This window comes from Giraffa tippelskirchi, chromosome 9 (genome assembly GCF_054371585.1).
Source record: "Giraffa tippelskirchi isolate mGirTip1 chromosome 9, T2T-mGirTip1v1.2.pri, whole genome shotgun sequence".
Lineage (NCBI taxonomy): Eukaryota > Metazoa > Chordata > Mammalia > Artiodactyla > Giraffidae > Giraffa > Giraffa tippelskirchi.
The window spans coordinates 137,368,369-137,656,726 of NC_137283.1; the positions used below are offsets into that span (position 1 = coordinate 137,368,369).

Below are 288,358 nucleotides of genomic sequence, written 5' to 3' on the forward strand. Positions count from 1 at the left end.
ACCTGGAACTTTTCCCTTCTCATGAAAACGTCCAGATTCAAGGTTCCCAGGCCCCCTTGGGTTCTCTTGTTCGTAGTCTGAGAAACTCTGACTTTCCAAAGGAAGTGGGCAGGACTGTGGACACTGATACACTGTTGATTTTGTTTTTTTAGGTGCAAAATCTCCACTCCCTCAAAAGAAGGACCCTTGTTTGATAAGGGTCCATCCTTAACACCAATCACTTAACACCTGTATCAAATTATACACATCAAGTAGAGAGGAACATTCTTTCACACCAATATGAACAAAGAATTTATTGTTATATAGGAAAATCTATTTCGGTAAAAAAAAAAACAATTACATTTTTTTTTCTTTCTCTAGGTTCGAGCAGAGATAAATACAGAAATGATTTTCTGTATTTATTTGTGCTCCAAGTTTGCAAAATGGCAGGAGTGTGGCTATCAGAAGAGGATGACACACAGATGGAGAAGGAGTTCTTGTGAGTTTGGTTTCTAGGCAGAGGATGAGTTCAAGACAGAACTGACCTCAAATCTCCCAGGAGAGAATCCTGTCATATCTACCCCAGACACGCATGCCAAGGATGACCTGACTGTATCATTCCCCAACCCAGGGCTGTTCCTCTTCAGACAAAGACCACACAACTCAGAGAACAGGCCAATCTCTCAGCTCAGGACCTTTTCTATATTCTAGATCTTCTTTATTTTAAAATTAAACAGTGACAAGTCTGTCCTTGGCCACAGGACACTCTATCTACGTTCATGTTCGAAAGAAGAAACTACCTTCACTTCATGGAACTGTAGGATTTGCAGCAACTATAGTTTAACAGTCTGTCGCAAGCGTATTGGATGTTTCAGTTTGCCAGACCTGTCATGAGAAATTAATTACAGGATGTTGCAGAAATGGCAAAGCTCCAGCAGCATCTTGCATAGTTTAATATAGCCCCATTTCCCCATTTCAATGTATTTGTGGTTAGATAAATCCTCAGAAATTTACAGCTGCTATAGACTAGTTTATTATGTACTCTGCCTGCACACATGATAAGTATAATTAAGAATTTGATGGCCTTAAAGTACATAGATTTCACTGACATTTCTTTACCACTATGGAAATATTTCGTTGCTAAAAGTAGCATCTGCAGAAACTTCTGAACATTAACTTCTGTAAAACAGGCAGAGATAGTTAAAAAACATCACAGCGCTTAGCTACCTTCCATTTATTTAAAACTGAAGAACTGCATCTCCGAAAAAAGTTGTGTGGAGTGTTTCTATAAAATGGTCCCATGAACAAATAGAAAAAAAAAATTAACTATTGATTCTCAGTTGAAAACACTGAAAAACTGAAGCAACCACATTTTTCTCTAGGGAACCTTCTTTCTTTGGTTTCGAGACTGCTTTTTCACCAGCTTCAGTTGTTCATTTTTAATATGGCAACAATCTATTTTCCTCACCTGCTTACTTTTTCCTCCTTTTGACTTTCTTTTTCCTTAACTATGATTGTCCCCTCTCAAGTCATCTCATTTCAAGCAACTATAAAGACTGGCAATGTAGGTGTACTTATATAACTGTTGCATTAAAAAAAATTCCTGTATTTTCCTCTGCAAAATCATTTCACAATTCTTCACAAGGAACCAAGTGATGATTTAAGAAAAAGTGAACTATCATGAGTAAAAACCAAACTGTTTAGTACTTTTAGATAGAAATGACACTGAAGTATATAAAGTTGGACCATTTTGTAATAGAGGGAGAACATGTGTTATGCATGGTTCTTATATATGTACTTACTTCTTGAACCCCCTTTAGATTGTGAGAGTATATTGTATGTTCTTAGCAGCTTTATCTTCCCTGTTCTGAGACCATCAGAACAACCCATCCATAATCAGAACGAATTTGAGGTGTTAGAAGAGCAACTTTGGAAAAGAAGGGGCTCACAACATATGCCTGATGTAGATTTGAAGAGGATCATTAGAAAAAAGCATTCTTTGTGTTTACAAAACAGATGTTTTTATGTTATCCAGTTCCCGCCTTAACTTAAAAGTATTTCCTATTCATTTTAGTAACTAGAGCAGAAAGATATGATGAATGAAGTACCTCATTACCAAGTTCGCTTTCCGGGTCTCTGAAGAGAGTAGCTGTCTACTTTTGCCTAGTAGGCCCATTGTTAACCCTAAATGATGCTGACATCCAATTCTCCTGCAGATAATTGGGTCCATCCATAGACTGAGTTTGCCACTCAACAGAGCCTTTTGATTGACGTGACTCTTGATGTTTTTATTTTCTCTTATGTGACTGGGATGCCGCCTTTTCTGTTTTCTTGAATAATATGTTACTGTACACGTATAAGTTTGATTCCATAAGATAGATTTCTTAGAAAAAAGTAAGAATTATAGTACAGAGTAAAGATCTTGCAAAACAATTATGGGATAAAGACATTATCAGGTGTTTTGTTTTTTTTTTTTTCTTAATTTTACTCAAAGATGGTATTTCACTTTATGTAGGTCACTGCTGCATGAAAGACACAGGAGATGTTTCTAGTCCCCGAGTGTGGTTGTAGGTGCATCAGGTTGCTTCCTCACTCTTGTGTGGGCTGGAGACCGACTCTAGGTGTTACTGTCTCACTTTATCCAGCACCTGAGGTGGGTGGGGCCCTTCAAGACCTCCCAGCGGAGGCTGACAAACCTCCATGGACAGTGAGCATTTACTGACCATGTGCACTTGGACAAGTTACTTAACCTTCAAAGCCCTGGTTTCCTTATCTGCAGCATGGAAGATTTTATCTTCCTCCTGGGTTTAAAGTGAAGAGTAAATGAGGTCACATACATGAAGTGCAGATCTGGGGACTCTCTTCTTTAGTTAAGCTCAATGAAGTAGAAATCAGTAAATACAGAGCTTTAAAAAGTTGGACTGGTGAAAAATGTCCCCATAATTTACTTAACAGATATGGATCTCAGATGGAAATCACTGAAATTATGTATAAAAGTGTAAGGTCATGACTTTTTATTATAGTTTCTAGAACTTTCTAACCCTCTGAACAGTATTTGTCATTTAAATATATGACTAAAATAACATGTCATATATAGTTACAAAATGGTGAATTATTTCCCAGATAGTCTTGCTGAACTTCCTAAAGAGAAAAATATCTTTCTTTGATAAAACATCTCTATAACAGAAATAAAATTAAGGTCAAGTATTCATTTTTTTTGGAAAGAAACCTTACACAAGATTTCAAAAGTATGAAGTGTTTGCCATTTAAAAACACTAATTTCATATTTAAAAGGTGCATTTTAAACATGAATTTGCATTCATAGTATAAAATATTTCATGTTTTAAATCTTTATAAAACTTGCTTTTTACTCTAGCTTTACAAATCCTATTCATTGTATAATTTTGGTACTGAAGAAACTTGAATCTTCAACATATAGTGGAATGAATAATTGGGAAATAAATTTGAAGAGTGACATTATTTATATCTAGAAAAGACAGTGTCAAATTGTTACTTTTTTGGAGAAAAGAGACAATAAAATGGGATAAAACCCAGTAATTTTAGAATAAAAATAAAACAGAACTAATTTAAATATGTAGTAGTATAGACCTTCAAATGGATTCTTTTTTAATAAATGTTTTTTATTTTTGGTTGTGCTAGGTTTTCATTGCTGTGCGGGCTTTCCTTGGGTTGTGGTGAGCAGGGGCGACTCTCTAGCTGCAGTGTAAGGGCTTCTCATTGCGGTGGCTTCTCTTGCTGCAGAGCCTGGGCTCTAAAGCACGTGGGCTTCAGTGGTCGTGGCTCCCAGGCTCTAGAGAGCAGGCTCAATAGCTGTGGTGTATGGGCTTAGTTGCCTTGTGGCATGTGGGATCTTCCCAGATCAGGGATCAAACCCGTGTCTCCAGCATTGGCAGGTGGATTTTTTACCACTGAGCCACCAGGGAAGCTCTTCAAATGGATTCCTATGTCTGATTTCTCCACTTAATTATAATCTGGACTTATTACTTGGAGGGCACTTTTATTATCTCCCCGACCCTACTCTGTCTCACGTTAGCAAGGGTGGTGAAGACGTTTTTTTTATGTATCCATGGATAACCCAAGTCTTGTCTTGTCAACAGGACAGAAAAGAAGCGAAATGGGCTTTGAGCAGAAACAACTTTTCCTGGTGTTTGTCATAATTGTTAGTGTGTCTTCAGTCACTGCAATATAAAAATAATCCTTTAGTTTTCATATGAACGTTGGTATCTCAGCAAATGTTAGGTCCTCTGACATATTATTTTATTATTATCTTGATTTAGAATCTTTTTGCAACTTGTTGAAATTCTTTGTAATTAAAGCCCAAATCAGAGAACCAACACATATCTCAAAACTATGAGCTAAAACTCCAGAGAGCCACAGGTTTCTATTTTTCAATTATCAAGTACATTCACAAGACAGAAAAAACAGGCTGGTTCAAGGGTGACTCAGGCTGCCTGGGTACAGCTGTACCTGAAGCAGAGACACATGCATCCAGAACAAGGAAGCTTGGTGCTAGCAGAACACACTTCTGTGCTTATTGCCGAGGGCTCGAGCAGTTATCACTGCCACTCATCACTTCACCAGTGACCCCCCTGCCCCAAGTTCTACACAGTGGGGGCACGTTTACCAATTTTCATACTTTTACAACATGTGCAGGGGAAGAGTCAAATATATTTTTACTAGAAGATTCTTCACATTGGGTATACATCTGTGCAAAGTTTACACCTCAATGCCCAACACTGTTTTTCTCACTTCTTATTTTAATGGAATCAGTTGTCTAATTTGGTAAATAAGTTTTCTAATTTTATATTAGTCTTGACCTTCTTGAGCTTAAATATTTATTGACAGACTTACAGTCACACAGTTGAAAAAGAAGAGCCAAGTAAAAAACAAAGAGATGAAATTTCTTATTTTATAACCCCACACTTCAAAATATATAGTCAAATATGACACTGTTACTCTGGAACTAAACGAATAAATAATGCAATGTAAAAATTTAAAAACAAGTGTTAAGACTAAAATAAATATTACAATTTAAGTCTACAAATCACTTACATGCTTCAACATGAAATGCCTTTTTTTAAAAAAGTAAAAAAATATTTGGAAAACTGTTGCCACTCTAGCCAAAAGCCACTTTTAGTTTATGTGTATCAAGCTATACATATGATTCATTCAAAACAAACACATTTGTTACCTTTTAATGCCTTTCTTATTTGGAACATTTTGAATACACAAAATCCTGAAGCTGCTTATCTTTATTTTAAATAAAGTTAAGTTTCAATAGCCTATATTTCAATTCTGAGCATAACATCACACATATAACCACATTATAGATATAATAATATTAAACGATTACTTAACAGACATCCTAGCAATACCAACAACACTTTTTCTTCGTACTTGCTGAGTAGCAATTATAGTTTTTCTTTATTGATTTTCCAACAATGGTAATGTAATTTTGATGCAATTACTAATAAACATAAGTGCCAATATTTTGATCAACAACAAACACGATGGTTTATAACAAGCTCAAAAGGCCACATTTATTTTTCCACCCATACCTTGCTTCTGATTTTTCTAGGTTCTTTCATAAGGATAAAACGTAGTAGATCCTTTCTTCCTGGCCATCTGAAATTTCTGAACTCTGAAGAGAAATTCCATTTGGTTTAATTTGTCATTTCCTTTCTATATATTTGGTTCCTTCCCTCTTCATTCTTCAACTCTTTACTAGGAGAAAATGACACACAATGTACTAAATGAACTTAATGTCTTCTGACTACAATAATCTTGGCGTGCCCAGGCAACAGCACAGGTAATAAAACAGTGTGCAACACACATACACAGGCACACACAACCAGAGGACCAAAATAAAGATTTGTCTTCTTGAACATACTCCTAGTTTAACTTTTAGAATTAAATTCTAGCTTGCCTCTTGAACAAGCTGTTAAAGTCTTTCAGTATCATCAGCAGTTGCTTAAGGCCTGCTCCAGCACTGATCAGTTAATTTAAGCAAGAAAGAAATACATTTCTCAAATATAGACAATAAGCATTGCAAACCCTGGGTAACTTCCAAAATTAAGTGCAGGCAATCAGAGTTTATGAAAGTCTTCATTCACTGGAAAAAAACTGTCATGGATGCTGCTTCAGGGTTAGTGACTGGAAAGCACATAGGCCATTTTATTGAACAGCACTCTTTCATTTAGTCTATGACTGTGTCTACTTTTAGAAGTGGGTTAACTATTATAGTTGTTCCAATAAATCCCCCAAATGGCATGTGTCATTTTTGATTGAGCAAGATAGTGATGGTTAACTATATATCTAGATGCAGCTTTGAACTAAAACAAATTATACTATTAATAAAAATCAAGAACCAACAGGCAGATGAAACAAGAAGTTGCTTCTTTAGAGGCCATGTGGTAAGTATACCACGATTCCAGGGTGATAAACGAGGGACTGAACCTGAAATTTTTTAATGCAATTGTTCATGTATCAGTGATGAGTATCTGGACTTACACAAAATTGTTTTGTTTTCCCTCTAAGCAGAAACGGCTTAACATTTGGTTGTTCTTAGGAAACAAACTTCAGTCTAAGGATGATGGCCAACTGCTTAGGTGTGGTCAATTCCATTGATCACTCCTGAGAAAAGCAGAGGCTAGAGCATTACACTGGAGAAAAGGATGTGCTAATAACCATTGCCGAACCCTAACCAGAAGGGTTAGGGAACATCTGTGCCTTTAAGGTCAGGCCAAATCTTTTATTTTTATTTTTTTAAATTTATTTTATTGAAACATAGTTGATTTACTATGTTGTGTTAATTTACTATACAGTAAAGTAATTCAGTTATATATATATATATATATATTCTTTTTCATATTCTTTTCCATTACAGTTTATGGCCCAATCTTAAATAAATGGCTGTACTACCCTTTCATATGAAAAACATTTACACAAGGGGGAAAAGTCCTTTGTCAGTCCTTGTTTCCTGATTTTAAATTTGCTAAATTAGCACTATGTATAGAAGCCCCGAAATGTTTCCAGTGAACATGCTCACAAATGCAACTGAGGTCAAGTTTAAAATGGTGCAGGTATGGTGTGCCAAGGTACAATCTCACCAGGGGCAAAAAAGGGTATCATTCTGCCCTGGTGGGTATACAGGTACAGTATGTAAGGCTTGCCTCAGATTAGGGTCTGATAAAAAGGGGAAAGAGGCTCAAATGGATGCTGAGCACATGTCGCCCAGAGACCCTATAAACATCTGTAAGGAACAGTGAGAGAGGTAAAGGATCTGAGAGGGGTAACAAGGCAAAACAGAGTGAGAGGAGGAGTTTATGATACTGGCAGGACAAAAACGAGGAAGAAAAACAGAAAAGGGAAGTGGAGAGGAGAACAGCTGGAAATGAGTGAGCTGGATGCTGCATAAGACGGGACAAGACTGCATGGTGAGAAATAAATAGAGAAGCCAGGAGGACCCTCAGGAGATGGAACCTGCGGAGAAACTGAACTAGAAAAAGCTAAAGTAGGCAGTGAAGACAGCACATTTATGGGAAATGACTCAGATTAAGAAGAAGAAGGAACACTGAATACAGAATGTCAAAGACTGTCTATTTCTGAAAGGGAGAAAGGGACAGAATAAAAGGAAAAGGAGAAGAGATAGTCAGGTGTACACCCTGGACAAACAACAGGGCACCAGCTGATGACAGGGCACCTCAGCAGCATGATGCTGGCTGCTGACAGCACAGGAACTGAGCACCTGGGAGATGGCGGAGACCTGCTGCCAAGGGAGTAGATGTCTTCTCACCAAGATGCTGGAATGAATGCAGACCCGGGCTTTCTCTGCGTATCTCCTCATAAAGGAACCCCATAATGTAACAGAGAGGGAGAGCAACAAAGTGAGGGCTTTTTAAAGGCAAATCATATGAAAAGAGAAAGGAAGGTTTCATAGCAGGGTTTTAAAAATGAATATGAAACCAGGTCAGTGTTTGTGTGTATGTTATGAAAAATGAGCTTCATAAAAATACTGCATCCTATTCCACAAGAAACTCAATCCAGTATTTCCCAAAGGTTTACTATGTAGCTAGACACCAGGAGAATTACTGGGGGGAGAAAATGTGGCATATTATAGCCCCTGTCTTGAAGTATTGGGTTGAACCCAAATAGACTTTTTGGCCAACCCAATATTACCATTTAATCAGAGTTAAAAGGCAAAGCATTGTGTAACATAAATAACTCTGAACTCAGAGCCAGAAGATCGAGTCCTAGTTCAGGCGCTTTTAAACTCTGGATATGAGACCTTAATTTCTTTAAATGTACAAAGAAAGAGCTGTATTAGAAAATTTCTGAAATTATTCTTGTTTTAAAAGAAATGATCAAGTAGTATATATAACAAAATATCCTGAGTAGAAAAATCAGAAAATACACACAGAAAAATGAAGGATAAAAAATCACTACAATTCATCATTTAGAGATAATTACTCACATTTGTTGATGTATATTGTTCCATATTTTATGTATATTATATAAAAATTATTTTATAATCATTTTTAACTTACAAATTTATCATCAATCTTTCCATGTCTATGAAAATACTTCTATAATATTTTTAACATTGTATTGGTATTCTATTTCATAATCAATCCTTTATTCATAGAAATTGATTTTTTTCCTTCCATTTTGAAAACTTGAAGGAGTAGTCTTTTAATTAAATCGCTACACATATACTTAAATACTTTCCTACAGTAAATTCCTGGAGGTAGAACTGTCAGGTCAAAATATATGAACAATTTGAAAACTTAAGAAAAAGCTATACCCTACAAAAGATTATTTTAATACTATTACCAGCAGTATATGAGAAAACCCACTTCCCCACACTCTCATCAACACAAGGCTGTGTAAGTCTGAAGCTTGCTGCCATTTCATGAAGGAAAAATACCATCTCATTTACTGATTTAATTGCTATTACTCTGATCACTGGAACTGGATATATTTCAGATTTTCACTGATATATATATATATCCCTTTAAGAATGTTCTATGTATCCTATGGGTCACTTTTCCTACTGATAATCTTTTCCCTGTTGATTTTTTAGAGCTTTTTATATGCTGAGGGTATTAACCCTTTGTCATATATTTTGTGAAATTCTTCCTGATCCCAGGTCACTGGTTGTTTACAGCTTTTGCTTATGCATTTTTTTTCTCTTTGACATAAATGATTTTAAAGGTTCTGTTATTTAGATCTAAAAACCTGTTTCAAAATATGTTTTCCAATTCTGATATCAATAAGAAAAAGTCATTCCTTAACACTCATGATCCTACAATTATTGATTTATAAGCTTTCTGTATGATGAGAAAAATAATGTGATAGAGCTTAACATTTCACTTTTAGTAGCCAAACTTCTCTTCTACTAATAGAGAAAACAGAGATCACTTTCTTTGGAAAGTCCTTTCCTGTCCTTCTTCATTTCTCACCAGAAAACCATCATTTTTGTCCCACTTGCCTCTCTTCAGTGGAAAAAGTAGTCCTGCCTTCTTGTCTCAATTCTCCTCTTTAGTTATTCCCCTTATCCCATACGTTGACAGGCTCTCCTCAAGGGGCTCTTGGCTCTGGGTTTATAAATATTCTTGTCATTCCCTCCAATATAAAGATTTTCTCTATATCCTATGTTTTCTACTAGCTACTGCTCAGCCTTTTCTTTCCTTTCAAGTCCAACATTTGGGAGAAGTGGCCTCTTCTGACAGGTCTTCTCCCCGTGGGCTGGAGACAATCTGACTCACGTTTCCAGGATTCTCATTCAAAACCTTCCCCTCCGAGGTCACAGCTTCTTGGCTGCCAAACCCAAAGGCGTTTTTCAGTTCCTATTTGCTTCTGCTCTCTTTGACATGTGTCCTTGTTGACTATGTTTTTCTTAAACCTTCCTGTGGGCTCTGTGACATGACTCTCTCCTGGTTTTTCCTAAACCTTCCTGTGGACTCCGTGACGTGACTCTCTCCTGGTTTTTCCTAAACCTTCCTGTGGACTCCGTGACGTGACTCTCTCCTGGTTTTTCCTAAACCTTCCTGTGGACTCCGTGACGTGACTCTCTCCTGGTTTTTCCTAAACCTTCCTGTGGACTCCGTGACGTGACTCTCTCCTGGTTTTTCCTAAACCTTCCTGTGGACTCTGTGACGTGACTCTCTCCTGGTTTTTCCTAAACCTTCCTGTGGACTCCGTGACGTGACTCTCTCCTGGTTTCCTCTCACCTCGATGAGGCTGACTTTCCGGCCGGTTTGCTCTGTCTTCTTCCCCTGTGTGTCCATGACATGACCTCGGTCCTCCCGGCTCTGTTCTCTGCCTGCCTCAGACCTGCAGGAGGGGAAGAGTGGAGACAAGGAGCTAGTGAGAAAGCTGCTGCAACAGCTCAAATGGGGCTCTGATTCAGTGAAGTGGCAATGGGAATAAAAAGGGGAGATAAATGGGAGGATCTGAGAGAAAAATATTCAACAGACCACATGAGTGATTATATATGTGTCTGGGAGGCAGGGAGTTGCTGAAAATAATGTAGAGATTACAAACTTTAGCTGGTTGGGCTCCTTTTTCTACTGTATGAAGGGACAGAATAAAACCTACTTCTCTCAGAAAAATATTAGCTGCCTTGGAAAAACCAGAAAATTTATCAAATTGTGTGTGTGTGTGTGTAAAAGTGCAGGAGATTCCTTAGTGACAAAGAAGGGATGAAGAAGTTTACATAAAGAAAACAGTGATATCCCAACCTGTGAGACGGGAATGCAGTGTTTCAAATGGTTTCATATTAACAGTAACATAGAAGACTAATATTTTATGGATGTATATATAGTAATGCAAATTATGTTGGAGAAAAGAAAATACAGAAATCATGAAAAAAGGGAAATTCAAAGAATGGAAGGCAGTGTCTCCTCTCTAGGATGTCCAGGAATGGTGGAAGACATCGTGAAAGAAAGTGAAGGTGAGAGTCTATCAGTCGTGTCTGACTCTTTGCAACCCCATGGACCATATAGTCCATGGAATTCTCCAGGCCAGAATACTGGAATGGGTAGCCTTTCCCTTCTCCAGGGGATATGCCCTACCCAGGGATTGAACCCAGGTCTCCAGCATTGCAGGCAGATTCTTTACCAGCTGAGCCACAGGGGAAGCCCAAGAATACTGGAGTGAGTAGCCTATCCCTTCTCCAGAGGATCTTCCCAACCCAGGAATCAACCGGATGCATTGCAGGCAGATTCTTTACCAACTGAGCTATCAGTGCAGACATTGCGACAGGGCTCAAAAAAAGGTACGAGAATTTCAAAATCAGGCAATAAAGAGGACTGAACAGTGACTGCTGTGGACTGAATTGTGTCTTTCACAGGTTGAAGCCCCCAAAGTTAATACATCTTACAAAGGAGGTCAGGCCTTTAAAGAAGTAATTAAGGTCATAAGGGTGAGGCCCTAAGCCACAGGACTGGTGTCCTTATAAAAAGAGGAAGAGACAGCAGAGAGCTCTTTCTCTCCACACATACACACAGAGGAAAGGCCATGTGAGGACACAGTAAGGGAGGTGGCCACCTGCAAGCCAGGAAGAGAGGACTCACCAGCACTCAGCCCTGTTGGAACCTTGATCTTGAGTTCCCAGCCTTCAGAACTATGAGAAAATACATTTACATTGTTTAAGCCACCAAGTCTCTGGTATTGTTACAGCAGCTACAGAAATCTATAGGGAGACATGTAAGTAAAGGGCTTCCTAGGAGACACAGTGGTAAAGAATCCACCTGCCAATGCAGGAGATGTGGGTTTGATCCCTGGGTCAGGAAGACCCCCTGGAGGAGGGCATAGTGACCACTCTAGTACTCTTGCCTGGAAAATTCCATGGACAGAGGAAGCTGGTGGGCTATGATCCTTGAGGACACAAAGAGTCATGTCTGACTGAGCACGCACATAAGTAAATGAAGTGAAATCAGACGACTGAGAAGGAAAACATGAGAAGTCACAAAGATGAATGAACAAACAGAGCACATTGAGAAAGTAGGAAAACGAGGAGCCAGAAAGGAAAGGTGGAGCTCTGACCCAAAAAGCACTGATAGCTTACTATCTTCAGGGAACCTACACTCTAGCATCACAGAAAAAACTCAAATGTTTGTGATGCCAGGGTGATAAGGAGAACAAGGGAAGCAGCCCAGGAATGACACGACAGGACTCGGTAAACTGGAGAGTGGATGACTCATCTCAGGGAGGCAACCACTATCCCAGTACCAGGGGAGGGAAGCCCTGGAAGAAGTAGAGCTGTGGTCCAGAGATTCAAAAGAAATATGACACCTACATTTTTGTGAAACACAGTGGACCTGGACTGTATCTTGCTAGCAGCTGTTTTTCTGTTTTTTAAATATTATTTTAAAAATTGTTTAAAACATTTTTTTTAATATTGTTCCTCTGTGCATTTCCCTACCCCACTTTGTTCCAGTCATAGGGTACCCTGCTGGCTTCCGGGTATTCCAGGGACCTCCATGCAATTGTGCCTTAGCTCCTGCCCCTCTTTTGATTTCTAGGTCCTTTTCTTTTTTGTTCACCTTGTCTATACATGGTTTTTAAGACTTAAATGCCCTTACATCTTTGGCTTTTCCTGACCACTGCAGAAAAATCAGACTGAGTGATCCTTTCCACCTTTTTCCCCTTATAATGTACATACAATCTAACAGAAAGCTGCCCTGAAAAATACAACATTTGGACTTCTGCTTGCCTCCAAGATGGAGTAACATGGATCAAGTAAATTGCTCACCTAAAACAACCACAAATATTGGATAAAACATATGAAACCATTTTCAAGACATTGAACCATAGGCAACAAAGGAAAGTGATAACCAAGAAATGGAAAATAAATGAGATCAGCCCTATGATCGCCTAGCTTATTGCCTTGAGAGTTTCCAGGCTACAGCACAGGGAGATGAAAATGGTGTGGAACATGGCGGACTCCCTTAGTAAGGGCTAGGAGTCTGAGGAGACCAGGAAGGCTATAGTTCACAGACTGCCAGAGAGGAGAGAGTGGGAGAACGTGAAGACTTGCAAGGGTCCCCTACAAATATTCAGCAGAGTATAGGTGAACATATACAACTGAGGACATGTCCTGAGGCCAGGGACAGTACCTACTTCCATCAGCCAGGATGGAAAACCTCACAACGCAGAAAGCATTAGGCAGAATATCTAAAAGGGATTTTTATCAGTGGTGAGGAATAAATAGTCCAAGACTAAACACTATTCAAGTCCCACCTAACAAATCTAGCTAAAAAGAAGCACAACTTAAACTCAAAATTATCAGAAATAAAGATCAGAGTGGAAATCAGTGAAACAGAAAATAGATAAACAATAAAGAGAAATCGATGGAAAAAAGCTTGTTATTTTCAAAAAAATTCATAAATTATCTGCCAGGCCGACTGGGGAAATCAGAGTAAAGAAATAAATTATCAACACCAGGAATTAAAGAGGCAACATTATTACAGATTCTACTCATATTAAAAGATAATAAGGGGATATTATGAATACTTTATATCAATAAATTCAACCACTTACATGAAATGGGGAAGTTCTGTGCAAGACACAGATTATCAATGCCTATATAAGAAGAAAAGAAAAGGCAGAGGAACCAGAGGTCAAATCGCCAACATTCGTTGGATTATAGAAAAAGCAAGGGAATTTCAGAAAAACATATACTTCTGCTTCATTGACTACACTAAAACCTCTGACTGTGTGGATCACAACAAATTTTGGAAAATATTAAAGAGATGGGAATACCAGACCACGTTACTTGTCTCCTGAGAAACCTGTATGCAGGTCAAGAAGCAACAGTTAGAACTGGACATGGAACAACGGACTGGTTCAAAATTGGGAAAGGAATACGTCAAGGCTGTATATTGTCACCCTGCTTATTTAATTTGTATGAAGAGTACATCATGTGAAATGCCAGGCTGGAAGAATCACAAACTGGAATCAAGATTGCTGGGAGAAGATATGCAGATGGTATCACTCTAATGGCAGAAAGTGAAGAGGAACTAAAGAGTCTCTTGATGGGGGTGAAAGAGGAGAGTGAAAAAACTGGCTTAAAACTCAACATGCAAAAAACTAAGATCATGGTATCCAGTCCATCACTTCATGGCAAATAGAAAGGGAAAAAGTGGAAGTAGTAACAGATTTTATCTTCTTGGGCTCCAAAATCACTGCAGATGGTGACTGCAGTCATGAAATTAAAAGATGTTTGTTTCTTAGAAGAAAAGCTATGACAAACCTAGACAGTGCATTAAAAAGCAGAGATATCAGTTTGCTGACAAAGGTCCATACAGTCAAAGCTATGGTTTTTCCAGTAGTCATGTATGGATGTAAGAGTTGAGTTGGACCATAAAGAAGGATGAGCACCATAGAATTGATGCGTTTAAACTGTGGTGTTGGGACTCTTGAGAGTCCCTTGGACTGTAAGGAGATCAAACCAGTTAATCCTAAAGGACATCAACCCTGAATATTCATTGGAAGGACTGGTATTGAAGCTGAAGCTCCAATACCTTGGCCACTTGATGTGAACAACCTATTCACTGGAAAAGATCCTGATGCTGGGGAAGACTGAGGGCAGGAGAAGAGGGCACCAGAAGATGAGATGGTTGGACAGCATCGCTGACTCAAAGGACATGAGTTTGAACAAACTCTAGGAGACAAAGAAGGACGGGGAAGCCCGGCGTGCTGCAGTCCATGCATTCGCAAAGAGTTGGGCATGACTTAGCAACTACACAACAACAATATAAGAAATATGTAACCTTAATGGCCACATTTTCATTAAACACATTGAACTTGTAGTTAAAAATCTTCTACTCCAGGCCCTGATAGCTTTACTAGTAAGTCTACTCAACATCTGAAGAAGAACGAGTTACATCAGCAAAAACAGTGGTGGAAGGACTTCTGAAAAATTTCTCCTCCAAATAAGCTATGGGAAAACTGGCAAAAATGTTTTTTTTTTTTAATTCAACTTTTTAAAATTTTGGAAATTAGCCAGTAGCTTGTAGTAACCTGGAGAATGTTTATTCAAGAATGGTTGACACTTGGTAAGAATTAATTTCTTCTCATGAAAAGAAGAAGAAATTGAAGGAGTTTGGAATGTGATGATTATAAAGATGGAAAAATATATAGTGGAGGAGAGATTGGATAACTGGAGTTAACATTTATGACTACGTTATATTAAGAAGAGATTTCATTTATTCATTCAGTTCACATATGAGTTTTGACAAATAAAGGTCTTTAATATTACTGATCATCTGAATTAAATTCTCTCTGATCAAAGCTGTTAATGAAGTAAAATATTCTATGTTTCAAAAGAAATCCCTAAACTCAATATAAGATACATTAGCAACTAGGGAACACTAATATTATTTAAGGATTAAAACATACTTGTAGACGCTTCATAAAAAACTCTGACGTGGGCAGCAGATAAACACATCATAGACGCATGAGATACAAAAGGAAAAAGTTTAAGACTTTCAAGAAAAAAGCTTAAAATTAACCTATACAATTTCTTCTTAGTATCAAGAGTGTAGCTTTAACTAAAATGTGTAAAAATTGTTTGCACAGAAGTGACTGACATTTCTTAAAAAAAAAATTTAAAGTATAAGTGAGACAAGAAATTCAAGTAGAAAGTGGTGAGAGGCAGCCCTATGTGGCTCATTTACATAGCCTGGTCAATCAGCTAATAAGCACATGTTAGGAACTGAATGGCAAAGCTGCAAAGAAACAAAAAAAATTAGCTTCTATCCATTTACTTGGGTACAATGGACTCATTTAAGCAAATCAGAGAAATGAAGAAATGACTTTGTCACACACTGGGCTATAGCATTTCCATCTTCAAGTCGCCTACAGTTTTGAAATCATGAGAAATGTATCTTAATTCATCCTTAATTCTAAGAAATTATGAGTATAGGGAAAGCCCAAAGGCCTTAGATGAACTTGAGCATTGAGACATAACTGAACTTCTCACGAAGATTTATTTTCAGAAGCTTGTTAAGTACTCTGTGTTCAAAAAGAGAAGCCTAGCTACCCTGACATGCTGGGATGCTTTCTGAGGCTTTTTTGAATTTTCATCTGGAGAGCATTGTGTGGCATCTTCACATCATCTGAAGCTATGTATCCAAAGTGATCAGAGTGAGGACAGAATCTTTCATTCACATCTTAGGTGAAAGTTCTGAAGTATTTTATAAAACATGTTCAAAGAGAGCACTGTTCCCATAATGTATTCAAATATGGTCACTTCTGGTTGTTGAAACAGAGTTTTTGTCTGTACTGATCCAGCATAATTTTTCACATGTGTGATCTGTCATTGAGTACACAATCCTCAGAGTCAGTTATTATCTCATCAACTATTATGTAAACTTTCAATTATTCAGAGATTGGAACTGAAAACATACCTTGCAGATACAATAAAAAACAAAAAACTGAAAGACCTGGAACATGTGTTTGTGTCATGCGACAGGCAGAGTGAAAGTATGGGAAGAACGCGACAGGCAGAGTGAAAGTATGGGAAGAACACAGATTAGGAAACAGAGGATCTGTGTTCTGGGACTGGGTCTGCCTCTTCCTACCTCTCAGGTTATGTTTCTCCACATGCAGAGGAGGGGTAAGAGCAACGGTCTGCAGGGAAATGCGGAGACACAGATGTGATGATGAGTGACTGTGCTCTGAAGCAACACAGGGCTTCATAAATGATATATAATGATATATAGTCCTAGATGGGCTTCCCAGGTGGTGCTAGTGGTAAAGAACCTGCCTGCCAATGCAGGAGGACCAAGTTGCTTCAGTCATGTCTGACTCTGTGCGACCCCATGGACTATAGCCCACCAGGCTCCTCTGCCCATGAGATTTCCCAGGCAAGAATACTGGAGTGGGTATAGCAGGGTTAACCTGAATAAATGTTTTCCTGAAGGACACTCAGTAGAGATTCCCTGTGTGTATGTGTGTGGAAGCATGTGCCCAGATGTGGGAATGGTGATGTGGGATGGGAGGGCATGGCAGATACCCGAGCTGTTCAAGGTTGTTGCATTCAGGTGACAGTTTGCTGGTGATGTATGAATATGAAGTTTTGGCTTCAAATTAGGTACAATATGATCTGCAATGATAAAAACTGAGACATACTTTGCAAAGGTTTTCAATATTTTTTTGAGGTAAAAGAGATTTTCCATTTACGTATTAAGTAATGTATTAATAGCAAGTACCAAAAAAATACACAAAAACTTCCTAGAGATTTTTAAAAATAAACACTTTAAAAACTGTCCAGGAAGGGGAACACATGTAAACCCATGGCTGATTCATGTCAATGTATGGCAAAAACTATTACAATATTGTAAAGTAATTAGCCCCCAACTAAAATAAATAAATTTATATAAAAAAACAAACAAACAAAAAAAAACAGGTGCTATGCTCCAAAAAAAATAAAAAATAAAAAATAAAAAATAAAAACTGCTCAAATACTTATGGCATTTGTAAGAAATATACAAGGATAATGTCCCAGGTTATACATTATACATTTATACATTAATGCCTCGAAACGGGTGTTTCGTAACTTTTGTAGTGTGGTGCTACGGAGACAGAAATGGAGAAATTGTCCTTAAAAGAAACACTAACTATTTATCACTGCAAATTATTTAGGAGGAAAGCTGCTTACTGTGCCATAGACTCTGAGCTCAGTCTGAAATCCTGGGGCTTGAATGACTGCTGTGAAAGAAAAACAAAGAGTAAGTCACAAATCACAGAAGACAACACTGGTAATATTCACATGCTGAAAACCCACCAACTGGCTCAATGAGGAGAGAGCAGGCCTGTTCTGAACACAAGTGTCTATCAGCATAATGTGTTCACTCCCATAGAAAACCAAGGAGACAGCTCTTCAGACTGGTTAAGCACTCTTTGTAAATAAAGTGAGCTTTTAGGTGTGTGTCAAAGAGAGTCAGTTGTGAATCAGCCTAAATTAAGTCAGTAATGCTGTGTTATATTACTTAACTTATGCGTTTACCTTTCACCATTGCATCTTTCCTTGGTAATCTTCCCACTATACTGTATATTTTCATGAAGCCACACACTGAACTATGTGTAAAATTCTGAATCTGCAAGCTCTTTAAATGTTCTACAAACTTTGCTCAGTCCATCTGTTTTATTAATGGCACCTCCATGAGGAAATCAAATAAGCACCTTGAGTGGTGCCAGATTACACACTGAGAGTTGGAGGTAGAGGTTCCTCTACGCTTGTCTGCTCTTAGTTGCTCAGACGTATCTGACTCTTTGTGACCCCATTAACCGTAGCCTGCCAGGCTCCTCTGTCCATGGAATTCTCCAGGCAAGAATACTAGAGTGGGTAGCCATTTGCTTCTTCAGGGACCTTCCCGATCCAGGGATTGAACCCGGGTATCCTGCATTGCAGGCAGATTCTTTACCACCTGAGCAATCAGGGAAGCCCCATTCCAAATCAAAGTATACTGTGGAACAATGGTGTTTGATATGAGACAGTATTTCAGAAATCAATTCAATGTTGCCATAAAACAGATTTGGAAATTTTATTTAGAGATACTTACATGTTATGGAAATGATCTACTTAAACTTCACGTAGAAAATATAAATGTTACTGTGTTAAAGCTTTGAATTACATATGAATGAAAGAGATATACCATAACTATCTAATTAAATTCTTAAAAATCCAGAAAACAAAATGAAGTGAAAGGAAAGGAGTAAAACTTTCTGTTTCAGTCTTAACTTCTTTGAGTAACTACTGCTTTCCCAGTCTTATCTCTACTGAAACTTGCTTTGCCTTTTTAGATTTCCTCCTTCACAATCAGATTTCAGCAAGATTTGGCACTGAGCACCTTTAAACAAGTATTACTTTTCTTATCATAAAGATTTCAAGAGGATTTTATACTTTTCTGGACCATAATTATGTGATATTATTGCTGGCTATATAGCTTTAAATCAAGCACATAATAAAAACAAAAGTTAAAGGACAAGGAGACTTAGTGGTAAAAGGTGGATGCTGTCATATTTTAAAGAACATCAAAAGAAGCAATCTTTTATTTTTCTCAACTATTTGAAGATATTCTGACTCAGTTAAAATGTGTTTGGGAAAAAAGGTACAAGCACACAGAACATTTAAATTCAAGGACAAATGCAGATTGCAGAATAGTCTACCTGCCCTCAAGCCAACCCATCAAGAAGCAAACTATCAAAACCTCTCAGAAAGCATCAATTATAACCTAATTGTTTCAGTTTTCTCTCAGGTTTATGGAATAAATTCCAAACAGTGCCATCAAATTCATGGTAAGATGCTTCTTCTACACGGTCTAAGTATTACTTCTATCTCTTTGCCCAATGCAAGAGCAACATCTTAAATAGATGTACATATATACAGTCATCCCTTAGTATGTGAGGGGGATTGGTTTCAGGACACTCCACCCCCCCAGATACCAAAATCTACAGATCCTAAAAGTGCCTTATATAATGGTATAGTATTTTCATATAACCTAACAACCTCCTGTATACTTAAAACTCATTTCTAGCTTACTTATAAATACCTAATATGATATAAATGCTATGTAAATAGTTGTAAATACAATGTAAATGCTAAGTAAATGGGTGCCAGTGTGGCAAATTCATTTTGCTTTTATGGAACTTTCTGAATTTTTTTCCAAGTAATTGTTAACCATGATTGGTTGACTCTCTAGATGCAGAACCTGTGGGTAAGAAAGGCCGACTATGTACATGAAATGTTGTAAAACCAGTGGATTAAAAAAAAAAAAACCAAATCATGGCTCTAATCAGAATTTGAGTCTTCCCCAGAGGTTGAGGGAAGATAAATCAGACTGAATTATCCATCACTGTTGAGTCAGTGTTACTTTTCCTTGCATGCTGTGACCCTGACAAATGAGTAACAACATATGGCCACATGCAGGTCTTACCAAACCTGTTTTTAATAGACTTTTCATATGAAATGGGTGCTGTGATGTCCTCAGAAATCTGTCTTAAGCAGGTTAAGCACTGTCCTTGGCCTGATTCCTACTGTATTACTGCATTACTATAGTGGGCACATCCAGGTCCTTTCTCATGATGCAAAGGTTGTTTTAACCTAGGTTCAAATTTCATGAACCATAAATTAGTAGGGGATTCACATTACAAAGTTTTAACACTGATTTGTAAAAGGATACTTATTTAATTAGGACCAAAACTTCACTTCTAAACACCTTTACTCACTCATTCCTTGGTCTCAGCAGCAGTGCACCATATGGGTAGTTATTCATGGAGGCAGAAGGAGGGGGAAGAAGGAGGTGTCTCTGTGAGCTGTTTAATTTCACTTTGTCTTTAAACAAAAAAGCCCCCAAGGCTATGAGACAATCAGCCCATAAGCACCCCCCACCATCAAGGCCAAGGAGCATGACTGCCCTTCTTTCCCTCCTGTCCACTCACACCTCTCAGCTGTTTGGGGACTTAATTTCCTCTTCATGGATACCCTTGATTTGGAGAGGAGGGGATGAAGAGAGGAAGATGAGCAAAGCAAAGGAGATGAATGAAAGGATCAGAATCTATAGACTCTTGCTTCCCAAACCCTCAAGATTTCTAGTGATGCTTGTAACTTTAGATGCAGTGAGCCAAACATGAAAGGAATGATTAATGGAATGATTTTCAGTGCCTCCCTTGAGTACATGGAGATTTACCAAGGAGAAGCAACTCATAAATAACTGTGTAAAAGAGAAATAGGCCATGCAAACAACTCACCCAAATATTTCTATAAACTTGAAGAATGAATGTAAAATTAGGTACATATTTGATCAATGTTTGTTGCAGTAGCACATCAGCTTTAAATAAGGCAAATTTATGATACAATATAGCTTTATTTTTATGTGCTGTTTATATACCTCCTGATATCTACCTTTTCCAAAGAATGAATAACTGCAATTTCTTTTCATACTCACTTTGTAGGAATTTTTTTAAAAGAGGAAAAAAGCCCAACAACTAGGGCTGTTGGTTAAATTATAATCTTGATTTTGTCTTTAACTCTATGCGGCTCAAGGAAGCCATTTAACTTCTCTTGAGGTCTGTTTTCTACTTGAAAAAGTACAGGAGGTGCTCAGAATAAAAGCATGAACTATCATAGCACCATTCTTGCATTTTACAGATGAGGAAATGGAGGCCCAGAATCACCAAGATTATAGAAGCAGGCTGAAGGTTATAATCCTGTATTTCAAACTGATTTAACAGCTTAGTTTAACAGCTAAGCTCTTTTTCAATACAATTTTGTTTGAAAGCCTCACATACAAACACTTAAACACCCAGAATTTCTCTAGGTGAATTGAGGTTTGGAGGCAAGACAAACCTTGCCTCCCTAGATCGACTCCCCAGAGCCCGGAGGGACAGGGCTCTACAGAGAAGAGTTTACAAACTGCTCGACTAGACAAGCTCTTCCAGGTTTTCTCTATTGCTAAAGTTGTGTTTGGAGAAGGCAATGGCACCCCACTCCAGTGTTCTTGCCTGGAGAATCCCAGGGACTGCGGAGCCTGGTGGGCTGCTGTCTATGGAGTCGCACAGAGCCGGACACGACTGAAGCGACTTAGCAGCAGCAGCAGCAGCAAAGTTGTGTTTGGATGGGGGGCATAATTTTATGATTTTAAATATTCATATAAGTTTGCTGTTGATTCTTTGATTTTAGAATTTATTATTGGTTCTATGAACTGTTCAGTTCAGTCGCTCAGTCGTGTCCGACTCTTTGTGACCCCATGAACTGCAGCACGCCAGGCCTCTCTGTCCATCACCAACTCCCGGAGTCTACCCAAACCCATGTCCACTGAGTCAGTGATGCCATCCAACCATCTCATCCTCTGTCATCCCCTTCTCCTCATGCCCCCAATGCTTCCCAGCATTAGGGTCTTTTCCAATGAGTCAACCCTTCGCATGAGGTGGCCAAAGTATTGGAGTTTCAGCTTCAACATCAGTCCTTCCAACGAACACCCAGGATTGATCTCTTTTAGGATGGATTGATTGGATCTCCTTGCAGTCCAAGGGACTCTCAAGAGTCTTCTCCAACACCACAGTTCAAAAGCATCAATTCTTCGGCGCTCAGCTTTCTTCACCGTCCAACTCTCACATCCATACATGACCACTGGAAAAACCATAGCCTTGACTAGACGGACTTTTGTTGGCAAAGTAATGTCTCTGCTTTTAAATATGCTCTCTAGGTTGGCCATTACCTTCCTTCCAAGGAGTAAGCGTCTTTTAATTTCATGGCTGCAGTCACCATCAGCAGTGATTCTGGAGCCCCAAAAAATAAAGTCTGATACTGTTTCCACTGTTTCCCCATCTATTTCCCATGAAGTGATGGGACCAGATGCTATGATCTTAGTTTTCTGAGCTGTATTTGACACTAAATCTTCCAATTATGCTTTTCCTTAAGAACAAAATATTCCTTTGCATTAAGATGTAGTTTCTAGAAGTATGTTGTTGTTTAGTCGCTAAGTCATGTCTGACTCTTTTGTGATCCCATGAACTGTAGCCTGCAAGGCTCCTCCGTTCATGGGATTTTCCAGGCCAGAATACTGGAGTGGGTTGCCATTTCCTTCTCCAGGGGATCTTCCCGACCCAGGGATCAAACCCACGTCTGCTACATTGGCAGGCAGATTCTTTACCACTGAGGCCCCAGGGAAGCCCCTTCTAGAAGTATATAAAAAAAAAAAGTGAAAGCCTTCATCTTGATTCATGATTTGTAGTTTTGGATACTAATTATGCCAGGTAGGAATAACAAATATTGAGTTGGCCAAAAAGTTTGGGCTTTTCTGTAAGATGTTATGCGAAATACTTAATAGAACTCCACTCTCGGGGCAAGGAGTGTGCTACACACCCTGGAGAGGCAAAGCTAAGCAGGTTCTAATATCTTACACTCTAACAGGGAAAGGCATGGAGATAAGCAGTGAGGCAGAGGAAGATCCACATTACGATAAAGATAAAAGAAATGTGCAGATATAAAGGAACAGAAGCCCTGAATTGCAACTGGAGGCTTCGGAGGAGGATTCTCAGAGGAGGAAACATTTAGCTAACTCCTGAGGAATAAATTGAAACTGTAATCATTGGAGTGGTGCAAAAACTATACAGCTGGAGAAACCGGGATAAGCAGAGGCTGGAGGCTTTGTGTGTGCAAGGCAGTGTACTCAAGGAGGATGATTTGGGAGATGAGGAAAAACTGGTCAGAACGTCTATTCAAACATTGAAGGATGACAGCTAGATTAAAATTTATGAGATTTGGACTTTAAAGGCAAATAGAGCACTAACTAAGATTTCTGAGCTGATAAATCACATGACTCGACATCTATATTAGGAACAGAAAATAGTATACTTTCGGTAGGCAGGTGAACAGTGCAGTGAAGACTGGGGAATGGGAGCTGGCGACCTCCCCAGGCAGGGGTTGGGAGCTATTTCACAGTCATCGTTCCCAGGCTCCTCTCCTGCAGTGCGCACTTTAAAATAACTGGCGCCTCTTCACGCCTTCTAGTCTTTGTCCTTTCCTTCAGTATACTCCTCTGTTCCCATGGATTCAACCCATATGCTTATGCCAACGACTTCCAAATCAATACCCTGAACCTCAATCTCCAATTTGCTTCAACATGATTTGGCAGTTTCAGCAAATCTTGCAAATACAGTAGTTTTTCTGAAAATATGCTTAGAACCACACATCTGCCGCAGAACTATCTCGCCAATCTGAGTTCTCAGCCAGTCTCTGCTGCACTGGCTGCCACACGGGTACTAACACGTTGTGCCTCTCACAGTGAAGCCCTCTTTGGTTCTCACGTATAGAAGTGGTCACTTTAGAAACTTAAGATTGTTCCTTTTCCTTCATATGGATTTTGTCACCACATCCTACTTTCTCATTATGTTTGGTTTGGATTGCTACAACAGCTTCTCTTGGTCTTATACAGTACTGCTTTTATTTTCCTTCTTCTAGCCTCAGACCTTTTGGAATGAGCTTTTGAAACAACTGACTTGATCATGCCATCCTCCATGTTTTAAATTTTTCAATGGCTCCCCAGTGCCGTCAGGATCAAATCCAGCTCCTTAACATGCCATATAAGGATCTTCTTAATCCTGTCCCCTTATGCAGGTTCAGCTCTGTTTTTAACTTTGCAGCCTAAGCTCCAGCCATGATGAAATATTTGTGATAGCCTGTGTGCCATGCCTCAGTATTTGTTCAGTCCGCCTGGAATGCCCTTCCTCCCATAAAACTCAATTTAGAAATCAACCCCATTGGAAAGCATTTCCTGACCTCATTAAGCTTAGGTCAGGGGCCAGTTCTATTTACTTTCCTGCATTACATATAGAAATCTATCAAAACACTTAGACTACTATGCTGCAAAACCCTCTGATGTTTGACTATTTGTTCTTTCAAGAGAGAGAGAACTCCTTACTTAAAGGTGAAGAAGGTAGATTAAGTAACTCCTTACTTAAAGGTGAAGAAGACAGTTCCACTGACACACTGAAGGAGAGAGGAAAAAATTGGGCTTTTAAAAATGCATTTGGTTTTGAGCATATTGGACCAGAGATTCCAGAATGATATCTATGTCAATCAATCTCCAGGCCAGAATACTGGAGTGGGTAGACCTTCCCTTCTCCAGGGGATCTTCCCAACCCAGGGATCGAACCCAGGTCTCCCGCAGTGCAGGTAGACTCTTTACTGTCTGAGCCACCAGGGAAGCCCTATGTGAAATCGATGTGAAAATTTCTAGAAATGATCTATATGAAAATTTCCAGGTGTTGAGAAATACACTTCAGAACAGGAGCCAGGTTTACAAACGTAGAATTTGATACATCTGAAATGCCAAAGTATTAATAATACGGGATGGACACGTACACACTGTTTTATTTAAATGCATAACCAACAAGGACCTGCCATATAGCACATGGAACTATGTTCAATGTTATGTGGCAGTCTGGATGGGAGGGAAGTTTGGGGGAGCAGGGGTACGTGTATGGCCGAGTCCCTTTATTCTTCACCTGAAACTATCATGACATTGTTAATTGGCTAGGTGTCGGTTTGTCACTCAGTTGCATCCAACTCTTTGTGACCCCAAGGACTGTACCCCACCAGATTCCTCTGTCCATGGAATTCTCCAGGCAAGAATACTGGAGTGGGTTGCCATTCCCTTCTCCAGGGGATCTTCCTGGCTACACCCCAATATAAAATTAAAAGTTTATTAAAAAAATAAAACATTCTGCTCCAGAAAAAAAAAAAAAAAACTATTTGAAATTATAGAGGGAGAGGATAATCCAGAAAGAAATTTTAGAGGAAAAAAAAGATGCAGCATATATATCTTCATGAAGGCTTGTATTACGGTATCAAGCAAAGTCAGAGAATGAGAGACAAACAGAGGAGAGGTAAGTGCACTGTTACACACATTAAGGAAACAGAAAAAAGCAGAGATGTTAATGACCCAGGATGCTGGCCTATGCATTTCTTTACATGGCCTGTAAACTGCTGAAAAAACTCCCTCCATCCTGCGCTTTATCCGGAGTCTCTTTCCCTTGTGATCAGCTGGTTTTTCAGTTTCTCTGAGGAGTACTTTTGACCACTTGAGGGCTTCTGCACAAGCTGCTTCTAATGCCTCAAATGTATCCTCCTGGCCTCCCCGCCTCCGCCCTTCATAAAAACTAACCCATCCACTTCTCACCGCAAGGCCTCACAGCTTCCCTTCAGTCCTTTCACTGCTTATGTTTAGTTTTATGACTCACTAATTACAGTTACTTTCACTCATCAGGCTGTAAGTTCTGTAAGGTGAGGGACCTTTTCTGTTTAATTCGCCACCACGCTACCCAGACTACATTCTCCCACAGCCCTATGGGACAACAGCAGGCATTCAATAGATGTGTGTTAACTGAAGAAACAACAAAGACAGCAAAGGGGTGGAGGGGTGAGGATGCAGATCACTGGCTGAGTGAGGGCCAGAGAACGTGGGAGGGGAAAAGGACCCAAATACAAGTGGAGAGGTCGGCCGTAGAAAGGGGGGTACATCTTTCTTTGAGATCTGAAAGCCGCTAGAGAAGGAAGGGGAAGTAACAGAAACACAGAGAAAGCATAAAGCCAGCCTGTTGTCAGAGTCTGAGGAGTGTGGACCTTATTTTGACCAGAATCTGTAAAGAACAGGGTAGGGAGTCAGTCAGGAAGAACAAAAAGACAATCAAGACCACGGGCCTCACTCGGGCTGGGAATCAAATATGACACAGAGATAACCACCACAGTTATGCGCTTTTCTTTAGCAATGATGAGATTCCAGAGTGGAAGTGAAAGAAATGGACAACTGGTTTACTCTCAGGCCTGGGGACTGGGAAGACCTGTATGCCAAGTCGCACACTCGAAGAGCCATTTATGTGTATGACATCAAACTGCTTAAATGACTGCTGCTTTCATGCATTTATTTCCTGGCAGTCTAAGAGCTGGTTTGGGGAAAGTGAAAACTGATGGCAGGGGCTTCCCTGGTGGCTCAGTGGTAAAGAATCCGCCTGCCAATGCAGGAGACACTGGTTCGATCCCTGGTCCGGAAGGATCCCACATGCTGTGGAGCAACTAAGTCTCTGTGCCACAAGTAGTAAGCCTGTGCTCTAGAGTCTGGGAGCCGCAACTACTGAGCGCATATGTTGCAACTACTAAAGCCCAAGTGCCTAGAGCCCGTGCTTTGCAACAAGAGAAGCCAAACAATGAGAAGTCCATACACCGCAACCAGAGAAAAACCCCCTCTCACTGCAACTAGAGAAAAAGCTCAAGATGCAAAGAAGACCCAGCACAGCCAAAAGTAAATAAAAGTTAACTAAAAAAGAAAAAAGAAAAAAAACTGATGGCAGATAACCAAGAAGGCAGGAAACATTAGAATGCCACCTCCTCACTAAAAAAAATTCTGCAAACTAAAGAATCATTTGAGTCAGCCACTGCCTCTTTTGGGACTGAACTATTTCCTAGTGATGAGTGATGTGGGAAGGAAACTGGGAGACTGAGGGAGATGTGGCAATTTTATCAAGTCCACTGCAGCCCTCTGCACACTGACCATCTGCCCATGAGCAACATCACTGCAGATGTTTGACAGGGTCAGGTCTGATTTGGAAGATTAATACATACCTCAGTACAGCTGCTTCCCTTTGTTTATCTGATCCTTCATTCAATAAGCATTTATTGAATACTTGCTTTGTGCTAGATGCTGGGAATTCAATTTTAAATGAGACACCGTCCCTGCCTTCAGGGAGCTTTTAGCTCTCTTATTTACATCCAAATGGGAAGACAAGAATAGAAGACAAAAGTTGTACACATGAGCCATGCTGGAGTTGTAGGCTACATTTTTCCTTTTGACCCTATGCCTGACCTTTTCTATCTCCATCTTTATTATAAAGATTAACAAGTTTTATAAAATGACTATGTACTTTTAGCAGCTTCCCTGATGCTCAGTGGTAAAAGAATCAGCTTGGAATGAAGGAGATGCTCGAGACATGGGTTTGATCCCTCGGTAGGGAAGATCCCCCACTCCAGTATTCTTGCCTGGAAAATCCCACGGACAGAGGAGCCTGGCAAGCTACGGTTCACAGGGTCGCAAAGAGTCTGAAGCGACTGAGCTTGTACTTTTAATAAAGTTTCAAAATACAGCTAATCCTCATTATTTGTGGATCCCTATTTGCAAATTTTCCTACTTGTTAAAATTTATTTGTAATCTTCAAATCAACCTGTGTGGTGCTTTTGCAGCTGAATACATGCGCTGGCGCAGAGTGGCAATGCATGTGAGCTGCCCAGTGCACATGTTCCAGATGAGGAAGGAGCATTCGAACCTCCTGATGCCTTAGCATGTTTCTAATGCTCTGACTTATTGTGTCAGTTCTCATACAGAAAACAAGTGCCCTTTTCCTGACCTATTTAGTGACATGTTTTTCACATTTTTGTGCTTTTTGTTGATGATTCTGCTGTTTGACAGGAACCCTAAGCCTATTGTTGAAATGCTGTCCCATGTGACTAACTGCAAGAGGGCTGAGGTGCCTCACAGATAAAGCCTGTGTGTGCTAGGTAGGTTTTGTTCGGGTACAAGTTGTACTCCATGGGTTCAATTTTAATGACTCGACTATATTAGATAAAGTGTTTTTAGACTGACATACATATAAAACAAGGTTATGTATTGGTGGGTTGATGAAAATCTTGTGACCAGAGGCTCTCAAGAACCTAATCCTGCATTTCCTCTAGGAGCTCAGGTTTAGAATTCAGTAATTCAGTGTTTATGGTGAATTTATATAACATAAGCACTGCAAATGAGGAGAACTGACTGTAGTTTCCAACATGGCTTCTGTGCACCCACCAGATTAGTATTTTACTAGTCTTAGTTGCTACCTTTCATAATCTTATTCCTTGACAAATGTATGAAGTTTTGGGGAACTCTGTCTCAATCAAATCATAATCATTCATTGAGAATATTCTATATGTACAGTACTAAGATGGGGACTTTGGGAGGAATACAAATGTTGGAAAGTTGATTCCCATTAGTTTCACATGGCTGTGTATAAGGGCTTATAGACTCCTTCTATTCAGTCAGGTCAACTGGAAGTTTATACCCTGAGGTCAAAGAGCCTGAAGTAGATATGTTACTCCTCTGATGAGGCTGGAAGAACATTCTCTAGCAAAATTCTGTAACTCTGTGACTACAAAGGAGCCTTCAGAAATATAAAGGATTATCCTGCAAATATTAGCACATTTAGGGTAGAGTCTGGGCACGGGTAGTTTTACACAAGTGCCCAAAGAGATTCTGAAGCCTAGCAGTTTGAGAACTACTACTCTAGCATATATCAAACCAGTAATTTGCGGGGTTTGGAGAGCTCAGGACTAATTCCTGACTTGTCTGTATGAAGCTGACTTGGCTTAGTAGCCAGTTAGCATGGATTGCTGTGATCTTTATGGTCTCCTCCCTTTCTTGCCTTCTTCCCTTCCACTGGTTGGAATCTCAATTCTTACTAGCACTATCCATCAAGGAGTTCAAGTTCCCTCCCAACAAGCAACATTAAACAGACACAGTAACTATCAGGCTCATAATTTATTGAGGGCAAATATACATATAAATGACTTGGCACTAAGGAAGTAGGTGATAAATGTGGTAAGAGACAAACAATATGCTACAAGATTATGGGAGAAAATGAGATTTCTCTGCACAAATGGAGGTTCCAGCTGGCCTTTCTGCAGCTCAGTCTTATTCCTTATTCCTCTTCCTCATTATGTCAGTGTGTGTACATATGTATATCTGTTCATGTTAGTTTAAACACAATTGCTTGGTCATGCTGCTTTTAAATTTGTTCTTTTGTTGTCTTCTTTAACCATGTATACCCAAGCAAAAAATCACACTTTTTTTTTTTTTGACATTTATAAGGTACATATTTCTTGGCTGTAGCAGACTAAATAAATATACATGGTATTTGAGGTAATCACAAAAGTTGTGATAAAAAATAATAAGTTGTGATAAATAATAAGATGATTCCCATGGAAAAATTCAATTTGAAGTGCAATTTAGATCTGTACCTGCCAGTGAGTTTAAGGACAGGGCAATATATAGACTTCATGGTCTTGTTTATCAGGCTTGATTTCTACTGTGATCTTGGGATTGAGACTGCTTTTTAGTCAGTGATTCTGCAAGTTGGTGGGAGAGAGCATTTTTTTTTACAAGGGAGATGCCAACTTTTGGAGGTTGATCAAATACCCTCTCTCCTTCATGGGAGATAGAGCAGTGGGTAGGAGGGTGCTGTTTAAACACACCCAAAGTAACAGGGAAGGACAAACAGAAGTGAAAGAAAGAAAAGACTCATCAAGTGCAAAAACGTTTAGTAAGAGAGTGATAAAAAACAAACCTGTTCCAGTATGTTCAGAGGGCTTTCATTGTACACATGGTTTGTGAGAGTAAAAAAAGACATTCAAATAGAAAAAGACTCTTCCCTTTGTATGTCAACTGGAGAATCATGTTAAAATCAGGGACAACCACGATCACTTTATTGGGATTGCTAAGTAGTAACAATTAAGAACAGGTTTTTGTGTGTGCTTAGTCAAGTCTGACTCTTTGTGACTCCACAGATGACAGCCCTCCAGGCTCCTCTGTCCATGGAGTTCTCCTGGCAAGAACACTTAAGTGGGATAGCCCTTTCCTTCTCCAGGCGATCTTCCCGACCCAGGGATTGAACCTGGGTCTCCTGCACTGCAGGCAGAATCTTTACCATATGAGCCAGAGGAGAGGGCAACAATAAGAACATTAGCAAACAGTTGATTTTCCATATGAGTATACAGTGGAAGTGACAAATAGGTTTAAGGGAATAGATCTGATAGAAAGAGTGCCTGATGAACTATGGACAGAGGTTCGTGACATTGTACAGGAGACAGGGATCAAGAAAATCCCCATGGAAAAGAAATGCAAAAAAGCAAAATGGCTGTCTGAGGAGGCCTTACAGATAGCTGGGAAGAGAAGAGAAGTGAAAAGCAAAGGAGAAAAGGAAAGATATTCCCATCTGAATGCAGAGTTCCAAAGAACAGCAAGGAGAGATAAGAAAGCCTTCCTCAGCGATCAGTGCAAAGAAATAGAGGAAAACAACAGATTGGGAAAGACTAGAGATCTCTTCAAGAAAATTAGAGATACCAAAGGAACATTTCATGCAAAGATAGACTCGATAAAGGACAGAAATGGTATGGACGTAACAGAAGCAGAAGATATTAAGAAGTTCAGTTCAGTTGCTCAGTCGTGTCCGACTCTTTGCGACCCCATGAATTGCAGCACGCCAGGCCTCCCTGTCCATCACCAACTCCCGGAGTCTACCCAAACCCATGTTCATCGAGTCGGTGATGCCATCCAACCATCTCATCCTCTGTCGTCCCCTTCTCCTCCCGCCCCCAATCCTACCCAGCATTAGGGTCTTTTCCAATGAGTCAACCCTTCGCATGAGGTGGCCAAAGTATTGGAGTTTCAGCTTCAACATCAGAAGAGGTGGCAAGAATACACAGAAGAACTGTACAAAAAAGATCTTCACGACACAGATAATCACGATGGTGTGATCACTCACCTAGAGCCAGACATCCTGGAATGTGAAGTCAAGTGGGCCTTAGGAAGCATCACTACGAACAAAGCTAGTGGAGCTGATAGAATTCCAGTGGAGCTATTTCAAATCCTGAAAGGTGATGCTGTGAAAGTGCTGCACTCAATATGCCAGCAAATTTGGAAAACTCAGCAGTGGCCACAGGACTGGAAAAGGTCAGTTTTCATTCCAACCCCAAAGAAAGGCAATGCCAAAGAATGCTCAAACTACCGCACAATTGCACTCATCTCACATGCTAGTAAAGTAATGCTCAAAATTCTCCAAGCCAGGCTTCAGCAATACGTGAACTGTGAACTTCCAGATGTTCAAGCTGGTTTTAGAAAAGGCAGAGGAACCAGAGATCAAATTGCCAATATCTGCTGGATCATCGAAAAAGCAAGAGAGTTTCAGAAAAACATATATTTCTGCTTTATTGACTATGCCAAAGCCTTTGACTGTGTGGATCACAATAAAATGTGGAAAATTCTGAAAGAGATGGGAATATCAGACCATCTGACCTGTCTCTTGAGAAACCTGTATGCAGGTCAGGAAGCAACAGTTAGAACTGGACATGGAACAACAGACTGGTTCCAAATAGGAAAAGGAGTACGTCAAGGCTGTATATTGTCACCCTGCTTATTTAACTTATATGCAGAGTACATCATGAGAAATGCTGGGCTGGAAGAAACACAAGCTGGAATCAAGATTGCCGGGAGAAATATCAATAACCTCAGATATGCGGATGACACCAACCTTATGGCAGAGAGTGAAGAAGAACTAAAGAGTCTCTTGATGAAGGTGAAGGAGGAGAGTGAAAAAGTTGGCTTAAAGCTCAACGTTCAGAAAACTAAGATCATGGCATCTGGTCCCATCACTTCATGGGAGATAGATGGGGAAACAGTGGAAACAGTGTCAGACTTTATTTTTTTGGGCTCCAGAATCACTGCTGATGGTGACTGCAGCCATGAAATTAAAAGACGCTTACTCCTTGGAAGGAAGGTTATGGCCAACCTAGATAGCATATTTAAAAGCAGAGACATTACTTTGCCAACAAAAGTCCGTCTAGTCAAGGCTATGGTTTTTCCAGTGGTCATGTATGGATGTGAGAGTTGGACGGTGAAGAAAGCTGAGCGCCGAAGAATTGATGCTTTTGAACTGTGGTGTTGGAGAAGACTCTTGAGAGTCCCTTGGACTGCAAGGAGATCCAATCAATCCATCCTAAAAGAGATCAATCCTGGGTGTTCGTTGGAAGGTCTGATGTTGAAGCTGAAACTCCAATACTTTGGCCACCTCATGCGAAGGGTTGACTCATTGGAAAAGACCCTAATGCTGGGTAGGATTGGGGGCGGGAGGAGAAGGGGACGACAGAGGATGAGATGGTTGGATGGCATCACCGACTCGATGGACATGGGTTTGGGTAGACTCCAGGAGTTGGTGATGGACAGAGAGGCCTGGCGTGCTGCAATTCATGGGGTCACAAAGAGTCGGACACGACTGAGCGACTGAACTGAATTGAATTTTCCATAGCTTATGTAAAGATTAGCGTTCAGCCAAGTTTCTTAAGCAAAGGAAATAAAAGATAGTCAAGTGACATCTAAATTTAATTGACACACTTTATACACATTCATCACACTGAGCCTCACATACCTGGATACATCTTTATGTGAACTGTTGTTTTTAAGTTGTGTAGTATGTAACTCCAACAACACTACTTACATACTTGCAGGTAATGGGAAAATAAAAGCAAAGTTTCCTTATCAAGATCTTCAAATAAGAATTGTAATTTGAGGAAAAACACACATAACCATATGTATACAAAATATTATATATATTTCTATTAAAATAGAGCAGTTTCTTTCAGCTGTGGGGTGTGGGTGAGGTAATTTTGATCCCCAGGGAAAATGTCTGGAAAACATTTTTGATTGTCACAGCTGGAGGGGGTTAGTGCTTCTGGCATCTAGTGGGTAGAGGCCAGGAAGGCTGCTCAACATCCTACAATACACAACACATTGCCTGTGAACAAAGAATTATCTGGCTCCACATGCCAACGGTGCCAAGGCTGAGAAACACTGGAGTGCCTGACAAAACAAGAGGCCAGCAGAGTTAGGGTATCAGAGAACTTCAGAAAGAAAGGTCACGCTGACTGTCAAGTCAGAAGACAGGGGGAGTGACAGCAATCAATTCCGCCACTATCTAAAGGGCAATTTACAACTTGGAATGACTGGTGGGAAGTTCTCCCAATGACATCTATCACAATTTAGATCTGTAATAGATTATAAGAGGGATGTTATGGTTAACTTTTGAAAAGATCATCATGGAGAGCAAATACTGTATTATGCTATCAAACAGACCTTAAAGTCACTGTCAGAGAAAGTGTGGGCCAAGAAGAACATTGGTTTCACCCAGTACAGCATCATGTATTTTATACTTTTATGTGTCTCATCGTTCAAAGATTAGAATCTAAATTTGCCTTCTCAGAATCATGAAAGAGTCTTTCAAATACTTATCAATGGTTTATTGAAATAATTATGAAGACTTTATCGAGAAATTATATTATTCTCTAAACTAAGTTTTCATGGAAGATTTGTATGAGAAAATGAGATGTGATACAAGATGGGCTCAGAGACTCAAACCAGTTGAATAATCATTGGGTTGCTACACTGCAAAACAACTTTGCCCTGACATTATTTTGTACACATTTTAAGTGATGGGAGTTAGGAAGACATCAAAGAAAATGAAAGTGAAAAGTGAAAGTCAAAGTCATTCAGTCATGTCCGACTCTTTGTGACCCATGGACTGTAGCCTGCCAGGCTCCTCTGTCCATGGAATTCTCCAGGCCAGAACACTGGAGTGGGTAGCCATTTCCTTCTCCAGGGAATCTTCCCTACCCAGGGATCGAGGCCAGGTCTCCCACACTGCAGGTGGATTCTTTACCAGCTGAGTCACCAGGAAAGCCCAAGGATACCGGAGTGGGTAGCCTATCCCTTCTCCAGCGGATCTTCCCAACCCAAGAATTGAACCACCTACACTGCAGGTGGATTCTTTATCAGCTGAGCTACCAGAGAAGCCCTCAAGAAAACGAAATATTCCCCAAACCTACCTTGGGGGGTTGAGACTAAAACCACTGGCAATTATCTAGGAGAGAAAAATTGAGAGGACAAGGAGTTTGTGGGGACTCACTCTGTGGAGGCTAAGAGGGTCCTGGAAACACGGAGGGGAACCGCCCAAAGTAGCAAGAAACAGAGCTGCAGGGGAAGAGACAACGCACAGGCTGAGTTACCCCCGTCACAGACAGTGACTGAGGAAGAGGTGCAAGAGGAGAATGAGCAGTAAAACTTGTTACAGACCTTCAACAGAGTTAAGATTTCATGGGTTCTTGCAGGGCAAGAGAGATTCTGGAGGTTTTCAGAGTTCCTCTGTGTAGAACGTTTAGCGACTTTATTATTGGGAGTGCAATCTGTGCTTGGGAGGAGACTCACACTGTCTTTGCTGCTGTAATATCACTGGGGATCCCACTCACTTTCTTTTTTTTTTCAATGCTTTTAAAAAATCATTTATTTATTTATTTTTGGCTGCTCTGGGTCTTTGTGGCTGTGTGCTCGCTTTCTCCAGTTGAGGTAAGTAGGGGCTATTCTTCATTGTGGTGCGTGGGCTTCTCACTGTGGTGCACAAGCTCCAGGCACATGAGCTTCAGCACCTGCGGCTCAGGGGCTCTAGAGCACGGGCTCCCGTAGTTGTGGCCCACCGGCTTAGCTGCCTCGTGGCACGTGGGCTCTTCCCAGACCAGGGATCAAACACATGTCCCCGGCACTGGCAGGTAGATTCTCATCCACTGAACCACCAAGGAGTCGTCCACTCACTTTCTTTGCAGGGCATGGTATCACTCTAGACTAAATATATTCTTCAAATGTAAATAACACTTTTCTTTAAAAATTGACATCTTTTTCCTTTAAATATTTATAAGTTATTGACCAAATTATGGAGAGAAAAAGAAATATCAGTGTCTGCACTGAGATACTTTATGGGACACCAACAAGCACTTGAATGTTTATTTACTTATAAGTTAAAATTTTGACTTAGTTCTCTTCAGATAAAGAAAGAAAAGTTCAAATGTTCCCTGAATTTTAAAGTGAATCAAGCATATAGTAATTTTTATCTATCTGATAGAATAAATTAGAGGTTTAATCAACTGTGTTTTCTTTGATAAATGAATTACTTAAAGTGAAAAAGATATAAATTGATTTTATTCTTGAGCATTAGTAAGAAGGTAATAATAATCATGATTTTATTCAATGATTTAGTGTATATTACCTAACTTTTAGGTAGCTGGAAAAATCCACCACTGTCTACTATAAATTTGCTGTTGGACATCAACACAGTAATAAAATCATATAATTCCTATGTTTAAGAGTAATATGGATATACTTCTGTTACAAGAAGAAGTAGAGGGAAAATTTTTTTCTATATGAAGTGATTTTTAAAAATAGTGATACAGAGCATAATTAATCCAGGCTTTAATAAACAGTCAACTTTGGGGATGAAGAGTGTAAATAAAAGTTAGATATTTTGTAGAATAAGGCACAAACATGCACACTGAAGGCAACTTATTCACGGCCTACTATTTTCCTGATGGGCTGACAGAATTATCAATGTAAAATTTTGTGTGCATGTGTTTAGCTGGAAGAGGAACTACCATGGAGTTATCTGATGCTTTGGGGTTCTCTGTTCTTATTTTGGACTAGACAAGAAAACAGCTGTTCCTGAATATAACTGGAGTATGCAGTTCAGTTTGGAAGTCAGCGCTTCTGAATTAACCAAGTCTGCTCTCTCTGACTCTATATGGTAAAGTAAAATTTTGAAAATAATTAAAACACTTTTCTCTCACGAAGAGATGAGCTATGATGGATATTTTAACAATTATCTTGGAATAAAAAAATTACTATTATTCATTTAACGAGTTTTTAGAGAAAGACATAAAACATCACACTAATTTCTCCACATTTATAGAAATAATCTAATATTTCTATGCATAACTGTTACTATATGCCTAGCACTTACACAAAAACGTAATTGGTTAACACTGAAAAATTTACTGAAATTAGAAGGTACTCTTTTATCATAGGTTTCATTTTTTAGTAATTAAAAAAAGAAGAAAATAAGCACTTTCAGAAATTAAAAAAAAAACCTAGGCATTTTAGGTATTAAAAAAAGATAACTGTGATATTTCAGTATCTTGAAACTATAAAAAGAACAGAAATAGCTGTGGTAATAAGAACAGATACCTAGATATTTTTATTAAAAAGATAAACTCAAAATGAACTAAAGACTTAAATGTAAGCCCTGAAACCATAAAACTCCTCAAAGAGAATACTGGCAATAAACACTCTGACGTGGGCCTTAGTAATATTTTTGGATCTGTTTCTTCAGGCTAGGACAACAAAAGCAAAAACTAACAAATGTACTACATGCTCAGTTGTGCCTGACTCTTTGTGACCCTATGCGCTGTATCTTTGTGACCCTATGAACTGCAGCCTACCAAGTTCCTCTGTCCATGGGATTTTCCAGGCAAGAATACTTGAGTGGGTTGCCATTTTCTCCTCCAGGGAATCTTCCCTAACTCAGGGATCAAACCTATGTCTTCTGCATTGCACGTGGATTCCTTACCACCGACCCACCTGGAAAGCCCTAACAAATGGTATTACATCTCACTAAAAAGCTTTTGCACAGTGAAGCAAACCACTAACAAAATGAAAAGGCAGCCTCCTGAATGGGATTAGATAGTTTGGTGCTATGTCCAATAGGGGGTTAATATTCAAAAGAACACATGCATCTTAATATCTAATAAACAAACAAACAACCCAATTGAAAAATGGGCAGAGGATCTGATCAGATATATTTCCAAAGAAGACATCCAGATGGCTAATGGGTATATGAAAAGATGCTCAATATCAGTTGTCATCAGGAATAATGCAAATCAAAATCACAATGAGATATCACCTCACACCCGTCAGAATTGCTATCCTCAAAAAGACAAAAAATAGCAGGTGTTGGCAAGGAAGCCGAGAAAAGGAAATCTCTGTGCACTGCCGGTGGGAATATAAATTTTTACAGCCACTGTGGCAAAACAGTAGGGGAGATTCCTCGAAAAATTAAAAAGAGAACTACCATATAATACAGCAATTCCACTTTTGGGTATTTACCTGAAGAAAACACAAGCACTATTTCAAAAAAATGTACGTATCCCTACTTTCACTGGAGCATTATTTACAATAGCCAAGATACGAAGCAAGCCAAGTGTCCATTGATAGATGAATGGACAAAGATGATGTGGTATATATTAATGGACATAAAAAGAATAAAATCTTGCCATTTGTGAAAACATGGATGGATCTAGAGGGTATTATGCTAAGAGAAGTAAGTAAGATGGAGAAAGACAAATATCCTATGATTTCACTTACATGTGGAATCTAAAAGACAAAACAAATGAACAAACAAAACAAAAACAGGCTCAGATACATACAGAGAACAAACTTTGAAGGGAGGGGGTGGGGGGGATGGGCAAAACAGGCGAAAGGGATTAAGAGGTACAAAATTGCAGTTACAAAATAAATAAATTATAGCATAAGGAATATAGTCAATAAGATTATAACAATTTCATATAGTGACAGATGGTTACTAGATTTACTGTGGTGATCACTTCATAATATATTTAAATGTTGAATCACCATGTCACACACCTGAAACTAACATTGTATGTCAACTATACTTCAAAAAAACTAATTTAAAAAGATGTCTAAGATATATTGCTGAAATAAAAATATTAAGTATGATCCTAGTTTCATCAAAACAAGGAACAGACATGAACAGATATGTATACATATATCCAGATAACATCTTTAAAGGGTATGCAAGAAACAGAGTAAACATGAATGCTAGCAGGACAAAGGGATTTTATCTTTCATTTACACTATTCTCTATTGTTTGGATTTTTAAAACTATGAGCATATATTACTTTTATAGTATAAATAAAAATTTTACAAAAGGAACTTTAACAACAACTTTCCTCCACTAATACATGAATGATGTAGGTTAGTACTTAGGCTAGCAAAAATAAAAAGCCTAAAAACAGTTCACAGTACAAACACAAATGAAAGTTGTCAGCATTTCTGTTTTCCCAAACCTCCTGAGTTGCTTTTCTCCCTGACAGCACCGATATTCTTCCTTCTATAAGATGTAAATTTACAGCACACCGCAATGAAGATTTTCTGGAATGAGCTTGAGAAAACATTCTCCTATACCCCTGTGGTACATGTTAATTTGGGGAATCTCTGGCCACTTGTGGAGTGTAATGAACAAGACTCATCCTCTCCTCTTGCAGAGGAAAAGCCAAATGCTGCCATCACCTGCCAACATTTCAATGAACCACACGAATGTTGGAAGGTATCTGGTACACTGAGCAACACAACAGGTGTGTTCCACTTGGAAAGACTTAAGAAGATTTAGCAGCTGCCAAAAGGTATAATTTTACTTCTTATTCTGTAGTTTGAATAGAAATAATAATAATAAAAAACTATTGAAGGGGTTTCTTTCCTTTTTTTCTTAAGAAATACAGACAATATGATTCTAAAGACTTCCACGTAAAGAAAGGGTACAACGAAACAAACATTAAAAAGGGATGTAAAAAGGTAGCGTGAGGGCTTCCCTGGTGGCTCAGTGGTAAAAAATCCACTTGCCCATGAAGGAGACATCAGTTAGATTCTTGATCTGGGAAGATCCCACATGCTGCAAAGCAACTAATCCCCTGTGCCACAACCATTGAACCTGTGCTCCAGAGCCTGGGAGCTGCAACCACTGAGCCCATGGGCCACAACTACAGAAGCCGACACACCCTAGAGCCCTCACTCCTCAATAAGCAAAGCCACCACAACGAGAAGCCCGCGTGTACACAGCAATTAGAGAGTAGCCCCTGCTCTTCCCAACGAGAGAAAAGCCCGTGGAGCAACGAAGACCCAGCACAGCCAATAAGTAAACATATAACATTAAAAAAAGGCAATCTAATGCAAAACGTGGCTAGCTGTGTAGGTAACAGCTGTCTGCCTGTGTTGCTGACTAGACGGGGAGGACAAAGAGTACTGGCCTGAGGGCAAGGAGGCTGGGCTCCTACCAGCAGGGCTGTTCTGAACAAACTCCTTATAACCTTTCCGGATCTATCTTGATTTACTTATCTACAAAAAGGAGCTGACTAGAATCATCTGGGTTGATCTCTATGGTTCCTTCCATGTCACTAATTCTATACTTCTATGATCTTAGGACCCACTCTCCAACTCGCCTCCAATTCTAGTCGCTTATCAGAGATCACTTTTCATGTTCTTTTCTTCTTTTTAAGAAAAAACTTATCTCACATATGATAATAAAAATAAAACTTGCACATGAAATTAAACACCTGATAGAATTTGTGGCAGGTTTATAAGGCAGGATCTTGATAAAATCAAACCATACATACTCTGATAAAGAAACTAAACTGAAGAAATGCAACTATGCCAGGTGCTAAGGAAGCCCAGCTACACATTTCTCAAGGACTGGCTGTTTGCGTCATGACTCAAGAGTATACCCAAGGCATTTTGGTTACCTGGGACACCGTTAACGTTTCCCGGGGACTTCTCACATAAGCTTAGATCATTCTTTATACTTTCTCCAAAAGGGAAGTAAAACAGTGTCTAACTATACATGTGGTACATTCCACATGTCAAGACAAATACATATATGTAAGATTCTAGTGGCTCAGATGGTAAAGCGACTTCCTATAATGCGGAAGCCCTGGGTTCAATCCCTGGGTTGGGACGATCCCCTGGAGAAGGAAGTGGCAACCCACTCCAGTACTCTTGCCTGGAAAATCCTACGGATGGAGGAGCCTGGTAGGCTACAGTCCGTGGGGTCGCAAAGAGTTGGACACGACTGAGCAATGTCACTGGTTGGTTGGTAGTCTAATACGTGGATTCAGATAAAGTAAATCAAATTATGTTCTTCAACAAAAGAAATCCTTGTATCTTAAGCCTTAAAGCCTTATTTGAGCTCCATCTTCTCCAGGAGAATTTTTCTCCTTCTTTCCCTAAATGTATTCCTAGCCTCTAACACTTCCTTACTCTACCTATTTATGTTTTTAAATGTTTTACGTGCACATCTACAAGTTCTTTGGATCTACCAGAGTTAGTGTTTGGGCAGCAGTGGGAGAGCCTGAAGCAGACCTCAAGGGTCAAGTTGGGTATCTGAAGAGCTGTCTGTTGGGGTATAATATAAAGGTCTATTTCAAGCATGAACATCAGTCTGTGGGAAGACAAGGCAGACAAAATTTAAAAAATCAATTACAGTCTAGACTGAGAGTAGGGTGCAGCAAGTTCTGCTAAGGAGAGGAGCGCCACAGGCAGTGAGCACTGGGGAGTGTTAGAGGCAGGGAGAGGTCTCCTTCCGCGGGAGCACAGGGGCACCAGGAAGAGGCAGCCAGTGAGACCCTGACGGAGCTCCTTGTAACCCCTCTGGCTGAGGAAGAAGTAGCTCAGGAACACGCTAAAGTGGGTTCGGTGTCAAAGGTCAGCCTGAGGCACAGGTGGGAACACCAGGAAGCCAACACAAGTAAAGGCCATGTCTTTCAAAGCATCTCACTTCGGTCCTGACACAGAACACAAATCTTGTTAGCTGTTACGATGACCCCATGCCAATGTCATAAACGCTTTCACTGCGTGTATGTCTTTGGGTTAAATTTATATTAGCATCTTCCTAAATTCTCAAATATGGTGAATTCCAAACAATGGATACTATTACACATGTGACATCTGCCCATAGCCAAATTCCACGCCAATTCTTTCAACTGTATCCTTTGTAGTCCCCATACTATTACAGGCAACCATTGCCATAAATCCTTGCTGGATTTGTAACTGGAGTTTTACCAAGAATTGTTTGTGTTTCAATTCTCTGCAGCAGAAGCTGTTCATTCACACATAAGCCAACCATGAACCACGGGGGCTGGAGTTAACAATGGCTTCCTCTTAGCTCCCCACTGCTGATTTCAGGCTGTTATGTTGTACCTTAAGAGCACTCGTCCTTGGGTACCTTGACATCTGGCTATAACATACTTTATGTATCTTTGCAGCTCTTACCTTCAGACTATGTGGTCACTCGTACACAATGGCTCTCAATGTTGGCTGTACAATAAAATCACCTGGAAAGCTTCTGCAATCTACCCATGCCAAGGCCCTATTCCAGCCCAATTAAATCAATCTGTGGATGTGAACACAGGCATTTTTTTTTTTTTTAATTTCTCAGGTGACTTTAATGGGAAGCCAAGGTTGAAACATCTGCTTTACACAAGAATTAAGAACTTCAGCTCCTGGTTCACCTGTGCCCTCTTCCTCCCAACTCTTGTAACTGTCCTAGAATTTTAATGTCCAAGAGAACAACCTGCCCAACCAATAACTCTAATTCCTTGACCAGCTCAATTCTAATGACATGTCCTTTAATTTCACTCCAGCTCTTATACACAACTCTGTGGATTTATCATAACTTTGAGCTGCCTGGCATCTGATATATTAAATAAGCAAGAGAACTTCTGGATTTACAGGTCATCATTTCAGTTTCATACTATGCTGCCACTGGGGTGTGGGTGGCTTGCTGCAACCCTGCTAAGTCTGCCAGTCTTCTCTCAATTCCATGTCCTTTCTGATCTGGCTGATCCTCCGTGGTGGGTCACTCCTGTGACTGCTTGCCCAATGCTATCAAGTCCCTTCTCTTGTTCTCTGTCACACCCACAAAACCTCCAATTATGCATCAGACCGAATCTGCCTTCTCCACTGCCAGGCCTAGATGCTGAGGATTACTGAGAGAAAACCCAACAACAGGGAAAGATGCCACCAAGGCTTTTACGGTATTCAAACAGTAGCTCTCAGAACTACTCAGGAATCTATTTGTCCCCAGTGAGCTCTGCTCCTGCTGTCCTTACAGGTATTCTCACAGTCACTATTCTTTCTGTCTCACTCCTATGACCCTCACATTGGAAGCAGACCCTCCTTCCTGTTTTGGAGAACACGGAGATATGCTTAATTTCTAAGCTTCCATGCTATCAACTTACCTGTATCCTCTTTTATGTTTACCTATTTTAGAGGGGTAATGCTCTATGCTCAGCATGGCCAGACAACACTCCTTTATGGAGAGGGCTGTCCTGGGGATGCTATGATGTTTAGCCACATCTGTGACCTCCACCCACTAGACGTCAGTAGTACCCCTGACTGATATTTGCAGAAATTTGCTGATATTTGCAGAAATTTCTCCAAGCATTGCCAGATGTGTCCTGGGAGGCAAAAATCACCCTTGGTGGAGAACCATTGTGGAGAACCATGATTTTATGTCATTCCAGTATTTAGAAAGCCATTCCTGGAACCAGGTCATCCTCCAGCCACCATATGACTTTTGTTTTCTTCAAGTGAAGCTCTGGGAATGTCTTCCACAGGTTCACTTGCAGAGGCCCCTTCTATTCGTCAATCCTCGTCACAGTAGTGTGAGTCCCTGACACTAGTGCTCCTGTGCCAGGTCCTTGGTGACCACATGCTGAGACCCTACCTGACCGGCTGTTTCTGACACTCTCGACTGCACCCTCCTTGAACCTCTCTTTTCCCCTGGCTTCCAGGCCACTTCTTTTTTCCCCTTCTTTCTCCTTTGATTATTCTTTCTTAATCTTTTCCCTTCACCTGTGAAGTGAAAGTCGCTCAGTCGTGTCCAACTCTTTGTGACCCCATGGACTGTAGTCCATGGAATTCTCCAGGCCAGAATACTGGAGTGGGTAGCCTTTCCCTTCTCCAGGGGATCTTCCCAACCCAGGGATCAAACCCAGGTCTCCCACATTGCAGGCAGATTCTTTACCAATTGATCCACAAGGGAAGCCCTTCACCTAACTGTCCCTTAAATCCTAGTTAGTGTTCAACTGGGATTCTGTCCTTGGCTGCCTTCTCTCAGAACTCTTTGCTCTAATGCTATCTCCTTTATTACAAAATTCAACTTTCTTCATATAATTCAATGAATACATTAACTCCCTCATTTTATTCTGACGCTCTACTGTCTCTCAAATTCCAGTCCTGAATTACTAGCTCCCCAGTGAATATTTCTATCTGGGAGCCCTAGAGACACCACTAACAAATCAAGATATCTATAACAACTCATCACATCCTACTCCCACCATTCCCTTTCTCTATCTCCCCAAATTCTCCTTATTCCTTTATTATTTCTGTGGTACCACTATCCATGTAGCTGTATAATAAGCCTTAGCAAAATCCTAGATTCCAACTTAATTAATCATATCTAATCAATCATAACATCCTGCCAATTTTACCTTATGACACCTCCCCTCCATCTCTAGTAGTTCAGGTTTTTATGTATTTTTTTCAATGGCTTCTTCACCAGTTTCCCAGCTCCCTCCAAGCCAACCACTATGCTGCCACTGGAATGGTATTTTTCTCCTGTAAATCTGTACATGTCTCTCCTTCTCCAGGGAATCCCCTCTGTCTGAAGGCTACAGTCTAAGCATCTGAGCAGAGCATGCTAGGCCTGGCTCCTATATTTCACTTACCCTTCTTTCCATCAGGCCCTGTGCTCCCTACACACAACCATCCCATACCACACCTTACCCAAACTATTCCCTCTGCTAGAATGTTTTTCCTAAGATCATTTACCTAGCACATCCTTTTTCATCCTATAAGCCCCAGCTCAAGCCTGACCTCCTCCGGGAACTCTTCCTGGACTCCCTAGGGCATATTTAGAGGGTAAGATCTTCATTATAGTTTCCATCATAGCCTGCTGAAATCGCCTGCTTGCAGAGGTCTCACCCATCAGCCTGTAGGCTCCTCAAGGGCAGGTGCCTTGGCTACTCAATCTTGTTTCAGTGAGGACTAAAGCGTGCTTAGCAAAGAAGTAAGCACTCGACACATACAGAATGAATGGCAGAAAAATACATGACAAGTTCAACTGTCAGAAAGCCTATCATGACATGGAATTTTTTCATATATTATATATTTACATATATATATATATATATATAAATATATATGTACATGCCTGCCAGTTTATGGAGTCAAAAAGAACCAAAGTTACTCAGACTAAGGTAAGAGTTAATGTCACATAATAAGTTAAATAAGTAATACATACGGTGGTACAGTGCTTATTAACTTTTCTACCAAAGCACTACCAGCATCAGAATTCTGCCTGATATCCTTAAGGAGTTGATTGCACAGGCTAAAAAATCATGACATTTCTCTGGCTGATTATATATCCATATTTATTTTAACCTGAAAACATTTAAAATTACTAATAAGTAAGGGGAATGCTCCAGAAAGATAGAGCATCTTTATTCTGTGGGCCCCAGTGTTTTTTTAGCATAAGTGTGGACCCCTCAGGTGAGGCTGCTGACAGTGTCAGTATTACAGTTACAGAAATATGCGTTGAGTGGAAATAGCGTGACACTAAAAGTCACAAGTTCCACTTTGGGTTTGCATCCTGTCACTTGGGCTGTGACTTGGGGGTCTACTTTAATCTCTCTGAGCCTCCTCAGTTTCCTTATCTGGAAAATGGCTATAATAAAGATTTGCCTTATATATTTCATAATGTTGGTGGCAATATTAGGAGAAACAATAATGTAAACAATGAAGGGTATAAGCAAGAAAAATGAAGTATTTCATCCAGAGAGGGTGAAAATCAAAGTACATGGAATACATTTACTTGAAAACATTTACCTTCTGCGGAGCTGGAAAAGCTTTTTCCATTTTGGCTTTTTCCTTAGGTGTTAAAGGAGGGGATCGCTCCTTTACCTCTGGAGGCAGTTCTTGATAGAGTGCTAGAATGGAACAAAGAATTCACATCATCAAATTGAGGAGCACCGTTCCATGGGGGCAAAACAACAATGGAGAGGTGCAGACATGCAACTAAAGACAATGCTATTCACCTCCTTGGTGTCACAACAAGCTGACCCAGCACTTATCATTAAGGCGACTCACAGTCTTCGTTATCCAAAGAGCACAACTTATGATCGGCAAGTCTTGATCAGCAGGTTTCAGAAATGTAGGAAGTCTCATTTTTACTGACTATGTGTGTGGTCATGCAGCTGCTTATTTCATTTTATCTTAATACATATTTACTGAGAACCTGCTATATGCAAGATCATCGGCCGGGTACTGCTGGAGGATATCTGAAGGTGACCAGCAACAGTCTTTGCTCTCAAGGAGCTTACAATCTAGTCAGAGACAGATGTGTTCACAATGAACTGCAGTATACAACAGAGTGTGATATTGTTCTGAAGAGAGACAGTAACAAAGACAAGTTCTGATGTGGAGATGGTAAATGCTTAATGGGAAAGCGGCATGTTTGTCAGACTGAAAAATAGGTAGGATTTTGCCAGGCAGAGGTGGATAAAGGATAATTTGCAAATATGGTATGAAATAAACATGGGACTGGGACTATGTATGACACAGAATCTACTCATGGTGTTGGGTCTCAGGTTCTTATAATCTAAGGTCATAATCTGTATAATCCACTTATACACATGGTGTTGAATCTAAACAGTTATGTGGGAATTTTAAAAGGCTTTAAAAGGAAATCTGTTTGGTTAAATGATGGGCAACTCTGAATTGAGAGGAAGAGTTCAAAACTGAACCAAAATTGAACCTGATCAAAATTCTAAAATTATTAGCTACATTAATGGGCTTTGTGTATGGGTTGATTTTATTATCGGTTTCTCTCTTACTGGAAAGGATGTTAGATGTGATTAACGGAGGCTGATCTAATTTCCCTTTCCAGTGGCTTAAGATACAAGGTAAATGTCCTTTGTGATAACAGGGTACCAATGTCTTCTATTATTTCATTCTCTTATTGGACAGGGCTTTCAACTGACTAGTTGAAAGAGGTTATGTGTGTATGAACACACACATACACACACACATTCCCTCAGAGCAATTGCTTTGTATAACTGGTTTTGGATAAAGGAGAATTTCTCCTACTATTTTCAGAGTGGAATATGCTGCTGCCAGTCATTTTTCCTCGAATGTTAAAACTGAGCAGGTGAGTTTTTGTTACATTTAGGTAAAAAGCAGGATAAAAGGAAAGGAAAAAAACGCCTGATGAACTGAGAATTCAGTCATATTCTCAGGTTTTCTGAGAACTTTTTGTTTGTTCTGGCCTTTGCAAGCCTTTCTCAATAAGCAGTGACTAATGCCAAAACCCCCCCCCATCAATCATTCTGGGGTACAATAAGGAATCATGGCATCAGAAGGATGTCCACTCCCTGAGACATGGAACTGCTTTCTGCACACAGCCACCACACATGGTCACTGCAGTATGCTTCATAAGTCCCACTTTGGTTCTTATGGAAGACAACCAAGTTTTATTGAATCTTTAATCCCCTGTGGATCAAATACCTATAGTTTTCCAATATTTGCAAGCCTAAGAGGTTATTTTTGCAAACTAACTAGATTCTAAAGTTAGCACCTAATACCCTCCTGCCTGGATATACACAATCATTTTATACCATCAAGTGAAAAAATACTTTAAATGTTTCCACTTGTATCTGGAAGAAATAACTGATTGTAATATCTAGTTAAAATGAAAGATATTCTCCAGAGTGACTAAGACTGTGCAGGAAGCACTTGGTTTAAAAACAGCAGCTACCCCTGCAGAATTCCAGCTGCTGGTCCTGTGGAAAGCCATCACTGGGAGGGGAGGGGAGCCACCTGGATGTCCGGGATGACTGCGAAGTGAGAGGTGCTGAGTGTAGGGGAGAGGACTGGGAATTAACCTATCTCCAGATTTCTTCCTTCCACACTGCCTTAACTTTTCTCTAGTCTGCATACTCCTTTAAATATAGAAGTATATTTCAGATAGAATTTAAGAGTCATTAGCTATTTAATGTTCAGAGAAAAAGAATTAAAACCATGGCAAGGAAATTAAGAATTTTTTTATGAGAGAGAAAAGTGGGTAATTTTCGAGAAACTTAGCACTTTGGAGGGGAGGAGTATGCTGAAAGCTGCAGATAAACAAGCGGGGGCGGGGGGGTGGGAGGAGTTACAGTGAGATTCAGGGCTCTTGGGGAGGGAGCCATGGGAAGGGCTGGGTGCAGACCTGGAAGGTGGTGCCCCAAGAGAAATAATTTTATCTGGGCCTAGCCCACAGCACCCAGGATTCATGGAATAATTTCTTTCTCCTTTCCTTTATTTCTCTTCCTTTAAAAATTTAGAACTGAGGTTAGAAATCAGTAGCGCTTTTGTTCAACCATAGTTTGGATTGAATGGAGTTTCAGAGACTAGCCCCAAACCAACTATTATTTTAATAATTACTTTGCAGAAACAAAAGACTTGGTAAACATTCAAAATGGAGAGTGTTCCCTTGGCTGCCTCTACTCTATTTTTAATTAACAGAACTATATGATTTTAGTGTTTCTGGAAGAAAGTTTAGAGATGATGGAGTTCGACTTCCTCGTTCTCTGGGAAGAAACGGAGGCATGGCAGTCTTAGCTGTGATGTCAGGATTAGCGCTCAGTTCTCCTGACCCCTGAGCATTCTGCTTTTCCTACCCCACAGCGAGCTGACCACCGATGGGACGTGTTTTTCTGAAGAAGAGCGGCTACGCGCTCTCCTTGCTTCATAGTCTTTAGCCTCTGTTTCAAGCTGTCTGTGTTACTTCTATTTTCTTCTCTCAAGGCCTGGCAGCAAATCTACAGCTTTCAGAAACTCGGATTTAGAATTTCTTCTCCAGCTCATTTCTTTTTCCTTTCACAAATGAGGGCTTAATTTACTTGAGAATGGAACAATCTATCGCAGCCTTTTTTTGAGGAGGTGCCAGTTATGCCTGGGGATACAACGTCAAAAGAATGGGAGTTGAGGAGGTTCTTAGGTGCCTGTCAACCTAGGAGTGGCAGGAGGAAGGGTGACGTCAGTGTGTGTGCAGCAGGTGGCCAGGAAAAGGGGCTGAAGGAGGTTGGTAGTGAGATGGGCAGGTCCCCTGGGATGGGAAGTCCATGAAGTCAGTATTCCAATCTCAGAATGTCATAGCTTTTGAGTGTACTAATGCCCCCTCCACTTTTTTTTTTGCAACTTGAAGAGCAATACCTCATTGGTAAACACATGCAAAAGTAACAAGACAGCAAGTTAAAGAGCAGAAGATGATAAAATCTGGGACTATCAGTTATACCATATTAGTAAACCAGGAAGGGAGCATAAAACTTACTTTCACTAGCCACATGATTAGCTGGAAAATAACCTTCCTGTCCCTTTCCTATGCTGCCATACCACCAGTCTTCATTATCTTTGAAAAACACTCGGATAATGTCTCCACGATGGATGGTTAGTTCATCTGATCGATTCGCTGTGTAGTCATAAAGAGCCACTACCTAAGGGAGAGATAAGACCACCACAGCTTTATCACAACTGTACCACAGAGAAAACCCCCAACATTCACTTCCTCTTGCAGAAGAGCAGCTGAAACCAAAGCAGTACTTTGGTGAGTCTGAGGCTGTCTCAAAGTTTGCTAATGGGATCAGGGGTGGTGGGAACACAGCAGGAGAAGCAAGATAAAAGGCTGTGGGATTGAGAAATGGTTACGAGCATTCAATACACTAAGATTAGCTTCAAAATAGCAGATGTTAATTTTTTTTTAAGTAAATTACTTGTGAAGCAAATAAAAAAAAAAGAAGCTCACACATCATTCACAGTCTTAGAATTGTTTCATTCTACCTTTGGTCCCATTCCCTGTGCTAAGCAGAGGCATCAGGAAAAAAAAATTCTCCAGAAGGTCAACACTTCTATAAAATAGGAAAAATGCAATTGAACAACCAGATTACATAATTTCATTGTGATCACTTGGGTTTACTGTCAATGTATCTTTTTGTGATGTACTTCTATACAAATACCATTTTTTCTGGTTTTTATATCAACAATCTAAATCTACCTTTAAAAACCTCTTGATAAGCTTATTTTCAAGAGACACAAATTTAAGAGGTAAGGCCTTCCTGTGAGAACCCCCTTTCTCTGTTATGTTACAGTAGTCACTATATTTGATTCTTTTTTCTTTTGAAAAACCAAATTCAAAATGAATGGCTTCAGCTGCTGCTAAGTCACTTCAGTCGTGTCCGACTCTGTGCGACCCCATAGACGTCAGCCCAACAGGCTCCCCCATCCCTGGGATTCTCCAGGCAAGAACACTGGAGTCTTCAGAGGCATCTACAAATCCCTTACAGCAGTTACAAGAAGGAAGAAAACCTCAACTCACTTCAGACATGATGCAGTGTGTAAAGCAGGACATAATACAATATAAATATACTACTTCCACTTTTTTCCCTATGCAAATAGAATTTGAAAACTTATAGGCTATACAACTATAATGTAATGGAAAACTATCATTACAACCCTTTGCATTTAGGTTGAGTACTGATTTATTCACCTAACAAGTAGGTACTGAAATCCTAATGTGCCTGGTTCTGTGTTAGGGACTGAACGTACAGTGATAAATAGGATAACTTCTAGAAGGGGCACCTTGCTTAGGCTTTGCCAAGGAATGAAAGATAATCAGGAAATAGCCAGCTGAAAAGATAGAAAAGTGTGTCCCAGGCACTGCACCCCATGTGTGAGAGTCCAGAGAACAGAAACCCCAAATGGTTCAGTGTGGTGGGAGTCTGGCATTAGAGGGAAGGATCTGGATAGAAGGCGGGAGAAGCCGAGGCTTCAGGAGTAAGTCAGTGCCAGATCATACATGATGGAGGGTTCAGACTTAACAGTATGGGCCATGGGAAGCAAGGAATTCCATAACAGCTTATAAAACTCTTTGTGGTGCCTTTAATTAATTTCAAATATTTATTAACATATTAACCAGAAGATTTTAATGGATACATTTGGAATTCACTATACAATGTAAGGGCAGTAATGATAATTAAATTAAATGGTAAAAATACAGTTCCTATTGTACTGCTTAGCACAGGCCCTAGTTTACAACCTGTTATGTAGGATGTTGTTTAAAATTGACAAATCTTTTGTAACTTTCAGTATATTGATGCTAACTCACTCATGTACAAGTGGGACTTATAATTTTCTCCTCCATTCTTCCTTCTCCAAACCTCTTCTCCTGAATTCTCCTGTGTTGCCCTATCACAGAAGAGGAAAGCTAATTAAAGTGCTGGGGTCCCTTGCTAGCTGCTTATGTGAATTTTCTTACTCAACCTTTGTGACAATCCTGTTGAAGGCAGAAAGTCTTATTTCAGTTTCATAAATGAGAAATTTGATATACAGAGAAATTTAGTAACTTGCTTAAAGTGAACTAGTAAGTGGTAGAATCAGGATTTAATTTTCTTTCATTTTTTGTTCTTAAACAAAACACATGCATAGGCCATCTTCGTCTAGTATCGAACACGGGGAAGAAGCAGCAGAGGAAGGGATGAGGGACATGGTACCCTAATCACTCATGAGAGACAAGGCACATTCTTGGACAGCAGCACATGGGCAGTCGGCTGGGCTGAGAAGACTGACTCCCTGGGTCACCTGCAGGCCCACTGTGCCCCTTTCATGACACCTGAGACCCCGTCCCAGAACCCGCCTGGGGATTTGGTCCCATTGTTCTTCATCCTGACATGCCTGTAGAAAGAGGAAGAGGTCCCACGAGCACACGTGCACTGAGGACACAGCGAAAAGGTGGCCGTCTGCACGGCAAGGAGAGAGGCTAGGAGAAACCAGCCTGGCCAGCTACTGGATCTTGGACTTCCAGCCTCTAGAACTGTGAGCAAATGCATTTTTGTTGTTTAAGTACCCTGTCTATGTTACAGCAGCTCTGGCCAACTAAAACAGAATATAGTCTCACAAGCTGATGATGTCAAGTGAATCACAAGTTACCAACCTCTTATGGTATTGCAAACTGGCAATACCTCATTGGCACCCAGCTAACGGCACTGTGTTCCACACCCTTATAATCTATCTCCTGATGTATAAACAATGTCCTCGTCACTAAACTCCACAACTACCACCTTTAACTACACTCCCAATCACACCATTACTGACATTTAGGTGAAAAATTGCTGCCCACTGAGAAGTCAGTGTGTTTCACATGGCAACAGCCCAAATGTGGGTGGCAGTGGAGTTATAATATCACCATCACGCTGAAGATATGTGACAAAGCCACGTGGATCGTGAGAATCTGCTTGTATTCCAGTGTGGTTTTTTCTTTTAGAAATATTTGTTTTTATTTACTTATTTGGCTGTGCCAGGTCTCAGTTGCAGCAGGCAGGATCTTTTAGTTGCAGCAGGTAGGATCTAGATCCCTGGCCAGGGATTGAACCCAGGCCCCCTGCACTGGGAGTGCAGAGTCTTAGCCACTGGACCACCAACGAAGTCCCACTGTGTGCTTTTATCATTATCTTCTCATTTGAAGACCACTTACTCTCTTCTGAGGCTTCCTTGGTGGCTCAGACAGTGAAGAATCTGCCTGCAATGTGGGAGACCTGGGTTCGATCCCTGGATTGGGAAGATTCCCCTGGAGGCGGAAATGGCAACCCACTCCAGTGTTTTTGTCTGGAGAATTCCATGGACAGAGGAGTCTGGCAGGATACAGTCCATGGGGTCACAAAGAGTTGGACACGACTGAACAACAACACTTTTGCTACTTTCACTACTACTACTGTCTTCTGAGCATCACAGTACACACAGTAAACTTTGCTTCTCTTAATTTGGCAGTGGCTTTGGCAGAAGTCATGTCTTCCCCATCTCCAATTAGATTTCATTGTCATCTCTCTGTTTTAGGATAAAGTAAATTCACACTGGAAGCTTTATTCTCCAAGCATTGGAAGACACAATTTCATGCAGTTTTGTCATGAATTAATACTATCTCTATTTTCTTCTGATTTTAGTAGGTCTTGTCACAGAAAATCTGTTCTGATCACTCTCTTGAAAAGTATCTTCCATAATGTACCATTTTGTGCATATGGTGGTCTGCACATAGGTGTGACAAAATATCATTCTTCAGTCATGTCAGACTCTTTGCGACCCCATGGATTGTAGCCCACCAGGCTCGTCTGTCCATGGGGATTCTCCAGGCAAGAATACTGGATGGGTTGCCATGCCCTCCTCCAGGGGATCTTCTTGGCCCAGGGACTGAACCCTGCATCTCTTACGGCTCCTGCATTGGCAGGAAGGTTCTTTACCACTGGGAAACCCCTCATTCCTCAGTACTATGATCCAAATCTTGAACTGATGAAATCTTTGTGAAATTATCTTGACTTATGAAATCTTTTAGCAATCTTTCTTTTTTGGCAGAAATTTAAAAATACGTGTTTATGTGCTCATATTGGTAATGACAGGTCTAGGAAATAAAATCTTCCACAAAATGCACTTGGTCACACTTTGACCATTATTGACATATTTGAAACAGAGTTCCCTCCCTTACTTAAAGCTTGCTGAGTTGCTTGGGCACAATCACTCATGGCAGAAGGGCCACTGGCAAGCTTTTTATTTTTTTGGACATATTTCTCAGACTTCTTAGCAGTGCCTCCCAGATACTATATCTTGGTTTAGGCAGAGTCTGCTAGGCTACTATAAGACATTTATGTGAACTCTTCTTTGCATTATCTTTTCATTAAAATAGTTGTCTCTGAAGACTTCTCAATGGATCTTGAAACCACTGTGCTGAAGGAACTTTAACCAGTATTCCTCAACAGCCAATGTTCCTTGCAATGTTTTCCATGATGCAATCCAAAAATTAATACTCACAATGACCCCAAGTCATTCAACCAACTAAGTTATATTGAATAAATCATACACTTGAGCACTTTCTCTTCCAACGCTGCTTCTGTGGGCCTATAATCATCAGGGAGTTTCTTCATGCCAGACTGCAGCCAGTGAGGCACCTCTTCCCTCTGCTTCTTACTTGCTACCTTGATTTCAGAATCCTGCCCTCCAGACCAGTGAAAGAATAAATTTTTTTTGTTTTAAACCACACCATATTCACGGTAATTTGACACAACAGTCCTGGAAAACTAATGTGTGTGCAGTTTACTGTGGTGAGTGCTGGATTTTCTAGTATTCTTTTAAAGCGTGTTGGACATTTTTCTGGCAGGTAGTGACCTGAGATTGGTTTGACCCTTTCAGGTTTGCTTTCAGGTTTTGTTAAAGCATATTCAGTTCAGTTCAGTTCAGTCGCTAAGTCGTGTCCGACTCTTTGAGACCCCACGAACCACAGCACGCCAGGCCTCCCTGTCCATCACCAACTGCCGGAGTCTACCCAAACCCATGTCCATTGAGTTGGTGATGCCATCCAACCATCTCATCCCCTGTCGTCCCCTTCTCCTCCTGCCCCCAATCTTTCCCAGCATCAGGGTCTTTTCAAACGAGTCCTCTCTTTGCATCAGGTGGCCAAAGTATTGGAGTTTCAGCTTCAACATCAGTCCTTCCAATGAACACCCAGGACTGATCTCCTTTAGGATGGACTGGTTGGATCTCCTTGCAGTCCAAGGGACTCTCAAGAGTCTTCTCCAACACCACAGTTCAGAAACATCAATTCTTTGGCGCTCAGCTTTCTTTATAGTCCAACCCTCACATCCATACATGACTACCGGAAAAAACATAGCCTTGACTAGATGGACCTTTGTTGGCAAAGTAGTATCTCTGCTTTTTAATATGCTGTCTAGGTTGGTCATAACTTTCCTTCCAAGGAGTAAGTGTCTTTTAATTTCATGGCTGCAGTCACCATCTGCAGTGATTTTGGAGCCCCAAAAAATAAAGTCAATCACTGTTTCCACTGTTTCCCCATCTATTTGCCATGAAGTGATGGGACCGGATGTCATGATCTTAGTTTTCTGAATGTTGAGCTTTAAGCCAACTTTTTCACTCTCCTCTTTCACTTTCATATTCAGGAAGACTTTTCTCTAGGACTCAATAAACTCCAATACCAAGGCGTGATTCTCCTGATAATTCTCCCTGATGCTCCACATATTAGGAGACTTTTCCATCTGGCTGGCAGGACTGACGACTGTTCTCACTCTGTTGGGTAGCCTACTCATTTCTGACGGAACTTTCCTTATGGAGTTTTTGCCCCATGCAGGTGCAGATCAGTACTCAGGCCAAAGACTTATTAAGAGACTTCTTATGGTTATTGGGAGCATTCTTATCAATTAATATAAGGTGAAACAAAAAGAAACACCTCAGTAACTATTTTGTTTTTCTTGACAGAAGCCTTGTTACAGGTATTTAATGCACATTAACTAAAATGTGTACATTTTTAGTTTTCATGATAAGTGCAATTGAGACTTCATTACACTCTTGGTATTCTTAAAGAAAGCACGTCAGGTGTTAGAAATATATAGGTTACACTTCTGGCTCAAGCAATGATAAAACCTTTATTCTTCTTTGATCTTATACATTCTTTCCCCTGGGATGTCCATCTCTTGTAGGCCTGGAGTGACCTCTGGCTATGTGGTTGGCCTTGTTATTTCACCACTCTGTATACACTAAACTGGAAAGCAACTTACATACAAGAACAAGTAATTGGAGCAAACGGAGAAGATGCTTCTTTGTGTAGATTCCAGAAGGACTATGCAGAAGTACAGATGGTGTAAGCCAGGTCATTATCTTTAATGCACTGCTTTCCACCTAGTTACAACATGAGGTGATTGTAGCTTTTTAACTAAGAAACTCCTGAGAGACAGTACTTTCTAGTTGAAATAAAGTATTTAGAATAGATTGTGGCTTTAGATGGGTTTGCTGCTTCTTCAGTTTTTAGGGAAACATTCTTAATGAATTTTATAGAATTCTGAAGAAAGGGTTTTTTAAATACTCTCAAGTTTTAAACTGCTTTATTTTATACAAGAGGTCTGAGGATAGCTGTAGCATTTCATATGCTTTCTGAGAGAAATGGACTGTTTTCCTGGCCACTGGAAATGTTTCTTATGAAATGAAACAACAATTTATACATCTTGAACTTTTTTTTTTTTTTTTTTACTGTGTGTTTCTTTGGAGTTAAAATGGCTATGATAGCTCACTAAACACTTCAATCCCTCATGTGTTTAAGTTGAACATTCCACATAGCCAGTGTGCTCCTATTTTTTTTTCTAGTTCCACCCTTATTTCAGACACAGGTTTTTCTTTCATATCTTTGTCTTGTTTGGGGATCACCTTGGAGATCTGAGTTCCTATTAATACAACATGTATTACATGTATTAGCATGTATTACTTAAGTTCTGTTACCCACTCCTCTTTCACATTTTGAAATAAGGATACATTTACCACAGAGAAGCATATAAGGAGAACATCCATCATCGGATAAGATAAAAGCCTCAGATGATCAGTCTTGTCTGTTCTTAGTCTTCCTGTTTGGCCATGTCATGGAGAATCAGGAGGTACTAGCTGTCGCCTATGGTGACGCTGACTGTGTACTAGTTGAAGATGGCAGGCACGTAATTCTCCAGGAAGATGCTGTTGGCACAGTTTCTATTTAGGTATGTCTTGCCCACGGCCCAGTCGCCAACCACTGCACACCTGGGAATCACTGCCCGGCCCGTAGCCATCCTGGGCAGGTCCCCTGACTTCCACCAGTCCCCTCCCCGGGGTGCATGCCTGCCTCCCAGTACTGAACAAGTGAAATTAAACTTTAGGAAAGTCTCATTGCTCAATTATGACGAGGACTATTTGGTCTTTATTATTAAAACAGAATAAAAGAGCAGATTAAAAACTTTAGTAGAAAATCAAATTTAACCATAAATTCTCAGTTGTACAGAAGTACATTACTAAACACTCAAATGACTCCTTAACTAATAGTGACACTGGCATTGTATTCTACTTCATGAGATAAATAGAAAAACATATAACCCTATTTCTAGCATTATGCGGTAGAAATATACACAGTCTCTTACAATTATTTCCATGAACACTAAATAAGACAACTCTGAAGATATTAATAAAAAGAAACTAAAGTCCTATTATTTTTAACTGATCTTATCTGGATAATAAGAAAGAAAGATTATCGTGATTAAGAAAACAGATAAATAAAGCAAATAATAATTGCACAAAGTTTATTGTCTCTGTACCAAACTATCTGCTATATAATGCTAGTATATATGGACCTTAAATGCTTCATTAAACAGATAACTGAAAATATTTAATTTCTAATACCTTCTGGTAAAGGTTAATGGAAAAAATACTAAACTAGGAATCAAGATAGTGAGTTTTCAGTCCTGACTGGGCTTCCAAAGCTAACACATACCACAAAACACAAACTGGATGTGTGTAAACTAAGGGGTCTGGACCAGATGCTAGGTGGTATGCCTTCCATTTTTAAAATTCTATCATGCCAGGTATTCAAATACCTATTACAAAAGAACAGCATTCACAAATTTTAATATAAATTCAAAATACTGATTTGCTGGATAACAGTGTGACTGTATTCGTTGTGATCATACATGAACCAGAAAAGCTTGTTTGATTGCTGTAATACCCACAGGAAAAGCCTGCTAGTCATAATTAAAGAAGAATAGTGATAAAGCATTTCTTTGGAATTTACCAGTTGGAAATACTTCTTCCTTCTTTGACAAATAGGAATGACTGAGATTTTGGACTTTATAAATAAAGCTACTGGTTTTATACAATGATTGGTATTAATTAAACCCCGCACTGGACATCACCATTCACATCTGTTGTTACAGTGAATTATTAGTGCTTCGTTGAAAAAGGCTCTAAAATACATCTCTGTATTGGTTACTTCCTTTAAAAAAATCAAGAAAATGATGCAGACTTTTCTAGATTGGACTGCGGATTATTTTTGTTGTTGTTAGTGAAGAAAAATGATAATGCACTTTATTTTTCTTGGGAAGGATAGCAAAAGGAGAATTATGAGTCATCGGTTTAGATGAGGGTACCCAACCCAAAGTGTGGCCTCCAGATTAGCAATGACAACATTACCTGGAAACTGGTTAGAAATGCAAATTCTTGGGCCCCACTCCAGACCAACTAAAACCATAGATTCTGGGGATGGACCCAGAAATCTGTTTTAAGAAGCCTGCCAGGTGATTCTGATGTACTTTAAGGTTTAGTTAACTTTATTTTGATGACCTACTTTATAAAACATGTATGTTTATTTTCTGCACATATCAAATATGCGACTACATGGTTAAGAAACATTTGGTTAAGAAACATTTTAAAATATAAAATCAAGCTTTATAACAAACTATTACTGGCAAAACTTATAAAAAGTAAACTTGTTTCTCCTTTCCTATTTTACTTATCTTTCTCAGTTTCCCTCGTGTCACTGAAATGCTGACTAGCTCCAGATTTGAGTAATTTTAACTTCTACTTCATCATTTTTTTCAACAAGCTCATGCTCAAACTGCAACTAGGAGTCATAGTAAACATTTCTTAGGTTTCCCTACAACCTCTTAAGGATTAGAGAAATTTTTAAAATAGAAAAACAAGCAAAATTTAAAGATTAAACCTATTCACCCACCAATAATTATTAGATACAACTGTGTCTGAGCTATTCTTATAGGCTGGGGAGAAAGAAGTGATCACAGTCCTGTCCTTGGGAGTTTACATTTTATGTGTCATTGTTTTTGGTTTGGTGGCCCTTTTGACAAAAGGGATACCGTTAATATCTGCACAAGTCACTCTGCTGTTTCTCTACTTCTAAGCTGCCAATACAGAGTACTAGGGTGCATGCTGATAATGAATATTAAAATAATAATTTATGAACTACTTAAAAAAGTATAATCACTTTAAAATTCTCTTAACAAACCATGAGTTATGAGTAAATGTAAAATCAGTAAAAAAGAACTAGTTGAAGACAATATTTTTAAACAAAAGTACATCTGAGTATTTGCAAACATATTATTCAGTTTTATACACAGTCATAGTAGTTATAAATTTTATACTTCATACTTCAAAGCAGTGGTTTATAAAGATTATACACAGAAATTATACTCCTTATGAAAAATGGAATATTCTTTTTTCATCCTACTGCATTCTTCAAGCAGACTTGTACTGTTCCATTCTGGAACTGTTTTATTACCACTAATAAACTGGAGCTTCCCTGGTGGTTCAGTGGTAAAGAACCTGCCTACCAATGCAGGAGACGTGGGTTCAATCCCTAGGTTGGTAAGATCCCCTAGAGAAGGAAATGACAACTCACTTCAGTATTTTTGTCTGGGAAATCCCATGGACAGAGGAGCCTGGAGGGCTCCAGTCTATGGGAATGCAAAAGAGGTGGGCACAACTCAGCGACTAAACAACAAGCAATTATGTAATGCATGCAAAGAGTTACAGTACTTAATATTTTTGAGAACTACTCAGGCATGTACTAAGCATTTTACACTATATATGTATGCGTTTGTATGTATACACACACAAATGTATGTACACATTATATATTTGCATGCACACACATGTTCACATATACATCCATAACTACCCTATTTAGTACTTATCATGCCTTTGTATGGGCTTCCCAGGTAGCTCAGCTGGTAAAGAACCCACCTGCAATTCAGGAGACCCCCAGTTTGATTCTTGGGTTGGCAAGTTCCCCTGAAGAAGGGATAGGCTACCCACTCCAGGATTCTTGGGCTCCCTGGTGGCTCAGCTGGTAAAGAAAAGTGAAAGTGAAGCCGCTCAGTCATGTTCGACTCTTTGTGACACCACGGACTGCAGCCTACTAGGCTTCTCCATCCATGGGATTTTCCAGGCAAGAGTACTGGAGTGGGTTGCCATTTTCTTCTCCAGGGGATCTTTCTGACCCAGGGATCGAAACTGGGTCTCCCGCATTGCAGGCAGACGAATCCTGGTAAAGAATCCGCCTACAATGTGGGAGACCTGGGTTCAATCCCTGAGTTTGGAAGATGCCCTGGAGAAGGGAACAGCTATCCACTTCAGTATGCTGGCCTGAAGAATTCCATGGACAGAGGAGCCTGGCAGGCTACAGTCATGGGTTGCAAAGAGCCAGACATGACTGAGGAACTTTCATGTTCATATATATGTCTTTGTTTCCTCAATTATAAACTAAAAGATTATTATTTGTCTAAATCACAGACTTTTGGCAGATTCTAAATGTTAGCAGGTTTGCTTTTTTCCTAAATCTATGCTGTTAATCACTAACCTTACATATTTAAGTTTGAAGTTAGACGCCTTCATGGAACCAAGTAAATACATATCTGGTTCACTGACTTTGGCTTTCGCTAAGATTTATGCACAAAGGAGGATCTTTAAGACTTGGTATTTCTATTACAGATGGCACCTGAAGAAGATCATCAAAGCACTTTTCTTTACATTAGCTTCTCAGTTACAATTTGTTGAAGCCATCAAACTAGGAAGTTATATGGCAAACAGAAATCAGGCCAAAGTGACAGCTGACATATGTATACTAACATGTGTGTCCATCTGACCACTACAGTTTATATTTATACTGAAATGACTATAAGATGAGTTAATTTGGGAAGACTCTGTGCAGGAATCTTAAATGATAAACTTAAATGGAAAAAGAAAAGCTTTTTAGGCTGCTGATAGTAAGACATCAATAAGTAACTGCTCATCTTATTTAAACACTGAGGCTTGTCTATTTCTAATTCCAATGATAATCCAAAAATTCTGAGAAAAGTTCATGTAGACACATGTGAGTATTTGGTTTAATGAGGGAGAAGACAGTAATATAATTACAGAAGAAGAAGCTTGATGGAAAACATCTCTACTTTAGCATATAAATATAATTGTGACACATGCAGAGATGAAGATGGTTGAGTAAGAGGTTCTAAAACCTTCCAAATAGTATTTCAAATGGCAAAACAGAAATCAGCTAATAGAAATTCTGGAGTTGAAAAGTACAATATTCACTAGAGGGGCTTCCCTGGTGGCTCAGACAGTAAAGAATCTGCCTGCAATGTGGGAGACCCAGGTTTGATTCCTGGGTTGGGAAGATTCCCTGGAGAAGGGAATGGCTACCCACTCCAATATTCTTGCCTGGAGACAGGGCTTCCCAGGTGGCACTAGTGGTAAAGAACCCACCTGCCAAAGCAGAAGACTTATGAGATGTGGGTTCAATCCCTGGGTTGGGAAGATCTGGAGAAGAAAACACAACCCATTCCAGTATTTTTGTCTGGAGAATCCTATAGACTGAGGAGCTTGGCGGGCTCTAGTCCATAGGGTCATAGCACAGAGTAAGATACGACCGAAGTGACTTAGCACACAGCACAGAAGTGAGAAAAGAGAAGAAAGAAGATTTAGAGAAATAATGGCACAAACTTCCCAAAAATGATTAAAAAAATTAATCTGCACATTCAAGAGCTTAAACAAAATCCATGCAGTGTAAGAAAGATCCACATCTAGATACATTGTAGCCAAACTATTGAAGACCAAGAATCTTGAAAGCAGCGAAAGTAAAACAGTTCATCCCATAGAAGGGATTATCAGTAGATTTCTCATTAGAAACTTTGGAGTTCAGAAGTTAGTAAGATGATGCTTTCAACATTAAGTGTGGAAAGAAAACTCAACCTACTATTCAATATCCAGCAAAACTAACATGTAAAAAAAGAAGAAACTAACACATTCCCAGATAACTGATAACAGAATTTGTTGCTAGTTGACCTGCCCTTTAAGAAAAACTAATGGGAGTCCTTCAGGCTGCAATAAAAGGGCACTTGTCAGTAACTCAAATCCATATAAATAAAGAGCACTGATAAAGGTAATTACATAAGTAAATACAAAGACAGTATAAGTGTCCTTTTTTAAAAGCAACTTTTCATCTGATTTAAAAGGTAACTTCATAAAGAATTATAAAATGTGCTGATGGTTTACAATGTATAAAGATACAATTTCTATGACCATAATAGCAAAAAGGAGGCAGGAGGGAAAAGAACTGAATTAAAGTTTTTACACACTATTGAAATTAAGTTGGTACTAATCTAAACTATAGATTACTAAGATGTAAATTGCAATTTTCAAGGTAACTACTAAAAAAATAACTCAAGTATAACACAAAAAGTAAAGGGATTTAAATTGGTATATTAAAAAATATTACTTTAATAAAAAAAGTGAGTAATTAAAGAGGAAAGGAGCAAAAAATACATCAGAAATTAAAAAAAAAACAAATTGTAGATCTAATTCTATCTTATCAATAATTAAATTAAATGGGAATAGATTAAGCACTCCAAATGGAATGCAGAGGTTATCAGAATGGAAAAAAGACATGTTCAAATCATCCACTGTCTACAAGAGAAACATTTTAAAAGCACAATAAAGTTGAAAAGAAAGAAAAAATAGGCCATACAAACAAAAACCAAAAGAGAGCTGGAGAGGCTGCTCTGATAAAAGGCAAAATATAATTTAAGACAAAAATTGTCAGTAAAGATAAAGAAGGACATTTTAATGATAAAATGGTCAATCAATCAAGAAGCCATAGATAAGTATGAATATATACGCACCTAAAAAGTCTCAAAATACATAAAGCAAAAGACTGAATTTAAAGGTAAGGTAGATGATTCAACAAGTTGTTGAGACTCCAATACTCTACTTTCTATAATGAATAGAACTAGGCAGATCAACATGGAAGACTTGATCAACACTAAAAATCAACTAGATCTAACAGACAACTATAGACTACTCCACCCAACAAGAGCAGAATACATATTCTTCTAAAGTACATGTAGAACAATCTCTATAATAAACAATATGCTATACCATAAAATAAGCCTTAAAAAAACCCCAGAAATCATAAAAATGTGTTCTCCAACCACAATGAAATGAAAATAGAACTCAGAATCAGGAAGACACTTGGGAAATTCACAAAGGTGTAGAAATTAAACAATATATTCCTAAATAACCAATGGGTGAGAAAAAAGAACCCCAAGGAAATTAGAGAAAAATAAATGAAAAGGTAAACATGACATACCAAAATGTATGTGGAGTGGCAAAATTAATGATTTGAGGAAATTTTATAGCATAAATATTTTCACTGAGAAAAAATCAAATCAATAAAGTAAACTTATACTTTAAAACTGGAAAAATAAAACTAAACCCAAAGCAAGCATAAGGAAGGAAATGATAAACATTAAGATGGAAATAAAAAACAGCAAACAGAAAAAGAAGAGAAAATTTACAAAACCAAAAATTGGTGCTTTGAAAGACCAAGGAAATTAACAAAACTTTTGCTAGACTAACTAAAGGTGGTGGAGTGGAACGTAACACCCAAAATAACAAAAATCAGGAATGAGAGAGAAGATATCACTATTGGCCTTAGAGAAATAAAAAAGAATAATAATAAAGTGCTATTATTAACTGTATATTAACAAATTAAATAGCCCAGATGAAAGGGACAGATTCCTAGAAAAACACAACTTAAAACTGACTGAAGAAGAAGAAAATCTGAATGGACCTAAGACTAAAGAGACTGAATCAGCAATCAAAAACTTCTCATGAAGAAAAGCTTAGGTACAGAATGAAGCACTGGTGAACTGTACCAAAGGTTAAAAAAATAATGTCAATCTTTTACAAAATTCTTCCAAAAAATAAAAGAGAAATGAACACTTTCCAACTCACTTTATGAAGTCAGTATTACCATGATCCCAAAGCTGGACAAGAAAACTACACACTTCTTATGAATACTGATGTAAAAACATCAACAAAATACCAGTAAACAGAATCTACAACATATAAAAAAGATTATACACTATGATCAAGTGGGATTTGTCATAGAAATGACAGTTTGGCTTAACATATGACAGTCTATGTAACAGACCATATTAATAGCATTAAGGAGAAAACCCACATAACCATTTCAATAAATATAGAAAAATCATTAACAAAATCCAACATCCTTTCCTGATAAAAACACTCAATAAAGTAGGAATACAAGAAAGGTTATGCACAAAAATGCACAGCCTACAATATATTTAATGGTCAAAGACTGATAGCTTTTCCTCTAAGATTATGAGCAAGACAAGACAAAGACACAACTTTTTCTACTTCAACATCATACTGGAGATTTTAGCCAATAAACTAGGCAAGAAAAAAGAAAGGCTCAAGATGGAAAGAAAGAAGTAGAGCTATATTAGCAGGTGACATGATCTTGTGTATAGATAACCTCAAGGAATCTACAAAAAAACCCTTCAAAACATATTTTAGAAGTAGTAAACAAATTCACTAAGGTTACAGAATACAGTTGAATATAAAAAGTCAATTATATTTCTATACCCAAGGAATGAACAATCTAAATAATAAAACCAATTCCATTTACAATAGTATCAAAAATAAGAAAATACTTGAAATAAAATTTCTGAGACTTATATATTGAAAACAAAGTATCACTGATAGAAATTAAAGAAGACCTATATAAACTGAAAGGCCCATGTTACTAGATTGGAAAAATACTATACTCAATTTTGATCTACAGATTCAACACAATCACTGTCAAAAGCTTTGTAGAAATAGAGGTGATTTTTGAAATTCATATGGAAATGCAAGACGTACAATAGCAAAATAATATGGAAAGAGAACAAAGTTGAAGGACAAACTCTGCTTTTAAAACTTACTACAAAGCTACAGTGGACTACTAACATAAAGAAAAGCAAGTGGATCAATGCAACAGAATTAAGAGTCCAGATATAAGTCCTTACATTCATGGTCAAAAACTGAAAAGTGTTCCAAGACCATTAAATAGGGAAATAATAGCCTTCTCAATAAATGGTGTTAGGAAAATTGGATAGATACATGCAAAAAAATAAAGTTATAACACTAACTCATATATAAAAATTAATTCAAAATGGATTATACATAGACCTAGAGGTAAGAGTTAAATGTATACATCTCTCCAGGAACACACAGGAGTAAATCTTTGTGACCTTAGATCAGACAATGGTTTCTTAGGATATGGTACCAAAAGCAAAAGTAGCAAAAGAAAAGAATAGAAAAACTGAACTTCGTAAAGGCTAAAAAACAATTTTGTGCTTCAAAGGACATGATCAAGAAACAGAAAAAGACAATCTACAGAACGAAGAGACTTGTACCCAGAGTATATATAGAACTCTTAGAAGTCAATAAAAAGCAAATCCAACTAGATATAAATAATGTGAATATATCTATATCATATGTATATATATGAGTTACATAATTATATAGTTGATTTTTATGTAATATATATTTATATGCTATATTCCTGGCATATGAAAGGCACACAGTATGTGTCAGGTATAATTAGTATGATTCAACTGCTAGAGTTCTTTGAGTTATTACAGAGGCATGGTGTTTTAAAATAAAAATATTTCTATAGGGCACCCAAAACTATAAATGTGATCCTCTTTCCCAAATTAAATGTAGATGTGCTAACTTCAACTCCATTTCTAAAAACAAAACTGTATTTCTACTCTTGGTATGATAAGATCTGAATCCCCTACATATATACATACATACATACCATATTCATTAAAATATATCTAATTTAGACAATTATATAGTAAAATATAATTATAACTTGCTCAACTAGAAAATGGTCAAAGAATTTGACTAAATTATCCAAATAAGAGATACAAATAGCACTACAAAATATGCTAACCTCATTAATCATTAAAAAATGCAAATCAAAATCAGGAGATATCACTTTTCACTCAATAAAATGACTATAATAAAAAAGATACTAACAAGTGTTGGTGAGGATGTGGAGAAATTGAAACTCTCATACTTGGCTGGTGGGATTGTAAAATGGCACTTTGGAGAACATTTTGGCAGTTCCTCAAAATGTTAAACATGGTTACTATATGACACAGCAATTTCAGTACTAAATATACGCTCAAGAGAAATGAAAACCTATGTCCACACAAAAACTTGTATGTAAATGTTCATACAGCATTATTCAAAATAGCTAAAACTGGAAGCAACCCAAATGCTCATCAATGAATAAAAGGATAAATAAAATGTGGCATATCCATAATTGACTATTATTCAGCCATAAAAAAGAATGAAATTCTGATTCATACTATAAGATGGATGAACTCTGAAAACATGCCAAGTGAAAGAAGCCAGATACAAAAGGTCACGTATATTATGACTGCATTTATGTAAAATGTCCAGAATAGGCAAATCCAGAGAGACAGAAATCAGATTATTATTTGCCAGGGGCTAGGGAGAGAAGGCAATGGAGTGGGGCAGTGACTACTACTGAGTATAGGATTTCTTTTCGGGGTGAGCACTGTATTTTAAAATTGGACACTGATGATGGGTTCAAACCTGAATAGACTAAAATTTAATGAACTGCAGACTGTAAAAGAATAAGCATTTTTCTATGTGAATGATATCCAAATAAAGCTGTTACTAAAAAAAAAGAACATCATAGAAATTACGGTTACAAAAAGTGAAGTTAGCCATGATGAATAAAGGAATAGATATAAGCAAAAACACAGAGATGGAGACCATAGCAATTCATGTCAGCGAGAAGAGCCTTGATTCTGGCTATGGAAATGCACAAAAGAGGTCACATTGTGAAAATGTAACAGAAGGAGTAAACAATATATGTCGAACATAAGAGAAATAGATAAGCTTAATATATCACCGAGGTTTTGTCAGTAAGAACTAAGCAGCTGGTAGTGTTAGTTGCTCAGTCATGTCCAACTCTTTGCGACCCCATGGGCTGTAGCCCACCACGCTCTGTCCATAGGATTTCCCAGGCAAGAATACTGGAGTGGGTTGCCACTTCCTTTTCCAGGGAGCTGGTAATACCAGTGATATATAAGTCCCAAGTTCAGTTCAGTCACTCAGTTATGTCTGACTCTTTGCAATCCCATGGACTGCAGCACACCAGTGTTAAGAGTTTCAGCTTCAGCATCAGTCCTTCCAATGAATATTCAAGACTGATTTCCTTTAGGATGGACTGGTTGGATCTCCTTGCAGTCCAAGGGACTCTCAAGAGTCTTCTCCAACACCATAGTTCAAAAGCATCAATTATTCAGCATTCAGCTTTCTTTATAGTCCAACTCTCACATCCATTCATGACTACTGGAAAAACCATAGCCTTGACTAGACAGACCTTTGTCGGCAAAGTAATATCTCTGCTTTTTAATATGCTGTCTAGGTTGGTCATAACTTTTCTTCCAAGGAGCAAGTGTCTTTTAATTTCATGGCTGCAGTCACCATCTGCAGTGATTTAGGAGCCCAAAAAAGTAAAGTCTGTCACTGTTACCATTGTTTCCCTATCTATTTGCCATGAAGTGATGGGACTGGATGCCATGATCTTAGTTTTCTGAATGTTGAGTTTTAAGCCAACTTTTTTACTCCCCTCTTTCACTTTCATCAAGAGGCTCTTTAGTTCTTCGTTTTCTGCCATAAGTGTGGTGTCACCTGCATATCTGAGGTTATTGATATTTCGCCTGGTAATCTTGATTCCAGCTTGTGCTTCATCCAGTCTTAAAATGAAGAAAGTAGGGAAAACCACTAGACCATTCAGGTATGACCTAAATAAGTCCCAAGGAAGGTGGTAATTTTATTGAGCTGTACTCATTTTCAGGTTCTTTGGTTACCAAATGGTTAACAGCCTATATATTTATTATAAAGATCTTTCTAGTAGAAATGGAGAAAGAAAAGAATAATTAAGATTAGAAACACCAACTGAGGAGTCATTCATGCTTAAGTACCAGCATGAATACCACTGACACTTGAGTGTGTACAATGAGTTTTAAAAGTAGGTCTCAAGGAAGAAGGGAAAAGTCCAATCACCTCATTCTTGGGTGATTACCTTTTCATTTCTGTTCTTTTTAGTCTGGTTCTTCAAACAGCTGTCTGTGGCATGTGGGTAGCATAGTTTGAAGCCTAGCAGGTGTTTGTAATTTCCTTTCTCAAGGTCACAGGTGACTCTGCCAGTGCCCTAGAAAAACCACAGCTTCTGGGCCCCTTTCTTCCCACCAAACCCCAAGATCCCCTTCTCACATCCAGATTGCTCTCGTTACTTATGTGTCTTTAACCCACCCCACAGCTATGAGAACTGAAGTGCCACTATTCTGAGGAAATCTAAGGCCCTATCCACTAACCTCAAATCATATCTGATTAAAACTTCTTGATGGGTAGATGGGATGTTTTCTAAGAAACAAAGTTGCAATTGGCTTTCTTAGGTAACATCCATGGTAGATGATGAAGAAGGAGGAATCTGTATTTGGCTCTTTCCTGTCCTCAAGGTCCTCATGACTCTTCTTAGCTGTCATTCTGGTCACTTCTATCAGTACTGCTCAGCTGTTACTCTCTTCATTACCACCTCTGTCTAATGCCATTACAAGCTACAGTGATGATACAAAGATAGGATGAGATAATACACACTACAGAGCAGGGTTTAAACCTAAAAATTATTTTTATAGGTGTTAATTGCTGCTAATATTACCTGAGCTGCTCCCAGTTTCCACAGAATCTCCTTTGTGCCATTGACTGACATTTGTGTGTGATGGTTTAATAGTGTAAAATGATTCCACTCTTTGGGAGTTAATAGGTTTGGCTCATCTACCACAGTGCATTAACAGATTCAATTAAAATGTTTCCAGAAGACTCTTAAAGACCTTTTGTGTTTCAATTTCTCTACTGGCAAACGATGATGATGATGATAATGCTTTTATCTTATAGAATTATGACATTCATGAAGCAATCTACATAAAACATTTTGCATAGTGACTGGTACACAGTGAGTGCCCAACAAATGTTAGGTACAGTTGTTATTACTCAACTCCTAAAGTTCTTTATCAAAGAGGAATGGTGTTTTGCAGTGAAATATTTCTGTAGTACTTTAAATATAATTGTATTTTCTGAACAAAATATAGATCTATGAACTCCGACTCCATTTCTGAAAAGGCAATTTATTTCCTGGTTTGTCAAAATAAGCTTTGAACCCAAAAAGTGCCCTTAAGAGAAGTCTGCTCATGTCGCCATATTACCAGGCCAAGGTATGGTGATGAGAAAACTTTATAAAGTTTAATTAAAAACACAGAACAAGAAGTTTCAATGCCTCTAGGGACTTATCTTACTTAATCTTTATGTATTAAACTAACGGGTGACCCAATAATGTGGTTACAACAAAAGGTGTTTGCATTCTCCAGTTGCGGTACTACCATTTCTGTGGAAGACTGATCTCTGGGGATGCTGAGAAGCGAGCAGGATAAAGGGCGTCACATGAAGAAGAAACCTGGTGAACTCGTGTGTGTTTGTCAAGGTGAGCAAAGACTCTACGGAACGTGAGCAGTGGGAGATAGCAAGCGTCCATCTAGGCAGAAAACAGAGAGGACCAGTTTGATAACTTATGATTAAATTTTCCCCAAATAGAAAACAATATCCCATAAAATGATAAGTCTGAATTTTTTTTCTAGGTAATTGCTTCATTTTATAGCATGATTGACTTAAGTTTTGGTTTCATTTATACAATACATTTAAAGCTTCCTTACAGGGGTCAAATTTTATATGGATTAAAAGGCAAGTTTCAAGTAATCACCAAATCTTATTTTAAAAGACAGGCAAGTAAATGTTTTGCTAAAGGACAATGCAATATTACACTGAAACTGCTTTTAAACAGTAATATCCCCCAAGCAAAATGGCTTTTATTTATAAGGCATTTTGTTGATAAATAAAAACTTTAAATGATCATAGATAAAGAAAATTTTGCCGTTTTGATTTTGTTTGGTCAATATTTTTCTAATGTGAATAAAGACAGTTATCAAAGGGCATTACAAAATCTGTTCACGTTACAGAGTTGAGGAGTGACCACAGCTGAAAAAAAATAATCAGGATTCAAAAGAAGAGTGAGTCAAAAATAAACTGTTGAAATTCAACAAGGATAAATGGACCACAGCACTTAGGACTAAACAATAATAGTGGAAAGCTGAGAGATTACTGTGAGCTAGACAGTACTGAGCTCAGTACTGTGAACAGAACCACCAACTGAGGTGGGTGCTATTATTACCTCCTTTTAAGAGATGGGCATACTGAGGCACAAACAGGTGAAATAATGGGAAGACAGGTTTGACAGAAAATTTTTAAAATATCAAGAAATTATCAGTTCAGTTCAGTCGCTCAGTCGTGTCCGACTCTTTGCGACCCCATGAATTGCAGTACGCCAGGCCTCTCTGTCCATCACCAACTCCCGGAGTCTACCCAAACCCATGTTCATCAAGTCGGTGATGCCATCCAACCATCTCATCCTCTGTCGTCCCCTTCTCCTCCCGCCCCCAATCCTACCCAGCATTAGGGTCTTTTCCAATGAGTCAACCCTCCGCATGAGGTGGCCAAAGTATTGGAGTTTCAGCTTCAGCATCAGACCTTCCAATGAACACCCAGGATTGATCTCTTTTAGGATGAATTGATTGGATCTCCTTGCAGTCCAAGGGACTCTCAAGAGTCTTCTCCAACACCACAGCTCAAAAGCATCAATTCTGCGGCGCTCAGCTTTCTTCACCGTCCAACTCTCACATCCATACGTGACCACTGGAAAAACCATAGCCTTGACTAGACAGACTTTTGTTGGCAAAGTAATGTCTCTGCTTTTAAATATGCTATCAAGGTTGGCCATAACCTTCCTTCCAAGGAGTAAGCGTCTTTTAATTTCATGGCTGCAGTCACCATCAGCAGTGATTCTGGAGCCCAAAAAAATAAAGTCTGACACTGTTTCCACTGTTTCCCCATCTATTTCCCACGGAGTGATGGGACCAGATGCCATGATCTTAGTTTTCTGAACGTTGAGCTTTAAGCCAACTTTTTCACTCTCCTCCTTCACCTTTATCAAGAGGCTCTTTAGTTCTTCTTCACTCTCTGCCATAAGGGTGGTGTCATCCGCATATCTGAGGTTATTGATATTTCTCCTGGCAATCTTGATTCCAGCTTGTGTTTCTTCCAGCCCAGCATTTCTCATGATGTACTCTGCATATAAGTTAAATAAGCAGGGTGACAATATACAGCCTTGACGGACTCCTTTTCCTATTTGGAACCAGTCTGTTGTTCCATGTCCAGTTCTAACTGTTGTTTCCTGACCTGCATACAGGTTTCTCAAGAGGCAGGTCAGATGGTCTGGTATTCCCATCTCTTTCAGAATTTTCCACAGTTTCTTGTGATCCACACAGTCAAAGGCTTTGGCATAGTCAATAAAGCAGAAATAGATGTTTTTCTGGAACTCTCTTGCTTTTTCGATGATCCAGTGGATGTTGGCAATTTGATCTCTGGTTCCTCTGCCTTTTCTAAAACCAGCTTGAACATCTGGAATTTCACGGTTCATGTATTGCTGAAGCCTGGCTTGGAGAATTTTGAGCATTACTTTACTAGCATGTGAGATGAGTGCAATTTTGTGGTAGTTTGAGCATTCTTTGGCATTGCCTTTCTTTGGGATTGGAACGAAAACTGACCTTTTCCAGTCCTGTGGCCACTGCTGAGGTTTCCAAATTTGCTGGCATATCGAGTGCAGCACTTTCACAGCATCACCTTTCAGGATTTGAAATAGCTCAACTGGAATTCCATCACCTCCACTAGCTTTGTTCGTAGTGATGCTTTCCAAGGCCCACTTGACTTCACATTCCAGGATGTCTGGCTCTAGGTGAGTGATCACGCCATCGTGATTATCTGGGTCATGAAGATCTTTTTTGTACAGTTCTTCTGTGTATTCTTGCCATCTCTTCTTAATATCTTCTGCTTCTGTTAGGTCCATACCATTTCTGTCCTTTATCGAGCCTATCTTTGCATGAAATGTTCCTTTGGTATCTCTAATTTTCTTGAAGAGATCTCTAGTCTTTCCCAATCTGTTGTTTTCCTCTATTTCTTTGCACTGATCGCTGAGGAAGGCTTTCTTATCTCTCCTTGCTATTCTTTGGAACTCTGCATTCAGATGGGAATATCTTTCCTTTTCTCCTTTGCTTTTTGCTTCTCTTCTCTTCCCAGCTATCTGTAAGGCCTCCTCAGACAGCCATTTTGCTTTTTTGCATTTCTTTTCCATGGGGATTTTCTTGATCCCTGTCTCCTGTACAATGTCACGAACCTCTGTCCATAGTTCGTCAGGGATTCTGTCTATCAGGTCTAGTCCCTTAAATCTATTTGTCACTTCCACTGTATACTCATAAGGGATTTGATCTAGGTCATACCTGAATGGTCTAGTGGTTTTCCCTACTTTCTTCAATTTAAGTCTGAATTTGGCAATAAGCAATTCATGATCTGAGCCACAGTCTGCTCCTGGTCTTGTTTTTGCTGACTGTATAGAGCTTCTCCATCTTTGGCTGCAAAGAATATAATCAATCTGATTTCGGTGTTGACCATCTGGTGATGTCCACGTGTAGAGTCTTCTCTTGTGTTGTTGGAATAGGGAAGAAATTATGATAGGTCATAAATTATCATAAAATATGATAGGTCAAGAAATTATGGTAGGTCATAAATCAATATCAAACACAGTATCCAGATGACAGAAACCAAAAATACCACTCTTTCTCATACCACAACTAGAATATTAAGTCCAGCTCTGGATGCCACTTTTCCAAAGAATGTGAACAAACTGGGTGGATTCAGTATAGATTAAGTAGGATTAAATGGATGGAATTATCTTAAAAAAGAGAAGGTCAAGATGAGACAGACATGCCCAAGCATCTCAAGAGCTATGTTTATAGAAGAGGAAACTGACTTGTTCTGTAAGGATCTAGAAGCAAAGCAAAATCAAGATACTCATCATTTGCAGTAAAGCACAAAACTTGAGTAATTAACGAAAACGTAGAGTTTCTAAAGCAGAAGTAATTTTTGTTTTCCAGGAAAGAATGCATCCACAAGCAAGGGGACTGTTTTTTTTTTTTTTTTTTTTAGTAACCAGTGATACATCCTTCTCATATGTTGAAGCTAAATGGCTAAAAACGTGTAGAGATTAGAAACACTGCAATGCTTCCATCAAAATATCCCACTGTTAGCAGATAGTGTAGTCTCTGGCAAATATCAAGAACTCCAGAGGCTCTTAGGTAACATGTTAACTAAAAAGAAAAGAATTTCCTGGCTCTATATTTACTATTTGTGTGACCCTAGGGAAGACACTTATCTTTTCAGTGCCTCAGTTTCATAATTTATGAAATTGGGATAATAATAAGGAATAACAATATTTATTGAAGAATTACACAGATGAAAAGAAAGTAAATATAAAGATACACTGGCAACACAGTAAGTATTCAATACACGTATAATTATGATGAACAATCTTGGAGGTTTGGGATCATTATGAATACTAGTAATATAAATAATAGCTAGTGATACCACGTGTATCGCATTTGACAATTCTCATACTGTAGCGCTGAACAAGAACATGGAAAACCTCTTTTAGTGGGGTTCACATTTTACTAGGGGAGACAAAATTCCATAATTTTTATAGGCCTTTCTGCTATAAAGCCTTGCATTCTGTAGAATGAGGCTTATGAAAAATGTAGTTGTTGCAGACTACTTAAAATCTATGGAACTTATAACTAGGGTGCTGATAGAAACTAACAGTTCTAATCAAAGCACTAATGTAGTATTAAACCTCTGCTGGTATCTGCACCCAGCATTACTGTTAAGTCAGGTCCATGAAAAAATTTACTTTCAGTAGAGACCAGTTAATCAAAATTAAAAACCCAATCAGGTTTTAGATTTCTTCACCAATCAAACAAAACAATTTTTCTGAAATTATGGGAAATGTTTTTGCAGCTTCTTCATTTGTACTAGCAGCTATTGAAGCTACTAAATCAGCCATTAGCAAAAGGCATTTCAGCTTTTTTTCTAAAATTACTCAGTCTTTCCATTTGGTTATGAGAAAGCCTGCCTTTGATGGGTGTGAACTTAAACCATGCAGGAAAAAGTCTTCTGCAATCTTATTGACATTGTTCATCTATTTACTAACTGCATGTTGGCTAATTTGTATTACAGAAACACAAACTGCACTTACAGTGACAGTAAGTACTACTCCAAAGAAACAGGTTAGAGGGCGTAGCAAATGTTTTGAGTGGGGCATATCGTCACCTCCCCTTATGGCATTTAACAGAGCTCCTGCCTTCTGGCTCCTGTCTTCCCAGTTTAAGTTCCTGAGGGAACAGACTCCTTTCCAGCATTTGCTCTTTTTACTGTTTTCAGGGGGAAAAAAATGACCAAAATAATTCCTCTGGAGTCAGGTCTTAAGGGAACCATGTGTTCATACTTCTAGACATCTCACTAGCTTAACTAAGAAAGTACTTCAGCTAGAATCTAAATATAAATGAAATGATTTTCATTTTAGTTTTTTTTTTTTTAATGCTTTGGATGTACGGTTTTAGGAGATTTATGTACTTTTGAATTATTCTTGATTCATAGTTTTGATGAGCCAATTCCTCAAGTCCTACCAGTTTATGTAACTGAACATGTTTTTATTTGTATGGGAAAGATAGAGACTGAAAAGGGCAAAATAGATTACTGGGTGCTCTTTCAGTAGAGCCCCAGGCAGCAGGACCAGTGTCCCTTCTTCTCCCTGCTGTACTGCACATACTCTCCAACCCCTGCTGAATTAAACAGTTATCTGAACACCATATCCTACTGCTTGGCATCATTTCAGCAAGCACTGGGCTTATGAAAGTGGAGAGATTTGGTTGGTAGTGAAAGGACTTAGGTTTTTGATCTACTAAAGACAACTGCCGCTGCTGCTAAGTCGCTTCAGTCATGTCCGACTCTGTGTGACCCCATAGACGGCAGCCCACCAGGCTCTGCCGTCCCTGGGATTCTCCAGGCAAGAATACTGGAGTGGGTTGCCATTTCCTTCTCCAGTGCATGAAAGGGAAAAGTGAAAGTGAAGTCGCTCAGTCGTGTCCGACTCTTAGCGATCCCATGGACTGTAGCCTACCAGGCTCCTCCGTCCATGGGATTTTCCAGGCAAGAGTACTGGAGTGGGGTGCCAATGCCATGTCTATTAATCAAGCAGCATGACATCTCTAGTAGCAATGGTGGTGATGGGCATTTGTCAGTCAACCCAGTGGACACAACTGAGTCCTATATATATATTATAGATATATAGTAAATGGGTGAATTATGAGTCCTGAGAACAGAAAGAATGAGAGAAATGATCAGTGATTATTCAAGTGATGACTATCAGAAATTTGCTTAGTTTTTCTTCTTTAACATGTTTTCCTGGAACAGTAAGAGCAGATAAAAAAGACCCAAAAGTATAACTAAAAGATCAGCTTCTTCAAACATCCTCATTTTACCAACTAGAAAAGTTTTAAGTACTTAGTAAGGCATCACCCAACTCAATGGACATGAGTTTAAGCAAACTCCAGGAGATGGTGAAGGACAGGGAAGTCTGGTGTGCTGCAGTCCGTGGGGTTGGACATGACTTAGTGACTGAACAACAACAACAAAGGCATCTTGCTACAACTGCCCTTACACTACTCCTTTGTCAAATGCTAAAATACAGTCTGCATCTTTCTCTCCATTGAGGTTCCTGGATTTTTCCCTTCATCTGAGAAATGTTTTGAAAGTAATAATGTTGCATAAATACAAAAACTTAACTTTTCACTTTTGAAGAACACGGAAAAAAAACATTACTTCATCATTCTATATAGGTTCCTTTCATGGCAGCCCTTTGACACAACATTACTTTCTTTTGTGTAAGTCAACAATATACACACAAGGCTATGTTAGCTGCTATTGCATTTTCCATCCTCCTCTCAAGACAGGTTTCCCAAACTACTTCCAGTTCATCATGCTTCCATTCTGCTCCCAATCTCCCAAACATTTCTGACTACCCGTGACAGCACAAAAACACCCTCTGTTTAGACTCCCCTGGCTTCCAAGACACTACACGATTCCTGACTTCCTATGTCTCTCTTCTCTATCTTTCTTCCATGGGGCTTGTTCCAACCTTCTGAATATGGACATCCCTGAGGTCTAGTCTAGCTCTGGGTGCTTATTTCTATAGTTTCAGCCTTTATTCATTTAAACTGTATATGCTGACAATCTATAAGAAACGGTGACTAAAGTCAACATGGCCTCTACTTTCACGAAACTTACATCCATTTGACTGAGGAAGACAAAAGATATACATGAAAATAATTGAAAAAAAAATTACAAATTGAGATAAATATTAAGAAGGGAAATAAAGTGCAATAAAAAAGACTAAGTGGGGAATATCTACTTCAGATAGAGTGCTGAAGAAAGATCCTCTGAACACCTGACATTTACTGGGATCTAAAGAAAAAGCCCATTATGCAAAAGGGTGTGTATATTCCTTGCAGAGAGGCCAAATGTTCAAGGCTGATAGGTGAATGTGAGAAAGGCTGGCTGTGTTCCAGAAACTCAGAGCAGAGAATATCATAAGTTGATGCTGAAGAGGTAGGCAGAGAGCAAATCATGCAAGGCCCTGTAAGCCCCCAGGAAAGGATCTGGGGTTTATTTTACATGTAAGAGGAAGTTATTGAGGAGTGTTAAAAAGGAGAAGGATAATCCATTCTGACTCTCATTTTAGAAAGATCTCTCTGGCTGCTATGACTTACAGAATGGATGGATAAGGTGCTCACACATTTAGGATTGCCCAAGACAGTCCTAGTTTATATGTTTGTTGTCCTGCTGTAACTGGATTTCTCCATTAACTCCCAGAAAAAGCCACAATATGCAATAAATACATACATATATAAAAAACTTTAAAAAATGAAAAGAGAAAAAGAAAGGAGGTTGATAAAGACATAAGCAGGCCTTTGAGGCAACATTTATCAGATTCCCTTGCTCCTGGTATCCATGCTCTAGCTGGGACTCTGGGGTCCTCCCTTGGATTCTTGACCTTAGGCTTGGGACATGGTCTTGTTCTTATTATCTGGCCATCTCCTGTGGTGAAATAATACTCAATATCTGGTATACAGAAACATATTGAGTGGAATGTGTCTCAACTCATTCATTTCTCACAACGATCCTTGAAGTAGGTATTACCCCCACTTGCAGATAAACAGATAAAGAATCTTGTCTGAAGTCACATGGAGTAAAAGTGGCCAAAGCAGGACTTCAAGCCAGGATATCTGGTCTGGACTCAGTGTTCTTAAGCCCTCTTCTAAAATTACTCCTCAGTGCGAGAGACCTGGACATGTTTAGGGAACTACAAGTAGCTCAGAGCAGCCAGCGTGAGCATGGGGAAAAAGCTGGAAGTAAGTCTAAAAAGGTAGCAAAAGGCTTCAAATCACATGCTACATAGCCTGGCCTTTAACTGGTAGGAGATGGGGTGCACCCCAAGACCTTTAACATATGATCATATTTATGCCTTGGATATGGGCTTCTCTGATGGCTCAGTGGTAAAGAATTCGCCTGCTAATGCAGGAGACGTGGGTTTGATCCCTGGGTCAGGAAGAACCCCTGGAGAAGGAAATGGCAACCCACTCCAATATTCTTGCCTGGACAATCCCATGAATAGAGGGGCCTGGCAGACTACAGTCCATGGGGTTACAAAGAGTTGGACACAATTTCTCAACTAAACACCACCACCAATGCCTTGGATAGATAAATAACTCTGTGGAGAACAAACTTGGGAGATGAGCAGTAAGAGTCTGGTTCCTGACCGAGCTTTTTCTAAAGACTGGATATCTGCCTCCTTCCAGGACGAGGCCTTTGGACACCTGTTGTGAAGAGTCTGCTTGCTCCCCATCCATGATGATGCATGGGATTCCCACAACAGAGGCCTGGGCCCTCTGACCATTGGACCTCCCTTCTGGAGCCCAGAGCTGTGCAGTGTGGCTCTCTCAAGCAGAACAAATGCAGATCTTTAAACTCTTCCTCTTTTCTGAGGTCCAAGCCTATATTCTCAGTTCTCTACTGAACATTTCTACTTGTACATAGCCTATGGTTATGTGAAATTTAACACGTCTAATACGGAATCTATTCTTCTCTAAACATCACCCTGGTATCCCTATTTTAAAAAAACCTGTTAACAGCCATCATTCTCTCAGTAATCTATGTCTCCTATGTTACCTCTTTCCTTTTGAGTTTCCATCATTAACTCTAGTTTCCAAATATTTCTCATAAGCATACTTCTTTTTCCATTTCCACTGTTCCTTCCTTATTCAGACCCTTAACACCTTGGAAAGTGGATTATAATAGCTTCACAGAGCACCTACTTTCTTCCTGTCTCCACTACCTGCAATTTCATGTGTGCTTTTATTTTAATTTTTTTAAAAAAAATCACCCCTTGATCGTATTATTCTCACGCTCAAATGCCTTATTGTTGCTTATACTGATAAAGTCTCAATTCTTTATCTAACATCCAATGATCTTGATAAATCATGCCCCAATTACCTTTTCTTAATCTATCTCATGTTCTGAAATGCTCTGCTTCATGCCACCTGTTTCCATCTATAAACTTTGTGTACTTTCCTTCTCCTACTATCTTCAGTCAAACTGTTACTCCAGTCTAGAATATCCTACTCCTTTTAAAAATCCCATATTTCCTTTATGATTCAGTTAAGCACCTTCCTACTCTAAACAGCCTTCCCAAACCACTTGAGCCCTGGGAATTACTATGGCACTCAAATCTCATCCCATATTCCTACACTTGAGTACAAGTTGCCTTCATGACATGACATCTGTACTCATTGCTCTGAACTTATATTCAATTCATGTGCTGAGGTTAACTGTTTACAGGCCTTCCTGGTTGCTCAGACAGTAAAGACTTTGCCTGCAGTGCAGGAGACTCGAGTTCGATCCCTAGGTCGGGAAGATCCCCTAGAGAAGGGAACGGATACCCATTCCAATATTCTTGCCTGGAGAATTCCATGGACAGAGGAGCCTGGTGGGCTACAGTCTATGGAATTGCAGAGTTGGACATGACTGAGCAACTAACACTTTCATCTCACTTCACTTTCTAATTAGACCAAGAGCTACTGAGAGACACAAAACATGTTTACACTTTTCTATATTGCTACTTTCCCCATACAACTCTCACAACTACCCAGCACTTGGTATTGTACTGTTATATGGGTACTGCATACCTAATGTTTGTTGATAGTTCAGAAAATAAATTCCTATTATGCCACTGTTGTGTGACAGTTCTCCAGGAATATGACACTTTCAGAATTTTAAAACTTTGTCGGGTAGAGGAATTTAGCAAAGTCAAAAGAGATTTGGGGAAAAATCTGATAAAAACAGATGTCAGTAGGGTATGCTAATGGAAAAAATCAACATAAGCTTCATAATTTACAATGTCTGCAGGAAAACATGCAGATACTTAAGAAAAATGTTATATTATAGACAACTCACAAGTGGTCTTTAAAGAAACCTATTTTGGACTTACACTTGAATTTCAATAGAATTGCTCTGAACTGCTACTTTATTGATAAGTGAAAACAGATTCTTTTATGACTTAAGTTATAAAAGCTTACAGTTTATCAGTTCCCTCTCCACCCTGCAATTACCTTCAGGAAGAGATTGGCCATAGGTTCTATTTTATGAGTTTTATAGGGGCACATTCACCGTAGTTTACATACTATGAATTCCTGGAAAATTCTATAGATTAGAGAAAATAAAGTGCTTCTTTGGATCAAAGACATTTCACTTGAACTCATGTATTTATCTATAAACAAGCTGCCTCTGACAGTATGTTAAAATGTGAAAGACATATTTTATGTAGACAAATGTATAAAGGATATTAAGCTAATATGTGATAATGCAATATGTAGCAATCTTGTGAACCCAGAGTGAGATAAACAATGATAATAATCTAAAAACAAAAACAACTCAAAATGTTGTAGAATTAATATCATATAAACCATAATCATATAATCCAAAAGAGGCTCAGAAAAAAGTTTAATTTGTATGTGTATTTATTAACAAGTTTACTGTTAAGGGCAAGCAACACTACAAATATCTCAGACATATTTTCAGAATAGGAAAATATTCTAAAACACAGCAAAGTTAACCACTGATGAAAAATCATGTGATGAAAGTTTATCAATCAAACCCTTAGAAACCCTAGAGGGAGTTTAACTGTGGAATGAATGAATAGCTTGTTAAATTGGTCTTACAACAATGAAGAATAACGAATCAACATTTAAATTTCCAATCAAGCTAGGATATTTTAATTCTTAATAATTTATGCAACACTTAGAGAGCAAAAGTGTTCCATAACTGGTATAATTCTTATGAGACAGCCTGGAGTTTGTTTCAACTCATGGTAGATGTGCAGACTTCTATGAAAACATAAGCTGTAATTTTATAAACTGACAAAAAATCCCTTTGTTAAAAGAAAAGTGGTTCTCATTAATGGAGGTTGTGAGATCACTGAATAAAATTTAAAAAAAAGAAATAGTATTAGCATTACATGTTTGGAATGTATCAATAGAAGTTTTGGGCTTCCCTGGTGGCTCACACAGTAAAGAATCTGCCTGCAATGCGTGAGACCTGGGCTTGATTCCTAGGTCGGGAAGATCGCCTGGAGAAGATCCTCCAGTATTCTTGCCTGGAGAATCTCATGGACAGAGAAGCCTGGCGGGCTACAGTCCATGGGGTTGCAAAGAGTTGGACACCACTGAGCGACTAGACTAACACATTCACTTCTCAACAGAAACTTTACAAAAATGATTGACTACAATAGGCCATATTGATGTTATTTGAATTTTATCTTACCTGTTTTCACTGGAAGAGATTCAAAAACAGTTTTCCTCAAATCACTAAAAATTCCTTATATGTTCAACATGGTTTACCATGTTTTAATTCCACCAGAAAATAGGAAAAGCTACGGGAACTGCTGTGCATATGACTGTACATTAAAGGGCAGGTAGGTTTTAACTATGTTTCTCGTGTAATAATGTACAATAAGAAAAGACCAAACATGTGGGTGGAAGACTTCCTTATGCTAGTTGCTATTTCTCTCTGGTTTGCAAATAAGTCCTTTATTTAAAGTAACTATGGGACTCAAGCCTATGCTGATTTAACTATTAACTAACTTTTACACCTGCCTTTCAGGGTTCAGACAATGACCTCTGATTAATCTGAGTTTGATATTATCCTTAACTTGCTGTAGGCTATAAGCAGGTGCAGCAACTAGCTCTTAAAGTGGCATGATCTAATTATTTTCACATAAACTAATATTAGGGTTTCCAGGTGGCTCAGCAGTAAAGAATCTGCCTGCCAATGCAGGAGATTCAGGTTTGAGCTGGGATCGGGAAGATCTGGAGAAGAGAATGGTAACCCACTCCAGTATTCTTGCCTGGGAAATCGCATGGACAGAGGAGTCTGGCAGGGCTCCAGTCCATGGGGTTGCAAAAGAGTTGGACATGACTTGGCGACTAAACAACAACAACAATCTTAATATTATGATTGTATCATGTCTTATTTGCTTTTCCTATAATAGTAACATATCTGAGTGAATACCATTCAGGCCAAAAATCAGTGAAAAGAAAGCCACGTTTATGCATCAAATCTGAGCTAAGATATTCGGTATAAAGAAAATACAAGAAAATCTGTAGTATGTGAGCAGGCAAAACAGACTACCTATACAAAGGGATAACTATCATACTGATATTCACTGTCTCTCCCAAGCTACTAAATGACAGAAGGCAAAAGATGATCAGTTTCCAAGTGTTTTAAAGGGAAAAGGACTAAAACCCCTGGCAAGCTGTCTTGTGCAAAGACAAATAAGAGATATTTTAAAATACGCAGATTGAGGTAATATAACTTTCAATTTATATTTCTTGAAAAAAAAAACCTTGAAAATATACTCCTGGATATGAACAAAATGCAGAGCTCTGAATCCAAAAAAAAAGTAGTGATTATTAAAGTCAGTGAAGAAGAGAGGTTTGATTCTTCTTGGTGGAGGAGGTCATGACATGGGGGGACATTCTGTTTTACTTTGTATCAAAGACATCTCCAAACACAGCTATGGTATTACCGCATCAAAAAGAAAAAAAAAAAACTAAATTAAAATTCACATAATAAGTGGAAAAAAGGAAACAAGTAAATTGAGTGAGAAAGAACACAGAACCAAGGGACAAAAGGGGTTTTGTTCTTAGGCTAACTGATATTCACTTAATATAGGTGCATCCCACTATAAGGCTACAGGATCAAGCTATTCTCTGTAACCATATAGTTACAGAAAGGTTCATTCCGACTTGAAACATTAAGAAACACATTTTTCTCCTTCAAGGAGGCCTGAGAAAGTCTTGTTTCCTTCCCTTGCTGCATAGTCATACCTAGCATCTAGCACCCTCTTAGACCCCAGCCATTTCATGGTAGTACTTGGATGAAGAGGAAATGTAGAGAGGTTGGCTAGAAACTGGTGGCTAGGTATGAGACCAAGGGTCATGCAGAGCCTCAGCCATTCTGAAATCCTTGCCCACTCCCCCTTTATTTTTTTCCCCAGGCCCAAGGAGTTATCTCTCCTTTTCAGACAATATTGACTGAAAAGTTTGAACTTATATATATGGCACTTTGTTAAATTTTTAGACAAACTTTTTCTTATTTCTTTTATCTCTAAATATTTTATTCTCTTAAAACTCTTTAGGGGAAATAAGGGCACAATGATACAAAGGATGAAAATTAGGTAAATTATATTTCTATGAAAATTAGACTTTACCTACCCTGGGGCCCAGAGGAGACTGGGTAATGAACAGAGTTGTGATTCTGTTTAGCAGTTATGGAGAAAGGGCCAAGGGTAACTTTGGTTAGTCAGCAAGCTGAGAGACTGTGGGCAAGAGGAGAAAGCTTAATTTGCTGAAGAGAGACAGAAGGAGAAGAGCTCAGAAAGAGATGTCAGAAAGGAAGACTGGCTCAAATCGAACCTGGGGAATTAATGAGTGTTTGGAGAGTGACTGTATAAAAGAACATTTTCAAACTTATTGGCTACCCAGAATATAAATGTTATTAATATATTAGGAGCCACCATTTAATAATCCAACTGGGCGAACATAACCAAAGACCAACAATATCTAAACTATTATGCATTTGATTTTGTTCCTAATTCACTGGTGTCATTTTGAGATTAGGGCGTTACTGCAAATGGTACTATCATTATTTCTCAGGATTTCGTGAATATTTGGTTCTATTATCATTTAATTAACATGGGAATCTGCCATCGGCCTACAGGGTGAGACAAAAACACCTGTCAGGTTGTACTTTTCTGAGTTCCAAAATGTACAAAACACCCAGAAATGTAAACAAGGTGTGGCAGAAAAGACTACAGGAATAAAATAAATTTCAAAAGTATATAACCAAATGAGTAGATCAATCAAATGGCTTAAAATAATGAATTTTCTATAATTGCTAGCCTTCCTTTTTTTTTTTTTTAGTCCATGACCTATTTTAATCTCTAAGTTCAAACAACAGACCATGCCCTAAATATGCCAGCATCATGGTGGGCACTGGGTGCTTTCACAACGTTCTTTTCTCATTGTTCATCCCATACAGCCCAGTATACTCTGGGTCTAGCTTTATAAGATGTACTTCAGTTTCATAGAATCAGCTCTGATGTCAGCACCTCTCATCCCAGACTGAAGATGTATCTAGAAATATGGCTAAAACATCATTTTCTTCTTGCCAATATTTTAAATGCAAAGGGCAAAAGTAGCATCATTTGATACAATGATTTGGTTCTTGCTGCTGCCATCTTTTTTTTTGCCTATTGTGAGCCCTTCTCAACCCATTTCCTTGCTCCTACTGTAGAAGGGGGTTTTGAGTACTTTGCTGCTATAGCCTTCTATTTTTAATATTAGTGAATAAAACTTACATAATGTAATGGCTACTCTTTTAGCATACTCACTAAAGGATAAATGAACACACTATGCTCATGCACTTTTCATGATTATGCTGATGATTAATTCCTCAAACACCAGTCTTTTCTGAAGTCCCACACATTAAGTTACCAAATTTGCTGAATCAATTATATGGACTTATTACAAACAGAAAATAGAATCAATTTGTCTGTGAGAAAAATATTGATTATCAATAAAATTCAAATACAGCTTAATACTTCTTTATTTTCTTAAAAATGGTATTTTAGTAAAGCTTTCTCACAATAGGAAATGCTGAATTGTATGGAGTACTTGAAAGATTTATTATATAGAAAGGATAAGAAACAATAATATGTTTAGTAAGATATATTCTAGTCTATTTTATATGAATCTTTGAAGTGGGAACCAGCAACTGAAGTATATTTCATTCATACAAATACTATGTACAGAAATTAAAAGGGAAATTTAATTGTCTTCCTTCAATACTATCTTCTATAATTATTTTTAATATAGTAAATAGACATCATAATCATATAACGTCTTTTGTTGTCTGGTCATAATAGAAGAGGGGTAAAAAATTAGATTTCACTTCTATAGTAACAAAGCATAGCAATCTACAGGAGAAATGAAGCATAATGGCCTACTTTTACTATTATAAAACATTCACTCTAAAAATCATGATGCCAGTGCACAAAATAACGCTCATTTTCACAAGGGTGTAAATCAATTTGCATAAAGATGTTAAGTACTTTATCAAAAGTATAAAGCTTCTTAATTAAAAACCATTCTATTCATAACACTAATATAAGTAAGTACTTATAAAATTGATAGAGCATCTTACTTTCCTGTATCTTAGCAAAAATTGGTAGTTTTTCTTCACTAAGGTTAATTTTTAAAGAGATATAACTCTTGGCAAAAGGTAGGTTACATGAGTTTTCTACAATGACATTTTGTATCACTATAACCAGTATCATTTTGTGCCTTCTTAACAGTTTTAGCAATGTAGAAATAGATTGCCTTACCGTTGGTGCTGTATCTACACGGTGGTTACAAGGCTTTCTTTCTATGCTCATAATCCCTGTGAAATGAAAAGATTGTGAATATTTGCTTATTATACCTAAACATTTTATTTTAAAAACATTTGTGTCAGCAAGACATGACTCCTATAGCTTACAAGGAAAAAACCTCACTTGGATTGCAGAATCCTTTAAAGTGGCATCATGAATTCTTTGGTCAGAAACAGTTGGAGAGTTTAGTTAACTAAGAGACCTGTCTTAAGGTGAGCAAAGCCAATTTTCCCATTCAACTGTCATATAGCAATAGCACAAGATGTGTCCTTACTCTGTTCTCAGCTCAAAAATTATACCATTATCTTCCTCTGCTGCACTTCTTAGATCAAGGTTTTGCTTCTGTCTTGAGGTCATCAAGTTTTCATAGAGAAATATGAAAAGTCTATGAAAAGAATCACTTTCTTATTTTCTCAATAAGAATAAATAAATCTATTCAAATTTCCCTTTGGTCATCTGACTTCCTACTGATGATAGTCAGCTATTTATTCAATCACCACAGAGGTACTTGAAGAAAAAAAGTTCCCCTCATTCTCTCCTTTAAAATGACAATATAGACTGCTAACCTTGAGAAAAATCATTTTATCATGCATAGATTTATCTTTTTGTTCCCACTGTCCTCTACTACCTTCCATTGTAATAAACATCTTCTAAGGATGTAACACACTGCATCTCATCTGTAAAGATACTGGTTCAAAGTCAAGGTCAAGTTTAAAATGAACACGGGGTGGCTCTCATTTACTTTTCAATCTTTGTCAGTCAGCAAACCAACATGTGATGAGTTTAATAGTTTGTTTAAATAATGCTAAAAGCTGTCATGCAGGGCTGGTTAGAAGTGAGAACTGCAAAGTACTGTCAATAGCAAATAGCACAATTCCCAGCTGAAACAAAACACTAGGTACTCTCATCTGTAGGCCTTTAACTCATTTTTCTTAAAGGACAATAAACAAGTGAGATGAACACAAAGAAATCGCTTTTGATCACTTTTGCAAGAGTATGTTCAAAATGAACAGTGATTTAAACATGATTTAAAAAATAATTTGTTTCATTCAAAAAATATTCTCAATATCTGTTAGCCAGTGAAGTATAAACTACTATACTCTTTATTCACTCAACTAATATTTATTACAGTTTTAAGTGGCTATTTGGTACTCAGTGATAAAAGATAAATTATAACGGAGCTCAGCTCAGTGCTCTGTGATAACCTAGAGGGGTAGACTGGGAGGGTGGGAGCAAGGGGATATATGTACACATATGGCTAATTCAAGATGCTGTACAGCAGAAACTAACATGACATTGTAAAGCAATTATGTTCCAATTTTTAAAAAACTATATAAAAAATAAAAAAGATAAGATTATAAAGGATAAATTATGATTTCTGACCTTAAGAGTCTAGTAAAACAGGTGTCCTTCTTTGAAGAAATACTAGACAGCAAATTAACAGCTCTGTATTAAATGTATTAATAATAACTGTGTCTTTAAAGTAATTTTGATGGAAAGACATTTGTATTTATAGATAACACTAGCCTTGAATAAACAATTTAAAAACCCAAGTAAAACATATTTGAAAATATTCAAATAATGCTGACTCTTACTGTAGACTTTAATGACACTGAAGAAGTATACAGAACTAATGGTGAAATCCTTGTCTCTCCAGCCCCCACATTCTCACAGTCCTCTCTAGCTGCAACCACTAAGCACAGTCTGGCACAACACTCTGGCTTTTAAATGAGGGTGGTCATACCACAGGGTTCAGGAATTAGCAACATCTTACATATGTGTTCTCACTACTATAATCTGACTGCCATAAAACTGGCCTAGGCTGATTACTGATTTTAAACTTCTTATCCAATTAGAAAGTAATTTCAAAGTGATGGAAAAAATAAAAAAACTAAAACCACCTAAAATCTACATCCTTAGCTTATAAAAGTACAAAGAAAAAAAACACATATTTTACAGTTTCAACTTTAGGATAAGAATGTGCTGCAAACTAGAATTTTAAAATGGATTATCTATAGACATAAGCTTAGTTTTAAATTTAGATCGCCTATGAAAATTATATCATTTGGTAATAAATCATACATATTTGTTCAAGCTTTCAACAGAGAATATACAGAAAGGAATAAGCTTAACGAAAAACAATCCCAAATAGTTTGCTGTTTTAAGTAAATTTTACCTAAAATATCTATATTTATATTTTATTTCACTTTCATCTGGTCGTACATTCCAGATGTTTCTGTGAAAGTATTTCTTGGATGGAATTAACATTCCAATTAGCAGACCTTGAATAAAGTATATTGCCCTCCACAATGTGACTGGGCTTCATCAAGCCAGCTGAAGGCCTTGCTTTCACTAGCGTGTGTCTAAACGTGTCTTTGTTATAATTAATCTTTTTGGGGACTTGACAAGCCCCTTAATCAGGAAACTTTATTTAATTCTTCACATTTTATTTTTACCTTCTTAATTTTTATCTTTTGAAAATCGTTTCACTTAATCTTTTAGGTGAGCATCTTCTTTTTTACTTTGTCTAATGCTTTTAAAATCTGAAATCATATTTAGTTCCTTTCCAGAGGCCTACAAAGGGAATGGCACAAGCTGGACATATCTCACAGGATGAAGTTTATTCTCTGGGATCTCACAGCCCATGGATCAGGCAGGGGGGTGAGATGGGAGGACTGCATCCTCTTTGGTGCTGAGCAAAGACCTGTGCACAGAAAACAGGCCTCTTCTCAAGATGTGGGCAGAACATGGGATTTCCAGAGTTCACTGAGGTCTTTTAGCCAGCAGAAGCTATAAATCCCCTGTTGTTGTTCAGTCATTAAGTTGTGCCTGACTCTTTGTGACCCCATGGACTGCAGCACCCCAGGCTTCCCTATCCTTTATTATCTTCTGGAGATTGCTCAAATTCATGTCCATTGAGTTGCTGATGCCCCTGAACCATCTCATCCTCTGTCGCCCCCTTTTTCTCTGGGCAACTGGTTATTCTCTGTCACTTTAATGTTGGTAGTGCACCCAGGGTCTGGCAGATCCTATGGGCAACAGTGGTCCTCAAAGGGGGCCAAATACACCAAGGGCTCCATCCACCTGGAGGAATCTGCTTCCAGGGCCAGTTACTGGGAGATGGCTGAATCTGCCACTGATGAGACTTGAGAGAAGCTTACTCCTGTTCTTCAGTAGAGCAGCAACAGTGGCACAGGTTCCCTTTCAGTGTTATGCTACAGCTCAGACATCAAGCAGTAGAGTTGGGACCACAGTTATGTGCCTGCAGAGAAAACTAACTCTGGTAAGGAGTTTCAGTAACTTAGATCATGGCATCCGGTCCCATCACTTCATGGCAAATAGATGGGGAAACGGTGGAAATAGTGAGAGACTTTATTTTTTAGGGGGCTCCAAAATCACTGCAGATGGTGACTGTAGCCATGAAATTAAAAGACGCTTATGCCTAGGAAGAAAAGTTATGACCAACCTAGACAGCATATTAAAAAGCAGAGACATTACTTTGCCAACAAAGGTCCATCTAGTCAAGGCTATGGTTTTTCCAGTAGTCATGTATGGATGTGAGAGTTGGACTATAAAGAAAGCTGAGCTCCAAAGAACTGATGCTTTTGAACTGTAGTGTTGGAGAAGACTCTTGAGAGTCCCTTGGACTGCAAGGACATCCAACCAGTCCATCCTAAAGGAAATCAGTCCTGAATATTCATTAGAAGGACTGATGTTGAAGTTCCTTTGGCCACCTGATGCAAAGAATTGACTCATTTGAAAAGACCTTGATGCTGGGAATGATTGAAGGCAGGAGAAGGGGATGACAGAGGATGAGATGGTTGGATGGCATCACTGACTCAATGGACACGAGTTTGAGTAAACTCCAGGAGTTGGTGATGGACAGGGAGGCCTGGCGTGCTGCAATCCATGGGGTCACAAACAGTCGGACGCCACTGAGTGACTGAACTGAACTGAAAGTGAAAGTCGCTCAGTCATGTCCGACTTTTTGCGACCCCATGGACTGTAGTCCACCAGGCTCCTCCGTCCATGGGATTCTCCTGGCAAGAATACTGGAGTGGGTTGCCATTTCCTTCTCCAGAGAAAACAGTATGAAGAAAATGTTAAAGCACTTCTAAAATACATAAATGTAGTCTTAAACAAATGGAAAGACATCCTTTGTTCTAAGACAATGTAACAGCACGTGAATTTAAGGTGATTTCAGTAAAAAAGTTTTTACCCTACCACTAGACAAGTTGATTCTAAAATTCACACAGAATAGGGAATTCCCTGATGGCCCAGTGGTTAGGGCTCTGCACTTCCACTGCAGGGCACACAGGTTTGATCCCTGGTCAGGAACTAAGATCCCGCATGCTGTGCTGTGAGGCCAAAAAGAATACATAAAGTAAAAATACAGAACATGCAAGAACAGCTAGAAAAATCATGAAAAACAAAGAAACAAAAAGAGGTTCTAGATGAACTGAGATTAAATGAGACTAAAATGAAATAATGACCAATGTAAGTGCTAATCTGGACTGGATGCTATATGAAACAGGTAAATAAATTTAAAAAGTTACTTAAGACATTTTAGGCATAATTAGGAAAATCTGAATATGAACTGCATATTAAATGATATTATAGTACACTAATTTTCCTAGATGCAATGATGAAACTATGGTTATTTAAAATAATATCTTTCTTTTTGGCAGATATATGAATGAGGTTTTAAAATGCAAGATGCAAATCAAGTTTCATTTTACCTACTTTTTTCCACCTTTCTGCGGTTTTCAAATATTTCAAAATGAAGTTTGAGAAAGGACTGTAGGCTCTTAATAGACTTTCAGTAGGCACACAAGTTTTCAATGGTTTTGAAAATTATAACATATTCCACATAAGCAGAGTAAACAGGCTTAAAATTTTTACTGAAAAAACTTCTCGGAATTATTTAAAACAAAGAGCCAACAAAAAATCAAAACATTCACTCAGGATTGATTATAACATCTTCCTAAAAATGAGAGAAAACTTCACAATTAGTGTGTGAATGTACTATATTTTACATGTTGATAGCTCCACTCAATAAATCTACTATGTTTATTAAAAATAATAACTTTCTGGGAAAATCACTGTCCACTCAGAGATATGAGTTGCTTATAATTCTCTACTGTTAGATTTTGCTCCTTTACAATTAGGAAAAAAATACATTCCAAAGGACAATTTATTAGTATAATACATTCTGACACTGGAGCTCTTCTGTAATTCAGAGAAAGACTGGCTCTTGCAATGATCAGATATGTGATATACCTGATAACTGGGCAAGTTATTTATCCACTCTATGCCTTCATTTCCTCATTCAGTACAGGGGAAGCTCCCTGGCTGATGGGAGGATTCAACTAGCTAATTAATATAAAACATACTTCAAACTGTACCTGGCATACTGAACACTAAACATAATTGATATATATTCAGGATGATTATTTCGAGTTTAATGTTTAAAATATCCGAGCCAGAAGGAGATCAAGCTGGCAGAGCAGAAGGATGCTGAGTTCACCTCTGCCAATGAACACCTCAAAAAAACATCTACACATGGAGTATTCTCGTTGAAAGCAAACCAGAGACTGGCAGAAAGACTCGTCTACACCCAAGCCTGTAGAGAAAGATCATACAGAGTCGCAGAGGAAGGGAGGAGAAGCAGTCAGGTCGGAACCTGTGCCCCGAGGAGGAGACACAGAAGAGGAAGGGGATGTCAGCGACTCAAAGATCCTCCCTGGGGAGTAAGAGGTTTGAACCATATATTGGGCACCCCACCTCTAAGGTTCACAAACCAGGAAGATGAATCTCCTTAGCGGGGTCTGAAAACCAGTGCGACTCACAGGAGACCTGCAAGAAATTGAGGCTTCACTCAAGAAGAGTATGCGCATGTGTGTTTACTCCCTGAAAAAGGCAGAGGAACCTGACTGAAACCGCCCAGGGCTCAGGCCAGTTTCCCACAACTGCCTCAGCGCTTGACCCAGCCCACCCCAGGTGCCTGCTCCAGCCCCTCTTGCCCTGGTGCAGCTCTCAGAGCTGCTAATATTGAGAAGAGTGGTCTCTTGTGCGGGATGGAGCTGGCTTGGACCCGACACAGCATGTGAACAGGGTGCAGGCAACAATGGCTGACACTCATGGAGGCAGCAGATCAGGCGTGGTCTGGAACTCTGATTGGTGTCCCGTGACCATCCCAGCATGTGCCCAAGCCTGGGGCAGTGGATGTCTGCTTTGGCTCCTGTTGCTCCAGCACTGCTCTTTTCTGGGGAGAAGGTGCCATTGCCAGTAGTGGGGAGAATGTACTTAAAAGAAATGGAATAAGCTCAGATCTGCCCCTTAGGGCTTCTGCTCCATAACCTTGGGACCCATCCCCACTCTTGATATGGTGGTGATGCTCACTGAACAAAGGATAAGCTCATGCTCACATGTGACTCTAGCTCCAGCCCCTGCATCTCTAGCCCCACTTTCCACCAAGGTGATAGATGCTACTACACCCTAGGGGAAAGCACAACCCTTGCTCCTTTCAGATCCAAGTCTAACATCAAAGCCACTAGGCACTAACATAGTACATAGGACGGTTGCATACAAGAACACCTCTTCAAGACTTCAAGACTGTAATGGTTAACTGTTTCACCTAATTTCATACACACATAAAAAGTTAAGCAAAATAAGACATAAGGTTTTGTTTCAAATGAATGAACAAGAAAAAAAACCCTGAAAGCACAACTAATGAAACAGATAATTTACCAGAAAAAGAGTTCAAATTATTAGTAATAAGAATACTAACTGAACTTGGGAAAGAATAGATGAACAAGTGAGAATTTTAACAAAGAACTAGAAATCATAAAGAAAGAACCAGTCAGAACTAAAGAATACAATAACTGAAATGAAAAACATACTAGAAAGAATTAATGGCAGACAAGGTAATACAGAAGAATGCATAAATGATCTGAAAGACAGAACAATGCAAATCATCTAATCAGAATAGCAAAAAGAAAAACAAAATTCAACAACCATTCATGATTAAAAACTCTCATCAAAATTAGGGTGTGTGTGTGTGTGTGTGTGTGTGTGTGTGTGTGTGTGTGCGCGGTCAGTTGCTCACTCATGTCTGACTCTTTGCAACCCCGTGGACTGTAGCCCACCAAGCTTCTCTGTCCATGGCATTTTTTCAGGCAAGAATACTGGAGTTGGTTGCCATTTCCTACTCCAAGGGATCTTTCCAGATGCAGAGATTGAACTTGCATCTCTTGTGTCTTCTGCATTGGCAGATGGCTTCTTACCACTGTGCCACCTGGGAGGGAACATATTCCAACATAATAAAGGCCACTGATGATAAACCTATAGCTAACACTATACTCAGTGGTGATGAGCTAAAAGCTTTCCCTCTAAAATCAGAAATAAGACAAGGATGCCCACTCTTACTACTTCTATTTATCATTATATTGGAAGTCTTAGGTACAGCAGTCAAACAAAAAAGAAAAAAGAAAAGAAAGGAAAAGAAATAAAAGGCATCCAAATTGGAAAGGAAGAAGTAAAACTGTCACCATTTGCAGATGACATGATATTATAACAGAAAATCCTAAACTCTCCACCCAAAACTCTTAGAACTAATAAATGAATTCAGTAAAGTTGCAGGATACAAGATTAACATACAGAAATTTGTTGATTTTGTATATTGTAACAATGAACTGAAGAATTCATGCTTTCAAACTGTGGTGTTATAGAAGACTCTTGAGATTCCCTTGGAAAGTAAGGAGATCAAACCATTTACTCTTAAAGGAAATCAACCCTGAATACTCTTTGGAAGGACTGATGCTGAAGCTGAAGCTCCAATATTTTGGTCACCTAATGTGAACGCTGGGCTGGAAGAAACACAAGCTGGAATCAAGACTGCCGGGAGAAATATCAATAACCTCAGATATGCGGATGACACCACCCTTATGGCAGAAAGTGAAGAAGAACTAAAGAGCCTCTTGATGAAGGTAAAGGAGGAGAGTGAAAAAGTTGGCTTAAAGCTCAACGTTCAGAAAACTAAGATCATGGCGTCTGGTCCCATCACTCCATGGGAAATAGATGGGGAAACAGTGGAAACAGTGTCAGACTTTACTTTTTTGGGCTCCAGAATCACTGCTGATGGTGACTGCAGCCATGAAATTAAAAGACGCTTACTCCTTGGAAGGAAGGTTATGGCCAACCTAGATAGCATATTTAAAAGCAGAGACATTACTTTGCCAACAAAAGTCTGTCTAGTCAAGGCTATGGTTTTTCCAGTGGTCACGTATGGATGTGAGAGTTGGACGGTGAAGAAAGCTGAGCACCGCAGAATTGATGCTTTTGAGCTGTGGTGTTGGAGAAGACTCTTGAGAGTCCCTTGGACTGCAAGGAGATCCAATCAATCCATCCTAAAAGAGATCAATCCTGGGTGTTCATTGGAAGGTCTGATGTTGAAGCTGAAGCTCCAATACTTTGGCCACCTCATGCGAAGGGTTGACTCATTGGAAAAGACCCTAATGCTGGGTAGGATTGGGGGCGGGAGGAGAAGGGGACAACAGAGGATGAGATGGTTGGATGGCATCACCGACTCGATGAACATGGGTTTGGGTAGACTCCGGGAGTTGGTGATGGACAGGGAGGCCTGGCGTGCTGCAATTCATGGGGTCGCAGAGAGTCGGACACGACTGAGCGACTGAACTGAACTGAACTGAATGTGAACAGCTGACATATTGGAAAAGACCCTGATAGCAAAGATTGAAGGCAGAAGGAGTGAGAAGGCAATAGAGGATGAGATGGTTGGATGGCATCACCGATTCAATGGCATGAACTTGGGCAAACTTTAGGAGATGGTGAGGGACAGGGATGTCTGGTGTGCTGCAGTCCATGAGGTCGTGAAGAGTTGGACACGACTTGTTGACTAAACAACAACAACAACAATGAACTATCAGAAAGAGAAAGCAAGAAAATAATGACATTTAAAATTGCATCATAAAGAATAAAATACCTAGGAATAAACATAAGCAAATTTGGAAAACTCAGCAGTGGCCACAGGACTGGAAAAGGTCAGTTTTCAATCCAATCCCAAAGAAAGGCAATGCCAAAGAATACTCAAACTACCGCACAATTGCACTCATTTCACATGCTAGCAAAGTAATGCTTAAAATTCTCCAAGCCAGGCTTCAGCAATACGTGAACCGTGAACTTCCAGATGTTCAAGCTGGTTTTAGAAAAGGCAGAGGAACCAGAGATCAAATTGCCAACATCTGTGGATCATTGAAAAAGCAAGGGAGTTCCAGAAAAACATCTATTTCTGCTTTATTGACTATGCCAAAGCCTTTGACTGTGTGGATCACAATAAACTGTGGAAAATTCTGAAAGAGACGGGAATACCAGACCACCTGACCTGCCTCTTGAGAAACCTGGATGCAGGTCAGGAAGCAACAGTTAGAACTGGACATGGAACAACAGACTGGTTCCAAATAGGAAAAGGAGTACGTCAAAGCTGTATATTGTCACCCTCCTTATTTAACTTATCTGCAGAGTACATCATGAGAAACGCTGGGCTGGAGGAAGCTCAAGCTGGAATCAGGATTGCTGGGAGACATATCAATAACCTCAGATATGCAGATGATACCACCCTTATGGCAGAAAGTGAAGAAGAACTAAAGAGCCTCTTGATGTTCCCTTTTCTCCACACCCTCTCCAGCATTTATTGCTTGTAGACTTTTGGATAGCAGCCATTCTGACTGGTGTGAAATGATACCTCATTGTGGTTTTGATTTGCATTTCTCTAAATGCTAGAGAGGGTGTGGAGAAAAGGGAACCCTCTTACACTGTTGGTGGGAATGCAAACTAGTACAGCCACTATGGAGAACAGTGTGGAGATTCCTTAAAAAACTGGGAATAGAACTGCCATATGACCCAGTAATCCCACTGCTGGGCATATACACCGAGGAAACCAGAATTGAAAGAGACGCATGTAACCCAATGTTCATCGCAGCACTGTTTACAATAGCCAGGACATGGAAGCAACCTAGATGTCCATCAGCAGACGAATGGATAAGGAAGCTGTGGTACATATACACAATGGAATATTACTCAGCCATTAAAAAAAATACATTTGAATCGGTTCTACTGAGATGGATGAAACTGGAGCCCATTATACAGAGTGAAGTAAGCCAGAAAGAAAAACAACAATACAGTATACTAATGCATATATATGGAATTTGAAAGATGGCAACGATAACCCTATATGCGAGACAGAATAAGAGACACAGATGCATGGAACAATTTTATGGACTCTGAGGGAGAAGGTGAGGGTGGGACGTTCTGGGAGAATAGCATTGAAACATGTATATTATCATATGTGAAACAGAACTCCGTTCCATGTTCGATGCATGAGACAAGGGCTCAGGGCCGGGGCAATGGGAAGACCCAGAGGGATGGGATGGGGAGGGAGGTGGGTGGGGGGTCCAGGAAGGGGAACACATGTAAACCCATGGCTGATTCATGTCAATGTATGGCAAAAACTATTACAATATTGTAAAGTAATTAGCCCCCAACTAAAATAAATAAATTTATATATATAAAAAAAAAAGAGCCTCTTGATGAAAGTGAAAAAGAAGAGTGAAAAAGTTGGCTTAAAGCTCAACATTCAGAAAACTAAGATCATGGCATCCGGTCCCATCACTTCATGGCAAATAGATGGGGAAACAGTGGAAACTGTGGCTGACTTTATTTTTTGGGGCTCCAAAATCACTGCAGATGGTGACTGCAGCAATGAAATTAAAAGATGCTTACTCCTTGGAAGAAAAGTTATGACCAACCTAGACAGCATATTAAAAAGCAGAGACATTACTTTGCCAACAAAGGTCCGTCTAGTCAAGGCTATGGTTTTTCCAGTAGTCATGTATGGATGTGAGAGTTGGAATATAAAGAAAGCTGAGCGCTGAAGAACTGATGCTTTTGATCTGTGGTGCTGGAGAAGACTCTTGAGAGTCCCTTGGACTGCAAGGAGATCCAACCAGTCCATCCTAAAGGAAATCAGTCCTGAATATTCACTGGAAGGACTGATGTTGAAGTTGAAACTCCAATACTTTGGCCACCTGATGTGAAGAGCTGACTCAATGGAAAAGACCCAGGTGCTGGGAAAGATTGAGGGCAGGAGGAGAGCCGACAGAGGATGAGATGGCTGGATGGCATCACCGACTCAATGGACATGAGTTTGGGTGGACTCTTGGAGCTGGTGATGGAGAGGGATGCCTGGGGTGCTGCGGTTCATGGGGTCGCAAAGAGTCAGATACGACTGAGCGACTGAACTGAACTGAACTGAAACTTAACCAAGGAAGTAAAAGATCTACACTCTAAAAACTATAAAGCACTGATAAAGAAAACTGAAGATGATACAAAGAAATGGAAAGATACTATGGATGGACTGGAAGAACTAACAATACTGTTAAAACGTCCATAGTGCTAAAAGCAACCTACAGACTTAAAGCAACCCCCATCAAAATATCCATGACATTTTTCACAGAACTAGAAAAGATAATCCTAAAATTTATATGGAAATACAAAAGATCCTGAACAGCCAAAGTAATCTTTATAAAGTTAGAGATATCATACACCCTGATTTCAGATTATACTACATAGCTACAATTATCAAAACAGCATGGTACTGGCACAAAAACAGACACATAGATCAATGGAACAGAATAGAGAGCCCAGAAGAAACCCCACACATTTATGATCAATTGACCTACAACAGGCAGGTCTGGCTCAACAAAGGAGGCAAGAACAAACAATGGAGAAAAGATAGACCCTTCAATGAGTGATACTGGGGTAACTGGACAGCTAACTGTAAAAAAATATGGAGTTAGAACATTTCTTCACACCAGGTAGAAAAAAAAAAAAAGCTAAAAATAGATGAAAGACCTAAATTAAAGACTGGAAATTATAAAACTGCTAGAAGAAAAAACATAGGTAGAACACACTTTGACATTAATTGAAGCAAATTTTTTTTTCCCCATCTTCTTCTAAGGCAATGATGCAAAAGCAAAAATAAATAAATGGAACCTAATTAAACTTAAAGGTTTTGCATAGCCAAGGAAACCACTGACAAAATGAGAAGATTATCTACTGAACAGGAAAAAATATTTGGAAATGATATGACCAATAAATAATATACATAATAAATAAACAGCACATACAACTCAATATCAAAAAACAAATAACCTGATTTAAAAAGTGGGCAGGTGACCTGAATAGACAACTTCTCCAAAGAAGACATACAGACACATGGAAAGATGCTCCACCTCACCAATCATCAGACAAATGCAAATCAAAACTGCAATCTGATACCACCTCACACTTGTCAGAATGGCTGGCATCAAAAAGAGCACAAATGACAAATGTTGGTGAGGATATGGAAAAAAGGGAACTCTAGTACCTACTTGGTGGGAATGTAAATTGGTGCAGACACTATGGAAAACAGTATGGAGGTTTCTCAGAAAACTAAAATTAGAACTACCATATGATCCAGCAAATCCACTCTCGGGTATATATCTGAAAAAAACACTAATTCAAAAAGATATACACACCCTCGTATTTATTGAAATATTATATACACTAGCCAAGGTATGGAAGCCACCCAAATATCTATCAACAGATGAATGGATAAAGAAGATGTGGTATATGTGTGTGTGTGTGTGTGTGTGTGTGTGTGTGTGTGTAATGGAATATTACTTAGCCATAAACAAGTTAATTTTTCCAAAACATGAATGGACGTGGAGGATATTATGCTTAATAAATAAGGCAGTCAGAGAAATTCAAATACTGTATGATATCACCTAAATGTGGAATCTAAAATGTAAAACAAACTAGTGAATACAAAGAAAGGAAACAGATTCACAGATATAGAGAACAAAATAGTGGTTATCAGTGGAGAGAGGGAAGAGGGGGAGGGGCAAGATTAGAGATAGAGGATTAAGAAGTATAAACTATGTGTAAAATTAATAAGTTATAAAGATATATTGTTGGAGAAGGACATGGCAACCCACCCCAGTATTCTTGCCTGGAGAATTCCATGGACAGAGAACACTGGCAGGCTATACAGTTCATGGGGTTGCAAAGAGTCAGACACAACTGAGCAACTACCACTCACACTCACTCAAAGACATATTGTATAGCACAGGGAAGATAGCAACATTTTATAATAACTTCAAAGGGAGTATAATCTATAAAAATATTGAATGATTATGTTGCACACCTGCAACATAATATTGTAAATCAAATATACTTCAATTAAAAATATTCTATATTTGCCATATGTTTTCAACAGCCTTTAAATACAAGTAGAACTAAGGTTTAGGGCTTCCCTTGTGGCTCAGCTGGTAAAGAATTTGCCTGCAATGAGGGAGAACTGGGTTTGATTCCTGGGCTGGGAAGATCCCCTGGAGAAGGGAAAGGCTGCCCACTCCAGTATTCTGGCCTGGAGAATTCCATGGACTACAGTCCATGGGGTCGCAGATGGACTATGACTGAGTGACTTTCACTTTCACTTTCAAGCAATATAATTAAATATTTATAGGACAAAGGTTGGCGATTCTAATAATGAGTTCTTGTTAGAACTTAATGGCTCACCTCATACAACCTGAGGTGAAAATACTGACTTTATCATACATTTATTAAAAATTTTTATTATTAAAAATTTATTATGAAATATATACATATATACATATATATGTGTATGCATATAGATATATGTACACACATATATGTGTGTGTGTGTATATACATATATATATATATATATATACAAATAAATATAAAGCCTGCCCCTTCCTCTCTATCTCACTACTTGTTGGGACACTCATTATTTGGATTATTGAAATAGCTTTCTAATCCAACTCCCTGATTTGTTCTGTGAACTTTCCAATGACATCCCACACTGCCAGAGAGAACCTTCTAAAGGGAAAATTGTTATCTTGTCCCTCTCCAGCTTAATCTTCAGGATAAAAATTACCCTCCTCAAGTGCTTAACTCAAATCAGCACGCAAAGCCATTCGGGTATCCCTTCAAGTTCAGAGCAAGCAGTGTGCTCTCCAGGAAACACTAGGTGATTTTTTTCTCCTCACCCCACTCCTGATTTAGATGTCCCCCCAACACCTCTCCCTCTCTTAGTATTCCTGTGCAATCCTCTATCACAGCATTTCCATCACTATATTTAATAAAACTTGTTTTAGTTTCTTGCTTCATACAGTTCATCTTCAACAGATGTGTGTTGAATGACTGAATACATGAATAGAGAAAATGAGAATTACAAAAACATCTTGCAGCAGAACTGGTTACAGATTCTTCACAGGTATAGGCATCCCATATTCCACATATTTTTCTAAATATTCATCTAAAATGGAATTTTTAGTAAATGTGAATTTTAAAAGTGGCTTATCCTCATTTAACCTGGTAAAATGTGAATATTTATTTCATATCAGATTTTTCAGGATGCTATGGAAAGCCCTCTACATATTTTAAAGATTTTAGAAAGAGAATATTCTTTGAAAACTGCATTTTTCATTTATTATATGAAAAAACTTCTCAAAATTCAGAAACATCAAAGGCTACAGGCCTTGAATCTACAATGTTTGGATGTCTGTACATCACAGACAGAGGTAAAGCAGCAAATATTCAAACCACAAATTAGTAGGCTTTCCTGTGTTAGTCATGGAATCAGGTAGTGAGCCACTCACCAGAAGTATGTAAACATGAATGAGTACATAAGACACTAGCAAGTAGGGTAAAAGAGGTCCATAAATTCTGAGACTAGTAAATTAATGCTTGTGAAAAAGTATAAAGCAAGCAAGGAGAAGTGAGTAGCTGTATGGTGAAGAATATATCAATCAGACAATGTGACTTATGGCTTCAGTTCCACCTCCAAGAGTGAGTATAATTCAGTCTTTCTGTGCTTCAGTTCCATCTCATACCTTCTGGGAAGATTTCCTGGCTATACCAGTCTCTAAATGATCTGTGCTATTTATTCCCAAATATCAGTCAAAAAATTAAATTTACTGATCCAATGAACGTATAAAGCTAATATTTCTTTAACTGACTCATAAACTGATACCCAAATAATTTAATTACGCTAGCCAATCACACCTCAAAATCTCACAGTTCTTATTTCCACTTAAGAACTGAACACAATTTTTAGCATTTCATCAATTTCTTCTAACAAGAGACTGAAGTCTGTGCAAATCATATCTTTTGTGACATGTTCTAGATATTCAATCTGAAGATAGTCAAGTATATTTCTAACAAAATTGAGACAAGGACAAAAATACTTCAATTCTAGGGTTTAATCCTTAAAATATAACTTAATCTGATGTCTTTAATACTGTTATTAATTATTTGAACAATGTTATATAGTCCCTTGCAAATCACAAGTACAGCTACAAAAAGATGAAGGGTAATCATATAATTCAGGTTATTTCTTTTTTATTCAGATTTGTTGCTGCAGTGAGGAATTTTAAAAAAGACATTTAGCACCAAAAAGAAGCTTTCTATATGTGCCTGTATGTGCTTGTATTTTCAGTGTTTCCTTTATTGTCTTTTGAGGCAGCAAATATCCAAGCTATTGATCTCACAGTCATCCTAATCATTCTTAGTTTCTTCAACAGTCTCTTCCCTAACTCTTGTGGACTTAAAGACTATATATATGCCCTTCACTCCTTAATCTATACTTATGATCCAAGCCTATATTTCAAAGTATGCAGTCTGGTTCCTGGCACAGGGCTTAACTGTAGGATATTTAATAAATAAGGCTCAAACAGAACTACAAGCTGTTTTATATCTCAATCCAGAGGTGTGCCAGGCATCTCAAACTCATTATATCCAAAATACAATTCAGGACCATTTCCCCAATATTCCTATTCAGTATTTTTATTCATGGATTGCCATTCACTCATTCACCAAAATTAGAACCCTTACTTATCCTCAAATTCTACTTCTCTCTTACCATTCATATTCCAAATTTCTAATATGTTAATAACTTCACATCTCTAGCTTCTTATTTCAGTCCTGTTCTCCCACTACAGTTATTAACACAATCTTTTAACAGCCTTCCTGGATGGAACGCCCTAATACCTTTTATAAGTAAGTCTTCTTATAACAATTACTTTTCTGCTTTACATCATATCTACTCTCCAGTATTTTTTGTTCCTATCTTTAATTATAGCAGGTATTAAACTGTACAGTCCCACCCACCTTGCCCTTTTGAAAATACATCTCTAGTGAATACTGCCAGTGCTGGGGACAGAGCAGTGCTTTTAGCTTCATTTATATACAGCCTCTTGTTACCACTTTGACATTCCACTCTCCCCATCATTCCTTCCCACCAGCCATATTAGCCTTTTTTTTTTGCTGTGTAAAATGCACACCAAGCATATTCCTGACTTGGCATCTTGGTTGTATATGCTGTTCTTCCAGACCACATTGCTTTCTTGCTTCTTCAAAATTCTGCTCAAGTGTCGCCTTCTCTGTGAAGCTTTCCTTGGCCCCTCCCCCGACCGAAGACATCAACCTAACCCATTTCCCAGCTCAGGCTACCCCCTTTCCTTGCTTTGTTATTTATTCTATATTTATTTGCGTACTGTCTGTCTCTCTCTGCTGGAAGTTAAGTTTAAACAAGGACATGGATTATTATCTGTTTGGTTCACTGAAATATTCACGCAGCACTTAGAACTGTGCCTGGGATAAAGTAAGTACGCACTGGGTACTTACTGAATGTATGAATGAATCTTGCATTCCCAGTTTCTGCATGTGCAGGAATTAAACACCCTTTATAATTGAAAAAACAAAGCACACACAAAAAGAAGAAAGTTAACATTAGAAAGGATTTAATAATGGAAAGCTATTTTCATCTATTACAGTGGTATGGTATTGATAATATAAGAAAGAGAGAACTCATTTTCCCAGGTCTAGTTATAAAAGATGCAATTTAAATTTTAGGGAGAGATAATAAAATTTTGAACATAAGCATGACGATTTAGAAGACATTTTGACAACTCAAAGCAATGAGAAGTCATGTTAAAAACATGATTATATTGTATTAATTTTTTCCCTGTTCAAAGTTCAATGAATATTAAGAAGTACATTAACTTGCCTAATTGCTATACTGTGCATTTATAACTGTCTTTAACATTAAAGTGTTTTATTTTCAACTCTATTAAATCTTCACTTGAAAATATACAGATTGAAAAGCCTGAGATGACATTAAGTATCAAGTCTCATAATATTACTACAAAAATAAAAGAAAAATGAAGAAAAAAGGAAAACAAGACCACCTCTGCAAAAATCCCCAAACTTCATTAATTCTAAATTGGTCCAAAAAAAAAACCAAAAAAAAACCCCTGCCTGATTAGATTTAATAGCTTTGAGATGTGAAAGACTGGGATTTCTTTCAAAAGAAGGGCAAGTATACACAGTGCACGCACACACACAGTGTCATTCACACACATTAATATAAAAGAAACTGGAGAGTTTTCTATGTATTAACTCACTTATTCCCAGAATACTCCTGAGAGACACATTTGAAAGAAGTAACATAGCAATTAAGGTTATGACATGACTTGTGACATATTAGTCATATAAAAGGCCAGCAACAAAATTCAGATTCCTAACTCTAAACTGCCATTTAGAGCAGTCTTAAATGGATAATGTTGTTCTATATTGTAAAGACAACACAGAGTTAATACATTTAATCAAACCGATTCCTTTCTCTGTGTTTCTTTAGTGTTTTATACTTATTCCCTGTTGAAATCATCTCTCCAATATCTTATAACTATTTCTTTGCCTGCTGGATTCCCCAACTAGCCTGGGAGGACTTCGAGGGTAGTCTTTCATCTTCCATTTCCCTAGGGCTTGGCACAGTCCCTAACACATAGTAAACTCACCATAAACACTGGTTGATAAACTATATGAATTAATTTTTGATAAAGTATAAAAAAGTTTTTATTTTTTAAACTCAGTAACAGCTTTTTTAAGAATGCTTCTACTAAAATAGAGTATTTCTGGTTTTGATAAAAAAAAGGAAATGATGGACACTAGTCAAAAATCACCCTCAATTTTATTATATTATTAATTGTAATTGAATTTTTTTCAGAGAAGAAAGTCGAAAAAAAAGTAAATTGACTGCAATTAGAGCATTAGAAAAATGTTCTTTTTACTTGTCAAACATTTACATTGCAAAAACCGCTTAAATTATTTTAAAAAAATGACCAGTCATTCCACTTAGTCAATTCTTAGTTTCCATATTTGTCATCAACTTTGCTCTCAGACATGCAGAAAAAAAACAGAGTAATTCTTTACATTTTCATTCACTTTTTACTCAAGGAAAAAGCTTCCTGAAAACACATGTTTAAAATTCTGGAAAATACAAATCAACATTATCTAGATATCTCTATCATTACCAGAAGGTCTGGTTCCTCAACCTAATTTCCATTGTTAGTTGACATTTTCAATAAGTGATGGATATTCATTTCCAGAAAACATTACCAGTAAATTCTATGATATCATAGTCTCTTCACTATCCAGACCAAACTTACTAAACCACAAAATGCAAAAGTATGCAGTTAGCTACTCTACAAGAAGCCTTAGGCTACTGTGAGTACAACTTAGAAAAGTATAACCTAACTGAGCAAGAGTATGTGAAAGCTTCATTTATATAACCCTCCTCCTCTGAATTTCCAGGGCTTTCAGCAGACACAACCAACATGTTTAGAAACTAAAGTATTTCTTGTCAGAGACTTAATTCACGAAACAGTTACTTTGGGAGGGAGAAATTTATGAAGGAAATAAAAATTATCATTTTTATGATATAAATAGTATTTCATTTTTTCCCATGACCAGGGGAGGGGAAACATAAAGAGCTGCTTTCTTCATTCTAAGTAGTGCCTACTCTAAGCAAGATTAGTCAATAAAAATATAACTATTTTTCAAAGTCATAACTTTTCACAGAATAACAGAACATAAAGACTGAAATGGACAGTGATAGGAAATACGTGAAAATGCTAATGTATAGATATATAAAGGGAAGGAATGCATACACGTGATTAATATGGAGTAAAATTTATTCTACTTTAAACATGAACTAAACTATTATTCATTGTCAGAGATATGGTCAACATTTTGATATATTTATATAGTGTTGAAAAACTAAAAATAATCATAAGATCTAGCAACTGAAGAAAGGGTTTGAAATTATAGAATACTCATTTTCTTTAAGACTAGGCACTAAGTTTATTATCACAAAAAAATGTACAGAAAACCTTGCAAGAACATATTCGGGAATATATCCCACATTTTTTTGTATGCCTAACTACCTTAAAAATGGAAAAACTGTCAATTTCAGTATGAAATTATACAAATAGTAAAATGTGTCTTATGGTTGATATTAAACAGTATTAAATGTAATCTTTCTGAAACTATAAGAAAGAGACCATAAATTAGGCCTGGTCAAAAATAATCTTGCCATTTTATGACCTGCCCTCCCACCCTGCCTGCTGCAGCCAATATAAAGTTGTAATTCTTCCTCTAATCCTCACTCTGGGTAGATTGGTTACTGATACTATCAATTTTCCCTGGAGGCACACCAGTAAAGTACAAAACATTCATGATTTCCACCATGATATGAATTATGTTCTGATAGGGAAGCTGAAAACTTCAAGGTCTCCTACCTTAGGATTATGTAATAAAAACTCCTTTTGTCTTGGAAATGTCTTAATTAGTATGCCTCGAAGTTGTACTTTGAAAAAAATATGTACTAAAAGAACATGTATTTTCACTTAAGACATTCATTAAATTTAACTGTAAGAGCATAGTGATTTCGCTTTCTAAAGTCTAGTGGGAAGTTAAAAATCAAAAAGTTCAATGATTAAAACAGTTGTGGATATAGTCATAAAGATACTATCTATAACTCTGCTGCATTGTAAGTCAAACATAGGTTGGTATTTAAAAACTTTCACTTGCAGTAAACACTTTCTTATCCTCTATTTTCAAATGACGAGTCACTAAGATGAAATAACTTGCTCCAGGTCATAGCATAAGAAACAGAATCTGAATCTAAATTCAGGTGTTTCTGACCTCTTGGCTAAGTGCTACTAGAATATATGGTACTAATTTAAATATGAAAAATAAGAAACTTCTGGACTCTCTATTCAAGTTAATCAATACTGCTTGTTAATAACATCTACACAATCATGATGATGAAATATCATGAAATCTTCAGGATCATATATTCAGGAAAGTTTTAATATTAAAAGCATTATTTGTACTTAATTAAAAAATGGGTAATCTAGTCTTAATATTGTAACACCTAATTTGTCTGATGTCAGATAATAAAGATTTACATCAAAGTAGATATAGGTCTGAAGTTGTGTGCAATGACAGCTACTAGCCATGTGTAGCTATTTAAATTTAAATGGAAACGAAGGAAAATTAAAAATTTAGTTTCTAAGTCACACAGGACACATTTCGAGTATTCCACTGTCACATGAGACTGGAGGCTCCCATATGGACTGTGCTTGTCTAGAATTCAGGAAAGAGGTCTGGGCTGAAGTCTAACACTTGAGAATCACGGCACGTGTGGGTTTTCTTTAGTCATGAGATCGCCAAGGAAGTGAATATATATTAAATATACATAGGGAATGAAAGAGGATCAGATTGCAGTGGAGCAGCCTAAGAAGACATGGAAGAGAAGAGGAAGAACAGCAAAGGAGGGTGAGGAGCAGTGGCTAATAAGATAAGAGAAAGAAATGCGGTGAGCCTGAGAATGCAAGAATGCAGTGGCCCGGAAACCATGTGTTAAGAAGCCATCAAATGTGTCAAATGCCGCTGATAGGTCAAGCAAGATAAGGACAGAGAGCTGACCATTGGAATCAGCGGTGTGTACAGGTCACTGGTGAGACTGAAAGAACAGATTATAGATTTCAACAAACTTAGAGAAGATGAAAAGTGATTTGAAACATCTGTCTGAAGACATTACCGTGGGCTGAAGGAGATATAGAATCTACTGGACAACAAAACTCAAGAGGAGTTGCGAATACTGAATCAGCGTATCGATAAGGGGGTGAAATAAAATATAACCTAGGAGAAATCATCAAAGGTTCATATGTAAAACACTTGGGCCAAACAGGATGTAGATCCTACATAAAGTGAATACTGCTGAGCATTAACCACACACACACACACACAAAAGTGGTATTGTCTCTGAGAAAAAATATTGAACAAACCAACCATCTGGCAAGAGTGAAGACCTTTCGAGTGGATACTGTTGACCTGCTTATTCTCTTTCTGGCAATTAGTCTGACAGCCTGACAGGTGAATTCATTTATTTTGCCTGTTTACCCTAAATATAAGCTCCCAGTTAATATGTTTTAGCCACATACACAAAGTTCCTGATAGGCTTTCTGCTCAGATGACAAAATAGCTAATTATAGAGGTACTTACACAACAGAAGAGGAAAGGACATCATATTTGTACCCAGTCCTTCATTTAAAATAACAGATACCAAGGATCATCAGATATAAAGGAAAAACCATTTGCATAAAAGAAAAGCACAGGATATATTAACAGATGAAACAAACTGAACATAGAGGAAATGTTAATTCAGAGAAGAGAATGTAAGAGAGATTTAGGAAGATATAATGACATCCATAGAACTTTGATACTAAGAAAAAGGAACAGACAGGACAAGAAAGAAACCATGAAGGTCAAACAGATGATTGGTGAACTAAGAAAGATTTAGAATAAAGGAATGAGAGAGCTGGTTAGTTAGAAAAAGGAAAGGAGAAGGAGTCCAAAGTTTCCACCTGAAAAATGGTATGCGAATATCAAGAGTAAAATATAGAAACTCCTTTCATGAAACTCAACCTCACTCATGGCAGTGACTACACTTCAATCACATATATGACAAAAAGTGGTTAGCGTATATTAGGTTGGTGCAAAAGTAATTGCGGTTGTGCTTTGTTGATCTTTGCCTTTTGATATTGGAATACATTCTTAAATGCAGGTTACGTTATACATCGTCAAAACGCACATTTCCCACTTTACCTTTTTTGCCAATGACTTATTACTTGCTGTGTCTTTTATTTTAGATTATGGAAATGATGTTAGACAAAAAGCAAATTCAAGCAATTTTCTAGTTCGAGTTCAAAATGGGTGGTAAAGCAGCAGAGCTACATCTATAATGTGTTTGGCTCAGGAACTGCTAATGCACATACAGTGCAGTGGTGGTTCAGGAAGTTTTGCAAAGAAGACAAGAGCCTTGACGATGAGGAGTGCAGTGGCCGGCATCGGAAGCTGACAACCACCAACTGAGAGGATCATCAAAGCTGATCCTCTTACAACTACACATGCCAAAGAACTCAACGTTGACCATTCTATGGTTGTTCAACATTTCAAGCAAATTGGAAAGGTGAAAAAGCTCAGTAAGTGAGTGCCTCATGAGCTGACGGAGAAGGAAATGGCAACCCACTCCAGTGTTCTTGCCTGGAGAATCCCAGGGACGGGGGAGCCTGGTGGGCTGCCGTCTATGGGGTCGCACAGAGTCGGACACGACTGAAGCGACTAAGCAGCAGCAGCAGCATGAGCTGACTGAAACAAAAAAAATTGTCGTTTTGAAGCATCATCTTCCTTTTCTATGCAACAACGAACCACTTCTTCATCACATTATGATGTGCAACAAAAAGTGGCCTGTATACAACAACTGGTGAGGACCAGCTCAGTGGCTGGATCAAACAGAAGCTCCAAAGCACTTCCTAAAGTCAAACTTGTACCAGAAAAAGGTCATGGTTACTGTTTGGTTGTCTGCTGCCCAGCTGATCCACCACAGCTTTCTAAATCCTGGTGAAACCACTACATATGAGAAGTATGCTCAGCAAATCGATGAGATGCACCAAAAACTGCAATGCCTGCAGCCGATTCTGGTCCACAGAAGGGCCCAATTCTCCACGACAATGCCCGAAGACACGTCGTACAACCAACGCTTCACAAGTTGAATGAATTGGGCTATGAAGTTTTGCCTCATTTGCCATTTTCACCTGACCTCTCGCCAATTGACTACCACTTCTTCAAGCATCTCAACAACTTTTTGCAGGGAAAACACTTCAACCAAGAGGAAGTAGAAAATGCTTTCCAAGAATTTTTCAAATCCTGAAGTATGGACTTTTTATGCTACAGGAATAAACAAATTTATTTCTCGTTGGTAAAAATGTACTGATTGTAATGGTTCCTATTTTGATTAATAAATATGTGTTTGAGCCTAGTTACAATGATTTAAAATTCATGGTCTGAAACCATATTTACATTTGCACCAACCTAATATATCTTACTACACAAGTGTGAAGCTGAAAATCTTTTCTAAGATTAGATTTCATATTGCAGAGCCACATAAACTACAATAGCTATTTAAGAGTTTAAGCAAAGGCTTAAACTCTCAGAAATTTTGTACTTGATCTTTTTAAAAAAAAAGATGTCTGATGCAAATAACTTCTATAAATCTTTAAAGTATAAAAAAGGCAAATCAAGCATTTGTTATCACATCAATTGGAAAACTTTGGTAAAAAGGTAAACATCAGAATATCTATAAAATACAATTTCAGTGATCTAGCATGTACTCTGTCTATGTTACAATGAAATTATGTAGTTTTCGTGTTCATTAAATCAGTAAGATCTCATTTTAATTTCCTATAGTTTATGGTTTTCAGTTGCTTTCTTGTTATTTTTCAGTAACTTAATTATTTTACTTTAAAAATTAACCCACTGGGCAAATGTCACAGTATACTTTACAACTAAATTTAGTAGGTTCTTAAACAAAATGCACACTCACACAGAGAGAAATGTGACTAAAAAGAAGAAAAACATAAAGCAAATCTTTTATTTTTAACAGATGGGAGGAAAAGGTTGAAAATTGTAAAGTTAGAACCATATACACCATATAAATATTCTATAAAATAGCTTCTTACAAAATAAATGTCTAGAAAATAGTGTAGTGCATAAATTTAAGCTCATTCAAATCAGCAGATTCAGATGAAGAGAAGTGCTTGCATTCATATCTTCTCTTCAAAGGGTATCAGGAGAAATCTCAGTGCAGCCCATGATACTAAGTGCCTAACGTGCATGAAGATTATTCATTAAGTATATTAACATTCACTTGAGTTGATAAAAATGATGTTCAAATTAGTAAAGAATAAATATGTAGAATGGGCTTCCTAGGTGGCTCGAGTGGTAAAGAATCCACCTGCCAATGCAGAAGACATAAGAGATGTGGGTTCAACCCTCGGGTTGGGAAGATCCCCTGGAGGAGGGCATGGCAACCCATTCCGGTATTCTTGCCTGGAGAATCAATCCCATGGACAGAGGAGCCTGGTGGACTAGTTCATAGGGTCACAAAGAATATGGACACAACTGAAGTGACTTAGCACATACACACACAAATATGTAGAATATACTTTAAGTTATGAACATGGTTAGAAAGTTTACTAATTCAAGTGATATTGAAGAAATATAGGCACTTTTATTCCAAGTACAGATATGCTTCAATCTTCAACAAGTAGATTAACTCAAATCACTGGAGAATCACTCAGTAAAACCCTCATATTGGTTATTAAAACAGCATCTTATATCATTATTGTACCATCAAACACCAGCTTTAGAGAATCTAATTACTAATGACAACAAAAAAATATCTAACAAATGAAATCTCTTCTTTGTGGAAGGGAATATAAAATAGTGATGATGTGTTAAAGAAAAAAATCCATGTGATCAAGGTCTTTTTCTCAGTGTCCAGAAAAATCCAAATATTAAAACAGTCCCGTCTCCAGGGGTTTTGTGTGAGCTGGTACTTATATGGAAAGCCAAAGTTTCAAAAGTTAAGTAGGTTCTAGCTGGAATATTTATATTTGACGTATTTGTTTGAAAACTTGTCTTCTAATTACTTCAACTTAATGTCTTTTTTGGCCTGCTCCTCAAAATTCTCTTTCGAGAATCCATGTTTGCCTCTCTGACAAGTTCTTTTCTCTATCATCACTTAACCATCATCACTTAACACATTTTATTAACTCATGTCTTAAAATAAGACTTCTTCCATTCTTTTGGCCACAGTGCAAACTATAATTTCAAACTTAAAGAGAATCTCCCATAGAATCTTGTGATGTTTATTCTCACAGTATCTTATGGATTTCAAAGTATTAAAAATACCCTTCAGATCCTCACAATTCTATGAAGTAGAAAATTCACCTGAAGAGGAAAGTAGAGACATTATATTGGGAGAGAGAAACTACCCAAGGTAACAGCTGTGAAGTGGCAGAATTCGAGTTCAGGCCCAACCCTTCTGGCCTTCTGACCCCATGTCTAGTGCTTTTTCCACCAAAAAACACAAGCGCTGGATTCAGAAGAGGGGCTGGTTAGCAGCATAAGGCAAATTTAAGGACATCTGTCTATTGCCGAGAGAAACGTCAATAACATCAGATATGCAGATGACACCACCCTTATGGCAGAAAGTGAAGAAGAACTAAAGAGCCTCTTGATGAAAGTGAAAGAGGAGAGTGAAAAAGTTGGCTTAAAACTCAACATTCAGAAAACTAAGATCATGGCATCTGGTCCCATCACTTCATGGCAGATAGATGGGGAAACAGTGGAAATGGTGGCTGACTTTATTTTCCTGGGCTCCAAAATCACTGCAGATGGTGACTGCAGCAATGAAATTAAAAGTCGCTTACTCCTTGGAAGGAAAGTTATGACCAACCTAGATAGCATATTAAAAAGCAGAGACATTACTTTGCCAACAAAAGTCTGTCTAGTCAAGGCTACGGTTTTTCCAGTGGTCTTGTATGGATGTGAGAGTTGGACTATAAAGAAAGCTGAGCGCCGAAGAACGGATGCTTTTGAACTGTGGTGTTGGAGAAGACTCTTGAGAGTCCCTTGGACTGCAAGGAGATCCAACCAGTCCATCCTAAAGGAGATCAGTCCTGGTTGTTCACTGGAAGGACTGATGTTGAAGCTGAAACTCCAATACTTTGGCAACTTGATGCGAAGAGCTGACTCATTGGAAAAGACCCTGATGCGGGGAACGATTGAGGGCAGGAGGAGAAGGGGATGACAGGGATGAGATGGCTGGATGGCCTCACCAACTCCATGGACATGGGTTTGGGTGGACTCAGGGAGTTAGTGATGGACAGGGAGGCCTGGTGTGCAGCGGTTCATGGGGTTGCAGAGTCAGACACGACTGAATGAACAGAACTGAACTGAACTGTCTTCAGAAAATCATTTAATTCTGTAAATTATCTATGGTAATGACTTAATTCCATTCATCAACCCACACCTGAACTTAAGCCTTAGCATTCTGGAGATCTGAAATCAGAATTCAATGAAACATTCTTTTTCAATGAATAGTTTGAAGTTCATTAAGTAATACTAACAGAAAATTCTGCCAATTCTGATACTATGAAAGAATACTTTGAACTCATTTTACCTTCCTTAAAATGGAAACTCCCTTTTACCATCACCTGTGTTTGAGTTATTCTAACCTAATTTTTGCGTAAATGTTTTCTTTTTCTCCCTTTGAAGTACAAGAACCATCATATTTCCAGTTTACATGTAATCTGCCTTCAACAATGGGTTTATATAAGGATATTACAGACTTTCTGGTGAAATTATGATACACAAATAATAGATTTCAGTTACATTATTTAAAAAATTTTGCACTTCTGTATAAGAAGTTACACAGAAGAATACACAGAAGAACTATACAAAACAGATCTTAATGACCCAGATAATCATGATGGTGTGATCATTCACCTAGAGCCAGATGTCCTGGAATGTGAAGTCAAGAGGGCCTTAGATTTCAGTTACATTATTTAAAAAATTGTGTAGTTCTCTAAAATGTTACACAAAAGAATACACAAAAGAACTATACGAAACATATTTTAATGGCCCAGATAACGACGATGGTGTGATCATTTACCTAGAGCCAGACATCCTGGAATGTGAAGTCAAGTGGGCCTTAGGAAGCATCACTACAAACAAGGCTAGTGGAGGTGACGGAATTCCAGTTGAGCTATTTCAAATCCTAAAAGGTGACGCTGTAAAAGTGCTGCACTCAGTATGACAGCAAATTTGGAAAACTCAGCAGTGGCCACAGGACTGGAAAAGGTCAGTTTTCGTTCCAATCCCAAAAAAACGCAATGCCAAAGAAAGCTCAAACTACCACACAACTGCACTCATCTCATATGCTAGTAAAGTAATGCTCAAAATTCTCTAAGCCAGGCTTCAACATTATGTGGACTGAGAACTTCCAGATGTTCAAGCTGGATTTAGAAAAGGCAGAGGAACCTGAGATCAAATTTCCAACATCTGTTGGATCATCAAAAAAGCAAGAGAGTTCCAGAAAAACATCTACTCCTGCTTTATTGACTACGCCAAAGCCTGTGACTTGTGACTGTGTGGATCACAACAATCTGTGCAAAATTCTCAAAAGAGATGGGAATACCAGACCATCTTACCTGCCTCCTGACAAATCTGTATGCAGGTCAAGAAGCAACAGTTAGAACTGGACAGGGAAAAATAGACTGGTTTCAAACCGGGAAAGGAGTATAAGCAAGGCTGTATATTGTCACCCTGCTTGTTTAACTTATATGCAGAGTACATCATGCATAATGCCAGGCTGGATGAGGCACAAGCTGGAATCAAGATTGCTGGGAGAATTATGGCAGAAAGCGAAGAAGAACTAAAGAGCCTCTTGATGAAAGTGAAAGAGCAGAGTGAAAAAGTTGGCTTAAAACTCAGCATTCAGAAAACTAAGATAATGGCATCTGCTTCCATCACTTCATGGCAAACAGATTGGGAAACAATGGAAACAGTGAGAGACTTTACTTTTCCTGGGCTCCAAAATCACTGCAGATGGTGACTGCAGCTATGAAATTAAAAAAAGCTTGCTCATTGGAAGAAAAGCTATGACCAACCTAGACAGCATATCAAAAAGCAGAGACACTACTTTGCAGACAAAGGTCTGTCTAGTCAAAGCCATGGTTTTTCCAGTAGTCATACATGGATGTGAGAGTTGGACTATAAAGAAAGCTGAGCACCGTAGAATTGATGCTTTTGAACTGTGGTGTTGAAGAAGATTCTTGAGAGCCCCTTGGACTGCAAAGAGATCCAACCAGTCCATCCTAAAGGAAATCAGTCCTTAATATTCATCGGAAAGACTGATGCTGAAGCCGAAACTCCAATATTTTGGCCACCTGATGTGAAGAACTGACTCATTGGAAAAGACCCTGATGCTGGGAACGATTGAAGGCAAGAGAAGAGGATGACAGAGGATGAGATGGTTGGATGGCATCACTGACTTGATGGACACGAGTTTGAGCAAGCTTTGGGAGTTGGTGACGGAGAGGGAAGCCCGGTGTGCTGCAGTGCATGGGGTTGCAAAGAGTCAGACACAACTGAGCGACTGAACTGAACTGATAAAAAGTTAAAACCTTGCTTAAAAATACTGACATATTGAAAACAATAAAATTAAAATTTAACTGGAAAAATAGCTCCTAATTTTCAGAACTGCTCAAGGGAATAACTTTATATTTGGTAAAAATAAATAGAAAAATACATTTTTCAAAGATTATCCAACATGTGGAAGTACAAAAATTAACTTGACAGATATCTCAACCAATACTAACATTATCTGAATTATTTTATGATTTTAAGTCAAATATATTGACTGTTTAGGGTATGATAAAAACATTAATATATGTTAACATGTTTTAAAGGAGAGTGCAAATAAAATATGGAGGAGACAGAAGCTACTGATTGTTTATTAAAAGCCATGTCACATTCTGCCTCTCCATCAAATTCCAAGTCTACAGTTTTAAAACATGATAAAAAGATTACATGAACAGTCATACTAATAAAATTGAATCATTTTATTTTACATGATTCTACTTACCTATTGATATGAATTAAATTTAGTGCAATGGAGTGAAAAAACACATTAAGTACACAAAAATGAATGGTCCTGCCTTCAAATATAGACATACAAAGATGATAGCACTTTCTAACTTCCACCCTCATAACTGTGATTGATTTTACTTATTACTGAATAATCCACACGTTAAAATTTACTACTATCATAAGAACTCTCGAGATGGTTGAATGGGATCCGGGATTCAGACCAATGACCACAGAGTGAAATTTCTCTGCAGAGAATCTCTTGATATGACTGGAGACTGAATACCACAGTTTCACTGGAACTAGGCTTTAAGAAATCTAATAACTGGCAAAGACAGAATTGTGTATCAAGGCCCAGTAAAAAGATAAGTTCATGAATTCTTAGAAAATTACTTTCATGACACCTCAGTTTTAACAACTACACCTATTCCAAATAGTGCAGTCCAGGTTACTAGTTTGCAATATATCACATACCTCCAATGCTAGTGAGAAAAAGTCACACTCGTGGCTAGAGGGACCTCTGGACAGAGTGGGAGGGCCATGGGCCAGGGATGAAGTAATGGATACAGGCACAGCATCACCAAGGATCCACCTCACGTCTGAACTAGTGCCCCCTCTCTGCAGAGGCAGAAGCAGCATGGGGTGGGGAGTGTGAGAAGTACTGAGCCAGGACAGAGGCAATCTTTCTCTAGATACGACTGCCACCAGCTATGTGAACTCTCATTTCAGGCCCTCTGCTTCTCAGTTTCGATGTAAAGGGACTGAGAGTCAAAGTTTTAAGGTCTTACAACAAACAGTTGTGTCCAACTCTTTGTGATCCCATGGACTGTAGTCCCCCTGGATCCTCTGTCCATGGAATTTTTCAGGCAAGAATACTAGAGTGGGTTGCCATTCCCTTCTTTGGGGGATCTTCCTGACCCAGGGATAGAACCTGGTCTCCTGCAGATTCTTTATCAAGAAGCTCTCAAAAGAGTTTACACTCTGTGATTTTAATGTTTACTTCTCAGAGGGTTTTGCTGAGGATCAAATGAAGAAGTATATAAACAAATTTTTTGATACAAGTAGAAGTCACGGATGTTATTTTACAGATTTTTGTCATTATACTAAGGAAGTACAGGAACAGTATAACATGTTCATTAGGTGGTGAGACAAGATGGTTAGATGGCATCACCAACTCTATGGACATGAATTTGAGTAAGCTCCGGGAGTTGGTGATGGACAGGGAAGCCTGGTGTGCTGCAGTCCATGGGGTCGCAAAGAGTCGGACACTGAATTGAACCTACAATTTAATTTAAAATGTTAAAATTAAAATTTCTCCCCCCCCCCAGTTTATTTAGGTATAATTGGTGAATATATTTTTATAAATTTATTTCTTATACAAATTACTCAGAAAATATTTATGGTTGTAATTTTAATAAAATTAGCTGGTTTATTATTTTCTTCATTAAGTACCTGAAACAATAGCCTAATAAACAGTTGCTGAAATAAGTATCTCATAGGTGTTGTATCCAGCTTTTTTCCTCTCTAACCCACCCCTCACTAAGACACCAGTGGTATTTTTTAGAAACAAATTTTATTATTACTCTTTCATCCTCATACCTTTGGATAGCTCTATTATATCTACAGAACGAAATGTGAATTCTCAGTAGGGCACAATTTGACCCCATCTACCTTTGCAGCTCAGGTCTGCCTAAACACATCCGTCTCACCATTTCTTCCAGCTAACCTAAGCCTCATACCACTGCCCAGTCAAGTCAGGTTCTCTTCCAACTGTTTGTTCAGAAGCTCAGTGTGGCTTTCCTGATGGCTCAAGTGGTAAAGAATCCGCCTGCAATGCAGGAGACACAGGAGACACGGGTTCAATCCCTGAATTCAAAAGATCCCCTGGAGGAAAATGGCACACCACTCCAGTATTCCTGCCTGGAAAATCCCATGGACAGAGGAGCCTGGCGGGCTACAGTCCATAGGGTTGCAAAGAGTTGGACAAGACTGAGCAGACAACCATCCCAGCTTAATGCGCCCTTCTAACGCCCCACCTGCTGATGAGCGCAGCGACAGGGACAGAGGCAAGACCTTGGAAGGTTTTATAAGGGCTCTGGAACTCATTCTGACTGCCATAGAAAGCCATTTAAGAGTTTTAAATAGAGAAGCAACAGGATATAATTTATTTTTCAAAGAATCTTGTTGTCTGCTGTGGGGAGAATAATCGAAGGGACAGGAGCAGAAGTAAGGAAGTGGAGGGAGAAGAGGGATCCCTAAACAACGGGGTACATGTGTCAGAGTGTTAGGTGGGAAGACCTGGTGTGGGGCAGGGGAAGTGGAGGTAGGTGAAGGGCTAGGGGGCAAGGGTTCTGCTTGGACATGTAAAGTATGAGAAACAGCCCCACTGCTTTATCCCTCTATATTTCAGTGATATTTTGTTTATATGGTGATTTCGGAATTTATCAAACTCTGACATAATTTGCTGCATGTTCATTTGCCTTCCCAACCAGACGGTAAACTCCCTGAGGACAGAGACTGTCTTATTTAGTCCATATCTTTAAGTAAGGACCTTAAGCAAAGCAGTTACTTAGAATGATTTTAGAATAAGTAAAGACAGTATTCTAGAAACTTTAAAGGAAACAGACCAAAGAAGAAACAAATACTTTTCTAGCTGTCTCCATTACCCAGAACTCACCCGGAATGAGGTCAATAGAAGTGAGAGCAGACCATAAACCCACCCCCGGCTCTAATCTTCCAGCATATAAACTCACTTATATATAATATATATCAAATCAAGGTCTTCTCTTCAGCCTCTGGCATGAAGGCCAGTAGGCCCATACTGACTAGTTCTGTGTAAATTGTATTTCTTTATACTGTACAAAGTGAAAGAGCTGCACATAAGACTTGATATTTAGACAGCTTTTCAGTAAGATTTTTATTTTTAAACATCCTATCTATATTATTTTCATAGTCCTTCATTTCAGATTCTAATAGATTATTTGCACGGTCAAGAACACTTAACTATTTTCCCCTTTTAAAACTGATTTGACTATTGAATAGACTCACAGAATTTTTAAGACAGAAACTCACCAAATCCAGAGCCCTCATTTACCTGCAGGGATGAAAAAAACTGAACCTTAAAGAAACTGCTAAAAATTCTAGTCATTCAGAAGTGGAGCCAAGTGTAGAAACTAGTTCACCTGTTTCCTAGTGCAGGATTTTTTTCCACAAAGATTGGCTTCTTAATGAATAAGATGGATTTGGCCACTTTGCAATGGACTACATACTCTGCTTTTATAAGTTTTCTATACAGCGATATCTCAACAAATTTCTTTTTTCTTTATTGGCTGTGCAGCAGGTGTCATCCTAGTTCCCCGACCAGAGATTGAACCTATGTCCCTAGCACTGGAAGCCTGAAGTCTTAGCCACTGGACTGCCACAGAAGTCTCTCAACAAATTTTATGGGAAAGATATGCCTTAAAATGAGAATAACTAAAAATCAAGCAAAGCAGTCCTACCAGGTATTACATGGCTTAATGCTCATGCTCCTGAGACAGTGCTCACATCGAGGGATATGCATGATTTAAAAGTCCCACTCAAGGCCTATATGACCATGAAAGCTGAAGATAAATGAAACAAATCGGAGGTAACATTGTGAAGTTTGCAAGGCTTGCCTTTATCATATCTGGTTTTCCTTTTATTCTTTATCTTTAACCTTCATCTGTCAGAGTGGTAATCACTCTTCCATTTCAAAGCCTTCCTATCTAACCTCTCTGCTCTTTCCATTTACAGAAAAAGAAAGAATTTTGTATCTATTATCTACACCTTGTTGACTGATAAACTTAAGATACTACTTGAATGAATTTTAATCAATCTGCTAACTTGATCAGACTTATGTTTTAAACTCTTAATCCTGAAATGTGGAAGGCAAGATTTGTTCCCGGAAGAATTTTAGACCTCAGCAGAAAGATAGGCATCAAGTGGTGGAGCCAGGTTCCCTCCTCCCTCCTACTCATTAAAATGACATGGTCTGAAGGCAAACCAAGTATCAAGTTAGGGTGCAGAGATTGCATCTATAGGAGGTGCACATGGTATGCACTCCACTATACACAAGAAGAGCAAAACAATTGCTCAAAATTCTGGCAAATATCTGACACACTAGAAATTTAAAATTTCTAAGGTTCAGGACAATCGTTAATTACCAGAGTAACTTAAAATTAGAACTCTAAGTATTTTTTCAAAGCTAGTGTACACACTAATCATATTTACAATATAAGTATGTTACATTCACATAGTATCTAATGCTTATTGAGTGTTTTCATATGTGTTTTGTGACGTGATCTTCAACAATATATAATGCAAACATCATTCCCAGTTTTCAAAAGAAGATTCTAACATTTTCAGGTAACAAGGATAACAAAAGGCACAGCCAGGACTGAACATAAGAGCTCTTGATCCAGATATTTTCCTACTGTAACATGTAACAGTATGAAACGGCAAAAAGATAGGACTCAGAAAGATGAACTCCCCAGGTTGGTAGGTGCCCAATATGATACTGGAGATCAGTGGAAAAATAACTTCAGAAAGAAGGAAGGGATGGTGTCAAAGCAAAAACAACACCCAGTTGTGGATGTGCCTGGTGATAGAAGCAAGGACTGATGCTGTAAACAGCAATATTGCATAGGAACCTGGAATGTTAGGTCCATGAATCAAGGCAAATTGGAAGTGGTCAAACAGGAGATGGCAACAGTGAACGTCGACATTCTAGGAATCAGCGAACTAAGATGGACTGGAATGGGTGAATGTAACTCGGATGACCATTTTATTTACTACTGTGGGCAGGAATCCCTTAGAAGAAATGGACTAGCCATCATAGTCAACAAAAGAGTCCAAAATGCAGCACTTGAATGCAATCTCAAAAACGAGAGAATGATCTCTGTTCATTTCCAAGGCAAACCATTCAATATCACGGTAATCCAAGTCTATGCCCTGACCAGTAATGCTGAAGAAGCTGAAGTTGAATAGTTCTAAGAAGACCTACAAGACCTTTTAGAACTAACACCCAATAAAGATGTCCTTTTCATTATAGGGGACTGGAAGGCAAAAGAAGGAAGTCAGGAAACACCTGGTGTAACAGGCAAATTTGGCCTTGGAGTACAGAATGAAGCAGGGCAAAGGCTAATAGAGTTTTGCCAAGAGAACGCACTGGTCATAGCAAACACCCTCTTCCAACAACACAAAAGAAGACTCTACACATGGACATCACCAGATGGTCAACACCGAAATCAGATTGATTATATTCTTTGCAGCCAAAGATGGAGAAGCCTACACAGTCAGCAAAAACAAGACCAGGAGCTGACTGTGGCTCAGATCATGAACTCCTTATTGCTAAATTCAGACTGAAATTGAAGAAAGTGGGGAAAACCACTAAACCATTCAGGTATGACCTAAATCAAATCCCTTATGATTATACAGTGGAAGTGAGAAATAGATGTAAGGGACTAGATGTGATAGACAGAGTACCTGATGAACTATGGACAGAGGTTCGTGACATTGTACAGGAGACAGGGATCAAGACCATCTCCAGGAAAAAGAAATGCAAAAAAGCAAAATGGCTGTCTGAGGAGGCCTTACAAATAGCTGTGAAAAGAAGGAAAGCGAAAAGCAAAGGAGAAAAGGAAAGCTATACCCATCTGAATGCAGAGTTCCAAAGAATAGCAAGGAGAGATAAGGAAGGCTTTCTCAGTGATCAATGCAAAGAAATAGAGGAAAACAATAGAATGGGAAAGCCTAGAGATCTCTTCAAGAAAATCAGAGATACCAAGGGAACATTTCATGCAAAGATGGGCTCACTAAAGGACAGAAATGGTACAGATCTAACAGAAGCAGAAGATATTAAGAAGAGGTGGCAAGAATACACAGAAGAACTGTACAAAAAAGATCATCACGACCCAGTTAATCACGATGGTGTGATTACTCACCTAGAGCCAGACATCCTGGAATGTGAAGTCAAGTGGGCCTTAGAAAGCATCACTACAAACAAAGCTAGTGGAGGTGATGGAATTCCAATTGATCTATTTCAAATCCTAAAAGATGATGCTGCAAAAGTGCTGCACTCAATATGTCAGCAAATTTGGAAAACTTAGCAGTGGCTACAGGACTGGAAAAGGTCAGTTTTCATTCCAATCCCAAAGAAAGGAAATGCCAAAAAATGCCCAAACTACTGCACAACTGCACTCATCTCACACACTAGTAAAGTAATGCTCAAAATTCTCCAAGCCAGGCTTCAGTAATATGTGAACTGTGAGCTTCCAGATGTTCAAGCTGGTTTTAGAAAAGGCAGAGGAACCAGAGATCAAATTGCCAATATCCGCTGGATCATCGAAAAAGCAAGAGAGTTCCAGAAAAACATCTACTTCTGCTTTATTGACTACGCCAAAGCTTTTGACTGTGTGGATCACAATAAACTGTGGAAAATTCTGAAGGAGATGGGAATACCAGACCACCTGACCTGCCTCTTGAGAAACCTGTATGCAGGTCAGGAAGCAACAGTTAGAACTGGACATGGAACAACAGACTAGTTCCAAATAGGAAAAGGAGTACGTCAAAGCTGTATATTGTCACCCTGCTTATTTAACTTATATGCAGAGTACATCATGAGAAACGCTGGGCTGGATGAAGCACAAGCTGGAATCAAGATTGCTGGGAGAAATATCAATAACTTCAGATATGCAGGTGACACCACCCTTATGGCAGAAAGTAAAGAACTAAAGAGCCTCTTGATGAAAGTGAAAGAGGAGAGTGAAAAAGTTGCTTAAAATTCAACATTAGAAAACTAAGATCATGGCATCTGATCCCATCACTTCTCGGCAAATAGATGAGGAAACAGTGGAAACAGTGAGAGACTTTATTTTTTAGGGCTCCAAAATCACTGCAGATGGTGATTGCAGCCATGAAATTAAAAGATGCTTACTCCTTGGAAGGAAAGTTATGACCAACCTAGATAGCATATTAAAAAGCAGAGACATTACTTTGCCAACAAAGGTCCGTCTAGTCAAGGCTATGGTTTTTCCAGTAGTCAGGTATGGATGTGCGAGTTGGACTATAAAGAAAGCTGAGCGCTGAAGAATTGATGCTTTTGAACTGTGGTGCTGTAGAAGACTCCTGAAAGCCCCTTGGAATGCAAGGAGATCCAACCAGTCCATCCTACAGGAGATCAGTCCTGGGTGTTCATTTGAAGGACTGATTTTGAAGCTGAAACTCCAATACTTTGGCCACCTGATGCAAAGAGCTGACTCATTTGAAAAGACCTTGATGCTGGGAAAGATTGAGGGCAGGAAGAGAAGGGGAAAACAGAGAATGAGATGGTTGGATGGCATCACTGACTCAATGGACATGAGTTTGGGTAGGTTCTGGGAGTTGGTGATGGACAGGGAGGCCTGGTGTGCTGCAGCTCATGGGGTCACAACGAGTTGGACACGACTGTGTGACTGAACTGAACTGAACTGAATATGTAACTCAGCGATATTACACTAACTTCATATGTAAACTTCAAATACCTTCAAAGTAGAAAAGTAATATTTTTCCTTAATTTCTAAATAAATTAAGCTGAACTTTTCAAGCTCAAGTTTCTTCTTCTTCTCTCTGTCAAAACAACTATTTTGTTATTCTCAGTTCTCTCATCTTTCTGAAAGATTTCCACAGTAGAAAAAAATACCATAAAATACCCAAAGCTAATGAATAGAAGCAGACATCTTTCAATACCAAAAATATACACTTCTCACCTAGATGCTTTTTCTTTGAGATTCTTTGAAAACCTTATTCAAGTTAATTTAAAATATTCACCTAAAATTTGCAATTGTATAGTTCGTTTCAACTCTGTAATTGATATACGTTTTAATAACTAGCTTCTTTGCATCTTTTGTTAATTTTCCAATTTTGAAGAAACGTGATATTTTGGCAGGATGCATCCTGTTTCTACCAAAATGCTTTTTACCTGGGCTTTCTTTGAAATGAAGTACAAAATCTGATTATCCATCAACTATGGTTCCTTTACTCAAAGGAAACTGAATCAGATTTAAAACTCATGTTCTGTGACTTTTAAATTATTATCTGCTCAAAAGAATAGAGGATGAGAGTATCTACCATTAAAGTTACCAAATTTAAATTTGCTTTTGAAATAACTTAGTGATTTTTAAAGAAAAAAATGCTGGAATATAATTCACCAAGTGTGAAAATTGACCATTATAATGCTATGAGCCGTACTTCTGAAGTGAAATACATGACATCCATCAAAAATAGAATCTGAACATTTACAGAATAGTCAAAGTAAGAAAGGGGCTCACCGGTTTGAGTGAAACCAAACTGACGCAGAATCTGATGAGCGTCCAGCATGTTTGATTGTTTTGACTTAGACTGCTGTGAGGAGGCTGATGTCGAAGTGAATGAGAGATTTTTGTTGACCTGTAATAGGAAAGGCAAATCAGAAACGAAAGCGTAATTTCCTGGGTTACTGATGCAAATAGTGGATGAGAAATATTTGCTTACGATGCAAACCAGGGCACATGTCAAAAGGAGTGACAATGATTTATACGCTTAGTTTTTAAGAGTTTACAAAACTCCATAGTTTTTACAATCTGCCTTAGTTTGAAAACAAGTGTGCTTATGGAACTGACTTTATTAGTAACTTAGAGTCGTCTTAAAAGTTATGCCAAAAAAAAAAAATGCAAAAAATAAGTGACTCCTTGACTGCTTTCAATTAAGAAAGAGTTTTAAAATGTTTCACATCCACATTTCCTTAGCATTTTTGAAAGAATAGGTACTTCCTTTTCAGATACTGTACAGAAAACACCTGTAATGTTCATGTTTATGTGTATCACGGTGACATAGATAACACAGCTGCAACTTTACTTGCCAAGTAAAATAGTTTCTACTGCATCAAAAAATCTTATTCTTAAGATAGTTTTCAAAAAACAACTCAAATAACGAACAAGCAAAATTTCTATAAGTAAATACAATGTTCTACAGCACAAAAATTCTACTACAATTGTCCAAGTACAATGGTCTGTACTTAGAAATGAAATGAAATGAAATGCATAACAAGTGCAACATTGTAACTACAGCTACTTTAGAAAAATACACTTCACAGAAAAAGGCTTAAATGTTTAGTAAATTAGTAAGTTCATCTTGTAATTCAGATAATTTCAGCAGCGATTTGGTCTCTTTTTCATTATTAATAAATCAATCATTATATGTTATTATTTTTATCACTTTCAAAAAGCATGATAAACTGTGATCAAATTTTGAAAAAAACGGAAATATTTAAATTTCTAATTTTCTGTAAAAAAGTAATCTGTTAATTAACGAACTGTTAAAAATGACAGTTTATGGTATGTAAATATTAGTATAGGAAAGTAGCTCCTTTCTCTCTCTTTTTTGAAATAATCAAAACTACACAGAGGACTTCCACTGTATTAGTATTTAGAAATTCCCTTTTGATGTTCTATACATAGAACATAGGGTTGTGGTTACATGCCCTTTATCTGACTCATTATTTACATAACATTTGTAAATGCCTCTCTTCTTTCAAATAGTGACAGTAAATGGTATATCAGATTAAGTTTTTCTTTTGAAAGAAAGAATATTTTGTGAAAAAGTCAATTAAGATCATGTGCAAGTATAGCTCTAAGGTTCCTAAACTACTGTGGTATCATCTTATGAAAAATAAAAATATTTTCCAAAGTAGTTATTAGATGGGGTCAAATATTACATCAATGCTAAGAAAAATTATCCAGCTAGAAAAATTCTATAAGGAGCCATTATTAAACACTGACCAAAATTAAAGTTGACTATTTACATTGATACAACAGCTAAATAACAATGAAATCACCTAAGATCATTGAATTTCATTTTCCAACTTTAAATAGAGATAATAAAAACGGTAAATAAACTTCAAAGGAAATGTGCTTGAAGACTAATAACAATGAATTGGTATTAAAACACAGGCTAACCATAAAGTACTAAATAACATTAAATATGAAATAGATTAAACAAAGTATGTTGGCAAAGGCGACCCTAAAGTGCTATACAAATCAAGTGTTATATAAATATTAGTTATCATTTTTAACATCACTAAAAGCAAGGGTAATTAGGAATATGTAATGCAGTGAGATGATGCAGTAAATTTTTCAGAATGCTATGCTTTTATATGGAAGTACTATATACAAAATGACATAGTTATCACTTAACTATTTAATTCACTTCTCTTTTTTAGAATCATTTTTCAGTTTTACTTCTGTGTTCTTGAAAATTTTAATCCTACCTGTCAAAGCATATTGAAATCTGGTGCAAAAAAACAGGTGTATGCTGGACACGCACATGTGCACGCACACACACAAACACACACGCAAATTTGCTTTTCAGTCTTCCTCTTCAGAAAATTACTTGCGCTAAAGCAAAAAATGAACACCAAGAAAGCTCAAATACGATACTTGAGTGGCTTCACTTAAACTGAAAGACTTGCCACTTTTTCTAAGTAAAATGCTGCTTTAAAAAATCCAACTATGATCTACAATTACATGTTTTTCCTAAGCATTTCTGCAATTCTGCCCTCTCTTGACATATCTTTAGAGGCTATTCAAATGTTCGTGAAGTGATGAGTGGCAACATAACAGGGAGGATAACTCAGTTTCTAAGGTATGGGATAATTGTTAATCACTATAGTGATCTGAAATTAGAACTCAAAGTATTTTCAAAGTGAGCTTACACATATTCACTAATTCATTTAAAAGAAGAAAAATAATAACAACCATTATACAGAGTGAAGCAATATCTATTTTTGAAACATATGCTGTGGAAAAGAATTGCTTAATAATTTTACAACAACAGAAAGGTTGGCTAAGATGGTCTACCCTACAACAATCTATCCTCTTTTTACAAAATACTTTTCTGCTTGCTTCATGCAAAAACCACAGTCTGCCAAAGTCAGTTTAATACCTCCATACTGTGGAAAATGAAAAGCATAAAATTTAATAAAATTCATAATGGAAGAAAAGAAAAAAACAACCACCTAGAACTGCCAAGGTAATCACAAAAACTGTTTTGCCTGCTCTTTCAGGGTATAAACAGTTTTGGGTAAAATATGCAAATACTAATTCTCTACGAGGGGTTAATTTTCATGTTAAAAAAGTTATTGCTCTAACCTCAAACTGAATGCACAAAGCTGAACAGGCTAGCAATAGTTTACCTTTTAGTGATTAAATTGTAAAACCATTGGGAGATACGTAAAACTCATTTCCATATATACTTACAAGTCTAATCCTTTTAGCTAACTTTATATGCTTTATTCACCTGAAGAACTGTTTTCAAAATTTCAACTTGTGAAGACACTTCAAACTTGCTTTTAATGATAACAGAAAAGATACTGATATTAACACTGTTTATACACTTATGTTAACAAATGTGTCCCCTTTCTTCTGGACATCTATTTTTTTTAAACTAAACTTGAACAACAATGCAGATAACACTTTAATTTGAAGACACTTCTAAAACCAGCACCTAGGAAATTTTTTGTTGCAAATTATATGTCTGCTGTAAAAATTAAAATCCTAGTATTACAAAACAAGTTAAACAGAAAACTTGAGCCAAAGTGAGATTCAAGTTATCTGAAGTCAGTTATCTGAACACCTCATAAGTTCTAAAAGCAGCTTACATTTCTGTGATATCGAGGTTAGTAAAACCTAAGAAATGAGTAGGCCGCGATGTCATAAAGAGAAATGCAACATGATCTCTCTAGGTCCCACATACTGCCCTTATAAGTTGGGACAATGTAGTGAGGGATTAGGAAGAAACATTGTTACTGTTAAAGATAAATTTTTACAGTGGGGTAATGAGCTAGAAAATCTCGCCTCAAATTAGTTCACCCCTACAGTATTAACTAAACCAGAATTCAAATGGGGATCAGTCATCACAACGTTTTATTTTGTAACATTTAATCAAGATTTTTTAAGTATAACGGCTGGTGGTTCAAAGAGTACTAATACATTCCCCTGTGTAAAGCTCAAAATTAAGATCTAGTACTGGTTCAAACCACTGACCCAGTAGTAATATGCCTCAGAGAAAGCCAATTAACCTGATTCATACTACAATACAAACCTTCACCTCTTTTCTCTCTTAGTATATTTCCTCACTCCAGAGAGAAAATTTGGTTCTGAATCCCCTGAAATCCTCACTTCCAAGAACATACCTCTTACACCTGTCCTCCTCTCTTTTCTTCCAGTGTCAGATAAACAGGTGAAAGTGAAATTCACTCAGTCATGTCCGACTCTTTGCGACCCCATGGACTATACAGTCCATGGAATTCTCCAGGCCAGAATACCGGAGTGGGTAGTCTTTCCCATCTCCAGGTGATCTTCCCGACTCAGGAATCGAACTAGGGTCTCCTGCATTGCAGACAGATTCTTTACCAACTGAGCTATCAGGGAAGCCCAGATAAAGAGGTACTCTTCCATTTAAAATTAATCCCCCAGCTGTTCCCTTGAAGATATCTTTGCATGCATGCTTAGTCGTGTCTGATTCTGTGCAATCCCATGGACTTAGCCTGCCAGGCTCCTCTGTCCATGGAATTCTCCAGGCAAGAATACTGGAGTGGGCTGCCATTTCCTTCTCCATGTGGCTATCCTTAAGGCTCTTCCAAATTCTCTACTGGCTGTTTGTCTATAGGCTATAAGCATTAATCTTTTCACTTTACTATAAAACAGAAAACAAGTAATTCTTACTATGATTCCATAAATTTCCTTAACCTTCATTGAAAGTTAAAGTTCTTGAAAAACAGCCAATAACTGCTATCTATATAGCTCAGCCACTCACTTCCAAGCAGCTACAACAAAGCTTGTATCTATCAGAACACTAAATCTGAAACTAAAGTCATCATGGACTTCAACTGATCAAATTTGGCAGATTCACTACGGCCTCTGAGATATCTGACCCTGTCAATCACTCTCCTGTTCCTGGGAAACCATTTTCTGTTGGTGATCCTGCCACTGCTTCTCCGTGTTGCTTGCTAGACCCACTGGGCTCTCTACTTCCCTCACATCACACGGTTATCCCAGGCAAAGATGTATGTTTTCATCGCTTCATCTGCCTTTTATGCTGATGATTTTTTCATCTAAAACTCTTCTGATCAGTAAGTTCAGAACCCAACTAACCTTTCCTATGCTGTTCACTTCCTCGGGGAAAGCTCTCATTACCCACTCTGCTGTTCCAGCCAGACAGATGGGCATCACCCTAGACAGCTTCCTCACACTCCACACAGAGTCGCTCATTTAGGCAGTCAGGTGCTCCGGCATCTGATTCCACTCCTTCTCCACCATCAGTGCTGCCACTGCAATAGTCTTCTGATTTGTTTTCCTATCTCTTGATTCCTCTATACTGCTATAGAGGATTGTGTGTGATTTTCCTAAAATGCAAATTTGATCGAGCAACACTTTTGTTTAAAACCCATCATCAACTGTTCCACTGGATAAAATCCATACTTTTTAGCTTTCTAGATTGTAACAACTACTAGCTTTCCAACCTTACTCCTCTATCTCCTATGTTCCAGCTGCAACAAATTGCATATAGCTCCCCAGACATTCCACATTGCTTCATGTCTCTGTGACTCAGTTCATGCTTTTCCTGTTTCCTGGAATGTGCTTCCTTCCTGGCTCCATCTTCCTTTTTGATATTGACTCCTTCTCCAAGCCTAAGCTCAAGTATTACATCAGGCATGAAAAGTCTTTCAGACGTTCCCATTAGAACTTATCTCCTCCTCCTTTCAGTCAGTTCAGTCGCTCAGTCATGTCTGACTTCCTTGTGACCCCATGGACTGCAGCACACCAGGCTTCTCTGTCCATCACCAACTCCTGGAGCTTGTGCAAACTTTTGTCCATCGAGTCAGTGATGTCATCCAACCATCTCATCCTCTGTCATTACCTTCTCCTCCCGTCTTCAATCTTTCCCAGCATCAGGAGCTTTTCCAATGAGTCAGTTCTTCCAATCAGGTGGCCAAAGTATTGGAGCTTCAGCTTCAGCATCAGTCCTTCCAATGAATATTCAGGATTGATTTCCTTTAGAATTGACTGCTTTGATCTCCTTGCAGTCCAAAGGACTCTCAAGAGTCTTTTCCAACACCACAGTTCAAAAGCATCAATTCTTTGGCACTCAGGTTTCTTTATAGTCCAACTCACATCCATACATGAGAACTGGAAAAACCATAGCTTTGACCAAGACTGAACTTTGTTGACCAGACAGACCTCCTTCTTTGTCTCCCCACTATTCCCACATCTTCTAGTATCATGGCACTGGTAGTACTTTAGCATGCTTACCTAGTAAGTTATCATCCATGGGACTATAATCTTCTTGAGGGTAAGGGACGGGTTTTGTTTATATACATTTGTTTAGTAAATGGCTGGTATAACACTTATAAGAACTACACAGAAGTCAAACTCATTAATACATATGAAAGCAGTGCATGTTTTAAAACCTTACCCAAATTTAAGGTGGTATTTACATTCAAGACTTCTCAAAGGTAATTGATTTTCTGATGATAAGAATTACAGAATAATGGGCTTAAAAGTAAGAAACTCAATACCCATATTTATATCTAGAAACAGGGGTATGAAATAATAGAAAAAAAAATATAGGTCTCTGGCCCTAGTTCTTGGCACAGAACTCCTAAAACTGTTGTCATTTCTTAAATGATAGGAGCACTAGAAGCATCTTTTGTTCTTCTATTTTATCTTTAACTCTGGTTCCTGTAGTTGAAATTGCAAGTTAAAGTGTTAGTCACTCAGCTGTGTCTGACTCTTTGCAACCCCATGGACTGTAACCTCCTACCATGGAATTCTCCAGGCAAGAATACTGGAGTTGAGAAATAAACCCATGTGCTATGGGTACCTTATTTTTGACAAAGGAGGCAAGAATATTAAATGGGATAAAGACAGCCTCTTCAATAAATGGTGCTGGGAAAACTGGACAGATACATGTAAAAGAGTGTTAGAACACTTCCTAACACATATACAAAGATAAACTCAAAATGGATTAAAGAGCTACATGTAACACCAGAAACTATAAAACTCTTAGAGGAAAACATAGGCAGGACACTTCATGACATAAATCAAAGCAAGATTCACTACGACCCACCTCCTAGAGGTAACAGAAATAAAAACAAAAGTAAACATGTGGGACATGATTAAACTTAAAAGCTTTTGCACAGCAAAGGAAACTATAAGCAAGGAGAAAAGACAACCTCAGAAAGGGAGAAAATAACAGCAAATGAAACAACTGACAAGGGATCCATTTCCAAAATATACAAGCAGCTCATACAACTCAGTGCTAGAAAAACAAACAACCCAAACAAAAAGTGGTAAAAAGACCTAAACAAACATTTCTTCAAAGAAGACATACAGATGGCTAACAAACACATGAAAAGATCCTCAACATCGCTCATTAATAGAGAAATGCAAATCAAAACCACAGTGAGATATCACCTCACACAGGTCAGAATGGCTATCATCAAAAAGTCTACAAACAATAAACGCTGGAGAGGGTGTGGAGAAAAGGGGATGCTCTTGCACTGTTGGTGAGACTGTAAATTGATACGGCCACTATGGAAGACGGTATGGAGATTCCTTAAAAAACTAGGAATAAAACCACGATATGACCCAGCATGGAACAACAGACTGGTTTCAAATAGGAAAAGGAGTACGTCAAGGCTGTATATTGTCATCCTGCTTATTTAACTTATATGCAGAGTACATCATGAGAAATGCTGGGCTGGATGAAGCACAAGCTGGAATCAAGATTGCTGGGAGAAATAACAATAACCTCAGATATGCAGATGACACCACCCTTATGGCAGAAAGTGAAGAAGACCTAAAGAGCTTCTTTATGAAAGTGAAAGAGGAGAGTGAAAAAGTTGGCTTAAAGCTCAGCATTCAGAAAACTAAGATCATGGCATCTGGTCCCATCACTTCATGGGAAATAGATGGGGAAACAGTGGAAACAGTGTCAGACTTTATTTTTGGGGGCTCCAAAATCACTTCAGATGGTGACTGCAGTCATGAAAATAAAAGACGCTTACTCCTTGGAAGAAAAGTTATGCCCAATCTAGACAGCATATTAAAAAGCAGAGACATCACTTTGCCAACAAAGGTCCATCTAGTCAAGTTGGACTATAAAGAAAGCTGAGTGCAGAAGAATTGATGCTTTTGAACTGTGGTGTTGGAGAAGACTCTTGAGAGTCGCTTGGACTGCAAGGACATCCAACCAGTCCATCCTAAAGGAGATCAGTCCTGGGTGTTCATTGGAAGGACTGATGTTGAAGCTGAAACTCCAATACTTTGGCCACCTGATGTGAAGAACTGACTCACTGGAAAAGACCCTGATGCTGGGAAAGATTGAAGGTGCAAGGAGAAGGGGATGACAGAGGATAAGATGGTTGCATGACATCACTGACTCGATGGACATGAGTTTGAGCAAGCTCCGGGAGTTGGTGATGGACAGGGAGGCCTGGCGTGCTGCAGTCCATGGGATCGCAAAGAGTCGGACATGACTGAACGACTGAACTGAACTGAGTATAGATGACATTAATAATTGAAAAAAAAGAGATAAAAGTCCTCTGGCTTCAAGAAGCTTACAGAGAAGGATGGAAATTCAGACATGTAAAGATTAGAGCTGGAAACAATACCATGTAAAATCTAAGGAAACAGAAAGAAGGAAGAGAGAAGAGGAAGATGAGGGAAAAGAAAGAATAGAGTTGTTGCTCCCTGAGGAAATTCATACTTTAATTCTGGCGAATATAGGCAAAATTAATTATAATTTAAGGCAGAATAAACTCAAATAACATGCCAGGTATGAATCAATATGTCTGGGAACATGAGAAAGACAGATTAATCCCATTTGTGAGGAATCATACAAAGCTTAACGGAAAGAGATTCCTCCAGGCAATACCATTTCTGATATGCTTCAACCCATCTCTAAACAAAGGAAAGAACAAGGATATTTGGAAATTAGAAATTTATGTGAGAGCAATGGAAGACTTCTAATACCAATTACTGTCTCGGAAGTAATGAGATGAGAACTCTTTTGTCTTCCCATCATCAAATCTTTATCTGAGCACCTACCCATAGTTTCTACTTATGTGCCTATCAGAGAGGATGAATACTTACTTCTCTTAAAGGCCAGTTTTTCCACTGGCATTCAGAATTTGATTCCCTCTCATTTCTTCAAGGACTTGAGTCCAGCAATAACCACCTCCATGGGATGTTATCAATTTCTCCGTCACCACTGAATTATTCCCAGCGGCAAATAAACATACTTTAATACTGTCCATCTAATGTTCTCCTCTAGTTGCTGCTTCTCTGCTCCTCAGTTAAAATTTCTTAAAAGAATGGCCTACACAGTCTCTGCTTTATCGACTCCCATTCTGTCTTCAACCCACTTCAACTGAGCTCTTCTCTCAGCCACTCACTGAAACAGCACTCATCCAGGAAACCAAAGGACATCATCCTGCCAGTTTTCTGTCCTCAGTTTACTCATTTGCTCAATAGTATGTGACTGCTTATCACTCCTCTTTCTTAAAATACTTCCTGTGAGATTTTCTGACATACTCTCTTCAGGGTCTCAGGTACTTAGCTATACTCTCTCTCCAGGTGATCTTACCAAATCTGACAGTTTAGAACAAATATGGCTTTTACCCTGAGCTCTCCCCAGAGCTCAAGGCTCCAATATCTAATTGCCTACTTCTCAGCTACATTCATATAGAAAACTCCATTCTAGTAGTCCTCATCTCATTAAAAAGCTCTACCAGCATCTACACAGTGGCTGAAAGCAGCAACATAGAAGTGATTTCTAATTTCTCATTCTCTCACTTACACCACATCTAATTCATCACCACATTGTGCTGAATCTACTTCTAAAATATATCCCAAATCTGTCCACTGCTTGCAGTCCCATTATTACAACTCTTAAACCAATTCAAGGATTAGACTGAAGTGGCTTTAATGCCAGGTGGCCTATGATCACATAAGCAAATCAAAATCTAAGCCTGTAAATACTTCGAGGTTTCAACACTGAAACCTAAGGACAACTAATCCCAATAGCCAACTGGGCTTTAAACTATAGCCAATCAGTAACTTCTTTGTTTTGCTTCTGCTTTTTCTCTCTAGGAGTCTTTCCCCAGCTCCTGCTGGTAAAAAGCTTCTAAATGATCCTTGGCTTGGCCCTAACCAATTCGAATCGATTTTTGCTCAAAGAAAACCCTCCTAAAATGTTTAATGTGCCTCAGTTTATCTTGTAACACCATCCTAGTATAGGCCACAATCTCCTCTTCCTTGAACTGAAGACTATTACTCACCTTTTAAAATCCGTTCTCACGTTCTTTCCAACTTGACATCTCAGTCACTTGTTTCTCTAATTAAATTAATATCCTAAACTCCTTACTGAAGGACAGTAGAATATGCCACCCCAAAATGTGCCTCTTTTGCATAAGGATTACTTTGAGAAACTATAAACACAGGTGTTCTGAACACAGAGTGGAAGCTATCTTTTGTAAGAGAAACAGACATTAGAATGGGGGTCTATACCAGGAAAAGAGCCATCTATCATTAGGGACAACTTTTTCACCTGAGAGACTGATGTCTACCAACCAGTTCCTCCTCTTATCTTCCCTTGAGTTGCCTTCTGCCCCAGAAGTGTCAGACTCCTCCTTCCCTTTTCTAGGCTCAGGATTGTATATAAGCCCCAGCTACCTGGCAGTCTTTGGCATCCCACATCTTTGTGGGGCTCACATATGTATGAAATTAAAACTGCATTTTTTTCTCCTGTTAATCTGTCTATGCCAATTTAATCCTTAGACCAGTCACAGAACCTATAAGGGCAGAAGGTAAAGCTTTTCTTCCTCTACATTACTATGCTTCAAGACCGTTTAAAAGGCAGGCCTGATCTCCTGAGCTTCTCCCCAACTTGTCATGAAACACTGTTCTTTCTCGCTTGCTCACTATCCCACTTGATTAGTGGTCTTCTTTCTGCTCCTTCAGCATGTCAGTTTAATATCTAGATGAGAACTTTCGCAGGACAGGATTAGTTCCTTATCAAGTGGACTCAAGAAAACACTATTCTAAGCTATAGAAAGCCAGTAATAAATGACCATATATTTTATGAATCCATTTATATAAAATAACCAGAATTGGCAAATTATATAGAGACAGAAAGTATAAACCACTCCTGCTGGTTACCAGGAGTTTGAGTGCTTTGTTTGGGAGTGCGTGTGTGTGTGTGCCTGTGTGCATGTCCTTACCCGGAAATAGAGAATGACTGCTAAGAGATAATGGGGTTTCTCTTTGGAGGGAATAATCTCTCTTTTTGGAGAGACAGTAGTGATGGTTGCCAATTCTATGTATATGATAAAACCCAGTAAACTGTACACTTTGAAAGCATGACTATTGTGGTATGTGTATTATATCTCAATAAAACCATCATAAAAAAGAAAATAACTAAAGACACTAGTAGGTTAATCTTTCCATGATCCTGCTACTGCTTCTAAGTCTCTTCAGTTGTGTCCGACTCTTTGTGACCCCATGGACTGTTGCCCATCAGGCTCCTCTGTCCATGGGATTCTCCAAGCAGGAATATTGGAGTGGGTAGCTCTGCCCTCCTCCAGGGAATCTTCCTGACCCAGGGATCAAACCTGCATCTCTTATGTCTCCTGCAGTGGCAGGCAGGTTCTTTACTACTAACGTCACCTGGGAAGCCCAATCTTTCCATACCTTGACTGATTTCCGAAAATGTCATATTTTCAATCATAATTTATTCTACTTTTTCTTAAGTACTAGGAACACAAAGATGAATGACATGAACCTCCACCCTCAGGAAGTTTCCAGATTAGCAGAGGATGTTCTCCATAAAGCCTTGCCAACTATGTGCAGAACACTTTACTCTCTGGACATTCAGACAGCATTACAAAAGAGGGGTATAAAACATATTTGTAAAAATAAAGAGAAATAGCTCTGAACTGATAATCAAGAGGATAAACTATTTTTTGACTCCAGTTTTATACACTATACATACTTAAGAACATTTAGTAATCTTGGAGCTACAATCATTACACCAATCATTGCTATCAGGAACAAGTTTCCTGAACATCTGCAGCTCAAGTCAGAATAAAGCTTGTTCTCGTCCCCACCCCCACCCCCCATCTTCCTTCCCCTTGTCTCTATTCTATTTCCTGTTGACTTGTGATAATTAGGTAAAAAAGTGATAGGTCCTGACTGATACTGGACAGCTCAGTGATGGGATAAGCCTAGTGTTTTCTGACACATTTCCTCCACAAGATGCCTCATGTGGAACGAGACAATAGCCTACTAACTTCTGTATTCTAAGCACCTGCCACGTGGTAGGAGGTGTCCGCTGAGTAAAGACAGTATTTCTATTGCACTGACATTACATAAAGCAGGCTTTGACTGTACTAATGCCACTTTAATTCTTTCCCTTCCGGAGACCTCACTCTTTTACTTTGTGACAATATATAACCATATGTGACAAATAAACGGATATCTCATGATTCACCTGCATTTTGGAAATGGACAGGAGAAAATAAGAGGGAAGAATGGACAAGTGGTGTCATTCCAACTCTTTTAAATGAAACTTATTTTCTTGACAACTGAGTTGAAGTTTGTATATAAAATAACCTTGCTTGTAAAAGGAAGAAAGCTAAAGAAAGTTGCTAGGTTGAAAGCAACCCAGATATAGTTTAGTTGCAATTGTTTACCAATCAAGAGCCTCTTTGTACCAATCTCTGTTTTCAGACTGACTTTGGGGTCTTGGGCAAATCACTTAAACCTCTCTCAACCTCAGTTTCCTCCTTTCTAAAACTGGAATAATAATCGTCTTTAACCTGTCCCTCAGGACTGTTACATAGTTAAATGGGAAAGGAAGTATGAAAAAAGGCACAAATAATCCAGAGCACAATATATTATTACTATTTGTGCACAGCTTCCATTCATTTCAAGGCTTATATACTTTATGCCCCATTCACATACTGGAAATGTGTTGATGTCTCCTACCTATAAAGTATCACATTATATTTTTCTCAGAGAAGGAAATGATCTTACTGACCCTTTACTGAAAGTATTGATACATCTCAATTCCTTAATATTCTTAAATCTTCAAAAATATTACGTTACTTGCTGAATTCTCAGGTTCCAGTATTATGATTCTTTGATAAATTCAATCTCAATTGTAACAAATAGGTATCAGATGAAGTTTTTCAAAAGTTCTATTAAAACTATGAATGGTACATTTCAAGTCTTTGGTTCATCACAATGGAAACTGAAGTTGTCTTCCTGGTAATAAAATACCACTCACCTTTGCTGCACAGGCTCGTATCACCTCCTAAAAGAAATACAATAAAGTAAGTAAAGAGATATTCATAATTTCATTTAAAAATATCAATTCTTTTCAACACATTCAACTATTCATCTTTTAAAAACCAAAATCAACATCTGGGAGAGTGTTTTTTAATCTATCACATGCAGGTGTCACTCTGCACTGTTTCCAATGAGCTGGGAAGAGTGTAAAATTAAGAGACTCAGTGACGTGACTTTGGTAAATTTAACTTGCCAAAAGAAAAGGCACTGGCAAACAAGACTCTGGAAGGCCCACATGTATCTGCCTGTGTCTCCTCACAGGAGAAAAGTTTGTCTCCTCAATAAACTTAATGTAAACACTAAAATTCTGTACTGGAACACTAACATATCTAAAAGACACACTCTGAACTGTAGTATATAATTATCTCTATAAATAACAATACCCATACATATTAATAATTTACTCCAGAGGAAATCTAACAATAAACACTTCTGAAGAGTCAAGTATGTGACTGGAGGCACAAAAGAAAGGAATTGCCTGCAGCTCCGGGGGTAAGACCTAGAAAAAGTCACTTTTGAAAAAAGAAATTAGTCAAAGTCAACATGAATGGCTTGAAAATTTGCTGCTAAACAGACACAAATAATACTCAAGTCCAGTTAAGGTTAGCCAGCATATATCATCAGTCTAGTATAGAACTAGAGAAAAATGGTAACAATGTGGGAGTTTAGAGAAAAAGAGAACTGAAAAAAGAAGAACGCCCTTTTTTTTTTAATCCAGAAATTGCGAAGGGACATACTCTACATCTAAAGGATATTAGTAATCTCAGTCACTAAAAGGAGGCAGTAAAACTGACTGGGGCATGGGATTCTGATAGCCTGGATTAAATCTCAGCTCCAATGTTTCCATTTGCATAAGACTGGCAACATTGCTTAATCTCTGAAAGCCTCAACTAGAATCTTCTCTAAAATGGGGATAATACTAGCATCTATGTTATAGGATGGTTTTGAGGGTTAAATACAATGAACATGTAAAACACTTAGCACAGTACTGAGAATTCATTATGTCAGTTACTAACCATAATTACGGAGAAGGCAATGGCACCCCACTCCAGTACTCTTGCCTGGAAAATCCCATGGACGGAGGAGCCTGGTAGGCTACAGTCCATGGGGTCGCTAAGAGTCGGACACGACTGAGTGACTTCACTTTCACTTTTCCCTTTCATGCACTGGAGAAAGAAATGGCAACCCACTCCAGTATTCTTGCCTGGAGAATCCTAGGGACGGCAGAGCCTGGTGAGCTGCCGTCTATGGGGTCGCACAGAGTCGGACACGACTGAAGCAACTTAACATAGCATAGCATAGCAACCATAATTAAATAGGTGTTAACTATCACCAATTATTGTAAGATGAAATCTCTTGTGGGGTAGAGAAAATTAATCATTTTTTTTTCAAAATTGACATACAGCATTTTATTTAATTAATTAATTTCTATTTAAAATTTTTTTAGCCACACCATGGGATTTTTAGTTTCCCAGCCAGGGATCAAACCTGTGCCCCCTACATTGGAAGCATAGAATCTTATTCCACGGGGCCACCAGTGAAGTCTCTAAAGTATTTTTTAAACCCATTCAAACCCTATGACTCTGATCACTGACCTAGATAGTAGGTAAATTTTTAAAAGGGAGAGTGGTCTTGAGTGCTCAGGCAGCTGAAGAGGTATACTTTTCATTATAAGATATTTAAGTTTATAGATCAACTTTTTGTAGGACTGCTTACTCTTAGCAGGTACCCCACATTCTGAGGAGCTCTGGATATACTGATAAGACCAAATTTCTGGGTCTGAAACCTTAGAACGAGCAGTGTCACTGCTCTCAAGATTCTCTCTACCTGTGAGGTCTTCGCTGGGTTGCAGAGCCTGTAGGTGATGCTGCAGTGGTAGCACAGTGCTGGCTCTTTTAAGTATGAAACAGTTTGCTGAGTTTTATTATGAGTAAAGAATAAAGCTACCAAGAACAGTAAATTATCTATTTTTGGCAACTTTTACTCATTCACGAGTTAACACCTATGAAATGTCTGCAGAGCTGAACTTATGCAAATTTCACCCATACACAAATCACACCCTAAACTTGAACTATATTTTCTTAGAAAAACATGCCTTCTGTGGTTACAAAGAAAGAAGTATATTCAGGGATACACTCTTATATAATATAGAAGTGATACAGTTTTTTCTATTAGACTTCTACATAGAAGACCAATGACAGAGTCTCTTACAAACTAAGCAACAGAAACCTAACAGAAAAAGGAATTTGGGGTCTGCTAAAATGGAGAAGACTCTTGAGAGTCCCTTGGACAGCAAGGAGATCAAATCAGTCAATCCTAAAGGAAATCAACCCTAAATATTCATTGGAAGGACTGATGCTGAAGCTGAAGCTCCAATACTTTGACCACTTGATGCAAAGAGCCAACTCATTGGAAAAGACCCTGATGCTGGGAAAGATTGAGGGCAGGCGGAGAAGGAGGTGACAGGATGAGATGGTTGGATGGCATCACCAACTCAATGGACGTGAGTTTGAGCAAATTACAGAAGATAAGAAAGGATAAGGAAGCCTGACATGCTGCAGTCCATAGAATTGCAAAGAGTCAGACAAGACTTAGTGACTGAACAACAAACAAAACACAGTTCAGAAAATATGAGAAAAGGCACTGTGACCAAAGGTGGGAATCTAGTCAATCTAAATGCCTGCAAAATGTAAAAAGAATGGAGCTTCCGTGGGAACAAGGATGACATTTTGTTTTTACTCCCATACATACTACTTACATTTTGAGAGAAAACAATCTGCAGAGAACATTTGAAAAAAAGTTCAAAGAATTCTCTTAACACGGGAAATATATGGTTTTACAAAACCACAGTACATAGCCAAAGCTTTCATTTCCAAAGGAAGCCTCGATCTACCTCCATCCCAAAGTGTACGTCTGAATAATTTTTAAAAGGAAAAGTTTAGCAAAAGCTAAATAAGTCAATGATTCTAAGACAAATAAGCTTTTCTCTTATAATAAATTATCAATTTACTTCCCCCTTGCCTTTGATTTCATATCTTAAAAAATATTTTTCTGAAATTTTTAAAATTTTTCCTGTACATCTACTTTCATTTGTTCTTACATCCTTTCATTTATCTGAGGATGACAGCTATAAAAGATGGAGACCTGGGTTCAATCCCTGGGTTGGGAAGATCCCCTGGAGAAGGGCATGGCAATCCACTCCAGTATTCTTGCCTGGAGAATCTACATGGACAGAGGAGTGTGGTGGGCTAAAGTCCATGGGGTCACAAAGAGTTGGACGTGACTGAGTGACTAACACACACTTTTTCCATTTTTTCATTCAATTAATATTTATTGGCATGGGTGTGTAAAACAGGCTGAAATGGTTTTAAAGTTTCCAACTTGTCTACTGCATAAAATGAAATAGACATACTGTGACAGAATCAATTCTCTGTTTCACTTGCTGCATCTTCACTGAAGAATGTTCAGTGGGGACATAGCCATCAATCTGAAAGGATCCTTGATGAGGCAGTTTAGGGCAGGTGCATAAAGCATCTTGACTTTGGTGTATTCCAGGTAATGAAAAGGTTCCCTTGTAGCGTCTGAACATTTCAGCCTCCTGCTGGGCAACTGGAAAAAAAACAAGTCCATGATTAATTCATCATCACAGTAAAAGCACAATGGCAAAACTAAGCCATGAAACAGTAGCATTAAACACATGATCAGAAAGTGCATAAAACATTTTAAATACTGCATAATAATAATACAACATGACTGACAAAACCATAAAGAAGGAAATAAACTAATTTCACAGGTAACCTCATGTATAACTGAGCCTGGAAGGCCATGCTGTATCTTGGATTGGTAAATATAACATACTGGAATGTGACCCTAGCTTTAAAGAGATACAGACAGAAAACATAGTACAAAAAAACACAAAGTAGAATTAAAGAAAATACAAAAACAATAAAAATGATTATTCACAAACCTATCTTTTAAAACAACCGTTTTCATATTTCTATGCCCCTCCTAATCTTTATCCATATGTACATTTTATGTAAGGTATCAGTGTAAACACAATTTAACAGTTTTTCAATTTAAATGTAATTTTCTTCTATTTCTACAACTGTATAATTACATTTATAAATGCCTTACAATATCTCATTGAAAGAAGCAACACAGTTTATTTATGTATTCTCCTATTGTTAAATACTTATAATGTTTTCTGTTTTCCTTCATTATAGACCATATGTAAGTAAAGAAAAGTGAAAGTGCTAAATTGCTCATCCTGTGTCCGACTCTTTGCGAGCCCACGGACTATAGCCCACCAGGCTTGTCTGTGCGTGGAATTCTCCAGGCAAGAATATTCAGTGGGTTGCCGTGCCCTCCTCCAGGGGATCTTCCCGACCAAGGGATCAAACTCAGGTCTCCTGCATTGCAGACAGTTTCTTTAGTGTCTGAGCCACCTGGGAGGTATGTGAGTAAGTGCTTTAGTAATTTGTTTTTTTTAAGGATTTTTTCCTTTGGATTAATTCTCCAGAGCAGAACAGATGGCTCAGAAGTTGAATGTTTTTGATGACAGTGATGATGAGGAGGAGGGGAAGGAGGAGGAAGGAAATAGCACCTCTATTGTAACTCTGTGATTTTCAGGATGCTTTCACAAGCATCTCATTTGATCATTTAAAATAAATGGATTTGAAAAAATTTTAATGCCTGTAAGTACAAAGGATAAAAACATAATTATTTAAAACAGTACTTCCTTGATTATATAATTATGCAACTTAAAAATCCACAGAAGAAAAAATGGTAATTTTGGACTTCATAAAAATTTCAAAGTCTGTTCTTCAAAGCTCTTAAGACAGAAGAAAAGCCAAAGACAGGGAGAAATACTTACAAGTCATATATCTGATAGAGCACCATGTGTATAAAGGAAACCTAACTCTCAAAGTTCAATAATCAGAAAACAAACAAGCCCATTTTACAAGTGGGCAAGAGATTTGAACAGACAATTCACTGAAGAAGAAATATGGATGGTAAGTGAGCACACGAAAAGGTGGTTACCATCATTAGTAATTAAAGATAAGCAAATTAAAACCAAAATGAAATAGCCCTCTACCCAATTACAAAGGTTAAAATTAAAAAGATTAGCCATTTCAAATTTTGAAAAGATACAGAGATACTGAAACACAGAATACTGGTAGGAAAATTAAATGATACAACCAGTTTAGACAACAGTTTGGCAGCTTCTTAAAACATATGTCTGCAATGTGATCCAGTCCTTCTACTCTTGGGAATTTACTCAAGAGAAATAAAAACATATGTTTATAGAAACACATGTAGATGAATATTTACAGAATCTTTATTTGTAGTAGCTAAAAACTAAATAAAACTCAAATGTCCATCAACAGGTGAATGGAAAAACAAACCATGATACAGCAGTATAATAAAATAATATTCAGAAATAAAAAGGACCTACTGATAAACTCTAAAACACAAAGTGTGTGCTTCTAAAACACTTTGTGTTTAGTAACTCTAGAACACAAAGTAAGACGAACTTCAAAGTAAGTATGAGTGAAAGAAGCCAGAACAAAAAAAAAAAGAGTACATGGCATATACTGTTTCACTTATATGCAAATCTAGAAAATTCAAATTAATTCAGTGTTTGCCTGGTGGGAGAAGGAGGTAGGGAGATGACTAAGGAGCACAAAGTAACTTTGAGGGATGATGGATATGTTCATTATCTTGATTGAGGTGATGGTCTTACAAGTATATAAATATGTCTTGACTTATCAGCATGTACTTTATGTACTTTTAAAATATATGCAGTTTAGGAGGACTTCCCTGGAGGTACACTGATTAAAATTTTGCCTTACAATGCAAGGTGTACAGCTTGGATCCCTGGTCAGGGAGCTAAAATCCCAGATGCCTAGAGGCCAAAAAAACAAAACATAAAACAGAAATGATACTGTAAAAAATTCAGTAAAAACTTTAAAATGGTCCACACTAAAAAAAAAATCTAAAAAGAAAAAATACATATACACAGTTTATTAGTCAGTTATACCTCAATAAAACTGCTAGCAAAAAGTGATAGAAGGGGTAATTATTCAGAATCCCCATCACATCAATTAAAAATAAATAATCCAACAGAAAAATGGGCAAATGACCATTACAGAAAAATCACAAAACAAGAACTATATAGCCAACCTTACTAATAATTAAAGCAGAAATAAAGAGAAAAAGGCAAATTGTAAAGTGCTGTTTCTTTTATTGCCTATTCCAGTAACCCATTGTACTTCAAGGTATTTTTTTCCTAAGGAATAAACTGAGTAAGGGTAGGCAGGTGTGTACTAAAGTATTGCTTAAAATAACGAAAAACATATAACAGTGTAATTGTGCAACAACAGTTGTTTAAATAAATCAGTGTATTCACTTAATGAAACAGAATTCAGCCACTAAAATTATGTACATATGTATAATTATCACAATGGAAAGTTTCTCACAATGCATTATTAATCAGAAGAAAAAAGTTTAAAAAGCAATATCATGAATATACAAAAAGACGATCACTTTTCTTAAAAGTTATCAACCTTGGTTTCAAGAAGTATGAGAGAGCACGTATAAACAATTTTAGGTCTTTGATCTTTATATTCATGTACTACTTCATTCACAGGTTCTAAGTGAGGAATAGCTGAAGGACAATAGGGGCTCTCTGCCTGCAGACTTTGACAGTGGGAAGAACCAGGGGACAAAATTGAAGGAGCCCACCTTACCACTCACCCTTGTAGTGATGCGCATTCCTCAGCACCAATCACTGCTCTCAGTTGGAAGTGTAGCTGTGTAAACACTTCGATTTTTGTGGGTCTGACTATCATCTTTCAGTATACAATTTGGACTTCTTTTCCTAACACTCAGAACATTTATCTACCTCAAATAGAAGACTGTGTAAAGAACAAAGAGAAACTTGGAAGCTGTAAAAGAAAAGTGCTCAAAGACTGGAGGTTTAACACCAGTAGATGAGTCAGGGATGAATGAATCAAGATGTAAAAATCATGTTGCATGATCTTTGCCTTATTTGCTTTTTAAAATTGTCCTTTCCCTACTGTATAGCCTAGGGAACTCTGCTCAGTGCTACGTTCTGGCTGGGTGGTGGGAGTTTAGGGGAGAATGGATACATGTATTTGTATGGCTGACTCCCTTTGCTGTCCATCTGAAACTATCACAACATTGTTAATTGGCTATACTACAATACAAAATGAAAAGTAAAAAAAATAAAATTGGACTTTTAACATTTCATTGGGTTCTGCTACTATGAATGGAAAGTGAAACCGGGTTTAACTAATTAATGGCATCTTCTGACTCCTTGTGTTGTTTAGTCACTAAGTTGTGTCTGACTCTTTTGTGACCCCATGGACTGTAGCCTGCCAGGCTCCTCTGTCCATAGGATTTCCCAGGCAAGAATACTGGAGTGGTTTGCATCTCCTTCTCCAGGGGATCTTTCCAACGCAGGGATCAAACCCTCATCTCCTGCATTGGCAGGTGGATTCTTTACCACTGAGCCAACAAGGAAGCCCACAAATACACATTAGTCAACCATGATTTCACTTCATTAGAAGCACCAATGCTAATATAAGCAACAGCTATACAGAATAGTAGGATTTTGGTAATATTTTATTCTTTTTGCCAAACTGTATTTTTTAAGCATTATGCTATGCTAAACATTTTTCCTTTTTTAAAAAAGAAATTTATCTAACTAGTAAAATTACAAAAGGCATTGCCTAAGTATTTGTTTCTTTATTTTTCCAAGCATTAAGATGCCTTTCAGAAAGGATTAAAAAGGCCTAAATGGATGCAGATAACAAAAATAAACCCCATGCAATTATGAATTCTTATTTCTATTGTCTAAAGGGAATTTTCTGTAGAAAAGCTATCTGACTGGATTTCAAGGAGTCAAATTAACACCCTACTTTATCTTTAGCTCCTTTAGTTCTGTGAAGAGCCATAAAACAATCTCCAGTAATATTCATAAAGATCCAGTTTCTCAGATACTACAAACAGGCTGCCTACTAGTTATTGTATTCTTTCCCCTCCTCCACCCACTAGAAATGTCTATTTGTACAAGACTGTACAGATTATTTCATTACAAAATAGATTATAATAGGTGGTTTCTGAAATTCCTTTAAGCTCTATGCTTCTAACACTTACAGCTTTCTAAATCATTATTATATAGGCCATAGTTAGAGTGCGATGTTGCAATTTGATAACTGTAGCTCTTCACTTTGCCCTTTTCTCTTCTTTGTGTTAATTTAGCTCTAACCTAACGGATTATGTTGAAAGCTCGCAGTTCTAACAGCCGCATCCCTATCCTTCCATGGCTCTGAGTAGTGCACTAGGGCAGGCCCTGGGAATACAAAGACACTGCCTGCCTTTCGCGGGTCTGAAGTTTTGGAGGCCAACAAGAAATTCCTGCTATGTGCTGAGTGGTACCGCAAAGCAATGGACAAGGTGCTGAGAACACAAAGCTGACAACTACATTTGCTTAACGGAAATGTCGTTTCCTTTCCTTCCTGTATCCATCAAAATACTTCTAAATGTACCTTCTTTCATCTAAAATTCGGGATGCTACATTTTATATAATTTAAAAAGTTCTTAAAAATGTTTTCATAACTGACACTCTATCCTGATTTATATATATAAGTTCGGTGCTTTTGTGTATGTTCTGGCCTTAAACAATCATAAAAAATAAAGTGGTTTGCTCAGGAGATGTTTATCTTTATAGGAGGAAGAATGGAGGAAATAAGATATTTTAATCCTGTACTCTTTGCATTTGAAGAGAATACAAGGTTTGTCATTATTAAAATTTATGTATACTTATGTTATTAACTTCATAATAAAATATAACTAAAAAATAAGCACAGTCTTTCTCTTACACTATATTAACAGTAAGATTTTCTTTTGGTTCAACATTTAATACTTTGGTCAACATCTGCTACTATACGTAGCCCTGTTACTGTACATAATCATCTTACTGGATACCTTATGTGTGCATGCATGCTAAGTTGCTTCAGTCATGTCCAACTCTTTGTGACCCCGTGGATGTAGCCCACCAGGCTCCTCTGTCCATGGGACTCTCCAGGCAAGAACACTGGAGTGGGTTGCCATGTTCTCCTCCAGGGGATCTTCCCAATCCAGGGATTGAACCTATGTCTTTTTGTGTCTCCTGCATTGGCAGGCGGGTTCTTCACCACTAGCACCACCTGGGAAGCCCAGATACCTTACAAATATTTCTATTTCTAATTATAATAGCATTACTATAAGCTGGGAAGTCTACTGCTCTAGTTTCCTAGCATTCTGCAGTTATGTAGCATCCTCCTGCTTTTCCTTTCACATTTGCTTCCTGAAGAGAATTTCTGTGGTCTGAATGTTACATTCCCCTAAAATTCCTATCCTGAAATCCTAACTCCCACGGTGATGATATTAGGAGGTGAGGCTTTGGGGAGGTGATTAGGTCATGAGAGCAGAGCCCTCATGAATGGCACTAGTGCCCTTATATAAGAGGCCTCAGAGAGCTCCCTTGCCCCCTCCACCATAAGAAGTTAACAGTTAAAAGGCGTTATCTATGTACCAGAAAGTGGGCTCTCATTGGACACAGAATCTGTCAGTCCCTTGATCTTGGACTTCCCAGACTTCAAAATTAGAGAAATAAATAGTTTACTGCTACAGAAAATAGCTAGGATTTCCCTGCTGTAGACTGCTTCATGAATCAATGCTCCATGTCTTTGCTTTCTAGTTTCATTTTATCCTTTAATAAAACACTGAGATATGATAGAAAATTATTTTTTCAGGTGAAAAAACAGATGTAGAAATGATAAATTTTTTGACCAGTGTCAAATAGAAAGTGATATCCTTTTGTCTAGAACCAAAATGCTCTAGTTCCTTCTTCAGTCTTTCCCTCCACAAGGTTGTCTATTTCGAACAGTAACATTTTTTTTTTTTTTCTTTTGGGGGCATTTTAAAAAGCACCAATGTAAGAATAAGCAAATGCCTGGATGAGAAATTCAGCACTCTGGTTTGTGCTCAAACTCATTAAGTTGACGACATTTTCCACAAGCCCTGAATCCTTAAATGACACAAGCTTTCTATCAGAGTATCCATCACGTGTGTAACATTAAAACACTTCAGCTGTGTTCAACTCTGTGCAACGCTATCGACCGTATGTAGCCCACCAGACTTCTCTGTCCAAGGGGTTCTCCAGGAAAGAATACTGGAGTGGGTTGCCATGCTAGCTTAATTTCTCCTACTAACCTAATAATTGATATCCAAAATGTTACCCTACAATCAGTTATATATGTTACAGCTTAATCTTATCCAAGTATAAGGATTATATTATCCTTATATTATAGGATATATAAGGATATTATCCAAGTATAATATTAATATCTGTTTTTGAATCATTCATAATTTGTACTTTAAGAACATTAAATTATATATAAAACCACAGATGTCAAATTTCAACTAGACATTAGTTTATTGCAAAGATACTGTAAAAGCAGTTATATTAAAATATTAATTAAAATAAAATTTAATATTACATAATAAAGAAAATTCATATTTTGGACTATACTGAGAATAGAATGGCTTAATGTATTATAACTATCCCCAACAGCAGCAGCTAGACAACCAAAGTTTTAATTTTTAGGGGTCTTCCTAAATAAGAAAATTGAAAACAAACACTACATTTCACCACAGGTATATATGGCTACCTTCTTCCGTTACTTCATGAAATAGGAAATACAAAGACTAAATTAGTAGTGTGGCAGACAGTTTAATGTTTTAAAAACATGAGCTCTGGAGTTAGTCTGGCAAGTGACATCATTTTATCAATTGTGTGACGTCAGACAAGTTAATTTCCCTCTGCATCAGTTTTATCATCTGCAAAATGAGGATAATACTGGCATCTACCTTGTGGGGACTGGGAAAGACTGTAAAGATAATGTATGTAAAATGCTAATTAGAGTAGGGAATACCTACTCTATATGTTTATAATAAATAAACAAATGAATGCTTGACAGCAGAAATACTTGATAAATGTTAGCTACTACAACTACCACTGTTATTATTAGACCCAAATTTACTAATTGATCATATTGATCATGCCTTTCATTCTTTATTTTTATAAAATGTAAGGGTGGATAATTCTGTTCTATGGATTTACTGCACATCAGTAATATGACAGGTTAGGTATAGGGCCTTATAAATAAACACCATGGGCTTACTGTTACTGGGCAAGTTCTGTAACAAAAATTTTATAGGAATGTAAAGGTATATATCACATGAACTCTGGTAAAGAATGTCACAATGTGAAAAATACACCTATCAACAATGACCAACAGAGGTGATCATTAATAAATATGAATTCTATAAATAAAATCATGTTTAGTGTCAATAGTAGGTTGCTTTTCAGTTCAACTAAAATTCTCGCAGAGGTTTAATTAACTACTTAGGAAGTATAAAAGATTGGAAAAGCACATGGTTCTGATTCCTGGGTTTCACAGCCCTGTTCAACTTGGCACACAATAGATGCTCAATAAAGATCTGCTTTGTCTCAAACACAATGACGGAAAAGCACTCCAGATTTAATGCTGGCTCAGAGGACACACCGCCACCTAGTGAAAAATTAGGCTCATTACCTGGAATTATTATATAATGCAGACAACTCTGAAAATTAGCCTTGATCCTACATAAAATACTACATGTATATTCAGTATGTGTCAGCATTCTGCCTCAGTTCAGTTCAGTTCAGTCGCTCAGACGTGTCCAACTCTTTGTGACCCAATGAATCGCAGCACGCCAGGCCTCCCCGTCCATCACCAACTCCCGGAACCTACCCAAACTCATGTCCATCGAGTTGGTGATGCCACTCAGCCATCTCATCCTCTGTTGTCCCCTTCTCCTCCTGCCCCCAATCCTTCCCAGCATCAGGGTCTTTTCCAATGAGTCAACTCTTCGCATGAGGTGGCCAAAGTATTGGAGTTTCAGCTTCAACATCAGTCCTTCCAATGAATACCCAGGACTGATTTCCTTTAGGATGGACTGGTTGGATCTCCTTGCAGTCCAAGGGACTCTCAAGAGTCTTCTCCAACACCGCAGTTCAAAAGCATCATTCTTCGGTGCTCAGTTTTCTTCACAGTCCAACTCTCACATCCATACATGACTACTGGAAAAACCATAGCCTTGACTAGACAGAACCTTTGTTGACAAAGTAATAGCTCTGCTTTTTAATATGTTATCTAGGTTGGTCATAACTTTCCTTCCAAGGAGTGTCTTTTAATTTCATGGCTGCAGTCACCATCTGCAGTGATTCTGGAGCCCAAAAAAATCAAGTCTGACACTGTTTCCACTGTTTCCCCATCTATTTCCCATGAAGTGATGGGACCAGATGCCATGATCTTAGTTTTCTGAATGTTGAACTTTAAGCCAACTTTTTCACTCTCCTCTCTCACTTTCATCAAGAGGCGTTTTAGTTCCTCTTCACTTTCTGCCATAAGGGTGGTGTCATCTGCATATCTGAGGTTATTGATATTTCTCCAGGCAGTCTTGATTCTAGCTTGTGCTTTTTCCAGCCTAGCATTTCTCATGATGTACTCTGCATATAAGTTAAATAAGCAGGGTGACAATATACAGCTTTGACGAACTCCTTTTCCTATTTGGAACCAGTCTGTTGTTCCATGTCCATTCTGCCTAGGTACCGCTTAAAAAAAAGACAAATAAGCCTCCAACTCTACCTCCCACAAAGTACAGATAATACCAAAAAATCACATATTTGACAGAGACGAAGAATAAGCTGTTTTGTGGGAACAATAAAAAGTTTGCATATTAGACAATCAAAAGCTAATATTTCAGGAAATCTGCTAAAAAGTTTAGTGTAACAAACGAATGCATGTATTCCAAGTCTAGACTGTATGGATCCAAGTCCTGGTTCCCATAATACAGGGATAATTATGGTACCAACCTCATAAGATTATTGTGAAAACTTAAAATAAATGTGAAGTGTTTAAAATAGTACCAGGCCCATGGAAAATGCTTTGTATCAGATGTAATTACCATTAAATGTAGAACAGGATCCTACATTCTGAGGTAGGCAAGTATTGATTAATAACAGAAGATTAATTGCTAAAGTCTAGCTTCATAAATTTAATTCAGGAGAAGCCGTTTCTCTGACTAGTACTCTGTTATTATGGGAATCCTAAAAGTACATTATTTGTGGTACCTTGTGACTAAATTTTGTATTACTAGATGATTAACTCTTTCAACATCAGGCAAATACAACTGCCTTCTGAAAGTAAAAATCACATTTCTTACCAAAAAAAGCAAAAAGCCAGTAGAATGAAAGACCCAGAAGACCACAACCTGAACATATGCTTTAACAGGGAAAGATGCTTGCTGAGTCTTCACAGATTTTGCTAGAACTGAAAGATGGATGATACATTTAGCTACCATTGTGGTCTCATTCACAGCTTATTTAGCTGATAAAAAAAAAAAATTAACTTGCTCCATTTTCCTTGAAAATTGCCTAAACGTATCAGTGGCTCTGATAAAGACTATTTTAAAAAATCATGTACCTGTTTTAGATCTTTCAGTTTTAATACCATGAAAACACTTATGTAAACTACATGCAAACTTTATTTTCAGACAAGAAAATTTGAGCAAAATAGTCCTGTGTTAAAAGATAAATAAAATATAAGGCAAAACTATAACAGGCCAGTAATAAATGCCATAATTTTCACTGAAAAAATTTAAAGACTTCATGATTCTGGTTTGTATTTAATGAATAAAATCGAGTCTGAAACAATTTTCCTTTTTTTCACGGTTATATACCATTTATGAGAACTGTGCTAAATTTTGAATTGCTTGAGATTACATAACTTTTTCCTAAGATGCTTCTTTTTGAAGATAGGCAGCGATGAGCTGGGAAAATGTGTTGAAGCCTCTTGAGTTTTGTTCATAAAGATAAGTCAGTATATCAAAAATGAACTGACACTGCAAAAATAATTTTAATATGTGTATTATTTGAACATTTAAATTTCAAAAACACCATGGAAATCCCTCCTCTACATTAAGACAATGTGGAAATAACATGATGTTCTTAATTTTATGCCTTTGTTTTCTAAAACAACTGAGCTAGAAAGATACAAAAGGAAAAGGCTGACTAACAGAAAGAAAAAAAGAAAGAAAAAAACCCCCTTGTTTTCAGTTTCATTCCAAAGAGATGCTATCAGCATATGAAAACAAAAGTTCCCATAAAGTCAAGTGTATACTGGTTGGATGAGCATAACAGTCCATTTTATCTTTTTTGTTTTAATATGGTGCTTATTAACTTACAAAGTGCTTTCACAGTTCCTATCTCATGGCATCTTCACAAATAACTCTTTGAGGCAGGACAGGTAATAGCAGTAGTAGCAAGACCACAATCCCAAATCAATGTGGACAGTGACTGCAGCCATGAAATTAAAAGACGCTTGCTCCTTGGAAGAAAAGCAATGACAAACCTAGACAGCATATTAAAAAGCAAACACATTACTTTGCCTAAAAAGGTCCATACAGTCAAAGCTATGATTTTTCCAGTAGTCATGTATGGATGTGAGAGCTGGATAATAAAAAAGGCTAAGCACCAAAGAACTGATGCCTTCAAACTGTGGTGCTGGAAAAGACTCTTGAGAGTCCCCTGGACAGCAAGGAGATCAAATCAGTCAATCCTAAAGGAAATCAGTCCTGAATATTCGCTGGAAGGACTGATGCTGAAGCTGAAGTTCCAATCCTTTGGCCACCTGATGCGAAGAGCCGACTCACTGGAAAAGATCCTGATGCTGGGAAAGATTGAACGCAGGAGAAGGGGATGACAGAGGATGAGATGGTTGGATGGCAACACCGACTCAATGGATAGGAGTTTGAGCAAGCTCCAGGAGATGGTGAAGGACAGGGAAGCCTGGCAGTCCATGGGGTTGCAAAGAGTCAGACACAACTGAGCGACTGAACAACAACAACAGTAGGACCATTCACTAGACAGGGAAACAGGAAGGCTTGTGCAAGATCACCAAAGAGAGAACTGAGCCGAAAACCAGTGCTTTCAAACACATATGCTTCTAGAATGGACTCCTTAGTCCAAAAACCTACTGTTGAAAAAACAAATGGACAAACCTAATCTAACGAACTTGTATCAAAGACAAAAAGTAAATGGAAGGAAAAAGATAAGAGTGGAGCTTGAAATTGCATTCGTAGTGAAAACTTCAAAAGCAAATTAGAAATTGAATGAAAACTGTTGTGAAACTCCTTAAGAGTTTGAGGAAATAACTGTGTACCTATTTCCTGAATAACAGTTCCAATTACAAAGTAATGAGGTATAACTCTTCTTTTTTCTGTGAAGATTGAAAATGTATAAAAGAAAGACCTGTCTCAGGACCCATGTTTGAACTAGACAACAAATTTGGACACTGGATGATTTGAGAAATCCACTTGTCTTTTCCTGTGATCAGGCAGTGTTGACTTTTGCTAAATTGATTGTAATAGTAAATAGTATTGTGCTGTTTAACAATTCACCATTAGTAACAGTGTTCTGTAAATTTGAATATGTGTTACAGAAATTATTTCTTCTCTGTAAAATGCTTTAAAGCAAGATAAATCTCAATTTTACATATATTCTCTAATATAACTCACCTATAAAGAAATAAGATTCATACTATGATCAAGAACTTCAGGTTTACAGCTTAATTCAATTGTCTAACAACTTAGCACTTATCACAAACATTAACCAATTCACACTGTGTTAATAGGAAGCTTAACCACTTGCATTTCACTAATTTAAAACATTCTGTCCATATAGTTTCACAGCATAGTTATCTAAATGCATATTTATGTATTTATGTACTTATGACATTGTGTGCAAATCATCTTAGCAAAAATGGTGAATGGTATCTTAAACAAACTAAAGAGACTATCAAAACCATTTATTTTTGTATAAGAATTAACACATGAAGAAAATGGAACTGCAATTTTGAGAGTCTCAGCACTATCAATACCACACAGAACAATGAAATCCTAATTTCAGGTCAGAAATTAAGGAAATATATGAAAAACAGAATAAATCCAAATGATTCTAATAATGCCATACTATTTCTTAAAAATGTATTCAAAGTCTATTTCCTTATTATTTCCCAAAATTAGAGAATAGTTCAATTTTAATGTAGAAAAAGGCATTTTCACTGAGGCTTGACTTTTTTCCCTTCCTTTTTTAAAGTTTATTTTTAATTGGAGAATAACTGTTTTACTATGTTGTATTGGCTTCTGCTGTACAACAAAGTCAATCAGCTATAAGTGATTTTTTCTTTGCCTTCTTTTTTAAGAAACTCTCAGAAAATTATAACTTATTTAAACACTGCTTTAGTTAAAAAGAAAAACAAAGAATAAGAAATTAACTCAATATTCAAGTAAAAACATTACAGATTCACATATCCTAAATGTTAGTTACCTTTTAAAGTTAGAGATACCCCCAAATAGTTTTTAGTGAATTTTATTTATTTAAATTATCTATGAAGAGAGTGATGACCACCTTTCTATGATTACAATACAAGAGCACAACCATTATGTATACTTTTGATGATATTTAAATTCCATAATAAAAATGCTCATGACAAAGTAAAATGTTTTAATAATGTGATCTTTTTTAAGCTGCTTGGCCTTCATAATACATTCAAGACAGTTTTGTTAATACAAAGAATGACAGTTTTCACAGAGCTCGTAATTTCCAATTCAGCCTAAATGTAAAGGTTACTCTAAATATTCTCCCCTTATCAAGCAGTGGACTTACCATGGAAATCATAAATATATAGGAGAATTGGCTCATTCTGCCCAAAAGCACAAAATGCAACCATATTTTCAAGTGGATGATAAGCAATGTCTCGAACTGGTGACTTGAATGGCAGGTCAGAATACGCTGCTACCTGCTCTCCTAAGTAAGAAAAGACATTCAGTAATTTGTACCATCCCAAGTATTTCTCATTAGAAGATTATTCTGCAACTTACCAAAAAAAGATTTATGGTAAGTAATAATAAATCTCATGTTATTTACAGGAAAACCTTAAATACTTATAGTTGAGCTGTTGTTGCTTAGTTGGTAAGTCATGTCCGACTCTTTTGCGACCACTATATTAAACAGTTATTTTTCATTCTCTTGGCCCTCCTTTTTCCTCTTTTCGGTCCAATGTCTTGATGGAGTTTCAAGGCATAAACCAAAGACAAAATATTTGGAAGTAGAGATCTGTAGAGATCTGAGATCTGACAGAGCTGAGCAAATGCCAACTAACAAACAACTCCAGGGAGAACTATGGGAGGAATATCAGGACTAAAACTAAAGAAATTCTATGGTTGGGGGAAGTTTAGTGAGGAATTAATTTTTCTATTTTTTTCCCAGAGGCTGTTTGATGTACCACCTGCTTTAAAAAAAAAAAAAAAATATATATATATATATATATATATACACACACACTATTAATGACTATAGCAGAAGTTTTGAAAATCAGAACTCAAAAAGCAAAGAAGAAAAAAAAAATCCTAAGTGAACTGATTAGTCAAAAACACCTAAAGGGAGAGATGAAAATAAAAAGATGAAGTTAAATACTGCTCATTAAAGACATTTTAAAGAAAATTTTATTTTATTTTATTTATTTTTTTTTTTTTAATAAATTTATTTATTTTACTTGGGGGCTAATTACTTTACAATATTGTAATAGTTTTATAAAATTCTTTCTATTGCTAAACAAATGTTTATGCAGTTTTGGCTTTTCTTTTAAAAAAGCAAAGTGAAGCACAAATGAACTATCCAATGTAACAGTTTATTTTATCGAAAAAGTTGAATTATAGTAATTCAGGTAAATGGCTATTAAGTTTCAAATATCCGAAACTCTGACAGGAATATGTTTGTTTCTAATAAAAATGTATTGCAGATGGTTAACAATTTGTATACCTAGTTGAACTCTAAATTCAGTTCATAACTGAATTTTGTATTACAGTCCACATTAAATACTTCTGTGAGATCAACAATATCTCATTACCAGCAAGGAAAGAATAAACCTTAAATTATAATGCAAAATTATAAATCCATGAAGATATCAAAACCATAAAGAACAGAATTAATATAAATTCGGACTGTAGCTGAATTTCATTATCAGCTTTCCAATTCTGAAAAACATAACTGAGAACTTAAAAATAGAATTTCCTTGAAAATTATTCTATAAAATGGCAGTTTTTATACTTCATCAAAAACAAAACAAACCTTTTTAAAGTTCAATGAAATGCTATTTACCTGTTTCTGGGTTCCAAACATATACTATACCATCCTCACTTCCAGCAAAGAGAAAAGTCCCACATGGTGTCAAAGTGCTATGAATCTTCTCTCGATAATTTGCTGCACCTACAAATTTTCTTGCTGCTAATCTAGAAACCAAAAAGATTTTATAAATGTAACTTGTCTTACCCATTTCAATGACTGGTGGTAGAAAAACTTTTCAATACTTCATTTGCATTTGACAAGCAACTTGTGAGAATCTGTTACATAGGATACATTCCATGATGGATAGAGAATAAAGTAGAGGGAGTTCCAGAGCTCAGGGAGCTTATAATTTAGCAGGAGAGAGAAGAAATGCATCAAAGAAGAATAGAAAGTGAATGTAGAAAGTGCCACAAAAGAAGAACAGAAAAAGTCCTTTGCAGATTTGGATAAGAAAGAGAGATGATTTCTAGCTATGGAGCAAAGAAGATGCATTTGAATTGGTTACTCAAAAATGAACGGAATTTTTATATTCTTATATTTTTTCCATGTGAAAAAATTTTAAAATCAATGAATACTTGATTACTGCAGAAATATTAGAAAAACCATTACTGAATCATCTATTAAATATAGCATGTAACCTTCTGGGCTTTTAAATGTGTGAATAATAATAACAGCTAACATTTTCAGTACTTATTATGAGCCAGGTGGCTCAGACGGTAAAGAATCTGTCTGCAATGTGGGAGACCTGGGTTCGATCCCTGGGTTGGGAAGAACCCCTGGAGAAGGGCATGGCAACCCACTCCAGTATTCTTGCCTGGAGAATCCCATGGACAGAGGAGCCTGGCAAGTTACAGTCCATGGGGTCGCAAAGAGTCAGACGTGACTGAGCGACTAGGCACAGCACAGCACAGGTACTATTATCATCATTGGTTTACAGAGAGGATATTACATATACTGGGGTCGCTAAGAGTCGGACACGACTGAGCGACTTCACTTTCACTTTTCCCTTTCATGCACTGGAGAAGGACATGGCAACCCACTCCAGTATTCTTGACTGGAGAATCCCAGGGACGGCAGAGCCTGGTGGGCTGCCGTCTTTGGGGTTGCACAGAGTCGGACACGACTGAAGCGACTTAGTAGCAGCAGCAGCAGCTCTGTTATTTGCTTTTTTCAGTCAACAATGAACCATGAATAATGGCCTTTCATGTCAGAAAATAAAAATTATGCATTATCATTTTAATAGGCATATATTATATCATTGTCTAAATGTATCTTAAGAAATTTTCTATTGTTGGGTAACTCTCAGGATTATTACAAGCATCCTAAGAGTTATCCAACATGTTTCCCCTGGCATGAATATGATTTCTGTGAACAACCTTGTGTGTGTGTGTATATATATACATTGCACTGTTTCACAATTATTTTCTTAACATAAATTCCTAAACCCAAGGTTACTGGGTCAAAACTTCTGCTATTTCTGTTAATTTAAGTATTGGGTTGGTCAGAAAGTTCGTCAGGGTTTCTCTATAAGGTGTTATGGAAAAACACAAAAGAACTTTTTGGCCAACCCAATACTTTACATGTATAAACTAGTTTATTCCCCACAAAACACTTACGAGGATGGTGTAGTACTCTTCCATTTGTGTGAGGAGGAAAGAGAGGCACAGGGATACTAAGCAGTTAGTTTAAGGGGTGGCACAGGCAGTATTTGACTATAAGCAGTTTTCCTCCAGAGCCCAAGTATGATCATGGGCTGAATACTATACTACTTAAAAAGAGAACAACTAAACTCTACAGGCCTGGACTTCTAAAATCTGGCTCGAATCTCTATTTGATTAGTCTCTCAGCATTCCTCAGCAAGAAACCAAAGCTCATATAGACTAACTCACTCTGCCTTGAACACAACTTCTATTATTCCACATCCTGACTTTATTCCAGGCTTTCCACCCTAGAGAGGACACTGCCATCTTATCTAAATTTATCCACCCTTCAAGATTGAGCTCTAAGACCAGACTCTCCACAGAGCCTTGAACAGAAGGCTTTATTATAGCTATTCAGCTTCACTGTCGCCATGAAAAACATAATCCTTTTACTATATATTTATATTCATTAAAAGATACTTATAGAGTAGTTGCTACCTTCCAGGTATGATGTTGGGTATGATGTATAGAAAAAACAAATAATAGTAGATTCTATAACAGTCCTTGAAGATGTCACACTGGAGGCTAATTAAGTGTTTTGCAAGTTATTTTGGAGATAGTACAACTACATTCTAAATTCCCGATCAACCAATTCTGCTTATCAAATTCTCCCACAGCACCCATGCCAGTGTCATGCTAGTCAAAAGCCCTCTCATTCAGGCATGATATTAGATCATACTACTATGCTAAACCAATATCCAGAGATAAAAGATAGTCCATGGCAGAAGTTTCTCCTTTTTTATTGTGAAAATAAAAAGCAGTTGACTACATCTCAGCTTCAAAACTATTCACATTTGTGGTTAGATAATTGGTGTAGGGGCCTGTCTCATACGCTACAGGATGCTCGTTATCTCTGGTCTCTATCCACTGGTCTCTGCCCACTTCCCAGGTGGCTCAGTGGTAAAGAATCCACCTGCCAATGCAGGAGCTGCAGGAGACATGGGTTTAATTCTTGGGTAGGGAAGATCCTCTGGAGGAGGAAATGACAACCCACTCCAGCAGTCCTGCTGGGATAATTCCATGGACAGAGAAGCCTGGCAGGCTACAGCCCCTGGGGTTGCAAAGAGTCAGACACCACTGAGTAACTGAGTAACAATCCACTAGATACTGGAATAAACATTTAAGTGTCTCTAGACTCTGCCAGAGATCCCCTGAGGGACAAAATTCTCTAGTTGAGAACCACAGCTGTATTGTATAAATATGAATTCAATCATTACTTATTCTATGAGTGTTTAACCTGCAAATACTGAAATATACTTACATTCGGAGGTCCATAATTCTCAAAGTACTGTCTTTGGTATGAATTAATAAACGTTTTCCATTGGGATGAACCTCCAAGTAACTTATCGGGATTCCCTTAAACTCACTCTCTTTAATTTCCTGAAATGAGTTTAAAAAGATTATGTAATATTACAACTATAAAATTTGTCTAAAGTTAAGCCCTTTTAAGCATACAAATTTAATTTGAAGAGGTCATTTTTAATTGCACAATGCAAGATGTTTTAAAATTGTTAGCAAAATTATTCCTAGTAAGTTCAAGTTAAGGATGAAAATAAAGCTTATAAAATGTAGTTTGGGGCTGCTAAGTAACAGTAATACTTAATTAGTGTTTTTGTAGTATATTCCCAAATAAGAAGCACTTTCTGCAAGCACATCTTTTATTACTATATTGTCTGTTTATCATCATATAAGAAATCTCAATTTCTAAGTTCAAAATTAAGTATAGAATTAGCTCTCAAGTTCTGTTTCAGTTTCGGATTATTTCTTCATACATTTACCTCTACTTGTCCTGAAAAAGATAAGTTACTAACATCTTATTATGAAACAATTTAGTTTAGATTGTAATTTCAGGTTTTTCTGGATACTTAAAGCAGCTAAATCTTCTGGTTACAGAAGAAGTCTATAAATAGACCTGACTTCTGATGTCAAGAAAGACACAAATACTGAAGGAGAATCTGCCTGAACAAGCCACATATAAATAAGGACAATTTCCAAAATCCTTCTTGTTTGGATTATCAGGAGAAAGACAACAAATGCAAATACAAAACTGTTTAAAGTCTGAAGAGTCAAGAGAAGGTCTGCTTCACCCTGCAGTCAGAATTCCGAATAGCATTCTTCTCTCTTGAGGTCCCCTTATTATTTCGCTCACTTCTCCTAGAGGGTCTCCTCTTCAGAGGTGGGTTGGCACCAATAGAGGTGGGGAACAAGCTGCTATAATCCTAATATCAGCAGTAGAACCCCTGGTTCTGCTGTTTGTTGCTGAAACCTGATGTCAACTACTTTTTTACAAGTTCCAAAATAAAGTCAAACACTGACACCACAGATGGAGATTTTACTGAGCCCAACTACAATCATTTGGAGGTGAAGATGCACTGCTGAAGGTTTGAGCAACTGGAGCAACACTTACACAGATGCAAATGTGCAAAATCAAAAACAAGGCTGCATAACAAGTGTCAGGAATAAATTTGAGAAAAGAGTTGGCAGATTTAGTGTTTGTAGCATCTGTTAGTGATTTCCTTCATATTTTTTTTATCATATTCATGCTCAAGGTCTGGTGTTAAAGACTACGTCCTATACCAAGGAGTATGTGAAACAGCACACGGATGCTTCATCTTAAGGGACAGATGAACATAAGCCAGCATCCCCCACTCCACTAGTGGAAGAGAACCAAGTAAGAAATTGCAGTCTCCATCTGTCCCAGGCATAAGTTATTAAAAGGACATCCCATTCCTCATTTCCTCACTTTTTATGTTTGACTATCTCAAGTAACCACCAGGTGGCAGATTTCCAAGGTATATTTGCCTTTTGGTTACTACACAGAGGGAAAGAAAACACATGATTTTTAATATAAATAATAGACTCTGCATTGCAGAATCAAATGACTAGAAATGTTGCCTTTGGAGCCTTGCCAATCACTTATCAATATATAAGTAATTAGAAAGTTCTTTGCAAAGTGTATGAAATCGCTACAACATGAATCCCAAGTCATCATTCATTAATCCGACAGACTAGAAAAGAATGACTGAAAATAGAATAGACTGGTTTTTAAATTGATCTGACAGACTCAACAGATTTAACTAAAGTTGATGGAAATTCTTTTTCACGTGTCTTTTTTCAAACAGGGACAACTGTTACAACCTATTATGAGTAACAAGAAAATCGAGGAACACAGGTATAGCTTATTTATATATATTATATACATAAATATAAAACTAACTCAAGTTTAATGATTTGTTTTGTATTTTTAACTAAAACATACTAAATATACACCAACAAAGTTGCTTGGTATACAAGCCATCTTAAAAACACTCTACTTCAAAAATTAGATTATTCATTTGTTTTGGCCAACTTAGTATATTTCAAATGAAACAATTACTGTGATTAAATGACAGACCTCCTCATATTTATTAATACATAATCTTGATCACATAATTTTGAGAGATAGCACTGTTAACAAAACTTTGAGCATGGTGTTTCCAGTGATGCTATTGGACAAAGAAAAAAAAGAATATGAATAGCAGAAAATATAAGTTGTTATATATAGATGATAACATAACATATACCTCACTTCGCACAAATTTTAGCAATAGATCCCTGAATACCAGAGTGCAATTTAGGGCTCAAAAATGGGAAAGGAAAGCCCAGCCAAAATGAAGAAAGTTTTCACTAAGTCACTATGTTATCAATTAGCTATCAGGAAGACATGATAACTGACTTCTGAGGAACTGAGAAAAACTTAATTGCTTTGAAAAGAGTGAACAGAATGTTCTGCATCTTTAAGTCATGTGATTTTCCCCAACTTTTTCAAATAAATCCCCAAGTATGAAGTGAAACTCTACCTTGTTTACACTCCAGTGATGCACTGAGTGTTGCGCGTCGTTGACTTTGACATACGTATTCCAAACAACAATCACCCCTGTGCAGTCTCCTGAATACATGTGGTGACCTATTTAAAAAAATAAAATTACTTAGGTATAAATGTTACACAGAAGTTGAAACACTATTTATGAAATTGGGCAAACACATCCCAATAAAAAAAAAAACTGAAGTGCTATTAAAAGGTATTATAGTTTACAAAAAGCCCAAAAGGCAAACAATCAGATCCTAATTTTCTTCACCCTTTTGAGTTACTTGTGATTTATTTTCTTTTGTCACCTACCTGCATTTGAAAACAAAATGAAATGAGCATCTCAGTTCATGTGTACATGGCTCAAATACCAAAGCAAAACAAATTATTTGAATTTTCCAATATGATCTGTATTGCTAACTTTCATTAACCTATATAACCCATTTCATATTCCTGGAGAAACACCTCTACTCTAATATATACTGTTAGAATAATACCTGAGACCTAGTAGGAACTCAATAAATGATTAGAGAATGAATAAAATAATAAGTAACAGGTGTTTCAGTTTAACATCAATTCTGAAAGTCAAACCATCCTACAGTTAAATGGGACTTCAAAAGCCATCAAATTCAACTTCATAAACAATTAGGAATATTTTAGAAACCATATGAAAAGATGGCTGTTCAGCAACTGTGAATGCAATATTTTACACAAAAGTATTAACATTTAGCTTATTCAACTGATGAAATGCTCTGCATGTAAGAATGTTATAATTCTAAGCAAAGAAAAATCTGTAGCTTTTCTGTAGCTTTGGCTCTATTTCTGTCTACTGGAGCAACACAGAAGGACTTCACTTTTTTCACACCTTAACCAAATACCTGAAGAAATTATTCATCTCCCTTTTATAATCTGAGCTACTTCTTCTATGACAGAGTTTTCAGACGCCTTTCTATCCTTGGTTGACCTTTCCTGAAGGGGTTCCTACTTATAAACATCCTTATGGTTGAACTGAGTACATTAGAAATATTATTATTTTGATAGGATCCCATACTAATTAATTACAGCTATACAAACCTAGTGTCTGAAATAATAGAAAAGGTGACTGTTTAATAGATAACAACAAATTTTAGTCTTTCAGCTGATAAAATAATTATATTTTATATCCTTAAAACACCATTTATAATACTTATATTCTAAGATTAAACCTTAAATAACTGCAAATTTCTCTTCCATAAATATATGTTTATGTACTTAAAAAAATTTTGTTGCCACATTTAAAATACATATTTTCAACATTGTTCTGGGATCTTTCCCCCTATCTTCCTCAATTTTACCATTTACAGAAAAGGGTCCTTTAAGAAACCTACTAAGGGAACAATCACCAATCCAATGATATATATTCAGAAATTTGGAACAGGACTGGTTGTCACAGCAAAGATTAGTTGAATCAAAATGTTTAGAAATGTACTGACTTTAAAATTAACTAACAACTACTGCAGCGCCAAATTTATGACCAGGTCTATCATATGACCTGCACAAACAATCTAAATATGCACAAACATATTTAATTTTATCTAATACATAAAGTCCCTCTCAAGCTGAAATAATTATTATCCTAGTGAAACAAAACTTTTAAAAAACGCTTCATGTAACTAGCCTTCAATTTGAATATAATTTCAGACATACCTTCAATATCAAAACAGAGCGAGTTGATGAAACTCTTGTGAGTGTCAAACTGTTGGATCAACATGGCAGGATCCTCTCTCATATCAACTTTCCATATACGTATCACAGAATCATAGCATCCTGTCACCACCAGCTCCCTTACAGCTGGGTGGAATTTAGCCGTGTAAACAAAAGAAGGATGAGGTAAAACTCTGAAAGTATTTGTATTGTTTATTTCATTTTTCCATATCCTGGAAAAGGATAAAAATGTTACATATTGCTTCTGAAAGGCAGACGTTTCTCTAAGAACATATATAGGCAATGGACTTTATGAGTAAGCAAGTGACAACAACCAATGGTAAATTTTATAACAATAAAAATAATATGATCACATTATTTGATGAACAGACTTCTTTACATTTTGACAAAGCTATTTCTTACAGTTACTTTCAAGCAATATTTTAATTCATCTAATAATTGCAATCTATACTGCAAAATGGAAAACTGTACTTGCATATGTCTGTGTTTTTTTAAACCAACCTATTCTTGACATTGATTAAATACAACGGATAGTTGGTAAAATATTGCATTTAATACAATATAAGTAAAAAGTAAAACAGAGGAAGAAATTTCAATGATTTCCCATTTAGGTTGTATATATATCGCTTTCCCAAAGCGCTTACAGTTGAGGACTTAATAGGGTACTCCATTAACTTTTTATTTGTAATTTCAAAGCATAATTAACATAAAGATCTCAAAGACTTAGAAGCCACTTTCAAATTACTATGTAAGTATTTGAACAATATAACATTAAAATAATTACAGTATTTTATAGGAAACAGGTTATCTAACATTGAGTACTCACTTTATGTTGAATACTCATTATCTCTTCCTTTATATAATAGGTGATTTAAAAGGAAATAATATTGCTATTGCTATAGTCTTGACAAGAGTAAACATTAGCAGTTAAACTATCAGGCTAGATACTCTGCAAGTCAATGTGTAAAAACAGGCAAAATCTAGGAACAAACAGGTGCTTTACAAGTGTGAAGCACTCAATTTTTAAAAACTTAGGTTATCAGAATTAGAAGAATTTATTTTTAATATGGGGATTTATAGTTTATCCTTTTTACTACTATCTAAGAAATGAATCAAATTAAGTTTTTTTCAAAATTATCTATAGAAGAAAAAATACAGTTGCTATTCAAGGATAACATTCTATAAGCTTTCTCAGCAGCTGCTTAAAAATACAGGATATGATCTTCAATTACTAAGAATCCAAACTAGCAATGAAGGAAGTGAAAGACTGTTTTCAAGTAAAACACGTGTGTCACTGCATAAACATTTTTACTGTCGTGAAACTCTCAATGAACTCATGTAACACAAAATACAGTACTTAGTGGAAAAAAAATCACTAATTTTGAGGGAATACTAAGAATGCTGAAAGTAAAACTTCAGTTGCCTGCTAATAAATCTTAGCAGCATCATCTGAAATACTATATAACAAGAAGAAATGACAAGTGTATTGTAAAAAGAGCTCAATATAATTCGAATAGATACAATATTTTAACATAAAAATGAAGCTTTTTATATAAATGCTGAACTGGTATCAGTGATGGCTTTAGTCATGCAAGCAATGGTAGAATCTAAGGTCAAAAGAAATGTATTACTGGGTTTGTGAAAAAAAAAAAAATCAGACTGATCATAGCAGAGAACATTTATACACAAATCTGTAAAGACTAGATGAACATACAAAAAATTATTTGAATTTGGAAAGAAAAGAATATACCAAAGTTAAAACAGTAGGTGTGAAGAGAGGATGGAGTGAGAATATATGGGTATATTTGGCAGCCATTACACATGGACAAGTTTTTCTGATTATACTGGGAGCTACTGATCTTTTTTTTTTTTCTCAAATTTTACTGAAGATAACTAAAGACAGAGATTTACATTAAACCCATTTAGCAGAGAGCTAACCAGTGGAAAACAGTTACTCAGACGATGCCAACAGTAACAGGTGATGGTGACCTCAAGGGAAGACAGAAGACCTGGCCAAAAACCCAACTTCTTGCCACTTGGGAGCATTAGCAACTCTGGTTCTTTCCCTTTTGACTTTAGTTCATTCACTTTAAGCATTCCTTATCTCTTTCAAAATCCCACAATCTTTTTATTTCTAGCCACAGTGATTCTCTTTTCACTCAGTTAACCCTTCACAGCAGTATTTTTAGGATGCAAACAGTCCTAAATTAGGATCAACTCCAAAGCTACACAAAGGAAAAAGTATCCTTTATACAGCATATGTTGTGTGAGGAAATCCAAGTTGACTTCAAAAAATGGTAAAATCTAAAAAAAAAAAAAGGGTAAAATCTGAGCTGGGTCTTAAATGATGACTATGAGCCCACCCTAGCTTACCACAGGCACCTAGATGTTTGTGGAGTGAGTTGGGCAGGAAGGGGAGGAGAAGCACAGGAAGCAGAGGAAGAGTCAATAAGGTAACAGGGAGATGCCACAGAGGATGAGGCGTTAAGGGCGTTTCAGAAGTTTGTGTGAGTGAGGCAGAGGGTACTATGGGAAGCGGGCATGAGAAAATGGGAGGTCAGTGAGGGCCATGCCTGTGATGCCATGCTAAGGAACCAGAACATCTTGCAAACGGTAGTGGCAATCAAAGATTTTTTAAAGTCAAGACATTATGAAAGATGGTTTTGGAAAGAATTTTAGCACAGCAGGTGTGGAGGAGCTAGAGGGTGAACACTGGCAAAGCTTAGCAGCAACAGTTGAAGCAAAAAGATAACAAGGGCTTGAATTAAGGCAACAGCAGTGAAGACAGAAAGAATGTGACAGAATGTGAGCCTTTTAGGAGGGGGAATTGATACTCTTCAGAACTACTTAGATGTGAAAAAGAAAGATGAGTACTACTCTGAGTTCCCAGCTTGGGAGGCAGGGTAGATAAGGAGATGCACTTAAAAATTTGGAGATGCAGAGAATGGACTTGTGGCCACCGTGGAGACGGAGAGAGTAGAACAAGCAGCATCGACATAGATACACTATCAGGTGTAAGACGGATAGCTGGTGAGAAGTTGCCGTGTAGCACAGGGAGCCCAGTCTGGTGCTCTGTGATGACCTGGAGGGATGGGATGGGGGAGGGGATGTATGTATAATTACGGCTGATTTGTATGGTAGAAACCAATACAACGTAGTAAATTTTTATTTTTAATATTTAAATTAAAAAAAAAAGAACAAAACAAAACAAAAACTATATGAAGGTTAAAAACGGAAAACAAAATTTGGTGATTTCAGGTTTGGATTTGCGGTACCATTGGGCAATCCAGGCAGAAGTGTGTTAATAGCTGAATTTGAAAAAGAGAAGGAGCTTGAAGTTATTAGCATACAAGTGAGATTCAAAGCTGAGGAAGATGAGAGAGAGCAGGATAAGCACACCAAACCAAAGAAGACACTGAATAAAGGATTTGGGGGACCCATATCTCTTTGTTAAGAGAGATGAATAGAGATACATAAGGGTAAATTTATGAATATGCATGCTAAGTCGCTTCAGTCATGTCCAACTCTTTACGACACTATGGACTGTATCCTGCCAGGCTCCTTTGTCCTTGGGATTTCCCAGGCGAGAATACTGGAGTGGGTTGCCATTCCCTTCCTCAGGGGATCTTCCCAACCCAGGGATTGAACCCGCACCCCTTATGTCTCTTGCATTGGCAGGTGGGTTTTTTTACCACCTGGGAAGCCCAAATTTATGGATATTAGGTGGTAAACCAGAGAGAAATATAGGAATTTCACGTCTGGTTAAATTACACTGTAAATTGAAGGTAGTCATTTAATGAAAGTGGGAAGACTGTATAGAGAACTTAAGATTGTGCAAAGAACTTGAAGTATGGTAAGATTTGGTTGGATCTGCTGCTAGAGGAATGAAAAAAAATAGCTAAATAAACATAAGCAAAAGGATTGCTCAGCAGAGATGAGAACTGATGGATTTTACAACTCTCAAATCCATAGTCAAGGTCTTACCAAGGTTGTGCCTTTTTCTCTAGCATAGCTTGGCGTCAGACAGAATGGTTATGCTTGAAAGAACAAGGAACCAGATGGGTTATTGAGGATATTGTTAAGAGGGATTAATAATAGATTCGTAGTTCTCCAGTGGCTCAGACAGTAAAGAATCCACCTACACTGCAGGAGACCAGGTTTGATTCCTGAATCGGGAAGATCCCCTGGAGAAGGGCATGGCGACCCACTCCAGTATTCTTACCTGGAGAATCCCATGCACAGAGGAGCCTGGTGGGAGACAGTCCATGGGGTCGCAAAGAGTCAGACACGACTGAGCGACTAACACTACAACTTATTAAATTGGAAGAGGTTAAATTATTTTAAGACTGACATTCTGAAAAATGCAAATATTTGAAAATCTATTACACTCTTAAAATGCAAGATGCATATTCATTTACTGACCCTACATTATGCATTGAGCAGCACCGTGTCTTGGTCTCTGGATCCAGCTAAACAGTACAGATGGAATCCCTGCCATCAACAGCTTGTATTTCAGGAAAAAAAAACTCAGTTGTTTAATAACTTCAAAGTATTAATCAAAACTGTACAAAATGACCTTTTTTTTTTTTTTGCTTCTTTGCTTTTTTTTTTTAAATAAATTTGTTTATTTTAGTTGGGGGGTAATTACTTTACAATATTGTAGTAGTTTTTGCCATACACTGACATGAATCAGCCATGGGTCCACACGTGTTCCCCCTCCTGGACCCCCCTCCCACCTCCCTCCCCATCCCAACCCTCTGGGTAATCCCATTGCCCCAGCCCTGAGCATTTGTCTCATGCATCGAACATGGAATGGAGTTCTGTTTCACATATGATAATATACATGTTTCAATGCTATTCTCCCAGAACGTCCCACCCTCACCTTCTCCCTCAGAGTCCATAAGATTGTTCTATGCATCTGTGTCTCTTATTCTGTCTCGCACATAGGGTTATCGTTACCAATTTTCAAATTCCATATATATGCATTAGTATACTGTATTGGTGTTTTTCTTTCTGGCTTACTTCACTCTGTATTATGGGCTCCAGTTTCGTCCATCTCAATAGAACCGATTCAAATGTATTTTTTTAATGGCTGAGTAATATTCCATTGTGTATATGTACCACAGCTTCCTTATCCATTCGTCTGCTGATGGACATCTAGGTTGGTTCTATGTCTTGGCTATTGTAAACAGTGCTGCGATGAACAATGGGGTACATGTGTCTCTTTCAATTCAGGTTTCCTCGGTGTGTATGCCTAGCAGTGGGATTGCTGGGTCATATGGCAGTTCTATTCCCAGTTTTTTAAGGCATCTCCACACTGTTCTCCATAGTGGCTGTACTAGTTTGCATTCCCACCAACAGTGTAAGAGGGTTCCCTTTTCTCCACACCCTCTCCAGCATTTATTGCTTGTAGACTTTTGGATAGCAGCCATTCTGACTGGTGTGAAATGGTACCTCATTGTGGTTTTGATTTGCATTTCTCTAATAATGAGTGATGTTGAGCATCTTTTCATGTGTTTGTTAGCCATCTGTATGTCTTCTTTGGAGTAATGTTTGTTTAGTTCTTTGGCCCATTTTTTGATTGGGTCATTTATTTTTCTGGAATTCAGCTGCAGGAGTTGCTTGTATATTTTTGAGATTAATTGTTTGTCTGTTGCTTCATTTGCTATTATTTTCTCCCATTCTGAAGGCTGTCTTTTCACCTTGCTTATAGTTTCCTTTGTTGTGCAAAAGCTTTTAATTTTAATTAGGTCCCATTTGTTTATTTTTGCTTTTATTTCCAATATTCTGGGAGGTGGGTCATGGAGGATCCTGTTGTGATTTATGTCGGAGAGTGTTTTGCCTATGTTTTCCTCTAGGAGTTTTATAGTTTCTGGTCTTACATTTAGATCTTTAATCTATTTTGAGTTTACAAAATGACCATTTAAAGACAGTGAGGATTAGAAACATTGTATATCATATAAATGAAATATATTTAACAGCATGTGTTTAGGAAAAAGTTTTCATAGCTTCTTATTTAATCAGTGAGTCTGTATGATGCATTTTTATGACAGTCCCTTGATAGAAAAGACATAATTGAAGCATAAGAGCAGTTATATCACTTTACATTCTATTTACTCTCTTTGAGGGCATGCAGCATACACAGAGGATGAGACTGTTTGATGGCATCACTGACTCAATGGACTTGAGTTTAAGCATCCAGGAGTATCCAGGAGATACTGAACGACAGGGAAGCCTGGCGTGCTGCAATCCATGTGGTTTCAAAGAGTCGGACACAACTTAGTGACTGAACAACAACAAGCATACACAGCGGTGAGTACTTCTGAAGTATACTAACCTGGCAGTGCCATCAGATGATGCAGTAAGAATATAACGATCGTCTTTGGACCAGCAAAGATCATAAATGATATTGAGGTGGCCAGACAATTCTCTCATGAAACGTCCAGAAGGAATTTCATATACTAATGAAAATATTCCCAAAATTAGTAAGTTTCCAGACAGAGGATTCTTAACTGAATAATATAAACATTCATAATTTATAATAATTTGTACATAGGTAAGCACTGTCTATAAGAATATTGTCACCAAAGACATTTTCAGTATGAAAAAAGGTCAAAATCTCCTTAAAGTAAGTTTTCAATTGCTTTAGATAGAAGAAGTTAAATACCTAAAATTTTACAATATACTACAATTTACAATTATTCTGATCTCTTTTCAAAGCAATCCTAATAATCTTTGATAATCAACTTATCAAACATAACTTTTAAATTGCAATTCACTTCAAAGATTCTGTAATTTGGGCTTTTATGAATAAAGTATTATTTTATGTGAAAATCAATCAAATTTCAAGCAAAATTTAACTATTCGAAGCAATGAGAAACTTAAACTCTGCTACTGTGAGAGAAAAATTCTAATACTAAAAATGATAGGGGAATTAATAGAGATTTAATCTGATAAACAAGGCATTGTGGTATTGTTATGTATACAGTGAAACCTCGCAACACAGAACAACAGTTTCCAAGTCTCTACTTCCACCTAGTGGTAAAACCAACTGCTGTTTAAAATACTAAAAAGTCCAGAAGAACTTCTGCTACAGCAAAATAAAGACCCTGGAAAATCTGCTCCCCCATAAAAGCAACAAGAACACTGGCAAAAATTGTCAAAATTAACTTTTTCAAAATTTTGAGAATTAAAGGCTTATAACAATCTGAGGAGCATTTTACTAAAGAGAAACATATGAACACTAGCAACAACAGTGAGCTCTGTAGTGTTTTAAGTTGTCCTGTTCCCATTCTCCTCTCCCAAGCTCCAGAGTAGGCTTGAAAACCAACAGCCTTGAAACTACAAAGAATAGTAGCCTCACATCTATGAGATGGGGCAGAAGAGGCCTAATGACCTCCAAAGCCCATCCCCAAGACAAAACTGTTAGACAGGTTGGCAGCTTCCTGCAAGGCTCCATTCTCAGTGCCTGGCTTTATCTGACCTGGTTCTGAGCATGCTCTGGGTGAAGAGTCCTAACCCCAGGGTGCATAAAATAATCAGTAGTGTGGCCCTCTGAGGCAGTGATACCAGGTAGAGCTAAGAAGAGGCTGACCAAAGAAAAAAGGAAATATTGGGAATGAGATGTCCATAGGGTACTTTGAAAAGCTCCAGTATATTCCAGGGAATTGAGAAGAACACATACACATGAAAGGCTGTGCACACACTTGTGCAAGACAGATCTGAAAGGCCTTGTATCTTACTGTGACTGCCCTGGGGAAGCTCTGTGCAAACAGGAAGTGAAGGCTAAGGTGAAGCTGTAAACTCTCTACTTTAGCACTGGAAACCTATCCCAACACACACACACACACACACACACGCACGCACACACACACACACACACACACACACAGCGCCCTTCGGCACAGGCAGGGAGACTTGTTTACTCAAGGATATTTAAAAATCCCTCTCTAACCATCAGCTGTCCACCAAGCTAGCAAGGCAAAAACTCCAGGGGTAGCACCTCACAAGGAATAAAGACTAGGAAAATAACATACAGATAACAACAACAACAGATCCCAGGTTGGCAGATGGAGGTGGGTAAGTAAGGGAATGTGATTTCCAGAGTTGCCACACTGTAATATTTAAAATACTCAGTTTTCAAGGGACACACACACACAAAACAGGAAAGTACAGCCACAAACAGGAAAAAAAGCAGTCAACAGAAACTGTCTATGACATCTAGTTAAAGACTTTAAATCCTTTCTTAAAAGTATGTTCAAAGAACTAAAGAAAACCACATCTAAAGAACGAAGGTGTGAGAATTACTTCTTACCAATTAATAGATAGAGGTTATAAAAAAAGGACCAAGTAGAAATTCTAGAGTTGAAAAGTACAATAACTGAAATAAACAATTCACTAGAGGGGCTCAACAGCAGGTATGAACTGTCAGAATAATCACTAAACTTGAAGACAGTTCAATTACGATTATGTAGTCAGAGGGGCAGAAAGAAAAAAATGAAGGAAAATGAATAAAGGTGCAGAGACCTGTTGCACACCAAGTGCACCAGCATAGAAATGATGGGAGTCTCAGAAGAAGAGAAGAGACAGAAAGGGGCAGAAAGAACATGTGAAGAAATAAAGATGAAAAACTTCCCAAGTTTGTGAAAAACATTAATCTGTACATCCTATGAGCTGAATGAATTACAGGCAGATACATCATAATCAAAAATCAAAGACAAAGATTCTTCTTTTTTTTTTTTTTTTTAACTTTTTAGATTCATGCAGTAAGTATATCTAAATTCAAGTTTTTCTTAAAGAATGAAGTAACACATATTTATCCCGGAAATGTTAAAAACATACACATCAGAATGAAAATAATTCTTTCACTGCCCAGTGCATAGTGAAAAAAAAAAAATCACTATTAGTACTCTGGAGGTATGTTTTCTTAAGAATCTTTTTTCTCCCCAATGCATAGCTTTTAGTGAATGTTAACAATAGCAGAATAGCATGGTCATAATCAAACTACATGATAACTTTGTACATCTAAAGCTGACATTATTTCATGAGGAGGAATATTTACTTAATAGCTGATAATCAAGCCAATTATGAGTCCTTGCTGAAAAAAAGAGCCAATCAGCCTTGGAATAATAAACTGTGAAGCTGAGGAAAACTCAAAGTCCGTGCTTGGGGCAGACGGCTGTGGAGAGCTGGCTACTCCCTGCTGAGGTGAGCTGGTCTTCACCATTAAACAAAAAGGGCAAGTATTTCATGCCTCTATGACTAGAATAGTATGAATACCCTCTGATAAAACATCTCTAATGTTACAGAAATAACTTGTCAATGTGGTTTCTCCATTTTTTAAAGGTACTTTAAGAGTAGGTCTTTGGCCTCTCTGCTGATCTACTATAATTAAAATTCTTCATCTAGGTATTCCTGAGCCAATATTTACTGTCTTAGCACATAACAAATTTGAGGGCTTTCATAATCAAATTCTCACTATTATCAAAGGACTAAAATTGGACTAAAATTCCTCAAGAGATTTATTAATCCTACATGCTGCAAAATTTCTATACTTAAAATAGAAAATACACAAAGAGTACCTCTTGAATATTTTAAAAAATTTATTATCCTTCATTTGATCATTCTCATTTTTATTCCTGGACATATACTGTATAGTGTAAATTATTAAAAAAAGAATTGTGACTTTACTTGAGGAAATCTATTTTAATTCAGTAGTATGGGTGGATGACAAATTAAGATTTCAAGGAATTTTAAAAAACATAAAAAATCCTCTCATAGTCTAATATTAGACTAAACAGATAGGATCATTACTCACAAATAATTGGATACCCATCCCGGCTGGCACAGGCTGCTGCTAATATTCTTCCATTGTGGGAGAAAGCGAGACAAAAACATCCTCGCTCTCCTGCATTTAGTGAGAAGAGGTGCTTGTTTGGGATACGGCAGGCCTGTAAAACATACATTTTATGAATATATATGAAGAAGAAACATTACATATGAAAGCTAGTTGTTAATTTCAATTATTGTAGCTGGTGCCGTTTCTGGTTTTTTAAAAGGTCCCTTTACTGTGAGGCAGAGGAGGAAGAAAGCAAGTAAGAAGAATGATGGAAAACCATAGTAAATTACTTCACTTTCAAAGCAGACAATCAGTTTTAATTCTCCATAAAATTGAGTGAATTTATACCCCATGCCTACTAGCACTATTCACCTAAAAGATGAACACAAAATTTCAAGATCTGATACTCTAAAGCTGTCACTCCCACATTATTTTCATGTAGCCACAAAAGGGAATGTGTGTCACACCCTTCTTTCATGACAGCAACTAATTAAGTGATTTTTGTGGAACTATAAACTTGTCCTGAGTCTACAGATGCCATATAGACCCAGCTGAAGTCCAGGATGTATAAATATTCATTCTTTCTTTTTTCTCTTAAATAACCATCATTTGTAAAGCCTTCCAAAATGTTTTTTTGCAGTAAATCAATCACTTCCTACTGATTTCTCATTCACTATTTTTATTAAAATTCCTTCATCATTTTTACATTTTCATTTCTTATTACCAGATGAAACCAAAACTTTTTGTGTATTAATATCTATTGTAGAAAATACTACTTGCTTTTATTCATCCTAATTCTACCTCTTTCAAACTTCGGTGAGCCTTAGTTCCTGTGTTTCTTTCTTATTATTCAAAATGTATATTTGGCCCTTATGATATGTCATGAATGTGGTACTTTTATTACAAATATCTCTTATATATTCATCATGAGCTTCCCAGGTGGTTCAGTGATAAAGAATCTGCCTGCCAGTGCAGGAGACACAGGAGACGTGGGTTCAATCCCAGGGTTGGGAAGATGGCCTGGAGTTAGGAAATGGCTTCCCATTCCAGCATTCTTGCCTGGAAAATCCACGGACAGAGAAATGTGGCGGGCTACAGTCCATGGGATGGCAAAGAGTCAAACACTACTGAGCGACTGAGCACACACACACATATTCATCACAGCAAACCTGTGAGTAACTACTAGTACTATATAAAGCTAATAAGTATTATCCAGAGGGTTAAGCAATGGCACCCCACTCCAGTACTCTTGCCTGGAAAATCCCATGGACGGAGGAGCCTGGTAGGCTACAGTCTGTGGGGTCGCTAAGAGTCAAATATGACTGAGCGACTTCACTTTCACTTTTCACTTTCATGCACTGGAGAAGGAAACGGCAACCCACTCCAGTGTTCTTGCCTGGAGAATCCCGTGGACAGGGGAGCCTGGTGGGCTGCCGTCTATGGGGTCGCACAGAGTCGGACACGACTGAAGTGACTTAGCAGCAGCAGCAGCAGAGGCTTAAGCCCAGCTCAGTCAAAGACTATTGACTCAAGGACCTGCTTTCTAGATGGGAACCAGGTTTTCACAAGTAGCATCACAATTTAGCAGCAATATGAAGAGGCAAAATTATGAGCAGCTACTAGAAAGGTGAAAAATGCAACAGACTTCTATTAGATGTACCAGATAATGTACCAGATACCATCTTTCCATCCAGATAATTTAGAAAAGGGAGAGGAGGATAAAAAGAGGTAAAAAATTGAAGGAAAAGTTAGCAGGTTTCATAATCACTTGCTGCTACTCTTAGAGGAGGAGGTGTAGTTAAGGAAAACTGTGCCTCATCACTAAAGCCAAAACACTAAAGGCACCATCATTTAACTTGCATTCCCAGAGTAAGATGCTATACTCAGAAGAGGCACCTGATGAACATTTAATAACTGCAACAAAGGGCCTCAACATCCTCAACTCTCCACTTCTTTACTACTTTGTCAGTCACTCAGTCACACTAGGTCCTTCCTCCTTTCGCATTCATGTCTCATTTCTCACTTTTGCCACCAACTTCCCAAGGTTGGATCCTTCTCACCTCACACATCAATGACTGCAATGGCCACCTTCCTCTCATTCTGATGTATACTATCTCAAGGTCCACTACATGCCATTGCCAGCATTGGGACAAATTGTTAATTTGTTCTAAAATACAATTGTTATCACACTTCCTTCTCCCCTGAAATCTCCCATTTTTCCTCAGTCCCACACAATCAAATATTTGGCTACCCACCATTTGAGCCACTTCAGAATGTGGGCCTACTCTATCACCACCACTTGACCTCTTACACAAACTCGGATTTCCCGCTCACCAAGCTTTGAGTGCCTGAGGAATACAACAGGTGCTTTCCCATTTATTTATAACACTGCCCCAATATGAAATACTCTTCCCTGTTCTCTTCACTCACTCCTAACTTGACCACTCTTTAAAGTTTGTCACAGGCTCCGCCAACCTGTTGAATTACCCTTTCTTCCACCACTCCAGATCACCATTTACGTATCAGAAATTCTCAAACTGCTTTCATTTCAGGGTGCTTTACAGTCTTAAAAATTTTTTGAGGATCCCCAAATGTGGCTATATCTACAGATATTTATCACATTAGAAATTAAAACTGAGGAATTAAAAAACCATTAGTTAATCATTTAAAAAATAACAGAGCAAGTCCATTAAATGTTAACATAATTTCTTTTTGTGAAGGATTTCATAAAATGGAACTGTTCTATATTTTTGCTAATCTTTTCAATATCTGGCTTAATAACAGGTAGCTGGATTTGCTTAATCAAAGCAAAACTGCTTTTGCATTCACCCTCTTGTGATATCAGGTATCATTTAGCCTCTGGAAAACTCCAGTGTGAGAGAATGAAAGTCAAAAAGACAGATTAAATCATTACAGAATCATTAGAATTATTATGATCTTATTCTGAAAATAGACTAACTTCAACAGACCCCTTAAAAGGGTCTGAGGACTCCCAGCAGTCCCTGAATCACACTTTGGGAACTGCTCATCTAAACAATTATTTTTATATCTCTATCTCCTGAAGAGTTCTTTGCAGCATACCTGACAGTGAACAGCACAGTAACTCCCATGTTCCCAACTGATGTGAAAGGTCCCCAAGGGCACAGTCTAAGTGTCATTCTCTCCATATTATTATGTGTAAAGTATTATGTGAAAATAGTCACTCTTACGTATATACTGAGTCTATAAAATGAACCACTCCACTCTTTATGGAAACAAATAAGAGACTGGCAAAACTTCACCAGTAACACTTCTTGCCACTGCAAAATATGATAGCCAAGTACAAAAAAATTTTAGTGAAAGCTTAAATACTGCTCAACTTCTAGTAAAAGGATATACATATACCTGTCTCTACCAAAATGTGATTCAGGAAGAAGCCAGGGACTGAGAATTTCATGAATCTAAAAACTGTGGATTTATGGCCTGCACTGGGTCCCCCCAAATTCCTATGTTGAAGCCCTAGGCCCAGTACCTCAGAATGTAACAGTATTTGGATACAAGGTCTTTACAGAACTGATTAAGTTAAAATGAGGTTGCTAGGGTAGAGGCCTAGTCTAATAAGAAGATGAGACACCAGGGATGTACACATACAGAGAAAAGTCCACAAAGCAGCACAAGATGGCAGCCATCTGCCAGCCAAGGAGAAAGGCCTCGGCATAAACCAGCCTGCCAACCCTTAATCCTGGACTTCCAGCCTCCAGAATTATGAGAAAATAAATTTCTATTGATTAAGCCAACCTGTCTGTGACCTTTCTTATGGCAGCTCTGGCAAACTAATAAAACTCTCTATATCCCCAAAGAACTTAAGATAATATCTATATGCACACATTAGGCACTCTGTTATTATTTACCAAATGAATTAACAGGCAGACAAGATCATGGCTAAAAACAAGGATAACCTGAAAGTTTTAAGTAGCAAGCTATATACCCTAGGAGCTGATGGCGCATTTTAAAATAAACATCTAAATGAATCCAGTGTCAGTGAACACTTCACCTGCCCCGGCAATCGTTTCCACTTCACCACTTCCTTTGAATCTTCTAATCCAGGCTCTGTGTCCACTGAACTGGGCTCATGGCATCGCTCACAGGACACTGGTTTACCCTTTTCTTCCTGAAGAGCCATCATAGAACGGTAAGATGGCTTTACCTAAGTATGTACAGAAAATGAGAAAATGTATGTATCATGTTAATCTTTTTCTCTTTTCTAGCATGTATGGCTTTTAAAATATTGAAACAAACAGTATAATACAAAAATGTTTCAAAATGTAATCCAGAAAAAAATTCTACTTTTTATTTGTACACTATTTAAATAAAATAAAATAAATGGGCTTCCCTTGTGGCTCAGCTGGTAAAGAATCCGCCTGCAATGTGGGAGACCTGGGCTCGATCCCTGGGTTGGGAAGATCCCCTGGAGAAGGGAAAGGCTACCCATTCCAGTAGGGCCTGGAGAATTCCATGGGCTGAATAGTCCATGGATTCACAAAGAGTTGGAGGCGACTACGCAACTTTCATTATCACTTTAAATCAAATGAAAGTTGCTTGGAATTACAGTCCTAAACCCAAAAGCTTTAAAAGAGGGAAAGGCTAAAACAGAATTCCAACGAAATAGTTTTAGTCACTCTGTCCCTTTGTTTCTACCTCTTCACCAGCACCTACCAGATGTTATATTATGGCTCTGGCATTGTACTATGGCATCTCTGGCTTTAAGATCATAACATAAAGACCTTATGTTTTTAAATCCTCCATTTCTTAAAATAGATTTAATTCCATTCAAACCAATGAAAACCAACACTGTGGTCACAGTTTATATCAATACAGAATATGCAGAATGGCCTGAAATGTTTTGTAGCAATGAGACAAAAGCAAAAGTTTCACCTCATTTTAGGACAAATGTTTGCTAAGATAGTCATAATTTTAATCTATATACAACAGAAGTAGAAATATTACTTGTTGATTATTTGAATAATAGCATAAAAAATGTGTCTATAATTCATGGGTCTGCAAACTATGGTCTAAATGTAGCCCAATGACATTTTTGCAAATAAAGTTTTATTCAAACACATCCAAAACCATCTGTCTAGATATTATCTACATATGTGTATGTAGCTACTTTCACCTTAGGTTGAGTAGCTGCAACAGAGACTGTATAGCCTGCAAAGCCTAAACTATTTATTGTCTGGTCCTATTTGTCAATTCCCACATTAAGTCATCTGCCCGCAATGCAGGAGACGTGGGTTTGATTCCTGGGTCGGGAAGATCCCCTGGAGAAGGAAATGGCAACCCACTCCAGTATTCTTGCCTGGAGAACCCCATGGACAGAGGTGCCTGGAGGGCTACAGTCCATGAGGTCCCAAGAGTCAGACACGACTTAGTGACTAAACCACCACCACACATTAAGTCATTCTTTTAGCTTTAATATTTAAAGGTTAGCATTATTTTTAAAAAAATCTTAAAATTGAAATCTGTATTTATGACTTAAAATTCATTAAAATGTCTTTTAAGTATCAGCTATTACAGGCTTAATATATAATCTCTGAAGTTTCCTTTCTATTTCAGATATCTATTAAAATAATTCTAAAGTTTTTATCTGTATAGAAATAGAAACCATCACCCACCCTTTAATCTCAACAACAAAAGATATATTTTTTGCATGTGCTATTAACTTACACATTCTGGAACTTTCAATCCTCTCACAGTTACATACAACGTTGATGGATAATGATTTCTTGGACATTTTGACCACCACTCAAAAACCTCAACGACATCTGACTGAGATCGAGGCTTAGTAGGTGGGTAATACAGTTGCAAGCGAAGTTTTGAATTGATGTTTACATTTCCATTGGCTCCTAGAAGCTTAAAATGGGAATTCAAATGAAATGTTACCTTCATTGAAAAGATGCCCAATAAAGCAACAGTAGACAGTCAAAAATTCATTTTAAAAAGATTAATATGGCACGCTGAAATTCCTCAGGTTTGTAAAGCCAAGAAAAGAACACTGACACAGTTGGTTAAGCAGTTTCAGGTCATTTTGACAAGGTAACCCAAACGATATCCTAAGAGCTGTCTTTTCCCCTATACAACTTCAGACAATTGGTAGAGCACTAACATTACTGTGGCAGGTATTACTTTGTACAAATAAGGTGATCAACACACATCTGTTTGTAATAATACTGATAAAGATTAAAATGCATATTATTTAAACACAGAAACAAATTTCCCATTTGTTCAGCATCAGTATTTTTACTGGTAAAATTTCATGGTTAAACTTTCAAAGAGTCAAAATTATTCTAAAAGAGAGCTCCATATTATGTTTTTAAAATGTTTTGGTCCACCTTCTTAAAAAGGTCTAGTCAATTTAAAAAACTATTAAACAAGACAACATATGTTTAAGCTAAATAAGTGGACAGTCTTAGGAGAAAAATTATCTCACCAACTCAAAATTAGGTTCTCTTTTACTAGACTGTGACTGTTAAGTAGAAAATACCTCTGTTAACCTTTGTGTCCTTTACAAATTAGTAGAGACAGTTGAGAGCCTCTGCAGCAGTTCAGGCAGAACATGGAGGTGACAAACTGGAAGAGTAGGAAGGGACAGAGTACAGGGAACATTTAATAACTTTTACTGATCGTGCAAGTTGGAAAGTAAACAGGGAAGAGCCAAGAAAGATGCTTAACGTAGTGCTGTCCAAGAGAACTTTCTGTGATGACAGGCATGCTCTCAGCTTGCGCTATGCAAGACAGTGTCCACTAGTCACTTACGGCTGTCGAGCACTTGAAGTGGGGCTAGTGCAACTGTGGAAATCAAATTTTAATTACATTTAATTTTAGCTCATTTATTTGAATGCAAACAGCCACGTATGACTTGTAGCTACCAAAACAGATAGGGCAGCTCTAAGGCTGTAAGCCTGGGAGACTGGGCAGATGGTGGTGCTACCAAATGAGGTAGCAGATAGGGAAGATGTAAGAGATTTAGGGAGGATGTTCCGTTTGGGGGAGTCAGATAGCTGTGGGTCACCCAAGCTGAAATGTCTGAATTCTGAAGCATATGCAGGAAAAGTGGGTCTAAGAAAAGTGGATTAAAGATGAAATCATGAGCAGGATTGATAATAAAGAGATAACTGGAAGACGAGTAAGAAAACCGAAGGAACGGGATAAGGAAATCAGGAAAAAATGGTGTCAAGAAAAACCAAGGTATCAAAAGCATGGTATTACACACATAAGTATGACTGGTAAAAGAACTAGAAAATGTTCAATAATTTGGCAAATAGAAGCTTTATTAGCTGAGGCAAAATCCAGATCTGCACTGTGTTCAGGAACAAGGTATCAATAAAGAAACAGAAGTTAGCAAAAATACAACTCATTTTTTCCCTACCCCTGTAGGAGAGGATGTAAAGTCAATGGAGGTTGTAAGCTGAGGGGGTGACATTATGAAACACAGGGATAAAAAAACAGTTTCAAACTGAGCAATTCAGATGTATAGTCCTTAAATAATAGGCACTCATGATTCCTTTCATAAACTGTACTATCTGCCTGAAGCTTATCATAGGCAATAAGATCATTTTTAGAAGGTTATTTATTCCCCAGATTCTAAATCATACTTTCCGTAAGTTGTTTTAATATTCACTAGCCAATTTAGTTTATACAAGTATGCTGCTTAGTATGAGTAAACAACTAAGATTCAGCTAAATCCTGCCATTATGATTACAAAACATATAATGTGAAGCGTGATAAATAAGGTTTTATTATTTTGTAGTTTAACAGATTAGTCATATACATGTGCTTAAAGAATCAAAAGTGCCTCTACTTGAGAATTAGATTATTAGAATAAAGTCTCATTTATATCTGCACAAAGTTCTTTGGGGTTCATTTGGACCACTATGATAACTTCATTATTATCTAGGACATTCCTAGAACCAATGGTACGGGCATTAAAACATGTGCATTGTAATCTGATTCATGTCACTTTCTCGAAGATAGTTTTTTTTTAGTCAGTTTCCATATATTTATTAATTCCCTCAGTAGATACTCATGGAGCACTTTCTGTGTGCCATTCATATGCAGGGAATGATATTACAGAGAATTTCAAGAGTAATATATTAAATGCAAAGATATTTGGTAAAATACAGGCTAAAATATGTTCAACAAATTGGCCAAAAAGAATTGCCAGTGACTTGAAAACTTAGTCTAATGAAATATACATATGTTTACAACAGAGGATGCACATACAATAATGTACCCTTTATTTCTGATTGCATGAATAAATAAATAAAAATTTGTATAACACTTAAAAGATAAAAATGTTGTGAAATACATTGTTTCCCAAGTGCAACTGACAGTAAACATGGCAGTTCTGCACAGACCGTAGCATAAAAGTAATGAAAGCAGTTTCTAATAAGACCACACGGTGGCAATGTTCATTCACTCTGTGAATGTGACCCTTTTTGGTCTTTTGTTTTTATTTATTTATTTGATTTAGTATGTGATGGGGTCTAGAAAAAGGTATAAGAGGTTGTAGAAGGGAGATTTTAGAAGGTAAAATGGACCGAGAGATTCTAAAACCACTCTAGAATTAATGACTCCCTCACCACAGTCAATCTGCTGCCATTCAGCAAGCAGACTGGCACCTCTCCTAGAGCCTCTAAGCTTCAGCATGGATTAAGTGTCTCATCTGGGTTTTCACAGCATCTGCTCCATAGCACATAATCACACAGGCAATACGTTCACACAGAAACTGAACTGGAGGGCCAGGACAATGTCTAATTTATCTACAAATACCCTATATTTAACAGAGTCCCTGGCATTTCACAGACACTTAGTAAATATTTGTTGAATGAATGGACGCACAAATGGAAAAATTTTATAAGATAATACAAAACAGGTTAATTAAGACTTTTTAGAACTCAAATTTATGTTCGAAGTCAGAAATAAAAAAAATTATGAAATTAAAATTTACCCTTTTCAAACATCAATCTATCCACATGTTTCATCTCTGTTGAAACACCCTAGTCAAAGATACCATCATTTTATACCTAGACTACAGCAAGAATTTTCTACTTTGATTTCCAGTACCTACATTTCTGACCTCTCTAATTCTTTCTCTACCCAGCAAAGTAAGCTTTATAAAAAATAAATCAGATTATTTCATCCTTTTGTTTAAAATCATTAAATAGCTTCCCATTACTCTTTAAAGTCTATAATGGTGGCTAGTTGCTATAACGGCTCGGGCTTGAAGACCTTGTGTAACCAAGGCCCCGTCTGCCTCAGCAAGCTCTTCAGGCACCGTTTCCTCCCTCCGTCTCTGTCCTTCATTCTCAGTGGCCTTCTTTCAGTTATCAAGGTGCTCCTTGCTCCTTCCAGCATCAGGGTCTTTGCATACTCTGCACCCAACCGAGAACTCTCTCTTCCTCATTCCTGCCATCCAGCTCATGATCAGGTTCAATGTCCTTTCTGCAGGAGACCTTTACCTGATACCACAGATGCTTTCATCATCTTGATAGTATCCATAAAAATTATAATAAATGCTTAGCTCTATGATCAACTGTTTTATGCCTGTTTTTCTTGCTAGAATATGAAGGCCATGAGGTCAAGGAGTTTATCTTCTTTGTTCACTGAATAAAACAGTGGCTGGCACATAGAAAGGGTTCAACAAATAATTTGTTGAGTTGAATAAATGCGGGCAGGGCTGTGTGTGTCTTTTTTCAATGCTGGGTCCTCAGAGCATCTGGCACACATTTAAGCACTGAACAAATATCTAAGAATCTGAATGAGCAACATTTGAGTTTGAATTAATACCTCTTCACCACAGCAATCTTACCTCCTTATCCTAACATCTTATATGACACCAAACTGAGTTGAAAAAAAAAAAAAAATAACCCATAAGATTTGAAGATTTGAAAAACATACCTTGAGAAATGCCCAGGCGATCTTCCGGAAGCCACATTCTTGGTTTCGAATTTCAGAGTTATTCTTAATTTCTTCCATGCTTAAGAAATCAAGAATCTGTAAGTAAGCATGAAAAATTATTTCACAGTATACTAGGTTATCTAAACTTTAATATTTTCTAATATCACTAAAATTTTAAAAAACCTCACTTAGAAGAAAAACATTTTTATCTCATCTCACTCACTTTTAACTCATCCAGTTAGTAAGGTCTGTTCTGATCACTTTATCTTTTATCAATAAATCTTTTAAGATTTATTTAAAACTCAAGACAAAGTATTATCTCAAATATAGTCCTGGCAAAAATATACCAGGCATAGAATTCTTAGGTTTTGCTCATTTTTGAATGTATGAGCACAGACTTCAAGGACTTGTTTGTTCAATAAACTCATGGCCTTATCTGAAGGTTCTTCCTTGGATCAACTTCTTAAGTTGGGTATTTTCTCTTTAGATATATATTTTTATTAGGCTTCTCAAAAGATTTTCTTTCATATCTCCATCTTGTCTGGATATTAAACTTCATGTATTTCCAACCAACAAGCCAGAGATTACATGTATTCTAGGAACTTGTCAGAGACTACCACTTTGAACCTACTGGTGCTCATCAAAAAGTCTGCTGAGGTAACAAATCTATAGAAGACTGCTTAGAAAATAATACATACTCCAATTTATTCCTATTTCTTATATACTTAAACTTGTCTTCAATGTAATACATTCCCAATGAAAAAACCACTGACAGTATAAGAAAAATATATAACAAAGTAAAAACAACTTGTAACCTAGACTCATAGCTGGCAAACATTAACATCAAGTTTACAGGAATTTAAATCTTGTTCTATGTATTCCAACACTATTTTGCAAACTATTTTCATATAATATGTAGTGGATAGCTCAAGTCAATATATACATATGTATGTCATCATGTAAATATCATAAATTTAATAAAAATCATAATTTATTTCACCAAACATCTTGCTAATTGAAGAGACCTATTTCCTTAAAATTTCTGCTATTATAAACAGTGCTTAAATAAATATCCTTACATACACATCTTTGAGTACTTGCCATTTATCCTTTAGAAGAAATACCAAAAGTTAGAATAATAGCTTTAAGGACTTCTGATGGATATTATCAAGTTGTTCTCAAATTCTCACACCACTTTTTTGTATTACTAATCTACTAAAATAATAGCTTGTGTGCTAAGTTTCTTCACCTGTGTCTGACTCTTTGTGACCCTATGGACTGTAGCCTGCCAGGCTCCTCTGTCCATGGGATTCTCTACGTAAGAATACTGAAGTGGGTTGCCATGTCTTGCTTCAGGGGATCTTCCTGACCCAGGGATCGAACTCTGATCTCTTAAGTCTCCTGTGCTGGCAGGCAGGTTCTTTACCACTAGCGCCTGGGAAGCCCCAAAATAAAAACTTACATTTGTGTTATTAAAATGTTAATTAAAACTTATGCTCTATTCAATTCATACCTCAAAGAACAGGATGACTTTAGGGCTCTCATCAAAATCTCGAAGCAAATAGGGAAAGTTTTCATTAAATATAATTTGTTCTTCCCACTCTGGAAGCCTTGATTTTAACTGTTTAAAATCATACGGCTGGGTCATAATAGGAAGAATATAATCCACATTCTCTTTTTCATAGTAAGATGAAACAGGCCGTTCACTGTTCAAAAAAGATACTGCCATTAACACAGTTCTTTGTGATTTTGAGAAGGCGAGAAAAAATAAAACTAGAGTGTTCAAGGTGAGGTGATCAGAAACAATAAATAGCCATGATACGTAAGGAAAAAATATTTTATGTATTTAGAAAGCTACAAATTTTATGAGGCTGAAAAGTAGTAGTATCTTAGTTCATTTTGCATTTACATACTCTCAGTTTCAAAGAATTATTTTATTATTTAAATATAAAGTGAGAGGTAATGATTTATCCTTCAGCATATAAAGCTAGAATAAAGTAACATCTTCAGAATATTAAATGAGTTTGTGATAAGTTAGTACATTAGATTTAAATAACAAAATTTGAGCACAACAGGATTGTATGTACTTCAAGGTTTGTTATATTTTCTTTGTGTGTCCAAGACAAATGAATAAGTGAATAACCTCTCTCATAATTTTCTTGTTTCCCATTTCTGCCATTTTTCCAGGCAAATAATTTTTTTGAATTCTAGTACAGTCATTTATTATACTTCGTATTTGGGCCTTAAGCATGTATTAGCTACAAAATTAATACTAGGAAAAATTAAATTCAAGACATCTGCCTCACCTGAGGGACAGACAATACATTACATTCAAAAGAAAATATATATGAAAATATGAGGTTAGACAACTAAAGGATTTACAGTGTAACATGAGACAACTTACAATGCAATCTAAATATCATAAATTAGTCACTAAGCTTCGGAGAAACTCTCCCAACTCCACTCCACTTAAAATTAATTATTCAATTAGCACAGTCACTTCATTTCTTCTATAAAACATAATGATCAATATCAAGAAGAACACCTACAATTAGTATGAAAACTGAAAGTGAGAGTCACTCAGTCAGTCGTGTCTGACTCTTTGCAACCCCATGGACTATACAGTCCATGGAATTCTCCAGGCCAGAATACCAGAGTGGATAGTCTTTCCCTTCTCCAGGGGAATCTTCCCAACCCAGGTCTTCTGCACTGCAGGCAGATTCTTTACCATCTGGACCACAAGGTAAGTCCAAGAATACTGATGTGGATAGTCTTTCCCTTCACCAGTGGATTTTCCCGACCCAGGAATTGAACCTGGGTCTCCTGCATTGTAGGAGGATTCCTTACCAACTGAGCTATCAGAGAATGATCGTCAGGGGCAGAAAAAGGACTTCTACTGTAGATAGTTTCAATTTCAAGGATTGGCTGTACAATTTAAAAAATTACCTATCATCTTTCTTGACATATTGACCAGTATTCTCATCAACCACATGAATTTTTACCATTGGGTGAGAAATCATAAAATCTGACTTAAGTCGATCAGTTCGATGAATGTAAACTCCCAGGACAAGGTCATCATCAAGCAAACATTTGGGATAAACTGGACTATCACGGCTTGTTATTTCATGAACACCATCACCATCAGTGTCTTCATTATCATCTGAAACCACATGCATGGAAGAAAATCAATGTTATCAATGTGATGATTAATTGTTCCCATAACAATATACTCAACAATAAACACTGAATTTACAGATAATCTAATGCTCATGATCTATGCTTATTTATCTCTGTTCACAAAGACACTTCAAGGAAAAACAAAGAAAAAGCCAAACAATAGCAGACTACACTCTGAGAGGAAATGCTTCATTTACTAATGCATTAAAGTAGGGTGAGGTATCTTTCTTTGTTTTCCCAGCAAGGACCAACAACACAGAAAGAAAAAAATGAGAGCCAAAGACAAAAAAGTAATTTTATCTAGATATTTTCTAAGTGGAACATGTATCACTCAAATCGTTTAAAACTACAATTTCTGTTTCTGGGTAGAATGCAGCAGGAATTTTGCAGGTCAATATTTCTGGTAAAAAACAACTTGAAAAAGCCAAATAAATTGCAAAAACCTTATTTTTAAAGGCATCAGAAAAGTACAGAAACAATGGACAGTAGATGGACTACAAGTCCAGAGAGGGAGAATCAATTGGGGGTAAGCTGATAGACTGGCAGCTGTTTCAGCGTCTGGGGACATTTTCTGATCAGGATATGAGAAGAGGACAAAGGCAGAAGTTCACCACTGGGAGAAAAGAGTAACCAGAAAAATTTTTAGTGGTTGTGCAGGGTTAAGTGATAAAATTGGCCTCAAACACATGGCCAGTGGGAGAGGCTAAAGAGGAGTGAAACCTCCCAGTCTTGTTTTAGCTAGCAAGGACTCACCAGAGGGAAGGGCCTGAAACAAAGCAGGCAAGGAGGAAGCCCTGGAGGGCATGATGATTTTACACCTACAGCCACTTTTCACCTGGGGTCACTTATCAATTCTGGGCATATCTAGAGGTTGAGAATCCAGGCACGGCCCCTGGCAGAAGGCCCCTATTGGGGGACAGAGAAGCCAGCAGACATTCTGGTGTTCACATGGAGCTGGAATGACAAAACTAGGAGACTTGAGAGGCCTCAACCACATGGCCAGTCTCTCCCTCAAGACATCTGCCAAAATTTGAAGTTGCGTGGGGCAGAAGGCTAAAGGATGAAGTTGAAAACCTCTGAAAGGCAAAACTGACTCTCCCCAAGTTCTCAAGGGCTAACAAGGCAAATATCTGCCAGGCTCTCAATTTGAAACACCTAGAAGGCCACATCCTAGGAACTGGGAAAGTATGAGATAGGGTCTTACCAAAACTACAACACAGATCTGACTTAGCTTAGATTAGTTGAAATTAGTTGTCCACTCTGTCTGCCTAAGAATAGAAAGAGAAAACCCTCCCTAGTGGAAGATAAAATCATTCAGCAACTCTGAAATTCTATATACAATGTCCAGCATATAACAAAAAAGTTACTAGACATAAAAGAGATGAGACTATACGACCAATATCCAAGAGAAAACACAGAAAACAGAAGCAGACCCACAGATGATGTGTACTGGAGTTAGCATACAAGGACTTTAAATAACTATGATTAATATGTTCAAGAAAAAAAGGGAAAGAAGGACAAAATAATTTTTAAAAATGGAAACTTTCTACAGAGAATTGAAATTGATTAAAAAAAAAACAGGCATTATGGAACTGAAAAATATATTGCCTGAAATTAGGAATTCAATGGATGTATCTAAAAAAGCATATTGGATGCAAAGGAAGGCATAATTACTGAATCAGAAGAAAAATCATTATAAATATCCAAAACAAAGCATAATGAAAAAAAAAAAGAACATCAGGGAAAAATCATAAGAAACATGTGGACAAATTCAAAAGAGTTTGTGAAATTATAAATATCTAGAAAAACAGGAGAGGATGATGAAGAAGCCATATTCAAAGCAATAATGAGTAAGAATTTTCCACAAGTGATAAATGATATCAATCAGTAAACTCTAAGTAGGGTGGATTCCAACAAAGCTATATTTAGGCACAGCATGATAAAATACTGAAGCAAAGATAAACAGAAAATCTAAAGAGCAGGCAAAGGGGGAAAAAAAGACAACAGACCCTTCAAAGGCACAGAAATAAGATTACAGTTGGGATTAAAAAATGATGGAACCCAGAAGACAACTGTATTAATATGACTTCCTGCAACCTAAAATTATATATTAGCAAAAATGCTTTAAAAATGAAGGTAAAGACATTTTAATGCAACAAAATCTGAGTGAATTAGCTGGCTTGCACGAAAAGAAAGAATAAACTGAATTCTTAGCGCAGATAAAAAATGGAAAAAAAAAAAGTAAATTTGGGGATGAATATAAATTAATATCAACTGTACAAAATGGTAACTGTAAAATCTGTGAAGTTTAAAATATCTTCAGGCCTAAGATACATGATGAGAAACCAGAAGGCAGGAGGGAGATAGATGCAGAGAAACTACCTGACAAAATTCAAATGGAGCTAAACTATTCTACTGTTTTAGCAGTATTGGAGAAGTGTATTCTGTTAGAGTTGGTTTGTATTAAACCATAAGTCAAGAATAAACTTAATGCTCTCAGAGCATCAGCAAAAAAATAAAATAGTGGAAGAATGTGTAATTAATAAGTTAATAGAGGAGCAAATCTTTAAAAGTAATCTCAACAACTCAAAAGAAGCCAAGGAGAATAAGGAACATAAAACACTTAGATGGTATAGAAAAACTAACAGTGAGATGATAAACATAAGGACACAGAAAGATCATAAACAAGAAGATACCCGGGAGTGGGGCACAGGAACGCTTCACATTTATTGGGGACCTGTCCCTAAGGAGTTCACAGCCTGAGGGCTGAGATCCCACATGTGCTGGAGTAGGGGAAGAAAACCAGTGAAGGTAAAAAAGAAAGGTATATGGACACAAAGGGGCTCAAACAAAGGCTGTGCAAAGCAGCACAGGCAGGGAGCCTCAGGGATGCGGAGGCAGAAGAATGGAGTACTGTCCGGCCCCACCTAGACCTGCAGACCATGGACCAAGCACAGGTTTAAAGGCTGTCCCTCCTCAACCAGGTTGGCACCACTTAGGGGCACACTGTGGAAGACGACGGAGAAATGAGGAAAGGAAAAAGTGTTCTATGCAAACCCAAATCGTAATGGAGAATGAATCATCAGAGATTAAAAAGGACACTGTATACTGATTACTACAGACTGAATGCTTATGTCTCCCCAAAATTCACATGCTGAAATCCTAACCTTCAATGTAATAGTATTAAGAGGTTGGGCCTTTGGAAGATGATTAGATTATGAGGGTAGAGCCTTCATGAATGGGACTAGTGCCCTTATAAAACAGAACCCAGAGAGCCCTCTTGCCCCTTCCACATTGAATCTGCAAGTACCCTGATCTTGGACTTCCCAGCCTCCAGAACCATGAGTTATAAATGTTTACAATTTAAGGCATCCAGTCATGGTATTTTGTTACAGCAGCTTGAATGGACTATGACAATGACAAAAGTGTCAATTGGATAGGAAGATAAAACAATCCTTTGCATGTATATATATTCAATAACAAAGCTCCAAAATATGCAAAGAGAAAAATGACACAAACAAAAACAGAAATGTAAAAGAATACTAGAAACTTTAATACTCATCTCAATAGCTGATAGAATAAGCAGACCAAATAAAAAAAAATTAGTAAGATGAGAATACAATAAACTCGATCTGACATACATAGGACACCATCACACCCAACGACATCAGAATTCACATTCTTTTCAAGTGCATGTGGCATATTTACCAAACTCATCATAAGGTGGTCATAAAGACAGCCTCAATAAATTCAAGAGATTGAAATGATTCACAATATGTTCTCTGACAACAACGTAACATAAAACCCAAAACAAAAAGATAACTAGAAAATCACCTGCTGCCTGAAACTAAACAAAACACTTCTAAATAATGAGTGATCAAAGGAGAAATTTAAATGGAAATTAGGAAATACTTTTATGGAATGATAAGAATATAGAACATATCAAAAATTTGTGGGATGCAGAAACAGTAGTGCTTAGATGGTCATTTAATGTATTAGAAGCAAAGGATGACTTAAATCTTATAAAATCCTCCTTATAAAGTCAGAAATCAACAGCAAATCAAACCCAAAGAAAGTTATAAAAGGAAATAATATATACAGAAGAAGTCACTAAAATTATATACAAATCTACGATAGAATAAAAATAAAAGCTAAAGGTTGGTCCTTTAAAAATGTTTATAAATTGAAAATCCTGAGACTGATGAAGAAATCGAGGGAAATCCAATTACCAGTATCAAGGGGTACCCTTTCAGATGCCATAGACATACAAAATTTGAAAATCCATATTAAATGGACAAATTCCTCAAAAAATACAGTCTATCAAAGCTGACAGAAGAAACAGAAAATATGAAGAATCTGATATTTATTAAAGAAACTAAATCTGATTTAAAATTCTTCCCACAAAGAAAATCTTGGCCTAAGAACATTTATTAGCAAATTCTTCCAAACATTTAAGGAAGAAAAAACACCAGTTTATACAAATATAGAGAATTGAAAAAGGAAATATTTCCCAATTCTTTTTAAGACCACCAAAACTTTGATGTTAATTCCGGGTATTTAAACAAAAGAGAAGTACAAACAAATCTCTCTCATGAACACAGGTACAAAAATTCTTAACAAAGTATCAGCAAATCAAATCCAGTAATACATTTAAAAAAAAAAAAGCTAATATATCACAACAAAGTAGGTGCCTCCCCCACCTCTGCCAGGAACACAAAGATCGCTTAATAGTCAAATAACAATTACATTAATAGAAAAAAGGGTAAAAATTAATATGATTATGTTAATAGATGCAGAAAAAGCATTTGATAAAATTCAGTATCTATGAATGGTTAAAAGGAAAAAAAAACTATTAGCCAATTAGGAATAATTCAATAGGGGTATTTACAAAAAAGTCTTTAGCAAAGTCACACTCAATGGTAAAATAATGGATGCTCTCCCCTAAGACTGGCAGCTAGAGAAGAGTATTTGTTATTACCACTTCTATTTAACACTATAATCAAAATTCTAGGCAGTGTCTAGGTAAAAATAAGGAATAAGACATAAGAATAAAAAACAAAGCAATAAAACTATCATTATTAACAGCAACATCTATTATAAAGCTATTATGTCTAAGACACGGTAGTGACGTTAGTGTAAACCATCTAAAAATGGAGATTAGTGAAACTGACCAACTTACACAGTCATGCTATTCATGATAACAGTTACAGTGAAATGCAGAGGCAAAGATGCTCTTTTCAGTAAATGGTATTAGGTCAAGTACATATTCATATATGACAAAATAATGGATCTGGACCACTACCTATCCCCACACATAAAAATCAATTCCAGGTGAACTGCAAATCTGAAAGTGAAAACTGAAACAAAAATCTTTTAGAAAATAATATATAGAGAAACACCTTCGGGACTTGGGAAAGATTTCTTATATCAGAGAAAGCACTTAAAATCAAAGGGAAAAACATGGAATACACTGGGCTATATAAAATCCTTAAATTTTGTTTTACAAAAGATATCAATACCAGTAGGAGAAAAATAATAAAACCCAGAGAGAGAAGGTATTTGTGATATACATATATATGGAAATATACTCATATATATATGAAAAACTGTTATCTAGTTATATAAAACATTCTCACAATTTAATTAGAAAAAGGCAGACAATTCCATTTCTTAAAAAATTACACAAAAAACTTGAACAAATTTACCATGAAGGAATCCAAGTAGTCAATAAACATGAATAAGATGCTCAACTGCACTAGTTACCATGGAAATCAAATCAAAGTCAAAATTGAATAATCACTAAACACTTATAAGAATGACTAAAATTTTATAATACTGACAATATAAATGTTAGTGAAGATATAGAGCAATGGAAACTCAAATAGTGCTAGCATCTACTGATAAGCCAAGTGTGGAAAATGAGAAGTATCTGTTAAAGTGAAAAATATACACACTCTATGGCATAGCAACTCTAAGAATACAACAACAAAAAATGTACACACATGCTCATTAAAAAATGTGACCAGAATGTTCATTGTAGCTTTACTTACTTTATAATCACTTAATACTAGCAATACCTCAAATGTTAATCAATAGAATAGGTAATTAATTGTGGTATATTCACACAATGGATATCTACATGGTACAAAAACAGGACTGAAGATGCATAAGCTCAAGTGCATGCACAACAGTATAAATCTCACACAAGATAATTTGGAGGAAAAAAAGCCACACACAAAGAGCATAGTATTTATAATTCTAAATATTTATCTTAAAATAGAAAAACAGGGAAAATTAACTTTGTGTTAGATGTCAAAATAGTATTCACTCTTGTAGGACAATGAACTAGAAGGGAATTTGTGGGGGGCTTCTGAGTGCTAATGATCTGGTTCTTGATTTGGATGATGACTTTATAGACATGTCCAGTTTGTGAAAATTCACTAAGTAGTATACATGTAATACATACACTTTTCTTTTTAAAAAATTAATTACTGGAACCACAAAACACCATAAACTGCATGAATAAATACCATAAATTCTAAAATTGCCCATTTTTTAATCCCAATTTTTGGCCAATTAAATGGAAACTGAAAAGAAAAAAAATAGAAAATGTAAGAAGCAGAAAAAAGTTAAGTAATGAAAAATAAGATAAAAGAAATGAGCAAAAAGGAAGGTAGAAAGCAAGAGGTGAAATAAAAAGTGGGCAGGAAAAAGCTGAATTATGAGAAACTGTGAAGACAGCATGTTTGACAGAGGGATGCAACTTAAATATCTGAAATGTTTATTGGCTGTTGACCATTTACAGTTTTCAATGCTGTCTTAATTATTTAGAGGCAATAACATACAGAAGAAATCAGTGTCACAATAGCAACTACAACATTACTAATGATGACTCAAGTAAGACTAATTCATCACAGAAATCCACAGTTATAAACAAATGAATGTTATCATCTAGACAAATCTAAGAATAAGTATCAAATATTCTGTATCGGATTATTTTTTCAATTATATGATTTGGGACTAGATTTTCTTTAGTTTTAAGGACTAAAAGTCCCTGAATCAAGTTATTCCTACCAAGGCACACATTTTTCATTTAATTTGGATAACAAACCTGTTTTAGCCTTCTTTTTCTTTTTTTTCAGTTTGGATTTTGTGTCATCTTGCATGTTGTCTTCTACATTTTGTTTCTTTGAGCTCATTTCATCATCTTGATGAGTATCTGAAGTAACTGCTCCAACTGGAGATTCTTTCTTTTGTTCACCTTCAACTGGGTCATCAGAGATGATTGATGTACTGCAAATATAGGAAAGGGAAAGGAAAGGGAAGTCGCTCAGTCGTGTCCGACTCTTTGCGACCCCGTGGACTGTAACCTACCAGGCTCCTCCATCCATGGGATTCTCCAGGCAAGAATACTGGAGTGGTTTGCCATTTCCTTCTCCAACTGCAAATATAATCCAAGTTCAAACCACTGGAATGTACCATCATTATTACTACCCTGCAGCAAAGTTAACAGTGACTAGAGGCAAGGATAATCCTAAAATTGGTATTATTTTCTGCTGGGAGATACATATATTTTCTTACACACTAAAATGGTTAGCTGTCAAACTAAGTATTATGTGTACTAATCTACCCTTGGTGATACGTTATAGATCCCATGAGCCAAATTAAACTCATCTCTAAACTCCTGGGAAAAATGAAATTGTATTTTATGATCAATGGATCTGTTTTTACCTAGGATTGATAAAATTATCCTCACTCTACTGCCAAGTAAATGAATGATGAACAAATCTCTAGATTATTTAAAAGCAAAAAAAAAAAAAGTGTTCTAATTTTTTTGTTCCATTTTCAAGAGGTTTCAGATATCCAACTTTTGATTTCTAGGTAAAAATTAATTGCTTGTGTCTTCCAGCGGCTTATGTGCCACTACGTTTTCAGAAGACTATCATTAAAATTAAAATCTGCATCACATGAACTATTAATACTAAATGGTAAAGGGTGGCAGCCTAGACGCACACTGAGTTGTAAGGAGAAATCAGCCTATTAATGTTTGTGACTTACCAAGTAAAAAAGAAATCTGGATCTAATAATCAAAAATTGACTTCCAATATATTTAGTCATATTTCAAAAAGGGGGCTGAGAAATAGAGTAAAGAAATATTTCAAAGCAGTCATTCTAGAAAGTCATGTCATTTTATCATATAATCAAATACTGTTATTTAAAGAGAACAGTTACCCTTTGCATGTCTTTGTCATGTAAAGCATGGTTTTGTTTAAAATTCATAAACTGATCTTACTAAGAGTGAGTATGACTTACAGTTCATAACAGATACGGTAACTATGTGAAGAAATAAGATTTATGGTGTACTATAGTAAGCAGTCTTTAAGGTGGCCCCCAATGATCCATGCCTCTTAATATTCATGTTGTTGTTGTTTAGTCGCCAAGTTATGTCTGACTCTTTGTGACCCCATGGACTGTAGCCCACCAGGCTCCTCTGTGCACGGGATTTCTCAGGCAAATATACTGGAGTGGGTTGCCATTTCCTCCTCCAGAGGATCTTCCCAATCCAGGGATCAAACCTGTGTCTCCTGCATTGGGAGGTGGATTCTTTACCACTGAGCCACCTGATATGAGTATCAGGGAAGCCCCCTGATACTCATATCTTTGTATAATCCTTTCTCTTGATTGTGGACTGGACCAAGTGACTTACTTCTTATAGACAGACTATTATAAAAGTAATTGGTACCACTTCTATGATTAGGTTCTCAAAAGACTGTGACTTTGGTCTCGCTTTTTCTCTTTCAGAGCCCTTGCTCAAGGGAAGCAAGTGGCCCTGTTGTGAGTAGCCCATGTGAAGAGGTTCACGTGGTAAGGACCTGATGTCTTTGGCCAAAAGCCAGTCAGGATCTGAAACCTGCTAATGGCCACATGAGTGAGTTTAGCAGTGGACCATCCAGATCTTCCAACTGGCATGTCACTTGGCAGATCCTCCCCTAGCCAAGCCTTGAGACGACTGCAGCCCAGGCTGACATCCTGACTATAGCCTGTGAGAGGCCCTGAGTCAGAGACACCCACTAAGCCACTCAGATTCCTGAGCCATAGAAACTGGGAGACAATATGTGTTTGTTGTTCTGAGCTGTTAAAGTCTGGGGTAACTTTTACTGCACATGCCTGTTAGCAACTCTGTTTGCCCTCTCTTTGTTACAACTGGTTGTCTAGCTTTTAGTAAGAGGGGAACTATTTTTAGATGAGGACATTAAAGGAAACTGACCCTGAATATCAGAGAATAGTCAAATACAGACTGTTTCCATCTCAAGTTGTTTATCCAGATGTAGATTACAAAAAACAAACCTACAGTAGTTAAAAGATAGTTTTTACCTTGTTTACCCCAAGGAGAGACATAATAAATAAGAATCTACTCACAGAAGCTCACATTGTATATGTAAGCATATACGTATAAGCACTGTATATAAAAAAAGACTAAAGGAATACCAAATTGCTAACAATGATTATCTCTGGATGGTTGGATTACTTATGTTTTCCTTTTTGTGTCTGTACGTCCTACAGTGAATAAATATTATTTGTAAAATAAGGGGAAAATGTTATTTTTATATATCTAAACAAGTATTTATAACTAAATAAAGGATGTAATTATGCAACATAGGATGATATTACTATTCTTGACAGAGTTGTCATAAGGGGAAAAGCACATATTCCTTGTAAAGTATTAAGCACACAAGAAGGGACCACATAAAGGTTAGCTGTTAGTATTGTACTGCCCATGTGTCCAAAAGAGGCTTCCCAGGTGGCGCAGTAGTAAAGAATCCATCTGCCAATGCAGGAAATGCCAGAGATGCAGATTCAATTCCAGGGTGAGGAAGATCTCCTGGAGTAGGAAATGGCAACCCACTCTAGTATTCTTGCCTGGGAAATTCCATGGACAGAGGAGCCTGGCAGACTACAGTCCATGGGGTCTCAAAGACTCAGACATGACTGAGCAATTGAGCATGCACAGTACACATGCCCAAAAGGAGGACTAAACATTTTCTTTCTGAAACTGTAATAGGGATTTGTATTAACTTGTATTCTATTACAAGTTAATCACTACAGGATGTTGCCTGTGAGCTTAAATTATACATAATGGCCCGACTCTGGGAATCCTGCTTCTAAAGCAATGAGCATTAAGTTAAAATACCTTTGTTTAGCTCATGGAAACATCTTGACCAGGTCCATCTGTGAGTGACTGCAGGGAGGAAGAAATTAACACACCCCCTCTGGAGACTGATGGGAACCAGGAAGTGTTTTGATTTTACTCCCTCCCCTTTTAGTATAAAAGGAGCCTGAATTCTAATTCAGGCAAGATGGTTCTTTGCTGGGTATGAGTCAACTGTTTTCACAGTTTGCTGGTTTTCCAAATAAAGCAATTATTCCTTGCCCCAACAACTTGTCTACCAATTATTGGCCTTTCGTGCAGTGAGCAGTACAAGCTTAAGCTCGGTAACAAATTTTGGTGAAGCCAGCCAGGAGCCTTGTAGCTGCCAAGATCACCTGTCCTGAGGATCTGATCTCCAAAATTACCTTAAGTGGCACTGGATGCCGCAATACCTGGCAACTGGAGCAAGGAACCAACGTTTGGGAGCTGACGAGCTCCATATGGTAGGGTAAGTCACTCTGGTGTGTACAGCCAGGAACTTCATTTCCTCCTCACCTTTGGGCTTTTTTTTCCTCAGGAATAAGCCAATTTATTTTGTGGGGTATTCCACTGGGGAGAGGAAAGAATTGTAGGACTTCTACCTGATTTGTGAATTGGTTTGTTGGTTTCTTTGGATGCTAGCATTTGTGTTCTGTTTGTCTCAGGAAAGGAGGAATGTTTCATCTAAAAGAAAGTCCTCTGAAGTGAATTTTGGGTAAGGGATCCTATTATAGCTCTGAACCCATGGGTGAAAGGAAAATGATGTCTTACTGTAACAATGTGTGGCCACAGTACCTTTTATGATCTTCATTTTGGGACCCTGTGCACCACAGACTGCTATTCTTGCTATGTTAATTATGTCATTTTTGGTCATTAATTATGTTGTTAGTACATGTAAAACTCCCAAGACCAAACTTGAGGGTTTATTTAGGATTTTCTGTTTGTTCTTTGGGTTTTTTGTTTCATCTTGTATACTTTTACTTCTCCATTTATAGCCATATCAGTTTTGTGATACTTTAAACTTTTACTGATATGAAATGGGGACAATTAACAGGAAAAAAAAAAATCTGTCCCTGTCCAAGAGTGGAATATTCCAAGGAAAAAGAAGTTGTACTTGGTTCCTAAAATCACCAAAAACTACACATAGAAACAGAAGTATCTTTTCCATAAATATTAGTAAAATGGTTTCACCATGTAGACAGGTGATCTTGATTTGTTCTATCCGCCAGAAACCCAATTTGAATCTACCCTCTTTTACAACTGGGTTTTACACTGTTGTATCAGATTCATGGCTAAAATTTTGGAATGGGAACTATGAGGTCCCTGTGTTTGTGTGTTTGCACATGTGTTATAGATGTGTGGCACTGCCAAAATTAATATGTAAAGGAGCACTATTTAATTGGCTTAATGGAAATTAAGTGCTTACACAAATACTCAAATATAATGAAACCGGCCAGAATGAGTTTCAGGTTCACATGATCTAGAAATACTTAGTATGGAAATAATATCTGGTATGAAAAGTTAGCTTAAACTTGTTTTTTATATAGACATGTCTTTAGAGTCATCAATATTAAGTACAATACTTTCGTTGTACCTCTAGATTCACTAGAAATCAAAAATACCTTATTCCTGTTACAAAGTTTATCAGAAAAGTAAAATAATGGGACAAAGCTTTAAGTAAATATAAGTAAATGAAGTAAAGAGTTCTGGAGTAAACTCTACAGGAATAATGTTTTGGAAATGTCTATCTAGAATAGTCTCTCCAGATTTTCATAACTTGAAACTAAACAAAGTTCTAAGGTAAGACTGAACTTAATTAAGAAATATTAAAGGTAAAGTGGTAAAAACCTGAATTTCTTTCTCTAAGAGGATAAAAAGTTTTATTAAAATATTGAACTACTTTTGGTAATTGTGAGTTTCTTTGTTTAAGTGATCTGTATTTGCCATTGAGATCTTTAATTATCATTGGTTAACTTTTGATATTTTTTAACAAACTTCCGAAAAGATCAAGCTTTAAGTGGAGTTCATTTGACCTCTGGCTAACTTTGGAGTTTTTCAGAGGGTCTCTGGAACATCTCAAATTATTTCTCTCCATCTCAGAGAGGAATATCGAACTAATTGGGCTTATCTAGTATGTTCAATTGCATAGGAAGCATTATTAAATAAATAACACTTAACACTTCTTAGACTGTATCACATGGGTAAATGTTATTAATACTCATATTCTATAAATTATATAGAGCTCCTAACATTCTGGTATATCCTGGTAAATGATAATACTCATAATTTCAGTATTATCTTAAACTGTCTGTCATAGCATTAATCAGGTTTCTAGTCAAATGAATGTTGTAATCCCAGTTGGTTGATGCTAAAGCAAAAAGGTATCCTTTTAATGATAAATTGCTATTTCACGTCAGATTTTGAATGACTCTACAGGTATTTTGTGAAAAATTAGGGAAGAAGGATAATCCTTTATGTGCAAGCTTCTGTACTATTCTCAGAAAAGAAGAAAAAAGGAAGGGAAGGAAAGTGAGGATATGTTGCTTCAAACCTTAATTCCTCAAACCTTAACTGACCCAGCCAATCCGGCCACTATGCCAATACATCCACCCTTTCCACCATCTTCCATTCCTACCCAGTCCCAATTTCTGATACTGGGGCTCAGGACTTCCCCTCCTTACAGGGATCAGTTAGAAAATCCTGTGTTAGTTTCTGGGGGAGAGGAACTTGTTCTGATATTGCCATTTAAGACCAAACAGGGCACCTGATTGGGCCAGAAGCTACTATGGGAACAGGGTAATTTCCCTTTACCCTTATCTAGTAGGGAGCCTAAATGCAAACCAACAGCTGGCGGGTTTCTCAGACTTGTTTAATTGGATAGATCCCAACCCTCATAAGATTGCAACCTTTCTCATAGGGAGGATCCTCTATACATGAAGCCCACTCGACAGCACCCACAGCTGAACCAACTTAGGATCCTAGCAAGGGAAGAAGGCCCTTAGTAGAGAGAGACTTGTTAGTGCATCTTGGCAGGGCTTTGAAAAGGGAAACCAAAGCAAAAGAGTTTGAACAATATTCAGGAAATTCAGCAAAACAAATGAAGACCTCTCTGAATTTTTGGAAAGGATTTATGAGACCTACAGACATCATACTAATGTAGATCCTGAGACCCCTGAAAATATTAGAATGGAAAATTTGACCTTTTGGGCCAAAGTGCCTCAGATATCAGGAGAAAGTTATAAAAATTAGATGGAACATATGGAATGAACATTTCTTAATAGTAGATGTTGGTTTTTTAGACTATTCAACAGGGAAAAACAGAAGAAAGATGCAAAATGCAACATCACTTTTTTGGCAGAGGCACTGGATTCCCAGAAGGTGAGTAACTGGATGAGAGGTAAGTCCCCACTGGGGAAGGAATGATGTGCTTACTGTAAGGAGGAAGAACTTTGGAAAACAGAAACTGCTCTAGGCTGAAACAGAAGAACAAAAGATGAGAGCCTCTTACATGGCCGAGAGGGACCTCTGAATGAAGAGGCCCAAGGGTTCCCTTGGACTTGAGGCATTGAATTCCCCACAGGAACTCCAGGTAAAATTGACAGTGGGGAATAAGTTGATTAATTTTCTGATAGACCTCACTCTGGTGAAGTTTTTCACCAGAAAAGTTTGACAGAGTCCCATCAGAATGCTGGAAATCGACAGAGTTCATGAAAAGCCCAGAGAAGGACACAGAGCTCTTTCCCCCAAGATCTTAAAAAAATCCCAAAGATTGCTGTCATCCCTCCCCAGATGGGGACTCAACACAGAGGAACCTGCCCCCACCCCACAGTGAAAAAGAGACTTCACTTAAATATCCCAATTGCAAGAAATCTCAAATAACCTGCTAATGTTGCCGTGGACACTTTTTCAGGGTCGGTGGAAGTGTATTCCATGAACGGAGCCTCTCTGAAAGCCCTCCTTCGGGAAATCATCCTGATTTGGATAAGCACTAAAACTATTCATCCTGGAGACCACAATCAATAGCAAAAACCATAAATGTCGCTAAAATACTAATGTCAAGAGACATTTAACTTAGCATAAGGCCTTGCCAGTTGCCCTGCTATGAATCAATGGCTCCCAGAAGCAGGCTTAAATTAAGCACTTTTAAAATACTGTATGGTAGGCCATTACAGGTGTCTGCCCAGGTGGGAGAATCTAAAAGTGCTAAAAGACCTAGTAGTTGCCAATTACACAAAAACTTCTGTACTATACTATTCATGAGTTTGCCTTCAACGGGTCTGCCTATCCAATAGAAGTTAAATGGTAATTCCATTACAGCTGGAGAAGGGGCAACCAATTTGTTCAGTTTTGTCCAAATAAATAGCATAGGAATTTGGTATATGTATTGGGAACTAGAACCAAAACCACAAGTTATTATGAATTAGACAACAAAGTGCTGAGAGGTTTCATCGGGTTCAAATAGGACTCACTGAAGATTTCAAAAAGGACTGACTGAAGAGTCTAAGGAAATTCGTCACTTTCATTCAGCAGAATGGTCTTTGTCCCTTATCCCACAGGACTGTGGTATGGACACCGACAGGGGGAATTGTAACAGGAAGAACCTTTTGTATTCTATTACAAGTTAATCACTAAAAGGATGTTGCCTGTGTGCTTAAATTATACATAATGGCCCATCTCTGGAAACACTACTCCCCAGGTAATGAGAATTAAGCTAAAATACCTTTGTTTAGCTCACAGGAAACATCCTTACCAGGCCCACCTGTGAATGACTGCAGGGAGAAAGAAATTAACAGACCCTCTCTGGAGGCTTATGGGAACCAGAAAGTGTTTGACTTGACTCTCTCTCCTTTTAGTGTTTAGTACTCCCTCCTCCTCAAAAGGAGCTTGAATTCTATCTCAGGCAAGATGGTTATCTGGGGCATGAAGCATCTTCTGAATTTGCTGGCTTTCTGAATAAAGTCGCTATTCATTGCTCCAACAACTATTCTCTCACAATTACTGGTCTCTTGTGAGGCAAGCACTATGAGCTTGCACTTAGTAACAAAACTCCAGGTATCACTCAAAAGCTGAAAATAATGTTTTTTTTAAGAGGACATTTTATATTTATCAATGTAACATACCTTGTTTCAGATTTAGACAAGATGGGAACTTTCTTTTTTTTCTTTTTTCTTTTTTCACCATTCAATTTGTCATCATGCAATGAAGAATCTAAGGGAAAGTAAGACAACTGCTCCTTGAGTTTCTTTCGGATTTTCTTCTTAATCTCCTTTGCCATTTCTTCAGCTACTTGGACCTGGTATACTTGCATCAGTTGTTCCTCATCTAAACCATTCTTTTCTCCTTCCTCCTTGGCCTTTTCACTTTTGTCATGAGTCACACCTGGCTGTGGCTTAGTCCGTGTTTTCTGAGGTGTCGCATCTCCCTTTTCAGGAGCTTCTGGCTCCATCCCTTGTGTAGTCACCTGGAGTGCTGTTTTCGTAAACTTTTTATTTGCCTTTTCTTGCTTGTCGTTCTCCACACTAACATCATTTTCTGGATCTTCAGGTGCTGACTGTGGACCACTTGGTTTGTTTTTAGTTACTCGCATGTTCTTCTCTGGGTTCTTAGTGTTAGCAGCGGTTACATCATCACTTTTAGTTTCCCTGATTTTCTGAAGATTGCTTGTGACAGCATCAAGCTAGGAGAAGATGACACAATTAACAGAGTGTCAACTAAGCACAGTTTAGTTCTGTGAAGATAAAATCATGTTGACTGTTTCACAATATGCAATATTGGGAAGAATATTCCACTTTTTACTCCAGTACTGTGACACCATTCTAGGGCCTGTGGTGAGCATTTTCCTGCTTATTCTCCCAGTCTTAAACCAGAAATCTTGAGAATAAATTCAGATCAAATGAGTTAACTAACACGGGGAACATGTTAATGACTTAAAAAGTGAATTAACTGCTCAAATCTCAGATGCTACTTTCCTCTGGCAAAATGATCCATACTCTAACCTAATTAAGAGATACCAGTGAAACTGCTAGAAGAGCTATGGTTAAAGTATTTCATGTTCTCTAATAGAAAACACACACACGTCATTTATCTTGCTTCATAACTAAATTCAAAAACTAAAGGTTTATAGCTCTAGGATTACTCTGCAGTTAGTCCAAACATATCACTGAAAAGACTGCTAAGTATTAAATATTATCAAGTTAAATCAAATGACATACTTGTATTAATATCTTTCTCCATTCAAAATTATTTAAAATAAGAAATAAACAGAAAATAATGCTAGAAATCAAAAAGGAATGTTACTAGTAATAAAATAAATATTTTGAGAAATTCCCCAAGGATGAAAAACAGGCAGGATTAGATCCATTAAGAAATCCATTAAGAAACTACCAGAGAAAACCACAGCCTGTAGGAAAAGACTTCTCCAGAGAAAAGGCTGGCTCTGGGGAAGCCATAAGCTCAGGCAAGGAATACGAAAAGAAGGGATAAGCCTGAGGATGACCAACTGAGGAGTTGGGAGGGCAGCTCTGTTCCCCTCCTCCGGTTGTGTTACATGGTGACTTTCACCCAGAGACCAAAACAGCTGAACACATAGAGATATGGCTTCATGTCTCAGGTAGGTACAACCCTCACCAACAGCAGAAGCACACTATGTTGAAACCAACCAACAGGCAGGAGAAAAATTCTCAAATACAGAGATGACTAACACTGAAAATTAACACTGAGGGAAAGTAGCAGAATCAAGGAGAAGGTCACCAAATCCAATAAAAGAGAAAAATTAACATGGAAGAAAAACAAACAACGTAAACAAAATAATTTAAAATAAGTAGAATACTACGAAATTTAAAAAGATATGAGATGAAAAACAACTGCAGATGTTAGAACTAAAATTCTGAGTGACAGAAATATAAGCTGAAGAGATGTATTCAAAAACAGAATGGATACAACCATAGTGATAAAAGATTAAAGTCAAAGAATTATCCCAGAAATGACTGAACCAGTGAAGACTGAAGTTCAATTATTGAAAACCCTCATGTTTCAAAGTAGTTAGACTATCTAATATATGTGAAAAGATGGAAAATGTATCCTACCACATATCCAATATTTTACCATCTTTGAGACCCTTCTGCTCACCTAAAATATATTTCCAAATTCAACCTATTCCTTAAGGATAAATTCTGAAGCCATATCCTCCAGAAATCTTTCCTAATCAAAGTTAATAAAAATATCTTCTTAAAGGTTTATTTTCACATGTTCTGCTTCTAGAAGCAATATATCCATAAAACAGTAAGAAAACAGAAAATTAAAAAATAGAAAAAAATTCAGAAATTACTTAAAAAAGAAGACCCAAAGTTCAGTCCTGGATTGCCTCACACAAGGAAAATCAATGATAATCTGTTCAGAAACTTACTTTTGTCTTCTTTCTCTGAAGACAGTCATACCTAATAACCTTGAATTTCCATTACATCAATACAGAGCAAATGCTAACTTTTCTCTGTTTTCTCAGTACCAGAAATGTAGTGGCAATCAATGTAAATTGTGAGGACACTAATAAATGGAAAAATATAACCAAAAATTAGAAACAGAAGGAAAAATTATAGTCTAGAAGAAAGGATTTTGAAAATGAAACCCTGGGGAAGCTCATCATATGAAGCTCATAAGATGTTTATTTATTCTCTTCCATTGATCTGTCAACCTTTGTACTAATATTTTAAATACAATCCTTAGAATATCTTTGGTAGCATTCCACAATTCTATTGAGATGATAGTTTCACTGCTTTTTAAATTCCTGTTTTTGTGGTTTTTATTTCCTTTTTGTTGCTAATTGCTTCACGAGATAGATTTTAACATTACCAAGTAATTTATAAATTTTAAATTTTCATTGTTCTAGTTTTTTCATACTATAGTTTAAAAAGTACTTCATGGAATTTCACATTTCATGGACTATCATTGAATTTTGAAATCTCTCAAATACATTTGTTCATGTTCTGTTTATCTTTAACCATCTGTTTATCTTTACCACCTCTGCATCATTTTTTGCTTTAGCTTGTCTGTTTTTTAAAAATCAGTATTATTGAGACATAAATTATATGAATTATAATAATCAACAGCTGTAAATGTATACTTAAATGAATTTTGACAAACATATACAGCCATGACACCACATGACAGCACAACTATCAAGATATTAAACATTTCTAGTGCCCTATGCGTTCCTTTACAGAATCAATCCCTACCCTCCAAGTCCTGGCCCCTCTCAACCACTGATCTGTTTTCTTTCACTATAGTGTGTCTTGTCTAGAATTTCATATAGATGGAATCATATAGAAGATAGTTTTTTGTTTCTGGTATCCTTCACTCAGCATAAAGCTTTGAGATTCATTCATGTAGTTGCATTTATATTAACATTCCATTTACTGCTGAGCAGTATTTTCCTTGTAGGGAAAGATACTACATTTTATTTTTCCGTATACCAATTAGTGGACATTTGAGTTATTTCTAGCTTTGCATGATATGTTTTCATTTCTCTTGAGTAAATATCCACAAGTGCAACTGCTATACTATATGCTAAGTATACACTTAAGTTCTTAAATAACTGCCAAACGGCTTCCTAAAATGGCTGTGCCAGTTCACACTCTCAAATGAGTGAGTTCCAATTATTTAACACACTTGTATATCTGATTGTTCCAGCAAAATTTGATGAGAGATTATCCTTTTCTCCTCTGAGGTATCTTGGTAATTTTGGCAACCATCAATTGACCACATACACTGGGGTCTATTTCTAGACTCTCTGCTGATTTATGACTATCTGTCCACCTTTATGACAACAGCAGGTTGTCCTGGTTACTACAGCTTTACAATGAGTTTTGAAGCAGATGATAAAATTCCTTCAACTTTGTTCTTCCTTTTCAAAATTGTTTTGGCTGTTCTAAGTCTGTTGTTTATATTTCCAAATAAATTTGAAGATCAGATTTTTAATTCTTAAAGTCTATTGGCATTTTGATTAGGATTACATTGAATCAATACATCAAATTTTCAGAAAATGGATAATAATAATCTGTCAATAATTATCTGACAACACCTTCAATACATGAACATGGATATCTCTACTTGGTTTTGATTTTTAGCAGATCAGGGATTATCAGTATCCAGGTTTGCATATATTTTGATAAATGTATCCTAGATTACTACATATTTGGTTACTATTACAAATGATATTTTAAATTATTCACTACTGGTACAAAAATACAATTGGTTTTTATATTTAGACCTTATATTCTGCTAACTCATTAAATAGTTCTAATAGCATTTTTTTGAGATTCTGTCATATGTGAATGAGATTCTTTTACCTCTTTTACAATCTTTATACATTTTTAAAAAATTGCATTATTGCATTGGTTACCTATACAATTATGAATATCTATGGTGATGTGCTCAAGCTTAGAGCAAAAGCTTTCAGTTTTTTAATTTTAAGTATGATCTTAACTGTAAGTTATTGTAGATTCCCTCTATCAAGTGGAAAAAGTTCCCTTCTCTTTTTGTTTTAGTCATCAGAATGGCTGACATTTTGTCAAGTCTTTTACTGCATTTATTGAGATGATCATATGGTTTTGTTTAATTTTATGGTGAATTACTTTGCAGCCAAAGATGGAGAAGCTCTATATAGTCAGCAAAAACAAGACTGGTAGCTGACTGTGGCTCAGATCATGAACTCCTTATTGCCAAATTCAGACTGAAATTGAAGAAAGTGGGGAAAAACACTAGACCATTCAGGTATGACCTAAATCAAATCCCTTATGACTATACAGTAGAAGTGAGAAATAGATTTAAAGGACTAGATCTGGTAGAGGAATACCTGATGAAGTATGGATGGAGGATCGTGACATTGTACAGGAGACAGGAATCAAGACCATCTCCAAGAAAAAGAAATGCAAAAAAGCAACATGGCTGTCTGAGGAGGCCTTACAAATAGCTGTGAAAAGACGGGAAGCGAAAAGCAAAGGAGAAAAGGAAAGCTATACCCATTTGAATGCAGTTCCAAAGAATAGCAAGGAGAGATGAGAAAGCCTTCCTCAGCGAACAGTGCAAAGAAATAGAAGAAAATAATAGAATGGGAAAAATTAGAGATCTCTTCAAGAAAATTAGAGATACCAAGGGAACATTTCATGCAAAGATGGGCTCAATAAAGGACAGAAATGGTATGGACCTAACAGAAGCGGAAGATATTAAGAAGAGGTGGCAAAAATACACAGAAGAACTGTACAAAAAAGATCTTCACGACCCAGATAATCACAATGGTGTGATTGCTCACCTAGAGCCAGACATTCTGGAATGTGAAGTCAAGTGGGCCTTAGGAAGCATCACTACAAACAAAGCTAGTGGAGGTGATGGAATTCCAGTTGAACTATTTCAAATCCTGAAAGATGATGCTGTGAAAGTGCTACACTCAATATGTCAGCAAATCTGGAAACTTAGCCGTGGCCACAGGACTGGAAAAGGTCAGTTTTCATTCCAATCCCAAAGAAAGGCAATGCCAAAGAATGCTCGAACTACTGCACAATTGCACTCATCTCACATGCTAGTAAAGTTAATACTTAAAATTCTCCAAGCCAGGCTTCAGCAATACGTGAACTGTGAGCTTCCAGATGTTCAAGCTGGTTTTAGAAAAGGCAGAGGAACCAGAGATCAAATTCCCAAATCCAATGGATCATCAAAAAAGCAAGAGAGTACCAGGAAAACATCTATTTCTGCTTTATTGACTTTGCCAAAGCCTTTGACTATGTGGATCACAATAAACTGTGGAAAATTCTGAAAGAGATGGGAATACCAGACCACCTGACCTGCCTCTAGTGAGAAACCTGTATGCAGGTCAGGAAGCAACAGTTAGAACTGGACATGGAACAACAGACTGGTTCCAAATAGGAAAAGGAGTATGACAAGGCTGTATATTGTCACCCTGCTTATCTAACTTATATGCAGAGTACATCATGAGAAATGCTGGGCTGGAGGAAGCACAAGCTGGAATCAAGATGCTGGGAGAAATATCAATAACCTCAGATATGCAGATGACACCACCCTTATGGCAGAAAGTGAAGAACTAAAGAGCCTCTTGATGAAAGTGAAAGAGGAGAGTGAAAAAGTTGGCTTAAAGCTCAACATTCAGAAAACTAAGATCATGGCATCCAGTCCCATCACTTAATGGCAAATAGATGGGGAAACAGTGGAAACAGTGGCTGACTTTATTTTTTGGGGCTCCAAAATCACTGCAGATGGTGATTGCAGCCATGAAATTAAAAGACGCTTACTCCTTGGAAGGAAAGTTATGCCCAACCTAGACAGCATATTAAAAAGCAGAGACATTACTTTGCCAACAAAGGTCCATCTAGTCAAGGCTATGGTTTTTACAGTGGTCATGTATGGATGTGAGAGTTGGACTATAAAGAAAGCTGAGTGCTGAAGAATTGATGCTTTTGAACTGTGGTGTTGGAGAAGACTCTTGAGAGTCCCTTGGACTGCAAGGAGATCCAACCCAACCATCCTAAAGGAGATCAGTCCTCGGTGTTCATTGGAAGGACTGACGTTGAAGCTGAAACTCCAATACTTGGGCCACCTGATGTGAAGAGGTGACTCATTGGAAAAGACCCCGATGCTGGGAAAGACTGAGGGCAGGAGGAGAAGGGGACGACAGAGGATGAGATGGCTGGGTGGCACCACTGACTCGATGAACACGGGTTTGGGTGGACTCAGGGAGTTGGTGATGGACAGGGAGGCCTGGCGTGCTGCGGTTCATGGGGTCGCAAAGAGTCGGACACAACTGAGCGACTGAACTAAACTGAATGGTGAATTACACTGATTTTTTAATGCTGTAATATATTGCTGAGATAAATTACATAATGTATATAATTATTTTTATATAATATAAGACTGATTCCCTAAATTTTGTGGAAGATATCTGCTCTGTGTTCAAAAGGGATACTGTTGTAATTTTTCTGTAATGTCTTTCTCTTTTAGTATTAGAGTAATTTAAAATTGCCCCCCCCAAAAGAATGGAGAAGTATTCCCTCTTTTTACATAGTCTAAAAGAGTTTATATAGAATTAATATGATTTCTTTCTCAAATGTTTGGTAAAATTTATTAATAAAGTCAGCTGAGAAAACTAGCCACCTAGTTTTTTCCATAGGTTTTTAACCACAAATTAAATTTTTAAAAAAGATATAAGATATTCAAGTTATCTCTTTTTGAGTGAGCTTCGGTAGCTTGTATCCTTCAAGTAATTTATACATTTTATCTAAGTTGCTAAATTTATTGTCATAGTTATTCATAATAGTCCTTTATTGTTCTTTTTAGGTCTTTAACACATCTGCAGTGAATTACATTTACATTCCTAATATTAGTAATTTGTCTTCTTTCCTTTTTTTTCTGATCAGTCTGGTTAGAGGTTGAGAAGAAAAGGGTTAACTCAGCAGCCCTTGTTGCTCAAATCCTGCAAATCCCAGGTCTGTTTGCAGGATCAGCTCTTGGCTGGCTCCTGGCAACTGCGCTCTGAGCTTCTGGAATGTTGAGCCTGATAAAGGTGAATGAATACATGAACTAACTAAAGAATATTATGAATAGCTAGACTTAGAAAGGCAGAGGAACCAAAGCTCAAATTGCCAGCATCAGCTGGATCACAGAAAAAGCAAAAGAATTCCAGAAAAACATCTATTCTGCTTCATTGACTACGTTAAAGCCTTTGATCATGTGAATCACAACAAACTGTGGAAAATTCTTAAAGAGATGGGAATAATAGATCATCTTACCTGCATCCTGAGAAATCTGTATGAAGATCAAGAAGCATCAGTTAGAACTGGATGTATAACAATGGACTGGTTCAAAACTGGGAAAGGAGTATTTCAAGGTTGTGTATTGTCATCCTGCTTATTTAACTTATGCAGAGTACATCATGCAAAATGCTGAGCTGGACGAATCACAAGCTGGAATCAAGACTGCCAGGGAGAAATATCAACAACCTTAGATATGCAGATGACACTACTTGAACAGCAGAAAGTGAAGAAAAACTAAAGAGATTCTTGACGAAGGTGAAAGAAAGTGAGAAAACTGGTTTAAAATTCAACATTCAAAAAACGGAGATCATGGCATCTGGTCCCATCACTTTATGGCAAACAGGGAAAAAAATGGAAACAGTGGCAGATTTTATTTTCTTGGGCTCCAAAATCACTGCAGATGGTGACTGCAGCCATGAGATTAAAAAATGCTTGATCCTTGGAAGAAACTATGACATACCTAGACATGTTTAAAAAGCAGAGATATCACTTCACTGACAAAGATCCATAGAGGCAAAGCTACTTTTCCAGTAATTGTGTACAGATGTGAGAGCTGGACCATAAAGCAGGCTGAGCGCCAAAGAATTGATTCTTTCGAACTATGGTGCTGGAGAAGACTCTTAAAAGTCCCTTGGACAGTATAGATACCAAACCAGTCAATTCTAAAGGAAATCAACTCTGAGTACTCACTGGAAGGACCAATGCTAAAGCTGAAGCTTCAATACTTCGGCCACCTGATGCAAAGAGCTGACTCACTGGAAATGACCCTGATGCTGGGAAAGACTGAGGGCAAGAGAAGGGAACAGCAGAGGATGAGATGGTTGGATGGCATCACTGACTCAATGGATATGAGCCTGAGAAAACTCCAGGAGATAGTGAAGGACAGGGAAGCCTGGCATGCTGCAGGCCATGGGGTCACAAAGAATTGAACACGACTGAGTGACTGAACAACAGAAAATCTAGCATATTTTCCACCCTTTAAAATTAATTTATCACATAAAACATTTTTAGAAACTGTTATTCATAAAAGAAGTTATCACCTCTATGAAATAACATTAGGATAAAATGAGATAGGAAAAAATCAAAGAGTGAAATCAAGATGATGTAGGATTGACAATGATAATGGTTTAAATTCCTTTTTTAAATTAAGGCAAAAATTCGGATGAAACTTCAAAATTAATAGCCAATGTTTAAGTATTTATTCTCTACTTAACAATTTATATTTATTGGTTCCAGTTATTACTACTGAGTATCAAACCACTTAGTGGTATAAAACAATAAATCATTCATTATCCTTTGAACTCAATATAGTCTCCTTATCTATCACACCTCTCGTCTCTAGTTCTTAATACTTTGATTTCATAATCTGTCACTTCACTCATCACTTGCCATTACCATGTACTTTTTATCCATCACAGCTGTCTGGAAAAAACTCCAGGCATTATTCAAATTAAGTGATGTTCATCTCTATAACTACAACCAGGCTGTTGAATGCTGCCCAAAGAAACTGAACCACTTCAAAGATTGGTATTATTATAAAGATATAGCCTATAAATTCAACTGAGACCTCAAAGCTACAAACAATTCTCCCATGCTGCATAATCTGTTTATATGCATTCTTCTGTACCTTCTGCACACTGGCTATTTCAAGTTGTCTTCACTTACCTCTGATGTTCAATGTTGTCACTTCTTGACTCACTTTCACAGGTGAGTCAAAAGCCATCAAATGGAAAGCTGCAACTTTCTACTACCAAATCTACAAATTTTCATGTACTCTAAACAATCTTTTTCTCTTTCCTTCTCATTATAAAGAGGTGGGTCTTAACTTGTGTTCTAAAAAATTTTCCTGTCCTGTATCATCAAATCTCTCCCTTATCTTCCCCAATATCAGCACTGAAAATACTCCTTTTTACAGTTAAACTTTGTGAAAAAGTTGTCCATACTTGTACTGTTTCATCATTTTATGAACATTATATTAAAAAGTTTTGCTCTCTACAGTGGTAATTAACTTTTGAATGCTTCCTTGGTAAGTAAAAATACCATTCTGGTTTCCAACCTAAATCGCTTTTTAAGTGTTCCTGTATTTCTATTAGTCAATGTCATTTTCTCTCATAATTAATTTTTTTTCATACCTTTTGCTCACTTAAGACACCTGCGTGCTAAGTTGCTTCAGTCGTGTCTGACTCTTCACGACCCTATGGACTGTAGCCCATCAGGCTCCTCTGTTCATGGGACTCTCCAGGCAAGAATACTGGAGTGAGTTGTAATGCCCTTCCCCAGGGGATCCTCCCAATCCAGGGATCAAATCCACATCTCATGTCTCCTGCACTGGCAGGTGGGTTCTTTACCACTAGCACCACTTGGAAAGCCCTAAGAGATATAATATCTTACTATTCAAGGCATTTATCTGTAGCATTTCTTTATTTATTAACATTTGGAATGGAACTTACTCATAGGTTGTTCTTTAGATTGATAGAGGAATAGAACACTAAAAAGAATCTTCTGATTCCAGAATACAAGTGTTCAATAAATTTTAGCTATTACTATATTATTGGCTATATGAGTACCAGATCTGTGACTATTAAAAAAAAATCACAGTTTCAGTGAATTAGCTAACTTTTAGTTGTATTTGTTTCTGACTCAAAGTACCTTCTACCTCAGATTTATCTATTCCTTCAACAAGTATTTACTGGTCTTCCGTGTGCAGACAGAATATTCTCATTATTTGGGATGTCTTTCATTTCTTTTAAGATCAGAGTATCTTCCCACACTGGAAAACTGAACCAGCTCACTTCTATTTTAAGTATTTGTCTATTAATTTAGATTTTTACATTTAACTTTTTAAGATATCTGAAATGTAATCTAATGTGAGATAAAATGAGACTGTAAATGACCTTTTTCCCCAGAAGCTAAAGCAATGTTATCAGTACTAGTCCCTGTAACATAGCTTCTTGAAACACCTGGCAGAAACAATGGAGAAACTTCTACATATATAACTGGTTTCAAGGCTCATCCAAATTTATTTTCAGATTATAGATTCTCTATTCCTAAATACTTTGTTTTCATTCATGTCTCTGGAGATGGCACTACACACATTCAACTAATCTATCTTCCAGAGTTTTGTTGAGTTTTTCAGGAGAGAATACCAGTCATAATTCTTTCCCAATTCACATGCTCCCTATTGCCCTCATACATGACTGACAATGTATGCAAGTAGATTCCTTGGAACACTGTTTTTCCCTAAATATTGAATGGATATTGCTCCATTGTCTTTGGACTTAAGTGTTTTTGGAGAGAAGCTGGAAATGCACTAGGTGTTTCTTCTTCTGTTTAGATGTTAGCAAAATTTCTCTCTCCCTTGAAATTTAAGTTTCCAGATAGAGTTCTCATCTCAAACTTTACCTAGAATGCAAGATGGATTCATCTCTTCCCACATCCTTTTTCATTCTCAGGAAAGTTTCCTCCTCATGCTCATTTTATTATTTCTGCTCCATTAGTGCTGTCTGGGAACACAGACTTGTAAGTCAAGTATTTCTATATGTCCTTATTTACTGTATCTTTCATTTTAGTTTCAGCCATTTTCTCTCATATTTGTTGGCCAATCACTAAATTTTTCCTTAGTGTCAATTCTATTATTTTAGGCCTGAGGAACAGTTTTTGAGGCAGCAATGAAGAAAGAATCACGGAGAGACTGTAGTTTTAAATCCAGATTCTAAAATTCTTACATGATATTAAAAAATATGGCAGAAAATTTGTATATGTAGGTTATCTCTAAATAGGAGGACTCAGGTTGTTTGGTTTTACTTTAGTGTAACAAAAGTCTTTGAAATCTAGTGGGTGAAAATTAGCTCATCCATTCTGGTTATTTCTGCTTTCATTGTCTTTGACTATTTTACAACTTGGTAGAGAAAAAGGGTTAACATGTAGAAAACTCATTGCAATGCAAATGTTTCCTGCCCACAGGAATGTAAAAGATTTTTGTAATGTATGTAGTCTATGTAAAAGATTCCTATTAATATAATGCAACTAAATTTTGTCTGGTAAATAATAATATGGGCTTCCCTGTGGCTCAGCTGGTAAAGAATCCGCCTGCAATGTGGGAGATGTGGGTTTGATCCCTGGGTTGGGAAGATCCCCTGGAGAAGAGAAAGCTATGTAAATGATTTCTACTAATATAATGCAACTAAATTTTGTCTGGTAAATAATATCAATCTCTATAAATCACATCCATCTGAACTGGTTATAACATCTTACTGGTTCCCTCATTAATCAGTGGGCTAAATAAAATTGTTGATACATGTTAATACATACAAAAATGTGTATGTGTGCTCAGTTGTGTCCGACTCTTTGCAGCCCCATGGACTGTAGCCCACCAGGCTCCTCTTTCCATGGAATTCTCCAGGCAAGAATACTGGAATGGGTAACCATTCCCTTCTCCAGGGATCTTCCCAACCCAGGGATCGAACTTGTGTCTCTTAAGTCTCCTGCACTGGCAGGTGGATTCTTTACCACTAGCACCACCTACATATAAATAAATAATTCCAACTTACTCTATTTCTGGCTATATGAACCTGGCAGAGATAATAAGTGGTTTTCTATTCAGATGGTCATAAAATTTCTCATGTGCAAAATAAGACCTCTAATACCCACTTTCATGATTAACAGGAGAATCAGAAATGATAATTTGTAAAAACCTTATCAGAGTGCCTGCTAGACAGCTGAAAAACAGTAAGATAAACCTTCCATTATTATGAATTCTTCTATGGCTTTCCCTTTGCTTAATTTTCTTATTTAAGCCTGCTTCCTTTTTAGTCTCAGCCTGTTCTACACATGGGAGTTCTTGTTCTGAAGAGGTCCTATCACTTCTTACTTTATTAAACAGGGTCCTATTGGGTTGTGGTGAAGACAGTAGATTCTGAAGTCAGACTGTCAGTTTGAATCAAGGTTTTATCACTAACTATGCAACTTTGGGTAAGTTATTCAAATTCTCTGTAATCTAGTTTCCCTATCTATAAATGTAAATGAATCTTCATAATTGTATTGTCTGTATTAAAAACTAGTAAATATACATAAAATATTTAGAAATGCTTGAAAGAGAGCACTGTTATCTAGTAAATAAAAACAGGTATTCTCCTCTATTTGTTAAAGTAAAGCATTTCAAAAATATTTTTGCTTTGTAGGAATAATCTGCTTCTGTCTGGTTGAAAAATTCTTCCTAAATACTTTTATCTTTAAATTAAGAGAGACTGTAGATGGCCAGGTGTGTGCCAAAAGAGACTGAGTAAATTACTTTTAATCACCTATCCCTTATGTGTCCCCAAAACCTAAACTGGATCTTAGATAAGTAGACATATCTTCTGCCTATTTTCTGGTTATCCATTTAATTTAGCATCCCTGGCTTAAACTGTACCTTGTTGATGCTCAGAAAGCCCAGTTCTGACAGAGAGAGAAAGTATGAGTTCCACTTTGTCTGAGTCCATAAAAATATTCTGCAGTTGCATCCAGGGTTCTTTCTGGTTTGCCAAATGTATACCACTTTCCTCAAGGTGAGGGCATATACCAGTAAGCAATGTTCACTGTCCATATGCCACTATTCCCTACCATACACCAAAAGCAGCATGTTCTATCTTAGAGCAATATCCACTGTGGTAGACCTAATCTGCTCCATTCTGTCAGTGGTTTTTACTTGGTTTGCAGTGTAGTACACTGGGGTACCAGAACTCCTTACATGCATGCGGCTGGATCCTAGCCAAGGTTATTACTTTTTTTTGTTTCACTCAAGAATATAATTATTACACTGATGGTTGCCAGACAGAACACTAAAATGAACAGGTCTCATGACAAAATATAGACTAAGGTTAAAATATGCTACAAGTAAAATGTAGGATGCATATAACTCATAAACTCCTGCTAAAGCAACGTGTGTATTCCTTTTATCAATTACCAGAACATGCAAGTACCAATTACCAGAACTTGCATGAAGTTATTTATTTGTGCTTGTGTGTGTATGTGTGAGTACATAGAGATTATGGTCACAGGAGTGTATGAAATGGAAACAGAAATGGAAATAGTGAGACAGGTTTGAAGAGTAAATAGTACCTTAACTGGGATACTATTACAGACTCTAATACCCTGGGAATCAGGTTGTAGTTAATTTCTGACTTGTTTAGTATTTCTTTGAGTTCTGTATTTTCAGTCCCTTCAAGGGTGATTAACAAAAAATTCTATCATTTGAAAGTGTACCTCAAGTACAAAAGGGTAACTCTTTAAGATTCCATTGATTTCCCCTGGTTCTGCTGGGTAGAATCAGATGAAGAAGTCTATATGAAGATAAGCCATTACATATCTGAAATAAGATATTACTTCCTAAATTCTTCACAATTCTGGGTTAAAAATCAGGGTTTTCTGCAAGACTGTGTAATACGGCTAGTTTGCATTTCCCTGGAATCCCTGGTCACTTCAACCAGTTGGTCTGTTATTCTTGTAGGACAGCACTCAAGAGCTTGATACTCCAAGAGTGAAGCTGATTTGAAGGCAAGCTTTGTTTTACCACGTGATTGACCATTTTGCTGTTTTTAATTTCCAAAGTTCCTTAGAGTTTTCATATGAAACTCTTGGTTTTATGCAGATATTCAAGTCAACATTACCAAATGATGAATTACTCACTGAGATTTTTTCTCCAGATTGGGCAATTTTTTTCTTCAGTTTTTTTCTTTCACGTTGTAGATCATTGTGGGCCTTAAGCAACTCCTCAAAGCGAACTCTGGTCTTCACTTTAGCTTCACTCTCAACTACAAATGATAATGACTCATGTCATTTTCTCTGCAACTCTACTATCACATACATCATAATAAAAAATAAAACCCCACAGCCTCACAAACACCTGCTTTAGTTAAAACAGTTGACGAGTCCTTTCTTAAACAACCTTTCTTTTGGATTTGGTGACACCAAACTCACTTATACCCCGCTTACCTTTTGGGCTACTCCCTCCAAGAGTTTCCTTTGCTAAGTTAACTTTTTACTTACCATGCATCTGCCACTATTAGTTATGTGGCCTTAAAATAAGACACTTAACATCTCTAAACTTCATTCTCCTTATGTGTAGAGTCAGAATAATCCTAAGTCAAAGATCACTTTTTCATGAAAAAGGACTAACACTTGACTGGCCAACAATCAAGCCTTCAGCAAATATTGAAAGCTGAAAGTTGTTTTCCCCTTTAAAACATAAATCATATCAGGCTAGTCCTTGCTTAAGACTGTGAGTTTCCCAGTTCACTTAGAACAAAATAAAACAAGTCGTTCACATGCCCTACATGGTTCTCATTTCCTGGCCTGTCTACTGCTACAGCTTCAATTAAAAAAAATAGCCCCTGACATTCCTACATTCCAGACAGACATACTTTTTTTTCTTTTTTAGCTCTTCTGCCAGAATTGGCAATTTTCCACATGAAGCTGCTTCTACCCTGTGCAGACGTCTTTTAACTCCTCACACCTGGGTGGGGTTAATATGCCCGTTTTAAATGTTGCCTCTAAAGTGGAACATTTCCTGACAACTTCATCTATATTTCTCCATTTCTTACATTGCAGACTTTTTTTCCTCCACAGCACTTAACCCAGCTTGAATTTGTATAATTATTTGTATACCTATATATGTATATATATATATATATATAATAAATATACTGTGACTCTCTCACTATATCCAGTAGTTCATAATGACGTCCCTAGCTATTATCATGGGGTCTAGCACAGAGTAAGTACTCAAACATGTTTCAGATAAATGCTGAATGAATGAATGCCCCAGGGCAGGTATTGGGAAACTACCTGCAGGCCAGTCAACTGCTTTAATAAATAAAATTTTATTGAAACACAGCCATACCCACTCTGTTAAGAATTATCATGTCTGCCTCCGTGCTTCTATGGCGGAGTTGAGTAGTTGCAGCAGAGACCAAACCTAAAATATTTACTAGCTTGCTTTCAGGAAAAAGTTCACCAAAGTCTACTTTAAAGTCATATATACATTTAATAAAAAATGAAAATTAACCATGTTATTTACTCTGCCCAGCTGAGTCTCAAACTGCCAGCTACTGAATACACATTAACCTTAATTACCAACATTTCACAGAAAGAAATATCAAACTATGAAGTATCTATAAATGTTATATTTGGTTGATGATATCTACTTTACTCCTTAATTGGTTAAAGAATCTCTTAAAATAATCCAAACTTTAAAGTAAATAATATGCACTGCATATAAAAAATTTCACAGAAATCTTACCAGTGGGCATAGCTCAGCTTTATAGAGAGCATTGAGTGATAGTATAAAGCATTGATTCAGTGAGGATCCTATTAAAACAAAGAGATTTATTTGTAAAATGGATCTTCCAAATAAAAGTTATAGAATATTCTTCACGCAACATTATGTAATTGTCCACTATCTCAACAGGTTAAAAATAAAACTAAGTTCTCTTATCCCTATCTTATACAACTTAAATACACTTCTTAAAGTGAAGTAAACTGGATCAAAATTGAGTAAAATACGTATATATTGAGAAAAAATTTTTTTCAATTATTGAAAGGCAACAAGCATCTAACTCAGTATGCTTTTTAAGTATTGGGGCTTTCCTGGTAGCTCAGATGGTAAATAATCTGCCTGCAATGCGAGAGACCCCGGTTGATCCCTGGGTCAAGAAGATCTCCGGAGAAGGGAATGGCAACCCACTTCAGTATTCTTACCTGGAGAATTCCATGGACAGAGGAGCGTGGTAGGTTACAGTCCATAAGGTCGCAGAGTCAGACACGACTGAGCGACTAACACTAAAGTATTTTAAGTAAATAAAATATTCAGAAGAAGGAAAAGTCATATACTCTAGTCAGTAGATTTTCTTACAATAATGCTGAAAAGTAGCACAGCCATTTGGGAGGGATTCCTAAATAGTATACGTTTTCTTCTATTTGTATACATATCGAAATGACCCTATTAATGACCCTATTAATGTACCTAGACTTAGAAACGTAACAGCTCGATCACCTTTTCTCAGATGTAATTAAGGCATTTCACAGGTTCAAGATTGAGCACCACGATGATACCCCTAAAAGAAAATAAATGTACTTAGTGTGCATCTGATTTAAATGCTGTTAAACCAAAATCAGGAATAGGAAAGGCAAAGACTGCATTCACTCTTTCAGGACTACACGCTCAACGCTCCGGAGAAGATCCGCCCAGGAACGGGAGAGGAAAAGTACGTAGAGGTAACTCTCAAAACTACACTATCCACTCCGCGGCGCTGGGCCGGTCAGACTGCAGTGGCGCATAGCGGTCAGCGTCAGCCCTGCTGGGCCCACCGCCCCTACGCCGTCGGATCGCAGCAGCACTCCACGCTGCTGTCCCCAGAGAGGGCAGGGCAGGCCGAGTTCCGGGGCCCGGGATCCAGCCACCACGAGGCCTGCAGGGTACTCACAGAGAAGAGGGCGCAGAGCTGCCGACAGCGGGTCCCTAGGGAGCCACCGCCCGGACCGTGCGGGGCGGGGTGGGAGTGAGGTGGCCACTCAGCCACCCCAGCCGCCAGCCTCCTCCCAGGCTCTGAGTACCCGCCGGGTGCCGCAGTGCGGGCAGCGCGCCTCCAGCCGACGTCAGCGCCTGCCTACGCCGCCGTCCCCATGACTACCGATGCGGCTCCGGCTCTCCGTCTGGACCTCGGCCGGGCCTCGGCGCCCTCCGTGGCTCCGCCCCTCCCGCAGCCCCGCCCCCGCGCCGCCTTCTCCGGGGTCCGGAGGCACCGCCGTGTGGCGTAGGCGGAGGCGGCGCGCGCGCCCTCACACTGCGATGGGGCATGCGCTCGCGGGCCGCGCGCTGGACTCCTCGGGCGCGCGCGGGCCACGAAAGAGAAAGAATCCGCTCTCTGTGGAGCAGGAAGGGACCCAGGGAATACGCAGGTGGTTTTCGGAGCTTGCTCCCGTCCCGTCTGTCACCCGGAAGAAGCTCTCTGCTCTTCTGAACTGTAGCCAGCTCTGGGAAAAACGGGAGGGGGCAAAGCCAGACGAAGGGTGTCGTGGAACCCGCCAAGGTACAGAGACATGAATGATGCAAAGAAACACACTTGTCAAGCCGCCACCACCACCACCCTGCTCCAAGCGATTCGTGCCCACGAAATGACACATCCTTTTAAGCGTGGAGAATACAGAATTGTACCACAGACCAAATCTTAGGGGGAAAAATTATCCACGATTCATCAGGTGCTGAGTTATCGCAGTTATAGTGAGATAACTATGTGTTTAAAACAGAACAGCAACCCCCAAAAGATCATCTTCTGCTACACCCAGTGTCCCCTCCCACGTTCTAATTTTTGCCACAGGCACCATCTTTAGCTCTGAGTCACCAGGAATGGAAAAATACTAGTCAAGTCACTCCAGGACTCTTGAATTTTCTGCAGTTGCAGTCACACTAAAACCTGTTGCTTCGTTTGTGTGGTAAGAGCATTATGCATATTTCTTTGGAGTCCAGCTTTTCCATTCCCATTTGCCTCTCTACACACCTCAAAGCATATCTCATTTGTTTCTCCAAATCCTGTGAGAAGTTAGTGACAAATTTTAACCAACCCAGTAGATCCCCATCTTTCCACTTAAAATTTAATTCTCTTTCCAGATCTCTATCTTGGTTTTATCCTCCTAGTTTTCTAATTAAATTCCTGTAGATCCTTCCAAATGCCTTTTAACATCAAATCATGTCCATTCTACATTTCTAACATCCCCAGGGTAAGATCTGTCCATCTTAACTCCCACTGCCTTCTGTTCAGCTTCATCACTTTTCATTGGGAGTGTTGTGAGATGGCCTCATTACCAGTCCCTTGACTCCAGTTTTGATCCCTGAATTCCATTCTCCACACTGTTGCCAGAATGACCTCATTGAAAATGTGAATTTGATAATACCACTGTTCTGAAAATTATTCAAAGATGATCGGTAGGAGAAAGTTGTGTTACCTTGCCTAGGATAAGAGACACTCCATCTCCCTGACTAGTTTCATCTCTCATTGCCTTGTTTCAATCTCATGCTTCAATTTATGTTGAATTGTGTGTACCACGCAAGATAATTCATACCCTTCCATGCCCTTGTTCTTGCACATATTGTCCTGTCTCCCTGAAGAATCCTTCCTTGTAAAATCCTACTGTTCCATGTCTCAACCCAAATGTTGTCCCTGCTTTGAATCTTAATCAGGTTAACTAATTTCACCAAATATTCCTGGTATATATCTTGTTATGCTTTGGACACTGATTCTATAAGTTATACTTTAACTGTTTACATTACACATTAATTTCCCAAGCCCTAGTGTCTACCACAATACATATCAAGTAGTTCACACTTTATAAACATGTTGAATGAGTAATAGATGACATATATTGGCTTTACATTTTAGGTACTTTATGCACTTTTCATCGGTCCTCACAGCTGTGATGTAAGTACTCACTTTACAAAGACAGGTTATAATTCTAGCTGCTTGTTATTACGCATTTTAATAACACATTCCACAGTCTGTTAGACTGGCTGAGATGTATACCTGTTACCTCTTGCCTAAACCTTACAACAGCTTGCAGAGAGAGGTGTGTGTGTGTGGTGAGGGGGGTAAGAGTGGTCAAGGATAATTCACAGCAGGTGACATTTTAGTAAAGATCTAAACAATGTGTAGAGTTACATAGGTTAGCAAGAGTTTCTGGGTAGAAAAGGATGGAGTGTATTTCTCACTAAAAGAAAGCTTGGCATAATCCAGGAACTGAAGTAAATTCAGCATGGCTTACTGAAATGGTGAGAATGACAAAGGGGACTTTTGGAGGAAATTAGACAAAGATAAGCAAGTTTCGAGGCGATCCAAACAGTGTACTGTGAAGTCAATGTGGTACCATTGAAGGGTTTTGTTGTTGTTGAGTCACTAAGTCATGGCCAGCTCTTTGCAGCATTATGGACTGTAGCTCTCCAGGCTTCCCTGTTCTTCACTGTCTCCCAGAGTTTGCTCAAATTCGTGTCTGTTGAGTCGGTGATGCTATCCAACCATCTCATCCTCTGCTGCCCCCTTCTCTTTTGCCTTCAATCTTTTCCAGCATCAGTATATTTTCCAATGAATTGGCTCTTCGCATCTGGTAAACAAAGTATTGGAGCTACAGCTTCAGCATCAGTCCTTCCAATGAATGTTCAGGGTTGATTTCCTTAAGGATTGATTGTTTTGATCTCCATGCTGTGCTCTCAAAAGTCTTGTCCAGGACCACAGTTCAAAAGCATCAATTCTTTGACACTCAGTCTTTACTCTGGTCCAGCTCTCACATCTGTACGTGACTACTGGAAAAACCATAGCTTTGACCATATGAATCTTTGTTGGCAAACTAATGTCTTTGCTTTTTAATACGCTATTTAGGTTTGTCATAGCTTTCCTTCCAAGGAGCAAGCATCTTTTAGTTTCATGGCTGTAGTCACTGTCTGCAGTGATTTTGGAGTCCAAGAATATAAACTCTGTCACTGTTTCTACTTTTTCCCCTTCTATTTGCCATGAAGTGATGGGACAAGTTGCCATGATCTTAGTTTTTTTAATGTTGAGTTTTAAGCCAGCTTTCTCAGTCTCCTCTTTTACCCTCATCAAGAGGCTCTTTAGTTCCTCTTCACTTTCTGCCTTTAGAGTAGTATCATCTGCATATCTCAGATTGTTTTAACCATGTAGTTAAATGGTCAACTATTAATTTCAGAAAGATAACTCTGGCTGCAGTATAGAAAAATGGATGGAAAGAAAACAAATATAGATCCAGAAATATTAATTAAGATTCTGTTGTTGTCGACTATGTAAGATACGCTAGTGGTATGGGCAAGACTAGAAGTAGTCAGAATGAACAGAAGAAATTTTTAGAAGGTAGAAAATGTTAGGACTTGGTGATTGATTGGATGAAGAAGTGAGTGATAGGAAAGAATGAAAAACCATAAACAGCTTCTTCCCTTGTCTGATGAAGAGGTAGCAAGCATGTCAGGGCCATAATGGTTACATAAAAGAAGAGTGAAGAAGTAAGTGCATTGGCACTAGTGAGAGTCAAGTTTCTCCTTAACGAAGAAGGGAGTTACAAATAGGAAAAAGAGGAATTCCAGAATGACTTTTGTGATGGTTTTGTTGGCTTGGAATTGAACTCACAGTCTTCAACATATATGTAAACACATACAGAAATATAGATAAAGTACTTGTGTACGTGTGTTTGTATGTGTCTCCTATTTGTCTATCTATCTTTCCCCTAGCTTTCTGTTCAGAATCTCTAGGAGCAATGATACCTTAGAAGCAATGAGTACGTAGCACCCAGACCTTGGTTTCTTAACACTGTTCTCCATTGATAGGAACTAGAGGCCCTGGAGAAATGACTAATTCAGAGAAGGAGCTGGGCAAATGTAACATGACCCTGGAAAATCTTCTTGGACTAGAAATAAAGTTCTCACAGAATGATGGAACATATCAATAGTGAAAGCCACTCAGTCATGTCTGATACTTTGTGACCCCATGGACTCTACAGTCCATGGAATTCTTCAGACCAGAATACCGGAATGGGTAGCTGTCCCCTTCTCCAGGGGATCTTCCCAACCCAGGGATTGAACTCAGGTCTTCCTCACTGCAGGTGGATTCTTTACCAGCTGAACTACAAAGGAAGCCCAAGAATACTGGAGTGGGTAGCCTATCCCTTCTCCAGGGGATCTTCCTGACCCAGGAATTGAACTGGGGTCTCCTGCGTTGCAGGCAAATTCTTTATCAACTGAGCTATCAGGGAAACCCAGAACATATCAAAGGGACATGGAATTCAGCTTGAAAGGGCCCCCATTAGCTACCTTTGGGTCAATCTGAGCATCTCTATAATAACATTAGTAAATTATGGTCCACTGACTAAAAATACTTGAGTCCATGCTGACACAAATATATTAAGTTTTTTAGAATGGGAATAAGGAAACGCTCTTCCTTACATTAGATTGCTAACTAATAAATGTAGAAAGAATGATTTAGATAGAAACATCACTATTTGGCAACCTTTATAGTACAGATTGATTCAGGCAAGAATCCTCAATGTACGCTAAAACTAGAAGTGAGAGTCGTAAGAGATAATACACACATACACACACACATATGCATAAATATATGTATATTGCAAGAGATCCTTAGAACACACTATTTTGATATTTCTACCCCAAAAATGCATAGCCTGAATCTAATCATGAGGAAAGATAAGACAACTCCAAACTGAGGGACATTCTACAAAGTCATAGACCTGTACTCTTCAAAAGTGTCCAGTTCCTGATACACAAAGGAACAACTAAACATCTTCAGTGTGTAACAGACTAAAGAGACATAACCACTGAATGGACCATATGACTCTGAATTGGATCTTTTTGTTATAAAGGATATTACTGGGACCATTGACAAAGTGTGAGTGGGGTCTGTGAATTAGATGGTGATATTTTAGCAATGTTAGTGTCCTGATTTTAATTACTATGGTAATGTAGGAGATACCTACATTTCTAGAAAATAGAGAAGTGTTTGAAGGTCATGAAGCTGTAGGCTTGCAACTTACTCAAATGGTTCAGAAAAATAATAACTAATTTTATAGGTAAATAAAAATATAAATAATGTAAATATAAATATAAATATATATATATATATATACACACACACAGAGTAATGAAGCAAGTATAATATATCAACAATTGGAGAATTTGTGCAAAGGTATTCCATTTATTGTTCCTACAATTTTTTTCTGTAATTGAACAACATTTTTAAATTATAGAAAATGGTTTTAATGTACTGAGGTTTCTGGCTTAGATATCTGGGTGAAGAATGGCTGATTAATTAACAATGGAAATGCAGGAAGAGCAGGTATGGAGGAAAAGATGTTTTCAGTAGGATATAGCCCATAGGCATTTGAGTATATAGTTAACCATGAGTCCCATTCAAACTGGAAAAAGCAAATATGCTACTTTTACTTACTTTCATTAACCAAGATCAAGACTGAGGTCACTCTATTAGAATTAGGTGAGATGAGCAATTATGAGTAGTGGTGGTAGTAATTACCATCTAATTGGCCAGTCATTCATGAAAATAGATTTAGGGTATTCAAAACATGAAATAAATAAAAATAGTGAATTTACTGAATAAAACATAAATATGGTTGATATATAAACTATTTATCCCCAGGACAGGACTGTGTTAAACCAATCAGAAGAAATGTTGGTTTTACTATTTGTATTGGTTTTCTAGGGCTGCTATACAAAGTACCACAGACTGGGTGGCTTAAATGACAGATTTAATTTTTCACAGTTCTGGAGGTTATAAGTTCAAGATCAATGTGTCAGCAAGGGGTTTTTTCCTTCTGTGGCCTCTCCCCTGGGCTTGTAGAAGGCTGCCTTCTCCCTGAGTCTTCACATAGTCTTCCCTCTGTACTTGTGTGTACTTACCCTAATCCTTTCTTAAAAGGATATCAATCACACTGGATTAAAGCCCACCCTAATGACCTAATTTTAACTTATCTCCTTAAAGACCTTGTCTCCAAATATAGTCACATTCTGAGGTTCTGCGGACTAGGATTTCAGTATATAAATTCGGGGGGACAACTCAGCACTTTAACATTGCTAGAGTAGGGTTTAAGATGCTTAACAGAATCCAGTGATTGGACCTTGTTTGGATTCTCATTCAAAAAACCCCAACTGTATAAAGACATGTCTTAGGCAATCCCAGGTTTTCCATTATGGGTTAAGTATTATACAGTGTGAAGAAGTTTTTGTTTATTTCTTAATAGATGAAAAAATGGTATTGTGGCTATGTAAGGATATGATCTTTTAAAGTATATAGAGTGGAATAACAAGATATCTGAGATTTGTTTTGAAATATTCCAGAAAAAATAATTATTATTCCAGAAAAAACAGATGGGGGAAAGATGAAACATACACACCTCAATTTTGATAGCTGTTGAAGCTGGCCGATAGACTCCTGGTGTTTTATTATACTTTTTCCTTCTGTGTTTACAAATGCTTTTGCTGCTGCTGCTGCTAAGTCGCTTCAGTCGTGTCCGACTCTGTGCGACCCCGTAGACGGCAGCCCGCCAGGCTCCCCCGTCCCTGGGATTCTCCAGGCAAGAATACTGGAGTGGGTTGCCATTTCCTTCTCCAGTGCATGAAAGGGAAAAGTGAAAGTGAAGTTGCTCAGTCGTGTCGGACTCTTAGCGACCCTATGGACTGTAGCCTACCAGGCTCCTCCATCCATGGGAGTTTCCAGGCAAGAGTACTGGAGTGGGGTGCCATTGCCTTCTCCAGAAATGTTTTTAGTAAACAGGAAAAACAAAAATAGAAAAAGTCATATTACAGAGGGTTTAAAAGACATAGAACCAAGGCAAAAGGAAAAAATAATCAGTACCATTCTCAAAGACAATTTCAATGGGTTTTTTTGTGGCAATTTTTTCCAGTCTGTTTTTCATACGTATTCTAACTTTGGTCTTATCATCTGTAAGATGTTTATTTATGCTTTCTTGAATTAATATTTTGTTATACTTTCATTTCTGTGCAATTATATATGCTGTATGCTGCTGCTTAGTTGCTTCAGTCGTGTCCGACTCTGTGCGACCCCACAGACTGTAGCCCTCCAGGCTCCTCTGTCCATGGGATTCTCCAGGCTAGAATACTTGAGTGGGTTGCCATTCCCTCCTCCAGGGGATCTTCCTGACTCAAGGATCGAACCCGGGTCTCCTGCATTGCAGGCACATTCTTTACCTCTGAGCCACCAGGGAAGCCCCATATGTGCTGCATAAACTTCATTAAAACTTCTGTTAATCATGTTCATATGTGCTTACAGTAAAAATCCAGTCATCCAGGTGATAGGGAACAAGCATCAGTTCTTCAGTGACAACATCAGAGAGTCATGCTGGTGACTACCTTTGGGTGGGTGATGGGTGAGGTGAGGCATGGCTTCACCATGAGCGCCCCTGTCACTGATTATTTCCTTGAGCATATCTTTGCCTAACACTTTCCGAGGTGCTACAGAGAATACACGCAAAGTATGAGATCTAGTCCCATCTACTAAGAAATTTTAATTTAAGAGAGAGGATCAAACTGTTATCTGACAACAAGGACACAGTCTGACTTCCATGGCAGCTGCTCTTCAGTTCTCAATCATTGATCCAGGAATATATTTCACCCAGAGACATGGCTGTCTGGCAGACAGGCTTACTATAAATACCAGCTATATTTGGAGCCCAGAAATTCAGTTTGTTGAACCCTTTAGAGCACCTGCCTTAGCCTTGATGCTGTAATAACAGGATATCAGATTCTTGAGAGTGGATGGGAAGAAGTGGTAAAAAAAAAAAATTAATTGCTCCTTTTTCACCTTTGAAAATATGATGATGTATTAAAGAAGGAGGAGTATTTAAAATCTCTTTTGATGGGGTAATGTTTCGAGGAAACCATGTTAACAACAAGATTAATGCTTAGAAATTCAGGGATATTGGGTATATACTTGTAGGAATTTGAGCTGTTTACTTATTTGATGTAATTTATTACACATTAGTACTATGTTCATGGGGAATTTTTTCTATTACCTATTACAAACTTCACAAAAAACCTAGTTGCATGGTTAACAGGTTATTGTTCCTGTTTTGCAAATCTGAGTATGCCTCTGGTACTTTTGTGTATGTAAGTGGTACTTTTGTTTCTAATTCCAAATGCTGGTTTTTGTATACAGCAAGTATATCCATTTGTATAATTTTTAAATGTCATCAGCTGAAAGCATGCAAAACTCTGTTTTTTAGCTATAGCTTCTGATTTCTTTCAGTTCTCCTTTCAACTTGTCCCTTGATAATTCCAAGACAACAGCAGGTAGAATTTTGAGATTAATATTAATTTTCCTCTTTGCTAATTAATTTCTGTCCCCATCTCACTGAATTTGTCCAGAAGTGTCAAGAATTCCACTGTTCTTTGTATAAACAACGTTAAAAGCAGACTCAGTCATTAATATTCTAGACAGTTTTTAGTCCGTGAGATCATATATATGAAATGTTAAGTTTTTCCTACAAGAATTTTTTGGATTTTTTTCATAATTTATTGTCTCAAATTAGTATTTTTTTATAGGTTCATTTGGTGAAAGAAACAATTTTTTCCCTTGTTGTGGTTAATATTTCAAATTTGCTATCAAGAGCTATTCTTCAAAGCCATCAAAGGAATCCAAGTATTTATATATAATTTTTAAAAATAACTTTTGCACATTCATCGGGCTATCATTGTGATAGATTTTTTTTGTGTTGTTATAAGTCTGTTAATTTTAAAGGCCTTTTGCAGAAGCTTGGAAAACCTTAAATGTAGTATGATGGACCAGATTTAGTTTATCCAACCATGGGAGAAAAAACTCCCAAGTTTACTTTATTTGTAAATAAACATACACTATAATAGATAATATGTTTGCTGTAAACTGCAATGTAAAACCTTGATAAAACTGCACTGTAGTTCTTGATGTTTATTAAAAGATATATTTTTACAAAATATTCAATCATCCAGATGTTTATAATATAGAAACTGAAAGTTAATCACTGGTCATAGTCTTTTATACATTCTTCCAGACTTTGTTTCATGTATGCTAAACATATTAATTATAAAAGCAACTTCATACTATAGATTTTTTTTCCTGCTATATTGGTTTTGTGTTTAGCATGTATTATTCTTGCCTGGAGAATTCCATGGACAAAGGAGCCTGGCGGCCTATATACAACCTATGGGGTTGCAAAGAGTCGGACACGACTGAGTGACTAACACACACAACACGCATTCACATTATTCCAGAGGCTTTTTACGTCAGTAATACATTATCTATTTCATTCATTTTGGTGGGTTTTTAAAGTTGAGAGAAATTTCATGGAAGTCTTGCACATTATTATTAGGTTTGTTCCTCAGTATTTCATATAATTTTAGTGCCATTTTTAATGCAGAAAATTTTCTTAGTGTATTTTCTTGATTGCATATTTTTCTGCTTTTTCTCCTTCTAGGTCTCCTTTTTTAGTTTTTGCTTATCTTCTTTACTTCTTGTATTGGTACATCCTAGACTAACCTCTTAGACCTCGTCTCTATACTTACCCTGTTGGTGATTTCTTTCAGTCTGTGTAGTCCCATGGTCATAGAGACTACTCCCCAAGATATCTCCCCAGCCCATTCTTCTCTTCTGAACTTCAGATTCATTATGTCCAAATTCATCCTAGACCTCTCCATTTAGATGTCTAATCAGCATCTCAGATTTATCTTTTCTGACACTGAACCCCTAATCTTCTGCCTCCCCAGGCTTCACAATCTCTTCATCTCACCCAATGGCAACTCTATTTTTTTCCAGTTACTCAAGCCAAACACCAAATACCAAAGGTAATCTTTGACCTTTCTCCTTGTCTTATACTCCATATGCATTCTATCAGGTTAGTTTAGATTTAAACCCAAAACACACACTTAAAAGGCTATATTTACAATTCAGAGGGGAGATTTTTTTTTCTACCCAGAATCTAGCCAAAGCATTCAAGCCTCATCTCCCTTTGCTAATGTACTTTTTGAGGATTCCAGGTTTGTTTTTTGTTTTTTTTGCAAAGATTATAGTTCCTATGTTGAACAAGCCTCATCTCATGTGTCTTGAGAAGCCATTTCATTCTCAGACTACATTCAGGGGATCAGCAAATGCTTCAAGGTTAGGCTTCTCTTCAGTGCCTGCTCACCACATTTGTTTCAGTTCTCTTTTCTCTCTGAGTCCTTGAAAACTTCATTTGCTTTTCAGTGAGTTCAACAATGCAATTTAGTTCAGCATTTCTCACTGATTTTCACAATTTTTTTTCACAGAGTATCTCTTTGACATATTTGGTAAAAAAGGAATTCCTCCTCCTTCAATTCTTAATACACATTGCAGGGAATTTTATGAGTTAATAGTAATTACCTTGTAAAACTGATTGTCATTCAAGTTTAGCAGATGACTTACTGAAGTAATTGAGCTTTCTTTATAAACTTTCTTTGTGGTGACACGCGAAGAAAATTTGATGAACATGCAGATATGAGTTAGATCAGAATTCACTGAACTTCCCACAGAGTATAAAGCCATTTATAGATTTGTCTGCATACAATACCATTTTATTAGGAAAATGTTTTGATTTGGGTCTTAGAGGGCCCCATGAAAAACTGCTGCAGAGACTAAGCAAAAAATTAAAAAAAAAAAAAAAAAAATCAACATACTCAATTCAGGTCTCTATAGCAGTGAACACTAGATGGCAGCAAATAGATGTATAGAGAATGGTGCTTATATCACCAGCGTCTGTTTAGCAGCACTTGCAAGAGTCCAGAGCCCTTCCTGTCATTAAAGATTACTCTCTAAGCTTATCTTTCATCTATGACCACAGGCCCTCTGGTTGGATAAAAGGCACATTTTGGACACTCATTCCTCTGCTTGAGTTATAAGACCTTTAGTGGTTGCTAATGCTTAAGTTTTTATCTTGTTCAAATGGCGTCCATTTACTAGATTGAAAACTAGCTAAATCTCTCTTATGAAGTGTGAAAATAGGGGCTTCCCAAGTCCTGCTATGACTAATTTCAGGCCTTCTCTGAGGGCCTCAGGTCAGATACCTCTACCCCAAGTGAGAAGGGACTTTCCTTGTTTTCAGATGTAAGATTATCTTGGTACACTTCACATATAAAATATGAAATATGTATTTTTTGTGTATAATGTAGCTTCATGATCCTATTTTTCTCTCCTTACTAAAATAATTTATAATTTTATGTATAGGAGAGCAAAATTTGCCATCCCAAAATGTCTCTTTGACTTGGGGATTATTTTAAGCTGAAAACAATCAAGGCGCAAAAGACTCATGAACTTTTTTGACTTTCCCCTAACTGCCTAAAAAAATTTAGATGGAAGGCCTGTTCCAGCGATCACCAGGCATATCTGCCAAGAGTGTGGACTTGTGTGGTGGGGAGACTCAGGCAGGACTTAGAGATCAGAGAATACTCTGTGTCCCATGTATACCAAACATTTGCTTTTCCATCTCCCTGTCAATTGCCTTCCTCCTCTTTGAGTTCCCAAAACACTGTCCCCAACATCCTGTTTTGTCTTTAGCTGAAGATGGTATTTAAAGTGAGGGCTTCAGCCATTTTGGTAAGTTATTCTGTTTTCCTGAGTCTCTCCCATGCATAAATGTTATTAAACTTTGGTTTGATTTTGTCCTTTTAATCTATCTCAAATAAATTTAATTCTTGGACCAGGAAGCAGAATCTAGAAGAACAGAGGAAAATTTCTCTCCTCCCACTTTATTATTAGAGTGTTAATAGCACAGAAAGACTTACAAAGGAAAATGACAAATCCCTGGTTCACCACTTCCTTCCCAAAGTGCTGCCCTTGAAAGTAAACCACTTTAAACATTTTCGGTGTTTTTTTTTTTCCCAAGCAATTACTTCTCTATGTCTTATTTCTTAATTTGACAGTTTTAAACACTGCCTTAATCTACTGCTAAGAGAGACAGCTTAACTCATTTGCATCACCTTCTACTTTCCTTAACCATTTCTTCGCAATATGTCATACAACAAGACAGTAGAGTATAATAGATGAGACACTCTGGAATTCTACTTCTGCAGTTTACAAACTGTGACCTTAGGCAAGTTTACTCAGTCTCTCTGCATCTTTTTGCTCATCTGTAAACTGGAGAAAATAGGAGTTCATTCCTAAGAATGACTGTTAGGAGAATAAACGGAACAATACATATAAAGCACTAAGAAAGTATTACTATTATTATATTTAATTTCTTTTTTTGTTATCTTTGTAAATTTAAATAGTATGCATGTTCCTTTTGGTCACGCTGCGGCTTATGGGATCTTTGTTCCCTGAAGCAGGGATCAGAACCAAGCTGAAAGTGAAAGTGTTAATCGCTCAGTTCTATTGGGCTTTGCAACCCCATGCCACCCACCAGGCTCCTCTGCCCCTAGAATTGTCCAGGCAAGAATACTGGAGTGGGTGGCCATTTCCTTCTCCAGGGGATCTTCCCGACTCAGGGATCAAACCCCAGTCTCCTACACTGCAGGCAGATTCTTTACCATCTGAACCACCAGGGAAGCTGAAAGGGTAGAGTCTGGAGTCCTAATTACTGGACTTCCAGGGAATTCCCCATATTCTTTTATTTTTGGTCAGCTGTGTTTTGTATATCTTGTTACCACATCTTTTAGGATGAAGAGACTGGCAACCTTATGCTTCCCTTTCAACCCCCGCCCTCAACTCTGCACCACCCGACACCCACACCTCAGTGCCACTTCCCATATTTTCCACCTTTTAACTGGATGTTCTGTTTTCTGGGAAATTTTCTCAATTTTATTGTCTAATCATTTATTGAAAATTTTACTTTAGCAGTCTGAGAGTTTTACCTGATCTCTAGTGTTTATTTTTATAGGATTTTTTAACTGTTGTGTTACTTAGGGTATGGTCAGGGGACAAAAATGACCACACCAGGAATTAGATTTAAGAAAATAACTGTGAACTAAGTAAATTGTGAACTAAGTAAAAAATATATTCACTACTGAAAGGAGTAACAGAGAACTCTAAGGTATAGAGAAGTTATAACTGCAGAGAGCACCTACTACTCCAAAGTTGAAGGAATAGTGAATAAAGAAGGAACCTGGAACCTACAGAGGAGGAGGTCCAGAGGCAGAGATTCAGACTTGTGGGGAGGAGGTGTGGTTGCCAGAGTGGCACACAGCAGGACCTTACAGGAGTAAAAGAACAGAGAATAAAAAGCACCTTCCCTCCCGTCCTTACAGCGCCCTCTATCGGCAGAGCCTACATCTAGCAAGCGTCAGTTAGTTCAGCCGCTCAGTCGTTGTCTGGTTCGTTGCTACCTTATGGACTGCAGCTACACCAGGCTCTCCTGTCCATCACCAACTCCCGGAACTTGTTCAGACTCATGTCCACTGAGTCGGTGATGCTATCCAACCATCTCATCCTCTATCTTCTGCTTCTCATCCTGCATTCAGTCTTTCCCAGCATCAGGATCTTTTCCAATGAGTCAGTTCTTCGCATCAGGTGGCCAAAGTTTTGGAGCTTCAGCTTCAGCATCAGTCATTCCAATGAATATTCAGGACTGATTTCCTTTAGGATGGACTGGTTGGATCTCTGTGCGGTCCAAGCCACTCTCAAGAATCTTCTCCAACACCACAGTTCAAAACCATCAATTCTTCGGCGCTCAGCTTTCTTCACAGTCCAACCCTCACATCCATACATGACTACTGGAAAAACCATAGCTTTGACTAGATGGACCTTTGTTGGCAAAGTAATGTCTCTGCTTTTTAATGTGCTGTCTAGGTTGGTCATAGTGTTTCTTCCAAGGAGCAAGCATCTTTTAATTTCATGGCTTCAGTCACCATCTGCAGTGATTTTTGAGCCCTCCAAAATAAAGTCTGTCACTGTTTCCATTGTTTCCCCATCTATTTGCCATGAAGTGATGGGATGGATGCCATCATCTTAGTTTTTTGAATGTTGAGTTTTAAAACAAGGCTTGCCTAGTAGCTCACTTGGTAGAGAATCTGCCTACAATACAGGAAACCCCGATTCGATTCCTGGGTCAGGAAGATCCCCTGGAAAAGGGATAGGCTACCCATTCCAGTACTCTTGGGCTTCCCTTGTGGCTGAGCTAGTAAAGAATCCACCTGCAGTGAGGGAGAACTGGGTTCGATTCCTAGGTTGGGAAGATCCCCTGGAGAAGGACTTGTATGTACAAAATGTTAAATCCTAAAAATGTTCCAGCAAGCGAACCGTGCTCAAAAGTTGACATAGTTTGGAGCTGAGAGACAATGAATTAATAACGACATAATTATCTCTGAATATATTCTATAAATAGCCTGCCTTCGTTTTTTTTAGTCCTTTCACCTTACTTGAATTAATTAAATTTCATTGTGGACTTTCTACCCCTATTTACTTCTGCACTCTCTTTAATTCTAGAATCTTTAAAAATGGCTAGTGTACTTTCGCTCTTTGTTCAGTTCAGTCACTCAGTCGTGTCCAACTCTTTGTGACCTCATGGACCACAGCACGCCAGGCCTCTCTGTCCATCACCAACTCCCGGAGTTTATCCAAACTCATGTCCATTGAGCTGGTGATGCCATCCAACCATCTCATCCTCTGTCGTCCCCTTCTCCTCCTGCCCTCAATCTTTCCCAGCATCAGGGTCTTTTCAAATGAGTCACTTGTTCGCAACAGCTGGCCAAAGTATTGGAGTTTCAGCTTCAACATGAGTCCTTCCAATGAACACTCAGGACTCATCTCCTTTAGGATGGACTGGTTGGATCTCCTTGCAGTCCAAGGGACTCTTAAGAGTCTTCTCCAACACCACAGTTCAAAAGCATCAATTCTTCGGCCCTCAGCTTTCTTTATAGTCCAACTCTCACATCCATACATGACCACTGGAAAAGCCATAGCCTTGACTAGATGGACCTTTGTTGGCAAAGTAATGTCTCTGCTTTTTAATATGCTGTCTAGGTTGGTCATAAATTTCCTTCAAGGAGGAGGCATCTTTTAATTTCATGGCTGCAATCACCATCTGCAGTGATTTTGGAGCCCCCCAAAATAAAGTCAGCCACTGTTTCCCCATCTATTTGCCATGAAGTTATGGGACCAGATGCCATGATCTTAGTTTTCTGAATGTTGAGCTTTGAGCCAACTGTTTCACTCTCCTCTTTCACTTTCATCAAAAGGCTCTTTAGTTCTTCTTCACTTTCTGCCATAAGGGTGGTGTCATCTGCATATCTGAGGTTATTGTTATTTCTCCCGGCAATCTTGATTCCAGCTTGTGCTTCATCCAGCCCAGCATTTCTCATGATGTACTCTGCAGATAAGCTAAATAAGCAGGGTGACAATATACAGCCTTGACGTACTCCTTTTCCTATTTGGAACCAGTATTTTGTTCCATGTCCAGTTCTAACTGTTGCTTCCTGACCTGCATACAGGTTTCTCAAGAGACAGGTCAGGTGGTCTGGTATTCCCATCTCTTGAAGAATTTTCCACAGTTTCTTGTGATCCACACAGTCAAAGGCTTTGGCATAGTCAATGAAGCAGAAATAGATATTTTCCTGGTACTCTCTTGCTTTTTCGATGATCCATCGGATGTTGGCAATTTGATCTCTGGTCCTCTGCCTTTTCTAAAACCAGCTTGAACATCTGGAAGTTGACGGTTCACGTATTGCTGAAGCCTGGCTTGGAGAATTTTAAGCATTACTTTACTAGTGTGTGAGATGAGTGCAATTGTGCGGTAGTTTGTGAAGAAGGCAATGGTAACCCACTCCAGTCCTCTTGCCTGGAAAATCCCATGGACAAAGAAGCCTGGTAGGCTACAGTCCATGGGGTTGTGAGGAGTTGGACACGACAGAGCGACTTCACTTTCACGCACTGGAGAAGGAAATGGCAACCCACTCCAGTATTCTTGCCTGGAGAATCCCAGGGACAGAGGAGCCTGGTGGGCTGCCATCTATGGGGTCGCACAGAGTCGGACACGACTGAAGTGACTTAGCAGCAGCAGCAGCAGTGCGGTAGTTTGAGCATTCTTTGGCATTGCCTTTCTTTGGGATTGGAATGAACACTGACCTTTTCCAGTCCTGTGGCCACTGCTGAGTTTTCCAGATTTGTTGGCATATTGAGTGCACCACTTTCACAGCGTCATCTTTTAGGATTTGAAATAGCTCAACTGGAACTCCATCACCTCCACTAGCTTTGTTCATAGTGATGCTTCCTAAGGCCCACTTGACTTCACATTCCAGGATGTCTGGCTCTAGGTGAGTGATCACACCATCGTGATTATCTGGGTCTTGAAGATCGTTTTTGTACAATTCTTCTGTGTATTCTTGCCACCTCTTCTTAATATCTTCTGCTTCTGTTAGGTCCCTACCATTTCTGTCCTTTATTGAGCCCATCTTTGCATGAAATGTTCCCTTGGTATCTCTAATTTTCTTGAAGAGATCTCTAATCTTTCCCATTCTATTGTTTTCCTCTATTTCTTTGCATTGATCGCTGAGGAAGGCTTTCTTATCTCTCCTTGCTGTTCTTTGGAACTCTGCATTCAAACTCTCCAACTCTGCATTCAAATGAATCAGAGTAAATTGGAAGTGGTCAAACAGGAGATGACAAGAGTGAACATCAACATTCTAGGAATCAGTGAACTAGGATGGACTGGAATAGGTGAATTTAACTCAGATGACCATTATATCTACTACTGTGGGCAGGAATCCCTTAGAAGAAATGGAGTAGCCATCATAGTCAACAAAAGAGTCCGAAATGCAGTACTTGCATGTAATCTCAAAAACAACAGAATGATCTCTGTTCATTTTCAAGGCAAACCATTCAATATCACGGTAATTCAAGTCTATGCCCTGGCCAGTAACACCAAAGAAGCTGAAGTTGAACAGCTCTATGAAGACCTACAAGACCTTCTAGAACTAACACCCAAAAAAGATGTCCTTTTCATTATAGGGGACTGGAATGCAAAAGTAGGAAGTCAAGAAACACCTGGAATAACAGGCAGATTTGGCCTTGGAGTACAGAATGAAGCAGGGCAAAGACTAATAGAGTTTTGCCAAGAGAACGCACTGGTCATAGCAAATACCCTCTTCCAACAACACAAGAGAACACTCTACACATGGACATCACCAGATGGTCAACATCGAAATCAGATTGATTATATTCTTTGCAGCCAAAGATGGAGAAGCTCTATACAGTCAGCAAAAACAAGACCAGGAGCTGACTGTGGATCAGATCATGAACTCCTTATTGCCAAATTCAGACTGAAATTGAAGAAAGTGGAGAAAACCACTAGACCATTCAGGTATGACCTAACTCAAATCCCTTATGACTATATAGTAGAAGTGAGAAATAGATTTAAAGGACTAGATCTGATAGACAGAATACCTGATGAACTATGGATGGAAGTTCATGACATTGTACAGGAGACAGGAAACAAGATCATCCCAAGGAAAAGAAATGCAAAAAAGCAAAATGGCTGTCTGAAGAGGCCGTACAAATAGCTGTGAAAAGAAGGGAAGCGAAAAGCAAAGGAGAAAAGGAAAGATATGCCCACTTGAATGCAGAGTCCAAAGAATAGCAAGGAGAGATAGAAAGCCTTCCTTAACGATCAGTGATGTTAGTTTCTTTTATATTTAAAGGAGGAACATAGCACATGCTCTCATAATTTTTCATACTATTTGCTCTGGCTGGAATGCTTATTGCCTACATTGTCCACCTATTAAAAGTAAGTCAAAAGATAAAAATTTCCAGTTATAAAACAAACAAGTCCCATGCATTAATGTATAGCATGATGACTATGGTTAATAATAATATATTGCATATGTGAAAGTTGCCAAGAAGAGCAGATCTTAAAAGTCCTCATAATCATAAGAAAAAAGTTCTTGTAACTGTTAATGATGACAGAAAGCTTCCCAGGTATCTCAGTGGTAAAAAATCCACCTGCCAATGCAGGAGATGTGGGTTCAGTACCTAGGTTGGGAAGATCTCCTGGAGAAGGAAATGGCAACCCACTCCATTATTCTTGCCTGGGGAATCCCATGGACAAAGGAGCCTGGCAGGCTACAGTCTATGGGGCTGCAAAAAATCGGACAGAACTTCATGACTAAACAGAAACGACATGGGTGGCAGAAGTTAACTAGACTTATAGTGATCATTTTGTAGTATACACAGATATCAATCATTATGTTGTACACATAAAACTACTATTATGTTATATATCAGTTGTATCTCAGTAAAAAAATGCCTGTTTCTTTTGTCATGTTTCCCTGTCACCTCTCCTTTGACATGATCCCTGATTTCCCAGAGTAGGGAATTCCTCTGAATATAAACTGCTCAGAGACTGAGCAGTTTATAAACAATAAAAATTTATTTTTCATAGTTCTCAGTTCAGTTCAGTTCAGTTCAGTCGCTTAGGCCTGTCTGACTCTTTGTGACCCCATGGACCGCAGCACGCCAGGCCTCCCTGTCTATCGCCAACTCCCCGAGTTTATCCAAACTCATGTCCATTGAGTCGGTGATGCCATCCAACCATCTCATCCTCTGTCGGCCCCTTCTCCTCCCGCCTTCAATCTTTCCCAGCATCAGGGTCTTTTCAAATGAGTCAGCTCTTCACATGAGGTGGCCAAAGTATTGGAGTTTCAGCTTCACCATCAGTCCTTCCAATGAACACTCAGGACTCATCTCCTTTAGGATGGATTGATTCACAGTTCTAGAGCCTGGAAAGTCCAAGATCAAGGTGCTGACCGATTTGATATCTGGTGAGGTTCCACTTCCTGGTTGCTATTTTGTTTCTGTGTCCGCACATGACAGAGGGGGCAAGGAAGCTCTCTGGAGCCTCCTTAAAAGGGCACTAATCCATTCATGATTTTTTTTTATCTTCATGACCTGATCACCCCCAAAGGCCCAATCTCCAAATACTGTCACCTTGGGCATTAAGATTTAACATATGAATATTGGAGTGGGGGGAGGCAGAGATGCCGACATTCAGTCTCTAGCAAGTACCTTGAGAGTAATGATGGTGGCTGTTCATCTTTATATTTCCAGTATCTGTCAAATGCTCTATAGACAACCGGCACTAACTAATTTTATCTTGACTGAATTTTGTTCTTTCTGTATCGCTCAGAAAATGTCAAAGCCTCTGTAAAAATTCTTAAAAACTCAAAACCTCCTTACCACTAGTTTTTACTTTAATCTATACTTCTTAGAAATTCAAGAACTTTAATTTCTTAAGCACATTGAAAATTTCTTGGAAAAAACACAACTAAGTTTACTAATAAACACTGATCCTTAATTACTGAGCTCATTCTACTGGAAGAAAGTCTTGATTAAACTGGCTTAAAGCCACTGGGAACTTAGCTGGGAGTAATGAGAGAGGACAGATGTGGGTGCTCTGGGCTGACTGCTGGTCTAATGTATGCTGGACACTCTTGTTGCCCTGGAATGATCACCACATTCTGTCTTTGCTCTCTGAGTCATAGCTACTCATTTCTTTTCTCTTGAGATTTGGGCATCTGAATCTTCCTCCCATGACCCTTCTTCACCCTGTTTATAAAGTTAAACTGTTTATGCCCAACCTCTAGTTTTTCTTGTAGTAACTCCAGTACTCTTACAGAATTGAGGCCCAGTTGTGTTCTTTCTAGCCTCTTTTCTGAGAAACTACAGCAATTCTTCTAATCTTATTCTAGCTGCAGAGGCCCTGACTTTTATGGTCAGATTAGTGTCAGACTTTATTTTTTTGGGCTCCAAAATCACTGCTGATGGTGATTGCAGCCATGAAATTAAAAGACGCTTACTCTTTGGAAGGAAGGTTATGACCAACCTAGATAGCATATTTAAAAGCAGAGACATTACTTTGCCAACAAAAGTACATCTAGTCAAGGCTATGGTTTTTCCAGTGGTCATGTATGGATGTGAGAGTTGGACGGTGAATAAAGCTGAGCGCTGAAGAATTGATGCTTTTGAACTGTGGTGTTGGAGAAGACTCTTGAGAGTCCCTTGGACTTCAAGGAGATCCAATCAATCCATCCTAAAAGAGATCAATCCTGGGTGTTCATTGGAAGGTCTGATGTTGAAGCTGAAACTCCAATACTTTGGGCACCTCATGCGAAGGATTGACTCATTGGAAAAGACCCTAATGCTGGGTAGGATTGGGGGCGGGAGGAGAAGGGGACGACAGAGGATGAGATGCTTGGATGGCATCACTGACTCGATGGACATGGGTTTGGGTAGACTCCGGGAGTTGGTGATGGACAGAGAGGCCTGGCGTGCTGCAATTCATGGGGTCGCAAAGAGTCGGACACGACTGAGTGACTGAACTGAACTATCTAGAAAATACACTTCAAATGTCATGCACTGATAATATCTTAGAAAAAGAACATGTACATGTGTGTGTTTTCTGCCCAACACCTCTCCCTTCTTATTGTGGTGAAAATGCATTGATTTTCTTATGGAAAAGAATGCCTCTCCCATTGCATGTTGGAGGGGATGTCAGTGAAAGAACTTTACCCTTTTAAAGTCAAGACATTAACACTTGAACTAAACAAGGACAATCAAACCTCTCTCTGGAAATTAAATCTTGAATGGAGTAACACAGTTGCTGATGACTAGACTGATGGCTATACTCCAAAGAGACAATTCATTAATTCTGACTACTGGATTATTGGAATTGTCCTGTTTCCTGTAGTATTCTAACCAGTGCTTGATTGTTCAGCTTTTTATTCCATTCTATGAATGACTTCATACCTTTGCAAGGAGCTTCCCTGGTGGCTCGCCAGAATCCTCCTGCCAATTCAGGAGACACAGGTATGATTCCTGGGTCAGGAAGATCCCCTGGAGATCTTGAACAACAAGGTTGAAATGGCAACCTTCTCCAGTATTCTTGCATGGGAAATCCCAAGGTGAGAGGAGCCTGGTGGTGGGCTACATTCCATGGAGTCTCAAAGCGTTAGATAGGACTTAGCAACTGAACAGCAACAACAACATGAGTGAAAGTTGGTCAGTTGTGTCCGACTCTGCGACCCAATGGACTATACAATCCATGGAATTCTCTAGGCCAGAATACTGGAGTGGGTAGCCTTTCCCTTCTCCAGAGGATCTTCCCAACCCAGGGATTGAACCCAGGTCTCCCACATTGCAGACAGATTCTTTACCAGCTGAGCTACTAGGGAAGCCCAACATACCTTAAATCATTTTTTTGTGTCCTTATATCAGACAGAGTTGGTTTACATACTAAAGCTCAAATTGAAAAATGCAAATTCTTGTTGCATTATTCTTGTTGCACTGTTCTTCCCAGCAACCGAGACCTAGTGTTGGAGTTCCAATGTCAACTATGCTGAGTGACCAATACTGAAACAATTGGGTTTTTCAATAGTTTCCCTATCTTCCCATGAGTGGGAACTGATGTAATTGATAGATGCCACGCTTTGCTCCAACAAGCTATATTTCTATGTGGTCAGCCCTTTTCTTGATGATAGATTTCCTAGATTGACTGATTCTTCAGATGAATTCAGTATCAGTCCAACCTTGTCCCACCTACTTCCATTATCTGAACAAACTTTTTTTTTCTAAGCTTTACTGAGGTATAACTTATGAATCATAAGATACACCTATTCTAAGTATATGGTTCAATGGTATGTATACATTGTATAATGATCACTATAATCCAGTTTTAGATCTTATACCAGTCTTGGTATATTTGCCATGGCACACTCATGGATCCTAACACCATGTACTTCACAGACCATAGCAACACCAGACTTAGGCACATTGCAGTCAGTCCTGGCAATCTGCTGGTGCCCTCAGAAATAACGTAAGGGGAAGGTGGCTGTGTGGTAGATTCAGAGGCAATTATTATGTTATTGAGGGAGCAATGTTGAGAGTCAAATAGAAAAAAACACTAGAAACCCCAAATGGGATCCAAATAATAGGAATCAGCAAGAAAGATAAGGTAGCAGGAAATAGGCCATATGGAAGAAATGCCATGTGGTCCAATTTACTGCTGCTGGACAAACTTGGCTGCTTTTAATGGATGTGGCATACATCTGTTTGATGATGCCATCTGATGCCTGGTACCCCTGATGTTTCAACTTCCCTTAATATGAATTTTTAACAAATGAGATTGAAAATATGAACATATATAACATTAGCCTTGGGACTAAGGTTGAAAAGTTTTTATTCTCACTCCTTCCCCATTCATTTTAAGGTGAACCTATATGTGAGAAAAATGGGTAATTTATATAAATAAAGTAATGATGATACTTTTTCCTGGCTCATATTATGTCACTTAAAAAATTATCTCCTGGCCTCATCTCAAACTTATGGATGAATGGCCCTATATAGGAGTATCAATAAATTCAGTTTGCAGATTTCTTAGATTGACTGTAGAGGACTGATATTGATCATAAGATCTGATATTGAAACGGAACAACTGAAGTGAACTTGGGAGGGAATAAAACTTTAATTTTTTCCCTTCCCCAGTAGTCTGTGCCATCAGAGATCATCTCTTCAAGGTGGCATAAGGTTGGATGGCCAACCTGGCCTTCCTGTTGCTTTTGTACATGGAGTTCTGAGTTTGTTTTTCGGCGATTTCAGCCCTGTGGCTACAGGAGATAAGGGTCGCCTTCAGGGCACACATAGAAGCTTTCAGGTCGTTTGCGTGGCACTTAATATTTGTCTAATTTAGTCTTTAATTTGACAAATACTTGTTGAATGCTAACCATGTGCCAACTCAGCACATGGCATACTTCAGTGAACAAAAAGGCAAAGGTACTTTTGTGGATCTAACGTTCTAGTATATAAATGAGTCTCCAATTTTAATACAGTTCTGGATTTATTTAAATTTATTCCAAAATAAATAATTAATGACAGCCCCTGCATGTTGCTGCTGCTGCTTAGTCGCTTGAATTGTGTCCAACTCTGTGTGACCCAATGGTCTGTAACTCACCAGACTCCTCTGTCCATGAGATTCTCCAGCAAGAATACTGGAGTGGGTTACCATGCCCTCCCCTGGGGGATCTTCCCGATGCAGGGATCGAACCGGGGTCTCCTGCATTGCAGGCAGATTCCTTACCACTGAGCCACCAGGAAAGACCAATAGCCCCTGCATAGCTATGCCCAACAAGCAGCTACTACATGACGTCAACCTATAGACACAACACCATCAAGTTGTTACTCAGATGAGACTCAAGCTTGGCAGGATGTCAGGAGTTCCATTCCTGTCAGTAAACAATGTCTGGAACTCATCTGTTGTCCTAAGCCTGCTGTTGAGTGAACCCGTGTAAACATCTATGTGGCCACCAGTAGTAAGCTTGTCGGTCCTGACTCCAGCCCCACTGTATACCTAGACTCTTGCCTCTGTTCTGCATTTGCACTTCATTTTTTGCTGGTAATGGATTGCAGCCCTGAACCCTGGCCAAATAGTCTGGCCAATAGTCTCAGAACCTCACTCGTCTTGCCAGCTCCTTCTCTCTGGGGGATCTGGATGATATCCTGATGTTCTCCTCTCTGCCGCCCACTGGCTGAGGACCTCTTACAAGCCAGACATCCCCTTCCTCTGCAAACATAAAACTGTCATCCATCGGATAATAACATTTCCCACATAACCATTCTCCAGTGCCATGCTCCCCCTCAGCACTTTGGAGATGATGACTATCAACATTCATCTGGACTGGACTCAAGTTTTTGAGTCCCCTTAGAAGCTGAAATTGGGGGGAGCTCTGTCCATCATGCTGGCCCTGCCCCCACAGTCTTGGCTTAGTCCTCTCTCTCCTACAGGTCTGCCGCTGGGGTTCTCTTCTGGATCTGCTGCCAAGGCCAGTGGGATCACAACATAAAAGAGTAAGAATTCACAGCAGCCTGTGGAGTCTGCTTTTCTAAACAGTTCTTTGTATTTTAATATATCTTAATCGTAGTTATCAATACCGTTTTATACTTTCTGTAGCAGATTAGCCCTCCTACAAAATAATGATTTTCAAAAGTTGTCTGAAGATTCAGATGCCGCACCAAACGTTTATACTTTTGTGCAAGCAGGATGGTCCTATTCCAGCATACCCGTGAGAGGACACATCAGTGTTTCTTCTAATTTCAGCAGTGATACATATTTATTAATCCTCCACTATGTTTATAGCACCATACCAGGTGCTGCTATAACTATTTTTCCTTTCCAGGAAAAATAGATTCGAATATGGAATAAGAAGCCCAAACTCATTAAACTGGCCTGACTTTGCTCCTTAAAAACTCAACATGCCATAGCTATGTGCTTAAATCTGAATAAAACAAGATGATGAAATGAAACATTATTTTGGGGGAGCCTGGTGGGCTACAGTCCATGGGGTCACAAAGAGATGGACACGACTGAGCAACTAACACAGCATATTACTGTATGAATAAATAGCCAAAATGAAAACTGTCTCTAAAAATCGTAGCATATATATGTGAAGACTGTATAAGTTACACAGTCCTCTGCTATTTTGTGACATGGTCAATTCAGAGTGTCTTACCATTAATCTTGAAGACATTTAAAGATGCTCACTTTTCCTTTGAAAGTATATATGTCTGACTTGCAACAAAAATCTCATAATATTTTACTTCTTTTTGATGTACTCTGTCAAATGATGTCTAGAATAAATCAACTTTAACTTTTTTAATTAAAAATAAATAAAATTTTAAAATATTGTTCCAGAGTTTTTAGCAGTTTTAACACATATTTACATTTTATAATGCTTCTGTTTAGTCGCTAAGTTGTATCCAACTCTTTGTAACCCCATGGACTATAGCCCGCCAGGCTCCTCTGTTCATGGGATTTCTCAGGCAAGAATGCTGGAGTGGTTTGCTATTTCCCTCCCACATGTTCTAATACTCTTACTATCATAAAGATAAATGAAGAGACATTTTTGTGTGTGTATAGGATTAAAACCAGGCCAATTGTTTCATGGTCAAACTTCTTTCAGAAGGCTTCTAATATTGAATTTTAATTGCATGCTTGAATAATTAGGACTTTTTGGTTTCTGTTTCTTAGATACTTCATTAGTGGAAAACAGATTGAAATGTGGGATGAACCAGAAAACAGATAAATCTCTTTAATGGTTTTACATATTTATGTGATGATATCTGAATTAGAAAATATCAGTCTTTTGATTCTGTCTTTAAATGTTACATCTGTGAACATACAAACCTACATGACTGTTACTTTCCAGGAAAAATGTCTTGTTCAAGTACTAATAAATGGTCCATGTTTTATATAATTATACTATTCCAGTGTGTTTCCTACAGTATTTTGCTCTGTAAGACTTTCTGACCCAAACATATATGGTTAAAGACATTATTATAAATCAAAGGATAGTTGCCTTGTAGAAGAAGGCATTTGATCTTGAATAGTGCCAGAAGCAAGTATATGAAAAATAGTATTACATAATTGACATTGCTGCAGATTAGTGAGCTAAACTTTCATGATAAAAGATAATTTCCACAGATCAGCAAAGATTCCTAGTTTCATTAATGATTCTCCCTTTTTAGTGAAAGCTTTGCTTTCCCCATAATTCAGTGGGGAAAGCTACTCATTCCCATATTGTCACATTTTACTCAATAATGTTAATTAGTAATAATTTTCTTGTTTGTTGAAGCATGTACTGTGAAGTTGAGATGCAGATTACTTTTTGTCCAATCAGACTATTAATAACTAGTGACATAAGACTGGGTCTTGATTATCAATTATCAGAGATAATACTAGCAAATGTTTTATTGACTTTATGTAAAACAAACCTCATGGAAGTTAATTAAGTCGAAGAATCCTTTAATAGGAACTGAAGCACCAACAGTTGATTGGCACTTACTGAGGTTCTCGCTGTATGTTTGGTATTTCACTAAAAAGCACATTATATTCTTTATATTTTATTTAATTCTCACTGTGAAGTATGTGCTGTTGTTATCCCTGTTTTAATGTTGCTGAATCTTTTGCTGCAAGGAAAAGTAGCATGTTTAAGGACAAGCAGCTGCCAGGTGGGGAACCGGGGATCCTGAGCCAGATAATCTCACTCAACATCCTCTGTATCAACAGCAGCTTGCTTCTATCTCTCTTGCACAAGTATGTCTCATCTTTGCTAACTCAGAAGCTCATTGAAGGGAAAGACCACCTCTTGTTAAATCTTAATGTTCATCACTTGCCTTGGGTGCAGTAGGAATCTACAAATGTTTGGTGGAAGGAATGTCAATAAAAATGTAGTGATAAATATATTATGATATATGGTAATAGTTTATGGTAATAGTTATTATTTTTTACTTCTTAAGGGTTAAATAGGATCACTGATGTGATTGGTTCACTTGATTATTGCCTAATGTATTATAAAAGTCTCATAGACTGATTATATTATTGCTAATTTAATCACAAAGTCATTTGCTATTCTGATATTAATGAAATGACTTACAAATTCCCTGGTATAGTTTTGCTGCCAAGGAGTGCAAACTTTCATCAAACAAATACTTACGGAGCATCAACTGTGGGCCATGTGCAACTGGAGCAACTAGTCATACAATGGTGAACAAGAAAGACAAGGTCTCGCTCTTTTGGAGCTTAAATCCTAGTGTCTAGAGATGTGGTGAAGGTGAGGGTGAAATAGGAAACACATTAATTATCATCAGTCTGCCACAATTTGTGTGCGGTGCTTCTACTAGAGCGCTTGGCACACACTAGGGACTGGATATACATTATATATCTGCTTCATGCTGGACCATTAGTCTCTCAAAGCTTTAATCTTAAATGAAAAACAAGTGAACAAAAGATCTGAGCTTACACAGAAAAGCAATAGCATTAAAACTGTGATTTGTATCTTAACTTTTATTTATTTATTTGGCGGCACCAGTTCTTAGTTGTGGCATGTGCGATCTAGTTCTCTTGTGCTGTGTTGTGCTTAGTTGCTCAATTGTGTCCGACTCTTTGCAACCCCATGGACTGTAGCCCACAAGGCTCCTCTGTCCATGGGGCTTCTCCAGGCAAGAACACTGGAGTGGGTAGCCATGCCCTCTTCCAGGGGATCCTCCCAACCCAGGGATCGAACCCAGGTCTATTGCACTGGACAACCTGAGAAGTCCCTGTATGTCTTAACTTTGAATTCATAGATATGCCATTCTAAAGGACAATCAACTCACATAAAGCATTTATTTATTTTACTGTTTTTAATTGTTTTTGGCATTATGTTATATTAATGGCATTAGTTTTAAGTAAGAAAGCACTCTTGATTTTACTATGGTAGAGACATTTTTATATGTTATATTAAATTTGAGTCCATTTATTTGTTGTGAATATTACAATGTATTTGAAAAAGGAATAAATGCAAGGACCTTACTTTGAAAAATCCATATTATAACTTTTAAACATTCAGAGTGCGTCTTACTTTTACTTTTTAGTGATTTATATTTTTAAAGATTCCTATCTGAAGATTTCTTCTTTTGTTCACTAAGCACACTTAATATATTCATTCATTCAACAAAGTCATATTGAGGTCACAGCAGTGGAGAAAAAACAAAATTCTGCCTTCAAAGAGCTTTCTTGTGAGAGAATTAGAAAATAAAATAAAGTAATATATTATAAAATGTGTTAAAGCATGACAAGTGCTATGCAGTAAAATAAATCAGGAAAGGGGACAGAGAGCATTGAGAGACTTTTGAAATTTTAAGTATGTAAATATCATTCTGCTTCAATTTTTGAATAAATAAAATATAATGCTTCTGTAGGGCTTCCCTGGTAGCTCAGCTGGTAAAGAAACCGCCTGCAATACAGGAGACCCCGGTTCAATTCCTGGGTTGGAAAGATCCCCTGGAGAAGGGGTAGTCTACCCACTCCAGTATTCTTGGGCTCCCCTGGTGGCTCAAACGGAAAAGAATCTGTGGGTTCGATCCCTGGGTGAGGAAGATCTGCTGGAGGAGGGCATGGCAACCCACTCCAGTATTCTTGCCTGGAGAATCTCCATGGATAGAAGAGCCTGAAGGGCTACAGTCCATGGGGTTGCAAAGAGCTGGACACAACCGAGCACAGCACAGGGCTTCTGTACTAGTCGTTTCTGTCTACCATCCCACCTCACCAGGCAAATACAGTCTCTGTGCCCCAGGAAGTGAACTGTTGTGTACTGCATCACCAGGCCCCATCTCTCTCCTCTCCCACTCCCCACTTTCCTGGCTTCCATTTGAGCTCATCCAGTTGGTAGCAAGGCAGGAGATGGGAAAGCAGAAGGAAAGAGAGAAGGAGCAGTGTTTACCCCTCCTTTCCTACCTTCACCACAGTTCTAGTAATGGCTGTGTTCATCAATACTCACAACTCATCTTTGGGTATCCCATTGTCTATGATTCCACTTCTCACTAGGCTCCCTATCTTTGCACTTTAGTTTTAATAGGTTGGTAATGGTATCTTACTTTTGCTGGTTTCTATGTACTTCACTTTTCTTGTTAGTGCCCTTAATCCTCCCCACACACTGGTACATAGTCCTTTCATTAAACTCTCTTGAGTCAAAACCTTTGGAGTATGCCATCACTTTTTTTGCTGTGACTCCAACAGCTCCTAAACAATTTCAGTTGAGATATAGCACAAAGTATTGGTAATAGTAAAGCCCCCGCAAAACTATAAAGATGCTCATGGTAGCATCTTTATAGCAAATACATTCAATAACATATAACCATAAAGCAAATGGTTAATAAATTGTGTTATATCTACAGGGTAAAATATTATTTGTCTCCACAGTGAGGCTTAAGATAGTAGAAAATATGGAAGTAGAAATAAATTATTTGAAGTGGGATGTGTCTACTCTAGCACTGCAACCATGGAAAAGCAAGAGAGTCTTCGAATAAGAACTGAAAGGTAATATGCAAATGTGAAGATACTTATATTTGGGTGGTGAAATCTACTGATCTTTTTAATTTTGGAAATTTAGATTATTAAAAATTAAAATTATTCGAAATGGTTTATGAATATTAGTACTAGGATATTAAAATTTTTATATTTGTATAAATCAAGATAAATGCTCCAGGCAAAGGAAAAGCAATTACTAAATTCTTAAACTGTTCTTCTTACATCTTAATTCTAAAACCAAGCTATAAATTATTAACACACTCTGACTTCCAAAGTTGAAATAAGGTTCTTTTAAATAGAAAATATTATTTCCAGGTAGTTTTTAATGTCTTGTATTGAAGGCATTATCTCTTCAATAAACAGATTTAGAATTAAGTATAAACAGAGGAAAACTTGTTAATACTGGATAACTTTATTAGATAAATTGGTTCTTAGCCTTGTAACAGCCTTTGCTTCTACTTACCTCTCTTCTAAAATACTCAGATTTCACATATCTGCTTGATACATTCAGAGTCCATGCCCCTAACTAAACCCTGCTTCTCAGTTACTTACCTTCATGTAAAGCTGGAGCAGACATTAAAATTCATGACTGGATTTTAAGGAGAAAAAAAAAAAGAGGAAAGAGTTAATTATTTGAACTTTAGGTATATTTTAGATTTCTCAATCAAGAATTTCCAAAAAAAAATCCCAATCTGATTCTTGAAGAAATGCTTTTGAGAGGGGATTCTGAAACATGATATTCTAGAGTATATGGAAAATTGAGATATTCTGATGAAATGCCAGTGATCAAAGTCCAACTGACTATATTAAGCCAAATCAGTCTGAAAATCAATTTCTTGATTAACAGTAATTTTTTTTTAACTTAGCAACCTCATAAAGATAACAAGCTAAATATTAACTGAAAGAAAAACCAAATTTGACTTATTCTTTAAATTTTGCATGTATTTTGCTAATCACAAAGGACAAAAGAATTACCGTAGTGATTATGCTGTTGGCTAGGACCCTGGTACATTGAGCCTGAATCTTGTCCTCACGTATGACACCAATGATATTAATGTTAACATTAAGTGTGAAGCTGATTCATTTTATTTATTTATTTTTATTAATTCATTTATTGAGCACTTATGCTTGGTACTTCAGCTTTGATTTATCCACAATCTCTTTCCAGACTGCCCTGTTTCAATCTCTTGCAGAGGAACATCAAATGTTCAATGGGTGGTTGGAAGATTCTTACCTATCCTGTGGATAGAAGTTTTAAAGATGTCTTAATACATTTAATACTTTTCAAAAAATTGCCCCCCCATGTATGTTTATATACAGAAAAGCTCTCTTGAACATATCAGTTCAGTTCAGTCGCTCAGTCATGTCCGACTCTTTGCGACCCCATGGACTGCAACACGCCAGGCCTCCCTGCCCATAACCAACTCCCAGAGTTTACCCAAACTCATGTCCACCAAGTCGGTGATGACATCCAACCATCTCATCCTCTGTTGTCCCCTTCTCCTCCTGGCCCCAGTCCTTCCCAGCATCAGGGTCTTTTCCAATGAGTCAACTCTTCCCATGAGGTGGCCGAAGTATTGGAGCTTCAGCTTCAACATCAGTCTTTTCAGTGAACACTCAGGACTGATCTCATTTAGGATGGACTGGTTGGATCTCCTTGCTGTCCAAGCGACTCTCAGGAGTCTTCTCCAACACCACAGATCAAAAGCATCAATTCTTCAGCGCTCAGCTTTCTTCACATTCCAACTCTCACATCCATACATGACTACTGGAAAAACCATAGCCTTGACTAGACGGACCTTTGTTGGCAAAGTAATGTCTCTGCTTTTTAATATGCTATCTAGGTTGGTCATAACCTTCCTTCCAAGGAGTAAGCGTCTTTTAATTTCATGGCTGCAATCACCATCTGCAGTGATTTCAGAGCCCAAAAAATAAAGTCTGACACTGTTTCCACTGTTTCCCCTTCTATTTCCCATGAAGTGATGGGACCAGATGCCATGATCTTAGTTTTCTGAATGTTGAGCTTTAAGCCAACTGTTTCACTCTCCTCTTTCACTTTCATCAAGAAGCTTTTTAGTTCCTCTTCACTTTCTTCCATAAGGGTGGTGTTGTCTGCATATCTGAGGTTATTGATATTTCTTCCAGCAATCTTGATTTCAACTTGTGCTTCCTCCAGCCCAGCGTTTCTCATGATGTACTCTGCATGTAAGTTAAATAAGCAGGGTGACAATATACTGCCTTGACGTACTCCTTTTCCTATTTGGAACCAGTCTGTTGTTCCATGTCCAGTTCTAACTGTTGCTTCCTGACCTGCATACAGGTTTCTCAAGAGACAGGTCAGGTGGTCTGGTATTCCCATCTCTTGAAGAATTTTCCACAGTTTCTTGTGATCCACACCGTCAAAGGCTTTGGCATAGTCAATAAAGCAGAAATAGATGTTTTTCTGGAACTCTCTTGCCTTTTCAGTGATCCATCGAATGTTGGCAATTTGATCTCTGGTTCCTCTGCCTTTTCTAAAACCAGCTTGAACATCTGGAAGTTGACGGTTCACGTATTGCTGAAGCCTGGCTTGGAGAATTTTGAGCATTACTTTACTAGCATGTGAGATGAGTGCAATTGTGAGGTAGTTTGAGCATTCTTTGGCATTGCCTTTCCTTGGGATTGGAATGAAAACTGATCTTTTCCAGTCCTGTGGCGACTGCTGAGTTTTCCAGATTTGCTGGCATATTGAGTGCAGCACTTTCACAGCATCATCTTTCAGGATTTGAATTCCATCACCTCCACTAGCTTTGTTCATAGTGATGCTTTCTAAGGCCCACTTGACTTCACATTCCAGGATGTCTGGCTCTAGGTGAGTGATCACACCATCATGATTGAACATATAACCTAATGGAATTATTAACACTTCATGCATGTATAGGTAGTTCAGGTTGATTGCATCTCAGCAGGCCCATCAGTGTACTAGATCTGTAGAGAAAACTTGTGTCAGATTCCATTCTGGAACTGTTTTATTACTATAGACTACTAATAAATTAGGGGCTTCCCTGGTGGCTCAGACGGTAAAAAATCTGCCTGTAATGACGGAGACCCGGGTTTGATACCTAGGTTGGGAAGATCCCCTGGAGAAGGGAATGACTACCCACTCCAATATTCTTGCCTAGAGAATTCCATGGACATAGGAGCCTGGTGAGCTACACAGTCCATAGGGTTGCAAAGAGTTGGACACAACTGAGAATCTAACATAACGTAAGAACACTAATAAGTTATCCCACAAGAGGTCACCAAAGCTCTATTTTTTTCTGGAGTGTGATTTTTTTTTTTTTCCCCTACTTTTTGTTGTATGATATTTCTACTTTTTGTCCTTCCTGCAAAAGAATTGAAAATGATTTTGTTTCCTGGTTTTCTGCCTACTCAGTAGGCAGATCTGCTAGCCTGTTCCAGCTTTACCTGAAGATAAGTAACTAAAAAGCAGGGTTTAGTTAGGGGCAGGGCAGCTAATGGAGGTGTGTAGCCAGCCATGGCCATTCCATGGGGCTGTCCATTGTCTGAAGACCCACTGGAGGGACTAACTTGAAAAGAGGGAAACGCAACCAGGCACCTTCTGACTTCAACATCTCTGCTCCTTTAGCCATAAATTAGACCCTTTTAAAGGCCCTGGGTTGACATTCTAGATTCTTGCACATAATAGAATGATAGAACAGAGATCTAGCAGAAGCCTGAACTCAAGGAATAACTGCCTGGGGAAGACTGAATAAAGAAATACAGAAAGTACTCTCAGTGATGGAAAGTTGCTGCTAGATTTAACTACTTCTTGGGAGGATTTTTAGACATGCAGTCAGTTTCCTGTAAAGAATTTGGTTTAAAACAAGGTGTTGTTTTAGGAACAACCTCTATTTTCTTCATAGCAAACCAGAATGTGAAAAAAGACACTTAAAATTGCATTTTAGAAAAAAGTAAGCTTAATTTTTTAATATATCCTGAATGCCCTTGTAAGCATAGAACCCTAATATAAAAATAAGATCTTTCTTTGCTTTCTCCATTCCCCAGATCTTAGAAGAAATGATGTTTGTTTTAGGACTTTTGAATAGTAACATTATTAACTGTATATCTTCCTAGCCAGGGTCACTGGTTGCATTTTTTTAATGGATATATTATACAGTGTTGGGGATATAGGCATAACCTTCTCTAATGATATTTTCACTTTATTTATCTAAATAAATATTTGAATATTTATCTGAATGTTTAACTTAAAATAGTGCAATTTAAATGTATATGAGAAGTTTTATTTTTGTGAGTCAAGTGTTTGAACACTTAATATTTCCATAAGTGTGTTTTGTGCTTAGTCGTTCAGTCGTGTCTGACTCTTTCCAGTCTCCTCTGTCCATGAGTTTCTCCAGCAAGAACACTGGAGTGGGTTGCCCTGCCCTCCTCCAGGGGATCTTCCCAACCCAGAGATTGAACCCAGGTCTCCCTCATTGCAGGTAGATTCTTTACCATCTGAGCCACCAGGGAACCCAGTGTTTTCATATGAATAGTGTTAAAATTATAAAGAAAATTAGAATTGTAAGGATGAAAAGATCTGTAAAGATTCCAACCCTATGAACATAAAGGGATTTAGATAAGATTATTTCCCTTATCTTTTCCAGCTGGGAAATACAATAACTACTTAAGTTCCATATTTTGGACTACAAAACGTCCATTTCCATTTCAGTGAGATTGCTTTGGGTGAAGTGCTTTTCTATTTGAATAGCTGTCTTGTTGGGAGTTAACGTTGTCTTGGCTTGGGAGTTAAAATTCAAATCACGAAAATCTAATTTTCTATACTTACTGAGATTTGTTTAACGATTTCCTTGGCAATTTTTTAAATGTATATTTCCAATTTCTGTGTTAATGAATATACTGTTTCATGAAATGCTTTTGTAATATGCTTAGCATAATTTCTTCCCTCATTTCCTTTTGGAGTGTACAAGACTCAGAGACTTGTATCAAGATGCTCACAAACTAAAACACCCCAAGAAAATAATAATACAGGGATTGTTGTTGCTCAGTTGCTCAGTCGTGTCTGACTCTGAGACCCCACGGACTGTAGCATGCCAGTCTTTCATGTCCTTCACCATCTCCTGGAGTTTGCTCAAATTCATATCCATTGAGTTGGTGATGCCATCCAACCATCTCGTCCTCTGTCGTCCCCTTTTCCTCCAGCTTTCAATCTTTCCCAGCATCAGGGTTTTTTCCAATGAGCCAGCTCTTCGCATCAGGTGGCCAAATTATTGAAGCTTCAGCTTTAGCATCCGTCCTTCCAGTGAATATTCAGGGTTGATTTCCTTTAGGATTAACTGGTTTGATCTTCTTGCAGTCCAGGGGACTTTTAAGAGTTTTGTCCAATACCACAGTTCAAAAGCATCAATTCTTCATCACTCAGCCTTCTTTATGGTCCAGCTCTCACATCATCTGTACATGACTACTGGAAAAACCATAGTTTTCACTATACGGACCTTTGTCAGCAAAGTAATATCTCTGCTTTTCAATATGCTGTCCAGGTTTGTCATAGCTTTTCTTCCAAGGGAGAGCATCTTTTAATATCATGGCTGCAGTCACCATCTGCATGATTTTGGAGCCCAAGAAAACGAAGTCTCTCTGTTTCCGTTGTTTCCCCATCTTTTGCCATGAAGTGATGGGACCAGATACCATGAGCTTAGTATTTTGAATGTTGAGTTTTAAGCCAGCTTTTTCACTCTGCTCTTTCACCCTCATCAAAAGGCTCTTTAGTATCACTTTGCTTTCTGCCATAATGGTGGTGCCATTTGCATACCTGAAGTTATTGATATTTCTCCCAGGAATCTTGATTTCAACTTGTGCTTCATCCAACCTGGCATTTCACATGATACTCTGTATGTAAGTTAAATAAACAGAGTGACAATATGCAACCTTGACATACTCCTTTTCCAATTTTGAACCAGTCTGTTGTTCCATGTTGGTTTTAACTGTTTCTTCTTGTCCTGCATACAGGTTTCTCAGAAGGCAGGTAAGGTGGTCTGGTATTCCCATGTCGTTAAGAATTTTCCACAGTTTGTTGTGATCCACACAGTCAAAGGCTTTAGTGTAGTCAATATAGGGATGCTGATTTCTCCCATCCAAGTACTAACCAGGCCCGACCCTGGTTAGCTTCCAAGATCAGGGGAGATCAGGCGTGTTCAGGGTGGTATGCCAGTAGACTAGGGATACTGAGTTCTATTTGAGTGGAGCCATCATCCAGAAAAAAAGGATAGATGAAACACAAGCTAGCCAGGAGAGTGGGAGTGAACGAGTCTTAATGTGCAAGAAAGCAAATCACAAAGAATCACACAATTAGCCTTTTTATTGATAAATATCACTCCTATCTACTCCACCACTCCAAACTAGTGTTAGCTTGCAAGGCATGTTATTTGTCCCAATTTACTCACAGTAAATCCCTGAGTAGGCACAGCTAGAGAAGATTTCAAATATGTATGTTTACAAATAAACACAGGTCACCAACTCTTAGCCCATGGAACATGGTCAACAGAGTATTAGGACTGCATTAATGCCTCATGTGCTTACCTGCTGCTTGGCACTGAGTTCTGTGCTTTAGGACAAAGATTTTCCAAGTCCTTGCACTCAAGGAGCTCACAGTATAGTTGAGGAAAAGAGGCAAGAGAAAGCTTGGCCACAGCAGTTCTCCTTGCCTTTCCTTCACTGGTACATACTTTGTTGATATTGTATAACTGAGCTAACTGCCACTGGAGATGCTTTTTAAAAATTACACTATAATTTATCATTAGAATGAAAAGTCATTGTGTGTATAGAAAGGCTAGAAACTATGGAGTGGGATGTCTATTTGATATCAGTGAGGTAATTATTATTGGAGGGATGATCCCCATTTCTTATTTACTTACAAATTAATGAAATGCTTGATGGGTCCTAAAAATGGGAAATACAAGTTAAGTTAGTTGTGTAAGGTGTTGTGAATGAGATAATGTGCAAAGAATTGTCTGTCACCTTGCTACACCACATGTGGTTCCTGAACCAAGAGCACCAGCATTACCAGGGAACTTGTGAAAAATGCAGAATCTCAGGCTGCATGCCAGACTTACAAAATCAAAAGTGCATTTGAAGATTTCCAGGTGATTCATCTGCATATTAAATTCTAAGAAATACTGATATCACATGCTAAGCCCATCAACTAGAAGAAGGAGGAATTGTCTAATCTCTTTGAAGAGATGGAAGAAATTTCAAAACAAAGAGTTGTGATTAATTCATTGGTCAGGCAGGACTGTCATTCAGAGATCAAACACCAATATCAGAAACTTTCTGCTGAGTTTGAACAGCAGCTGCTTGACTTTCTGTGACATGTGATTCTACTAAAGTAAGTTGGTTAAATAAGAAAGACTAACCAATCCTGGGCTTTTTGATTTATCTCCAAATTGCACTAAAAGAATTCTTTTAGTATGCATGAAATGAAAATTCTAAGTTATAAGAAAGTATTGTTGTAATTTTATTGACAGCTTTTTTTTGATTCCTTAGCATTTCTTAAAAATCATAGTGTACCTAGAGGGGTGGAATGGGGAGGGAGATGGGAGGGAGTTTCAAAAGGGAGTGGATATATGTATACCTGTGGCTGTTTTATGTTGAGGTTTGACAGAAAACAGTAAAATTCTGTAAAGCAATTATCCTTCAGTAAAAAATAAATTTAAAAAATCATAGTGTATCTCATAATTGATGGTGTCTTAGACTTGATGAAAAGCAGCACAACACAGTGTGCTAGGTACTATAATAGCAAGAAGCAGGGCCTGCTCTAGAGCAAATAGGAGACTTGTCTGTTGTCATGGGGAAGATTTACTGCCTTGAGCAGAAGTTAGGTGAAGAAGGGAGTGATACAAAGGGACCCGCCGAAAGGGGAGCATTCCTAGAAGAGGGAGTTCAAGTGTGAAGGCAATGAGGCTGCTGATCAGGAAGCAGATGGAGAAACGGAACCAATTTTTTTTCTGGGGGAAATGGGTGGGGAGGGTAGAGATGCAAGCAGAGGAAGCTGAGTTGACGGTTTTGCCTTTGCTGCCATTACAGAGCAGAGGGAAGTACCTCCATACCTCCAAGGCAGCTTTGGTAGCTAACAGCTCCCAAGCCCACAGGGAGACCTGACCTTGCCTGAAACCGGTTTTCTGTTAAATTAGGTTCAGGGACAAAAGTGACTCTTTCAGTGGATTTTCCTGAGCGAGTTTAGCCTCACTTAAGGAATGGAAGCATTAGTTTTGATAGCTTAACAGTCTGCACATTGTTATCCCCCTCAGTGATGCCTGGGCTGCACTCAACAGAAATTCTGAGTTCACTCCGTAATGGGGAGAAGCATGGACATTGGAATTCTTTACCCTCTCCCCCGTGATACTACTGTGCAGTTTATTCTAAAGACACAGGCTCAGGATCAGAGTGAGCTAGGGTCGATGAGCAGCTGGTGAGCTGTAAATGTGAATTTCAGCGCCCATCCACAGAGGATGTATAGCACTATTCGAATTCTTGTCCCTTAATATGAAGGCAGTTACTGTGGAGGGGGGAGGGGGGGTGAATTTCTGCCATTATCTTGTGAGTCTTGGGATTCACCAGACGTCTCTGATCGTCTTGAAACCCTCTCAGGCTAAGATAACGTATCTCTCTAGGGGATGTTTTGGATATAAAACTTTCACATTCGGGGCCTTAGAGATGCACTTCCCATAGCAGGCCTCAAGGTGGTGCTGCTGAGCTAGTTGTCCTGTCAGGGTTTGGATGTGGTGGAATGAGCAGAGCCCGGTTCCTCCTTTTCACACAGTAGGGGGCTCTTCCAGGGGAGGGAAATAGCCTAAGGTTGGTGACTAGGTGTTTGATGTCTAAGCTCAAAGACATCATATGTGTTCTGGGTAAGAAAGTGGGCACTCATCCATGGTGAGATGGCTGGTGGCATCTCGGCTACCTTTTGACACAAATATGATTCCTGTTGATTAACCTTGCTCAGTCCCAGCTGTGAGAAACACAGCTTAGTGAGGAACTTGAGTGAATGTTCACAATGCTGGCCATAGACAGTGGAGTGGACATATTCTAAAATGAGAGGAGGAGAAGGTTTCCAGAGGCTGAGGGTAATGGGATGCAACAGGTTACCAATAGCACTATTCTCAGCTCCTCGAATGCAGCGCCAGGGCATGTTGACTGCGGCCCCTCTGACAACGTCCCATCACAGGGGATCCAGCTTGGGGTAGTGTGTGTCTGGGCCAGCTGTGCTTGCATCTTTTCTTCAAAGCTGTGTGACACCTCAGTCTACGATAGATTGCACAGGGAGGCTTATTATTTTGAAGACTGATTTATAGTTCAACTCATGGAATATTCTCTGCTTGAGAGTGGAGCTGAGGCACTTAGGTTATCACAACAGTCTCGTAGCTGGTCTCCCTGCTTCCAACCCTCCCCCACCCCCACCCCCAGCCAATGCCCGCTCCCCCTCACCCCCGGCCCTGGCAACAACTTCATTCTCAACACAGCAGTTGAAATGATCACTTAAGAGAGTGAGTCAAAGCATGTCTTCTCTACTCAAAACCCTTCTATGCTACCTCTACTCAGAGTAAAAATCAAAGTTGGTACCATGGCTCCATGACACTTAGTGATTTGTGGTCTCTTCCCTTCTACTTCTCTGACTTCATCTTCTCTTGCTCATGCCCACACTCACTGTGCTCCTACCACTTTAATGCCAGTCACATTTCTGCCCCAGGGCCTTTACACTTGCTAGTCGCATTATTTAAAATACTCTTCCCCCAGCTATTTGGAGGGCTCTTCTCCAATTCTTTGCTTGAATGTTGTCTTTGCAGCAAGCTGTTCCTTGGCCACCTATTTAAAATGACACCCAGCATTCCTTAACTCCTATTCTTTCTTTATTTTTCTGTTTTTCCCCACTTACTGTTAATTAATAAGCTCCCAGAGAGCGGGATTTTCCCTGTTTTGTTCTCTGGTATATTCCCAGAACCTAGAACAAAGAGTGGCGATCAGTAACTAGTTCTTTGTTGGATAAATGAAAGGATACTTGGATTAGCCTCAAGTTCTTGATGTCAGTAACACTGGGAACTGGGCATTGACCACGTGGTCCACATCCAGAATGTGCAGAGCTATTCTGATTGGTGACTTTCTTGTTTTGCTGCTGCCACAAAAAATAGATGTGCTCTGCTTCCCGGACAACTCTAGTGGTGAGTGATGGGGGTTTAGGAGCAGCACTGAGGAACCGGAGATGGACCATTTATTAAGCTTCTAGCTTTTGGATGAATTCTAAGAGTTCATTGGCCAGCAGCTTCTCAACCCTTCCTGGCTTAAAATTGTGAAGCATAACAGTACTCAGGTGAAGCTATATTGTGTTTGTTGCTCAGCACTCATTACCCTAATTTCCTTAGAGGGACCCAGTTCTTCATTCTCAGTCTATGTACTTCAAGGAAAGTGGGTTCCCCAGGGCAGAAGTTGGCAAATTATCGCCCATGGGCTAAGCCCTCCATGCTACCTGTTTCATAAAAACCTGTTGGCTGAGAATGGTTTTTATATCATTGTGTGCATGTTCAGTCACTCAGTCATATCCGACTCTTTTGAGACCCCATGAAGTCCGCCAGGATCTGCTGTCCATGGGACTTCCCAGAGAAGAACACTGGGGTGGATTGCCATTTCCTTCTCTAGGGGATTTTCCCAAGCTAGGGATTGAACTCATGTCTCCTGCATTGGCAGGCAGGTTCTTCACCACTGAGCCAATAGGGTATTCCTTTTACATCTCTAAATGGTCAGAAAAAAAATCAAAAGAAGCATGATATCTCTTGGTATGTGAAAATTATATTAAATTCCAATTTCGGTGTCCATAATAAAGTTTCATGGTAACATAGCCATGATCATGGTGGTGGCTTGTGTGCTAAAGGACAGAGTTAAGTAGTTGTGACAGACTATATGATCTGCGAAGTCAAAAATATTTACTATATTTGACTTTACTGCGAAGTCAAAAATATTTATTATTTACAAAAAATAGTAATATTTATTACTATTACTGTAATAACTCTTTACAGAACACGTTTGCTCTCCCCTACCCTAGACTATCAGTATATGATTGTAGTCCCATGATTGCAGTGGGTGGTTTAGCACAAGACCCAGGATTACCTTTGTACGAGTTATTGAGGAAACTAGCTATCTCCTCTGCTGCCTCAGGTGAGAACTTGAGAGTGCTGAGAACTGCCAGGTGGCCCCTAAGGATGGGGTCCTAATCAAGTTTGTCTGAAACCGTTCCAACTCTGGAATTCTCAGTGATGCAAGTGAATACTTTCTTTTTCATTTTAAATTAGCTGAAATTGGTTTTTGTTGCTTGTAGCCAGAGAAATTTAAGTGATAAAGTCATTTGGAAGAAATCCTACCTTAGGTATGTAGGGTACAGGGTTAATTAGTTCCCAAGATCTTTGCCTTATGGTGAAAACAGCAGATGCCTGGCAGAAGACAGGAAATCTGTCTTAACAGCACCCTCTATGACCTGAATTTGTCCAGTTCTGGGAGAAATCCTGGAAGCTCAAGAGATGCAATTAGTGTCTAAGACTTTCAGTTTAGAGCAAGTCTGTGTCTTCCCTAAGTATAAATACCAAGAGACTTCAGGACTTGGTATTTTTATATCCTCTTATTGGAACTACCCATATATGATTTATCTCATATAGACTCTTCAATTTTTATGTACACAGTAGCAGCACTACTGTATTTTTAAAATTCAAATGAAATGCATGAAGGTATTCAAGAGGGAAAATCTTTGTAATATGTTCCATTATTCTGTTTGAATTGAATATTCAAAATATTAGACATTATCAGATATAGACTCATAATCAAATAAGAATATAAAGACATGTAATATTTTGATTTTGTAATACTTTTAGAAATGTAAATCAATTTTCTCCTCTTATTAATTCCACACCCTGCCATTTAAACTGCAAAACTGCTTTCTGCTCTATATCTTAGGGAAAGGTTGTGACATGGTAGAAACAAAACAAAACAGAGAAACCAGAAAACCCCACAAACCCAGAAAACTTCTGGCAAAAAGATCACATCTTTTAGATGATGGTGTTCTCTGGGTGTAGACAAATTATTTGACTGAAATATTGTGGATAAAGGTTGTTTTTCCTACTAGAGAGGAAAAGATTCTCCAGAGTATATAAAGTAAGTTAGTTAGTGCCTGTGTGTTTAGTCGTGTCTGACTCTTTGCAACCCCATGGACTGTAGCCCCCCAGGCTCCTCTGTCCATGGAAATTTCCTGGCAAGAATACTGGAGCAGGTTGCCATTTCCTACTCCAGGGGATCTTCCTGACCCAGGGATTGAACTCATGTCTCTTGCATCTTCTGCATTGGCAGGCAGATTGTTTACCACTGTGCCTCCTGGGAAGCCATGTAAAAGAAGGGAAAATGAAAACAGAAAGGATGTGATAGCAATACATGTAGGTGACTTCCAGACAGAGGGCTTCTGCATTGCTGGAGGCCTGGTTGGGGCATCTTTCTTGGATTCTGTGGCTGGGTTCAAGAAGCTTCTTGTACCTTCTCTGACCTCTACCCTGTGATGCGTAGGCTGCACAGAAATATGCAGGTCTGGGTGGATCCCAGGAAAGCTGGCAAGAGCACGTGGTGTGAGGGTGCAGGGACGGGAGACGGGCTGTAGCCCTCAGAACTCCATTTGTCCTCCTCCTTCTCTCCCTCCGTGGTACAGATGAGTTCATGAGCTCTGCTTTGGCAGAAACCCAGGGAATTGCCAAAGGCCCAGGGCAGAACTGTGGGAGAGGCGAGTCCTAAATTTCTTGAATAGAATTTTCACAACGTTCTACCCCTGCTGCAGCATCAGAGTTTGACGTAGAAATTAGTCAGAGTCAAATAAAACAGTTTCTCACACACCTGAGTTTATGGATGAAGACTGATGACCTTCTTGGTCAGATATATTCGTTTCAGTCAGTGTGGAAAATCAAGAGCTGACTTCACTTCTCAGTCATCCCAAGCACGACGGTTACATTTTGGCTGAGCACCAGCAGCCAACAGCAGGCAAGTATTAGAACGGGTTATTTGTATTTTGTGTTGCTAGATTTTGCTTCATTGAAATGTACTGTTGTTCATTTTGAAGAACTGCTTTTTCTTCATTTGATTATGAAGTCTATTCTTGATTGAGACAGGGTGAATCACTGGGTTTCATTAGCAAGCTCTTGAGAGAGATTTTCATTTTCTTTAACACAGAACCAATGAAATAACAGAACAAGAACACATTTATCTTATATAATTGTTTCCCTCCTCTAATACATAGCAGGTTTTGTGGAAATATTAGCGTAACAGCTGTGCTGAATAATTCTTCAACCAACCAAAGAGCAATGGGATTATGCTAAGAGCTCCTCTGTTTTCTAATATTGTTTTTCTCATCCTTCACCCGAGAAAAAAGCAAGCAGAGAAAATAGAAAAAGTGAGCTATGGTAAAGCTTTCCTCTGGCAAAGCAGAAGGGAGCCCTTGATGTTATTCTGGCCCAAGGGAAAATGTATGTGTTCTCAACAGTGTTATTTTGTACACGTAGGTATTTGACAGTTTCTGGAGACATATTTGGACATCCCTACTGGTGGGAAAAGTAGAGAGGTTGCTACTAGTGATAGCTTATGGTGAATGATGTCAGATTCGTGATATCCGAAGAAGATTTAGCTTCGGGACCAGGGACCAGGCTTGATCACTCAAGAGCTTTTGTGTAGCAGAGTTTTATTAAAGTGAAAAAGGGCCAGAGAAAACTTCTGACATAGACATCAGAAGGGGGATGGAGAGTGCCCCCCTCACTAGTGTAAGCAAGGGAGTTATATACTTTTTTAATTAGTTGTTACAATAAATCAAAAGAATGTCTCAAGGTTGTAAAGATGTTACTAGACCCACTCCCATAATTTACATTTTAAGATAACAGGATTAGCCACAAGGTTTTCAGGAAGGAGAAACTGTCCTCAAGCAGGATACATTGTTGTTATATAATCTTTAGAACAGAGTTTAAACTGAGTTGTTTGTTGTAATCATTAGTTCTGGGCTTAAAGAAAAAAACGTTTTATGTGACTAAGGAATGTAGAAAAAAAACGTTCGTCCTTTCCTCTTCCTCGAGAATTCCAGACCCCTATCTCCTCCTCGAGAACCCCAGACCCCTTTCTCCTCCTCAGGGACCCCAGACGTCTTATCAACCTGCCTAGGACTTGACTGTCTCACTATCGTCTAGTGGTAAGAGGCCAAAGATGCTGCTAAACATCCTGCAAAGCAGAGGAGTGCCTCGCCTCCAACAGAGAATTCTCTAGCCCCAGATACCAACTCCAATATTTTGGCCACTTCATGTGAAGAGCCGACTCAATGGAGAAGACCCTGATGCTGGGAAAGATTGAAGGCAGGAGGAGAAGGTGATGACAGAGGACTAGATGCTTGGATGGCATCACCGACTCAACGGACATGAGTTTGAGCAAGCTTTGGGAGATGGTAAAGGACAAGGAAGCCTGGTGTGCTGCAGTCCATGGGTTTGCAAAGATTTGGACGTGACTCAGCGACTGAACAACGAATGTCAACAATCATGTCAATGTTGAGACACCAAGGTTGAGGTAATCAGAAAAGGAGTTAAGATTCGAGCCAGTTAGTGGAATGGCAGGGTGTCTACAGATTGAGAGGAAATTTGTGGAAGTCTTGAAAAAGGAGGAAAGAAGAGGGTATCTGAAGGGCTGGATAATTCTTTTATATTTGAGGTGAATTTTAAAGGAAGACTGTCTTAACGGAGTGTGTTGTTATCTACTTTTTAAGGAAAGAATAAAATCCTGTGAAATCAAAATTATGGTTGTTAAAAGCACAAAACAAGACCACGATTTTGTTTCACAGTTTGTCATGCTCTTTTACGTACTATTTTTATACTGAGTGGAAATAATTTGTAAACGCAAATATGGGTGTGGGAAAGTTGGGGCTATTTTTACCCAGCTGGACTGTATAGACCAGTGAATGCCTAGGGAAAGGGTGTCCTGGGCCACGTGAGAAAGGTCTTCAACAGCGATTATGGAGTTTGAATCTACACAGCACAAGTGGGATGAGGGGAGAGAAGAGGGTGTACTGGGCTCTCCAGAGAAGCAGAAACACTAAGATATGTATTTTATCTATCCATCTATCTATCTATCTAGAGGAGAGAGGGAGAGAGAGAGACTTTAAGGAATTGGGCCATATGATTTTGGGAGCTGGCAAATCCCAAATCTGTAGAGCAAATTGGCAAGTTGATTTAGTGAATTCAATGAATGAATGCTCTGGTCTTGAGTCCAAAATCTTGACACTCACACAGAGTTTCTGCATCTGGAGGCAAAATTTCTTCTGAGGGCTGTGAGAGACACTCTCTTCCAAGCTTCCCACCCAGTTCCTGGTGGTTTGTTGGCAATCTTTGGCATTCCTTGGCTTGTAGATGCATCACCCCACTCTCTTTCTTTATCTTCACATGACATTCTTCCTATATGTGTCTGTGTCCAAATTTCCCCTTTTTCTTGGAGACACCCATCGTATTGGATTAAGTCTCCACCCTAATGACTTCATATTAACTAATTAACTTAATTACTCTTGCAATGACCCTGTTTCCAAATCAGTTCACATTCCGAGGTACTAGGAGTTAAGATTTTAGCATATGAAGTTTTGGACAATACAGTTCAACCCATAACAGAGGGTTTGAATAGAGAAGTGACATTTCCAGCATTGTTCTTGTAGTAGCAGCACCGCACAGCTGTTTTCTTTTTTAGGGATCTCAGTTATAAGAAACTGCTGCAGTAAAGGCAAGTGGAATAGACTCTAAAATTATTTATTAAATCTTTTTTAAAATTGTTGTGATAATTTAATGTAAAAAATACATTATAAACAGAAAACAAAAATATTATGTTGCTCCACAGAAAGAACCAATTTTAGCAGATATTTAAATCTTTATTTTAAATATCTATATAGGAATATGTGTTTTTAATAAAAATGAAAATTATATAGTGCATACTCCTGCAGTTAGCCCTTCTTCTTCTTTTTTTTTTTAAATCTTGAAGTGCATTTTGGACATCTTTTGGTATTAGAACATAAAAAGCTACTAATTTTTTTTTATTGATTTCCTAGTATTCTACTGAATGAGTATAGCATACTTGTTTAACCAATCCTTAACTGAGATCATTTGTTTTTGGTTTTTTCCCCCAAATTTTTAGTTATATAAGAAATGACTGACACTGAATATCACTGAGCATACATCTTTGTACACTTATGCAAATATCTTCTGCCAGATACATTTCTAGAAGTCAGCTTACTGAGTCAAAGGGCTTCCCTGGTGGCTCAGACAGTTAAGAATCTGCCTGCAATGCAGGAGACCTGAGTTCAAGCCCCAGCTCAGGAAGATCCCCTAAAGAAGGGCGTGACTATCCTCTCCAGTATTCTTGCCTGGAGAGTTACATGGATAACAGAGCCTGGCGAGCTACAATCCATGATATTGCAAAGAGTCGGACATGACTGAGCAACTAACACAAAATTGTAACAGACATTTCTAAATATCATCAAAATATTGTATCAAATTTTTCCCATTAAGAATGTTAAAATTGAATTATCAATCCCTACATCAATTCAGTTCAGTTCAGTGCAGTTGCTCAGTCGTGTCTGACCCTTTGCAACCCCGTGAATCGCAGCACACCAGGCCTCCCTGTCCATCACCAACTCCCGGCGTTTACTCAAACTCATGTCCATTGAGTCGGTGATGCCATCCAACCATCTCATCCTCTGTCCTCCCCTTCTCCTCCTGCCCCCAATCCTTCCCAGCATCAGGGTCTTTTCCAATGAGTCAACTCTTCGCATGAGGTGGCCAAAGTATTGGAGTTTCAGCTTCAACATCAGTCCTTCCAATGAACACCCAGGACTGATCTCCTTTAGGATGGACTGGTTGGATCTTCTTGCAGCCCTTGTCAGGAACAAGACAAGGGTGCCCACTCTCACCACTACTATTCAACATAGTTTTGGAAGTTTTGGCCACAGCAATCAGAGCAGAAAAATAAATAAAAGGAATCCAGATTGGAAAAGAAGAAGTAAAACTCTCACTGTTTGCAGATGACATGATCCTCTACATAGAAAACCCTAAAGACTCCACCAGAAAATTACTAGAGCTAATCAATGAATATAGTAAAGTTGCAGGATATAAAATTAACACACAGAAATCCCTTGCATTCCTATACACTAACAACGAGAAAACAGAAGGAGAAATTAAGGAAACAATTCTATTCACCATCGCAACAAAAAGAATAAAATACTAATGAATCAGTTCAGTTCAGTCGCTCAGTCGTGTCCGACTCTTTGCGACCCCATGAATTGCAGCACGCCAGGCCTCTCTGTCTATCACCAACTCCCGGAGTCTACCCAAACCCATGTCCATCGAGTCGGTGATACCATCCAACCATCTCATCCTCTGTCGTCCCCTTCTCCTCCCGCCCCCAATCCTACCCAACATTAGGGTCTTTTCCAATGAGTCAACCCTTCGCATGAGGTGGCCAAAGTATTGGAGTTTCAACTTCAACATCAGACCTTCCAATGAACACCCAGGATTGATCTCTTTTAGGATGGATTGATTGGATCTCCTTGAAGTCCAAGGGACTCTCAAGAGTCTTCTCCAACACCACAGTTCAAAAGCATCAATTCTTCAGCGCTCAGCTTTCTTCACCGTCCAACTCTCACATCCATACATGACCACTGGAAAAACCATAGCCTTGACTAGACGTACTTTTGTTGGCAAAGTAATGTCTCTGCTTTTAAATATGCTATCTAGGTTGGTCATAACCTTCCTTCCAAGGAGTAAGCGTCTTTTAATTTCATGGCTGCAATCACCATCAGCAGTGATTCTGGAGCCCAAAAAAATAAAGTCTGACACTGTTTCCCCATCTATTTCCCATGAAGTGATGGGACCAGATGCCATGATCTTAGTTTTCTGAACATTGAGCTTTAAGCCAACTTTTTCACTCTCCTCTTTCACCTTCATCAAGAGGCTCTTTAGTTCTTCTTCACTTTCTGCCATAAGGGTGGTGTCATCCACATATCTGAGGTTATTGATATTTCTCCCAGCAATCTTGATTCCAGCTTGTATTTCTTCCAGCCCAGCGTTTCTCATGATGTACTCTGCATATAAGTTAAATAAGCAGGGTGACAATATACAGCCTTGACATACTCTTTATATCTACCTAAAGAAACAAAAGACCTATATATAGAAAACTATAAAACACTGGTGAAAGAAATCAAAGAGGACACAAATAGATGGAGAACTATACCGTGTTCATGGATCAGAAGAATCGATATAGTGAAAATGAGTATACTACCCAAAGCAATCTATAGATTCAATGCAATCCCCATCAAGCTACCAATGATATTTTTCAGAGAACTAGAACAAATAATTTCACAGTTTGTATGGAAATACAAAAAACCTCAAATATCTAAAGCAATTTTGTGAAAGAAGAATGGAACTGGAGTAATCAACCTGCCTGACTTCAGGCTCTACTGCAAAGCCACAGTCATCAAGACAGCATGGTACTGGCATAAGGACAGAAATATAGATCAATGGAACAAAATAGAAAGCCCAGAGATAAACCCACACACCTATGGACACCTTATCTTCAACAAAGGAGGCAAGAATATACAATGGAAAAAAGACAATCTCTTTAACAAGTGGTGCTGGGAAAACTGGTCAACCACTTGTTAAAGAATGAAACTAGAACACTTTCTAACACCATACACAAAAATAAACTCAAAATGGATTAAAGATCTAAACGCAAGACCAGAAACTATAAAACTCCTGGAGGAAAACGTAGGCAAAATACTCTCTGACATAAACCACAGCAGGGTCCTCTATGACCCACCGCCCAGAATATTGGAAATAAAAGCAAAAATTAACAAATGGGACCTAATTAAAATTAAAAGCTTTTGCACAACAAAGGAAACTATAAGCAAGGTGAAAAGACAGCCTTCAGAATGGGAGAAAATAATAGCAAACGAAGCAACGGACAAAGAATTCATCTCAAAAATATACAAGCAACTCCTGCAGCTCAATTACAGAAAAATAAATGACCCAATCAAAAAGTGGGCCAAAGAACTAAACAGACATTTCTCCAAAGAAGCCATACAGATGGCAAACAAACACATGAAAAGATGCTCAACATTACTCATTATCAGTTCAGTTCAGTTCAGTCGCTCAGTCGTGTCCGACTCTTTGTGACCCCATGAATTGCAGCATGCCAGGCCTCTCTGTCCATCACCAACTCCCAGAGTCTACCCAAACCCATGTCCATCGAGTCAGTTATGCCATCCAACCATCTCATCCTCTGTCATCCCCTTCTCCTTCCGCCCCCAATCCTACCCAGCATTAGGGTCTTTTCCAATGAGTCAACCCTTCGCATGAGGTGGCCAAAGTATTGGAGTTTCAGCTTCAACATCAGACCTTCCAATGAACACCCAGGACTGATCTCTTTTAGGATGGATTGATTGGATCTCCTTGCAGTCCAAGGGACTCTCAAGAGTCTTCTCCAACACCACAGTTCAAAAGCATCAATTCTTCAGCGCTCAGCTTTCTTCACCGTCCAACTCTCACATCCATACATGACCACTGGAAAATCCATAGCCTTGACTAGACAGACCTTTGTTGGCAAAGTAATGTCTCTGCTTTTTAATATGCTGTCTAGGTTGGTCATAACTTTCCTTCCAAGGAGTAAGCATCTTTTAATTTCATGGCTGCAATCAATTTCTACATAGAAAAAAGTAAATAAATCATACTGATTCTTCTTTTAATGATTCCTATATCAATCAAACAATATTTACCATTGCTTTATTAACCTACACTTATTTGTCCTTTATAGAGATCTTATCAGCAAAGCTTAGCTTATTGATAAGATCATAGTGCTACCAAAGTGTTCAATTTTATTCATCAGTTTGAATGTTTGCCATCAAAAGTACAGCTCCTACAGCCCACTATTTTAGTTTCAACTTCTCAAAATGCATAAAAATGTATGTTAAAACAATAATATTTGATTACTCTGTACTCAAAATAAGAACCCTGAGTATCAGTGTATAGCCCTAGAAAACTCAAATAGTTTCAATACTTTTTTCCTGGGCCTTCTTCTCAGCCCCCTGATGTGTGGGTCTCATGCCAAGTGTGAACTCCTTCCTACTGTTTTGTTTGGCTGGAGCCAAGAGTCACATCTTGCCAAAGGATTTCTAGTGAATTGGGTTTTGTGTAACATGGAGGAGTCCAGACCATGGAGGAGATTTGGCTAGGACTGGTACTCCAAGGATATTGTCATCTCCAGTCATAATTCTGGAAAACAGTTTGATATATTGACATCAAAGTCATGTTAGGGTGTTCCACCAGCAGAGTGGAATTCAGCCTTGCAGACACAAGGACTAATGAGACTTGGACATCCTGAGGTCTGGCAGTCAGTTTCCAGGATTGAGTCAGAGGGTACAGAGTGCCAGACACCAGACTGAGTCTGAGAGCATGGATGTGGAATTGTCGGTAGAGGAATGGAAGAGTCCGTTTGGGTTCTTGTCCTGGGAGACGTGTTGGGTTACCATATCAGGAACTTTACAATGGCATCAAACAAACTGGAGAGGGAATGGAGTTAGGTTCCAGAGACAGTTACTGAAACTTGATATCCATTGTCTGACTTTTTCTGATTTACTCTTTGAGGCAAATTCACTGATGTCATGTTTTTCCATACAACCTTGTTTTCTGTGCCAACTGAGAAATGAAGATACAACACTTCATAAAATAAAACTCTACTATCACCTCTGGGAGTTTCTTCCAAGTTGTATCTTGTACCCATTCTGCATGTTTTGATGATAGTACTGTATTTGTCTTACTAGAAGGTGACAGTGGAAGGAGCTCAGCCAATGAGTAGAACTTTCATTTCTTCTTAAGTGTTTCTGAAATGGTTGCAGCTGAGGGAGATGTGGAGGGGTTGTAGTTATCCAGTCATGCTACCAGAAATAACAACCAAATTCATCCACAGCTATTGTAAGATGCCATCATAGAAAGTAAATTTATTTAAAAATAAAATAAAATAAAATAAAATACAAACTGAGCTGCAAAAAGTTAGGTCAAAGAAATGTAACTTCTCATACTAATTTCAGGAAATTATTTTTATATTATGTTACCATGATCATGACCACAGGTTAAAATATTATTTGGGATTAAATAAGATACAATATGTTTAATTTCAAAAAAAAAAAAAGAAAGTAAAGTCTCAACTTCAAAGATGTTAAAAATGTGCATCTGAGAATTGAATGAAATATGATAATTAAAAAATTTTATCTGAGATAGCTTAATTTCATTGATTCCTTTAATCACTCAGCAAACATTTACTGAGCACTTGTATGTGTAAGATCCTATGCTAGACCCTGCCATCTATTTTATTTGTTGTTTATGAATTTGAACCTTCTATCAGGTTTCTTCATTAGCTTGCTTGCTTGCTTTTGTGGGTGTTCAGTCATGTCCAACTCTTTGAGACCATATGGACCGTAGCCCACCAGGCTCTTCTGTCCATGGGATTCTCCAGGCAAGAATACTGGAGTGAGTCACCGTTTCTTCCTCCAGAGAATATTCCCAACCCAGGGATTGAACCCATGTCTCCTGTGTCTCCTGCATCGGCAGGCAGATTCTTTACCACTGTGCCACCTCTTTACTAGCTTAGTTAATTTATTTTTTCTTCTGAAGACTGACCTCTTCTATTTATTTCTTAATTCTGTTTTCCATTTCATTATTTTCTGTTTTCATTCTTATGGCTCCCTTTTGTTTATTTTTCCCAACTTTATTTGATGCCTTATCAATTTATTTCAATTCTTAATGATTTAGATATATTTTTAAGTAAATAAATTATTGCTGCTAAAACTGTATCTTGTTGTTTCTGATACATGGTGTTAGAACTATTGCTGTTTATTAGATGGTTGATGATTTCAATTAAAAATTTTTTTCTTTGGTAAAAAAATTATATTAGAAAAAATTTGATTTACATGTAGAAGATTATTTATTATTTCTAATTTTGTGATTAGTTGCTATGTTTGCTGTAGAAGAAAACATCATCTATGTTCTTTTTACTTCCAGGAACTTATTAGTATTTTTGTTGTCTAATATGTAGTCAATTTCAAAAATGTTTTATATGCACCTGAGAAGTGCATTGAGTTTGATTTAAATTAACATGTGTGTCTTATTGATTAAGTCATCTGGTTCATCATTATTTTTTCTTCCACTTAATTTATTATCACTGAGAGATATAATTAGTCTCCTATTTCTATTTGTGTCTATATGTATTTCTTTTTGTATTTTTTGCTTTTGTTTTAAGGATATTATGTTATTATTCAGTGCATAAATACTCATGACTATCAGATCTATATTGTGGAGTGTAGTTATTGTTCTAAAGTGATCTTCTGTACCATATCTGGTGCTCTTTAACATGTGTTCAACATCATTTGATACTACTATCGTGATTCTGCTTTCTTTTGGTTTGTTTTCCAGGTAGTCTTTGCTGATTTTTTAATTTTCAATTTTACAGCATCACTTTGTTTTAAATTTAGCCTTTCAGTATGTCACGTTTTATTATGTAACCCATCTGGTTATCTTTTATTACCTTTTCATTTATTTGTTTCTAAAGGATATATATTCTTAGGTTCCTAGTGAGATTTTTTTATACCATAAAATAGTATTCACAGAGTATTGTTTAGACTGTATATAAATTGTTTATTGTAAACCACACATATCAGTTTGCCCCTCTGACTCATCAGCTTCTTTCTCAGTAATCTTCTAACTTAGATGGATCATGACCCTTTGTATATCACATAGGCAGTTAAGTCTATAGGCTGACCTTGACTGCCATTGTCACAGGAGTTTAATCTCTGTTCTACATTCAAATGGATTCACAATTTACTGATGTCACTTTTGCCACAGCTTCTTCCTTTTATTGATTGACTGAAGTTTGCTCTTTTAGAAGTATTCACAGGACTGTATATCCTAAGTTCATCCATGTTTGGAATGTCTGATGTTGGTCTCTTTGTGCCTAGACAGTACTTTGACTAAAAATCTCTGGAGTCCATGATCTTTTCTCTGAAGACTTGGCATTTCTCCATCATCTTTCAACATTGTATCATGTTGGGAAAGTCAAAGCTTACCTGATTTTTACCCTTCATAGATAGCTTTATCTTTGATGTCTGGTATCTTTACCAGGAAAGAGACTGAACGATTTTGATCAGTTGTGTGCGTTTTTACTTAAACATCATATACCCTTTGAATTGATAGATTCAAATATTTATTTTAAAAATAATTTTTGAATTACATTTTTGAATACTTTTTTGTGCCTTGTTTTCTTTTCCAGAAATATCAAGTAAGTATAAATTTGATTTCTTTTGTCTCTTATAGTTTTCATTTTCTCTGTAGTCTTTTAAAACTTTCAGTTTGACTCAGTGTTCTCAAGCTTGCCCTTCATGGTTCAGATTTTGTTTTATTTATTCTCCTTTCTGTTGCTTCCCAAATGTGACTTTCATTTTTATGATGGTCTTATTTACCTGCCTCCCCTCATTTTTTCCAGCATTTATAGATGCAATTATTTCATTAAGTTCTCGGATCTCCAGGAGGATTTTTTCAAAGCTGTCACCAGCTTCATGGCAATATATTTGAAGTGTGTATTGTGGGCTTACGTCTATTTTTTTTTTTTTGTAATATGTCTTTGTTATCTTTTTATTAAAGCATTTTGCTTCAATCCCATGATTGTTCCTTTAAAAAAAATTATGACTGATCTGTGAATGAGGGAGGTTCTTCTCCTCAGCTCTTGACTGAACTATAGAATGGTTCTACTTTTATACCAATCTGTCTCTAATATGATTATTTATAATGATTCAGATCTATTCTCAGCAAGAAAATCCTATTGTTAAGTTCTAAGCTTGCTTTCCTCATTAAGCGAAGTAACTGGGTGGAACTTGTGTCTATGTTTTTAATTTGTTTTGTTTGGAATGGAGCTTCACTGTCTTCACTGGTTATACAACAGAACTTCGTAAGAAGTATAAAACAACATAGAAAGCATAAAGAAAGAAGTAAAAATCGCCCATAATTTCTCCACTTAGAGATAAATGTCATCATTTGGTGTATATCAGTCCATAATTTTTAAAACATTTAAATTTATATGGCACATATATGTTGGTGTATAAACAGTACATAAATACACAAAAAAGTGGCATATACATTTATGTATGTGTGCACCTATGTTGTGCTACGATCTGGATGTAATGGGAAACTTTTCACAACAATTTAAACTGACTCTCAGAAAAATGCTGGAAATCATCAACAACAAAAATTTAAGAGAAATCCATGAGACTAAGTATCATAATATCATTAAAAATATATAGATTTAAGTAGTACAAAAATTCAAACTGACTGTTGCTCAGAAGACACTGAGGAGAGAAGGGTATCCTTTTTGGTGCAATGATTGTGTGAATGGCAACTAGAAAATTAAGAAGCTGAGAAAGGTCAAACTGGTTGCAACTGAGCTTTTCACTGGTAAAGAGGAAACAGATGGGAATCTGCTGAGACTCCACATGCCTGTGCTTTGAACACAAACATTTGAATACAAACATTTTCATTTTTTTTCTTGAGAACGACAACTCATTTGCAAAAGATAGAAGAGAGTGGAGAGCTCTGAAACTCACAGACAGTCTGTGAAGAATTTTCCTCATCCTTTAGCTCAGGCAGGAGATGGGAAGGAATGGATGGTGAAAGGTAGTTTATATGTTCCCTTGTTTTGCAACTTTCTCATTCTCCCCAAATTGCCACCTCAGATAACTTACTCATCTTGATCTATGTGACCTCTATGTTATGCTATGATCTCAATGCATATTTCATTAGTATTCTCTGCAAGCAAAAATGAGATGTTGCATGATTCGTTTTGATATAATAGTAAGTTTTTTGTTATCTTTAAATAAACAAAAGCTTTTCTCTGTCAGTTTGCACCTTTCACATTTCTTCGTTCAGAACATAATCAGTGGAACAAAATCTCTCACCTCTGCTCCTTTTATTTTTTATATTTTCTACTGTTACTTTATACTTATGCTCACAAGTAATAGTGATAAAAGCATCACAGATTATAATTTGTGCAGATTTCATTTGGTCTTGTTGAAAATTACACAGAACCATTTCCTTAGTATCTGAAATATAATATAAACTTCAAGCCTCAGTCAGAATATATGGTTAGGAGTTGAATGAGCTTGAAAATCTATTGTATTTGCACACATTTGAGACATCCATTTAGGCAATAGACTATAAAATAGCTGGTTTAGCAGACTAAATGGAGTAAATGCATTAGGTTTTTAGATCATTTGGAATCATCTTAGATGAATTCCAAATGAGAAAAATAATCCATATGCATTAAAAAGAAACTAAAATTACTCTGTATTAGAGAATGTGTATTCATAATCATTGTAAAGCTGTCTTACTAATGATTTTATATGGCCGTATAATGCTAACCATTTAAAAATGCCAGCCACTTTTTATTATAAAAAATAATTCAAAAATGTTACAAACCATTCCAATACAGGGAAGAGCACAGTGACACTACCTTAACACAGTGTGTGTAAATTTTACCATCCATTCTCACAATTTGTCTTAGGCAGATTTTTACATAGTTATAGTTGAATCTATATTCCAAACCCTATAAAGTACATTTTTGCATTTGCTATATTTTACTTATTTATAGTGGCAGAGGTAGTCCACTAGTCCAAGTATTTGTTCTATAACTTGCTTAAACATTGCTCACTGGCTGGATGTGTGTGTGTGTGTGTGTGTGTATTAGTTGCTCAGTCGTGTCTGACTCTTTGCAACCCCATGGGCTCTAGCCCTCCAGGCTCCTCTGTCTGTGGGATTCTTTAGGCAAGAATACTGGAGTGGGTTGCCAGTTCCTTCTCCACACTGGCTGGAGAGTCTGCCATTTTTCTACTGAAATATCATTATAATAAATATGTATTGATTTATACATATATATATACATAATCATTTTTACCCATTTTGGATTATATTGTTGAGAAGGATAATTACTAAGTTAAAGGGTGTAATATGCTTTATGGTTTTTGCACATATAGCCACGTTGCCTTAGAAAACTTTTATGCAATTTTAGAGTGCAATTAGCAATGTATGAATCTGACAGTTTCACTGAACCACCATCAAAATATAATTATTAAAGAAACTAATTTAATAGACTCGATATACTTTTCTGGATTTTGTCTTAAATTCTTTGCAGAATAGGTCCAGTACTGCTGTGGAAATACAGTTGTGGTTAGAGAGAAGGAAGCAAGAGACCCAAGGTGTTTTTGGTGGGTTTTATCAATAAAGGCCAGGGGAGGGTGAAAAATGAGGTGTTTCAGCTAGATGTGGATAGAGTACAGAAGGGTTTCCATTCAGAATCCCAGGGCTTTTCTCCTACTTTTTGGTTCAGGCTTTAAAATTTGTCATGTTCTCCTGTTTGTTGGAAGTAAAGAAATAATCTCTACCACTTGCCACTTTAATAAGAGATGTATTACTTTAATCCCCTCAGACTCTGTTTTGAGTGTGTTAGCCGCAGACAGGGTCTCATCTGAAATTTTACCTGGACCCTCCTGTGCACTCAAATGGTCACACCTCTAGTGTCAGCGGAAGCTCTGCAAATGCTTTCTGAGTCCTGCCTGAGGAGGAGGCATCTTCTGAATGGAAAGTCTGACTTTGGAGACTCCAGTAGATTTTTTTTTTAAGTATTTTGTTTTATAATTTCTGGTACTTGGAAGACCTAGGACTTCAAATAGCCTTAGGCCATTTGACCACTGGTCAATTAGAGTAAGCGATTCAATTACTTTTGCAATTGGCAGTGAGCAGAACAATGGGACCTGGCAGGGACTTACTGTATTTCAGGCATGAGGGAAAGTCTGTGACAGTCTGCCACCTTGACAAGTGTGTGTGTGTGTGTATGTGTGTGTGTGTGTGCGCGTGCGCACACGTGCACACGCGTACATTGGCAAGGGAAGTAATGGGGTTTGGAATTATGTTTATTATTTATTATTATCTAAGTAATACTGTATAAGTTGAGGGAACCAATATAGCCCTGTTTTTTGTGTTTAGCCTTTACTGAAAGATATTTAATTTTCTGTCTTGATTAAAACTAGACATGTTTTTCTGGTTACTGGGTCTGTTTGCTAGGGCAAAATGTAAGATGAACACATTATCCGGTGTGCTAATTAGAGCAAAGGCCAAGACTGTGTGTGCATCTGTGTGTGTCCGGACACTCATGCCCATGTCCAGTATTTGAGATAAAAGTGGTGACCCACTAAACTGAACAAGACTTGAGTGTTTCTGTTTTTAAAGAAAAAAAAAGGAGTTTCTGTTTTTAAGTAGAGTTATAGACTATGGGAAAAGAGCTGGTAGAACCAGAGAACTTAAAGACCCAGGAGAGAGAGGCAATGGCTAATAGAACAATGCTCCTATTCACAATTCACAAGTATGACTGATTGAGCAATACAAACTGGAGGAGATAGTCCAGTGTGGCTTGATGGTGAATCTGGAAACTGAGCAAGAGACAATAGCTGAAGTCATGGGAGTGGTGAACTTGTTGTGGGTGATCATGCTGAAGGTGGAAAAACTAAAAACAAACTTAGATGTGGAGACCTGAAAAGAAGGAGCAAGTGGAGAGAAAACTTGTGAGTGTGAGTTCTGTGTTGTCTGCCTTGTTGCTTTAGTCTACAAATGTCACAAAAGTCTATACTTGTCACCTTAGAAAATCAGAATTAAATTTTTTTCCAAGAATTTTAGGTTAAAATACATGCTAGTATGCCTTCATTTTATTAAGAGTATTAGAAAACTTAAAGCAATTACACTTCTGAGTTTATATTCAGAAAAACTGAAAGCAAAGATTTGAGTAGGTATTTGTATACTCACATTCAGAGCAGCATCATTCACAATAGCCAAAAGGTAGATGCAAAGTAAGGGTCCTTCAGTGGATGAAGGGATAAACAAAATGTGATATATACACACAATGGAATATTATCCAGTCTTAAAAAGGAAGGAAATCCTGATTCATGCTTCAGCATGGATAAACCTTGAGGACATTGTGCTAAGTGAAATACGCCAGCCCCAAAAGGATAAATATTGTTATGATTCTGTTTATATGAGGTACTTCAAATAGTCAAATTTATAGAGAAATAAAGTAGAATGGTGGTTGCCTGGGGCTGTTGGGAAGGAGGATGGGGAGTTAGTATTTAATGGGTATTGAGGTTTAGTTGGGGAGGATGAAAAGTTCTGGAGCTGTATGATGGTGATGGCTGCATAACTATGCGAATGTGCTTAATGAATGAACTCTATACTTAAAATCGGTTAAAGTGGCAAATTTTATGTTATGTATATTTTGTCACAATGACAAAAAGCAGAGGGCCATATAAATGAAGTTGTATCCCTCCAAATTATAGTAATCTCTTGCCAGATACAGTTTTTGGAACTCTTGGGTCCATTTATAGTGATTTAAATTTTTATAAGAAATTTTAAAATCTGAGGTCATTTACGTCATTTACATATATAAAGTTTAGTTCTGTCCTTGACACGTGTTTCCATATCTGGCTATCAAAATCCCTTATTAAGCTTTATAATACACAAAACACAAATTTCTGGGCCCTGCCCCAGACCATTTAAATCATACTCTCCAGGGATGGCAGCAAAAAATTGGTATTTGAGTAGTTGTTTCAATGATCCTTATTCAACAAGGAATAGTAAAACTGCTGATTAATTTTTCTCTTTCAGATATGTATGTATATCTATGGGAGGGGTCACACAAAGAAAAAATATTTTTTATATTTTTCCTTTTGACAAATGTTTAGTAGACTAGTTTAGGGAAATATTTCTTTTATTATTATTTTTAAAGTTTCCCCACCAAGGAAGTTCTGAAATAATATTTCTTAATCATCTTGATAAATTTTAAAAAGGTGTAAGCATTTTGTAAAAGGGAATTAAGGGAGCACCAATAATAACTAACATAGAAGTGATTGCCATCCTTGGTGATTGGAAGTTCACAGTCAGGTATTAGTTAATATAAAGAAATAAAGAAATTCGACAGTTTTAACACCTCAAATGTTGTGAGACACTATATGCAGAGCTGATTTTCATGAGGCTGTATCGGGCAGGGATTTGGGAATTTATATATAGGAAGAATGTAAATGTAAGATATTAAATTTCAAACTAGTAGGTGATGATTCTTGATTTTTTTTAACTAGGTGGTCAGGCTATGAGTACGTATACTTCAACAGATCACAGGAAAGCAGCAGTGGTTCTAGAACAATTGAAGAAGGATCTCATGGAAGATTTCCTACCAGGACAGGCTTTTAATAACAAATATGATTTGTTTTGGACAAGATGTCTTCCAGACTTTTACTTACTCTGCTTTAAAATATTATATATATTTTAGTTATTTAATTTTTTTTCCTGTTCGACCTTTCATTTTCTATGAAAAAATATTTCTAACCGTTTTACCAGCCCCAGAAATTTTCAAAAGCAGTATTGGCAAAAGATTACTGTAATTATTTCAGGAATGAAAATAAACATTGATACACTCGCTCTTCATTACCTTAAGGAAAATTGGATAAGTAACTGAAAACATTTTAATACGGGTAGCAGGACAAGGCATTAATAATTTAATGGAATGATTTACCCTATGCCCCACCTCTTCCCTGTCCTATTGGAGCATACTTACAAGAAAAAAAAAAGAAGTTGACAGCTCACAGGGAGGATTGTCATGAAAGCATTTGTGAAAGTGAAGTCCTTGAAGCTATAGCCTGTGGGCAGCCATCAGAGTCTGTGCTGTTAAGGTGATGCCCATTGGGAAGACAGAGAAAAAGCACCTTTGTAATTTCTGCAGGCCACTGCATCAATTGTCCTTGATGATGGAGAAGAAAAAGTGTGCCATGGCAGAAGGCTGTCCTCAAAAGAGGAGCAGTAAGATAGCAGTCTCAATGGGATGAGTATCTGGGCCCTCCCCATTTCCTCTGGACCTTGTCAGTGCTGGGCTCCTTGTACAGTTCCTGGAAGAGAATGGAAGTAAATACCAATAGGTGATTTTGATCAGCTGTTTCCCCATTGAGGTGGCTGGGGACTCAGATCTAGGAATAATTTGATACAGTAGACAAACAATTCTAGTACCTTATGTTATGGATCAATTTATGCATGGTACGTCTGATGAAGGGTGATGAGGCATATATATTGCTTACCATTTATTTTCAAACTTGATTTTCACAAGACCTGTTTTTAGGTGGATGGGGCTTTAATTTTACCTAATGGCAGACAAAGCTTTCCCTGAATCAGGTATTAGAGAAAGAGGGAAAGACTGTGGAAATGGTTCTGAGCACAAGTATAAGTGACAATATTGTGGGAAAGATCAATGCAAGTTTGGAAGGTTTCCTAGAATTATTGACTTTATACAAATTCTTTTTTTAAGGCTGAATTAGCAGCTATCAGAATCCATACACAATTTTTTGTTTTGCATTTTAAAAATTGCTACAGTATAATAGAGTTGCTGTTGAAAGTATGTGTGAAAATACCAGTAGGGGAGCAGATTTTTTTTTAACTGATTAAAATGTGTGGAGCTGCTGTGATGATTTCCTCTGTGTTTCCTTTGGCTGCAGATAATACCACAAAGCGAACTCAGTGACGCACACAGGCAGCTGATAACAGCTGACACATGTGGATCTTAAGCCAAGTGTGTATTATCAGAAAACGAGCTAAAAACCCCGTAAAACTCCCCACTGCCTGACTTGAAAACATTCCTTTTGAAATCGGTTAATGACTGATGATGTTTTAAATTTTGCATGCAAACACACTTCCAGTGAAATATGAATTGAAAGTAAGAGCATGCCCCTTTGATGAATGTGGGCTAGGTATACAACAGAAGTATTGATGTACTTTTAATAGCAGAATATCTGAGAACTGCATAAATCATTCACTGGAATTTAGAACAAAATATTGGATAGTCTTTATTTGCCTTTTAAAATTTAATTTTAATATTTTAATCAAAGTTAAACATTGATAAGAGCTTAAAAAGTCAAACAATACCACAGGCTTAAAAAGAAAAATAGCCGTTCTCTGCTAAACCTCTTTCCACCACAGATTCCAGCTCCCTAGAGACACTACTTCCAATCATTTTAGTCGTAGCCTTTATTATTTACTTTGATATTTTGAAAAGAAACTGCTTATGTTGTTGTTTCTTAATTTGCATTCTTATGCATTAACTATGACTTCCTATTATGGAAGATATGAATTTTGGCCTCTTCACCCCTAGCTTCCCTGTTTATACTTTCCTTTTCCAATCCTTCCAATAATCGTTTTTCTGTTAAATCATTTGGTGCACGTTTTCTGGTTAAATTACATGCTTATAATGGTTATTCAAATATAATTCACCACTGAGCCATAGGGAATTATTATCATATTTCTTTCTTGTACAACTTTTCATTTTCCCTCCTAACCAACTTTTGTCAAATTTAGTTTCCTATGCACACACATATCATTCACTTATTCCCAAGCTCCCCAACAGGACTGCAGGTCTCCTCTCATTACTCAGTATGGTCAAACACACCAAGTGTGGTGGCTGCAGACATGCACTGCTCAGATCATTGAGAGAGCCGGCTGCAGGGCGTATGAGGCTCACTTGTAGTTACTGCTTCCATGAAAGACTAGGCCACTCTTTACAGAGTTGCTCCCAGCCAATGACTGAGCATGGCAGGGGGATCAGGGCCCCCTTTCTGCTCTAGTAACAGTGAGCAGTCTTTGTGTGGGGCTTCCTATCCCCACTGGCTTAGCTGAAGATTTCTCATGATGGTACTGTTTGGGAAATTTCTTACCAAATCCTTCCCTTCCTTTTGTCTTTTCAAGTGTCAAGTCAGCACTCCAGCCTGAAGGTCTCCCTACGTAATAGTGCTCCATTTCCATTTATGCATCACAGACATTTCTCCCAATAAATACCTTGCATGTCTAATCTTATCTTGACCCCTGCTTCCTAGAGGTCGTAAGTGGGCACAAGGGTGCTGGGTGGGAGGGGTCTGAGGAAACAGGCACTAAGATGCGACTTGGGCACTGGCTTGCTCTTTGCCAGGTGAGGTAGACCTCATCGTGAGAGGAAGGTGAGGCCTGGTACAGCTGGAGGCCCAGTTTCTTAAGATTTCAACTTGTGATTTGGGAAACCAGAGAGCCAGAGGGCTGATTATTGCAAAACTGTATTGATGTCCTACAAGGGATAATGAGAAACTGAGGGGTGATTAGCACATGGTTCAGAGATAATTATGTGCACCAGAGGGACTTTTTCACAGGTTACAAGTAAGTCCTTATCTTCTGCTGTGGAAAAACATAGCCAACCAGCATCGGGACTAAATGTATCTGTAATGCAAACTAAGGACTGTCTGATTTCACAGTTCAGTCACTTTGCAACAGGTCAATAAAAATGGCCCAATGATGCAAATGTGTTTGCCTTTGAGACCTTTACTATGTTCACCTATGTAGATTAGACAGAGAGCTTCTGCTTTATACAACATTGGCAAAAAATTAGTGTTTCACAGCTATTTAAATTATTTCAGTTCAGTTCAGTCGCTCAGTCGTGTCCGACTCTTTGCGACCCCATGAATTGCAGCACGCCAGGCCTCTCTGTCCATCACCAACTCCCGGAGTCCACCCAAACCCATGTCCATCGAGTCGGTGATGCCATCCAACCATCTCATCCTCTGTCGTCCCCTTCTCCTTCCGCCCCCAATCCTACCCAGCATTGGGGTCTTTTCCAATGAGTCAACCCTTCGCATGAGGTGGCCAAAGTATTGGAGTTTCAGCTTCAACATCAGACCTTCCAATGAACACCCAGGATTGATCTCTTAAAAGAGATCCTAAAGGATGGATTGATTGGGTCTCCTTGCAGTCCAAGGGACTCTCAAGAGTCTTCTCCAACACCACACTTCAAAAGCATCAATTCTTCGGCGCTCAGCTTTCTTCACCGTCCAACTCTCACATCCATACATGACCACTGGAAAAACCATAGCCTTGACTAGATGGACCTTTGTTGGCAAAGTAATGTCTCTGCTTTTAAATGTGCTATCTAGGTTGGCCATAACCTTCCTTCCAAGGAGTAAGCGTCTTTTAATTTCATGGCTGCAATCACCATCAGCAGTGATTTTGGAGCCCAAAAAAATAAAGTCTGACACTGTTTCCACTGTTTCCCCATCTATTTGCCATGAAGTGATGGGACCAGATGCCATGATCTTAGTTTTCTGAACATTGAGCTTTAAGCCAACTTTTTCACTCTCCTCTTTCACCTTCATCAAGAGGCTCTTTAGTTCTTCTTCACTTTCTGCCATAAGGGTGGTGTCATCCGCATATCTGAGGTTATTGATATTTCTCCTGGCAATCTTGATTCCAGCTTGTGTTTCTTCCAGCCCAGCATTTCTCATGATGTACTCTGCATATAAGTTAAATAAGCAGGGTGACAATATACAGCCTTGACGTACTCCTTTTCCTATTTGGAACCAGTCTGTTGTTCCATGTCCAGTTCTAACTGTTGCTTCCTGACCTGCATACAGGTTTCTCAAGAGACAGGTCAGGTGGTCTGGTATTCCCATCTCTTTCAGAATTTTCCACAGTTTCTTGTGATCCACACAGTCAAAGGCTTTGGCATAGTCAATAAAGCAGAAATAGATGTTTTTCTGGAACTCTCTTGCTTTTTCGATGATCCAGCGGATATTGGCAATTTGATCTCTGGTTCCTCTGCCTTTTCTAAAACCAGCTTGAACATCTGGAAGTTCACGGTTCACGTATTGCTGAAGCCTGGCTTGGAGAATTTTGAGCATTACTTTACTAGCATGTGAGATGAGTGCAATTGTGCGGTAGTTTGAGCATTCTTTGGCATTGCCTTTCTTTGGGATTGGAACGAAGACTGACCTCTTCCAGTCCTGTGGCCACTGCTGAGTTTTCCAAATTTGTTGGCATATCGAGTGCAGCACTTTCCCAGCATCACCTTTGAGGATTTGAAATAGCTCAACTGGAATTCCATCACCTCCACTAGCTTTGTTCGTAGTGATGCTTCCTAAGGCCCACTTGACTTCACATTCCAGGATGTCTGGCTCTAGGTGAGTGATCACACCATCGTGATTATCTGGGTCGTGAAGATCTTTTTTGTACAGTTCTTCTGTGTATTCTTGCCACCTCTTCTTAATATCTTCTCCTTCTGTTAGGTCCATACCATTTCTGTCCTTTATCGAGCCTATCTTTGCATGAAATGTTCCTTTGGTATCTCTAATTTTCTTGAAGGTACATTCAAATTATCCAGGATAAGTCTGGAAGTTGAACATCAACATAATTTCTCAATTGTAATCTTTGCAATCCTGTGGACTGTAGCCCTCAAGGCTCCTCTGCCCATAGGATTCTCCAGATAAGAATACTGAAATGGGTTGCCATGCCCTCCTCCAGGGGATCTTCCCAACCCAGGTGTCAAACCCGCATCTCATGTCTCCTGCATTGGCAGGTAGATTCTTTACCTGTAGTGCCACCTGGGAAGCCCTCTACTGTAATTGGGAAGGTGGATTAATAGCTTATCTTTTTATGTAACTTCCTTCTTGTATATTCAAAAAAGCAACATCTTCAAAGATTTAAAAACTCTTGGAGTAAGATTACCACTGATTCTTAATTTATCATATCTCACTTCAGTAGAAGTTAACATTGGTACTAACTTTGAAGAAAAAATTTGATAATCAGTGTAACAATTTACACAAAATTACAGGAAAGCTTGTGAGTTTGAGGGACGGTGGTTAAACAAGCTATTTTATTGATGGCAAATTTGTTAATCACTTCAGTCATTTACCAAATGTATTAATACAAATCAATCAGGGCTATAGTATGCAATTTCTTTTTAAAAAATTCTGTGATTTAGGATTTCCATTATGGTTGTCTTTTTTTAATTCATAACAGTTTTCTGTGTTCACATGTTTACATCTAATTTTTATTTTTGAGAGACAAAATTTGCTTTTATTTTACTATTGGTTGCCATTGGAGAGGAACAAACATTATTGGCCACCTGGTGCATACGGGACTTTTGTGGGAAAGTGAATGAAATACTATGGCCCATTTACAACCATACTAAAAAACGACAATAAAGTCATGAGGGTAATGCCATCCCACAGTGGTTACTACTACAGCATCAGTAGTGGCACTGAACAGACTTAGAGGTCTGAGCACCTCTCAAAGTGATTTTTATCTTTGAACAAATATAAAGATGGATCGGCAGAGTGAATTACTCATTGAGGGCTTGGCAAGAGAGAGTTACTATGAACAAATGCTGGTGAGTTTAATGACTCTTTAGGAACATGCAGGCACTTATGAGTCTCTGGGGTTGCAATTTGGGTACTTCACAAATGTGAAATTGCCAGTCTAGTTAAAAGAGGCAGAAATTATGCAATGCTTTTTTTTTTTTTTTTTTTTATAAATTTATTTATTTTACTTGGGGGCTAATTACTTTACAATATTGTAATAGTTTTTGCCATACATTGACAAGAATCAGCCATGGGTTTACATGTGTTCCCCTTCCCGAACCCCCCACCCACCTCCCTCCCCCTCCCATCCCTCTGGATCATCCCACTGCCCCGGCCCCGAGCCCTTGTCACATGCATCGAACATGGAATGGTGCTCTGTTTCACATATGACAATGCTTTTAGGAAGCAATTTTAATATGAAAGGAGCACTGGAAACCAGACAGGGCATAACAATATTATGTCACTAACTTTCATTCTGACATCATGAAACAGTGAATTGATTCCATGACGAAGATGGAACAAGAGTGACTTTTTAGAAATCTTTTTTTTTTTTTCCTTCTAAGAGTAGAAGAGATAATCAGGGCAAGATTTTTTATTTTCAGTAAAAACATGTATATCTTATCCATTTATGTATACCATTTAATTTTTCTCAAGGATGTTTGCCATCTTACACAAACTTTGTTGTTTATCCCTCTTTCTCAAAATAGAAAGTAAATGATAATTATAGAGACTAATGCATTCATGAAAGATATAAGAATAGAGATTCTTTTCATATGCTCTTTTAATTCTGTAGTTTGGCCAGAATCAAAGATGACTAGCTTTGGAAAATGATGCTGGATAAATCAAGTAGTTACTCTGTTTACAGCAACTGTTCCATTTATGATATCCATTTTGGGATATTACAAATATTCTCTTTCTTCTATGTCAAAATATAAAACATACCAAACAAATCTTTTTATACTACCTGAGTTAATTAGTTCCTAAGGCATTCGCCATTTCATAGGACTTCATACACAGTCATTGCATTGATGATATCATGCTGACAGGACAGGAAAATTTGCTTGTCTGCTGGGTGTGTTGGAGTACATGTACTTCTACAAATACAGGGGTCTGACACCTCAGTACATTTTTTGGAGTCCGAGAGTTCTTGTCATGAAAGATAGATATCTTCACAAATGAACTCTTCAACCTTTAGTAGGACTGTTTAAGGGCTTCCCCGGTGGCTCAATGGTAAAGAATCTATCTGCAATGCAGGAGCTGCAGGAGATGCAGGTTCGATCCCTGGGTCAGGAAGATGGGCATGGCAACCCACTCCAGTATTCTTGCCTGGAGAATTCCATGGACCGAGGAGTCTGGCGGGCTACAGTCCATGGGATCGTGAAGAGTCGGACACAATTGAAGTGACTGATGATACACACAAACAGGACTGTTTAAATTTTGGAAGTAGTTTATTCCACATATTGGAATACTGCCTGATCTATTAACTGGATGACCTAAAAAGCTGCCAACTTTGAGTAATGCCCAGAGTAAGAGAAGGCTCTTCAACTGGCTAAGGCTGCAGTGTAAGCAGCCCAACCACTTGGCTCTAGTGTCCAAAGGAATCCCATGTTACTTAGAGTGTCTATAGAAGATCAGAATGCTGTGGCAAGACTGGTGAGAAAATTATGGTGGAGACTCATACCTCTGACTTAAGAGATAGCTGGGATGGAAAACTGGCTCACTTCTCTTTCTGCCTCATGGCTCCTCTATTACCAAGGATGTTCATGGGAACTTGCTTGGTCTGAGTCCATGCACACTATCCCTGCTGCCTTCTTTCATGGGCAAGTCTGGGAGGCATTCTGTAAGCTCATCAGGAGGTCCCAGAAGAACAGCGTGTCAATACCACACAACCAAAGACCACCAGGAACACAGCTGTAGTTAGTAAGTTGGGTTTCATGCTAGCTGCAGACAGAGAGGACATACCAGACGAGGAATTGTGGGACAGGTCTGTCAAAGGCAATGAGGAAGTTGTCATTGTTCAGTTTCTCAGTTGTATCCAACTGTTTGTGACCCCAGTGACTGAAGCACGCCAGGCTTCCCTGTCCTTCACTATCTCCTGGAGTTTGCTCAAACTCGTGTCCATTGAGTCAGTGATCCCATCCAACCATCTTATCCTCTGTCGTCCCCTTCTCCTGCCTTCAATCTTTCCCAGCATCAATTTCTTTTCCAATGAGTTGGCTCTTCACATCAGGTGGCCAAAGTATTGGAGCTTCAGCTTCATCATCAGTCCTTCCAATGAATATTCATGGTTGATTTCCTTTAAGATCAACTGGATTAATCTCCTTACAGTCCAAGGGACTCTCAAGAGTCTTCTCCAACACCACAGTTCAAAAGCATCAATCCTTTGGCGCTCAGCTTTCCTTTTGGTCCAACTCTCATATCCATACATGACTACAGGAAAACCATAGCTTTGACTAGACAGACTTTTGTTGGCAAAGTAATGTCTCTGTTTTTTAATATGCTGTCTGAGTTTGTCATAGCTTTTCCTCCAGGAGCAAGCATCTTTTAATTTCACCATCTGCAGTGATTTTGGAGCCCAAGAAAATAAAGCCTGTCACTGTTTCCATTGTTTCCTCATCTATTTGCCATGAAGTGATGAGACCGGATGCCATGATCTTTGTTTTTTGAAGCTGAGTTTTAAGCCAGATTTTTCACTCTCATCTTTCACCTTCATTACGAGGTTGTTTAGTTCCTCTTTCCTTTCTACCATAAGGGTGGTGTCATCTGCATATCCAAGGCTATTGATATTTTTCCCAACAATTTTGATTGCAGCTTGTGCTTCACCCAGCCCAGCATGTTGCATGATGTACTCTGCATATAAGTTAAATAAGCAGGGAGACAATATACAGCCTTGACATACTCCTTTCTCAATTTGAAACCAGTCCGTTGTTCCATGTCTGATTCTAACTGTTGCTTCTTGACCTGCGTACAAGTTTCCTTAGAGAATTTTTAGTTGTGCTGGGTACTTTGAGAAGTGTTCAACACAGGAGCTTGGCTCTGAGTCCAGTGCTATCAGGAAGTGAGGATTATTCTATGATTAGGTATTTTATACCTTATCTATAATGTGGGAGGAATAAAGTGAGGTCGTGTCAATAACTGGTAAAGAAGTAGCAGTCACATTAACAAGGTTAGAGAAATGCTTTGTGATTCTTATTGTTTGGACAGTGTTCATATTTTGCCTGTTTTCAGATATAATTATGTTTCAGATATAATAATAGTTTTCTATTCTAGTCTATTTTAATTGCAGTGTAGCCTTGTCTGATGTTGATGTTCTATGAAATTATTTGTGTCTAAGAGGAGAATACCAAGACCTAGCTATGAGTACCAAGCCAGATATTAGTCTAGCTGATAGTTCTAGGTCAATCATGTCAGAAGCTGTTTTTCTCTCTCTTAAAAGCCACTGGTAGGCAGCTTCCCTGGTGGTCCATTGCTTAAGAATTTGCCTTGCAATCAGGGGATATGGTTTCGAACCTTGTTCAGTGAAGTAAAATCCCGCAAGTCATGGAGCATCTGAGCCCTTGCACTCTAGAGCGCATGTGCCACAACTAGAGCCAATGTGCCACGTTGAAGACCCTACAGTGACAAATAAATATTGTTTTAAAAAGCCGTTGGGGATAGCACTGATCTCAGTAACATCTCTTTATATTGGCTTTTTATTCATCCCTGTCTCACTCTTCACTCCTTGGAGTAGAAGTTGGACTTGCTACACTTTATCCCAGTCTGTACCCTCATCCATCTTCAGGCATGATAACTCAAGCTAAGACACTCTTTTAGGGAAAAAAATAATATTCCAAGTAGTATGCTTCTTTGGGATGAAGGCAGTTTAGGGTTGATTCCTGGCAGCAGTTTGCTGCGGTGGCCATGAACATGGTGCCATGGACATGAGCAGTAGCATCTATTGGACTTGGCCTGGGGCATGGTGACTGGGGACCAGAGACCCACCACACTCATGTCCTTCCAGATGCTTTGTTCCTACATAACCCTCTGGAATGAAACTATAATCCCAAAAAAAAAGAAGGTAAGTAGGAACATTCTGATTTTACTGTGGAAAAAATTAGAATGAACTAACTGTATCATGTGTTGGCTAATATTATGTTTCTACCACCAAAAGGACCTAAGAAAGAAAACAGTTTCAGTGATCAAGAAAATAAAGAAAAGTCTGCTTCCAAATGTTTGGCTTGATAATTCAGCCTCATAATTAGAAGTGTTGACAATGACCAGAGAGGGGCATCGTCTAAGAAGAAGCAGAGAAAGCCCAGGCTATTTAAATTTTCTTATCTGTACATCTTTACATGTTAAAAAATATACAACAAATATATATTACTTTTGTAATCAGTAAAATACAAGCATTACTTTAGAGGAATATCATCAAAGCAAATTCAGTACTGAAAGATCAAACCTAATTACCAATGACTGGCATTAAGTTGTACCAAACAGGTATTATATTAAATGCATCTTAATAGAAATAGTAACTGATTAAAACACTTAAATTTGTCTTGTTAATATTTTCTCAGCTAATAGTATAAATTTATACTATAACGCTGATAATTCCGGAGAAGGCGATGGCATCCCACTCCAGTACTCTTGCCTGGAAAATCCCATGGATGGAGGAGCCTGGTAGGCTGCAGTCCATGGGGTCGCGAAGAGTCGGACACGACTGAGCGACTTCACTTTCACTTTTCCCTTTCATGCATTGGAGAAGGAAATGGCAACCCACTCCAGTGTTCTTGCCTGGAGAATCTCAGGGACGGGGGAGCCTGTTGGGCTGCAGTCCACGGGGTCGCACAGAGTCGGACACGACTGAAGCGACTTAGCAGCAGCAGCAGCAGCAGCTGATAATTCTTGTCCTTTTTTTTTTTTTGACAAACTCCTGAAAAGAAAAAACAAAATTTCTGTTTCTTGGCATATATATCACAAGTAATTGGAGAAGCTACTGAGGAGTTCATGCTTATGTTATAATCAAATCTGTGATCACATGACATTAACAAGTAGTAATTCGCTGGTAACATTCTGAGTTATTGGGGGACAGGTATTGATAGATACTTAAACGAGTCATACAGGAAATGTCATGACATTCACTTTTGTGGGCTGTAGGGGCAAGGAGAATCTGTTTTCAGCTCTAATTTCAACAAGGAAATGCCTCTTTCTGCCAAAAGAAGTTTCATTCTACCAAATCCCCCCTTTTTTTCCCTTTCAGTTAATGTTAACATGGTATATTTTTCTCCATTCACTGACTTAAAAAAAAAAATTACAGTAGAGTGTATGTACAATGTTGTGTTAGTTTCAGGTATACCAAAAAGTGATTCAGTTATACATATATTCATTCTTTTTCAGATTCTTTTCTCATTTAGGTAATCACAGAATACTGAGTATTGTAGTATACAGTAGGTCCTTGTTGGTTATCTATCTTACACAGAGTAGTATGTATGTTAATTCCAAACCCCCTTTCCATATGGAAAACAGAAAAGCCAAGTTCATGCCACAGAGAGAAAGCAGTGGCTAGAGTAGAGGGGCCTGTCTGCTGTGAGAGGACAGATTGATCACAGGGCGATACTGGGTGCAACTGTTGGGCAGAGAGCATTTAGGCAAGATTCAGAGCCTTCAACAGTAATCAGCTAATACTACCTAATGATTCAGAAAGTGAATATGTAGGTGAAAGTCACTAAGTCATGTCTGACTCTTTGCGACCCCATGGGGTGTAGTCCATAGAATTCTCCAGGCCAGAATACTGGAGCAGGTAGCCTTTCCCTTCTCCAGGGGATCTTCCCACCCAGGGATCAAACCCAGGTCTCCCACATTGCAGGCAGATTCTTGAGCCACTGAGCCACAAGGGAAGCCCCAGAAAGTGAGTGATTAAGGACTAAAATAGAAAGAAAAAACACAAAGATGCTGAAACAATGCATTAGAATGGTACAAGAGTAAGAAGGGGTGGTACCCAATGAAAAGACCCTGATGACCTAAGCACTGAGCCCTCAGCTGGTACTAATAGTTAGCTGGAAGTCACCTACAATTGAAAAATTGTAAATACATGTATAGATTGGATGAAACTTTCATAAAATGAAAATTTCATTATCTTACTAATATAATCAATATGATTCAAAGATACGCCACAAAGTGGGAAAATAGTGGCCACTGAACTGTGAACATTTTTTTCCTTCTGAGTTTGTGTCCAGTATTGTGCTGAGCAGTTTGTACCAGTTTGCCTTGGTACATTTAATTTCTCACAACACTGAGGTAGGTTCTATTATTTCCCTCATTTGGAAAACTGATGTTCAGAAAAGCTAAGCACGTTTCTTAAGGTCTCACAGCAGACCACTGGCAGGAGTGAATTCAGACCCAGAAGTCTGACTCCAGAGTCAGCTATCTTAATCACTACGTACACCGCGTTACCAAACTGACTGCCTGTCATCCTCATACCTCTATGTGAGAAGCAATTGGAAACTCATCAGAACCTGTATATTCTGTATAGAGTTTGGAGAGTATACGTAGAGAAAATTTTAGAGTCTGTATTCAGCATCTTGCAACAGATTTTGTGTGTGTCATTTGCAGGCAATCAAGGCAAAGTACAGTTTCAGGTAGTGATATTTATGGATAACTGGATCATATGAGCCATACCAAATATTAAAAGAGAGGTTCTGGTGCCTAGGTTGAGCAGGAAAGGTAATTGATTCAGAATTCTGCCTTGGCGAGGTTCATTTCTCTCTGGGGAGGCTACATTTCAAACTTACACAGCATAAAATACTACCACAGTGATTCTTGAGAGTTGATGGTTGTAAACCTCTGAGATTGAAAGGTTGAGCAGTGAATAAATTTCTTTTGGAATCAAGCCCTTAAGTTTGGAAACAGACAAATTTTTAGAAGGTTACAAGGCAATAAAGTAAGCACCAAAAATATGACAATATTTAAAAAATTTCAATTGAAAACCAATTTGTTTGGAAATCAGCGAGTAAGTGTTTTGCAAGAATAGAAACATCTCTAGCATTTTAAAATTAAGATATTCTTCCCTGGCTTGGCCTAAGGCATAAGAACCACAGGGTCAAGTTTTAATGGTTGGGGCCAAGGCAATTCACTCTTTCTGTGTGGAATAAATGAAAAGGAGCAATACAAGATAAATAAACCTGTTCTAATCTAAATAGTTCTAACATGGCAGATTTTATAAATGCCGAGGTTTTCATTTGAAGCAAATTATTCTACCTGACCACAGCTTTCTCATTGCAGATTAATGTTGATTTTGACACATCAGAATATTATATATTCCTAAAAGTTGATTCCTTTGGATATAATGGCTCATTCTTTTACTCAATGAATATTTATTGAAATACTTCTATGGGCCAAACTCTCCTCTGGCTGGGAATATAGTTGGTCACAAGATAGGTTCCTGCCCTTTTAAAGGAAACACTCTGATGGGGAAAGCTAGAAAGTATTCAACATTTTATGTATATATATGTATATATATCTCTCAGATAGTGATGAGTGCTTTGAAGGAAATAAAGTGGAGGCCTATGATAGGGAGGGAGGTGGGGCTCATTTGGAGGAGGTAGCCAAGGAAGACCTGAATGGCCTGCAGGAAACACTTGTGCAGAATCAATGAAAAAGGATTCCAGCAGGGGAACTGATAGAGCTGCCTGCTAAGAACCAAGAACTCAAGAACTCGACTGTTCAAAATAGAGATTGTATAAATCACAGATTGCCTTATTGAAGCAAAATAATCAAGAGACTACCCAGCATCGCCCCCATCTGCTGGTGAGGTCCCAATTCCATTGTCACAAATGAGTCAAATACACACTGTTTGGTATGTACTGGTTTTTATTAACTATTCACAATAATGGCAGAAACAAATGAATGGGCATTCTTGCATAGTAAACAGGAGACTAATATGTAGGTTACCTGGAGAAGCTTAGTAAAATTGCTGGGGCCAGTTTGATAGTTAATAGGTTAATTCTATTAATTATCTCTTAAGAGCTAAAAACATGCTATGTAACACACAGGTTAAATGTTGTTTGCTGTTCAGGCGACTTCATTTGAAGGGTCACTTTTAGATGTTTCTGTCACAAGTGCATTCCAACAGCACTGGCCCAAGCCTGTTATTTCCACCTTGTAGCTCCCATGGTGAGCTCTGACGCTGATGTGCATAAAATGTGGTTGTTTCTTTGGTTTTCTTACAGGTCTAGAGAGTTACAGATTGTGCAAAAAGACTGTGGGTCAGTTTATCTTTCCAGGTATAGAACAAAGTAAAACTCTTCTAAAATGCTAGTACTTAGTAATTTTGTAAGTTTAGCTTGCCTCTCCATGAATAAGAAGGAAAAGCAGACACTTAAAAATAAAATGAGAAATCATGAGTGCAGGATAACGCTCTTGAGACTATGGAGATAACAAACAGCAACAACACACACACACACAAGATCCCTCAACTGCTCATACTATTATCTCTCTTTTTGCACTATTATTCAGCTGCACTTTTTCTAAAGCCTGAGAACATTCTGTGGTATTTTTAAAGTGAGAAAGGGCAATATAATACACTGTGCTCAGTTGCTCAGTTGTGTCCAACTCTTTGTGACCCCATGGACTGTAGCCTGCCAAGCTCCTCTGTCCAGGCAAGAATGCTGGGACACGTTGCCATCTCCTACTGCAGCGGATCTTCCTAACCCAGGGATGGAACCCTGTCTCTTGCCTATAATACACTATATATCTTTAATTCATAGTAACTGGTGAAGGAAGAGAAAGATAATTGAGACCTTATAACTCAGCAAGGATAAGTGAGC

The 288,358-nt window shown here is 38.0% G+C and overlaps 2 protein-coding genes, 2 long non-coding RNA genes, 1 other non-coding gene and 2 pseudogenes across 54 annotated transcripts; 4 read left to right on the plus strand and 3 right to left on the minus strand.

Moving 5' to 3' along the window:
- Positions 1 to 5,384: 5,384 nt before the first annotated feature.
- Positions 5,385 to 215,532, minus strand: AHI1 (Abelson helper integration site 1). Of its 50 annotated transcripts, none has more exons than XM_081528717.1 (29): positions 215,266 to 215,532; positions 214,836 to 214,896; positions 214,083 to 214,150; positions 212,471 to 212,595; positions 198,107 to 198,663; positions 189,909 to 190,090; positions 182,567 to 182,780; positions 181,134 to 181,326; positions 179,621 to 179,716; positions 175,388 to 175,573; positions 173,715 to 173,867; positions 169,661 to 169,793; positions 166,181 to 166,304; positions 159,826 to 160,055; positions 158,132 to 158,238; positions 155,554 to 155,672; positions 152,626 to 152,756; positions 151,132 to 151,272; positions 137,704 to 137,900; positions 134,230 to 134,256; positions 121,173 to 121,290; positions 100,630 to 100,686; positions 83,815 to 83,870; positions 48,346 to 48,508; positions 44,865 to 44,965; positions 17,669 to 17,718; positions 11,577 to 11,626; positions 10,233 to 10,335; positions 5,385 to 5,724 (listed from the first exon to the last, which is right to left on the minus strand). In XM_081528717.1, the coding sequence occupies exons 3-29, from the start codon at positions 214,090 to 214,092 to the stop codon at positions 5,664 to 5,666; spliced, it is 3,684 nt and encodes a 1,227-aa protein (XP_081384843.1). In that variant the 5' UTR covers positions 214,093 to 214,150; positions 214,836 to 214,896; positions 215,266 to 215,532; the 3' UTR covers positions 5,385 to 5,663. The 50 variants fall into 50 exon arrangements, 36 of the variants coding, with proteins under 36 accessions (XP_081384843.1, XP_081384855.1, XP_081384854.1 ...); XM_081528729.1 differs by lacking the exon at positions 100,630 to 100,686 and adding an exon at positions 205,781 to 205,966 and having other exon boundaries at positions 17,669 to 17,715; XM_081528728.1 differs by lacking the exon at positions 100,630 to 100,686 and adding an exon at positions 205,781 to 205,966.
- On the minus strand, positions 55,038 to 55,657 carry LOC145521041 (rho-related GTP-binding protein RhoQ pseudogene; annotated as a pseudogene).
- On the minus strand, positions 73,012 to 77,833 carry LOC145521044 (uncharacterized). Its single transcript, XR_014065032.1, has 3 exons — positions 76,534 to 77,833; positions 73,907 to 73,924; positions 73,012 to 73,764 (listed from the first exon to the last, which is right to left on the minus strand). It is a non-coding gene; the product is annotated as an uncharacterized LOC145521044 (long non-coding RNA).
- On the plus strand, positions 88,126 to 88,198 carry TRNAG-UCC (transfer RNA glycine (anticodon UCC)). The gene has a single exon. It is a non-coding gene; the product is annotated as a tRNA-Gly (tRNA).
- Positions 117,424 to 120,857, plus strand: LOC145520855 (protein CFDP2-like; annotated as a pseudogene).
- LOC145521043 (uncharacterized) lies at positions 201,855 to 207,110 on the plus strand. Its single transcript, XR_014065031.1, has 3 exons — positions 201,855 to 202,133; positions 202,623 to 202,754; positions 205,409 to 207,110. It is a non-coding gene; the product is annotated as an uncharacterized LOC145521043 (long non-coding RNA).
- A 16,394-nt stretch (positions 215,533 to 231,926) lies between the features above and the next one.
- LOC145521928 (protein CFDP2-like) lies at positions 231,927 to 240,431 on the plus strand. The gene is made up of 2 exons (XM_081530888.1): positions 231,927 to 232,663; positions 240,377 to 240,431. Exons 1-2 carry the CDS (start codon positions 231,927 to 231,929, stop codon positions 240,429 to 240,431), a joined length of 792 nt encoding a protein of 263 aa, XP_081387014.1.
- Positions 240,432 to 288,358: the final 47,927 nt, after the last annotated feature.

Excerpts from the sequence above, each read along its gene's own strand:
- LOC145521928 (XM_081530888.1), top strand. The coding sequence starts at position 231,927 with ATGAATCAGAGTAAATTGGAAGTGGTCAAACAGGAGATGACAAGAGTG. Across the intron at positions 232,664-240,376 it reads AAAACCACTAGACCATTCAG|ATACTTCATTAGTGGAAAAC; the intron begins GTATGACCTAAC and ends TCTGTTTCTTAG.
- AHI1 (XM_081528717.1), bottom strand. Across the intron at positions 151,273-152,625 it reads TGTTTGGAACCCAGAAACAG|GAGAGCAGGTAGCAGCGTAT; the intron begins GTAAATAGCATT and ends TTTCTTACTTAG. Across the intron at positions 44,966-48,345 it reads TAATCATGTGGCTAGTGAAA|CACTCTATCAAGAACTGCCT; the intron begins GTAAGTTTTATG and ends GTTCCATTCTAG.